General features: G+C 38.3%; 6 protein-coding genes and 1 pseudogene across 7 annotated transcripts; 4 read left to right on the top strand and 3 right to left on the bottom strand.

Annotated features, from left to right (window-relative positions):
• Nucleotides 1-19,238: 19,238 nt before the first annotated feature.
• Nucleotides 19,239-27,133, bottom strand: hyi (hydroxypyruvate isomerase). Its single transcript, XM_059341890.1, has 9 exons — nucleotides 27,027-27,133; nucleotides 26,642-26,919; nucleotides 25,972-26,083; nucleotides 25,711-25,825; nucleotides 25,259-25,337; nucleotides 23,789-23,838; nucleotides 23,632-23,701; nucleotides 21,261-21,395; nucleotides 19,239-21,188 (listed from the first exon to the last, which is right to left on the bottom strand). Exons 2-9 carry the CDS (start codon nucleotides 26,838-26,840, stop codon nucleotides 21,130-21,132), a joined length of 819 nt encoding a protein of 272 aa, XP_059197873.1. The 5' UTR covers nucleotides 26,841-26,919; nucleotides 27,027-27,133; the 3' UTR covers nucleotides 19,239-21,129.
• Nucleotides 27,134-45,011: 17,878 nt separating this feature from the next.
• On the bottom strand, nucleotides 45,012-178,404 carry szt2 (SZT2 subunit of KICSTOR complex). 2 transcript variants are annotated; one of them, XM_059341183.1, is made up of 76 exons: nucleotides 178,239-178,404; nucleotides 176,488-176,613; nucleotides 174,658-174,831; nucleotides 170,510-170,680; nucleotides 169,433-169,555; nucleotides 168,335-168,497; nucleotides 167,901-168,007; nucleotides 166,506-166,716; nucleotides 165,414-165,584; nucleotides 165,105-165,336; nucleotides 164,152-164,281; nucleotides 162,482-162,627; nucleotides 161,294-161,446; nucleotides 160,170-160,284; nucleotides 158,323-158,528; nucleotides 157,561-157,797; nucleotides 156,782-156,860; nucleotides 156,596-156,684; nucleotides 154,681-154,849; nucleotides 153,863-153,980; nucleotides 153,552-153,665; nucleotides 152,254-152,454; nucleotides 151,363-151,460; nucleotides 149,701-149,839; nucleotides 148,632-148,958; nucleotides 147,635-147,842; nucleotides 143,640-143,687; nucleotides 138,539-138,666; nucleotides 137,463-137,730; nucleotides 135,967-136,138; nucleotides 135,786-135,878; nucleotides 135,613-135,691; nucleotides 134,613-134,903; nucleotides 134,100-134,235; nucleotides 132,540-132,656; nucleotides 132,385-132,454; nucleotides 127,676-127,861; nucleotides 126,991-127,212; nucleotides 125,758-126,001; nucleotides 124,647-124,721; nucleotides 123,421-123,559; nucleotides 122,306-122,441; nucleotides 121,192-121,312; nucleotides 120,897-121,049; nucleotides 120,268-120,370; nucleotides 119,069-119,183; nucleotides 118,162-118,249; nucleotides 114,875-114,993; nucleotides 113,909-114,073; nucleotides 109,942-109,959; nucleotides 109,456-109,540; nucleotides 95,345-95,518; nucleotides 92,118-92,309; nucleotides 90,333-90,532; nucleotides 89,394-89,560; nucleotides 88,134-88,231; nucleotides 87,828-87,960; nucleotides 86,661-86,791; nucleotides 85,328-85,375; nucleotides 82,750-82,871; nucleotides 81,324-81,509; nucleotides 74,793-75,048; nucleotides 74,032-74,111; nucleotides 72,868-72,993; nucleotides 71,860-72,062; nucleotides 70,459-70,555; nucleotides 68,567-68,647; nucleotides 67,909-67,983; nucleotides 57,991-58,056; nucleotides 54,591-54,804; nucleotides 52,649-52,826; nucleotides 51,811-51,933; nucleotides 49,703-50,219; nucleotides 48,676-48,786; nucleotides 47,487-47,555; nucleotides 45,012-47,362 (listed from the first exon to the last, which is right to left on the bottom strand). In XM_059341183.1, the coding sequence occupies exons 1-76, from the start codon at nucleotides 178,260-178,262 to the stop codon at nucleotides 47,219-47,221; spliced, it is 11,193 nt and encodes a 3,730-aa protein (XP_059197166.1). In that variant the 5' UTR covers nucleotides 178,263-178,404; the 3' UTR covers nucleotides 45,012-47,218. The 2 variants fall into 2 exon arrangements, with proteins under 2 accessions (XP_059197166.1, XP_059197167.1); XM_059341184.1 differs by lacking the exon at nucleotides 109,942-109,959.
• Nucleotides 178,405-179,463: 1,059 nt separating this feature from the next.
• LOC131977763 (heavy metal-binding protein HIP-like) lies at nucleotides 179,464-183,230 on the top strand. The gene is made up of 5 exons (XM_059341191.1): nucleotides 179,464-179,711; nucleotides 180,766-180,818; nucleotides 181,388-181,471; nucleotides 182,560-182,685; nucleotides 182,766-183,230. The coding sequence occupies exons 1-5, from the start codon at nucleotides 179,464-179,466 to the stop codon at nucleotides 183,044-183,046; spliced, it is 792 nt and encodes a 263-aa protein (XP_059197174.1). The 3' UTR covers nucleotides 183,047-183,230.
• Nucleotides 183,231-197,837: 14,607 nt separating this feature from the next.
• Nucleotides 197,838-211,947, top strand: LOC131977758 (desmoglein-2.1-like). The gene is made up of 15 exons (XM_059341185.1): nucleotides 197,838-198,020; nucleotides 203,411-203,533; nucleotides 203,628-203,789; nucleotides 203,881-204,022; nucleotides 204,712-204,872; nucleotides 205,575-205,709; nucleotides 205,820-206,005; nucleotides 206,568-206,820; nucleotides 206,857-207,058; nucleotides 207,173-207,315; nucleotides 207,513-207,734; nucleotides 207,876-208,106; nucleotides 208,211-208,341; nucleotides 209,145-209,465; nucleotides 210,067-211,947. The coding sequence occupies exons 1-15, from the start codon at nucleotides 197,976-197,978 to the stop codon at nucleotides 211,174-211,176; spliced, it is 3,567 nt and encodes a 1,188-aa protein (XP_059197168.1). The 5' UTR covers nucleotides 197,838-197,975; the 3' UTR covers nucleotides 211,177-211,947.
• Nucleotides 211,948-213,569: 1,622 nt separating this feature from the next.
• On the bottom strand, nucleotides 213,570-214,261 carry LOC131977764 (transcription factor BTF3-like). The gene has a single exon (XM_059341192.1). The coding sequence runs from the start codon at nucleotides 214,213-214,215 to the stop codon at nucleotides 213,727-213,729; it is 489 nt and encodes a 162-aa protein (XP_059197175.1). The 5' UTR covers nucleotides 214,216-214,261; the 3' UTR covers nucleotides 213,570-213,726.
• Nucleotides 214,262-217,883: 3,622 nt separating this feature from the next.
• Nucleotides 217,884-240,031, top strand: LOC131977831 (desmoglein-2.1-like; annotated as a pseudogene).
• An 11,594-nt stretch (nucleotides 240,032-251,625) lies between these two features.
• On the top strand, nucleotides 251,626-262,232 carry LOC131977761 (prohibitin-2-like). The gene is made up of 10 exons (XM_059341190.1): nucleotides 251,626-251,787; nucleotides 252,549-252,678; nucleotides 253,221-253,305; nucleotides 255,161-255,240; nucleotides 255,944-256,128; nucleotides 258,395-258,524; nucleotides 259,271-259,374; nucleotides 260,451-260,528; nucleotides 260,676-260,755; nucleotides 261,693-262,232. The coding sequence occupies exons 1-10, from the start codon at nucleotides 251,767-251,769 to the stop codon at nucleotides 261,715-261,717; spliced, it is 918 nt and encodes a 305-aa protein (XP_059197173.1). The 5' UTR covers nucleotides 251,626-251,766; the 3' UTR covers nucleotides 261,718-262,232.
• The last annotated feature ends 5,077 nt before the right edge of the window (nucleotides 262,233-267,309 follow it).

Raw genomic sequence — 267,309 nt, 5'->3', positions numbered from 1 at the left:
GTATGCATGTATTGAATGCAGGACTTTTACTTGAAGTGGAGTAATTTCACTAGTACTTTTACTTAAGTAAGGGACCTGAATACTTAGTTGCCATGTGCTGCTGGAATCAGCTGTCTGCCTTCTCTTCCATATAATGGTACTTTATGTCATTTTCCTTGTGGGCCGAAAAATACATCAGATAAAACAGCAATGTCTCTTTCCAGAAATCATGACCTCAATATAATCTGTAGAGCTCATTGTGAGCAGTTTAATTTAAGAACTTTTTGCTTTTTAGTCTAGTTCCTACATGAAATGCTCACAACCAGATCTGTTGATTATTTTAACCTTTATGCGTTTCTCAAATTTACTACCCTCTCGTGACCTTCGTGGCAAAAAGGCCACACACACAAAAACTGCTATGAAATCACCATACATCAATATTTTTTCTTTTTTTTTTCATAAATCTCTTAAACAACTTCAGGCGTGTTCAAAACTACCAAACATTCAATTATTTTCAGAATTTAACCCTTTATATGCTAGTTTATATATTTGAATTATTCCATAATTTCTGAAAATGATTTCATGTTAACGAAGGTCTTGAGAGGGTAGTAAATGCACAAATAGAGTATAAAAGACATGTAAGAGTAAAAGACAATGGGTTTCAAAAATTTTACTGAAAAGAAAAGTTCCTTCAAGATTTCATGCCTGTCTGTAACACAGACAAAATTATCAAAAATGAGGAAAAAAAGAAGAGAAAAATGGACAAAAATGCCCAAAGAGAGTATAAGGGTTAAGTCACTGGGTCATGATTTCTGGAAAGAGATATAGCTGTTGAGTTTTTAGTGCCTTATAGTCCAATTATATTCAAGAGACGGCAGCAGATATTTCCAACACTTGACAACTCAGTCCAAAAAATAATTTAGATTGATAAAAACCAATGCAGGTAAAAAAAAAAAAAAAGAAGTGTTCACTAACTTGTAATGTTTTTCTTATTCAAGTTTAAAGCTATTATTTTCCAAAAATAATATAACTGTGGAATGAAACCTTCTGATTATCTGTCCTGAAAACAAACAACATGTGCACGGCTTCTCTCAGGGTATTTTATTAAACACAGTCATTCACTCCAGGTCCAATCTAGTGACCATGTCAAAGCCTGATGGATCCTCGGTCCTCTCTCCTTTATAACCCACCAGTCCAACACCTGTTAGAGCGAGGCGTCTAAAAGCCCAATAAAAGACGCTTTGTACACTTGACTTTACAGCTTTCATATTGCTACCACTGGCCCTGTACTGCATCATAAATATCAAGTTATTGAAGATGGATGGTTTCCCTTTGATTGAATGGGATATGATTTTCTTGAAATATTGCTCATGAGGCCAATTGAAGGCTCTAATGACCTTAGTGCACGATAGAGGTGTGGGAGATAATCAATACAGCAAAGTGTTGTAATATTTTGCGTGGTAATATTTAGTGATGTGCCAGTGAAGCCTCATGAAGCATTTCCTTTATTTTCTGAGCCCACTAGATGGCGCTCTATGTTCAACAAAGGACTGAAAGCACAATTTATTACTATTGCTTGAGCCTTTTTCTTTATACTAAAAGCGCTGTAGGAGCCTAGTTATATTTATTTAAGAAAAATTTCAGTGTGTTTTATGTTAAGTTAAAATCAGTCAGATAAACATAATTACATGCAATTCATGTTCAAGTAAGAATAATATTGCTACATGGTTTCCTTACTGCAATTAAGGTTATTGATGAGGGGAAATCGACATTGACCTCCCTTGTAAGTACAGAACTGTGGGATAAAGATTTTTGTTTGTTTTTACATCAAAGTGCTGTGGAAGTTTTTTCCTCGTCAAGTAACTTAACACGTGTAAAACCAAGGTCTTCTGGGCTTCAACCACTACAAGCACCATCTAGTGGGCTCAGAAAATAAAGAAAATGCTTCATGAGGCTTCATTGGCACATCACTAGTTTAAACAATACATAAATGTAAGTTACGGACTGAAAGCATAATTATTTACTATTGCTTGAGCACCATCTAGTGGGCTCAGAATATAAAGAAAATGGTTCATGAGGCTTCATTGGCACATCACTAGTAATATTATATCGATTCATGGACAGCAAGTATCGATACTCAGTGTTTCGACAGCCAGTGGACCGTGTGTATTTTCGTCTGTTTTTTTATTAGGCTGTAGTGGGCTCACTTTTAGGAATATACTGGATATACTATGTATCATGTATATACCTCTGTTGTATGTATTTCTTTTTTGCTTTGCTTTAACTCAAATTGGCTTCACCTGGGTTTGATTCCAGAAAGCAAATTAAACAAACTCTGAGGCTAACCCTGAACTTTACCAGAGTTTACCATTCTAAGATGGAAAACTTAGACTCTGACTGGACTGTACAAAAAACCGATCACCATGGCAACAGTTAAATAAAAGACAAAGCCTCCATTTTAATCCAGTTTATGTAAAGATATTAATGCACGAATTTCTGATTGTGCTCATTCATCTTTTGAGCGAGAAAAGTGTCAAATATAGTGTGTGTGTGTGTGTGTGTGTGTGTGTGTGTGTGTGTGACAGACAGACACACACACACACACACACACACTAGAACTAGAAGATCTAAGAAATCTATAAGCATCATGCGTGTCAGGACATCGTGCCGGGAAGTTGTTGAAATAATGCTGCAAAGTTAGGGTTTTTTATGTTTCATTAAAAAAAAATCAGATCAGTGAAGTTTAAAGTTTTTGAAAGTTTGATGAATTGCTGCAGTTGTTGTCGTCCATACATGTTTTATATCCGTTCAGTTCAGTTTGACTGAATACTTCAGTCTGTGGGTTTGACTCTCATTGTGGAGAAATAAAAAGACTAAAGTGAGATGAATAGACTGAGAATTTTCTCTTACTTGACAAAACAATTATTGATTGGATTTAGTTAAACAGTAAGATTTCACAATGTATTGTACGACAATTCTCACCATAACGCAAAATGCTTAAAATCGCAATAATATCGTATCGTGACTCAAGTATCGGGACAAAATCACATCGTGGGGCCTCTGGGGATTCACACCTCTAGTAAATACATGCAAAGTGTAAATAATCCATGCCATGCTTCTCTCATACCTGCTGGTGGCCATGTTTGCTGGTCAGAAGCTTTTGTTTTAAGTGCTACAGCAGCAGGTCTGTTTGGTGGTTGGATTTCAGCCCTGATTTGGAACAATTCAAAGATTTAGCCACATGGCCATGTGCAAATAACTGGCAGGTTGCTGTGAGGGATTTTACAACAATTGTCATTAAGAATTCAAAGACTGTCTGTTCCTTCAGACAATGTTCCAAAAAAATATTAAGCTAGCTTTTATTTGAGGAGATTTGAACCCCAGAGATGTTTAATGAGGGAAGTCACTGAGCAAGGTACATGAACATCAGGTGCAACTAGGCAGAAAATAACCTTTTGTAAAAGCAGCATGACTTCCTGTTGCTTAAATCACTCACATGAGTCCTCACATGTACAGTAACAGCATGTTTTAGCCAGCAGGAGAAAATCTTCACAGGTTTCAAATTGAATGTACTTCAACAGAAATACAACTTCTTGCAAGAAAACCAATTTGTACACTGCATTGTGATAGCTGACAAAGAGTGTGGGAAATCATTCTTGACCCTGGGTACAATATTTGTGACATTTGGCAGTGCTTCATGGCTATCTATGGGAAGGCCATGATATTATCTAATAAGGACTTTTGATTTCACATAAAGTCAAAGTCAAATTTATTTATATATCGCATTTACAGAAGGCTGAGCTGCACCAAAGTGCTTCACATAAAAGTGCTAAAAGTGCAATAAAATACAGAATTGACAAAGATGAAAGAAAGAAACAAAAAATAAATTAAAAGAAGAAGGGATACATGCATACTGTATGTTGTGGAACATATTTATTATTCATTTAATTGAAGGGAGAGCCCCCCGGTTGTTTAAAATGCATTCTCACAATGAACTGAGGGAAACAATGATGGCAAATATTGGCTATTTTATTCTTTAATTTAATAAACAGAGACATATTAACTTTAAAGACTCCGCAGCTCTTATTAAGTGACAGCCCTGAACTGATGATGAGGGAAGGTTTTACATTCAGGCAGCATCCAGGGGCACGGCCAAGCCACAGTTCACACACTAGAATCTATTCATCCAAAACATCCAGCAGTTTGGAGCAGGGTGGAAGGGGGGCTTCACAGAGGAGGTACACACACTAACCTTTTCATTTCTATGTCTACATTTAGCTTTTTTCTTTCAGTGATTTCACATATCATTACATTTTGCAGATAATCAACTTCAGAGTATCCCTCCCCTGCTCATTCAGCTTATTAATTGATGCAATGAAGTAAATAGCAGGCTTATAATTCTGACAGGGAAGCAGTGTGATGAGAGACAGGGGCCTGAGCAGCAGCTCGAAATGTCTTGTGCACAAGAGGAGGAAACAGGAACATCAACAGCATCCCGGCAGAGCTTTTCAAATACCGATCAATCTGAAATGGAACGTTTCAAATAAAAGCTTCATGCAAAAGCTATTCCTATATTCCATCAGCAATCGAAAAGAGCGTGGCTAGAGATGGGAATAATTAATACATGATTGATTATTGGTTGTTTGGTCGGTCACATGGAATTTTTAATCGATCTGTGTATTTTTTAATCTTAATTTTAGCTATTACTGGTATCAGTACTGACTGAACTGAAACACGTCGAGCGTTCAGTTAGTTTGCAAACTGAAAGTTGTAATAACATTTATAAAACACACAGAAATACAAAAGGATTCATTTGAGCAAAACTAGCTTACTGTATCAAACCTTGTCAGCATGAATTACTGAGTTTAATTTGATCCAAAACGTATTTAAACACAAAACACATTTAAATATGAAGATTACAATGAAAACTAACCTCATGCCTCTTCAGGGGCTAAAACATAAAATGCTGAACCCCTTGACGTTATCTTTACAATTTAATCTCATTTAAGTTAGTTAAGTTCGATTGACAGGAAGTCTCTTTTTGACCTTTCAAAATAAAGTGTCCGTTATCAAAACAGGCGTTTGCATATATATATATATATATATACACACATATATATATATATATATATATATATATATATATATACACACATATATATACATATATACATATATATATACATATACATATATATATATATATATATATATATATATACATATACATATACTTACTATAGTTTGAATAACTACAATTTTTTTTTATGACAAAGCTGTTACATTTCCTACAATTTATAATCTCTAATTTGTAATTGTATCTATTTCAAAACAGGGACAGCAGATTGGTGTTTTTCCACCTGTAGTCCCTGGGCAGGTTGATGGAATAGTTAATAGAAAATTACAATATTACAATATAAATATATGCAGGATACACAGGGCTGAACTGCCTGTGTAATCTGCGTGTATTTGGTATAGCATTGTGTTGTGGTCAAATGCCTCTCTGCTACTTAACAGATTCCCACCTAAACATCCAGTTTCACCTCCAAATGCATTACATTATGCACGCAAGACACTAAGACCTGCACAGGCCAACTACCCACTGCAGAGATCATGTTTTTAAGCAGCGACCATCCTGTGTCACAGTGGGGAAATTACAGGATTTTGCCCTCGCTCTGAGGTGTGATGAAACTACGCCACGGCCAGCCACACTTTGGCTGAGCAGCAAACAGAGAGTCTTGCTGGAAAGCCCGGCTATTGTGGTGCTGTTCCATTGTGGGAATGACAGAAGATGAGCTGGACGGTTGTGTAGATAGGTCAATCAGCCCAGGAACAAAACCAAGACATGCAGGAGACAAACTGAACACTCCCATCCAATGATTTCAGAGGAGACAACACAGAGCCTGTTGCAGACAGACGGCCTGTTTGCTTTCCACTCAAACAGTTCAGTGGATGACGCAGTGGGGCTGGCACTCCACAATACCACACAATACTGTTCTTGGATTACAGCTCCGCCTTCCATATGCAAATCTTGGGGTCCCAATAGCCACCCGCAGCTGGATGTTGGATTGTCTGATTGATAGACCACAGGTGGTGAGGATGGCAAAGTGTTTGCACCATACACCCATGACTGTGTTTCTGTTCAGAAGAACAACTATTTTAACAATTTATTTAGCGTCAGTACTTTTGCAGTTTCTCTTTTCCGGAGGGCGTAGCAGGCTCACTTTTTACGAATATATTGGCGATGCGGTATGGTGTCATATGGAACTATAAGATCTAAGGAATCTTAAGGCAGATGTTGCGATATCGTGTCGGGAAGTTGTCGAAATAATGCTGCAAAGTTCGGCCTTTTTTATGTATGTCAGAGCAGTGAAGATTAAAGTTGAGAAAAGTTTGGGAAAATGCTGCAATGTGCGTCAAGATATCATGTCGGGAAGTTGTGGAAATAACGCAGTAAAGTTATGATGGTTTAAGCTTCATGCTAAAGACACTGGAACCCAGGTTTGTGACTCCATAACAACGTTATTTCATGGACACAGCTGTATCAAAGATGTACAGAGCAGTAAAGCTTAAAGTTTGATATGTTTGATATCAGTTCAGTTCAGTTTGACTGAATACTTTGTTGGTCAGTCTGTGGGTTTGACTCTCATTGTGGAGAAATAAAAAGACTGAAGTGAGATGAATAGACTTATTGGAAAAAACTATTCCTGATTGAATTGAATTTTGTGGACACAAAATGCAGTTAAACAGTTAAATCGTAATATATTGTATCACAATAGTCACAATATGGCAAAATGCTAAAAATGGTAAATGGACTACACTTATATAGCGCTTTTATCCTAAACACTTTACACTACAGACTACTCATTCACCCGTTCACACACGTGTACATTCATACTGGTGGCAGAGGCTACCCTAAACGGTGCCACCTGCCATCATTGGGACTTCATTCGCACACCGATGAACGCAGCATCGGGAGCAATTTGGGTTCAGTATCTTGCCCAAGGATCCTTCGACATGTAAGCTGCCATGGTCAGGGATTGAACCACCTAGCTTCCTATCAGTGTGCGACCACTCTACCAACTGAGCCACAGCCGCCCCAATACTCTCAATAATATCGTATCGTGACTCAAGTATCGTTATAAGATCCTATCCGGGGCCTCTGGGGATTCACCCCTTTGGTGGAGATGACACAACCATCCTTGACCTCATCAAACGTGGGGACAAGTCCATGTACAGGGAACAGGTAAAAAAAAAAAAAAAACAGCTGTGGAGAGGACAACTACCTTGTCCTCAAGATAGAACAAGGTCGTTGACATTTTCACCTGACAACCTGAGCTGGGCCAAAAAAACTGCTGAAACACAGTGGATGCCGAACTCAGGCGTCAGCCCGTCACTCTGGTCTAGCTAAGCCTGGTGGAAAGCTTCCTCTTCCATGGCATCATGGTTGGGGTTTAGAAATGCTACCGCTGCAGCGAGTCATATAAACTGCAGAGAAAATCTCTGGGCCTGCCCTCCCCTCAGTGGACACTATATACCTAGTGCTGCAGGAAAAGGCCACAGGGCATCCTGAGGGATAGACACCACCCAGCTCACTGTCTGTTCATGTGGAGGGAATCAGGATGCAACCTGAGGCACCACGGACCAGAGAGCATCTCCACTCACAGCCTTGTAGCCTCATCATTTACCGAGAAACAACAAGATTGCATGTTCTTCAATACTAACTACCACAGAATAGATTCATTGAAATTAAGTGGAAGACCGTGTAACTATTGTCTAAAGAAATATATCCAGTAGACATATTACACATCTTCTTAGCCTTTATTTATTCAGGGGATGGCCACTGAGAGTGAAGCAGTATATTTTTGGGACACCCTGTTCATATTTACTCAGAAACCAGCCATTAGTAACCCTGGTGTATAGCACAGACAGATGAGACGGGCTGATAGCAAGGAGCAGTTGGCACAAATCTTGATTAAGAAATGTGCTTTTCTTTGAAGACGCTGCAGCAGGAAATGCAACCTGCTGTAATATGATCTCATTGTGAAAATAACTGTGGCACCAGCTAAATAAAAACAGAGTACCAAGCATCTGTTCTCTTTCATGTTTACAGGATATGATGAAAAACTGATGTGTTTCTTCTGAAAAAGGATCTACAGGAATTTTTTCATGTCTGAGTGCAGCCCTGAATTGCAAAAAAACATCAAATAATCTTTGTCTGGGCTTCAAGCCGTGGTTAAAAATGCCCTTCAAGAATTCATTCATCACTAAAAGTTTTAAACCTCACAAAGATCCACAGAGAGTTATTGGATTGAGCATGCACACCTGCTTTGAATGTTATCAGCCCATTAAATGACCGTTACCAGTGGTCTTCAGGAGCATATTTGAGGTTTTCTGGCCTAACTCTACCTCCTATATTATAATCAATTATGACGAGAGCAAAGGAGGAAGTCAGGTAACATCGTATAAAGAGCAACAAAGTCCACATGAGGAGGTCAGGGTAGATTGTTGGGTCAAACCTATCACGTCCCATGTGAAACCAAATCTTAATATTGCACTGAAAAAAGGAAAACGGTGGATTGTTAAATTTGCAAATGCACAAAAGATTATGAAATTATTGCATTCTGTTTTATTTATGTTACAACATCCAAAGTTTCTTTAAATAGGTGCATGAAAGATATTAATCTTTCACCAGGGACTGACCAAGGAAATGTCATCAAAGTCCAGAATGGCTGTCCCACAGACCTTTATGGTTCATCAGAAAAAAATTCTGATTAGCTATATTAACGTCTAAACAACAGGGGGCGCCATTACGATCATTTATTACTTGGGGAAAAGACACAAAACTTGAAACAAAAACCCAAAGAAGAGCAAAAGAAAATGTCACGTAGGTCGTAGGCCTGTCACGATAACACATTTTTTAAAACGATTTATTTTCCCAGAAACTATCACCATAAACGATAGTATCAATGTTGTTTTACTTATACAATGATATCAGAGCATAATAAGTACATCCTTTAATAAACTATACCATAGCCATTTGTACTCCCTGTCAAACAATTGGAGCTTTACTTGAAACACAAAAAGCACAAAAAGTCACGCAAACTCTAATATATTTGATTCCAGAAAAAAAATATTGTGTACATTTTTACATATTGAACGATAAGTCGATATAGTAATTATTGTGACAGGCCTAGTAGGTAGCTTAAGGAGAAAGGTGGCTGGGAAAAATTAAAGGAGAAGAGGGACGAAACGTTAGAGGCAATAAAATGTAGAAAGCTTGCTGAGCTATGTAGTATTGAACCAGCTAGTACAGAGGTCGGCAACCTTTATGAACTAAAGAGACATTTTTGGCCAAGAAAAGAGAAAATTATCATTATTTTGAGCCTTACAATAAAGATGAACAACCTACTGAGTCTAAATTACCCTACCAACAATACTAATAGGTCATAATGAGCATTTAGGGACTAAAAACAGCTTTGGACATTGACTAGGCCCAGCCCAAAGCAATCAGCCCGCGGCAAATATTACTTTTACTTTTGAGGAGGGAACTCGGTCTCCCTCTCTCTCTCTCTCTCTGTCTCTCTCATTCGCTCTCCCTCCCTCCCTCTCTCTCTCACTCTTTCGCTCTCTCTCACTCACTCTCTTGCACTTAATCTCGCACTCTCGCGCTCGCTCGCTCGCTCTCTCTCTCGCTCTCTCTCGCGCTCTCGCTCTCTTTCACCCTCTCTCTCTCACCCTCTTTCTCTCGCTCTCTCATTCGCTCTCTCTCCCTCGCTCTCTCTTTCTCTCTCCATCTCTCTCGCTCTCACTTGCTCTCACGCTCTCTCGGTCTCTCTCTCTCTTGCCCTTGCTCTCTTTCTCTCGCTCTCTCTCTCTTGCCCTCGCTCTCTCTCTCTCTCTTGCCCTTGCCCTCGCTCTCTCTCTCTCTCTCTTGCCCTCGCTCTCTCTCTCTCTCTCTTGCCCTCTTATAGTGTGATGTGAATGAATTATTTTGGTTTGACAAGCAATAATTAATTGAGATTAAGAGGTAAATGATGTCAGTTGGCCACATTCTAATGGTGAGGAACCGATATACACATTAAAATTAAGAAATGCTGACTGGAAGGGCGCTCCAACCATCTGAGTATGGGACTGGTTCCAGCCTGCAGGGTTCTGTAGCCCTTATGTCCAATCTACAGGCTCTAATGGGGATAAAAATGCTGTATACACATAATACCAAAATACAGTATAGCAGCCACACACACACACACACACACACACTGTTAAACCCATATGTTTTCATGCCTGTTCATCCCTGAAATTACACAGAATTTATCAATGTGGAGAGGATGGCTGAGCGTGTGAGCAGCCAGTCCACTTACAGCTGTGATACCAACAGCCAGAGCCTCAGATGGAGCTCTGATCCAGACAAAGAAGCACAAAGTTTGCAGTCAGACTCAGTCAGACACCTGCAGTCGAGACATTATAGGGTCATTCCAGGTCAAATCAGATTGGTAGATAGGGCTGGGCAATATTGGTATTTTAAACAAAACGTGCAGTGTTTATTTTTAACTCAACTAAACAATTATTTAAAAAAACATGGAAAATGGCTCTTATGAGCCGTTTTGTTGTTATCATTATATTTGTCCAAACAAATGCACCTTTAGTTGTCCCAGGCATTAAAATGAACAAGAAGAAAACAAGGGTGTCTAATAATTTTTTCCATGACTGTATACCTGGATAAACACACAATGTGAAGAAACACAATCGCTGGAAAATATTTAAATACATGAAGCATGCATGCCCCTTTCTGACTTTTGTCTGTCTACAAGTGCACCTGATAAAATATTGGGACAATCATGACATAACTTTTTAAATCATGTACATAATAATACGTACAGGTATTCATTAAGAGCCCAAAATCAGAAAGCCTGGCAAGGACCAGTCCAACAGGTGGATGGGTCAAACAACTAGGTAAAAGGTTAAACTTTAATGTCCCCGAGGCGCAATTTGATTTACAGACAGTAGTAAAAGACAAAAAATACATAATATATAATAAGTGCAATAGTGCACACAACACAGTTCCCAATTGTGGCTCACTGTTAAATGTAGTAGGATTATAAGAAGCATAATGGCCTGACATCATTTATTGTTAAGAGCAGCAATAGAAGATGGGACTAAAGAGAACTTGGACCTATTGGTGCTGCATTTAGGGAAACTAAACCTTCACCCTGAAGGAAGCAGCTGGAACTCACCATGCAAGGGGTGAAGAGAGTCAGAAACAATGGTCTGAGCCTTAGGGATGAGCCTTTCTTCTTATAGCTGCTGAAGATTTTTAAGGCAAACACCAGTTATTTTACAGCACCATTTTTTCCAGTTTGTTTTTGTTTTTAAGACTGAGATGTCCAAACACTGGACTCTATCCCAGGAGACTGGTGTTTATGTCCCGTGTGAAACCAAGAGTTAGGCCTGTCACCATAATTACTATATCGACTTATCGTTCATAATAATAATAATCAGGGTTGGTACGGGTGCTTGAAACCCTTGAAAATGTTTGAATTTAAATGTTGTATTTTCAAGGTTTAAAAAGTGCTTGGATTTTGGATAAAGTGCTTGTAAATGCTTGAAATTCTTACAGTATTTCTCTTGCAATCTGACTATATCCATCTATAGACTATAGATAATCACATGTTCAATGTAAAAAATAATGAGTAGCCTATCTGAAATGAAGACCGTTCCTCCTAAAAGTGTAATACCATCTCTGTTGGCATGGTTCAGTGAAATCTCCCCCTTTTATTATGTGAGTACTCATCTAAAACATGCAATTTACAACAGGTGTAAGATACTGGAAAAGCTTGAAAATGCTTGAATTTGACCACTGCTGAAGTGTACGAACCCTGAAAAATGGACATGATAGCTTTTTCTGGACTCAATATATTGATGTTTACATGCGTGACTTTTTTGTGTTGTTTAAAGTAAAGCTGCAAATGTTTATAAGCAGCACAAATTGCTGAAAAAAAACCTATATTTCCCAAGCAGCCATTCCAGCTGTTTTTATGTTATTTTATTAATAAAATAACATAATACATAATGATTACCTCATTACAATGTTTTGTTAACAGAGCCTGAAAGTCTATTTTATTTGTTTTGGTTGTTTATTTAATTGTTTTATTTATCTAGGATACTTTAATATTTCTTTTCCACATTTAAATTCCAGTGTTTAATATTGTCGAGATTTAAAAAAATTAATTGCTGTGGAAAAGGATGTACATATTATGCTCTAATTTTGTCATAAAACTAAAACAACATCAATACAACAATACTATCGTTTATCATGATAGTTTCTGGGAAAATATATCGTCCTAAAAAAATGTGTGATCGTGACAGGCCTACCAAGAGTCAGTGTTGTTTTTTGGAGTCAACCTGCATCACTAATTAGTGCAGAAGGAGTTCTTTTTAAGCTTCACCCTGTTCTTTTAGCCTAAACTTAGTCATGAGTTTTTAATCGTGCAGTTAATTGCCTCCTGTGAACACATTAGGACATTTTGAAAAGTCACTTTGCATGTAGCTATAGTGGAAAGTGAAACACAGCTCACAACACAGCAAAACCAAACCAAAGGGGTTCAATGTGGATCAGCATCAGACACCATGGGAGGGCTGGTATCAGACAAAACGTCGCTGTGTGACATGTTGGGAGGAGAACATGTTGCTGTGTGTGGCAATGATGCATTCAGCACTCAGATCTGGATCTGAGTCTCATGCATGAGAAGAGCAACACACACATGCACGTTAACACACACACACACACACTGATTTCCATCATACACATTACTGGCATTCAGCTGATGCATTTCTAACAACAGTAAACACTCCTTCCACCTACTCTCTGTCTGCATCTTGTTTCCGTGACTCTCCAGCCTCCCTGCTCTCACTCCTCTTCCCTCCATCTGTTGCACTCAGTCACTCCTTCTCTATTCTCCATCAAGACTAATTAGGGCTCTGTCAAATCCAGGTACAATGCACACTTTCCATTTCTTCCTCCGCCTTATTTATTCCAAAAAACATTTTAAATTTAACATTCAGAGCATGAACAGGACAGCTCGCTATTCTTACTTTAGAAAAACGGCCAGAAGAATGAATGTAGTGATGCCAAGTCATGCAATATAACTGGCTTTAATAGCATGCAAACACATGGGCTGCCACACAAACAACACAACAGAGCAGAGGCTCATTCTCAGTGCAGGGTAGAATTCAACACTTCACCAAGTGTTTCTGAACAGCAGCAGTAACAATATTTAAAAGAATGAATGCATTACAGAACCATTATGCACTGCTGTCCATAATGGGTCACACATACTTTTAAACTTTAATAAAAGGACCAAAGCAGTGATGTTTTTTAATAATGTTCCCGATTAACAATGCGAATAGTGTAGACGACCAGCTGACTGGGTAGAGTCTGAACAGAGAGGCGTCAACTAAGAAAACGAGCAGCCTAAATGCGCAAGAAATGCAAAGAAATACGCTGTTTTGCACAAGTTTTATGCAGAAATGCCATTTTAGAACAACGTCACGGCACAAATGTGACATTATGTTTTGTTCTCGTCAATCTGCATTTAAAAAATATATTTGCAAGATTATAGAATTCTCCATATTCTGCAGAAATCACAATAACATGCGCTTTCATAATAATAATCATTATAACATCTATGACCTAAGCAGGTTTCTGACTCATTATGACAAACTCTGCATTGCATTGATTTTTTTGTTCAAAACTCGCCTATAAAGTTTATTTAAAACAAACACTCAGACTCGTCTCTGTTTGGGATTGCATGGCGAACTGCGGAAACAGTCTGGCCAAACATCATTCCCGGGAGACAGGATATTTGACGTGATTTTAAAGGCTAACGATGTATTGATTTTGAACAGATATGGGTTATGTTATCAGTTATCAGTGGAGGCTGCAATGTGATTATAACTGAGCCTTCCTTGCATGCAGCGTGTCCAGTCTGCGGGACTCTCCTCTGACTGCACACATGTCAGACACTTTAACCCAGCAGAGCATTTATTTAAACAAAAAATAAAAAATCATACCAGAACTTACCATTTCTATGCTTTCCTGGACTTGTGCAGTTCGGAAAAAGATGCTGAAGACAAGACGAGCAGGGAGGTCCCCAGATTAGACTCAGTTTAGAAAAGCGTGATCCAATCCCTCCAGTCCCGCAACACTTGCTCTAATCCCCCGAGGTGAATCGGAAAAACGGTGCGTAAAAAGCGCCGTAAGGAGTGTCAGGTAAATCCGCGAGCAGCTGCTGGGGCTGTGGAGTAGTTCTTGTCTCAGTGTGGGTTAGTGTTCCCGTCCAGACAGCGGTATCCGTCTGCTCCCTGTCCGTACGCTGTGGCTCCTTTCTGACACAACGGCATCCCCAAACATTTCCTCCATACACGCCCTCGGGAGGCGTCGGCCGTACTCGGCTGTCTCCGGAAAAAAACTGTAGCGTAAAATAAATCTGTCAATTGACGTCCAGGCTTCTTTAATTTCTAAGCAGGCATGGGTTTGATCGAGCTTTTCAAATTATGAGATTATAACGTTTTGCAAATGGCCTGTCACCCAGTTAAAATAATCGCCTAACTCATTTTTTCAAGTTTTGCAGGAAACACAAAAAACTTCACCAAAAGTGTAACATATGACATTCAGCCTATCGATCATTTCACTCAAAAAGGATGTAACAAAGGATGGCTATTGGCATAGTAATAACACTGTGTGTAAATTATGTAACTTAAGAGAAATAAATGACTTAGGCAATTTTATTTTGAACATCCCTTTGTGACTTAAGCAAGATATGGTAACACTTTATTTTGAAGGTGTCTACATAAGAGTGACACAAGCAGTGGCGGTTCTACACAGGGGCCTCCAGGGGCCACTGCCCCTGTGAAGAAGCCCTTGGCCCCTGCTGTGGCCCCTGTGTCAAATTTATATTTAAATGATCAACTTATAACGATGAACAATGGAACAATTCTGACCTATTTTTTGTTCAAACAATATCTCATTGTAGACAAAAGGAACCCAGAATGTGTACATTGTATAATAGTTTAATTGTGCAATAAAAGCTTGTGTATATATATATATAAAAGACCATTCTCACTATACTGCACTTTCAAAATAAAAAAAAGTAATTGTGCACAAAAATGAGAAATGTCATTGTCGTGCAAAAATAATTATTGTTGGTCTCATTGTTTCAATCAGTGTATTTGTATCTTCCAAATATATTTAAATGAGATTCTTAAATGAGCTAAAATAAAAGTTATGGATGCTTAAATATAATCTTTGCCGTTTTTTAATGAGCCCCTCTGATTAAACACTGGCCCCTGCTTGGCCCCCACAGTAAAACTGGTCTAGAACCGCCACTGGACACAAGCCTGGCAGAAACATGACATGACAAGTATCCTGAGCATTAATTTTACTTCAAAGTGTCATTAATGTTCATGACACATCCCATGTCATGTTTATGACACGCTCATGTCACTCTTATAGAAGTAAAAATAAAAATAAAATAAAAAAATTCACACCTGTGGTCCTCCCGTGTCAAAAAGGACCCCATGACATGGTAAAAAGTTATGAGCAACTTTTTTTTCACCTTTTAAGGCAGCTCAAGACCAACACATTGATATATAATAAACAATATAAGCAATTCTATGGAAGTTAACCTACAGGTGCATTTCAATAAATTAGAATATGATAGAAAGTTTATTTATGTCAGTAATTCAATTCAAAAAGTGGAAATAACACATTATATAGATCCATCACACACAGAATGAAATATTTAATCTCTTAATTTATTTAGTTTCTTCTAATTATAATTATTATGGCTTACATTTAAGGAAGCCCTAAAATTCAGTGGCTCAAAAAATAATATTACAAAAGACCAATTGTAAAAAAGTATGTTTAATATGGAAATGTTGTCCTCTGAAAAGTATGTTCATCTACTGTATATGACTCAATACTTGGTTGGGGCTGTTTGACTTGAACTACTGGGAATTGACTTTTCCATCATATTCTAATTTATTGAGATGCACCTGTATATCAAGTGCTGGAATGTTACTAAGTACATTGCACTTTACTAGAGTATTTCCATTTTGTGTAACTTTATACTTCTACTTAATTACATTTTAAGGTAAATATTGTACTTTTTACTCCACTACATTTAGCTGACAGCTTTAGTTACTTTTGAAAACAACATGGGTATCCATAAAGTTGGATTAAAATATTATTTACCTCTTTCCATGTGACAATGTGATTTACTATTGACAGATAAAGTGTATATCTTCTCAAAACGTTATATATCAATCTCTTCCAAATCACAAGTAACAGGATTGTGTCTGGAAAACAAAATTATTCCAACTTTTATGGCCAACCGTGTATATAATACTCTCGGTTGGTTCATTCTGCATAACGAGTACTTTCACTTTTGATACTTTAAGTACATTTTGATGCTGATACTTTTATACTTTAACCTAAGTAAGCATTAGAAGCAGGACTTTTACTTGTAGTGGAGTCGTTTCAAAGTGTGGTATTAGTACTTTTACTTAAATAAGAGATCTGAATACTTCTTCCACAGCTGCTTCCCCGTAACATGAGTTGACGCTGAATCTTGCAGCGATCGATGAGTAAGCAGGCTGAGAAAAACAACTCAGTGCTCATTTGTGATGTGAGCAGAAATCCCAGGTTGGTCTTAAGGTGCTCCTGTGAATGGGATCTTCTCCTCTTCTTTTATTACATTTTAAAACTGACTGGCTGTGCCCTTTACTTATCATTCTGTTCTTTTACAGTCTCTAAAGTTAGTTACAGTTAGTCACTTAGTGCACAGAAGGAACCTCTTCAACCTCTTCTTCCCTTACACCACAAAATAAAACAGCGACCTGGTAAATTTTTAATTACTTCAATGCAGCTCTGTGCTCTGTTGGGCAGTCTCCTAATGGCTCAGATAAGATATCCCCTTGCACAGTGTGGAGGAGCGGTGAGGGAGCAAGGATAAGCTGCTCTCCAGTGGGTACAGTATCACCAGACTCCATTTCACTGCAAAACAAGCTTTTTGGTGGCAACTGTCCTTGTAACTGGCTGCTTCTTGGTTCCTGGAAATGCTTACCAGGCTATTCAGAGAATTTGCTCCATTCTACTCACTCTGAGATTCACAAGGACAAAGTTAAAGTCCATCTCGTGACTTAAAATGTTGTTTCTTGCAAGCCTCCAGTGGTTGAACTTTTCATCTGCTGCAGTGATGTAAAGATGTGCTCCAGGGTGTGTCAGTGCACCATGACATTACAGTCAAGAGTGGTTGCAGATGCTGCAGAGTGCTTCTGTCTGCAGCCACACTGTCACTATGTCAACACTGCTTTGTAGGTGAAATGGCTTTTATTCTAATTTCCATAAAGACCGCGCAAACAATCCTGCTCACAACCACACAAGTGTTCAAAATGTACATTGGTTTTACATGCAAAATGCTAACCAGAATTAAGCAATCAGATTTAAATTGTCAGAGGGGTCATATGAGAGTGTTTGGCCATCTTTATGGTGCTGAGCTGAGGTTATTATTGCTGCAGAGGCATGCAACAAAAATGCATCGTTATTAGTTAGACTTAGAGACTTATACAGACTTTGTCATTCAGTTATAGATAAAAATATGCACATTTGAACGTAATTCCATTGCATTAGCTCACATGAATTGTACTCTGGAATATCATAGTGGTGATTGAAGCAAATTAACTTCTTAGTGTGTGGAAGACTTTCCTCCCAGAGCAACAGTCATTATTGGCTCATTTTGGATATAATGGAGCTCTATGGTGCAGAGATATACGGAGGGAATGTTTCACTTCATTGTTGTTTTGCTTTGCACATGAGGTTTGATGGCGATAAGAAAAATATTATATCACAGTTATGCTCTAAACCACTTGATTGTTTGCATTTTATTTCCAGATTTTGCTCTCCGCTCCATTCCTTCTAAACGAATGGGGTTTTTTTTGCCACAGCTGATTTGCAAAACTAATTGGAAGAAAGCCCTGCAACTGTAAAGATGATTCAGTTATATCCCCATAATATATATGGATTTCAACAAATAAAGCACATGAGGTTTTGGAGAACGTTTCTCACACACACACACACACACACACACACACACACACTAGTCTCACGTGTTATTTTCCCCAGACAGAATAAATCTTAAATTTTGTAAATTTTGTATACTTGGGATCTCAGTCTCAATAGTCAATCCCGAAGTGAAACAACAACACCTAATGAAATCATTCCTATCAGCCCAGAACAGGCTTAAATATAATAGTCAGAGAGGAGAACATGGAAGGAGAGAATGAAAAAAATCTTGAACCTTAAGCCTGTAATTCAATCTTTAGCCTTGATACAAGGTTTCCATCAATGTTTATGACACTAAACAGTGTAAAAAAACTAATATTTCTCTTCAGGAAAGATTCACGTAAATGGAAAGAGCAGAGAGGCCAAAATAGTCACGGTCTTAATAAAAACACGAGGGGTCAAGCCATTTATTTACACCTGATACCTATAGGAGAACAATCACGACCATGGATAAAAGAACCTGCTGCTGTTGAAGCATAATACTGTCAGAGTTTAAAAAACCCGTTACAAATTAAGTCAACTTAAAGTCAGAGAGTAACTGATGGAAAAACAGGAAGCAGCAATTAAAGCTGACTTCTACTTCTACATGAATGAACCTGTTAGCCTTGCATGAAGCGCTGCTTAATTCACACAGTGTGCCTGGCTGTGCTGCAGGCTCCGTAGGCTGCTCTGGGACCACTTTACATCCCTACAGTTGTTGCATTAAATTCTTCCCGACATGCTAATCCTGTCCCACTGGAACATGCATCGTAGGGGCAAAGGCTACGTATGGAAATAAAGTTATATGGATGCATCAAAACGTGGAAGGCTGCAGTAAAAGGCTGCAGAGGCAGGATGCATACTCTGTGTGAGTAGATAATGTGAAACATAATTCTTTAAAGTGATTTTTGAAAAGTGTTAAATCCATAGACTGTATATAAATAATGGACGTAGTGACTGTGACGTGAAAAAAAATGTTCGTTACTTAACTACGAAAAATGAACAACTGTCTGTTGGTCCAACCAAACACTGAACAAGACATTTTTAATGAACAAAATGTTCAAATAAACTGTCATTAAGTGAAAATACTGTGAAAGGGTTAAAGTTATGAGCGAACCGCTAAATGTCATTTTTTTTACTTTATTGACATGTTGCCGTGGATGCTTTACTTCTCTCCTAATGACAGCTCACCTGTCAATCAAAGGTAACCACGCCCCAAATCATACAATTTATTATCTTCTATTTTCTTCCAAATTGGTGCATTGTTTACACTATTAACATTTAACTCTCTTGAAGAAGATTTTTTAAAAGTGATTGAGACCATATTGTTGTCCTAAAAAAAAAAAATTCTGAGGTAATAATTCAAGTGAGAAGTTTTCTCATTTTGTATTGAAATGAATGGACCAAAATGCTTCTGCAGCCGCCGTCAGCGCCCCCTGCTGGAATTTTTGGTAGCATGCAGCTTAAGGCCTAACTGCTCAGACCATAAGGTTGCCGGCTGGTATATTCCGAAAATGCTGCCAAAATTGCCACGCAAAAAATATCTCAAAACTATGCTGACTCAATTTTTTCCCCACCTCTACTAACTATGACCGATGCACGGTCCTCATAGCTCATTCTTCGAACATTGCTCAGCTCTACACTTGCTTAATTAATACGTATTCAATAGAATAGAAAACATTCTTTACAAATATTTATAAGAGCACCCACGACCGCCAGAGCTGACATTAGCCAACATTGGTATTAACATAAGCTATGTTCCACAAAGGACTGAAAGCACAATTGATTATTATTGCTTGAGCCTTTTTCTTTAAACCAAGAGCACCATCTAGTGGGCTCAGAAAATAAAGAAAATGCTTCATGAGGTTTGATTGGCACATCACTAACAAATACTCAAAAACAAGGTCTTCATTCCAAGACCAAGTATGAATGTAACTTGATCACTTCAACAAACTAAATTAGTCTGAACTGAAGTACTTAAAACAGATTGTTCCTCATTTAATTTACAATTAAAAAAGATTTACATATCATGATTTACACACAAAAACATTCACCAGTTCAGGTGGCGAACTGGCTAACATTAGCAGATTTACCATAGATTTCCTTTTAACATCATTTAACAAACTTCAACCACAAAGCCAATTATACAGTTATGCAATCCATTTTGTTGTTTTAAAATGTTTTAAATTATTACTAACCTTGAAAAGTTGTAAAAGGCAGTAAGTGATCACAGTAAGTCATTACTTTTCAGCAGTAATCTAGAGCTCAAACGGCACTCTGATCACAAGCAAGCAGTGGTGAAAAAAGTATTCAGATCGCTTACTTAAGTAAAATTACTAACACCACACTGTGAAATTACTCCACTACAGTAAAAGTCCTGCATTCAAAACTTACTGAAGTAAAAGTACAAAAGCATCAAAATGTACTTAAAGTATCAAAAGAAAAAGTACTCGTTATGCAGAATGGACCCACTCAGATTGTTTATATATATTCCAAATGTATTATAGGATTATTAATATTGATGCTTTTATGAATAACCACAAGGAAGGGCTCATTTAACGACTTAATACACTGTTATGAGGTTTATTTTATAAACGTGTAATCATTTTAAATTGATATATTTCTTTATGTTAAATTTCAACCTGAAAAGTAACTAAAGCTGTTAGTTAAATGTAGTGGAGTAAAAAGTACAATATTAGCTCAAAATGTAGTGAAGTAGAATTATAAAGTCACATAAAATGGAAAAACCCAAGTAAAGTACAAGTACCTCAAAATTGTACTTAAGGAGAGTACTTGAGTAAATGTACTTAGTTACTTTCCACCACTGCTAGCAAGTTCAAAGTTAGTTAAATGTTATAAATGTCAAAGATTGTTATAAATGTTATGAGTTATAAATTCAAACAAATTTGATGCTTTGAAAACTTATGTGACTTCCAGTATAAACCATTTTATCTGAACACAGAAACAGAAACAGATCATTTCCATCATTTTTGCCCTCACTAATACAGATAATGACGTCTCTGCAGCTTGGTGGCTGGTTGCTGTGCTCAGGACTTGCTGTGTGTGGAGTAATCTGTGAACCAGCCCAGACCTTCCTTTGTGGAGCCTAAAGTGGACAGAGATGATTATGAACACTTTCCTTTTCCCAATTCCATAATTACTTAAATAAGCTACTCACCTAGCGGCTTGTATTCACAGCCGATGTACCCCTGGTAGTCCAGGTCCTCCAGCATGTTGAACAGGTATCTGTAGTTGAGCTCTCCAGCGCTGTCGGGCTCGTTCCTCTCAGGAACCTGAGCGATCTGAACATGACCTGAGAGAGACCACTCTGTCTTTATTACCTGCCGTCATGACAGTTGCACGTTTTTATCCTCAGTAGTTAAAGCAGCACAATCATAATCACAGTTTGGTTGTTTTTTTTACTTCCAGGTTGTTAAATCCACCGTCCTCTCGTTGCCTCGTTGAAGTTCAACCCAACACAAAACTTTTTAAAGTCAAGAATCAATGGAAGGCAAAACAAAGTATACACAGGTGTTGGAAAAAGTATTCAGATCTCTCACTTCAGATCTCTTACTCCATAATGCCCTCCTGACAGGCCTGCCAGCCTGCTCAGTAAAACCGCTTCAGATGATCCAGAACGCGGCGGCGCGCCTGGTCTACAACCAGCCAAAAAGGTCACATGTCACACCGCTTCTCATTTAGCTCCACTGGCTACCTGTTGCAGCCCGCATCAAATTCAAATCTCTAATGCTGGCCTACAAAGTTGTCTCCGGTACTGCTCCTACCTACCTGAACGCCCTGATTCAGACATACGCTACCTCACTACCGTTGCGCTCTTCCAATGAACGGCGCCTGGCTCTGCCCCCCGTTGGTCCAAGACAATCCAGACTCTTTGCATTTCTTGTTCCCCGCTGGTGGAACACACTACCAGTTCCAACCAGAGCAGGGGCATCCCTCTCTACCTTTAAAAAACTCCTGAAGACCCAGCTCTTCAGAGAGCATCTTCTCTCCTAGACCACACGATAATTCTACTCCTCAAAGAATTGTCACTAGCACTTATTGATGCACTAATAGCTCTTATTGCACTATACCTTGATTGTTTGCTTTTACTCTTCCTGTAAGTCGCTTTGGATAAAAGCGTCTGCTAAATGACTAAATGTAAATGTAAATGTAAAAGTACTAATACCACACTGTGAAATTACTCCACTACAAGTAAAAGTACAAAAGTATCAGCATCAAAATGTATGGTTTTAAATGTACTTAAAGCATCAAAAGTTAAAGTACTCGGTATGTAGAATAGACCCACTCAGACTGTTTTATATATCCCAATTATAATACTGTATTATTATTTTTGATGCATTTATGTAAGCAGCATTATACTAAGATATGGCTCATTTTAACGACTTAATATACTGTTATGTGATTTAATTTATAAATAATTATTTTAAAAACAATGTATGTTAAATCTCAACCTGAAAAGTAATTAAAGCTGTCAGCTAAATGTAGTGGAGTAAAAAAAGTACAATACTTGCCTCAAAAAATGGAGTGAAGTAAAAGTATAAAGTTATATATGTAGAAGCACTAAAGTAAAGTACAAGTACCTCAAAACTGTACTTAAGTAGAGTACTTGAGTAAATGTACTTAGTTACATTCCACCACTTAGCGAGGGTTTCAAAAGAGGAATTTAGGGGAATCAGGCATTCAACATACAGCTGATGAAAGAAGCAATATGATACGAAATGAAACTTGATACTGGTTACTGGTAAGTATCAGAAAATGTACTTAAAGTATCAAAAGTAAAAGTATGCATTATGCAAAATAAACCCACTCAGATTGTTTTATATATTCTAAAATTAGATTACTTCTTAGTACCATTTTAACTTTCTCAAGGTATGGCTCACATTAACTACTTAATATACTGTTATGAGGTTTAATTTTAAGAAAACATCTAATCACTTTAAATGTATGTTTTTATGTTAAATCTTAACCTGAAAAGTAACTAAAGCTGACAGCTTAATGTAGTGGAGTAAAAAGAATGTTTAAAATATTCCAAATATATTATTGTATTGTTATTATTGTATTGTTATTTTTGATGCATTTATGTAAGCAGTGTTTTCATTTTGTAAAGATAGGGGTCATTTTAACTGCTTAATATACTGTTATGAGGTTTAACTCTAAAAAATGTATAAATTGATCATGTTTTTATGTTAAATTTCAACCTGAAAGCTGTCAGCTAAATGTAGTGGAGTAAAAAGTACACAATTTGCCTCTAAATGTAGTGAAATAGAAGTATAAAGTTACATAAAAGTACCTCAAAGTACTTCAAAATTGTACTTATGTAGAGTACTTGAGTAAATGTACTTAGTTACATTCCACCACTTGGCGAGGGATTTAAAAGAGGAATTTAGGGGAATCAGGCATTCAACTGATGAAAGAAGCAATATGATACGATATGAAACTTGATACTGGTCAGTGAGGCTTAAAGCCCTGATTCCAAAAAAGTTGGGACGTTGTGTAAAACTAATTCAGAATCCAGAGATGTTACTCACCAATTATGGGAAAATACTTGTGCATGTTTTGGGTCAGGTTTCCATCCATTATTTGCCAGTGAAAGACATCCTAAAAACAGTTTAGACATCTGATAAGTCAAAGAGTTTCTTTTTTTAAGAGTATTTTTTTAAGATAAATTTCCAAAGCACCACCCACCATTTGCAGTTTGATGTTTGGCTTTCCAACCTTCTCCAGGATCGCAGCAGCTACAGACACAAAGAGGAGGATGAAACATACACAAACAGCTCATGGCAGGAAGCCAAACATTTTATATTCCAGACAGAAGGTGTGTTTCCCTCAAGAGAAGTGGCAGAAATAGGACACAGACGCACAATGTTCAAAATAAGATCAAACGCTGGCATCAAATCCATTGAGCTACAACATACAGGAACACACTGGCATTCTGACATCAATTTATGAAAATATAAGGTTTAACTTTACGTTAAATGACAGTTTGTGTCACTGCAACAAATTGCTTATAACTGGCCAGATAATCGAATAAAATCAGATGTATGCAGTGTTGGAAGGTAACTAAGTACATTTACTCAAGTACAATTTTGAGGCACTTTATTGGAGTGTTTTCATTTTATGTAACTTTATACTTCTACTCCACTACATTTAGAGGTAAATGTTGAACTTTTTACTCCACTACATTTAGCTGACAGCTTTAGTTACTTTTCAGGTCAGATTTAACATAAAAACATGATACATTTAAAGTTATTAGACATTTTTTTTAATTAAACATCATAACATTATACAAAGTAGTTAAATTGAGGAAATTTCTTTTGATACTTTAAGTAAATTTTGATGCTGAAATTTTTGTACTTTTACTTAAGTACAATTTTGAGGTACTTGCACTTCTCTTGAGTATTTCCATTTTATGTAACTTTATACTTCTACTCCACTACATTTTGCGGCAAATATTGCATTTTTTACTGACAGCTTTAGTTACTTTTTGAGTCAAGATTTAACATGAAAAACTAAAGTTATTAGACATTTGTTTTTAAATGATACCTCATAACAGTATATTAAGTAGTTAAAATGAGCCCTACCTTGAGAAAATTAAAATGCTGCTTACACAAATGCATCAATAATAATAATCTAATAATATATTTAGAACATATAAAACAATCTGAGTGGGTCCATTCTGCATAACAAGTACTTTTACTTTTGATACTTTAAGTACATTTTGATGGTGATACTTTTGTACTTTCACTTCAGTAAGTTTTGAATGCAGGACTTTTACTGTAGTGGAGTAATTTCACAGTGTGGTATTAGTACTTTTACTGCAGTAAGAGATCTGAATACTTTTTCCACCACCAGTTCACTGGAAAGTGTTTCTGAAAACATCAGAGAAGAGACATAAACCATGCAGTTGCTGAATCCTGAAAGACATTTTAGATCAATAACAGTTATTTTAAAAGTTTATCTGCAGTTTTTCCAGAGGCTGTGAGTCACGGCGGATGCTCCTGAGTTGCATAAAGTGGCCAAAGCCTCAACAACTGTGCTGTAACACTACTTGGACAATATATCAGAAGCATGGAAATCATAGATCCTGTGGACAGGAACCATAAGTGCTGTTCATGCTAGTTAGTGACAAGTTTTCTTAATTGGACACTGTCTTACCTTGATGAGGAGAATCCAGGAAGTACCTGGGATCTGTTATCCTTGTGTTGATTGGCTCAATCAAACCAGTAATTCCTTCCTGTGAACAGAGACAACATTCATCGGAGGGATCCTTTAGGAATATCACAGTTATATAATTCATGTGGATCAGGTTTAACTATTATGAAACAAAATAATTTACATTATCTATTAAAACACAGAAATCAAAAACTCAAAAATGTGTTTTGTTGTTTACTTATATAGCTTAGTATATACCTAAGTGACCTATTTTCTCATTATTGCAGTGTATTGCATAGTAAGTATAAAAATCATATCCATTCTATTTGTTTTAATCATACATATATACTACTTTTCTGAGCAGTATCCCACTATATTTCTGCAGCAAAATCCAGTTTGATTTCATTAATACTGCTGATGAGTTGATGTTGTGTTGGACAGAAAGGGTCACCTACCTTTGAGAGGATATCGGCAGCGTAGTTCAGGTTCTGAACAAAGATCTCCTCCATGTCTTTGGCCACTGTGACTCTGTTTGAGCCCACTGGGAGCCTCCCAGCCATCAGGTGGATCCTGAGCAATTCACAACAAATATGTTATAAAGACATGCAAATCTAAAAAGGGGAAAACTTGCTTTTTTAAAATATGCAGGTGCATTATACAGAGGTTTTACGGGTGAAAACAGTATGAAGGTTAACTTTACTTTTCCAGTGTCTCACCGTTTGCAGTCCAAAGCTTTAGCGTACTTCAGAGCCAGATCCAGACCTTGTCTGAACTCTGTCTCTCTGCCAGGAACCGCTCCAAGACCAAGATCACCTCCTTTTATATCTCCTGCAACCAGTGGTGGAAGAAGTATTCAGATCTCTTACTTAAGTAAAAGTACTAATACCACACTGTGTAATTACTCCACTACAAGTAAAAGTCCTGCATTCAAAACTTACTGAAAAGTATAAAAGTATCAGCATCAAAATGTACTAAAAGTATCAAAAGTAAAAGTACTCGTTATTCAGAATGACCCCACTCAGATTGTTTTATATGTTCTAAATATATTATTTGTATTGTACCATTTTAATTTTCTCAAGGTAGGGCTCATTTCAACTACTTAATATACTGTTATGAGGTTTCATTTTAAGAAAACATCTAATCACTTTAAATGTATGATGTTTTTTTATGTTAAATCTCGACCTGAAAAGTAACTACAGCTGTCAGCTAAATGTAGTGGAGTAAAAAAGTACTATATCTGCCTCTAAAGTACAAGATGCCTGCAACACACATTCATCTCATCATTACCATCATCATATTTTAATTATTATGGACAATGTCAGTATCAGAACTCTGTGTGTGTGGCCCATGCTGGTATTAAAGGCCTTTAGTTGAACATAAACTTACCTGGCGGGGTGTTGATGAGGACCAGCTCCAGTCCTGTCGCCTCTCTGGCTCTCTGCAGCTCCTGCAGGTCTGAGTCGTAGAGCCAGGCCGCCTCCACCGCCTTGAAGCCGGCAGAGGCAGCCGCGTACATCCTCTGACTGAAGTCCGGCAGCTCCGTGAACAGCCAGGACAGATTGGCACAGAACTTGAGTGGAGCCATGCTGAAGGTCTGACTGTCACTGCAGAGGACAACGACCCTCCGGACAGACAGACTGACAGACTCGGTGCGGGACTTTAGCCTGAGCAGCCGGGGAAAAGCATTAATGAGGTACAGAGTGGCGAACAGCACAACATAGCTCCGATGACATTAGTTTAGAAATCCTCACACTACATTGCAAATACTTACAAAAAGGTGACAAGAGTTTTGTTTTTGTAAACTCAGCAGAAGTTCCACGTTGTGTGTGACCTGATGGGAGTTTTGTTATTGTCACATGACTGGCAGCATGCCTTCCTTGTCTGTGTATGCGCATGCGTGAGAAGTTGCGGTGACGTATGGTAGTTGGGGGCGTGGTCAAGGGGAAAACGACAATCCATTGCAGCCAGCAGCCAAAATAAATAGATAATTCTTTAAGAAAATCCCGAATTTTAAAATATTTGAAGATAGGATGTGAGGGCATGATTATATGTTAGAACTAAAACTTTAATAGCATCTCCTTATGTGTGTTCTTAATGTATGTGTATGTGATGTGTGTTTGTCATGTCATGTGAAATGAAGAAGTGAGTTTAAAAAAAATCCCAAATTTTATCACACACACACACACACACACACACACACACACACACACACACACACACACACAGCTCTATATAGGTAGACCTATTAGTATGACTTTTTTTCCCCAATTTTGAACACCTCAAAAAATCATGTTTTTGTGTTATTTCGATTCGATTCGATTAATTACTTTATTAATCCCACAATGGGAAAATTTGACCTCTGCATTTAACCCATCCTTTTTTTTGCAAGGAACAGTGGGCTGGCACATTACTGCGGAAATATCTCAAAATATGGTGTTTTTTTTTGTTATTTCTGGAAAAGCCACCCTACTAGATGTATCAAGAGACTATAATTGGGCCTTTTTGAGCATTTTTAGTTATTTTAAAATGTCACGACTTATTTTTGGAAAAATTTCGACATGCTATAGTATGACTTTTTTTCAAATTTAATCTTAAAATATGGTGTGTTTTTTTTTTCAAGATTCTTTTTTTGGCATTTTTATGCTTTTATTGAAAGTGATAGAGTGAAAGGGGATGATAGAGGGGAAGACATGCAGCAAAGGGAGCTCAGGCCGGTTTCGAACCCGGCTCCACCGCAGCAAGGACTCATCCTTAGTGGTAAGCGCTCTACCAGTGTGAGCCACCGGGACGCCCCAAAATATGGTGTTTTTTGTAGTGATGGTCCAATGAAGCTTCATGAAGCATTTTCCTTATGTTCTGAGACCACTAGATGGTGCTCTTGTTCTAAAGAAAAAGCAATAGTAATTAATAGTGCTTTCAGTCCTTTGTTGAACATAGAGCGCCATCTAGTGGGCTCAGAAAATGCTTCATGAGGCTTCATTGGCACATCACTAGTTTTTTGTTAATTCGGGGGGGGGGGGGATACTACATACTATTTTAAAATGACTTTTCTTAAAAAAAAATCAACATGCTATAGTATGACTTTTTTTCAAATTGTGGACATCTCATTATACAGTGTTCTGTTATTTCTGGAAAAGCCACCCTACTACATGTATCAACAGGCTATAATAAGGCCAATCTGAGAGTATCGGGCATTTAAAATATTATGACGTTTTCATGAAAATTTTCAACATGCTGTAGTATGACTTTTTTTTCTAATTGAGGACATCTCATTATATGATGTCTTTCTGTAATTTCTGGAAAAACGATATTAATACATGTATCAATAGAGTATAATTGGACCATTTTGAGAGTATCGGGGCATTTAACATGAGAGTTTTGTTATTGTCGACAATAGATGGTGACATAATTTTTTTATCTCATCGAACCATTTAGCTATAACTTAAGATCACGTCCTTCTGCTTAGAAATAATGGAAACAACTACCAGTTATCTAATAACTATACTGTACAGAACATAAGCAATATCCATAGAAGTGTGCAATATCCATAGAAGTGTGCAATATTAAGGTGTAGAGCATCATGTAGAATTGGAGTTGTGTGTGTCCTGGTGTTTCTGGATCTGTGTGTGTTACTGAGTGTAAAAAGGAGAGTTAAATCTCAAAATAAAAATACATATTTTCTTCTCTTACCTGCTCTGCTGTTTATCAATAAGACTGTTTTGACGCTGGAGATATTGACTGATGTGGGAGATGTCAGCCTTCTCTTGAATATAATGTGACAAACTGACGACAAAGTCTTTTTCCAGAAAATTTGACCCAGTTCCTGAAGATAATCCACAGACGTTGTTGTGAGCAGTTTCATGTAGGACGTATTTCACTGGACCTATTTTCTTTCTTTCATTTCTACATAAAACTGTTCAGTACAATGACTGTGGATTATCTTAAGTAACTGGGTCAAATTTTCTGGTGAGAGACATGCTGTTGAATTTTTCACATGTATTTTTTTTTTTGGCACTGTGAGCGTATACACCATCTGAAAGCTGGGAAGCTGAACATTAATTTGAGATGCAGCTCAGCACTGTGTGTCAATTTGTTCTAGTCATAAATTGCTGATAAAATTGCATTAATCAAGCTTCCTGGCGATATCCAATTAATGCAATTTCAGGACTGTTAATGGACCCCAGTATGCAGAAAAATTTAAATACAATAGGTGGAAATAACACATTTGACTTCACAAGAAAAAACATGGTTTGTGCCTTAGACTGCATGTTATTATGCTTTGAAAATGGCAATGTCAGTGTTTTTTTTTTTTAGCTTTGTTTCATTCTCGACAGACCAGATATCATGTCATTAATACCATACCAATGGATTTCTTGGAAACTCTAGTTTTATGTGATATCTTCTCTGTAGCCTTATAACTGGGTCTGCTACAGTCTCTGAAAGAAAACAACAGCAAAAAGGTCCCAATGAGTTAAACATGTATACAGATATATTGTGTCTATATGGAGAGGCTGTGTGATGTTTACCCACTGTTAAAAACACAAATAGCACCAGAAAACTATAGGACTTTTTGAGTACTTTTTGGAAAGCTGCTAAGTGTTTTGGCAACGCCCACTAGTTAGCTCCCCTTGGCATCTGTTCCCATACAGGTACTTCTTTAGCGGCTAACCAACAGGTTCCAATGTGGCGTAAATAATTCTGCGACACTGAAGTGAATCTTCAGCGACAATTTTGATTGTGACATCAGTGACATCAGCTGACAAAAGGCCGACGCGGCAAGCCCAAACAGTCGAGACATCAACATCGTCTTCTCGTCTTTGGTTTCTTGTTCTCGATTCTTTCTCTGCTGATTTCTTTTAAAAATGGCGCTGCTATGTTGTGGTTGTGTAGAGTTCCACTCACATCATATCCCGCCTTAATCGTATCCAATCAGCTTCGACTAGTTAGTAGCAGCTCAGAAAGTACCGACCCAAGGCAGGTGCTTTTCCAGTGAAGTTGGTTCTCTTCTCTCCCAAGCCACACCCATAGCAGCTCACTAGAGGGAAAAGTACCTAATGGAAATGTGCCTTATGATGTTTTCAACAACCAAAATCCTGAACAATTATATATATAGCTAACAAAGAAATGTCTGATCATTTTGTGTTTGGTTGATAATCGTTCAAGCGATCTAAAGCAACTGTACGTGTAGGAGACGCCATCAGACTTTTAAGGAACAATGAGAAGCATTTTCCTGAAAAACTATAGTCTTATACCAAAATAATCCCTCTCAATCATTACTTGTGAGCCGCTAGAAGTGTCTGGCCGTATCTGTATCTGAAAAGACCAGTGGTGGAATATAACTAAGTACATTTACTCAAGTACCGTACTTAAGTAAGGTACAAGTACCTCGAAATTGTACTTTAGTATTTCAATTGAAAGTGACTTTATACTTCTACTTCACTACATTCAGCTGACATATTTAGTTACTCTTCAGGTTGAGATTTAACATAAAAAAACATCATACATTTAAAATGATTAGACATTTTCTTAAAATTTAACTTCATAAAAGTATATTAAGTAGTTAAAATGAGCCCTACCTTGAGAAGATTGAAATGCATCAATAAAAATCCAATAATATATTTGGAATATGTAGAATATAACACTTGAATACAGGACTTTTACTTGTTCTGGAGTAATTTCACAGTGTGGTGATAGTAGTGATGTGCCAATGAAGCCTCATGAAGCATTTTTTTTAATTTTCTGAACCCACTAGATGGCGCTCTATGTTCAACAAAGGACTGAAAGCACAATTAATTACTATTTCTTGAGCCTTTTTCTTTATACCAAGAGCACCATCTAGTGGGCTCAGAAAATAAAGAAAATGCTTCATGAGGCTTCATTGGCACATCACTACTAATTAGACATGGTTGTGCCAATTTTTAATCCTACCCCTTTTGCTTTTAACACAAGACAATACTGTTCCATTGCCTGTTTGCAACCCACAGTCAACATTGCTTTGTTTATTAACTGTAACTATCATCCTTCCATAACCTTAACTGTGTGTTTGTTGTTGTAACAATGACAACAAAGTTTCCCTAACCTTAAGAAAGCACTTTTCCTAAATCTAATCAGGCTTCAGCAATGCCATTTATTTTTCAGCAGCCACATGTGGCTCTTCAGGCCGTCTGCAGTGGCTCCATGTGGCTGTGACAAAAAAAAGTACTAAAAAGTAAAAAGTTATATACGGCAATAAAGCATTTCTTTTAAACATACAGTCATGGAAAAAATTATTAGACCACCCTTGTTTTCTTGAGTTTTTTGTACATTTTATAGCCTGGTACAACAAAAGGTACATTTGTTTGGACAAATACAATGAAAAACAACAAAGATATATCATAAGAGATTAATTTAGGAGCTGACATTTTTCATGTTTTCTTGATAACAACCAAAATCACTATCAAGAAAAACCATGGAAAATGTCTAGATATCAGCTCTTCATTATTCAATGATCTAATATTTTTTTCCATGATTGTATTAGTCAACTAAAATGTGCATCATAGCTTACGAAATTTTTAAAAAGCCTTAACCTTTACATTTTGCCAACTTCAAGTCTAGTTTTGAGTTTCCCTAACTGGACTAGCTTTCGATTACAAACTCCAAAATCATATTAATAAATGCTTATTTTGACCAATTAGTCATGTTGGTAGACTAATTTAGACTTAGTAGGCTATTTTATTTTCATTCAAAATAAGGTTTGCGGCTCAATTCCGACAATTTTTCTCTTATTTTGGCCAACAATGGCTCTTTTGTTAGTAAAGGTTGCAGAGCCCTGGTTTAGAAGGCACAGACAGATGATGTCATCCTGCTGATAGAGGCATTAGATGCTTCTGTGCAAACAAACAAAATATTCTGTTGTTTCATTTGGAGTTCTAGTTGTTTCTACTACACAGAGGATTTTGCATTTACAGCTAACATTTCTTGTAATTCATCCAAATATTCTGAGCGTCAGTATTTGGCCTGCAGCTTAAACTGTCATCACGGGCAGATTCTCCCTTGAAATGTGCTGCTGAAGTGTCAGATAGGTGAGTTGTTTTAGGCTGCCACCTGCCTTTATAGGTGTCTGGAGTCACTGCTGGCTTTATTATCTCTGAGCAAACAGCCCTGCTGACTTAGGCTAATATATGCAAATGCTAACACGGTTGCACCTCTGACAACAGCTGATAATGGGCAGGTTAGCTGCTGTTGTGTAATTTACACAGACATCCTCTGGCTGTGGGAGAGCCCCGTAACTCACTGCTGTCCAGAGCAGAAATACTAATTTAGTGGTCGTACACGGAGAGGCTCGAGTCGTATTCAGAGATTAATTAATTCACAAGTGCAAGTGTGTAAACAACATGTTTCGCCACAACTTCAACAGGCTCGTTTTACAAAAACCTGACACACAAAGTAGTCTGTTAAACATCCAACACACATTTACAATGAGTCATGCACAGACATTTTGGGGCGGCAGGTTCCCAAGTGAAAAAAAGGGGAACGCCTCTCGAAAATATGTATAAAAACTAAAGTTACATAAGGGGTCAAATCATTTACTTATATATTTGTGTATTTACACAAAGGTTATAATAGTTTTGGATTTTCATTAGTTTTAGTTTTAATTTCGTTGTAAATTTTTGTTTTCAAATTCAGCTAGTTTTAATTAGTTTTTTTGAATATGTTTGCTAGATTTAATTAGTTTTTATTTTTTGGAAAATGCTTAGTTTTAGTTTGGTTTTTATTAGTTTTAGTGTTAGTTTTCTTGTAACAGGGTATTTGTTGGGTGCGAGATTCAATAAGGTCGCAATAAATGTTGCCTTTATTTCCTTTGTCTGATCCATCTCAGCCCCAATAAGTTGGTCGTAGATGAAATAGATTTCTTATCAACCACAACCGTTGTTTACGTATGAAAAAAGTTGACGAAGACTAAAACGAAGGACATTTTCACTATAATTTAAGTTAGTTTTAGTTAGTTTTGGAACCACACTATACAGTTTCAGTCAGTTATTGTTTTTTATTTTTATTTCAGTTAACGAAAAAAAAATTTAAATTCTAGTTTTCGTTAACTATAATAACCTTGATTTACACCAGGGTTGGGGAAGGTTTGGCAGTTATTGCAGAGTTTGTGATGGCATCCGCTGTCATCTTAAACATGGCTGTAACCAGCTGTGCACTGTTAAAAAAAAACAATTGTTTTAACGGTAAAAAAAACAGCAGCTGTGGTTGCCAGAACTTTACCCTAATAAATACGGTAAAAAAAGAATAATATTACGGTAAAAACATATTGGCACTGTTGATTTAATTTTTAAGATTGCCATTTTATTCAATTTTCTACTGTATAAATAAAAGGTTTTTCCATCAAAAGAAACACTGTTTTGCCTTATAATTGACAAGAAAAATACTTTATAAATGCAGCATAAATTGAAGATACAGTATATTTTTGTTAGAGATATGTTTAGTGCATTTAACAGTGAGAAAAAGTAATTTTTACAAAGCATTAGTCGTTTTAGAAAGTTCCCCAAATGACCAATGATCTGTTTACAGATTGCACGCAATACTATTAATTAAATCTAACTACGTTACAAGTTGAGTTAATAACAACTTAACAGGAAGTGCCTGTCAATTAAAAACAGACTAATTCTATTGTGTTGGATTCATTCAAAATTCTCTTGATTTAGAATTACATACACATAAAGATTATATTTAATGTGATCAAAATAAGTAGATTCTATCTTAAACATTTTTATATTAAAGTTACTTAAACAACTGCCTCAAAATCAAGGACGCATTTATATTTAATACTTTTTACCAAATATATTAAGTAAAATGAAATGACTACAGAATAATTTATTACAGTGTAGGAAGTTTGACTCTTTTTCCATCTGGATATGATGGACTTTAACATGGCAGTCAACTTTTCACTTCCCACTTCCTTCTTGAAGTCAGTGTTGTTAAACCATGATGATGATTGTGTTTTGGACTTTGATCATAACTTAATGCTTACCATTAGCAGCCATTACAGCAAAGACCCTCTAACCATAATCAGTAATTTAAACCTAAATATTTCCCTGACACCATACGTTGTTTTTGTGCCTAAAACCAGCAAAAGTTTTTAGATTAGTAATGTTAGTGTGAAGTGAAGTCTCTCTTTTTATTTGTGGTGTGATGTCAGAAGTTTTTCAACTTCTAGGCATCATACATGCCGCTACTAATGTGTTGCTTAATTCAATTATATATACAATAAAACAAATCTTTGCATTATGTTCTTGTAATGAGAAATCAGATGATAACATCCAGTGATTCACTGTTTCTTTCTCAGCAAGAATTGTTTTAGCTTGATTACATTATGATGTTTGCTGTAGAAAGAGAAGCAAAAAATGAATAAAGACTCTTTGTTTCTCTCTTGGTTTTTACTTTGAGTCTCAGTTTCTTTTAAGAATCGAGGCGCTTTTGATCCTTGAACAGTAGACGGGCTTTAAGTCCTCCCACGCAAAGGAGCTTCACAGATACTACTGCTTTAAAACAGGAAGAAAGATAAGAAAATACACCCTTCAGGTTTAGTGAGTATCTCAGAAGGTGAAATCTAACAGTTCTGCAACCCGTATTTTGTATACATATGATGATATAAAATTCTAAAGATCCAGGAGAGACATTTTAGTACAGAAAGTTTTACAAAAAGAAGGATTGATCTGCTAAATGTCCAATAGTGTTTGATATGAGTTGAAGCTTAAATCTCAAATACAGCAGCTTAATGCAAAGAGTCTCTTCATGCACTAAAATCTGTCAGTCCAAAGGAAGCCAGCCATCCTGCAGAAGAACCGTGTTGCATGACCATGTAACAAAAAAAAGTTGTTTTTCAGCTAATACTGCATATAAAATACCATGTCTCACTAAAACCCTGTCACATTTTCTTCCGACATCACAGTTTTTTTTTTTTTTATGTGAAACTGTGCAACAATTTTCTTTTTCATCGATTATAAATAAAGAAAGTGGTTTGTGGTCCTTTTGTTGTTCAGACTCATAATTAATGCAGAATTTTAACAAAATGGTGAATTAGAAGATCAAATACCAGTACATAAAACTTGTGAGACTCCAGTTTAGTTGGCTACATAGTGTTTCACTGTTTCAAGTCTTATTTTCTTATTTTTTGGCCATTGCTGCTAATTGCACATCATGCTGTTGCCAGTGTCTATTTTCTCTTTTAAAGACCTGCTTGGGTCGGCAGCAGTTGGAATTTAGTCTAAATATTCTGCACCTCTGTTTAAAAAAAAAACCAAAAGTATGTTTAGTATGTCCTTTTTTTGGAAAATTTTGCATGAGTCCATTCCTGATCCAGCCCAGACTCTATTAAGCAGGTGCTGCTTTGAAGCGCACGTTACAAACCTGCATGAACTGAAATGTAAAAGAAGAAACCACATTTTTTTTAAATTCTAACACCAGAATTTATTTGAAGTGATTTGTCAAATTCCTGTCATGAATGATAACCCATAAAACCCAGAAGATTGAAGTAACGCATAAAGTTAGTTGGGGTTTTTTTTACACCTGCACTAACACTTCAGATTCTGCAGATTCCTGCAGCTGTCTCTGTTGTTAAACTTCTCAGTTAAAAAGCAGGACTCCCACCTCTTGACCGCGATGAGCAGAAGGACACCTTTTAGAATTTGGTGTTCAAAATATGTTTGTAAAGCATTTTTAAAATTTCTTCCAGAATCTTTTGCTCTCAGTTAACATTTGTATCTATGTGGGAGTTTTTTGGATTTCCTCTCACACTGAGGGGCACAGAGCAAAAAGTTGAAGTCTGTTTGTTTCCATAGTTACCTGTCGACAATAAGCACAACATTTAGGAGTAAACACTTGTTGTTGGTGGAAATGCCTCCAGGACCATTTTCAGCAATCAAGAGTCTACGTGAGAACTAGATTAAATAATGTCTGCTGTCCTTTATATTCATATCTTGACGTGTACAGTGTAATAGTACAAAGAGTACAGTTATTAAATAGTACTAAATACATATTTTAATTTCATGAGAGAACAAGGGCAGTGTTTGTTTGGAAGAAATGTCACCTCCTGTATATTCCCCATTATATTATTGTGACTACTTAACCATCCTGTGGTCTTGGGGTCCTTTTTGACCCCAAATAATTTTTTGTCATACCATTAATATACAGGTGCATCTCAATTAATTAGAATATCATGGAAAAGTCAATTTCCAGTAGTTCAAGTCAAACAGCCCCAACCAAGTATTGAGTCAGTATAGATGGACATACTTTTCAGAGGACAACATTTCCATATTAAACAAACTAATTTATTGAAATGCACCTGTAGGTTAACTTCCATAGAATTGCTTATATTGCTTATTATATATCAATGTGTTGGTCTTGAGTTGCCTTAAAAGGTTTAAAAAAAAAAAAAAAAGTAATTTTTTACCATGTCATAGGGTCCTTTTTGACACGGGAGATGTACATTGCTTTCAAAACAGAAGTTCCCCTAAAAGTTGACATAACCACTCTGTGCATTCCCATCAAGATTTTTTTTTCCACTATAACTATTAAAATATTCCGGTTTTATTACTTTTTTTTCACTTGAAATGAGGCTTGATTTTGTATATTTGACTAAAACTGACCAGTGATAATGAAAAAATTATAAAAAAATTATATATCAATGTGTTGGTCTTGAGTTGCCTTAAAAGGTGAAAATAAAAGTTGTTCATTATTTTTTCTACATGTCCTAAAAGGGTTAAATAAAGTAGCCAATAATTGCTGCATTTAGACCAAATTCAACCATCATATAACCCAAACTTTATTACTATTTCATTGGAATGCCTTTGTGGGACACAGTTGAAACACAAACTGTCACCTGTTGCTATGGTGATGACACGGTGAGTATTTTGACATTGTGGTATTAACAACAACATTTTTTATATTTTATGGAGCTAGGGGAGTTTACACAAACATGCTTTTAGGGTCTTCATTTGTTGTTATGTCGGGATTGTTTACTGTAGTTGTTTCATTTGAAACATTTAAATTCATTGACTCATCGAAGCATAACGATCTATGGATTTTGTTGAAATTAAAATGATGATATTTGTATATTATTATTTATGTATTACCATAAATTCTTGCAAATGTTCTTGATCAGAGGCTTATAAAAACACTTGCCTTATCGTCTTTCCTCTGACTGCTTGGGTTTTTTTGCCCCATCACACTTTGAAAACACTACAAAAATAAAACGTGAAATAAAATATGACAGAAAGAACAAGTTTAAACAACAGTCTTGTGCCTTGTGTACCATCTGTTGCTGGTGCTTCATTGCTACATTAAAGATCCACTAGTAATCATCCGTGTCATACCAAGAGAAGCATCCTCTCATCTCTGAAACCTACATATAATCTGCCTCATCCTTCTGCTGGGAATTCTGTCACCTATTCCTGTGAAGAAAGTTGATTCTTCTGAGCTTCCCTCCAGCTGTCCCCTCAAGCCCCTCACTGCTTGATCATGTGATCTCTGTGACACCGGCTCAAAGAAACGTCTGCTCTGTTCTGGAAAAGCTTCCCTATTGCAAAACCACTGTGACAAGATCAAGGGGACTTCTGCTGAGGCCACCAAGAGTCTAAATGTACACCCTCCTTACCTTTACTATCTCCCCACAACTCGAAAAATGCCCATAGGTGTGAATGTTGGCATAAATCTCTCCATGTGTGTCTGTGTCCAGTATTTTTGTTTGTTTGTTTTATACATGAATACACATGACTCTCATGTGATATGGACACAGGACAGTTGAAAAGAAACAGAGAAAATAACCATTTTACAGCTGTTATTTTGAAACTAATCGAAAATACACATTGCAATGTGGACAAGCGTATGAGGGGCCGTATAGGCCATAATTCATTCTTCCCTCTCACATTCAGTTTCAACTCTCACATTCACAAAAAATACCTCTCACATTCACAAAAAATACCTCACATTCACAAAAAAGACCTCACATTCACAAAAAATACCTCACATTCACAAAAAATACATCTCACATTCTCAATTTTACCTCTCATATACACAATTTTACCTCTCACATTCACAATTTTACCTCTCATATTCACAAAAAATACCTCTCACGTTCACAAAAAATACCTCACATTCACAAAAATACCTCTCACATTCACAATTTTACATCTCACATTCACAAAAAATACCTCTCACATTCACAATTTTACCTCTCACATTCACATAAAATACCTCTCACATTCACAATTTGAACTCTCACATTCACATAAAATGCCTCTCACATACACAATTTTACCTCTCACATTCACAATTTTACCTCTCACATTCACAATTTTACCTCTCACATTCACATAAAATACCTCTCACATTTACAAAAAATACCTCTCACATACACAATTTTACCTCTCACATTCACAATTTTACCTCTCACATATACAAAAAGGTATTTTATGTGAATGTGAGAGGTAATATTGTGAATGTGAGAGGGGAAAATGAATTACGGCCCATACAGTCCCTCATAAAACCGTATCAGACGTGAGACTGTGTTGTCTCGTCTCTGTCTCTCACTCTGTGTTTGTCTTCATGTTATTCTGCCCCTCACACAGTAAAGAAAGCACAGCTTGTCAGTGTCTTCATTTTGCTTGGAATTTTCCAAACATAGCTGATGAACGAGTGGGGAGAAACGATAACACAACAGTTTGTGTGGAAGAACAGAAGTAACATTTCAGCTGTGACCCTCCAGGCTGCTTGTCGGCCATGTTAACAGAAGGATCTCAAGCCAGCGGACCGTGTTGGGCATGTAATGTATTGGCACCGCCACATTGCTTCTCAAGAAAAAGTAAATAAGTGCATGTTCATTGCTGCTCAGCTCAGATACTCACTGGGAGTCTGTTGTGCTGTTGTGCTCATTAAACATTCAGCTGATTACTCTCACAACACTCTGCTCATGGGCAAGTGGAGGATATTCACTTTAAAACAGCCTGCCTCTCCTCTTTGCATGAGAAATAAGATTGGGCATCCAGCTGATGGCCTGACAGTCTGTTGGCTGTGTGCAGCGCTGCCCGGGGCCACCGGGGCCCAGGCCTCCACGGTCACCGGAGCGAAATGAACCCAGCCGTAATTGTTTGCTGCTGGTCACAGCTGTAAATTACATGTGTCACAGAGTCCTCAAACAGAACAACGTGTCGCTGTTCGTGGCTTTATGGTTCCAGCAGGTGTTCCACCTCCCACATCAGCAGGAGTGCTTTTAAGCTGCTCCTCCGAAACTAGACTTATAGGCCTTAGCTATCTGTTAGAGGTGTGAATCATATTATTGCAATTTTAAGTGTTTTGTGAGGGATACAATATACTGCAATTTAACTGTTTAACTGCATTTTGTGTCCACAAAATTAAATTAAATTGAGAATTGTTTTGTCAAATAAGAGAAAATTCTCAGTCTATTCATCTCACTTCAGTCTTTTTATTTCTCCACAATGAGAGTCAAACCCACAGACTGACCAACAAAGTATTCAGTCAAACTGAACTGAACTGATATCAAACATCGTCATCAGTATCAACAACTGCAGCATTTTATCAAACTTTCAGAAACTTTAAGCTTCGCTGCTCTGAATGTTTTTGAATTAAACAAAAAAAGAACTTTGCAGCGTTATCTCGACAACTTCCTGACATGAAATCCTGACGCACATGGTGCCTATAGATTCCTTAGATCTTCTAGTTTCATGTGACACACACACACACACACACACACACACACACACACACACACACACACACACACACACACACTATATTTGACACTTTTCTCACTCATAAGATGAATGAGCACAATCAGAAATGCATGCATTAATATCTTTACATAAACTGGATTAAAATGGAGGCTGTGCCTTTTATTTAACTGTTGCCATGGTGATTGGTTTTTTGTATAGTCCAGTCAGAGTCTAAGTTTTCCATCTTAGAATGGTAAACTCTGGTAAAGTTCAGGGTTAGCCTCAGAGTTTGTTTAATTTGCTTTCTGGAATGAAACCCAGGTGAAGCCAATTTGAGTTAAAGCAAAGCAAAAAAGAAATACACACAACAGAGGTAGTAAACCTGGAAATATATACAGATAAATGTAGTTAAAATCACCAACTGCAACAAAAAGCGATCAAAAGCAAATGTGGCAAAGTGTTCCATGCTTTAATGTGCACATCAACAAGAAGAGCCGAGAAGACAGCGCTGTGTCCATGATCAAAGCAGGGACATTGTTAAAGAGGAGATATTTAAACCTAAGAATTCTAAACTATATAACATAAAGGTTTGCAAAAATAATGAGAAATAAATGTGTCCTTGTGATTTACGTACACTAGACAGCTCTGAAAACTGAGACAGCACAACCAAAAAAGTTTTCTATTCACTTGCCAACATGATTTAAATCAGATGTCTTTTGTGGATTTTATTAATAAGAGATAATATCTTCAAGACATTTCACTTGTTCCAAGACAGTGATATATTATTTGTAACTTCTTTGAGACCAGAGACAAAGGGAGATTTTTCCAAGTTTCCCTATATGGATGAGCTGACTTGTTAGCCGTGCCTGCAGAGCACCGAGCTGTGTCTAACTGCATCATGTGTCTGACGGCTCTCTCCTGGGACCTTCACACTGATGCTGTGCTGAGTTTCATGCTAAGAAGTACAACCTCCAGACCCTGAGTTGGCAGCATCTGCTGTTCTGTCATTTCTCAACCTCCAGGCCATGTACAATATGTCCAAGTTTCATCATTACTGCAGTATACAGCATTTTAGTTTTTACACTTTCTTCCAATTAGTGTTGATTTGCAGTATTGTGTGCCTGTTAAGTGGCTGAACTCTGCCACATGACAACAACATGAGAGCTTTTACAATCACAACATAGTAGTGGTCTAACTTATCATAATCTTTCATCTTTCAACTTTATTTCGCCATGAATACAGATACTAGGAATTTGAATTGGTCTTCTCCATGCAGGCAAACACACAGTAAAACAGAAAGACAAAAACAAAGACAAAAACACAACACAAGGACAAACAGTACCATTATGATCAATAAATTAATAGGAATGGAGATAGTGCAGTGTTAAATAAAATTAAAGTGCAATGGAGTCAAAGTTTAGGAGTTATTTAGGAGGGAAAAAACTGTGGAGGTGGCGTGATGTTTTGGAGATAATAGCCCTGTACCTCCCTGTTCCAGAGGGGAGAAGATTAAACAGACTATTGGCAGGATGAGAGGGGTCGGCCGCAATCTTCACAGCTCTGTTAATGGTCCTGGAGCTGTGGAGGTCCATGATGGGGGGCAGGGGGCAGCCGATGATGCGCTCTGCTGCCCGGACGACTCTTTGTAGCACGGCCTTTGTGTGGGCTGACACAGAGGCAAACCAGACCGTGAGGGAGGATGTTAGCACACTCTCAATGACCGCTCTGTAGAATTGTAAATGGTAAATGGACCTGCACTTATATAGCGCTTTTCTATTTGCTTTATGACCACTCAAAGCGCTTTTATCCAAATCGCTTTACACTACAGACTGCGCTCATTCACCCATTCACACACACATTCATACTGGTGGCAGAGGCTACCCACCTGCCACCATTGGGAATTCATTCTCACACCAATGAACGCAGCATAGGGAGCAATTTGGGGTTCAGTATCTTGCTCAAGGATACTTCGACATCATTCGTACCATGATGGGAGGACTGACCTGTAGTCCTTTCAGGCAGCGGAGGAAAAACAAGCGCTGCTGGCCTTTCTTCACTAGTTGGGAGATGTTATTGTCCCCTTTGAGTGTGTTGGTGATGGTTGTGCCCAGGAACTAAAAGTGCTCTACCACAGTAACGGATAGGGTGGCCATTCGTCCGGCTTTAGGCCAGACAATCCAGCTTTTAAATGCCCTGTCTGGCTGCAGGCGCAGCCTTAAGCACTCATTTGTCCTCCTTTTAAGAAAATAACAAAAAAGGTCTGCCTTTTGACACGTTACCTTGATAGTTTAATACTTATTGGCTAAAAATGTGTGTCAAAAAAAGCTGTGTCAAAATAAGTAATTTCATTTGTTACATTTTCGTGTTGTGACCGATCAACACATGGCTCATTTGAATATTCAACTGAGCCATGTGTTGATTAGTCACAACACAAGCTCACATCAGTTGCCACCACCAGGCTGTCAATCAAGCTCTCAGACTGAAAGTCTGAAAAGGCCAAAGCGAAGAGAACACGGGTTTGTTACAAAAAGTAAGAGGGAGTTTCATTTTTTTTGTACATTATGCGGAAATGATGTAGATGTGAGCAGCAAAGGCAAAGCAGCTATCAGAGACATGCTAGCACTGACAAGCATCGAGCTAATCGGAGTACAACTCTGCTTAAACACGGATCATACCAAACAAATATCTACTTGCGTGTAACTGTGTATGCAGTGTCCTCCTTTTTGATGTGACGGAAATGGCCACCCTAGTAATGGATGAGTTGTTAATGACCAGAGGAGGATGAGTCAGGGGCTTTTTGTCCACTATCATCTCCACTGTTTTATTGATGTTAAGCTCCAGGTTACTGACTGCACACCAGGACTCCAGGGGACCGACCTCTCTGCAGTAGGCTGACTCATCGTTGTTGGAGATGAGGCCGATTATGGAGGTGTCATCCGCATATTTGATGGTTTTGACAGAAGGGTCTCCAGAGGTGCAGTCATTGGTGTACAGGGAGAAGAGCAGGGGGGACAGCACACTACCCTGGGGGGCACCGGTGTTAACCGTGCAGGGCTGTGAGAGATGTGGGCCCAACCTGACATACTGAGTCCTGTTGGTGAGGAAGTCTGTAATCCATGAGCAGAGGAGGGGGTGAATGTGCAGATGGTTCAGTTTGCTGTGCAACTCTACCATCCAGCTGAAATGAAACCTGACCCTGACCTGACAGAAGACTGACTGAGTGTTTCCTTGGTCCAACCATTGCAGCACTACACAGCTTGACCATGTTTGGATCGCCTTAAAACAGTGAGTCTCTACAACAGACATTTTTCAAACCAAGTTATTCCAAGCTCACTAACGAGCACATATATAAATGTACATCAGGACTACTGCTGGGGCAGACTGAGGCCCATTTCTCTTACTAGCTTTTCACAGTTAGAACAAAATTAATAAGGACTACAAACATTTTTTTCAAAGCTTTCAAATAAAAGGGTTCACTCCAAAACATGCAGAACGGATGGAACAGATCCCTCCTTTAAATTAACGAGACTTACCTAAAATAAGCCAGGATTTTTCTTTATCTGCCTTGATGGATGAATCGATATAACATTGCCACGCAAAATATTGCGATACTATGCTGTATCGATTTCAACCCCCACCTCTGAAAATGACCTTCCTGTATTGTGTTTAATTAATACAAAACTAGGGGGCACTGACATGAAACAAGGGTAGATTCTGATTTTATTTTATTCCTCAAAGGAAAACACAAAATTTACAGAGCAGATATGGATTTTGTAGCAGACAAGAGATGCTATTTATTTTCAGTTGCCCAGCTATTAAGATGTGAAGAATCAAGATTTGTTGTTGCCTTATTTATCAGAAAGCCTTCAATTGTGATGATAGGCTGGTTTTTCAAGTAATTTATTGTCAAGGTGTATTTCCCTCTTATTAGAAACAAAGACAACACATCTCAAACTCTCATTCATCCTACTGCTTTATTTAGCATTTCATATCCTGTATAAAGTGTTCTGTATATACATAATACATATCATACAGTGAGGGACAGTGCATTGTTTATATTACAGAGTCAAAATGCTCAGAGCTAACGTGTTACAGTTCACATTTTGCATGATGAATATCCAGTGTATAACATGAAGCAGTGAGAAAACACTGCTCTGTGGTTGTTATGAAGAAATGTCAAGAAAACAAGCTCCAACATTTGGTTTCCTTCCAGTGAACTTTTTTAGAAATCTAAGGCTGTTGAGTGGATGTCAAGCGTTCAAGTTTGTTGTGATGTCGACTCTTATCACACCGGCTTCTTTTCCTCTTGTATATTGAGGTATGATTACCAGCTACACATTCAAATATACAACACGAGTCGTACTCATCACCCTGAACATGCTTGAGAAACACCTGGCTCTGATGACATGTGGCATGCCATTATGCAAATCATTAAAATTAATATGACCCATTTTCTTTCAGAACAAAAAGGCAATTTTTCTGTCACATTTTCTCCCCAAAACTGACTCAGGCACTTTCACTGGAGTGTGTTTCCAAAGATCTTCTATGCAGAGCTGATGTACAGTAACAGTTTCACTTCATACGATTGGGAATTAAAGGAAAAAATAAACAGAGGAAGGCACTTCAGGGCACCTGATATGGCAGTGGTGTTCAAGTAGGTAACAGCTTTGACACATTTTGAAAAAAATCGAACATAAAAGCCGTCCCACTCTGCACACTGGCATCTCAGCTGTCACTCACTTCTATCAAACACTGATGTGGTATGAAGAGCTAGCAGAATGCTATCAGAAGGCACAATATCCAAGATAATGCAGAGCTATGAATGAAGCTGTGGAGTAGGAAATTTGAGCAGTTTTATAGCCAGAAATGTTGGTTGAAAATCACTGACCCGTGTTATATTTTAGTAGTGATGTGCCAATGAAGCTTCATGAAGCATTTTCTTTATTTTCTGAGCCCACCAGATGGTGCTCTATGTTCAACAAAGGACTAATTAATTAGGGTTAGGGTTAGAGCGCCATCTAATGGGCTCGGAAAATAAAGAAAATGCTTCATGAAGCTTCATTTGCGCATCACTACTAACATGTAACGCGGGTCACATCACTACATTTTAGCACGAAGCATCACATTTAGGAAATATGAACTGCTGCTATATTTTTAAGATATTTCTCTGTGGAAATACACCACTAAGTAGTACACCACTAGTTTAAAAAACAAAACAAAAAACGTTTCCTTCACTATCATGTCTTGTGTCAGAGCAGAGATCTCCAGATCATGACCCAGCAGCAATTTTTCTCTTAAGAGAAGATGGAAAAGTCCCATCTAGTTTCCACTTTCACTCAGAATAGTTAAGTAGATCAGTAAGCGGCTCTGTGCTAGAGGTCTTCAGACACACATGATCCCTGAAAACCCCTTAGATCCAAACCCAACAGGGTGTCCAGTCCAGACTTTGTAGACCCACATCAAATTCTCTGGCTGGAAAATTTGGATTTTACATAAATTTTACAATTCAACATGGCAGATTAAGTCTTCTACATTGATTCTAAAACTTTTTAAAGAGTTTAAAGAGGTTTTAAATTGTTTTCCCCCCCAATTGCAGCCCTGATAAATTACTGTGAAGCCACTTTCCCATGTGATGGATCAGTTACCTTAGTTGAACTTGACAGATCCTGATGCATCTCGTCTCCACAGTCGACAATTGTTTTCTTCAATTTCTTGTTCATTTTAATGCCTGGTACAACTAAAGGTAAATTTGTTTGGACAAATATAATGATAACAACAAAAATAGCTCATACAAGTTTAATTTAAGAGTTAATATCTAGACATTTCCCGTGGTTTTCTTGATAATAACCAAAATCATTATCAAGAAAACCATGGAAAATGTCTAGATATTAGCTCTTAAATTAAAAACTCATATCAGTTATCAGTTTTTGTTGTTTATTTGTCCAAACAAATGTACCTTTGGAAATTGAAGAAAAATGGTGGTCTTGTATTTTTTTCCATGACTGTATGTCTGTAGTTACAAGATAATTGTTAAAGTGATTGTAAAACTCACTAATCCTGTGATTTGCTGTCTGAACATTGGCAGACACTGTGCAGATTAAGCCCAGTTTGAACCCTGATTCTGACTGATCTGGGTTGCTTTTTTGAATGAACTTTGTCTTTTGAACTTGGAGCAAACTGTCTATAGAGATTCTGTGCTATTGTTTCAATGTCAGCTCCTTGTAGTGGCTGGTCAGTTGATCCATACGGTGTTAACATTAAAAAGGGGCAGGTTCTGGTGGCACAGGAAGATTAAGTTGCGTGAGTTTACCCAACATATAATAAAAACAGTGACTACCCAGCTCTCATGATTGTGAATTAATTTCTGGTGACATTAGCAGAGGTGTTTAGCTTTAATTTGTGCAAGGTGCTGTGCCACTGTTATTTATAACACACTGGAAAACCCTGTTTATACATTGGAAGTTGCCTTGGCTCAATAAATGTAACAATAGGCAGTTTTATACATTTTCTGTACTCTGAGAAAAATTAATTAAGTATTGAGAAAAAACAAACTATCCTCATAGTTGTAATAGAGTTGCTTTCTAACAGCTCGCAGCTCCAGTGTGAATAGTGTTCATGCTGCAGCTGCACACTGTGTACCTGCAGGATTTTAAAAGTTTATCCACAGTGAGGCAGATCAGAGTGGGATCAGCATTGGCTTACACTGGAACATAGTCACATATTCAAATTCAACATAAATATAACTTAACATGGTGACACACACACACTGTCTGCCACCATCCTTCATGGGGTTAATCCCTGCGTCAGGACCTATAGAATTAATTTCTGGATGCCATCAATGCTCTGCAGGAACACAGATTGTGGTTATCTTGCACACATGGATTCCTAGTTAAAAGCAGTTCATTAAGGCTGGCACTGAACTAGCTACTGGAGGTTTTCTACACCTTAGGTTAAGAGCCGTTTAATTGTTTAGATGGTTTTCCTTACTGCTCTGTGGCTACGTTTGGATATCCTTTGGGTCCATTGTGCACAAACAGGACATTGCATAAACACAGTTACATCACTGTTTAGTATAATGCATTTTTAAGGCTGCTTTTCTTAAGGCTGGTAGAGCTGAGCTGAGCTTAACACAAGCTGCTGGGAGAGCATACTGGCAAGAACTTCTTCTCCTCTGTTTTTCCTTTCTCTTTACAGATGTCAGTCTTGAGCACATGGATATGAGCTGAGGTAAGTCCAGCCCTGATCAGCTCTATAACAGTCCTGTCCAGAGGTTGTAGCAGGCCGTGTTGATGACAGACTCCAGGTGGTGATACATGGACACCAGCTGGGGAGGAGGGCTGCTGCTGGCCTGCTGCTGAGAGGGCAGCGGCTCCCGAAACACCACCTTTAGGCTCTGCAGGAGGAAGAACATGACAAAGAGACGTTTGCACAACTATAGTATAAAAATATAAATAGTAAATGTATTTATTTATTTATTTATATATATATAGTATAAATAAATCTGTATAATAACTCACTGTTTTTCCAGCCTGGGTGTCCAGAAAGACCAAGACAAAGCAGTCAGTGAACTTCTGGTTCAGAACAGCCTGAAACCAAGAGGACAGACATGAATATAGGTTGCATAGTAGAAGTGGGGAAAAATTGATACGGCATAGTAGTATATCAATCCAATCCACTTTATTTGTATAGCATTTAAACAACAAAAACGTCTCCAAAGTGCTGTACATAGAATCAACAATAAAACAAACATTTCCATATAACAGTCAGCAATAAATAATAAGTGTATAAATCTAAAATGATGCTATAAATAAAACAATACAATCAAACAGATAAACATAGTAAAATAAATAAAATATGTAGTATATAGTAAGTATAGTAATATAGTGAAGTGGAAACTGGAAGATCTAAGGAATCTATAGGCACCATGTGTGTCAGGATATCGTGTCAGGAAGTTGTTGAAATAACAAAAAAAATTCAGAACAGTGCAGCTTAAAGTTTTTGAAAGTTTTGCAAAAGTTGCAACCAAAGGAATGGTTCCAGCAGCCAATATCTACTTCAACATTCAGTGATGTGAGTATGTTCATTCAATTACAAACCACGACAACCATCTAACATAAAAACACCCACAAGGTAAAAGTGCCATGCAACGAGAGGTGGGGGAAAAAATCTATACATCATAGTATCGCGATTTTTTTCCCCCCAGAGGCCATAGTGGGCTTCCTTTTTTAATATATATTAGAGATACTGGTATCATATGAAACAAGAAGATCTAAGGAATCTATGTGCGTCAGGATATCGTATCAGGAAGTTGTTGAAATAATGCTGCAAAGTACAGCTTTTTTTATGTTTAATTAAAAAAAATTAGAGCAGTGAAGCTTAAAGTTTTTGAAAGTTTGATAAAATGCTGCAGTTGTTGTCGTCCATACATGTTTGATATCAGTTCAGTTCAGTTTGACTGAATACTTTGTTGGTCAGTCTGTGGGTTTGACTCTCATTGTGGAGAAATAAAAAGACTGAAGTGAGATGAACAGACTGAGAATTTTTTCTTATTTGATAAAAGAATTCTTGGTTGAACAGGTAAATCACAATATGTTGTATTGAAATACTCACCATATTGCAAAATGCTTAAAATCGCAATAATATTGTATCGGGGCTCAAGTATCAGGATAAAAACAAAGACAATAGAGTAAAAGAGCGTTTCCTCACCAGATACTGAATGCCGTTGTCATCAAAGTGTCTGCAGCTCTGAGGGAAGCGGCTCAGCAGGACTTTGATCAGACTCTGGTACCAGGCAGGACTCATGGTCAGGAAACAGTCCTGCAGCAACACATCACACACACACACACACACACACACACACACACACACTGCTGTTACAACAACTTACCCGTAATTCATCGTTAACCAGATCTGAAAACACAGGTTCATTCTGTTTAACCTGCACATTCAGTAACAGTGAATCAGTGGTTCAACCCTGTAATGCCACACACACACACACACACACACACACACACACACACACACACACACACACACACACCTATACAGTATGTATATATAATAAAATAAATTATACCTGTCTGCAACCTAAACCTTAATGTCAACTTGTGATGCTAAAAATGTAACACTTATCTGTTGTACTCTACTGCCCTTACTTTTTAACTATGCAATGTTTGTGCTTTTCTTATCCTGCTGTATCTTATTTTATCTGATTTATATTTTTATTTCTATTTCTCTGTTTTAATTGACTGTTTTTACTGTTTTCAAATGTGTCTTGCTGTTTTAATGTGTATGAAAAGCACTTTGAATTACCTTGTGTTGAATTGTGCTATACAAATAAACTTGCCTTGCCTTGCCTTGCCTAAATCATCTGCTCCTGGAAATGTGTACATATATACATTCTTAATCCATCGGACAGCAGCCAATCACATGGTACAGGCTGTAGTGACAGACTGTATCTTGTAGTGCACACCAAGAGGACAAAATATTACTTAAATTGAAGTTGAAGCAGGAAGTTTTGGGTTTTAATGTTACCGTTGAGGTTCAGCAAGAAAGTATGACTGAGAGATGTAAACATCTAAGCAAGAAATCTGGTGAGTATACAACAGACCAAACTAAATAAGATCCAGCTTGTAATAAACCAAAATTCCCACAACTTCTTCTCCTCTTAGAAGGGTCAGATTCAGTATGTGCACCCAAAGGTTAATTCTGAGTGCTGACGTGTGAATCTTACCAGTTGCGGGTCGATCTCGCCCACCGAGCGGCTCTGCACGGCCTCAAGCAGCTCCTCCAGCTCGCAGAACGACAGCTTTGTCAGCTTCAGTTTGTCGAGGGCCAGGTGCTCTCCGTGGAAGAGCCTCCTCCACAGGTTGTCCCTGCGGCAGTGGCCCATGGCCTGCTCCACGCTGGCCTGGATCTGTCTGCGGGCTGTCAGCACCTCGTTGTTGAGCAGAGGGAACAGAGGGGAGGGGTAGAGCAGCCCCTGAGCCTCCGGCCCGCCGCCCGCCAGAGGGTAAAACTCATTGCCGTCACTAGGACTCAAGGCGGCCGCAGCTTCAGATGAGGTTTCTTCCCAGAGGTCCTGCTCCGCCCCGCGTGACCCGCCGGCCTCGGCCCGATCCGGGGGCAGCCGGCCACCCAGATCACCAGGCTCACGGTGGATCTGCGGGAGCTTCTTGAACCGGCGCATGTCAGCAGTGAGGCGGGGGAAGAGCTCTCTCTGACTGGTCATGATCACATAGAACCGCAACCTGCACAGGGTAGAAAAGCATTCAGTTCAACTGTAGAATATCCACAAGAATATACATACAGACATGACATTATTGAGCATTGCACGGTCCTCATATACTCATATCACAATGTTCTAAATCCCCACACACTACAGGCCAAAAATGTTCTGTTCACAATGACTTTTTTTAAAAACAGTATGAATTATTTGGATTTTTGGATGTATTTCCTGCATGATCAGACTAGTTTCATTGAATTGAACCATTTTCCTCAATTTACCTTTAGGTATACATTGATGTTACCAGACCATTGCTGAATAAATATAAACAAAAGAGAAGAAGGGCTTAGTTGTAGGGTTAAGAAGATTTGTAAGAGTCACAACTTCATTGCAAAAGTTTTAAAACAAAAAATTAAATTAATAAACAGTTTGGATTATTCACTTTAGCTCTTTGGCTTTTGAGAGTTTGGCTAAAAATATAAAATGAGTGCCTCGTATATGCCGTGCTGTTGTTAAAGCCAGAGGAGTTTACTTTGAAGAAAGCAAAGTCTAAGCAAGAAAAAAAACCCAAATTTTGTTGCAAAATATACCAATGAAACTATATTTTTTTGTACAAATTTGTTCTTGCTTCCAAACTTTTTGCCTGTAGTGTACACAATAATAAAGAGGCACATACAAAAGCTGTTTTGTGAATATGCCTGAAGTTTAAAATGTCCTGCTGAGTGCAATTCTTTACAAACTTAAGGAATCTTTATCATCCAAGCATGATTCAGACTTACCTTTAGATTATCAATATGGAAAATTGATATCAACAACAAAACTAGAGCTATGTATAGCTATTTTACATAGCCAAGTCACTATATCAGTTAATCAATTAATAAATGCAAAAACATTTGAAAGTAAAATCTTCTGCACCAGCTTTCCGTCTTTCAGAGGCTGTAATGGGCTCAGTTTTAATGTTAAGATATCTGACAAAAAGTGGATACTACGGTTTCCCACAAGTACCCACTTCATCTAACACCATGCAGGTTGGGGAAATAACAATGCAGCTTTTCTCATGCTGTATATATTCTGTCCTATGTATATTAACAATAAAGTGGTTCCTCAGCAAGTGTAATTCTTACAGAAATTATCCAAAATGTAATAATCAAAAATGTCAAAAGTTTTGAATAACAAATCACGACATGGATTTTTTTTTCAAAGGTCTTGGTGATATTTGGGAGGGATTTCATTCCATTTTTATCAATTCTGTGGTAAAAATTCAGCACCAAATGTGTTGAACAAATGCAAAAATTGCTGAAAAAAATGATATGCATACATACAGACATGACATAATTGAGCATTGGATGGTCTTCATACACTCACACCATAATGTTCTAAACCCCTATACATTTTAATAATTTTTCATGATTATATTAACTGATGAATCCATTAATATATTTTTATTACAGATTTATGATTAGAACAAGCTGACACACAGTGCTGAGCTGCATCTCAGATTAATCTTCAGGTTCCATCTTCCAGGTGATGTCCACCACCTGCTATCTCCCCCTAAAGACCCACTACCCCCTAAAATGGAGTGGAAAAGGTCAATCTGTTCTTTCACATTTCTTTACCTCAACAAATGCCTCTCCCCGTCCGACTGTTCCTCGAATGGAGCGGCGTTATGGCACACCACCAGGGACACGTCGAAGTCGTCGTGGTGGTGCAGGCCCTCCAGGTCCTTGTAAGACCCCGAACTGAAGCAAGAGAGAAGACAGCAGACAAGCAGAAGGTTGAAATAAAGCTGTTTATCTAATGACAATATATGTATTCTCGAGTCTTAACCCTTTATCAGGCGAAGAACTTTATTTGGTAACTTCAGTGGATATCAAAATGGGGTTCCCATGTCTCTCTGTGAGGTCGTAGAACCACATGGATTTATTCCAGCTAATCAGCAAAGATCAGGCTACGTTACAGATGGTGACACCATGACATCTGACCAATCAGTATGATAATAATATAATAAAACAGTCGTACAAACAGAGTTATTCTTCAGTGACTTGTGCCAAGAGAACTTGGGGGGAGGGGGTAATATTTTGAGAAAAAAGTTGCAAATTTACTAGATTAAAGTGGCAAATCTACGAGAAAAAAATGTGCAGATTTAAGAGATTTAAAGTGGCAAATCTGTTTGAAAAAGTTGCAGATTTACGAGAAAAAAGTGTGGAAAAAAGCAACTTGTTCTCGCAGATTCGCCACTTTTAATCTCATAAATCTGCACATTTTTTTCTCGTAGATTTGCCACTTTAAGTTCTCGTAAACTTTTTTCTCAAAATATTACCCCCCTCCCCCGGGTCCGTATGTTTTTTTACACATTCTGGCAGTATGTAATATCCTCCAATATTCTCTAGGGCTGAAATTTGGAATTTGCAAGTATTTCAATGAGTGCCCTATTAAGGGTTAAGTGTATTTTACCTGTTCCACAGAGCCACCAGTGCATACTCGTGCAGGTCAGGTGTCCCTTTCTTATTGTCAGTGGCGACTGCAGCCTTGGACATGCGTAGCGGCTTCATGCCGTAGGTGCTGGCGTGGTCAGTGATGTAGTTGTAGAGCTGATGAGCTGTTATCATCCCCGTGGAGATGGAGAAGCTCCCTAATGCACACAAGGATCACAGACTCTAAAAGATCAGCACAAGTTTTTCCCAGTTCTTCCTGCCCATCAACAAAGCTTTAAAAGCCTTCACATGAAAACATGATGCAAATATCTATCTTTTATCTCTTCAATGACGGAGAAAGACCTCAGCAGTGATACACAAATACATTATGGAATGGAAAACAGTTAATGAAAGCAGTTAGGATTTAACTCTTCTATTTTATGTGGCAGTGAAACGATTTTAAAGATTTACTCTAAAAGATTTTTTTATGAGCAGTGAGCAGGTCAGAGGGCTGGAGCTTGAGGAGATGCTGGACTGGCAACACAGGTTAATAGCAAGACTATGAGTCAAAGTGTTGGGGAAATGCTAAATGACCTAAAAGTAAAACATAGAAATGGAATTCCCATTCACCAACCACCACCACAAGAAAATTTAAGAAGAGCAGGATTATTATCATCTGTTATTCTTTTTAAGTACCAGTATTAACATTACAAGTATTTAAAGTTGGCCCTATATACTTAGTCAGTCAGGCTTGTTATGTATTATCGAATGAGATAGTTCTTAATACTATTTTGGAAACTTTTCTAACTTAAGATTTCTACAAACTGTTGTATTCCATCCATCCATTTTCATTCGCTTATCCAGGGCCGGGTCACGGGGGCAGCAGGATAAACAAGGCATTCCAGGCGCCCCTCTCCCCAGCCACAATGTAAAGCTCCTCCTGGGGGACCCAGAGGCGTTCCCAAGCCAGGAGAGAGATATAATCCCTCCACTGTATTCTGGGTCTTCCCCGGGGCTTCCTACCAGTTGGACGTTCCCCCAACACCTCTAACGGGAGGCGTCCGGGAAGCATCCGTACCAGATGCCCAAACCATCTTAACTGGCTCCTTTCGATGCGAAGGATCAGCGTCTCTACTCCGAGCTCCCTCCGGATGTCTGAGCTCCTCACCCTATCTCTAAGGCTGAGCCCAGCCACCCGACGGAGGAAACTCATTTCAGCTGCTTGTATCCATGATATTGTTCTTTCGATCACTACCCAAAGTTCATGACCATAGGTGAGAGTTGGAACATAGATGGACCGGTAAATCGAGAGCTTTGCCTTCCGGCTCAGCTCCTTCTTCACCACGACGGTCCGGTACAACGCCCGCATCACTGCTGATGCTGCACCAAACCACCTGTCCATCTCATGCTCCGTTCTACCCTCACTGCTGAACTAGACCCAGAGATACTTGAACTCCTTCACTTGAGGCAGTACCTCTCTTGGAGGTGTTGACTCTCATCCCATCCGCTTCGCACTCGGCTGCAAACCGACCCAATGAGTGCTGGTGGTCCCGGTCGGCTTAAGCCAAAAGAACCACATCATCCGCAAAAAGCAGAGATGCAATTCTAAGGTCACCCAACCGAATCCCTTCCTCCCCCCGGCTGCGCCTTGAGATCCTGTCCATGAAGACCACGAACAGAATCGGAGACAAGGGACAACCCTGGCGGAGGCCAACACCCACCGGGAAAGTGCTTGACGGACACAGCTCACTTTGGTTATATAGGAACCGCATATAACTTGTAGCAACGAGCCGGGTACCCCATATTCCCGCAATACCCCCTGAGTCATATTGCACCACTTAAGCCCAAGTCAAGGCAGCAGAGTTAGCTAACTCTGTTCATTATCCACTAGGAGTTAATCACATGGTATTTCCATGTAGTGATTTGCTCTTTCCAACGCAAACGTTAAATTGACTTTAAATATTACTTTTCAACAAAGTCACCTTGAAAGACGTGGTTGCGGCCAAACTTGGGGATGTCCGGGTGATGGGAGATGAAGTCGTCCAGGAAGTCGGTGAGCTGGTATCCCTGGCGCAGCGTCATGTGGCAGCCGACCAAGTACTGGTGAACCACTCGCAGGTGGAAGTCGTAGCTGAAGGAGTGAACGTGCATCAAATCCCGCACCTTATCGCACTCCTCGGTGAAGAGCATGGAGAGCTAAAACAGAGGGGTGCACACAGTGATTAACAGTATGGAATGATCACAGGTTAAACTCAGAGCAAATACAAGGATTTTATCAAATGCAGAAGCTTCTCTAACTCAAAAATCAAGCCACAGATCACCGAAAAAAAGATTCTGGCATATAGCAGCACATTCTCTGAACGGTTATCAGTGTAATCATCCAAGAGTGAACCTGCTTTGCATGTGAAGGGGAACGCCCTGCTCCCGGCTCTGACTGCTTTGTGCCGTGCACTTTAAGGCCCTGCTGCACTGTTACTCACACTACTCCTCGGTGAGAGCCTTTTATAAGCAACCTTGATATCAATCACATTCATTATAGTATCCTGTTTAATTAAATCCAACATCAAAAGAGGGCTGACAAAAGCATTAATTGCAAATGTGAGAGGCTGCGGTGAGAGGCGACGGTGTGCAGTTAATTACAGCACAATAAGAGTTTACAGAGAGCTGAATGCTGCTCCTGCCTTCACTTTCATCTGGACCATTTGGCTGGAACCTACACAAATAGGCTTTTTAAAATCACAGAGGCATGAAAAACTGCACTCTCTTTAGCTAGAGAAATCTCTGTGCCAGTGTGAAACCTTTTCCCGCCTCGACACTTGTTCAGATTTTAGCTCACAGGCAGGAGACTTTCACCATCATCACTACCCTCATCACACAGATAAGAGGGGAGAATATTATTTTAGCACAAAGGAATGAAAAGATGAACTTCTCTCTCCCCAGGTGGTGTTCCTGCAGGCTGGCCAGCAAATTAAGTGCCAGCCAACTATTGATGGATCCAGGGGGGCCGTTGGGACGACAAAAGTTCCTGTATGTGGCCTCTTAATCAAGCCAACGTTTATCATTTTCCTTACCTGTAATCCCAAATGTTTAATATTCTAGCTAATGAAACACCCTGACAAGAACAAATTGTTAGGCTGAGTCACTGTCAGCCTCACTCAGTGCAAGTGAAATTAATGACAGCGGCCACAGAAGCTGTAATCATCTGGTGTCATACAGAAGAACATACACAGAGCAAATTGATTGGAAAAAAAGAGTCATCATAGGAAAAGCTTAAAAATGGTGACTTCCATCAACGTTTCACATCACAGGTTGTACCCATGCCTGGAAAAACAGAATTAATGGAACATGTATTTTATGCACATACAAACACCAACTTGTCATTTTGGCAGAAAGTAAGTGATTTAGACACAGGTTGCTAGTACAGGGATCTGACAACCCTTTGGAACGTTGGGATCTTTAATGTGGCAGTAGATTGATTGTCTTGGTTTGGTGAGGACCTCCACTGGGATTATACAAATACCGAGAACATGAGTCTAAGCTAAAATATTACAGACATTATGAATAACGTGAAACATAACATTTCACATTATGTCACATGTCCACAAACCACATATGCCTACGTGTGATTTTAGTTTGGGTGTCTATGGGCGCTTTCACAACCCAAGTCCGTTTGGTTCGTCCAAATCAGAGTGAATTTGATACATTTGGTTCGTTTTGTTTTAAGTCTGGTTTTCTTTCACAGAGCAGAAATGTAAGCGGACCAATTAATAAAAAAGATTTGAAGAGGGGCGTGTATGAAGGTGGAGGACTGGAAATCTACTCACACTATTATTTCTTATGGGTTGAAAAGCTGGCGCAAACCGAGTATGTCTGATTATACAGGCCGTAATCTGCTCTGGTGTTCACCAAACAAATGTGGAGTGAAACGCTCAGAACGAGCTCATGTTAAGGCTCCGGGTCGTCAATAATGTGTCGATCCATTACTTCTGACGTGCTGCAATCAGACAGCTGTAGCATCAGAGCAGGTCAGCCTTGATGCTCCTGCCACAAAGGTAAATATTAAGTTATTTTGAGCACAAATGTTGATAATTCTGCAATGACAAATTAGCTTTAGCTCAGTGGTAGCCTACAGAGTGAAACTTATTGACACAAATTTCGTCTTTATGCTATTATCTGTGTAGATCTCAGGTCGCCCACAATCCACAGAGTTTTGGTTCATTTCCTTTAATTGGGTCGGATTCTCGTCTGATTACATTCACAGTGAATTGAACCGCACTAGGGTCCATTAGGAAACGGACCGAGACCCTTCCAGTGATCTGGGACCAGTTGTTTTGGTCCGCACCAGAGTACGATTGGAGCGTTCACAAGCAACCAAACGAACCGTAACAAGGATTTAACCACCAGAGTTCAATTAAAACGGACTAAACTTTGAGTTGTGAAAGCGCCCTATAATGCCTTTTACTCTGTCTGCTTCGTGAAAAAATGATCCATTGCTTTGTGATATGATATGATTCTGAGTTCAGTACCTTGTTTCAAATATTAGGTCAGACATTAGATGCCTGTGTCCATCTGGATAAACAGATGGTGGACTGGGAAAAGATCGATCTACCACAACTTAAGTTTTGTGTTAAAATGTATTTGATAAATTATTGTAGTATTGTAATATCCCTTGGTAATGCCACATCATTTTTATTCACTCATATATGAACAATCCAGCACCAAAAAACTGAACTAAATTACAGTCTGTTGGTGTGATCATCTATAGCGAGCAGAGCAGCAGCAGTTTTTAGCCCCATGTTATTTAAACCCTTTAAACCCCCAAAGATACTAGAGCTGATAGTGGAAGTAGACCCCTGAAGAAGGTCCTATAGCTCCAGTCAAACCCTTGGCAACCAAAGATGCAAGAGGAAATATAGTAGGATTATCAGAGAAAGGGCAGAGGGGACGACAGTGGTGGAACAGCCACTTGGAAAAAACGCAAGCTGAGACACCCACAACACCCAAACCAGCAAGCACGGAGACGGACAGCCTGTTGAAAGTCAAGAAGGAGAGTGTAATCACAGGGGGGCTTCACTCAGGCCTGAAGCTTAAAAAAAGGATTGTATTACCAAGTAAAACCAGCGTTTGAGAACCTACAACCTGGTACCTGCTTTACACTCAAGCTGTGTGTTGTAGCAACTGTAGCTCCCATGAAAAAGAAGAAGGTATGAAAGAACACGTCATTGAACACTGAAATCCATTCATTCACAAGGGAGACAAAAACACAGTCATGTAGATTTGGAAAGAAAGAGACCAGGACTGATGGCAGCAAGCAGAGCGGCGGGGAGGGGTGAAGCCTGATTGTAGTGAGACACCCCTCCCTGGAGAATGGCTGGGACATACCGCACAGTCAGATACTGGGGTGGCATCTGGAAACGGCTTGCAACGAGGTTTGGTGAGGAGACTGCCCTGATGGAGAGATGACATAAGGTGGGACTAGGCAGACAGACAGACAGACAGACAGACAGACAGACAGACAGACAGACAGACAGACAGACAGACGGATGGAAAGGAAGACTGAACTACACAGAGATACTAAACGCTTAAATAAGAACATGTTTTCTTAAAACCTTTACCAGGCTACAAAAATGCAGTGAGACACACATTACATACACTAGGGCTGGGCGTTATAGACCAAAACTCATATCCTGGTATTTTTTTAGGCAGAATGGCGACATACAATATGTATTGGTATTTTAAACAAAATGTGCAAAGTGTTTAGTTTTAACTCAACGCTACAAGTAATAATCATCATTAACCTGTTTTATCTAAGGACTTTCTCAAATTCAAAACATTTCATCTTTTGAAGCAATTTGCTTGCAGCAAGTTTTGCCAACAGCGTCATGTTGCTCTTCATCTGCAATCCGAAATACCTTCAAATTACAGATTTTTTCTAAGGAACTAGCTCTTGCTCTTTAACCAACCAAATAGTGGTCATAAATTAAGGCAACATCAAAATATATTATATATCAGTATGGCGGTATTGTCTCAACTACATATCTCTTTCTAAAATATATCGCTATAACACTTACCGATACCGATATACCGCCCAAAGTGGGCTCAGAAAATAAAGAAAATGCTTCATGAGGCTTCATTGGCACATAACTACTGTTCTCCCATCAAAATGTCAGTATAGGTCGTGTGTACAGGCAGCGGAAAACAAGCTATATTTACTTATTTCACGATCCGATCAGCACCATCCGACTTGCTGACGTAGTCGTGATTGACAGCCATCATCATCATCATAATCTGTAGCCAAGTGGCCGTAGGTGCACTATGATGTTTTTCACCAGTTCTTTCAATTTTGATCGATCTTCTGTAGTTCTTGTTGCATTATACGATGTCATATTTTGATTCCATCCTGCAATGCAATGGAAGACGTGGTCCTTGTTGACCCGGGCCATGACCGATCCGGTATGTGGTTGTCTGGTGTAATCATCATAAGTGTTGCAATAGACAAGGTAATCTGGTGATGTCCATCTCCTCTCCAGATGTGGATGGCTGTTGACTCTTGATGAGCTCAGCCGCCCTTTGACAGGTCTTATATTTTTGTCCTGCTGGGTGCCCACCCACCGTCCGCCAAGTTAAACCTGATGGGGTTGACGGTTTAGTCGTCGACAACTCAATAAGCTATGTAAGGCAAGGAAGCTTAGTTCCTTGAGGTGTAAATCCATCTGCATAACGAAGACAAGATTGACAGCCAAGTGAAGTTGAAAAGGTAGATTCCTACAAACGACGAACTTTCACCCAGGAGAGTGCGGTTCACATCCCGTGTGAAAACAAAAGTAAATGATTTTTAACTTAAGTGACGTTAATCATGTTTTTGAACATGATTATAGTCACGTGACCCTTGTAACTACTTCACTTCAGGCATTTACGTACATTCATTTACTGTTTAAACTATCTTTTATAATGCCTTACCAGGAAGTTTTTGCCCTAAACCTAGGTCAGTGGTTTTATAACATAAATCCACAGAAATTGCAGCCTGTGTGCTACGTGTAAGCTATTTTTAGAGAACGGCGATATGTACATATGTGTCGTTAAGCGTGAGCATAACTGTCGCAATTTGTGGTACTGACACACGACCTCTTCTGTCATTTAGGTTGGAGAACTTGTTTGTATAACACCAATGCCAGTATATACTGTATTTATGTACTTCCTGCTGCATTCATCAAGCTGTGCAGAATTGCATATTTATTAACCATTGCACGGTCACAGCAGGAGCCCCACTGCTTTCTTTTGTGCTGTGGTAAGCTATAGACACAGCTGCTGCTGATTCTAACATAACTCTTGTATGTATTTCATTATAAAATGCAAATTTATGTGAAAGCAGTGGAAGGATTTTATTGTGAAACAGCCACAAAAATAAACCCAGGATGTATGTTAACTCGCCCTTCTGTAAAGTGTAGTATTAAAAAAATGTTTACATTGTTGGGAACACTGGTTGATACATTGATGGGATGATTGTTTTTTGTCCACACACATGTAAAATGGTGAGATGTTGGACAGAGACGTTTAATAGTTCAGCTACAAAGAAGCCAAGGTCAGGTGTGATGGCTCCATAACTATTAGATCAAGATATGACAAACTTTAATGTCCCCAAGGGAAAAGTTGTTTGTGGTTCCATAGCAGATAAAATCATACAAACTGCATAATAAAAACATGGTAGTAGCATATATAACAATTCCCACATACACATTACACTCAACATGAGACGTCTCATCAGCACAAAATAAGGGTAAACTATTAAAAGTAAGTTGTGTTTAAAGAATTAATAGAGAAAATAATCTCCCCTTTGCAAATTAAATCATAAATCCATAAACTTCTCTGCTTTACTATGATGAGTGGGGTTGAATATTGTTTAAATTTAGAAAAGTAGATATTGCTGAATACTAATCTTTTATACTATGTTTCAGCATTTACCATTATCCCAGATAGGCCTTTTTCTTACTTGTCATAGTAATAGAAGCAATGTTAATAACATTTACAGTGCTTCCATTCTATCAAAGTGTCCCAGTAAGCCAAGGCAGTGTGACAGTGAACACTGAAGCAGCTACATGGAATTCAGCCATCACTCATCGTACCAATCACACCTGTTTCCTACTGTGACATGTCAAAATGTCTTTGCATAAACTCACCATCTCCTTTCTGACAGTCTAACCTCTTACATCACTTTGTAGACATGATGACAAAAACACCAATGGGAACGAAATGCCATGAGATCTTTGAAATCTTAAAAAAAAACACCCTTTCTTCTCTGCCTTTGTCACATCAAAGTGCCCTGGTGACAAAATCTAAAAAAAAAATGGATCAGTGACAAGTTTACAAAAACGAATGTAAAAAGGTTTGTGATGTTCACCTTACAGAGAACAGGATTAGTCAAGTAATCAGGAAATTAAGATGTGAGGTGTTGACGGATTATACTTACATCTTGAAAAAACCTGAAATGCTTAATAAAATGCACACAAATCACAGATGTGAGAAATTGCACCTCTGATTATGTGTGGACCACACAAATCACAGCTGAGTTGTGCTTCCTGAGACATCCTTAAACTTTTAAATTCAAAGTTATAGGATTAAGAATCGCGTTTCTTCATAGAGGCAAAGGATGCAAATATCAAATAACATCTAAAGATACCACAGTAGACATAGTAATACATTTCAATTAACTATGAAACAATTCGGAGACAGTTCTTTTGCACTCTTTTCGTTTCTCACATTGGGAATGCTTACAGCGTCACCTCATCAGAAGCTCCTAGTGCATTCTGCCACCTGATTGGCTGGAACCAAGTGCATCAGTGACAGGGAGGGTGGAAACTAGTGATGTGCCAATGAAGCCTCATACGGCATTTTCTTTATTTTCTGAGCCCACTAGATGGTACACCTGGTTTAAAGAAAAGGGCTCAAGCAAAAGCAATTGATTGCACTTTCAGTCCTTTGATGAACATAGAGTGCCATCTAGTGGGCTCAGAAAATAAATAAAATGCTTCATGAGGCTTCATTGGCACATCACTAGTGGAAACCTTCCCCCTATAAAAAGGGCCTGACACTACGCCGCCAGTCATTCAAAAACCTTTTCTTGCTATGAGCAGAAGTTCCAACCTTTTTCATGAAAACTTGGTGAGTAATTTTAAGAGAGCCAACCAGCAACTGTTTTTAATCCGGAAGCTGAGAAGCTTTGGTCTAAGCCAAAAAATTCTTGAGATGGCTTACAAGGGACTGGTTGAAAGTATTCTACAGTTTGAAATATAACTGCTTGGTTTGGAAATTTGAGTGTGAAGGACAAGAACGAGCTTTACATAATTGTTAAGACTGCAGGGAAGGTGGCTGGTAAGCCTCAAAGAGACCTCTCCAACTTCTTTAACATTGCTTTGCTTAGAAAGGCAAATCAGATATTTGTAGATTCTTCACATCCACTGAACTCTGAATTTGAGTTGCTCCCATCTGGCTGTCAACTCAGGGCCTCGATGGCGAGCCAGAACACATATAAGAGCTCTTTTATTCCCTGTGCCATACAGGCACTGAACGCCAAACGATGAAGACCTCAGTATTTTAAATGTGTTCACCTGCTGCTGGATCCTGCCCATTTGCACAATTGTTTATTGCTGTGTGTTTTTATTGGAGTATAGTGTTTTGCTTTTTATTTATTACTTATTTGAATTTATGTATATTCATAGATTGTATGTTTTTATGTGTGTCATGTTTGTATCTTATTAGCTAAAAATTTCCACCAAGGTTGACAATAAAGTCTAATCTAATCTCTCTCTCTCTATGCGGTGCAGTCATTGTCTGCTCAGTCAGCCTCATTCTAGCCTGTCTGAGCTACCAACTGTGGAGAGGAGTAATACTTTAAGCAGCTAGCAAAACCGAGTGCAAAAACATTAGCTTCATAGAACTAACACAACACAGATCCAATGCCAATGAAGCCTCATGAAGCATTTTCTTTATTTTCTGAGACCACTAGATGGTGCTCTTGGTTTATAGAAAAAGGCTCAAGCAATAGTAATTATTGTGCTTTCAGTCCTTTGTTGAACATAAAGTGCCATCTAGTGGGCTCAGAAAATAAAGGAAAATGCTTCATGAGGCTTCATTGGCACATCACTACCTATAGCCATACCTGATTACTTATAAGACACAAACTTGCACTAATAGAATGTAGAATGGAGCTGGGACGCTCACCAAATGTGTGTGACGTGTCTCGGCCGTAACATACAAAAGCAGCCTTTGGGTCCACTGAGCAGCGTTCACACTGTACTGGTTCTTCTTCAGAGTGGCTCCTCAGACGAATTTGTCTGGCGGCAACCCAATTATGGCGTCCACCACAGAGGCTCAGCCATTGGACCTTGCTGACACAATGGCTACTGAAACTGAGGCTGGATTGAGCTGGGGAGAGCAGCTCAATTTTGTCCACCGACTACCACCGGGGAGTGGCAGATGGTGACTCAAATGGTGGGTCGGAACTCCGAGAATGAAGATGACAACTCTTCATTGGCACTGTCGGACCATGTTGCAAAGCCCCAACCCTCTATGGCTGTTCTGTAAGTTGACAGAGACCAGTCTCCCCTAACATTGACCTTGGACTACAAACACACCACTACTAAGCTCAAGATCCCATCGCCTGAATTTCAGGCTGAGGTAATGAGGTCCCGTTTTGACGGAAAAAAAACAAACAATTCCTGTCTATTTTCCCAGAATTACTGGAAGAATTTGTGTCCTCTTGGTGTAATAAACAATAGAGACAGAAGCATCTTGTGGCAGTCACTTCCATGCAATACTGTGAGTAAATGGGGACAACAGTGCAGACTGTGGCAGCTCACCTCCAGCAGCAAAACATCACGGTCATCACTGGGGCCTTTTTCTACCAGCATTATGAATGTTTCACAGATATATTCAATAAAGACATGAAATATTGTAATTGTTTGCATGGTATCTATACTCGGGACTTAGATGCATGGTCAGATCACAGTTTATGACAAATTAATGCAGAAAACTAGGTAATTTCAAAGGGTTCACATACTTTTTCTTGCAGCTGTATCTCTGGAAATGCACGGCATGAAACAGTGCTGACTGAAGAACCAATGGAGTCTAAAAAGTGACATAGTGTGAATAATACCCTGGATGGTGGAAGTACTGAAGCAAAGTTATTTTCGTTCCAGATGAAGAATCACTCTGCAAGAGCATCAGTGTTTCATCTTCACAGGCGATTACATTTGGAAAGGGTCTGAACTGAAAACAACAACAACAACAAAAAAGAACAAAAACAAATTGTAGTATAATTTATTTGAAGGTCAAGGAAATACTAAAAATATATTAAAAGATGTGTTTTCAAATTCATTTTAATTTAAAAATCTAAATCTAGATTTATTGTTATTATAAAATTATTTAGAACCCTCATTAAGAAGTCCAGTTCTCCATTCTGCATTTCCCCTCACCTGCCTCCAGCTGCAAGTGTTTAATAAACTGTTTAAACCAGTGTCTGTGTCCTGCTCTTGGGTCCCCTCAAGAATGTAACACGTGGTTGTGCTGTAAAGCAATATAAGTATGTGTTGTGAGGCAAATGAGCAAATACCCTGCTGAACTAAATATGGTGTTACCAGTGGTGGAAAATAACTAAATACATTTGTACTGTACTTAAGTACAATTTTGAACTACTTGTACTTTACTTGAGCATTTCCACTTTATGTAACTTTATACTTCTACTCCACTACATTTTAAATTGTCATATTAGTACTTTTACTGAAGTAAGGGATCTGAATACTTTTTTCCACCACTAGTTGTAGGTATTTCAGATTTCATAGAGTGATGGAATTCACTGAGCTGTGTGTACCTCAGGAGGATATTATTAACCCAGACATGAGGATGTTTGGTTTTCCGACATATCTGGGACTTCCACAATAGCAGGACAAGGCCCAACTTTCAACTCCTGTTCCTGTATTTTTTGGTCTAGGTTGATAAAGAAAACTACTGGTAGAATTGTTTACACTGGCACCTCCTGCAGAGGGAACATTAATTAACACAAATGTGACCCTGTGGTCAAACTCCCGGGCCACCTAAATGAAAAGCATCAGGCTCCACAATGCACAAGCGATGCACAGGCCAAAATGTGGCCCACAACAGACAAGGTAAGGCTTGGTTTCAGCTTACGGGAAAATCACTTGTAGTTCATTAGCGACTGCTACTGGCTGAGTCTGCAGTGAATGACAATATAAAACGGTCGATAAAAGAGGTTTGTCAAAAAGTGTGAATCACTGCAATCATGAGAGGTCCTCGAGCACACAGTCACAAATGTGCACAAAAAGCATGACGCTGATTGGTCCAATAGTATGAGGGATTAACTGTGAATATATAGACAGATGCAGTCAGTCAGTACATGATCCCCGACAGGTAGTGATGTGCCAATGAAGCCTCATGAAGCATTTTCTTTATTTTCTGAGCCCACTAGATGGCGCTCTATGTTCAACAAAGGACTGAAAGCACAATTAACTACTATTTCTTGAGCCTTTTTCTTTAGACCAAGAGCGCCATCTAGTGGGCTCAGAATATAAAGAAAATGCTTCATGAGGCTTCAATGGCACATCACTACTTACAGTATGGCATTGTGTTAAGACTACACAAGGCACGAATGAAAAATAGCTAATAATAAAAATATTCACAGGTTAAAAAAATTACAGAATCTAAACAATATCATTAGAAGAATAAGGGCAACAGTAACAAGTATATTACAATAAGCCTAAGGCTGTCGAATTCTTCAAGAGCTAAAAGACTGAATTTCCCCTCTGGGAAAAATAAAGTAACTTTGAATTTTAATTTTAATTTGAATAACGGTAAAAATACAAATACAGCTAATAAGTGTGCAAAACATCAGCACAGCATCGACAGCAAGTTAGGTGCACTATATGAGATATGGACTTATATGTATTGGAGTTTGACTGACATTGGGGTTGGTGTGGGAATATTTCACATGTTTTCATCATGTTCAGTGCAGCTGCTGACCAGAGTACCATGCACTTTCTTAGGATGCTCTTCGTGGTGCATGTACAGAAGTTGACAAGTAGTTTTTGGGGGCGGTTGGCTCTCCTCAGGAAATAAAAGGCGTTGATGTGTCAACATAGGAGAAGCGCTCTGTGATGTACACTTCTGGAACTCTTTCAGCAGCCTCTCTGTTGATGTGGTTGTCGTCTGAGAAGAGCCTGATGACTGTTGTATCAACTGCAAATTCAACAGTGTGTATGAGTTGGCAATCATGCGTGACGGGTGCAGAGAGGCGAGAGGTCAGCACGCTGCCCTGGGCGATGCCGGGGCTCAGGGTGATGCTGGAGGATGTGCTTGTCGGACAGTCTGGTGGCGGTTTATAAGGAAATTCAGGATCCAGTTGCATAAGGAGGGAGTTTGTTATAGCGTGTGGAGTTTATCAACCAGATGCCTGGCACAATGGTATGAATATATATTATATTGAACTACAAGCTTTGTGCCACACAGATGGCGTCCTCAGTTGATCTATTTGGCAAACTGGAGCTGGTCTAGATCAGCTGGGACAGTGTTCTTCATGCATAGTCACTGGCAAGAGACAACTGACAAGTTACCATAGTTTTTTTGTGAATTGCGATTTGAGGCGTGTAGGTAGTGATGTGCCAATAAAGACGAAAGATTAAGTATTTTCTTTATTTTCTAGATAGATCTGTTTGTCTGTTCATATGGCGCTCTTGGTTTAAAGAAAAAGGCTCAAGCAATCGTGATTAATTGTGCTTTCAGTCCTTTGTTGAACATAGAGCGCCATCTAGTGGTCTCAGAAAATAAAGAAAATGCTTCATGAGGCTTCATTGGCACATCACTACATGCAGGGACTGAGGGAGAGGTTGCAAAAGCTGGATGACTTGCCTTTGTATCCCATCTGGCCTGTTGCTTTCCGTATGTTGATAGTATGGTGGGCCTGCTGCTCCTTGTGGGTAGGACAGGAACCTGTGGGTGTCCCAGCAGTTTGAAACTGCTGTTTGACCTTGTCTTTAGAAATAAGTTATGTTCATCCCATTGGTTGGCAATGCTGTTGGCTGGTGTGTACTGTTTGTTATGTTTCTTTCTGTAGTCCGTAAAGGATTCTCCATGGGCTGGAGTTACTGTCGAAGTCCTCCTCTAGACCTGATCCGTCTCTTACAGTCTGCTCTGGAAACACTGTAGGCTGAGGTGTCTCCTGAATTTAAAGCGTGTTCATCCATGGTTTTCATTTGGATACTCTGGAGTCATTTCGTTAAAAAGAACATTGTCCATGCAGTAGTTAATGAATGATAATGCAGATTAAGTGTACACCTCCAGGTTTGTCTGATGGCAAATCCATTCAATTTGGTGGTCAAAATAGTCCTACAGTACAGAGAGAGGGCTCGCTCAGGCCAGACTTCAACTGTCCAGCTGGTTGGCTCAGCACCGTTAACAAGGCCCATTGTATGCTGGGACAGGAGGCAAAGAGAGGTCCGACTGTCCAAGCTCGCTAAGTATTCTTTATATTAGTAAAGACAAGTTCATGCTGTTAGAATCTGGGATGAACATTCCTGAAGTTTGTTTGATGAAAAATCTGTTAAGGTGTGTATTCTGTTGTTTCCTGATGCTCACCTGTTTGTGCATCAAGATTTATTAATGTAAACTCAAAGTCCACTGCCTGTGGCCTGAGCTGTGGTGTCTAGTATGTTGTCATTCAGAACCCCCATGTAAAAACACATATACCCAAGACATTTATAATCAGCTTACTCAGCTATCCCCATATAGGGAGAGCTAAGGCTTTTTTTTTTTTATACCAAACTGTAAAAATGTTACATTTTATGAGAATATCACAGTGATTTAAGTGGAGAATGTCATTAGATCAGTCACTTCTAATTGCAATAAACACTATCAATGAAATGCATGGATTCAACTTGTGCTGCAAGAAAGCCCTGCAAATCCCTAAAAGACCTCTGGCACATCCAAATTCAATCTTAATTAGCCTGGAACCACCTCCAAGATCTCGGACGCCCAACCAGTAGCCCTGAAACCTTCTTCAAACCCCTGGAACCCAATTCAGGACTTTCAAACATCCCCCAGGGCTCCAAGAAGTCCCTGGACCCTGTTGTAAAACCTCTGGTACACAAGGATTTCAGCTCTCCTGCCCTTTGAAATGGGAACTGGAGACATTTAAATCACTTCATATTCTATTTGTTGTTGCTTTCTTTTATCATGCTTTCCAACCCCACACAAGAAAAGGCATAGTTTAGTGTTGTGTGTCCACAACCTTACCTGGGAGTTGACTGTCTGGCCCATGGGGATGCGGGAACACTCCAGTGCATACTGCTTCACACAGAAGTAACAGCCCTGGCACAAGGAGAAGGCACATGAGAACAGGATATTTTAAGACCTTTGAAATGGCCTTCAATGGAAATTCAGACTAATTTAGCAATGCAAGTCCATGCATACAAGCACAACACTGTGTCCCAGTGGGTTAATTTTTGCACGAAAAACAAAACATTAATCCAGACACCAGGGAAGTAATAATGGTGTTTGTCTGAAAATATTATAGCTGGAAAAGCAGGCAATTCATACTAAGTCAAACTGACAATACTGTACTGTGACAACATGTAAATACAATCTCATATTACTACTGGTGCCATTGATATCTCCTGCTGTGAGAAAAACTTTTTTCCCTTTTTCACTTGTCTTGCCTAAGCTTGAGAAACCAGTTGTATCATATCTTCTATGGTTTTGCAGGAGCTTTGTTAGGTTTGAGGAAATTAAATTAGTGATTTATCAGCTTAGACTTTGAAACCACCATTTTTAATAGAAAATATGTGTGGGTGGTCTAATAGACCAATTATTTGTATACAAACATTGAGAATGCATGCGCATACTGGTTGCAAAAAGACATGTCACTAATTCTGAGTGCATGATCTAAACTCACCTGAAAAGCCAGTTCCATCAACACGATGCCCCCCGGCAGCGCCCTCTGGAGGTGATATGCGGTGGTGCCAGATGCTGTAGTCTGTAAAGTTCATTCATAAAAACAGTCTTTCAAGAAATTAAATAACATTATAACAAATGTTAAGATAACATAAAATAACATTGTAAGAGTGATTAAACCCTCAACCGAGTTTGTGAGAAGGGACAGGGACTGTTAAAAGACACACACACACACACACACACACACACACACACACACACACACACACACACACTCACAAACAATCACGTTCACACACACACTTCCAAAACCTCAAATCCAAAAAAAGTTAAGTCGCTTTGTAAAACGTGAATACAATTATTTATTATTTTATTATTATTTATTTATTAACTGCACATTTACTAAAACAAATGTATCACAGTTTGAACAAAAAATATTTTGTCTTTGTAACGTTTTAATGTATGTCAATAAGGATTTGATTGCATTATTTTGTATTTACATTATAGACAGCCTCCCAACTTTTAGGGGATTTGGGTTTGTAGAAGATCAACAAAATATTGATCCTCGAGCAGCTCATCAATATTCACAGCAGCAAAGTAATTAGCTAAGCTAGAGGGAGTTGGAGTCTGTTTCCCTGTTGTATATGTGTTTTTACTTGTGCCCGTGCATCATGGACTACTACCTCTTGGCCAAACTCCAACTATCTGAAGGGGGAACAGGCTTAAACACAACAGAGGCAGTAGATGGAGGGAGGCCTGGGCAAAGGACGGGCAAATATTGTTTATGCAAATCTCTGCTTGTTGAGCTGGTGTTCACAAAGGTTCACAGAGCCACAAAACACAATGAGCCTCTAATCCAAACCAGCGCTCACTGATGTAAGCAGCAATGAAAAGGTTACCAATACCTGACAAATAAATGTACCATGTTTCCACAATGCCCAGCAGCTAGTTGAGCAATGCAGTTTTTTTTATTATTGCTAACTACCAGTGGTGGAATGTAACTAAGTACATTTACTCAAATACTGCACTTAAGTACAATTTTGAGGTACTTTACTTGAGTATTTCCATTTAATGTAACTTTGTACTTCTACTTCACTACATTTTAAGGCAAATATTGTACTTCTTACTCCACTAAATTTAGCTGACAGCTTAAGTTACTTTTCAGGTCGAGATTTAACATGTAAAAAGATTCATTTAAAGGGATTCTGCGTTATTTTAAATTAAACCTCATAAGAGTATATCAAGTAGTTAAAATGAGCCGTGTCTTGTTGAAAATGAAACCACTGACCTCTGGCATCAACAAGGCATCAAGGCTCTCTGGATATTTTCTCTTGTTGGGACCGTTCTGCTCCCATAAATGCATCAATAACAATAATAATAATAATGTAATAATGTATTTCGAACAAATTAAAAAATCTGAGAGGGTTTATTCTACATAACGAGTACTAAGATTTGAGTGCAGGACTTTTACTTGTAGTGGAGTAATTTCACCGCGTGATGTTAGTACTTTTACTGAAGTAAAGGCTCTGAATACTTCTTCCACCACTGCTAACTACACACATTGTATCACTATCAATATTAATGACTCACAGCACTGCCTTCAGTCTGTGCCTGATTTACAAATGGAAAATATGCTTTACAGTTGTAATATTTTATATCTGTATTCATATGTGTTAGAAAATGCTGCTGCAGACTGGGGGCAGGGTAGTGGTTTAGATTGTGAGTGTTTAACCTGACTGAAAATTAGAAATAAAGAACAGTTTTCAGACACATATACTCATTTAAAATGTATGCGGGCCAGAGTTTGTGTGTGTATGTGTGTGTGTGTGTGTGTGTGTGTGTGTGTGTGTGTGTGTGTGTGTGTGTGTGTGATAAGATGAGGTGAACACTGACCTTAGGGCTGTCCTCACTTTTCTGCTTCACATAAGAAAAAGACATCCTCCCCTCTGATGACATGGAGCTCAGCATGGCAGCCCGAGCACGGGCGATGCTGTGGGGTGGGGAGGAGGACAGGGGGTCAGTAAGGGTCCGGTTAAATCAAGAGAGGTCTGGACCGAAGGGATAATGGACCACAAACAGTGCCTAGCCAACCCAGAAGACATAATTCAGAGAGAGTCACACGGTCTAAGCCTAGAAAGTGACAGGCTTCTGCCTCTGCGTCTGCTCTGGTACCCTCAGCCACGGGGCAGCAGTGCTGGGAAGTCAAGAGGTCAGGCAAGGATCACAATACATATGATGACTAATGGATGAACTTGCTGCTCACAATAGAGGAAGACAGGATACTAATGCTGGGCTTAGACCAAAAGATTTTCATAGTCCCAGACTAAAAACTGAAAGTCTTTAGTAAATCTAGGAGTTTTACTGGAGTCACGGCGCTCCCGTCATCTCCATCTCAAAGTTTAAGTAGTAGTAGTAATATGCACTGTTTCATATCAGTCTTTTCCTCGTCTTCGGTCTGCAAGTCGCAGTGATGTAACACAATCAACAACCAATAGATGAGCGGGGGAAAGGTCCCCGGTTCCAGACCGGGTAGTAAAACCACTTCAACAGGAAAAAGTAACATCACAATAATGCTAGTAAGCTCAGTCCTAAATAAAAATATAGTGATGTCATATATTTACGGCCATAAGCGGGATTTTTGGGGAGCTGTTTCTTAGTAAAGAGAACCCAGTTACAATTATAAATAAATGTACACATAAATAAGTAATAAATAATCAATTAATGTATAATTAACTGAATGAAAGTTGGTAGAGCTGATAAATATAATTATCCAATTAAACAAATTATAATCCCATAAATAACATTAAAAAAGCCAAAGCCAAAGCCTTTGCAGTGTTATTTTAGTCAACTTCCCAACATGACGCACATGGTGCCTATAGATTCCTTAGATCTTCTAGTTTCCAGTATCTCCAGTATATTCATAAAAGTGAGCCTGCTACAGCCTCCAGTAAATCAAAAACGGCAAAAATACGGTCGGCCAGCCGGCTCTCAGATTGATTAATATTGATACTTGGCGGCCATGAATCAATATATCGCCACGCAAAATATCATGATGCTATACTGTATCATTCCCCTCCCACACATCTCTAGTAACAACATGAGTTGAAATTGTATCTACTTTATCTACTGCCAGGAGGATTTCATGTGCCCTGCTTTGTGATGCATTGCAGGATGGTTTCTCCATGCATTTGTGCCTTCATTACTCAAAGCAAAACCCTTTAAAAATCATGCCTAACACAGAAAAGACAAGTAGATGTTAAACAGCAAGTCAAAGCAACATTTTACGAAACAGACCTGCGAGCTGGAGACTGAGGTCGGACCTGGACCAGAATGAAGCCCATGCTCTGCAGGTACTGGACATACTGCTGCAGGAAGGTGCTAGAGATCTCAAGCAGCCACGGCTCTTCCTTCAGTCGGCTGGGCAGCATGTCGGCTGAGTCGGTGCTGTAGCTCCGGTCCCGACCTGATGCTGTGGAGTCGCTGGAGCGATGGCGTTTCTGGCACACAGAGCAGCGCACACAAAATTATTTCAAGTATGAAGAGTTTGTGTGACATTGTGTAGATTATGTGAACAAAATATACTTTAAACTATGGAGAATAGCCACTAGGTTAGGCCCCCCTCACCCCAAAGGACTGTCAAAGTAAATTGGCCAAAAACTGCTAAATTGGAGTATTCCCCACAGAGCGAGATGGTCGCCAGTTTTCTTGGGAGTACCAAGTCTTCTTAAGGGTGTCTGGGCCATGCTCCAAGTCTTCATTGCAACAACTTCAGTGCAACACTTCACCCTGAGATGCTCAAAGCTCTGACAAATCCTTCTGAAAGTAGTTAACCCTGATGACGTGAAGGTGTGCTGTTCACAAACCACATTAAAAGTCTGTTTCCTTGGTTGTAACAAGTGGTTATTTGAGTTACTGTTGCCTTTCTATCATTTCCAACCAGTCTGTCCATTCTCCTCTGACCTCTGGCATCAACAAGGCATCAAGGCTCTCTGGATATTTTCTCTTGTTGGGACCGTTCACTGTAAACCCTAGAGATGGTTGTTAGATCAGCCTGTCTGGCACCAACAACCATGCCACGTTCAAAGTCCCTTAAATCCCTTTTCTGATGCTCAATTTGAACTTCAGCAGCTTGTCTTGCCCATGTCTACATGCCTAAATGCATTGGGTGGCTGCCATGTGATTGGCTGATTAGATAATTGTGTTACCGAGCTGGTGAGTGCAAGTACGGAATGATAAAATCTCTATCTAAAGACACTGGTTAAGCTCCTCTTCATTTCCTTTGGGTCATAAAACAAAACATACCTTCACTGGAGGCTGAATAATCTGCTCCTCTTGGATCTGCTTGCGGAAGATGGGGTCAAAAAGGAGAGGGGTTGCACAGTAGTGAACCAGCCTGGATGACTGCTTCAAGGTCTCCAAATCTGTCCCCTGTTGAGACAAGATGGTGACACTGCAGTTACATTTTTTTAGGATGACTATGATAAAAACTTTCTAAAAGTCTAAATAAAGTCTAAATGGTAAATGTACTGCAATTATGTAGTGCTTTTATCCAAAGTGCTTTACACTACAGACTGCGGTCATTCACCTGTTCACACACACAGTCTTACTGGTGGCCGAGGCTACCAGGGCACACTGGTGCAATCATTGGGTATTCATTCATACACCGATGAACGCAGCATCGGTGAGCCTTTTGGGGTTCAGTGTCTTGCCCAAGAATACTTTGACATGTAGGCTGCCATGGTCAGGGATCGAACCACCAACCTTCCGATCAGTAGCCAACCGACTCAGCAGTGTTGACGATGCAGTCAGATTACATCTAATGGTTAATTTAGTTAATTTAAATCAGCCTAAAACCAATTGCCAGTGGAAATGACTGATGACCATGTAAGACCTAGGTCAGGCTGCAGATTCTCTCTTCGATGTGCTTGAGTTAGTTCAGTGCTGTGTCAGTATCTGTTGAAATTTAATATTCATAAATGTAATGCCACCATGTAACCTCCCTTGAGATGACACTGTGGAAGACAGAAACCTTGTTAATTAGCCCAGATATTCCCCACTTTGAGACAAGGCAATACTAAATGATTTCCCCAAGGAATAAAGTGCAATTGTGGCTCCTTAAAGTTATAAAGTAGTGACAGTAGAGACACATTTCCCCCCAATTTTGGTCAAGTCCTATTAGCTATATTTGATATGAAGCTACTTTGGCTATACTCAATTCTAGTTTGCTGCTCAGATTCAATTTGTTGTTAGATTGTTGATATTATACATTTTTTAACATGTCCCATATCTAATACCATTTTGAACATTTCTAAAAGAAGCCATGAGCAGAAGCTTAAAACCACACCCAATTGATTGGGCATGCAACTTTAATTGAGCCTGCAAAACAAAATATATGGTCATGGTCATGCACATTAAGAATAGAGGCTCAGCTGGCTTATATCTGCATGTAATACTTGAGGTACTTACTGAAATGGGCATGTTGGACTGTGCTGACCTCTGCTGCCAAGTCACGAACAGGTTCTCTATCTTCATCTGTTTCTCCAGTTCTGTTGGCACAAAGACAAAACTATTACCGTTCCTGTCCAATGTGGAATTGAATGGGGTCAAAGTAACAGTTGTCGTATTAGTATTAGGCTAACTTGATACTTGTGGTATGTGACTTTTTGTATTTGAGGAACAAGACTTTGTGAATTTGAAGAACAAGACTTTGTGTATTTGTGGGACAAGACTTTGTGTATTTGAGGAACAAGACTGTGTATTTGAAGAACAAGACTTTGTGTATTTGTGGGACAAGACTGATTTTGAGGAACAAGACTGTGATATTGAGGAACAAGACTGTGATTTTGAGGAACAAGACATTGTGTCTACACTGAATACTTGAGTAAGATATTGATAGGCTGACCATGCACTGACCATCCAACCTGACCATATAAGCTGACCACACATGACACATATATCTTACATCTGTGTGACACGTTGACTATGTATGTACAATATTCAACAACCTGCAATGTCCCAGAATAACTGGCACAGTGCCATGACAAGTATATAAGGTGCCCCATCTCTGTAACATTTATTAATTTTCTGCAAGCATGTCAGAAATGAGTCAGACGTCTGATGGAATAAATGCACATTAAACAATCACTTCTCCACTTGTGTTCCTACTTCATCAAACCACAAAATGCACAATATCAACTAGTTATAGGTGTAGCAGTAGAAGTTTTAACCTCTTCGCTCAGCAGCTTTGATCTCCAAGAGCTGGCCGCCGTGTCGGGCTACCACATCCCCGTCCATCAAGGGCCGGATGGTGCACACGTCCCTCAGAGCCTCGTCAAAGGGAAGCAGCTCGGAGGGAAAGTGTAGTGGAGCAAGACTCCGGCCAGAGCTGCCCAGCCTGCCCTGCTCTTTACTGGGCAAAGGAGGAACCGCGCTGCGTAGCAACGCATCAGGCTCCATAGAGGGACCGAGGAACGGGTTGGGATCCTGGAAAAGACAAGTAGGAGAAGAGAAAATATTATTTAAAAAAAAAAAAAAGAGTATAATGTTTGGTTCTAAGTAGAAATTACTACATAGTCCTAAAATCAATGTACAAATAGATGGTCAAACAATACAGCAAGTAAAACCTGTGAGGCTCCTTTGGCTCTGGCTTGATTGCACATTATCATGGTCTGATCACATCAACAGAGTTGTTGCCAAAATGGGTAGAGCTGTTGCCATAACGCGTAAAATGTGCTCCGTTTCTCAACCCACAGTTGTTCCATCAAGTCGTTTATTCATTGGTTTTATATCATCTTGATTGCTGTTCAGTTGTATGGTCTGATGCATCCAACAGACTTTTAAACAAATTACAAGTGGCTCAAAACAAGGCTGCAAGACTGGTTCTTGGTTGTTCTCCAAGAACTAGTGTTGTAGAAATGCATGGACGTCTCACCTGGTTAAGAGTCAAGGATAGAATATCTGCTAATGTACTAATATACTTGCATAAAATAATTAATACTCAGACTCCTAAATCTTTTCATAACAATATAATTTACCTCTCAAATACTCATTCTTATAACACTCGAGGACTGATTACTCTACCACTACCTAAGACTTTGTCTTTGAAGTTGTCAGTATTTTAGAGGTCAATTGTGCTTTGGAACAGTCTTCCAGGTGAGGTTCGTGAAATGAAGGGAAAGGTTGGTTTCAAAAGAAGATTAAGAATGTATTTGATGTCAACACCTTAATAATATCGTCATTTTATTTGAGTGTGGTTGGGCTATGTAATACAAGACTCTATAATGCTTTCTTTTTTCCTTTTTTATATATATTTATAATGACTTGAGTTTGTAATGCCTGTGGCAACTTTCACATTTTTTTTCAAATCAAATCACCTCTTCAGTTCAGGGTCAGATAGACCCAAACAAGATCTCTGTAATATAAACATGCAAATTTGTGAAATGAACCATTTTTATGTTATATGTTGATTACACAAGCCAAGCAGAAGAAATTTCATCCCGTTCAAGTTTTTTTTAGATTTCTAAACTTTGAAATTGATCAATTTGACCTGCAACATAACAGGAGGGGTTGAAATATATCATTCAGCGTCTTTATCCCACTGTAAACTTTAAGGATGAGCTCAAATGCCGTATGATCATCTTCTACACTCAGAAGTTACAGATCAGAGTCACATTCATGACTTTTAATATATTCACTGCACTGTATATTAGTGTTGATGGCTATTATTATTATTATTATTATTATTGGATACCTAAATTTCCAGTGAATTGTCCATGTGCCCTGGTCGCTGTTGAGATGAACTTTTGGGCGAGTTTGTTCAGTGGAGCATCTCCGGGGCCAGATGCCCCAGTGTGGCAGAGCTGGCTGCACCATGCCTACAGGCTGGAGGGTCAAACTGTGCACTGGTGCTCCCTCTGCTTCTCATCAGGACCATGACAGATGAAGCTCTGTTCAGGCAAATTTTCTGCTGCTCTGACTCTGCCTTCTGTCCAGACTCATTAGCAATGCAGCGATGAAGAGCGGGGCCATCGGAGGAAAAGGAAAAGTTTGGTTTCTTTCTATTCTTGTGAGCTTGTTTTGTAATTGGCCGTAGGGGGGGTGGTCAAAAGGGCATTTAATGTCTCCTTTGCTGTAAAATGCTGCTCTAATAAATCCCTACTGCAGCCTGTTCTACACAACAATGCAGGAATAACACTGAATGTGACATTTTTATTTTTTTTAAATTCAAACTGAAGTGCTCAGCAGCATGCCTCAATGTCAGCTCGACCAGATTGAGCTGCTAGGCGTTCCTACGGCATAAATGAGCTGCTAGGCCCTATTAACCCGTCAACTCCCTTCCTTCACTCTGTGCTTTCTGCATGTTACTCTTGTGCTGGAAAAGTAGTAAGTCAAAAGTTTTCTGTCCAGTAAATTTAATTAAATTGTGCATTGGGTGCACATTACCAAATACATTTTCATTTAATCAAATTATAACATATCAAACACACAATGTAGCTGGGACTTGGGGCTAACTTTACCTAACACTCCTGCTCAAATTCAGCATGATATGTGAGCTGGTGCTGTACTGGGAGCAGATGATCTGATTATGATATTTAACTGGAGTAAGTTCATATGTTCCATTACAGCTCAAATGCAGCTCATTGTCATTAAATTATCTCCTCATACAGTCACAGTAATTGCAGTTGTAACAAAAGTTGTTCTGTTCCGTCTAAGTTGAATAAAAATATATGGATTACATATCTTAATATATGTGCTATTTAAACACCAACACCAAACACCGACAAAACAATTCTTGATTGAATTTAATTTTGTGGACACAAAATGCAGTGAAACAGTTAAATCGCAATATATTGTATCGCAATACTCACCATACCGCAAAGTGCTTAAAATCGCAATAAAATCGTATCATTACTCAAGTATCGTGATAACAACGGTATCGTGGGGCCTCTGGGGATTCACACCTCTGCATGCAACATCAGTTCTGCTTTAAACATTTTACAAACTTCACATCAGTCAGCTTAGATGCCTAATGATGTGGTTGTTATTCTTCATCACTGTTTCTAACAAAGCACTGTCTGTCCTAAACTTGTAAACTACAGTTAGCGGTGCAGGTTTGTCCAATTATTTTTAACTGAATAGATGACTCCCTGTGGTTATAGTTGCAGTTAAAGCTTGTATATGGTGCAATAACTGAGTCACAGCTCTTATGTGGTATAACTTGACCGCCACTACAATAAGTTACCATCATGTTCTGCTTCTCATAGCAGAGATTCATTCAATTATTGTATCTTATTTCATCTATATTAGGAGACAGATGATGAACAGCATGCTATCGCACACAAACACAGGGTCATTTTATAATTAATGTCTCCTCTCCTGTCACTGTCGAGGGCTGCATTCACACTAGCCTTTTCTTGGGTTTCAGTAGTTAAATCGCAATACATTGTTTCACAATACTCACCATATTGCAAAATGCTAAAAAATTGCAATAATATCGTATCGTGACTCAAGTATCTGGATAAAATCATATTGTGAGGCCTCTACTATTCACACCTCTATTCTCTACCCACATTTATATATATGTGTGTGTACATGGTGTGTATAAGTTCTCCCATGGCCCTTTACACCTTGTCAGGCTCTCACTTTTAGCCAGTGGCTGTGGAAATGGAAGCACTGAGCTCAACGCTGGAAATGAAGTCTTTCTGCACCACTGTCCTCTGGCTTACCAGTAGGAACAGTGAGGTTGATATGACAGCTGACTCACGATGTGAGGGTGGAGGAGAGCAGAAGTGGGAGTATATGAAGGAAGACTGGTTGTTAAATATGCTTAGCAAACAGTTTCGTCACTGGAAAGCCCACTTTAAAAAATATTCAGACCTCTCTGTGCCGGAGCTGATCATAAATAATCCAAGAGAATAAATGAAAACTGACAAGGACTAAATTGCATTGAGGTAGTTAAGTGTTCCATTTGGAAAAAGAGGCCGTCGATGTGACAGGGTTGTATATCCAAGATATGATCAACACAAGAAGGCAAAAAACACAGAGGGGTAAGAATCAAGAATAAAAATGCTTAGTCACATGGCTGAGAAATCTTGTTTTGGTTTGTGCCGCTGAGTTCATCAGTCACATATTGATCTGCAGCTCCATATTTAATACAGGAGGTCTAGCAGTTTTGCTGAGATACTCAAAACAGAAAACAAGTCTGAATAATGCAGCTGCAGGCTTCAATGGAGCTGCAGGTGACAGGGATATGGGAGGGGATTTATTGACAGCCTCTGCCTGCCAGCGTTCGTACAAAATGTCAACTGGAGCTCTGTTTTCACCTCAAACTCGTTCCGTTTTATTTCCAAAAGTCTGTTCAACTTACTAACAGCTTTCCATCGACTGTAAGTTAATAGCTAACAAAAACACATCCATCTAAAAAGCAAGACGAGAAGTTGTCTCTTTCTGTTGTGTGAGCCCAGACGAAGACAAGTAAGACTTACAGAAGCAGAGATTCATTGCCATTTTTAATCTCATGAATCTGCTACCCTTTTCTTGTAGATTTGTCACTTTTAATCTCATAAATCTGCTACTTTTTTGTGATAGATTTGCCACTTTTTATCTCATATATCTACAATGTTTTTCTTGTACATTTGCCACTATTAATCTCATAAATATGCATTTTTTTTCTCATAGATTTGCCACTTTTAATCTCATATATCTACAATGTTTTTCTTGTACATTTGCCACTATTAATCTCATAAATATGCATTTTTTTTCTCATAGATTTGCCACTTTTAATCTCATAAATCTGCAACTTTTTCATGTAGATTTGCCACTTTTAATCTCATAAATATGCAACTTTTTTCTCCTAGATTTGCCACTTTTAATCTCATAAATCTGCATTTTTTTTGCATAGTTTTGCTGCTTTTAATCTCATAAATCTGCATATTTTTTCTCATAGATCTGCCACTTTTAATCTCATTACATTCACTGATGTGCTTTTGGCACTTTGCATCAGAAGAGTCTAAGACAGATCGTGGTTGAAAGTAATCATCTCCATGTGAAGCAGGTTGCCACTGTTGTTAGAAATGTTGCATCACGGTACAGGTAGGGACATAAACCGATCATCACTGAGGTAAACACATGCTCAGTAAAATACATAAACACCATGAGAAGCACATGTCAAACAGGCTGGTGGTGTACAGGTAGTGACATAACTGATGTGGAGCCTCCAGGATTCCTCCCCAGGATACAACAGCTGTATAAAATCTGCCCCAGATGTTGTCCTGACAAGCCAATTCCACCTGAACTAGCAGCCCATTCTCCTCAGCAGCACCCAACACCCATCACATGCAGGCAGGCTTACTGACTGGCAGTTTGAAACAGAGGGCATTACAGCTGCTGTTTAGTGAGAGGCTAACATGCTGTCTGTGAGGTAGTGGATGGATTCTGATGGAACATAATCTTTATTTCATCCTAAAAGTCCTCCTAAAAGGTCTGTCTGTCTCATTTTATTTTACTGTTGACAAAAAAGAAGTAAAAATTCTTCCAGAAACAAATAACTGACGACTAACTTGGTTGAGATGTTCTGTACTTATATGTAGCTGATGTAACTACATCTTGGACAATTTTATTTAATTTGCATTCTTTTCTGTTGTCTATGGTCCAAATTAGGAACTGTCAGTGGGCGTAGAAGTATTCTGATCCTTTACTAAAGTAAAAGTACTAACACCACACTGTGAAATTACTCCACTACAAGTAAAAGTCCTGCATTGACATTTTACTAAAAGTACAAAAGTATCAGCGTCAAAATGTTCTTAAAGTATCAAAAGTAAAATTATTCCCTATGCAGAATGGCCCCACTCAGATTGTTTTATATATTACAAATTTATTATGAGATTATTAATACTGATGCATTTATTGTGACGTCAAGGCAGGGCTCATTTAACAACTTAATACACTGTTATGTGGTTTAATTTATAAACACTTGTAATCATTTTAAAATTGATATATTTCTTCATGTTAAATATGACCTGAAAAGTAACTAAAGCTGTCAGCTAAATGTAGTGGAGTAGAAGTATAAAGTTACATAAAATGGAAATACCCAAGTAAATTACAAGTACCTCTCCAAATTGTACTTAAGTAACTAAATTTTTGGTTGAAATTGAGTTATATGAAATCCTTGATGTCTATTTTATCGTGTGACAAAGTTTTAGATTTCAATTTTGCTTTATATCAGAGAAATAATATTGTAAAAAATGCAGTAACTAAAAAATCCAGAAAAAGTGAGATCAAAATTATATTAAGACTAAAATATAACATTAATTTATAGTATTAAGTCTAAAATACACAAATATTTAAATAGAATTGTTAAACACTTTTAAATACACTTATGACAAAAATCAATTTGATTGAATGTTAATTTCCTGAAAACAAAATATAAAAGCTAAAAAAAAAAAAAAGACAACAACATTATAGTTACTGTACTCTGTTCATGCATTACTTTTGCAACCTTTAATAGCAATGCAAAACCAGAGTGCAATAATTTAGCATAAAAATTACATCATAAATTCATGTAGAAATAAGTGTCATATCACTTACCTACCTATAACCCATATGGCTGGCCAGTTAAAAAAAACGTTAAAAAACTTTAAAGCAGTTTTTCTCAGTTTTACCCTTTGTGCAGTTACTGCAGTTAGGTTTTATAGGGCAGAGTACTTGAGTAAATATACTTAGTTACTTTCCACCACTGGGAACTGCATCAGTGTCTTTACCTGCTTGGAGTCTATTTCATGGATGGGTGCATCAGAGAAGCAGTAGTGATGGAAGAGGCCCATCTTCTGGTTGAGCAGGCAGTGGACCACGTGAGCTCTCGCGTTCTGCCACTTCACCAGGCGGACCAGCTCACGATTCAGAGAGGCGCCCAGGTCCACGGACCAGTTATAGCTGTACAGAGTCACCTGGAGCAATGACGGGTACAATATGGCATGTAAATATGGCAGCAGTGCAGTGTAGGCATTAGTGTTGGTCCAATGAAGCCTCATGAAGCATTTTCTCTATTTTCTGAGCCCACTAGATGGTGCTCTTGGTTTAAAGAAAAAGACTCAAGCAATAGTAATTAATTGTGCTTTCAGTCCTTTGTTGAACATAGATGCCTATAAGGGCGTTTTCACACCTGAAAGTCCGAACCAAGGTCCGTGTTCTGTTACATTGTATACATTTGGTCCTGTTGGTTTTGGTTTCACACTGCAAAAGGAATAACGGACTTTACAAGACAATTCTACTGGACACGTCATCTCCCTGTGTACTTCCGCGGCTCATTTTGTTTTGGTAACGCTGCGATTGTTAGGCCGGCCGCCATCTGACGTCAGAGTTACTTCCTTAACTTGTTTACACAAAATGAATCCAGCGAGCCACCTTTTACCTGTGCTAATACTTTTGCTGGTCTTTTGCTACCAGCAGCACCTGCTTAATGAGCAATACGTGAGAGTGCTTGGTATTCGCAAGATGAGCTTCATCATCATGCCAAAACTGTATCGCTGTCGACAGGAGAGGAGGAGAAAACGGCTCTGCTCTCCCATCCTCTCGAAACCTCGCTCGCTCGTCCTCTCAGAAAACAAGTTGAAAGTCTCGTTATTTTTATGTGTTTTCTCCAGTTGGCTCTTTATGAAGTCGTCCGACCATATTTTAATCAGGCATCTAATCTCCTCATCTCCCCATGTACTGCCGCGGCTCATTTTGTCATATATTTTGTTTTATCTGCTAGGCTAATTGTGTTTTGCTGTAAAGGCTGATTAGCGTGACATAACTTCCTGTACCGTAATTCGAGAGCAGAAGAAGAAAAAAAACCTTCCTGTCATTGATACGAAGGTCGGAACAACAACCTTGGTTGGTTTGGTCCGGACCGAGACCACCTCTTTTGGTCGGACCAAACTTTGGTCCTTTGGTGCGGACCGTGCCCCGCGGCACCTTTCACACCTGGAATTTAGGTTCGGATCAAACTGAAAAGTCCTAAAGTCCGGACCAAACGAGATAGGTGTGAAAGCGCCCTAAATATAAACGAATGCACTTGTGCATTTATTCAGTGGTCAGAGATGGACTCACAGCTGAAATAATCAGGACCTTTTGCATCTGTAGGAACTCCTGTCCTCTCGGCCTGAGGGACATTCACACAACCGAGTCTTCCATATGCCAAGTTACCTTTTTGTCCAGGATGCTGATGAAGAGGAACCTCTGGCGGGGAGCCATGCCCGCCCCGGCCTGGCTAGAACTGAACCAATCACTCTGCTCCAGAGCCTCGAAGCGCTGGAAGCCCTTATGAGCTGAGCAGGAGAGAGAGAAACTCAGTGAAATGGCAAAGCAATATGAATCGAAGCCAGACAGAACACAGACTCCCTACTGACTGTCTGGACATTCTCTCATCTGTTACTAACCAAACTCTACAATTCTGACTTTGGGATGAACTTTTTAAATCGTTTATTTTGCACTTTTTCTACCCGGGATTCTCTGAGAGGACAAATGAGTGAAAGCTTTACCTTTAGAGTAAAGCTGGTCTGGAAAGTCCAGACAATTGTAGGAGAAACAATGATCAATGGAAGAAAAAGACATGGAGAATGATTATTCTCTAATTACCATAATAACATGTAAGGGGTATGATATTATTCAGATTGTAGTCAGTGGTGGAAAGTAACTTAGTACATTTACTCAACTGTACTTGCCTAAAAATGTAGTGAAGTAGAAGTATAAAGTTATATAAAATGGAAATAAAGTAAAGTACCTCAAAATTGTACTTAACTTTATACTTTTACTCCGCTATATTTTTAGGCAAATATTGTACTTTTTACTCCACTACATTTAGCTGACAGCTTTAGTTACTTCTCACGTCAAAATTTAACATTTAATCATGATCAATTTAAAGTGATTAAACATGTTTTAAATTAAATCTTATAACAGTATATTAAGGAATTAAATGAGCCATGTCTTTACATAATTAAAACACAATACAATAATCAATACAAATAATGTTATAATATATTTGGAATATATAAACAATCTGAGTGGGTCCATTCTGCATAACGAGTACTTTTACTTTTGATACTTTAAGTACATTTTGATGCTGATACTTTTGTACTTTTACTGCAGTAAGTTTTGAATGCAGGACTTTTACTTGTAGTGGAGTAATTTCACAGTGTGGTGTTAGTAATTTCACTGTAGTAAGAGATCTGAATACTTTTTCCACCAGTGGTTGTAGTATCTATATATGTTAGGGATGTGATGTCTTAGTAGGAAGGAAACGATGAGGTAATGCCATTAACAGAGATAGCTCACATGGTATTTCAACTTCCACAAGATTTAAAGTCTGCTTCAACTCTTTTAAACCAGCAGCATTCATTTTCCTGTCAGCTCCGACACATACTGTCTCTCCTGTCATTTCAGAGTCTGCCACAGGCCTGCACTGACTACCTGAGCATCCCCGACCACTGACACGGGCTAAAAAAACAACAGCCAAAAGATAATTTTGGCCTGCCATCAGGTGACTTGTGTTTGGGTTTAATGTTTAACAGCTGATGCAGTCTTCAGCCACATAATTTTGTCATTTTATCTGGCAAAAGCATTGGTCATTGCCAGCTAAAGATGGGAAAATCTGTCAGTGTGGTACTCTGCCAACCTCAGTGGAAGTACTCCCACTGGCTCGTACTGCAGTGCCCAAATTACTGTTGACTTCTGTGTCATTGCAAGTCCAGGGGTGCACTTTTATTGGCTGCAAGAGCTTGTACAGCTCTACAATATTTCCTCACTTTATCTAGAGGAGGTAAATTAGAGGTGTGAATCAGCGTGTCAGCACCAAGATATGATTTTATCCGGATACTTGAGTCACGATATTATTGCGATATGGTGAGTATTGGGACACAATATATTGTGATTTAACTGTTGAACTACATTTTCTGTCACAAAATTAAATTCAATCAAGAACTGATTTGCCAAATAAGAGAAAATTATCAGTCTGTTCATCTTACTTCATTCTTTTTCAGTCATTTATGTTTATGTACAGCACTTTGTTGCGGGTGTTGTTGTTTTACAAATAAAGTTGAGTTGAGTTTTTATTTCTCCACAATGAGAGTCAAACCCACAGACTGACCAACAAAGTATTCAGTCAAACTGAACTGAACTGATATCAAACATGTATGGACGACAACAACTGCAGCATTTTATCAAACTTTCAAATGCTTTAAGCTTCACTGCTCTGATTTTTTTTTTTTAAATGAAAAATAAAAAAAGCCGAACTTTGCAGCGTTATTTCGACAACTTCCCGACATGATATCCTGACAATATTATATACATATTAGATCTTCTAGTTTCATATGATACCAGTATCTCCAGTATATGAGCCCGCTACAGCCTCCAGGAAAAAACATGGCGAAAAAACAGACTGCCCGTTGGAACGCCTAATATCGATACTTGGCGGCCATGAACCAATATAATATTGCCAGGCAAAATATTGCGAAAATGCTGTAATCGTTTTATTCCCCCACCTCTAGTGCTTTAAGCCTTGCACCTTCATTCAGAAAAACAGGCCACTATATCTTTGTTTTTATGGAAAAAATTATTTACCTTTGAGTTTGAAAGCTACATAACTTTTGTCTACTTTTAAGTTGTTGTTTGTTTGTTGACCAATACATATATTTAAAATATAAGGATTACATTGTGAAAAAAAACAAAACAGGAATTCAAAACATCCCATCAGCATCAGTGTGTTAAGCTGAAAGGCAAAACTTACGTGTGAACCTACTTAGCACTGGGGTGTTTTCCTCATCTGAACTGTCTTCTGTAGGCAGACAGAGATGGTACAAACAGCAAGGCGGCATGGACATTGAAAACACACAGCCCGACACAGAGTGATGTAAGCACACACTTTCAAAAATAACAGTTATGTTAGCTGACAGCTGCTAGCATGGACATAGAAAATACAGAAACAAAGAGCAGCAGCAAGGAGAGCATGTTGAAAGCTTTCGACACAAAACACTCATGCTCTTCCTCTAAACTACAGATTAGGATCAAACAGGTGTTAGCAACATGCTGCTGAAGGAAGTTTATTCACCAATATAGACCTTATAAATACTATATTCATCTACATTATAATATCACTTTAATTACACTGTTAATTGTTTAGAGTATTCTCTTTGAATTTGAAGTCTCAACTCCCGTTCTCATAATTACGACTTAAAAAAGATGCCCTATTTTGCAGTCAGAGGCAGCAATGCACTGGAGTACAACCTAGCCTGCCAAAAACCCAGAAGAAGAATATGATTTTGGTTTCGATCTGGAGCAGAGTGTATGCCAACAAACTCCAGGGAGTCCAGTCTCACTTCATGCTTCTACGTGTGTGCAGGCTGCCACAGTCAAAGAAGTCTGGAGTGGTTCCACTAACACATAGTTGTAAGAAAAGAAGTTTGTGAGAAGTTTGTGATTTTTTCAGAGCTATTTCCAAGTGAAAATGTTTGTAACCACAGACAATAGCATTGTCCAGAGAGTTGTTTTTGTGTAACAAAAAATAAAAAACCCTTTCTGTTGTTAAAGTTTACTCCTTAAAATGTCCATTTACAGAAATACAGTCTGATTTTCTTGATAATAACCAAAATCATTATCAAGAAAACCATGGAAAATGTCTAGATATCAGCTCTTAAATTAAACTCTTACGAGCTATTTTTGTTGTTATCATTACATTTGTCCAAACGAATGTACCTTTAGTTGTACCAGGCATTAAAATGAACACAAAATTGAAGAAAAAGGGTGGTCTAATATTTTTTTCCATGACTGTACATAATATTTCCAGGACAGCATCGCGACTCTATTTGCTTATTCAGTTTAGTTAATGAAATGTCATGCATATCTGTTTAGAATTTTTAATTTGTTGTTACTTCTTAGGACATGGCCTCTACATGCAACTGACATAAATCAAACTGATTATAGGTGATTATGTTGTTGTATTGACTGATAATCATTCTTGTGATTGCTGTACAGTTGTGTAAGCACTGCAGAGGATCAGCATTGGGTAGTATTGGCAGCAGGTGACCACTGTGAATGCTCAGAGACACTGAGTCAGCAGTTACCTTGTTCTGTGCTGCAGTGCCACTGATGGAAGTTGCGGCCAATGAGAATGAAGCTCCTTGTAGCATCTGGAGGCTGGCTGAGGTTCTGGACGAGAGGGAACGGGACAAATATGGCTCCAGATGGGGGACAGCTGGAATAAATACACAAAGAAAACCATTGGATGAATGGATGGATGGATGGATGGATGGATGGATGGATGGATGGATGGATGGATGGATGGATGATTGACGGATGGATGCATGGATGTATGTATAGATGGATGCATGGATGGATGGATGGATGGATGCATGGATGGATGCATGGATTGATTGATGACAGATGGTTGAATGGTTGGATGGATTGATGGATGGATGGATGGATGGATGGATGGATGATTGATGGATGGATGCATGGATGATGGATGGATGGATGGATGCATGGATGGATGGATGGATGGATGGATTGATGACAGATGGTTGAATGGTTGGATGGATTGATGGATGGATGGATGGATGGATGGATGGATGATTGATGGATGGATGCATGGATGATGGATGGATGGATGGATGCATGGATGGTTGGTTGGTTGGATGGATTGATGACGGATGGATGGATGGATGAATGGATGGATGGATGGATTGATGACGAATAAATAGATGAATGGATAGATGGAAGGATGGATGGATGCATGGATTGATGACGGATGGATCGATGCATAGATTGATGACGGATTGATGACGGATGGATAGATGTATGCATGCATGGATGGATGGATGGATGGATGGATGGATGGATGTTCTTTGTTGTAGTAATCAGTCCAGCCACCAGAGTGTGCTCAGAGTCACTGATTAAGTTAATCCAGAGATAACATACAGATTTTTTTCCCCACATCCACCAATTGATCGATGGAATGTCATTATAATTTCAGTTGGCCAATATTTTTTTTGGTTGACTACAGCCTTAGGAACTATGAGAGTAAAAGCTGAGAGCATGCCATCTGTCAGTTGGTTATTTAAGAGGTGAGAACCACTCAAATGTCTGTCAAAAAGTCTGAGCAATAAAGGCAGTAATAGTACCATTTCACAAGTAATCACTGAAGGCAGTTGGACTGTCGGCTGAAGACCCACTGAGCACAGTGGGACATGATCAAATTGCTTATAATTCACACCCAGCACAAAAAAACTCACCTCGTCTTTTCAAATGCCTTCACTGTTGTATCGCTGGCCAGAGAACTGACCAAATTGACAATTTCTGCCAAGATGGAAGGCAGCAGGAAGTGTGAAGCCATTTCAGCCGTGCACTGCTGAATGGAAGGGCAACCTGTTTTCCCAGCAGTCAGGTCATAAGGGGAAAAAAAGAGATGGAGATAGTAAGAGGAACTTCAGCATATATATATATATATATATACCCAATATAAAACCTCTCAAGATGCAGTCTTTCTGAGATGATATTTCCAATTCTGACAGGAAATCTGAGACTTAAATAATACTTACCAAGTTTAGCCATGAAAGTTATCCATGACTGGCAGGTGATCTGGAAGACGGGGTGTAGAGTGCCCGCATCTCCCTCCTCCAGCTGAGACACCTGCCTCCTACACAACCACAAACATCTTCTCTGCATCAGTGCATAATGTACAGGTGCTGCAGCACCAAAAGCCCAGAGCTGTGCTGGTTTAAAGGCTTTAAAGGTGAGTCCCATCAATAACAGTGATTGCATGCTGAGAGTTCTGACTTTCACTAACCAATATCAGAATATTGTCACATATTAGTAATCTGCTTTTAGCTTTATTTTAGTCCGACTGCTTTTCTTTCTGCTACAGCATACATATCTGTAAGTAGTAAACAAAAAAACTTTAAGTCACCACCCACATTAGCTTTCTAGCTTTTGTTTTTTACTTTATTTGACAGAGGCAGCAGGGGAAGTTTAAAAAAAACAGTCATTCCAGTCCGTGGATGCCTTTATGAAGCCATCTTCACCACATCGAGCAACGTTCCTACAAGTCTCCTGGAAACACTCGCATCATGCATGCCTAAACGAATATTTGATGTAAAGAAAACAACAGCAGTGGAGCTGCTCACTACTGAGTCCTTTTTTTGACAGTGTTAATTCTGTTTTTTTGTTTTTTTACTTTTGAACAGCTGAAGATTGAAGAGCCTGTTTGAGTTTAAATGCAGTTTTCAATAAATTACCTACTCGATTTTATTTGTCTCTTGCTCCTGTTTATCCTTTTTGCATTTCAAAGCTCTACTTACAACCTGGTTAGGTTCCACAACGCGAAATGCGAATCATTTTTTCCCCGGTCTTAAGATTTTGTTCAGGAGTGTATTAGGGAGTCTATTTGTTTCTAGCCGCCACATTTATCAACGCCCAAACCTTTTTTTTTATGTGATTGGAGATCTGTACTGGTTTCTACGTTTGTTTGATATACGAGGGCCAATGACACAGCAGTGACTGCACTGCTAGTGTCATTGGCAGACAATAGCTTATTAGCTAATTACACTTCTTAACACTTCGTCCACCACATGAATGTAAGTTTAATAATCTCCCTTTTTGCTCTGGTTTTGTCCCCCCCAACTCCTGGGGAAAATATCTGCCTCTTTGGCTGCTAAATGCTTCAATGTGTTCACCAGCTATTCTCTAAATGTGTCTTACTATTATTGGGTTGCTGTCCTACCCACTCAGAGACTTGGAGGTTACAGTAAGTAAGACCAAAGCTGTTAGAGATATAGTTTATAAATAAAGTTATAGCCTACCTCTGGGCCTGCTCCAGCTCCACAGCCATAGCTTTCTCCTGGCTCCACTGCTGCTTCACGTTCTCCGTCTTGTGTCTCCGTCGTGTTACTCGGCCCTCCTCTCCTTTCTCTTGCACTATGTCGTCAGTCGTCTTTGGGCTTCCGAGCTCTGCTGAATCTGTCTTACTCTGCAAGGATGGAATAGAGAACATTTAAGTCACAAATACCCAATACAAGCAAGTGTGTTACAATTATAATTTTCTGTTTCTTTTTTTAATTTAAACCAGTTATTACATTGATCAATTGCTCCTCTGTGGGCGAGGCACTTTTTACACATATTTACATGAAAGACAGTCAACTCAAAGTGTAAACTGTAAATATAAAAGCAGGCAAACAACGTCAAATGTACATTTCATTAATGACATTTTAAAACTCAAATATGAATGCACAAATTGATTAGAAATAATTGGCAAATGCTACTATTAGCAACATGCATAATCTTGTTTGTTCATAAGTCATAAATAAATTTAATCAATAATTATTCCTCCTTACTCTGTCCACTGAAAATAGTATCTTAACTGTTCAAAGCAATACCTGAGCCCTTTCTCCTAACAGGAGGTTTTAAAAATAAATAAATACATGAAATAATAATAACTTTTAAATTGAGTTTACAAGTTGGCTCATTGTTCAGGACATTTTAGTCTGTTGGTATTATTTTTTTAATGATGAGTAAGTATTATAAATATACAGGAAATACTATAATATCAATAGGTAAGTGGTTTCAGTCGAGTTATTTCTTTCAGCAAATTAAAATAAATCACAGTATGAATATATTGTTAATTAAACAGAGTTATGCAACCCATGTACAGTAATATATCCATGCATATTGTTATTCAGTCTAATGTAGCCAGTGATAACTCCACACAGAGATTAAAGTTTTCAGCCTCTAGAAGAACTGACCAGGATGTCCCAGAAGCTCCGGCGGGTGCTCTTGCTGGTGGGTGTGGTGGACTCGGGTGTGGTGGGCCCGGCCATGGGGGTGCTCCCTCCAGCCTGGGTTAAGGTGATGGGAGACGGGCTGGTTTTAAAGACCCGGGATCCGCTACGCTGCCGGGGGCTGTCCTTCACTTCTTTCACCTCAGGCAAAGGAATCAACAGTCCTGTTGAAAACAACCAGAAACAAGGAACAAATATTCATTAATGTGTGGATTCCAAACGCACAACATAGTCAAGCAGCTAATTGATCGGTCTTTCTTAGTTTTTCCCCCCTTACATTGAAAATGGGGGCATTCAATAAGTTCACAACTTGTACTGTAGACAGCCGCAGATTTGTGTCATTTAACTGTGGAGATTACACTAAATAAAATTTTAATAAAATAAAAAAAGTCTGAGTTCTGCAACTCACCCTTGTAAAGTTTTGGGTTTCAGCTGTCTAATTTTTCGTACCATTTGTTAAAAAAAGACAATGAGAAGAAGCAAGATCTCTGTTCAAAAGGCCTTTGTCATGCTCCTGTGTGGGAGACTTGTACGGCTCAATTGGAAAGAAAGATTACCACCAATTTCCAATCCATTGATTAGATCATCATCATCTAACCCTTTGTATAGTTCAATAGGCTAGGATTATTTGGATGGGATGGGATTTTAAAAATAATGTATCCAACTATATTTAGGGTCAACTGCAAGGGTCGACGAGGACCCTATTGGAATTGGAGGCATTATTATAATTATTTTCTACCAAATGTTTAATGTTTCATCCATCCGTCCGTCATCCATCCATTCATCCATCCATCCGTCCATCCATCCATCCATATCGTGGGGATACGCATCAAAAAGCCTCTTGGACCCATACCCTAAACCCAACAGGAAGTCGGCCATCTTGACTTGAACGCCGTTTTTCGGCCGTTTTCGGCCATTTACCAGGCTCCGTACTCTAACGAATTCCTCCTACAGCTTTGAACATTTTGACTTCAAACTTGGTCAGTCCCATCATGAGACCTGTTTGATTAAAACGATTGTATTTTTTAATAACCTGAAAAACTAATTAAAAAGAAGTTGATTTACATGTGTGGTAGTTTACTTGAACTCTAAAAGGAGCGCCGGTAAGCATCATGATTGAATATGATCTGGCGGTGTTTGAGCCCGTTAATTGAAATATTCACTTTGTTTACTGGGTCAAGCGTTTAATTTAGTTAGAAACGTTTTCTGACATGTGTTGTATGAGCGTGAGCATGTGATATTATGTTGTTCATAGAAATGCACTGTTAAAATATTTCAGTTAGAAGGGTGTAAAACATGTGGTTTAAAACATTTAATTTAGTTAAATTATCTAAAATGTGAATAATTAATGATCCTGAATTTAACATAATTTTCATTTGGAGCTACTGTTAAAATCTTTATTGACTAATATTTGTGAAAGTTAAAGTAGCAGTGTGTTATATTTCCAATTTTGAATGTCTTTTGTCCTATTAAAGGTTTTTCACCTGTGCAAATTGTGAAGAAAAAACTAAAGTGCACCGAGTGAAGTCCAGCATCTGGTTTTTATAGAGAAAGAGGCCCTTCCCTTTCAAGTGTGGGAAAGCTTGCACTGGCAAAACACTTGACAACCATATTAGATTAGGGTTTTGCTCTTATTTGATAGCGTTATGTAGTTCTGTACCCTGCAGTTTGATTTCAGTTAACAAACAGTGACAGTATACAGTATATAGTACATAGAGCACAGAGGAAGGATTAAATAAAACCACTCACCTTTAGCCTCTTCTCTCTGAGCTTTGGTTGCTGGACAGAGCACGCCCATACAAAGAGGATTTGGTAACACTCTCAGCTCCATTACGACATCACAGAGTGCATGACGCATCGCCCCCTGCAGTTTATCACTCAGCTGTAAGGGGCTGATGTTGCCTTGTTCCCAGATGTCAAAGCGCACAAACAGCTGTGGCTCTGTGAGAACACAACGAGACACGATGGTGACTGGAGGACTGGTTTAACACTCCCACACATTCAAATTAAACAACTGAATAACTGTTAATAATTGTTTTAGTTCCTAAAAAGAGGATCTGTGGTATGAGTACATATAGTAGGCACAGGGGAGAGAGGCATGAACCAACAATACAGTACATTTTTATACGGAAACAGCAGGGTTTATGGGAAATGTAGTTATAATATAGGATCAGCAGTACTGACTGCTATTAAAATGCCGTATGTATCATATTTGATACATACATTTTGGAGACCTGTGAAATCATCATGTGCTAAAAACTTTGCTCAAAACCCTATTGTATACAATCCTATACTTGTCTGCTGCCCCCTGTTGTATCCCCTTTGCACTACGAGCAATTAAAGGTATCTGGAGTGCAATTTAAGCTATCTTCATCCGATTAACTCCCAGCTTGAGGTGGCAAGGAGAAAAAATTTGCTATTTTTGACAATTTTATGGTGAGATTTTCATTAAAATATTGACTTTTATTTTAAAATGAGCACTAACTCAGTTGAAGCAACCTAAAATGACTTTTCCCCCCAATTTTAGTTTGTAGTACAAACACGTAGAACATGTTTGTATCAAATTTGATACAACAGACAGTTAAGATCAAATAATATAAAAATAAAATAAAAATGCATAACTAATGCATTGCTACAGTTGGCCAATAAAAAATGTTGTTAGAACAAGATTTTTCTTGTTTTTTGTTTTTATATCATCTTATTTTGCATGTAATGCCCGTTGTATCAAATATGAAACAAACAAAACAACATATATGAAAATAATTATTATTATTTTATTTTTTTTACATTTTGATAAGAGGGCCAAATAAATGGTTCAGATTCAAATATAAAAATTTTCAGTCCAATATTTCTTGAGTCAGGCATTATAGGGTTAATTCTCTCCACCATGATGTCATTTCTTTCAGAAGTATTCTGATTATGATATATTCATGTTTATGTTAATCTTTATAGGGATGATGGAAAATCTCATCGACAATAAAGAAATAACTGAGAAATAAGACATTAAGAGTGCTGGCAGCTGATCAGTCACCAATGCAAACATTCCCTTCTGTCGTCTCCTGCTTCCCTCATACACTTCTATGCACCGGCATCACGGTGTGCATCCAGCTTGTGATACTTTGTGTAACCTTTCATTAACATGTCTTCAAACAGTAAATAATAGCACAGATGGGGGCATGTGTTATGTTACTGTCACAGCACAGCGAAGCTTTAATTAATTAAACCCCCCATTTGAACATGGCTCTATATTTAAGGCCCCCAGCCAAACAGCTGCAGTCTTATTTGTCACTTTTCTGCTACAGCACAGACAGCAGAGTATATGGCTCACACTTTATGATCAAAATTATATTACCAAGCCTCCAAAAACATGATTTAATTTTGATTTATGGGCTTGTGATGCTCTGTCACATTGACAAAGCTCGCCTCAAGGAACAAAAATATCTTCATATCACAAAGCTGTATTCATTTTTAGCAGGACAATTTGCTCGTTAATTTTAGAGGCATTTATTATTTAGACTTTAAATTTAATAGCCGGACTGTTACCCATGATGTAGCTTGACATTTACGACTGTAATTAATCCATTTTCAAATTAGTGCAGTTTATACAACAGAATGACTCCTGGGACTTGCTGTAACCTTGTAAGATAATCACACTGTCATTCTAAAAGGGAACTGCACTGATTTTACACATCCAGTTCAATAGTTCATGATTTTTAGTCCAAGAAAACCTGTGAAAGCAGCTGGAACGTCTTCTGTGGTTTGTAGGAGCTTTGTATAAGAAGATAACACTGATGATGTCATTACCACAGCATGGGTTACCTGGTTAACACGTGATCTGGATTTGTTTTTTGGATCAGGCAAATGCATATTAAGTCTCATGTAAATCTACACAGAACACATTAATCAGAATCAATCCGCTCACAGAGACCACATCTGGAAGGAGTCTGTCTTACATTGTGTCAAATCTCAGCCAGGTATGAATGATATTGATACATTCTGACAGCGTTCCTGAGAAAAAAACAGGAGATCCAAACTATAGTAACTGTATCCCTGATCAGACACATCTGCAATGCCGCACTTTTCCGGTGTTTCACAATCATTTTCTAATAAGATTACCACCAGCAGTGTAGGTAGAATTGATTTGTACACATTTAATAATGTACATGTGAAATTTCATTCATGTACATGGAGATTTACATGTCTAATTACAATACGAAAGTAATTCTGATGAGAGAAAGCAGTAAGAACGCTTGGGCGACAATCTTAAAAAGTAGTGATCTGAATTTTTGATGTATTTTATTGTGAAGGACAGAAGTACGGCCCAGGTGTGTTGATAACTTTGATATTTATTTGGCTTACGCAGAAACATCCAATTCCCCCTGAAAAAAAATCAGCAGCCCCCATTGTTTTACAGCGAGAAGATCCAAGTGTGGGATGTGGGAAACAGTTAGCACACGGCTAATTCACTAGCGTTAGCATCCTTTACCAGAGCCGACTCTGGTAAACCCAAGGCTAACGTACACGGTTAAAATGATATTCAGTTTGAAAGATTAGAAGTTGGACTCTAGTTTCACACCATTTCATTAACTGGAAACATAACATTATGGTTTATATTAGTAGTTAATGTGAAATTTCGATAGCCAAAAGCTGTCTCATGTGGGATACAGTGATGCTACATGCTCCATCTAGTGGGCCCAGAAAGTAAAGAAAATGCCTCATGAGGCTTCATTGGCACATCACTACTGTCAGGCAACCCTTGTCTTTGTACTGGTCCTTTGATAGTATTCCACATTGCTTCCCTGGACCTGAGACACACCATGTTTTTAAAAACCCTACATAGCTATTTGAATGTTGAGTTGTGTCTGAAATGTAGGGAGACTTATGAGAAAATGCTGCAATTGTTGTCGTCCATTCATTTTTGATATCAGTTAAGTTCAATTTGACTGGATGCTGCTCACAGTTGCGTTGACTCGTACCTGAGCTGATGTTGATGGAGTCCACTTTACCCACAGCGGTCAGTTCATCAAAGTTGTCTGGATGAAGGGGTGTGGTGCAGTTCTCTGACCTCTGCAGTGCAGCACAGTCCTGAACTGGAACCTGAAGGGGACGGCCATTGGCGTCCACGAACGAGAGGGCGATGCAGGCGATACCTGGAAGAGCAGCGGAACATGTTTAAATGACCAACCGACTTGTAGAGAGTTTTAAAAACTGAAATCTCGTCAGCTCCAGTGGGTTTTCAAATTATACGACCTGCTGAGTCACAGTCAATGATTTGCTTTAACTGTGGAACCATTAAGGGTGGACCATTTCTCATTTAGCCTCGGGGATATTAGGCAAATATCCATTTGTAGAACTGTGAAATATAACATTTGGTTTAATTGCCATTAAAATGAACTTAGTAGAACCTAACAGTGAATGGTTCAGTCTTTTTCTGTTTTTGATGCTTTACTTCCTTATCACATGTATTAACTGTGAAAATGCTTTACCATGAGGTATAGTTGCCCTTTAACACTGTGTGTGATAGTATTGCTAGATATAATAATTTTGATGTGGTCTTGGGTGTTATTGTGCACCATGCACAATGGGTGAGCATTAGCATGCATGAAGCTGGCTGGAGACAGGACACACAGATGCATTTAAAAAATAATGATGTTTTTTACCATTCTAAAACAAATCAACAATTTTGATACTACTTTGATCATTATCAACCAAAAGAATAAGAGGGAAGTTGTTCTGTTACACTTGTTTTTGGAATGCAATTACCAGCAAAAAAAACCCCATACAAATAACTGTGGTCATTAAATTGAATTTAATTCATCGTGCACAAGCTGTTAAAACTTCGACGTGCAAAGCCATTTGCAGTTTCAATACTTTACTACAATACTGAGATATGTCTCACTCTGATAAAGACTACAATAATTACATGCCGTGCCCCCTTATTACAAGCTACATTAGGTTTTAGGAGAAGAAAAAAGTGATCACATGTAGCAGAGCTTTTCAGCCCCAGCTCCCTGAGTTCAGGTTGGTTGCAAGATGAGACTGAGATGTGTGTGAATTTTGGTCAGAAAATGTGATAATAAATGTATGACTTCACTTTAAAATTAAGCATGGGGGAAAACTTCAAGGATTAATCAGATAAAGCTTCGTCAAGTCTATGAACAAGGTCAAACTCCCAATAATAGTGTATGTGAAATAAATGTAAATGAATGCTCATCACAGAAAAGGTTAAATACGGCGTCATTTTTGAGTCATAAATCGCGTGAGCGATAACACATCTGCACGCGCGTAGATCTCTCTGCGCGCATACCCAATTATTTCTTGTTGCACGCGCAGATTTCAACTGCCGAGCGCACTTGTTTGATCTTCGCGCACATATTCAACAACCGAGTGAAGCAGAGGCAGGTGCGCGAGTAAAAAACAACAGGATGCATGCACAACAACACTGTGCAGCTACTTTGCTCTCTCTCTCTCTATTTTTTTTATTAAAGCAACATGGTGCAATACAAGACAATACACCAAGAGAACGCCGTCAAGGGGTTTCAACAATACAGAGGCAAGCTTCCATACAAAAACATTGTAAAGTGTACATAAATTCAAAGTTTTTATAGCTTTCATGTTGGTCGATTTCTTAATAGACTTAATATATTGTTTGGTTTCATTTTCAAAGACAAGAAAGAGAGGTTTTTGATTAATGTAACGACATTTATGGATATGCCATTTGGCTAACTCTTTTTGAAAAAGGAAAGTCAGTGAAACCAAACAGTATATGTTCAAAGCACAGGGACAAATGAGGTTCAATCGAAATCAGGTTACAAATATCTTCCCATAATTTAGTTGAGAAAGGGCAAGACCAAAATAAATGAAAAACATCTTCAGGGTGTCCTTCACTTCACACAAAGAGCAGTTTAAGTCTATCCATCCATCCATCCATCCATTCTCGTTCGCTTATCCGGGACCGGGTCATTTCAAGTTTTGCAGGAAACACAAAAAACTTCACCAAAAGTGTAAGATATGACATTTATTGATCATTTCACTCAAAGTCACAAAGGATGGCTAATGGCATAGTAATAACACTGTGTGTAAATGATGTAACTTAAGAGAACTACATTTTGCTTTATTTGTTTATTTGTTTGTTTTATTTCTTTGTTTGCGCCTCCCACCACCGGTTGGAGAAGAGCGCTCATTATGGGTTCTGATGTCATGAGTTAATATAAGGCACCGGTGTATGACTGATTGTGGTGAGATGCCCCAGAGGCACACAGTTTTTTGACCGCAGAAATGTGATGTATAAATTGGAAATATAACTTTATTTGTTTAAGAAGGAAGTATACCTTTGTTTGGAAACGTTACAATGAACTCAGTTAATTGTTATACAGAAACTGGACATTTCCAAGCCAAAAGAACCACACCAGTGGCCAACACCCACTGGGAATGTGTTTGACATTGTGCCGAGTATGTGGACACAGCTCTCACTTTGGTTACATCCCATATCCCATGACCCCTCCAGAAGTCTCACAAGGGTAAAGAGCTGGTCTGTTGTTCCACAGCCAAGATGGAAGCCGCATTGTTCCTCCTGAATCTGAGGTTCGACAATCGGCCGGAGCCTTCTTTCCAGCACCCTGGAGTTGACTTTCCAGGGGAGAAGAGTGTGATTCCATGGTAATTGGAACACACCCTTCGGTAGTTTAGGTCTATCATATTTAATCAGACAATCCACTCGTTCAATACTTAAACAAACGATTAACAGATCGACTCACAAGAGCAACAACATGTTGCCATCTTACAATGGCTTTAGCCACTTAATAATATGGCTCTGAACTTGAAAGTGGGGATGAAGGAAGAAGGCAAAATGCTCTGTAATACTAAAAAACAATGGATAGATATTTCCTCTTGGTATTTATTCTTCTTATTTTGCTGTGTTTCGAACATTTATGGGCATCAGCTCTTTGCACAAAATAGTATTCTGTGGGCCCCCACTGCATAACCCCGCGCCAGTAACAGTGTGCAGGCCGTTCTCATTCTCAGATCATCAAATACCAACACTTTGTTGCTCCGTTTGGTATCCGATACGAATGCACAAGACACCGTTTAGCTTCTGGATGATACAAAGCAGCGGTAATTAAAGGAAGGAAGAACGGGTTGTTGGATCGCTGTGGGTTTTATTTGCTTCATTGTTGTTGTTTTTTGCAGGTGTGAGGCCCACAGATCAGAGAGGCACAGAGGACAGGATGAAATGTGCACATCTGGTGCATTCACACAAAATCCAACAATGCAGCAGCGTCCCACAGGGTTGAGGTGAGGTGAGCTGAGGTGTTTCAGTGTCAATTCTACTGTATCTCACGTTCTAAATAGTCACACATTTGTACGTAATTTAATAAAGGTAAACACAGCTGATGGCCATATGTAATGTCACTGCAATCTCATGCAACATTTATCAAATCAGAGGCGACAGATTCATCAACATATGTGTCCTGCAGGCCTTCAGATGGCTGCATGATTTAATGAACAGAAGGAGAAGCTACACTAAAAGCATTTTGGACACATCTACGGTAAGCTGAAGAGCCAAGAAACACTGGCTCACATACCAAAAACATCAAAACGCTTCATGCACCTTGGAGGTCCATGCTGAATCTAAAGGCAAATCAAAAATAAATACAGCTTTTATGTTGGGGGAAGCCTGAACAGAAGGAGGTGCAACACTGCAAAGAAAGTCTTTAAGACAAAAAGGCCAAGAGCAGAGCACACAGGGTCAGCAGCAGCATGGGCTTCAGTCAACACGATGGGTGTGAAAAAACTGGAAAGAAGACAGAAGAACACATGTGGTGGTACCTTTAAACTGAGAAGGTGGGAGGAGATGCTGAACCAGCTCCGACATGGTACCTGGGCCAACATTAAATACACCAGGAGAACAGCATTAAAGAGGACCAATATCATGGTGGCCCAATATCATGACCATTGATTCACTTCCAATTACATTTAACATCAGTAAACTCAGAGCAGGGCTGAAATCTGCACGTAGTTATGTGAGAATCCATCAATGCAATGTGGTTTTCGTCCCCTTCCACTAATGGTCCACAGGTGGATGCTTTGGCTCAGTGATAGACTGAAGACCTTTTTACAATTGCTCACAAAATGAATAAGCCAAGTAAAGAGATTGGATAGATCACTTGAAGCATCATCTTACCTACCAACATGACCACATGTAAAAGACAAAATCCAAAGTCATAGTTTCATGCAAAGACGCATTCTAATAAAGCTCAGCCAAAGAGACGAGCAGGAACGCTCCCACTGCCACATCTCAGCAATGAAACACAATCTCTGCAATCTTGTACTAAACATTGGAAGATACTCACGTCACATGGTTGTCTCAGACTGCTGAAGGCTCAAATTGACTTCAGCTAAAATTTTGAATACATTTTTGCAACCATAGGAATGGTTCCAGCAGCCAATATCTACTTCAACATTCAGTGATGCGAGTATGTTCATTCGATTACAAACCACGACCATCTAACATAAAAACACCCACACGGTAAAAGTGCCATGCACCGAGAGGTGGAGGGGGGGAATCGATACAGCATAGTATTGCGATTATTTTTTTTCCAGAGGCTGTAGTGGGCTCACTTTTATAATATATATTAGAATATATTAGAGATATTGGTATCATATGAAACAAGAAGATCTAAGGAATCTATAGGCACCATGTGCGTCAGGAAATTGTGTCAGGAAGTTGTTGAAATAATGCTGCAAAGTACGGCTTTATTTATGTTTCATTCAAAAAAATTTAGAGCAGTGAAGCTTAAAGTTTTTGAAAGTTTGATAAAATGCTGCAGTTGTTGTCGTCCATACATGTCTGATATCAGTTCAGTTCAGTTTGACTGAATACTTTGTTGGTCAGTCTGTGGGTTTGACTCTCATTGTGGAGAAATAAAAAGACTGAAGTGAGAAGAATATTTCTCTATTTCTCCACGAGACGCTGCTAAACTGCGTAAATCTCAACAGAGCAGATCGCACCAGACAGGAAGTCCAACTCAGAATCAGCGTAAAACACTTCCGCCCCCTTTCAAAATAAAACACAATAGGCAGTTCATGCAGCCTAAAACTACTTCCCATCAACATTATGTTATGACCGGGGCACCAGATCAGCAATCAATCAATCAAAGGGTCTCAGAGGATCAGCGACACGGACGACAAGAGACTGATTGTTGAAGTGGAACATCATACAATCATTTATGACACAACACATTGTTTTTATGATAGATGGTCAGATCAACAGATCTACCACGTCAGAGAAGCAAAGTAAGCTGTTGGTTGTTGTTGTTGTTTACTTTATACTAGGGTGACCAAGCGTCCTCTTTTGCCCGGACATGTCCACTTTTTACGTCCTGTCCAGGGCGTCCGGCCGGGTTTTATAAATTCACGAAAATGTCCGGTGTTCACGGTTTTTCATAGGACCAGTACACATGCACGTAAATTGACCGGTGCTTTACACACAATTTTGCGAGACGTAATTACCAAGAGGCTGCCTTGTGGGCGGGTCAGCGCCGCACACACACACACACACACACACACAGACAGAGAGCAGAGCAGACAGAGGGCAGATCGAACAGCGGAGCAGCATTGCACGGGAAATGCCAAAGCGTAAGTGCAGCTTCACAGATGAACTGCAAAAAAAATTTCCGACGTACCGTCCCGGTCGGGACAGGTGGGAGGCAGAGTGCACTGTGTGCAAAGCTGGCACATATGTCTCAGTGTCTAATAAAGGTGCTGGAGATCTCAAAGCTCAAAGACAACTAGGCCTACAGATGAAAAGTATAGATCCTTTTTGTTTGTTAAGTTAGTATCTTTGTGAGACTCTTCTATTATTTATCTTATTGCAGTTATTAAGAGATATATTGTTGAAGCTAGATTTTCTAACAGAAGAGTTCATATTTAGAACATTATTTCATATTATTTATTCATTTATTTGAAAAGAGTCTACGAGAGCTATTATTTTGTTACAAGTTTTTACAGATTTCATTTTATTTTATTACAGAAGTTAATTTTGCACCATTGAAGCATAATAAAGCATGTTCATCAACCTCCGAGAAGCCTGTCTGAATTTGTGTCTCGAGGCCATGCCGATTGTCCTCTTTTTTGGAAATCAAAATATGGTCACCCTACTTTATACACACAGTTAATCACGGGATCTCGCGGTCTCGCGCATGGTCAGGATTATCGCGTGTTCTCGTTATCTCGCGTGTATACAGCTGGCTCGCTATGCTGCCGTTCCGTGGCTGTAACGCGCCCGGTGGAAATCCCAAGTAATACATGTATAATACACTAATAGGCTGCAGTTTCAGTGAATATATGCTACAAAACCACTGACCTACGTTTAGGGCAAAAAAAACTTCCTGGTTAGGTGTTATAAAAGACAGTTTAAACAGTAAATACATGTACATAAATGCCTGAAGTGAATGAGTTACAAGGGTGTCGTGAGCAACGGAAGTTACGTTAAAAGTTGTTTACTTTTGTTTTCACGCTGGACAGGACCCTGTTCTCCTGGGTGAAAGTCCCATCCAGTTTGATATCTGCCATTTAAACTCTGCATCGTTCTCCAAATGAAAAAAAAAAAACCTGATATGTTTGAATATTATGCACGATTTCGGTTTCCTTGCATTGAAATTGAAGTAGCAACTAACAGCTCCACTTACAACTTAAAGTATAGGTTGGTTTCCTGCTGCAGTGGACTGGGAGCTCTGTGGTAATTCTCACCTTTTAGTCTTAAAAAAAAATGTGGCTGTCAAGTCATATACATCAAGGGTAGGATAGGTTTATAAGGATATTTTTCTTGCTCCTGCACTCATTCAACTTGCTGTCTTAACTACATTTTAATTGCTGTGCAGAGAAGCTCGGACTCCATCTCATTAGTTTTAGCGGCTGCGGAACATAATATGCTGTTACCTGATCCCTCCTGTCAGGTAATTAATGTTTTCTAATGACTGCACTGTACAGTTGAATACATATGTTGAACCCAGAGAAAAGGCCAATGTGAATGCAGCCCTCGACAGTGACAGGAGAGGAGACATTAATTATAAAATGACCCTGTGTTTGTGTGCGATAACATGCTGTTCATCATCTGTCTCCTAATATAGATGAAATAAGATACAATGATTTAATGAATCTCTGCTATGAGAAGCAGAACAGGATGGTAACTTAGTGTAGTGGCGGTCAGGTTATACCACATAAGAGCTGTGATTCTCAGTTATTGCACCATATGCAAGCTTTAACTGCAACTATAACCACAGGGAGTCATCTATTCAGTTAAAATAATTTTAAAATGTAATGTAACTTAACTTTGTTGTTTGTGTGCATGTGTGTGTCAAACGTGCACCTCTAACTGTAGTTTACAAGTTTAGGATGGACAGTGATGAAGAATAACAACCACATCATTAGGCATCTAAGCTGACTGATGTGAAGTTTTTAAGCTGTTTAATGAGCTGCAGCAAAAATGATGTTGCATGTAGAGGTGTGAATCAGCAGAGGCCCCACAATACGATTTTATCCTGATACTCGAGTCACGACACAATATTATAGCGATTTTAAGCATTTTGCGATATGGTGAGTATTGCGATACAATATATTGTGATTTAACTGTTTAACTGCATTTTGTGTCCACATAATTAAATTCAATCAAGAATAGTTTTGTCAAATAAGAGAAAATTCTCAGTCTGTTCATCTCACTTCAGTCTTTTTATTTCTCCACAATGAGAGTCAAACCCACAGACTGACCAACAAAGTATTCATTTAAACTGAACTGAACTGATATCAAACATGTATGGACGACAACAACTGCAGCATTTTATCAAACTTTAAAAAACTTTGAGCTTTGATATTTTTTAATTAAACATGGTGCCTATAGATTCCTTAGATCTTCTAGTTTCTAGACCAGAATCTGGAGTATATTCCATAAAGTGAGCCTGCTACTGCAAAAAAATGGCAAAAATACTGAAAATACTGTCGCTAAATATCGATACTTGGTGATATGAATCATTATATATCACCACGCATAATATCGCGATACTATGCTGTATTGATTTTTCCCACACCTCTAATGTGTATGTATAAAGGCATGTGTGCTATTTTTAGAACGCTCCACTGTTACATGAGCTGCGAAACACTCATTTTGACTTCGGGTGGTATTGACAAACAGCCTATTCTGTCGTTTAGGTTGGAGATCTTGTTGGTCCTAGTCATGTGACTCTGCCGAGAACTTTTTAACTGCACTGAAAGAAAAAAACTTTCTGATTGAATTGAAAAGTTTCTTTGTTTTTGTTAAGTGAAACAAAGCTACCCGAGTCATCCAACCCAGGGTAATGTGTTCTCCAAATGAAAATGTAGCACTGTGATTAAGAACCAAATGTTACATTTAAATGGCAATGAAATGTAATATAAAATAAAATTGTAAAAAAAAAATACCAATAATTATAAATGAGACTAAACTCATCATTTACATCCTTTAATTGAATTGCCCTTTGGTGAGAGCAGTTAAAGTTATTTATTCACTTTCCACAAGCACATTTTCACATTTAACAGGGTAACCTTTCAGTCACACAGCAGCACTCCCTTTAACTGACTCCAAATGCCAATAGATGAAGTGAACATATTGATAATGAGAAAGTATTGCAATATGAAATGGCATAAATCAAATCAGTCCGTAAGGGAAATATTTTGAGAGGGAATGTGACAGAAACAGACTGAACTTCATCTTATCTTGATTTGCATAAAAGCATACAATTACACAAAGTACTGTTAACACTAAGTAAATCCATTTCCACACAAGTGTAATTACATACAGTGTTTGTAGGACTGGTAGCCCAGACAGCAGCCTCCTGCTGGTCACATCCACTCTCTATGGACAGCTAAATGTGTTTTTGTTTGTGCAGCTGTCAACTAACCTCTACAATATAATAATAATAATAAGACAGCTGAGATTTTGTCCTGCAAAATGTAGGTGGTCTCTCACAAGAAAGCTAATTAGGTTGCCAATCTAGTTGGTCTGGGAGAAGATGGACAAAGAGAAAGCCATCCCAAGAAAATAATTATGCTGATGCTCAGTGTTTCCTCTAGGATTTTTTTTCAGCAGCCAGGGTAAAGAGTCATTTGTCTCCTGGATGGTGTACGTTTGTAAATATCAATCTGCAATTTAGAAAGTATTAAAAATGGCAATCGACTGCAAAACAAGCTTTCGAACCAGTGTTGAGACTGTGATTGGGGGACCTGAACAAAGTAGGGCGGACCTGTTGCATGCTCCTTGGGAGAATTTTTTTGCACTAAAAGCCTCAATTTAGTGGCCTCTCAAACACTCTAATGCCACTATCCCATCTTAATTATAGTATATTTAAATGAATTATTCTAAAGGATAATAAGGGTTCTTCTATGTTTTATTCAAAGCATCATATTTTGACAGTCTTCTTGTAAATTCTGTGGCGGACTCTGTTAACACATCCATGTGCTTTTATTTTGAAGGCGCATCTAATGGGTTCTTACCGCAACACTTGGTAAATAAATTCACTGGGAAAACAAGTGCAGGCTGACTGGCCGCATTGTGCTTTGTTCTCTTCCAGTAAAGTTAGCTAGCCATTCGCTCTAACAGGTAGTCTAATCTCATTTAGTAGCGGGCCGCCACTACTAAATGAATATAGCGGAAACCCTGGCTCATCAAAAAAAAATAGCACTGTGTGAAAAGTGATGAGGAGTGTAGAAGTTTCTGTTTTGCCAGACAGGGAGAGGAAAATGAACTCTAAATATGATATCCTTCGTCCCCCTCTGCAATAACCACCCTGAACAACAAAAAATGAACACTCTGTTGCTTTTAACAGCCACCCCCCCCCCCCCCCTCCTTTTTAGCATGATTGTACACTTTTTTGTGTTTTTAATGTTTGTTTGTTTCTTAGTGTTTTTTATATGAGCCTGTCAAAAATGAATTTCTGTCACTCGTGACAGACAATAAAGTTCTATCTATCTATCTATCTATCTATCTATCTATCTATATAAAACTATGATATCATACTAGCTCCAAAGCAGCAGCTTAACAAAAGGGGAGAGAGGCCAATGGAGCACGAAGATAACCTAGCCAAGCCTGTTTCCAATAAATGATTTGCTCATCGTAAACAAGGGAGAGAACATACACTCACCAGCCACTTTATTAGGTACACCTGTTCAACTGCTCATTAACGCAAATATCTAATCAGCTAATCACATGGCAGCAACTCAAAGCATTTAGGCATGTAGACATGGTGAAGACAAGCTGCTGAAGTTCAAACCAGCATCAGAATGAAGAAGAAAGGTGATTTAAGTGACTTTGAATGTGGCATAGTTGTTGGTCTATAGTATTTCACAAACTGCTGATCTTAAAACCATCTCTAGGGTTTATAGAGGATGGTCCCAAGAGAAAATATCCAGAGAGCCTTGATATCTTGTTGATGTCAGAGGTCAGAGGTCAGAGGAGAATGGCCAGACTGGTTCAACAGTAACTCAGATAACCACTGGTTACACCCAAGGTCTGTAGAAGAGCATCTCGTGAACGCACAACACATCCAACCTTGAAGCAGATGGTCCACCGGCCACTTTATTAGGTACACCTTGCTAATAATAAAGTGCCTGTTGCGTGTATCCAACAACTATGTTATGAAGGAGATGGATAAATTGTATGTAGACATATTAGGGATAAAAACAAGGACTAAAGTAAAGAAAGAGGCCAGAAGAATATAGTTTCAGTATTAATGAATTGTGATTTTGTGAGCTATATTTCTTCTCCTAATTACAAATGAATCATTTCAGTTCATGAAACATAACTTCTGCTTGTAAGTTCCTGGAACTAAAACTGAACACTTTGCATGAAGTGATACTGAATGCAAGCTCTGTGTACTTTCAGGGAGATGCAGATGTGTTGTCACATCACAAGAACAACAACAAACACAACAGGAACCACCCATATACTACTTCATGTGTATCAACAAGGACAACTAAATAGTACAGTGGAGGACTCCAGTGGTGGAAGAAGTATTCAGTATATCCCTAACTTAAGTAAACATATTAATAGAACCCTTTGAAATGACTCCGCTACAAGTAAGAGGCCTACATTCATATTAAGTACAAAAGTATCAGCATCAACATGTTCTTAAAGTATCAAAAGTGAAAGTAATCCCTATGCAGAATGGCCCCTCTCAGATTGTTTTATATATTCAAAACATATTATCAGACCATTAATATTGATGCATTTATTAATGACGTCAATGTAGGGCTCATTTTACTACTTAATACACAGTTATGTGGTTTAATTAATAAACATTTTTTAAATTGATATATTTCTTCATGTTAAACCTCGACCTGAAAAGTATCTAAAGCTGTCAGCTAAATGTAGTGGAGTAGAAATAACAAGTAACATAAAATGGAAATACTCAAGTAAATTACAAGTACCTAAAAATTGTACTTAAGTACAGTACTTGAGTAAATGTACTTAGTTACATTCCACCACTGGAGGACTCTCAATCTCTCAACATGCTTATACACTAAGTACTGTTAACACTAAGTAAATCCATTTCCACACAAGTGTAATTACATACAGTGTTTGTAGGACTGGTAGCCCAGACAGCAGCCTCCTGCTGGTCACATCCACTCTCTATGGACAGCTAAATGTGTTTTTGTTTGTGCAGCTGTCAACTAACCTCTACAATATAATAATAATAATAAGACAGCTGAGATTTTACAAGAAAGCTAATTAGGTTGCCAATCTAGTTGGTCTGGGAGAAGATGGACAAAGAGAAAGCCACCCAAAAAAATAATTATGCTGATGCTCAGTGTTTCCTCTAGGATTTTTTTCAGCAGCCAGGGTAAAGAGTCATTTGTCTCCTGGATGGTGTACGCTTACTCAAGTAAAGTACAAGTACCTCAAAATTGTACTTAAGTGCAGTACTTGAGTAAATGTACTTAGTTACATTCCACCACTGGAGGACTCTCAATCTCTCAACATGCTTGTGGGCTTTGAAGTTTCTCGACACAGTGTTTGTCATGGTGCTGCCCACCTAGTTGAGGTTAGTACTTCAGTAAGGTTCTGGTTAGGCACTGCACAGATTAAAGGCAACACACTGGAGCAGCAGCACAAAGCATCAGGTCATTTGACACCCAAAGGACCGGACGCATCATACAGTTTAAGCTGGGATACAGCTGCTGCAATGTTTAGTGTAGAGTTGACGAGCGCTGACTCAGGGAAACAGAAAGGTGGCGTATTAATGGTTGCCCTTCAGGTTTGATGTTGCATTCATGTCATGGTTGAGGGGAAAAACTAGTTTGATGAGGAAGCAGACTTTTGCTATGTTCAGACTGCAGGCAAATTGGACCCAAATCCAATTTTTTTGCTCATATGTGACTCAGATCTGATTCTTTTATGACAGTCTGAATAGCACAAATCAGATTTTTTCTAATCAGATCCAGGCCACTTTCATATGTAATGTGGTCCTAAATCTGATACATAACTGAGGTTTTCCAATGCGACCTCAGTCTAAACCGATCTTGTCGCATTTCATCTGACTTTTACGTCACTCTAGCTCGCCCACTATGGTCAGAGGGCCCAGGGGAGATGTGTGTTGTGGGTTAACCCCATTCACTTTTAACAACATATAGAAAGCAACACACAGGAGCTGAAATTAGTCTTTATTACCTTATAACTGTGACTTACACTGCATAGTTACTGCTTGAGTGAACACCTTTACTCTTTTCTCTGCTCGTATCACCCAATCTCCCTGTTTCGCTCGTCCACTAGCACACACATAACTTGCCCCGTTTCTTAAAGGAGCCACGCCATTCTTATAACGCAAAGTTAAAAATGTTGCTCTTCTGCGCATGCGGGTCAGTTCAGGGCCGTGATCAGTTCACACTAGTGTCTGATATAGGTCACATTTGAAAAATAATGCCAAAACAGCCAAATACAAAAAGATCGGATCTGAGCAAAAAATCCGAATTGAGCATCAAGGCCTGCAGTGTGAAAAACCACTTCAACAGGAAAAAGTAACATCACAATAATGCTAGTAAGCTCAGTTCTAAAAATATAGCGATGTCATATATTTACGGCCATAAGCGGGATTTTTGGGAGCTCTGTTTCTTAGTAAAGAGAACAGTAAGGAGACTCAGTTAAAATGTATAAATAAATGTATTCATAAATAAATAATAAATAATTGATGATTAATGTATGATTAACTGAATGAAAGTTGATAGAGCTGATAAATATAACTATTCAATTACACAAATTATAATTAAATAGGACATAAATGTATATCATGAATTCATTTCTAAATGTTCAATTCCTTTATTCTTCCTTATATCTACCGGTACTTTTACTGTAAAATAGTCAACTTTTCATGTCAGAAAAACAGAAACCCTTTCTTCTTCTTTTTTCTTTTTTTTTTCAACACAAACCACTGCACACACTAGAGCAGCTGGAGCCAAAAGCTGCTTCTCCTCCAGTTTGTAAGTTTTTACTAAGAGCATGATGAGGAAAAAAATTGCATTGTGGGAAAAAAAGCTAAAAGTATCTAGTTATAGTCTTGTAAATAGTTACCCTGACAGATTCACAGTCTGTCTAAAATCTCAGTGTGAGACTAGGCTGGGACTGAAAACTCTAAACACTTGTCTTTAGATGTGAGCAGCTGTGAGCTGATAGTTTTACCGGGAGTCTTTTCCAAATCTTTTCAAAGTCTTCTGATGTCTAGGTAGCATTAGTGGGAGTGAAGCATGCATTCAGACTGCACATGAGCTGCAAATTATCAAAACAAGACAGAAAACAAGGTGCAATACAGAGGACAAGTATATAGGGCTGCAGTATAAAAGAATAGAAAGATATACAAGTGTATTCCAAAGTATTACTATAAAAAGAGCATATGAAGAGTAAGAAGTGCAGTAGCAGTTTGTGGATATTTATGTGCACATTATACACATGGATTTAAAATCTGTTTTAACATTTTTCTCAGTATGGTAAACGAGGCGGGATTTGTCATCTAATAATCAGGCCTGGTGGCATGGAGGGCATGCTGGACTGGGTGAATGTATTTACCTTTGCCTCCTGTCCCCTGGCCTCCTGGTTTATTGTAGAGGTAGATATCACCGTCAGCCAAGTCGCTGTTCAAATGAAAGTAGTGCTGCAGACAGAACAGAAGAAAAAAATCAGCTCCTGGAAGCTCAGCAAAATGGTACCAAGTGGTGCCTACTGGGTCAGTAAAGCCACAACTTATCATTGTGTTACATTGTTTGTGTATGAAACAAACTAAATACATATGTCATATTAATTACTAAGCTTTATACATGCAGGTTTTTTTTTTTTAACTTTTTACTTCCCCCTGCTTCCAGTCTTTATACTAAGCTCAGCTAAGCTGGCACAAGCTCCACATTATTAATGCATATGAGACATGAAAGTTCCTCTGGTAGGAAAAAGAGAATATCACATTTCTAATTCCAAACTATCAAACTATTCCTTCTGGCCCAACCACTTATCTGTGGTGAAGTCTGTCGACCAAAGACAGAACAGGTTGACAGAGCTGACCTTTGAGGGAACGGAGAGCTGGAGAAACCAAAACAGAGGAAGCTTTTATTGTGTCTCTGCTCCACCAAGAGGGCACGATTTGCAAAACAGTTATAAGACGTCTTTTAATACAAATTTACACAGCACAAATATGTCTGTGGAATATTGTTTTGCACATGAGCAAGCTAGCTACAGTAGCTCATGGCTTCGTTAGGTCATAAACTGTCCCTACAAGTAGTCACAATGGCCCTCATTTATCAAGCAAGCGTAGAAACGAACCCAGATCCGAGTGTATACTATTTCGTCTTACGACAGGGTCCACGTGTGATTTATCAAACGATCGTATCTCGCCAATCACAGCGTAAGAATGATCGGCTGTTGATAAATGTGGCGGCTCGAAACAAGCGTAATTTAAATACCACGCCCTAATATATACCTGATTCAGATGGCTCGCCCTCAGAGTTTACGACACCGAAGGGCGCAATACGGCCAAAAGGAGGATTTTTTCGCCCTCTAAAGTCAGCTTTATTAGCAAAGTGCACCGTTACAATTAACAAAAGAGGCAATATAGACATATTAAAGAAAAACGCAGCGACAGAGGTTTATGAAATAGAAGTACTTATAGTTATAAACTCAAACAAGTTCACTGAATATTTTACATTTGGAGCACGGACTAAAAAGTTTTCAGCTTTTTGGTTAAAGGAGGTAAACAATGTTTTAAAGTAAGTTTTAATTCAAAAAGAAGAGGAATTTCTCAGTCAGAAAGTGAAACGCTGACGTCCAACAGCTGCAACACAACAAACTGGTTTTGTTTGGCAGCATAAAAAGTGAAAAAGAAGGAAATCAGTGGTGCTGTCAGCAGAGTAGCGGACTATAAAACTCCCGGCGAGGTTTAAGTAGTGACATTGTGATATATAAAGCCTAATAATCTACAGTATCTCACAAAAGTGAGTACACCCCTCTCATTTCTGCAATGTTTTAATTATATCTTGTCATGGGACAACACTGAAGAAATGACACTTTGATACAATGTTAAGTAGTCACTGTAGAGCTTGGATAGCAAAGTAAATTTATTGTTACTTCAAAGTAACTCAAAATACAACAATGAATGTGTAAAATGCTGGCAACAAAAGTGAGTACACCCCAAGTGAAAATCTCAAAATTAAGCCAAAATTTGGACCAATTAGGCATTTTTCCTCCCTGTGTAATGCGACTAGTTAGTGTAACAAGGTGTCAAGTGTGATTGGGGAGCAGGTGTATTAAATTAGGTATTTTCACTCTCATACTGGTCACAGGAAGTTCAACATGGCACCTCATGGCAAAGAACTCTCTGAGGATCTAAAAAAAAGAATTATTGCTCTACATAAAGATGGCCTAGGCTATAAGAAGATTGCCAACACCCTGAAACTGAGCTGTAGCACGGTGGCTAAGACCATACAGCGGTTTAAGAAGACAAGTTCCATTCAAAACAGGCCTCGCCATGGTCGACCAAAGAAGTTGAGTGCGCGCACTCAGCGTCACATTCAGAGGTTGGCTTTGGAGAACAGGCGTATGAGTGCAGCCAGCATTGCTGTAGAGGTTGAAGGGGTGGGGGGTCAGTCTGTCAGTGCTCAGACCATACGCCGCACACTGCATTCAATTGGTCTGCATGGCTGTCGTCCCAGGAAAAAGCCTCTTCTAAAAAAGATGCACAAGGAAACTCACAAAAGGTTTGCTGACGACAAGCAGACTAAGGATATGGGTTACTGGAACCATGTCCTGTGGTCTGATGAAACCAAGATAAACATATTTGGTTCAGATGGTGTCCAGCGTGTGTGGCGGCAACCAGGTGAAGAGTACAAAGACAAGTGTGTCTTGCCTACAGTCAAGCATGGTGGTGGTAGCGTCATGGTCTGGGGCTGTATGATTGCTGCTGGCACTGGGGAGCTACAGTTCATTGAGGGAACAATGAATGCCAACATGTACTGTGGAATACTGAAGCAGAGCATGATCCCCTCCCTCCATAAACTGGGCCGCGGAGCAGTATTCCAACACGATAACGACCCCAAACACACCTCCAAGACGACCACTGCCTTCCTAAAGAAGCTGAGGGTGAAGGTGATGGACTGGGCAAGCATGTCCCCAGACCTAAACCCTATTGAACATCTGTGGGGCATCCTCAAACGGCAGGTGGAGGAGCGCAAGGTCTCCAACATCCACCAGCTCCGTGATGTCATCATGGAAGAGGATTCCAGCGGCGACCTGTGAAGCTCTGGTGAACTCCATGCCTAAAAGGGTTACGGCGGTGCTGGAAAATAATGGTGGCCACACAAAATATTGACATTTGGGTCCAATTTTGACATTTACAGTTGGGGTGTACTCACTTTTGTTGCCAGCATTTTACACATTCATTGTTGTATTTTGAGTTACTTTGAAGTAACAATAAATTTACTTTGCTATCCAAGCTCTACAGTGACTACTTAACATTGTATCAAAGTGTCATTTCTTCAGTGTTGTCTCATGACAAGATATAATTAAAACATTGCATAAATGAGAGGGGTGTACTCACTTTTGTGAGATACTGTATATAATATCCGAATATTGCTATTATTATGATGGAGAGATATTATTCACCTCTTTACATTTACTAATAATGATGTCCTAGTCAGAGGAGCGTGTGGCAGCGCTGATTGGAAATGTTTCTATTCGGGCAGCACCGGTGGTGAAGGAGACGCTGACGCTCCGGTGTCGGAGCTGGATAATAATAATAATAATAATAATAACAGTAAACAGCAGAAGACAACAACATTTAATATCCTCGGCTGGTGTTCTGTTTAAAGAATTTCACGATCGCAGGGTGTATTTATTTTTGGATTATGTTTTAATGATAAATTATGTAGTCTAAACATGTTTTGCTTTGTCACTATTAAAAATCAAAACACCACAGAGTTTTATCAGCTCCAGGCATCGATGCAATAGTCTAAGATCAATTCTCCGACTCAGACATGTGGACTTCACGCTGACTCAAATTTGCGTACACGAGCTGAGAGCAGACGTGAGATCTGATCGTACCTCCGCTCACGTCCAAATTGATAAATGCCGAGGCTTGCGTAGAAATCATCTTACGCACACTTTACGCTCACTTTCTGACGTAAGCTCGTTTGATAAATGAGGGCCAATGTCACCAAGCTTCTAGAAGCACTTTCTGCTGTGAACAGGTTTTTATACAGATGAAATGTACTAAACGTGAACATTTAAAAAGATCTTAGAGGCTTTACTTAACTGAAACAATGGGAAAAACATTTTTGTTTCATTATTTTTTGTAAGATAAAAAAAAAAGCTGAATCCTACAGAAAGTGGCTTTAAAAAGGATAATGCCAATTCATTGTAATTTCTAAATTAAATGGTAACATTATTACCCAAACCGTACATTGCAAACATCAGTTTATAGAGCCATGAGAGACTAAAGTGGCGAATCTAGGAGAAAAAAGTCGCGGATTTATGAGATTAAAAGTAGTGATGTGCAAATGAAGCCTCATGAAGCATTTTCTTTATTTTCTGAGCCCACTAGATGGCGCTCTATGTTCAACAAAGGACTGAAAGCACAATTAATTACTATAGCTTGAGCCTTTTCCTTTCAACAAAGAGCGTCACCTAGTGGGCTCAGAAAATAAAGTAAATGTTTCATGAGGCTTCACTGGTACATCACTAATTAAAAGTGGCAAATCTATGAGAAAAAGATGGAGATTTATGAGATTAAAAGTGGCAAATCTAAGGGCAAAAAGTTGCAGATTCAGAAGCTTAAAAATGGCAAATCTGCGGGAAAAAAGTCGCAAATTTATGAGATTAAAAGTGGCAAATATACAAGAAAAAAGTCGCAGATTTCCCTTTTACCTGCTGTTCTTACTGTAGTTGTGCAAGTTTCCTGTGCGGCATCTCTACCAGCACTCGACCAGACATGACATGCTACATGCAAATTACACTATGAAGTTAAATAACATTATTGTACCTTGAAGTGGTGTGCTGTGTTGCTGTCAGTGTACTTGGGTACATGCAGAAAGATGAGGAGGTTCTGCCTGAGGTAGTGAGCCACAGCGGGCAGCCAGGGCAGACAATACTGGGGAAGGCTGAAGTTCATCACCTCAGTGGCTGGAGATCCTGACGGCTGGATGAACTGAGCACACAACAGCTTATGAAGGCTTTCATCCAAAGTCATTTTCAGTAACGTGAGTGGGGTAATTTTGAGAAAAAAGTGGTAAAACATAGGAGATTAAAAGTGGAAATTCTATGAGAAAAAACAATTGCAGGATTATGAGATTAAAAGTGGCAAATCTACGAGAGAAAAAAAGTTGTAGATTTATTAGATTAAAGTGGCAAATCGACAAGAAAAAGTAACAGATTTATGAGAAAAAAGTGGCAAATCTATTAGATTAAAATGGCAAATCTCAAGAAAAAAATGCCGATTTATGAGATAAAAAGTGGCAAATTTAGGAGAAAAAGGTTGCCGATTTATGAGAAAAAAGTGGCAAATATATGAGATTAAAGCGGCAAATTTAGAAGAAAAAAGTTGCAGGTTTATGAGATTAAAAGTGGCAAATCAAGGAGAAAAACGTTGCAGATTTATGAGACTAAAGTGGCCAAACTATGAGAAAAAAATTACAGATTCATGAGATTAAAGTGGCAAATCTATGAGAAAAAAAGTTGCAGATTTATGAGAAAAAAGTGGCAAATCTACTAGAAAAAAAGTTGCAGATTAATGAGAACAAAGTGTCAAATCTAGGAGAAAAAAGTTCCCCCAGGTCCATATTTATTTATATTTTCATACTTTTTCATACTTTACATTATGTTTTCTCCTTACTAACCCTAACCAAGTGGGAATAAAACCTATAAATCTAGAAGTGTCAGTCTTTGTGCAACATTTAAAATGCTATTCCATAATATCTTCTATAAAAATGACAGTTGATGAGTGATTTACCTCGACATCAGCTGGTGTCAACTTGCAGTTCCTGACGAGCATGACAGTGATGATGTCTAAGGTGGTCTCATCCAGGCGCTTGCGCAGCACCTTGACAAGCTCGTCTGTGATCTCTGGACCTGCACAGGAAATAAAATAAACATCGCTGTGTCACCTTCATGCTGCCAATCCATCTAGCAGCTTGTGAATCACAGATGTGACTGCATTTCAGTGATCAAAGGTCTTGGTATGTTTCAAACAAAGTGCTTGTAGGGTCATTGATCAGCGTCCGACACACCGTTCCCCAGAGGCACATTTAGAAACAGACAATCCAACAGTCATGGACACTTCACAAAGCAGCTGGCCAGGTGGGTAAAGGTCTGAAATGGTTATGACATCATACCAGTCTTTATTCAAGGAGGATGCAATAAAAAAAGATCAGGAAAAAGCTATAAAGTAGACCTTGAGTTAGTTTTTTTTAAACTTTAACCGTGCTACTTTTATTATGGCTTCAGGATTATAAGAATTTTAGCATTCCCCACCATTGAAATGCATTTTGGAGGACAGATATAGAAATAGGAAGTGAGCAGTCCACACACAGTCTGGTGATTCTAAGTAATATATATAAAAAATCGATACAGCATAGTATCGCCATATTTTGCGTGCCAATATAATATTGATTCATTGCGGCCATGTATCCATATTTAGCGTTCTGACAGCCGGCAGGCTGTCAGTATTTTTGCCATTTTTCAGAAACCGTAGCAGGCTGACTTTTAGGAATATACTGGAGATACTGGTCTCATATTAAACTAGAATATTTAAGGAATCCATAGGTACCATGTGTGTCAGGATATCGTGTCGAATATATTTAAATATATGTATTAGTCAACAAAAACTTAAAAGTAGACAAAAGTTATGTAGCTTTTCAAAGTCAAAAATATCTAGGCACTGGAAAAAACAATGATAGCTCGAGATAAATCCAATTATACTTATTTTGAGCAATTGTGGCTTAAATAGCCCAACTGTAGTAACATTGAAATAAGCTAGCAATACTTGAAACTAGAACATTTTGGTTTTAGAAAATGCTTTTGAAATAGCATTCAACCTACATGTAACTAAAACTCTCAATTCGAGCCAATATTTTAGGTAAAAACTCACCATATTCAACAGCTGGATAGCTTGAAAAGCATGAAAAAGCTCACAGTGTCAATCCTAAAAACAAGTCTTTAAACAATAAGATAATTAGATAAGCACAAAATAATAAAACTAATAATTAAATAAGCACATAAAGTTATGGTCACTAGGTAAATCGTACTCAAAACAATATAATTAAGATACTATTGCTAGATATAAGAAGAAAATACTTGGTAAGCTTCATGTTTTTTGCAGTTATCAATGCCTCACAGGGTGCCATGTATCAGCCTGAACATTTTCTTCTGCTGACGGAAGAGACCTTGATGGTGTACTTTACAAAAAACACACACTCACACTTCCGGCAGGGTGTCAATACAGCTATCTGGTGATGTTGCAAAATAAAGACTGAGTTCAATGTACAGTGAGTAGAGGGAGCAGACAGGGGTTTTAATGAGCTGAGCTCTGCTGATGTAACCCCAGTCTGTCTGAAATAGGGAAATATCACTAGTGCAACAGTGCCATCAAGGCATCCACAGCAGGAACAGCAGCAAATCTACAAAAGGGTACGCTATTTTTATTTCGAGAGGACAGCCACTAACACACAGTCAGAGAATATATGGAGAAAAAAAAATATTGTTGGTTTTTATCAGCATCATCGGTTAAACTCACAAATATTGATATTGGCAATGCAGTGGAAGGTAATAAAACACAAGCACATAAATGACTGAAACAAACTGCATATTTGTATCCAATTTGAATCTAATTTGGTACTGACATCCCCTACTTTGCAGAAGCTTTTTTTTTTTTTTTTACAAAAGTAGTAGGTGACAAAAGCCTGCTGCACGCTCACTGAGTACACAAGCAGAGGATGTTAGCAGCTCTGGCTGTTATCCTCCCTCCACCCGTCATCATGCTGTCAGTGCAGCAGAGCAGCATCAGTCCCCAGCTCGTTCCACTGAGGTGCTGCTTTAGGCCTTCATTTGTGTTGAGCTATAAAATGCCTCATCCCAGAACACCACAAGCAACATGATAGGCTGAAGGCGTTTAGGGAGTTACTGCTCTGCCTTTCATGCGTGATCTGTCTCGCTCCTCTTTCTCCATCCACTACAGCCAAAGAGAGCAAAGTTTGTTGACAAATTATCCACAGATAGAGGGATGATTCACAGATTCACAATTTACCTATTTTTGTAAAACTGTGAATGTGAGAGGTAAAATTGTGAATGTGAGAGGTCAAATTGTGAATGTGAGAGGTCAAATTGTGAATGTGAGAGGTCAAATTGTGAATGTGAGAGGTAAAATTGTGAATGTGAGAGGTAAAATTGTGTATGTGAGAGGTAAAACTGTGAATGTGAGAGGTAAAACTGTGAATGTGAGAGGTAAAACTGTGAATGTGAGAGGTATTTTTTGTGTATGTGAGAATGAATTATGGCCGATACGGCGACTCAGAAATGACAGGCATGACTCTAAAGTGCTACATTGCTCAATTTGAGTCCACTATCTTTCAGAGTAACCACTGTCCCAAAGCGCAGGTTTTGTTGCTATGCTGATGACACTGAACTGTGTACAGTTGAAGATTTTGATTGTCTGAGCCCTCTTTACAGTTTTGAACAAGCTATTTGAATCAGTAAAACACTGAGGCTTCAGCTATTGGTAATTAACTTCACTACAATACGAGTCTGGCCTTACAAACAACTAAAACAGAATTGTAGGTTTTTTTTCTTCTCCATATGATACAGAACCTTCTGTGTACTTTTGTTCACACTTTGCTGTCACTTCTGCAATGTAACGTTTTCTGGTCTCCCAAAAAGTACATAGATAAAAGACAGTTTGTACAAAATACTGCTGCCTGAGTTAGAACTGGAGCAAAGAAAATAATCATATTACTTACATTTTAGAGAGTCTTTAATGGCATCCAGTTACTCTTGGGATATATTAAGATTTAAGATCCTTGTACTATAAATCTGTTCATGCCCTAGAAGAAATTGAATATCTTTTTTGTTTTATTGTAATATGATGAACACTTAAGCTCTCTGCGGTAAAGCTGCCTTCTGGGGGAAAAAATCCTTGTTTTATCTCGGATTTCTTAATACTACTCTACCATTTTATCATGAACAACCTCTTAAATATTAAATATACAAATCATTATCAGCTTTTGATCATTTCCCAGTTATTACCTGCACTCCCCACTCCATGCACCAGCAGCAGGATGTGTTTGTCTACTTGTCCAACTGGCCGAGAGCCGTCCAAAGAAGACCTGGAGCCCTGAGGACAGAGACAACAGTGATGTAAACAATCAGGCACCATCACTCTGACTGCACCACAATAAGAATGATTACGTGGACTACTCTTTGATAAACAGCTTGCATTAACTACATTTCAGTGAAGTTTCAGCTCTGTGGGAAGCATTTGGGCAGGGATTTGGCATCAACATGTTATCCACAAATGTGATCATATATTCTGGCAAATGAATACAAAATCCTGCCTTAGTTATGAAGGGCTGTATAGGCCATGATTCATTCTTCCCTCACATTCACAAAGAATGTGTGTATAAAATTGTGAATGGGAGAGGTAAAATTGTGAATGTGAGAGATAAAATTGTGAATGTGAGAGGGAAAATTCTGAATGTGAGAGGGAAGAATGAATTATGGCCTATACGGCTCCTCATAATTAATCTTAGTTATTCATTGATGAATCATTCCACTTAAAGGCACAATGGGTAGGATTTCTCTGCCTGATCAGCAAATTTCAGGAAATATGGTGGAAGTATATTAAGAATGCCTTCTGCTGCTTTTTGTAACTCTTCTTTGGGTTTCTTGTTGGGTTGAACTTGACTTTTTCAATATTTATCAAACTGAGGTCAACTCTCTTCAGCTTCTTTCTTTAAGTTTTGAGTCAAATCAAGTCTCAAAGGCACTTCTTATAGTGGACGAGTCGAAGTTGAGTCACGATTCTTCAATTTGTTGACTTGACTTGTCCAGGCAGCCTATAGCTCTGATTAGAACGGTAACCAAAATTTCAGCGTTTAATAATTAATCGTTACATCGCTTGTCAAAATGGTGATTCCTGCATTGGTGCACTTACCAGAAGATCCTCAGAAAACAAGGGCTCTTGACTTCTAGCGAGCCCGATGGAGCGAGTCATGTGGAGGTTTCCATCCATGTCAGAGTATTTTCCTGTGAGCGACGTCTCACAGAGTCTGGACAGAGAAACACAGGCAGCAGGTGAGCAAGGTGACATCTTTGTGACCACGCTGGCAATAGCCAAGCCAGCATTACTCTCACTATAAATCACTTTCAGCCCAGTCTTGTTGAAATTGTGAAATGATTTGTGAACAGTGGAAGCAGGGACTGTGAGAATATAGAGGTGTTCCTGCCAACCTTAACAATTAACAGTGTAAAAGTGAAGCTCCACCATCTGGCTCGGGGCATCAGGGAATGTTGTTTAGTCGCAGGGCTTCTTTCTACTATATTGCTTCCTTAAGAACATCTGTGGGTGTATTTGTTTCTCTCTGTCAGTTTATGACTGAGCTGCACTGCAACAGCTCTCCCAATGTTCTGGCATAGAAATGGGGGTTTATAAAACATTGTGTGTTTGTGAAGTTGGGGTGAAAAATGCTGAAAGACCAGTGGTTGAATGTAACCAAGTACATTTACTCAAGTACTGTACTTAAGTACAATTTTGTGGTACTTGTACTTTACTTGAGTATTTCCATTTTATGTAACTTTATACTTCTACTCCACTACATTTTGAGGCAAATATTGTACTTTTTACTCCACTACATTTAGTTGACAGCGTTAGTTACTTTTGACAAGAAAATCATGATAAATTGATAAGATGTTGGTTTTTTTTTATATATTAAACATCAAACAGTTTATTAAGTAGTTCAAATGAGCCCATAATGGGGAAATTAAAATGCTGATTACATAAAAGCATCAATACAAATAATCTAATAATATATTTTTAATATATAAAACAATCTGAGTGGGTCCTTTCTGCATAATGAGTACTTTTACTTTTAATAGTATAAGTACATTTTGATGCTGATAATTTTGTACTTTTACTTCAGTAAGTTTTGAATGCAGGACTTTTACTTGTAGTGGAGTAATTTCACAGTGTGCTATTAGTACTTTTACTTAAGTAAGAGATCTGAATACTTTTTTTTAACCACTGTGAAAGACATGTTGGAAAAAAATGTGAACGCCACTAAAGAGAGACTGATATCCACTAAAGAAGTTAATAAGTGAAGTCCAGGGAACTGAATAATGATGATCAAGTCTAACCTGAGGTAGTAAACTGATTTGCTTGTGCGCTCCTGGTAGACGAACATGTTCTTCCTGTTGACGACGCAGAAAGAGTTCAGCACAGAGCGCAGGGCCTGCATCGCTACATGAGGGAGACAAAAAACATGTTGACAAAAGAAATCTATTAATTGATATATGAAACTGAAACATAATTAATTAATAAGTGGTTCAGCAATGAATCAGTGAATGTAAGAACAAGAGCTCTGTAGCTAAAGTTGCTTGGAAATTTTTAGATAGAAGATATTAAAAAATGAAAAAGAAATTAAATTACAAAATGACAAAAAAAGACACAAAATGACCTAAAAAAGACACAAAATGACAAAAAAAAAGACACAAAATGACTAAAAAAAGACACAAAATGACCAAAAAAAAGACACAAAATGACCAAAAAAAGACACAAAATTACCTAAAAAAGACACAAAATGACCAAAAAAGACACAAAAAAGACCCGAAAAGACATGAAAATGAATAAAAAATGGACAAAATAGTCCAAGACTCCATAGAGTTAAAATCGCAGTAATATCGTATCGTGACTAAAGTATTGGGATGAAATCGCATTTCAGGCTCTCTGGTTTTTATATCAAACGTGTGTTCAGTGTGACACTCACCCCTGGATACTCCCATGTTGGGTCCCATCTTGAGGCGTGGGTGGATGTGGATGATTGTGCTCCACACCACGTCACAGGCAAAGTGTCCCGGGATGAACTGCATGGTGGCTGCCAGGTAGTCTCTGGCCGGGTAGCTCTCCTCTGTGCTGTAGTCTGTGTGGTCAGTCAGAGGGAGAGGGCATGTCAGTGTGAGACAGCAGAAGAATTGAAAGGCTTTGTCCACTACTTTGTATTGGGGTGCACGCAGAAATCTCAAAACCTGAAGAAATAAAACCTGCATGTTGTTCTTCCTCACCATCAGAGGTGTTGAGCCTCTGCTTGTAGAGAGACTCGTTCTTCCAGATGTCTTCCTCACTTTCAGCCACCAGCAGAGAGTTACACACATGGCTGTCATGTAGGTCTTGCAGCAGCATACGCTACAAATACACACATACAGATGTATTTACATCAAATCTATGGGCTGAAATATGTGCCACCAGAAACTGAATTTGAATTATTTATTTGAATTTGAATTGCTTAACTTGAATAATTGCATTAAAAACCTGAATTTGAATCACATAATTTAAATCTGTATTGAATAATTTGAATCATTGCATTGAAAAACTGAATCTGAATTGTAATTTGAAAGTGAATTTATTAGTTTGGAGCTGAACATTCACATTCACACAATTCAAATTCACTTCGTAAAATTTAATTTCAATTTCCTGATCCTCATCCAGGTAGTTGAGGCAGAGCAAGGGTTAATGGATAAACGCTGAAATCTATGACGGCATATTAGGACCAAGTATGAAAAAAAAAAAATATGGACCTGGAGGAGATTTCAAGAAAAAAGTCACAAATTTATTAATTTTCCCAAAGTCTGGATTCTTATGATAATATGGTGATTCTAGGCTAAAACCACCAGTATTTCCTTATTGCTAAATCTGATTGCAAAGTATAATTTGATGAAGTCTCTCCCTGCAGACATAGTACACGGCATGCAGCAGCTTCTGTGGTGATGGAGTTCCTTGAAAAACAAAACACTAGCCTATTTTTTAAACTTTTTTCTCATAAATCTGCTACTTATTTCTCCTAGATTTGCCACTTTTTTTCTGGAAATATAACCCCCCTCCCCCGGGTCCATGTATATATTTATTTTCATAGTTGGCTCTAATACGCCACCGTAGAAATCTGATACAAACTCAACAAAAAACCTGGACCAAAACTAAATGGACCAAGTGGACGGAAGTCATGTTTATTCATGTGCAGTATTTGATCACATGCATATTATGTTGTTTCTATTCTATTTCGTCTTCGCTGCACTCCTTTTGATACTGTCACATAATAGCAAAATTACTTTATTTGTTTGATCCCATCAAATCTGTAGCAACAAAACAGTGTGTGATTTTCTTGCAGGCAGGAGTATTTACCTGATTAACTATTCTGCAGATCTCACCGATCCTCCTGACCACCATCTGATGCAGGTGTAAGTATTCAGGCAGTTCCTGCTCTTCGTCCTTCTTCTCCAACTCCTCCGCACTGACCTCTTTGTCTTCTGTGAAGCACCTGCAAAAAAAACAAAAAAACAACTCCTTAGAAATGTATGAGAGCAACTGAACAGCTGGAATAAAGCAACTGTTCAAGGACCTGTGCTGAAAGTTTGACTTAAATACTCTCATTAAAGTGTTAATGAAGCTTCTTAACCCTTCTGTAGTCTTAATATTGGATGTATTTCTTAATGTAAAAAATGACCCGCCATGACTAACTTCACTCGTAAAATAAAACTTTATTATTGTATTTAAACCACAATCTATTTGCCACAAAGAAACAACCTGTTTTTCATCGAGAACTTTGTGAATATCTGGATTTTCCCTCTTCACAGTTCAGAAAAACTGTGAAGAGGGAAACTGAACTACTTATAGGCATTGTAGTTTTAAAGATTAGCAATAAAATATTAACCGTTTCCCCGACCTTCAAAGGTGTATAAACAACAAAAATAAATAAGGATAAAAACTGTAGGAAAATTCATCAAATTTCGACGTAAATAAAGATCATTCAGTGTTTGTTTGTTTTTTGTTTGGGAAGAATGTGACGTTTCTTTATTTTCTGAGCCCACTAGATGGCGCTCAATGTTCAACAAGGGACTGAAAGCACAATTAATTACTATAGCTTGAGCCTTTTTCTTTAAACCAAGAGCACCATCTAGTGGGCTCAGAAAATAAGGGAAACTGCTTCATGAGGCTTCATTGGCACATCACTACATATTTTACCCTTTAGACAGCACATACACACTTTCCTTTGAGAGTGAATGACATCACCAGTGTTTAAACTGAAATTAATGATGAAGTCTCAGCATTTATTAAAGTAGTTGAATACAGGGTGACTTTGCATAAAACTGATACATTTATAAGACTAAAATTGAGGCAAAACATGTCACTCTGAGCATTCTGGGCCAGTAGAAATCTCTGAAATGCCTAATAAACATGGGCCATAGACTACAGGCCGAATATTAACTGCTTTGGGCATTGTCTGAGCTCTGTCCGACCTGGAGTGGGAGTAGACCTTCACTCTGTCCTGGTGAATCTGAATAATGAGCCAGAAGTCGGGCATCAGCGGTGACTGACACTCCTGTTCATCCAGCGTCGGGCTCTCACACTCAGAGTCACTGCTGCCACCGTCATAACCTTCGATCACGCAGAAGCAAAACAACAGAAAGGCAACATTTTCATAATTTACACGATCTTCATCAATTAAACCATGCAAACATACGCTGGAAACAGACACCTAAAGACAGCTCTGCAGCATGATTTTTCAACTGTTTGTGATTGTTTTAGTATCAAGCAGTGCGATTTAATAACTACTAGCTACAGGAAATGCTTTCATTGGAAAAACTGTATTTGTGGACTAAAAAATAAAACATAAGCATTAAAACTGTTTATTCCATTCATTTATTTTTGCACACTGATGTGGTTTTCTTCTTTTAATTTTGCTTTATGTCAGCGTTATTTTTTTCTTTTCACGCTGACTACACACCTAGCATATGATTTCTGGCATTGTTTTAATACACTACAAAATATATATGATAGAAAGTTTTTTAATCAAAGTTCAAATATAATGATGTGTTACAGTAATGGACAGAGAAACTACTCTGTGGTTAGAGGAACATTCTGAGCAGAAATGCACTGTGCTTCTCAGCAAACTCATGGAAACGGTTTTATTGAATTAGAACTTCTCTGGTGATGTAACATATTCAACAAGCCTTATTTTAAATATTAATGTATCATACAGTATAATGTCATTTTTATTTGGCTTTATAAAATAAGAGAAGTGACTGCTTGAATACAAATCTTAAGTCATCCTTGTAACTGTTGCCAGTTTATCGCAACAGATTTTCTTTTCTTTTCTTTAAGAATGTTATTGCAAATCAATTTAAGTTGTATTTGTTTCTTAAATGTATGATAAAACACTTAGCAGGCTTAACATACTTTGAGCATTTTCCCCAAAACACTATTATATTTTGGGTGATTTAACATTTTGCCATGCATTTATAGAAAATATTATGATATTAGTTTTCCACCAGAGGGAGCTGTTTATCCAGACTTTACATTAGAACTGTGCTGCGGCAGTTGCTTGGTCTTACAAACACATACTATTAAGATTTTAAAGATCATTTTTGGTCTGGGAAATAAACTTGTGTTTTATGGGAACATTTCATATTGTAGGTCTGTAATTTGTTTAGGTGGTCCTGCTGGTCAAACACCTCGCACTTACCCTGCATGTCTGAGTCCAGGCTGCCCTGGCTGGAGACGACACTCTGGACGCGACTTGGCCTGAGTTTGCCCGAGCCTGAGGAGAGAGTGTTTCTGTCAGTCACAAATCATAAAAGACGGCAGATACCACACACTCAGACCCAAAGAGGACAGCCGGACGCTGTCCACTTCCTCTTTTATGTGAATAGTAACATGATAGACCTGGCATTATCACCTGAAATCAGCATTGCAATTAACTGTCAGCCTTGATAACAATTAATGAATAATATCTAATTAAATACACTTGAGAACGAGATAATCCAAACTCACAGTGGAGCTCCCATAACAAACACACAGCAGAGTTTGTCTGGTTTTACACTTCGGCCTACAGTATTGAGGTGAAAATGATAGCTACTCTTACAATGAAGACAAAAAAACACCATCAGTGAACTACGATTAGCCGTAGCTCACTGATGGTGTTTTTTTGTCTTCATTGTAAGAGTAGCTATCATTTTTGCTGTTCCGGAGGCCATAGCAGGCTTACTGGAGATACTGGTATCATATGAAGCTAGAAGATCTAAGGAATGTTTAAGCACCATGTTTGTCAGGACATCGTGTCGGGAAGTTGTCGGAATAACGCTGCAAAGTTCGGCTTTTTTTATGTCTCATTCAAAATAATTCAGAGCACTGAAGCTTAAAGTTTTTGAAAGTTTGATAAAATGCTGCAGTTGTTGTCGTCCATACATGTTTGATATCAGTTCAGTTCATTGTGGAGAAATAAAAAGACTGAAGTGAGATGAATAGACTGAGAATTTTCTCTAATTTGACAAAACAAATCTTGATTGAATTGAATTTTGTGGACACACAATGCAGTTAAACAGTTAAATCGCAGTATATTGTATCACAATACTCACCATATCGCAAAATGCTTGAAATCGCAATAATATCATATCGTGACTCAATTATCGTGATACAATCGTATCGTGGGGTCTCTGCTGATTCACACCTCGATTATATATGACTTAAATATGACAACTAAGCTTTGTCCATTCCATTATGGAAAAAGCTAAGAAATGTACCTTTATTTATTTGCTCAAGACTGAAGTGTGTGTATGCAGTGTCTGGAAACTCACTGTGCGAGGCCGACTGCATGGACTCAGCCAGGCTGACGCTGGACGGGGTCTTGGGGGGCGAGTTGGGCTCGGTGCAGCGCTCAGAGTGGAGCTGACCTCTGTCCCCCACCGTGCCCACTGAGCTCTGAGAAACAGTGTCATACGCTTCAGGCTTCACGGCTCTCACTGGCTCACTCACTTCTGCTGCTGGGTCACAGTGTGTGTCAGCAGCAGCAGCAGCACTCAGGGACTTCTTGTCTTCACTCTGCAGTTGGACAAAGTAAAATGAAGTGTAATTTTCATTAAGGGTGGCAAGAAGAAGTAAGTAAGTACTTTGAAATAACGAGTTTTCTGCATTAATTATCTTCTTGCCACTGCTTCATCTACTGTAACATCTCAGGAGATCAAGGATTATCATTATGTATCTCAATGAAAACAACTTATGTTTTATAGAATAGAATAGAACAGCCTTTATTGTCATTGTACATAGCACAACGAAATTAGAGTGCAACTCCCATAGTGCATAAAACAAATTAAGAACAACAACACATAAAAACTTAAGGACAATAAGGTATAGAGGTATAGAAAGTATACAATATCACAGCAAGAATAAATAATTGAATGGCAATACAAATACAGAATATAGAATAAATAGCTATGTATGTAAAGGAGGCGAATGAGGATGAGTGGTAGCATGTAGAGGTCGTATTTTAGATAATATGAATATAAATATATTGCACTATAATATTATTGCACTTCATTTTTCAGAGTATTTATGGTGGTGATAGCTCGAGGAAAGAAGCTATCCCTCAGTCTGTTTTAGGGTTGTCAAAAGTATCGATACTCAAAAAAGTATCGCTACTAAAACGTTGTATCCGGATACAATACTCATTTTCAAAAGTATCGAGTATCTGAAGCTTGTTATCGTAGTTGCAGTTTCTTTTTGCACAACTGTTTTTTATTATAAATATTTAACCTGTGATTCTGTTAATTTTCACATGTTGCATTTTTCTTGTTAATAAAAATATTTCTGTTAAATTTTGGGGTCTTTGTTTTTATCCTTGTGGTATCGAAAAATGGTATCGAGTATCGAATATTTTCCAGAGTATCGGTATTGAGTTGAAAATTTTAGTATCGTGACAACCCTAGTCTGTTTGTCCGTGTTTTATGTGACCTGTAGCGCCTGCGGGAGGGCAATTATGACAAAAAATGTTGAGTTATTGTTGCACATCACTGTGGGATGACATGACTGACCTCACTGTCTGCCTGAGCCTCTGCTTCAGCCTCCAGCATCACGTCCTCCACCGGTGCTGCAGCGCTGCAGGGGGCGGCATGCTGCGTGGGGTCAGCAGCGCCGTCAGACAGCCTCTTGGTGCTGTGGATCCTCTGAGGGTGCAGCCTGCTCAGGGACATGTAGAAGAAGCTGCCCTGTTCTCCGTTTAGCACGTAGCCGGAGAAAGACATTCTGCGGAACTCCTGCGGGATCAGACAGTTTAGTGAGTCAAAAAGTTAAATGGGATTTAAAATCCGAACTATGACGGAACACATATGGAATTATGTAGTAAACAAAAAAATGTTAAATAAACCAGAATGTTTTTTTTTATTCTTTGAATTGTGATCTGAAACACAATAAGAAGGCAAGATTTGTTGTTGAACACTTTTTTTTATGACATAACACCATATGTGTTCTTTCATAGTGTTGATGTCTTCAGTATTAATCTACAACGTTGAAAATAACAAATAAAATACTATTTGAACGTTTACAATAGGACATAAATACAGATAAAAGTGTGAATAAGTGCTGACACTGAATATGTATAAAATAATCCTGGTATGATCAGCAAAAACCAAAACAGAGCTTCATCTGCAGTTTGAATGAGAACAGTCCTGGAGTCGTGTGTGTGTGTGTGTGTGTGTGTGTGTGCGTGCGTTTTCTTGCCTCTCTGAACTTCTCCAGAGACTGCTCAGGCCCGAAGACGAACTGCAGGGGGACGTCTTCACAGTGACAGTGCTGTCGACCGCCGGAGCGCAACACATGCTCCGCTACTTTGTGCAGCGTGGTCGAGCTGATGACCCGAGAGTGACGCAGCGCACACACAATCTCATCCTCCAGCAGCCAGCGGATCTGAAAAAAAAGAGCAGCTCATCACTGCTGTGTGTGTGTGTGTGTGTGTGTGTGTGTGTGTGTGTGCGCGCAGTAAAAGCAAAAGTATAGCCCTTTTATTGTTCAATGAACAATAAATCAGATGATATTTCCTTTATTGTCATTGCAGAGTAACAACACTAATCAGGGACATCCACACCTAATGCAATGCTCTGCACTTTATATAGTGTAATTTAAGAGCTGATATCTAGACATTTGTCCAAACAAATGTACCTTTAGTTGTACCAGGCATTAAAATGTACAAGAAATTGAAGAAAACAAGGGTCTAATAATGTTTTCCATGACTGTTCAAATATTTAATATATTTATTCATTGATAAAATTATATATTTTTTTATATTTTTCTCTAGTGTGCAATATCTGTGAAATACAAAATACTCATTGGAAGAAAATACAACAAACAAACAAACAAATACATCCAACAAAATAATATGCAATATAAACAATGCCAAACAACAGCCATGTCAGTATTTATGTATATAATGTATGTATATTATGTACGTATGTCTTATTTTTTACATTTACATTTACATTTAGTCATTTAGCAGACACTTTTATCCAAAGCGACTTACAGGAAGAGTAAAAAGCAAACAATCAAGGTTTAGGGCAATAAGAGCTATTAGTGCTAGTGACAATTCTTTGAGGAGTAGACTTATCATGTGGTCTAGGAGAGAAGATGCTCTCTGAAAAGCTGGGTCTTCAGGAGTTTTTTGAAGGTAGAGAGGGACGCCCCTGCTCTGGTAGGAACTGGTAGTGTGTTCCACCAGCGGGGAACAAGAATTGCAAAGAGTCTGGATTGCCTTGGACCAACGGGGGGCAGAGCCAGGCGCCGTTCATTGGAAGAGCGCAACGGTCGTGAGGTAGCGTATGTCTGAATCAGGGCGTTCAGGTAGGTTGGAGCAGTACCGGAGACAACTTTGTAGGCCAGCATTAGAGATTTGAATTTGATGCGGGCTGCAACAGGTAGCCAGTGGAGCTCAATGAGCAGCGGTGTGACATGTGACCTTTTTGGCTGGTTGTAGACCAGGCGCGCCGCCGTGTTCTGGATCATCTGAAGCGGTTTTACTGAGCAGGCTGGCAGGCCTGTCAGGAGGGCATTACAGTAGTCAAGTTTTGAGATGACAACAGCCTGTGTCAGGAGTTGAGTGGCATGTTGAGTTAGGTAAGGTCTGATTTTTCTGATGTTGTAAAGTGCAAAGTGGCATGACCGGGTAACTGAGGCGACACGACTGGAAAAGGTGAGTTGGTCATCAATCATCACCCCTAAGTTTCGCACCACCTTGGTGGGGGCAAGACACAGGGAGTCAATTTTGATGTTGATGTTGTGGTGTATTGTGGGTTTAGCAGGGAGGACCAGCAGTTCAGTTTTTGAGAGGTTCAGCTGGAGGTGATGTGCCTTCATCAAAGTGGCTATGTCAGAGAGGCAGTCAGAGACCCGAGCAGAGACCGATGGGTCATCAGGAGGAAATGACAGATAGAGCTGAGTGTCATCTGCATAGCAGTGATAGGAAAAGCCATGTGAGCGGATAACCTGACCCAGAGAGGTGGTGTAGATAGCGAATAGCAGGGGTCCCAGCACTGAGCCCTGGGGAACCCCTGTGGTGAGGCAAGACAAAGTAGACAACTGTCCATGCCAGGATACACTGAATGAGCGTCCTTTGAGGTAGGAATCAAACCAGGACAGAGCCAAGCCAGAGATGCCCATTTTAGAGAGAGTAGAGAGGAGGATGTCATGGTTAACTGTGTCAAATGCAGCTGACAAGTCAAGCAGAATGAGAACTGAGGACTTTGCTGCTGTTCTTGCTTCTTTTAAGGCTTCTGTCACAGACAACAGAGCAGTTTCAGTTGAGTGACCGCTTTTGAAACCAGATTGATTTGGATCAAGAAGATTGTTCTGTAGGAGGAATTCTGAAAGTTGCTTAGCGACCGCCCGTTCAATAGTTTTGGATAAGAATGGAAAAAGTGAGACAGGACGATAGTTCTCGACTTTAGCAGGGTTGAGAGAGGGTTTCTTGAGAAGAGGTTCTACCCGAGCTGCTTTGAATGCAGTGGGAAAAGCGCCGGAGGACAGTGAGACGTTAATCACATGTGTGACAGCTGGCGTGATGGTTGGGCTAATGGACTGAAGAAGGTTTGTTGGTATAGGGTCCAACGAGCATGTAGTAGGACGGCTACATGTCAACAGTTTGGATACCTCACTCTCAGAGAGGGGTGTAAAGCCAGAAAATGAGGTGCTAGCAACTGATTCAGTGCCGCCCAGCTGAGATACAGAAAGACAAGTAGTAGGACTTCTACATGTCACAGTATTAGGAGTCGGGTGGGGGTCAGAGAATTGGCTGCTAATTGCTGCAACTTTGCTTGTAAAGAAGGATGCAAATGTGTCTGCGGTGAGGCAGGTAGGAGGAGGAGGAGGCGGAGGGTTGAGTAGTGATTTGAAGGTGGAAAAGAGTTTCCGGGTGTCAGTGACACTGTTGACTTTGTCGTTGTAAAAAGCAGTCTTTGCATCGGTGATGCTGCCTGAGAATGAGGACAATAGTGTCTGATAGTTTATGAGATCGTCGGGAAGTTTGGATTTGAGCCATTTTCTTTCAGCAGCTCTGAGCTTGGTACACTGTGATCGAAGGGTATCAGTCAACCATGGGTGGGATTGGTTGGGTCGAGCAGGCCTTGTAGATAAAGGACATAGCCTGTTCAGACATGAGTTCAGAGTAGAGCAGAGTGAGTCAGTGGCATCATTCTATCATAGATAGATAGATAGATATACTTTATTTAGCTTGGGATAAATAAAGTATATCTATCTATCTATCTATCTATCTATCTATCTATCTATCTATCTATCTATCTATCTATCTATCTATCTATCTATCTATCTATCTATCTATCTATCTATCTATCTATCTATCTATCTATCTATCTATTAGCCTTCAGAGAGGAGAATGTGCTGAGTGGAGGTAGGGCAGAGGCAACAATAGAGGAGAAGTGGGCTGGGGATAAGTTCCGGAGGTTACGGCGGAACGTAACCATTGGTGCAGGAGCAGAGGGTTGCTCTGGTAGAGTGACCTTAAACTGGATAAAAAAGTGATCTGACAGGTGGAGAGGCGTTACCACCAGTGCATCTGTGGCACAGTTACGGATGAGAATTAAGTCAAGGTTCTTGCCAGCTTTGTGAGTAGGAGGACTTTGGACCAGCTGGAGGTCGAATGAATGAATTAACATCATGAAGTTAATAGAGTCTGGACTGTCGAAGTGGATGTTCATGTCGCCCAGGACAAGCAACGGACAGTCATGATCAGGTATGGAAGAGAGCAGGGTATCTAGCTCATCTATGAAGCCACCCAGCTGGCCTGGTGGATGGTAAATGACCACAACGTAGGCTTTAACAGGAGCAGTTACTGTTATGGCATGGTATTCGAAAGTATCATATCTGATGGAATGTAGCAGAGGAGTGAATTTCCATTTATTGGAGATTAGCAGGCCTGTCCCACCTCCTCGCCCAGAAGGACGGGGGGTGTGGGAGAGGGTGTAATTAGTGGAGAGAGCAGCAGGGGTGGCTGTATTCTCAGGTTTGATCCAGGTCTCAGTGAGAGCAAGGAGCTGAAGAGAAAGGTGGTTTGTGTAAGCCGTAATAAAATCGCTTTTGTTTACTGCGGATTGGCAGTTCCACAGGCCCATGGAAAAGGAAGTGACAGTGTGTGAGGACTGTTTGAGAGGCCGAAGGTTAGATTAGAAGGTTTCTGCACCTTTTGGCCAGTTTTCTGCGTGGACCGGAGACAACGACAGGAATGGAGTGGCACATATTGTAGGACTGGGAGGGAATAGGACTGATTCCCTTTGCACAGGTAAACTTGCTTGTCTTAGCCTCGTCCGTCTTACCCGAGGACGGCTGCCGCTGACGCTGCCGATTTAGCAAACGCCCCCGTTATTATACTGTGATTGGAATTGAATGCGGCTGTTCTCGCATTAAGGCTGATTGTGACAAGCGTAGACCGCCCTCTGCCAGAGCTGTGAATGGTTGGAATTTCCAATTGAAGTGCAAAATTGCTCACGCCTGGGGTTGTTACCAACCCTAGATGGCCACTTAATTGCTCACTTGCCCTCACAGAGATTAATTCTCAGAATTCAGAAAGGAATGCAGATTTTAGGCTGATCACAGCAAATATTCAGAGAGATTCAGACCGCCCCAGCTGAAAGACTCTTACTGCCCCAGTCAGTATAGGTTTTTTAGTGAATTTCTGTATATTTTGCCAGGATATACTTTCATTTCTCTCAGTGCAGAAGAGAAGTTATTTCATATCTTTGTAAACTCTCCTGCCTGTATCGTGAGCTGCTGTGACTGCGGGATAAATAAAGTCTTATCTTATTTCAGGGGAAACATAAGTCCAGTCAGATTATCTGATAGTGTACTTCTGAAGTGGCTGGGATGAATATCCATATTTGGGCAAAGCTAACAAGTGAAGCTTCACTCTTGTGCGTGTTGTCACTCACCTCGTCCATCGTGGCCAGAATTGCTAACTTGTGAGGAAGTGGGAGTTTGGATAACGGATCACCTGAGACCCTGATGGAAAAAAAAAAAGACGCGTTTCAGAAATGAGATCCCTCCATGATCTGACCTGAGTTCAAAATGTGTTGAACAGACTGACCCGTCAACACCAGCTCCCCTCAGACTGTCCAACACGGCCATCAGCTCCTCGTCAGAACGATAGGAGGACGGCTGCCCTGGGGAACGATTCAGGGACACGCTGCTCTCTGAGGTGTACCTGCACACAGACAGGAGGTCTCACAGTTTAATCATTCACACTTATTCTCAGGCAAGGCAAGGCAGGTTTATTTTTATAGCACAATTCAATACAAGGTAATTCAAAGTGCTTTACATAAACATTAAAAACAGCAAGACACAATTGAAAACAGTAAAAATAATCAATTAAAACAGGGAAATAGAAATAAAAATACAAATAAGATAAAATACGATAAAGCAGGACAAGAAAATAGATAAAATAATAAAAAGCACAAGTCAAAATGGACAGAATATGTCAAGCATATACATTTTATGTAAAAATGTCATTTAACTAACATCGCCTGCTGCAAATGATGATGCTGTGTGATATAGGTACCCCCCACCCCAACTGTTCTTGTTCTTTGTTCTGTATAAAATGTTAAAAAATTCCTCAATAAAAAGTGAATTAAAAAAAATAAAATATTCATCCTTAATATATTTCTCCTTTCTCTCTAAGCATTGTTGTTAATTCATTTGTTATCTTTATTCTGTCTATTTACAATCTTTTGCCGGTGGCTGTATATGTATGTCTATGTTCGGATGTTTGGTCGAGTTGTGTCATGGGTATATGTTGTACAAAAAAATCAAAAATCTTCTCCTTGTACAGTGATTGTTTTATACATACTTTGTCATCAATAAAAAGACCATTGAAAGAAAGAAAAAAAAACAAGAAAAATGCACAAGTCAAACATAGCGTATTTAAAAAGTAAGGGCATTAGAGTAGAGCAGATAAGTGTTAAAGTTAAGAGTACGCTGCAGTAAAGAATAGTGTTTTTAGTCCTGATTTAAAGGAGCTGACCGTTGGGGCAGACCTCAGATCTACAGGTAGTTTGTTCCACAGGTGAGGAGCATATTCACTAAAAGCTGCCTCACCCCGCTTAGTTTTCAGGATAACATCTACAGTGCTACAGTCGGAAATTTATGAGATTAAAAGTGGCAAATCTAGGAGAAAAAAATTACCCGATAACCCTTTAGTGTTGTACTGCCTGCACCTAAGACACTGCACTCTTCAAAGCTTCGCACCTTGAGGATCAATTAATTTGCCGATCTGTCGTATTGTATCCTGCTGCATCAAAAATCCCATTTGAAGCCCGTAGATGTAACCAGCAATATCCTTCATCCGTCCATTGTGTTGTAGTTCCTGATCCAGAAAAGATCTCACCTCATCCAAATTAGTACGGTGTTTTCTTCTTAATAGGCCCAATTCACAGCAATGTCTCTACAATGTCTGGATACTTATGATAATATGGAGATTCTGGACTAAAACCACAAGTATTTCCTTATTGCTAAATCTGATTGCCAACTATAATTTGATGAAGACTAGCCTATTTTTCTCATAAATCTGCTACTTCTTCTCGTAGATTTGCGACTTTTTTCTCGAAATCTTACCCCCCCCTTTCCCCGTGTCCGTAATGTTTTGACTCACCTGTTATGATGGAAATCTGCCATGACTTCAATCTCCAGAGGCAGTGTCAGGACAAAAATATCTAATGTGACCGAGAGCTCATTCAAATCCATAGACTGTAACGCCTCGGCGTTCTCCAGGCAGGAAATAATCTCACCTGAAATCACAAAACTGGAATAAGCACTAAAACAAAGCAATAGTCATATATGTGTGTGTGTGTGTGTGTGTATATTCTCAGACTTTTAATATATATTCTTTGGTTTCTACATATATTCTCAAGTTTCAATATATATATTCTCAGGTTTTTAATCCATATATATAATAATTTCCTGAACGGCATGCCATTATATATATATATATATATTTATAATTATATTATATTATATATCATATATTTTTTACATTTATTTTATATATATATATATATTTTTATTTTTTTATTTTTTTATTTTTAAGCATATCTTATATATTACACAGGGAAGATGGAGGACAAAAGCAGAGGAAATGCACTTCTAATAATTTTTCTGTGCTCACCGAGACAGGTGGGCAGTGTCTGTATGGGCATGGAGCCGTGGCAGCTTTTCATATTGACTGAACAAGTGACATGAACAAACATAGGAGGCATGTCTAACTGTGGCCCCTCTGGCTCCAGCAGGGAGTCCCCCTCCAGGATGCTGAAGGAGTCCTGGTCCTGGTTGACTGTGTTGGAGTCTGACAGGGAGCGGTCGTCTCCCTCACAGTGGGAACCGCTGCCAGGATGCTCCTCGTACTCCACCACCAGATCTGTGTCACTCTCCGTCATGATGCAGCAGCCCGACAGGTTTTCTACACAAAAAACAATCAGCTGGTCACTAATCATATCAAGCACGGCGCAAATCTGATGAAGCATCATGCAATATGTGCAGTTCACGGTTTATTTATTAATTAACTAGTAACAATCAGTAGTGATGTGCCAATGAAGCCTCATGAAGCATTTTCTTTATATTCTGAGCCCACTAGATGGTGCTCTTGGTTTAAAGAAAGAGGCTCAAGCATTAGTTAATAATTGTGCTTTCAGTCCCTTGTTGAACATAGAGCGCCATCTAGTGGGCTCAGAAAATAAATCAAATGCTTCATGAGGCTTCATTGGCACATCACTACCAATCAGAGTTTCTTGATGTGCAGCAGAACTTTGAGACTCAGATTCATTCTAGCTAACTTAACTTATTAGAGGTGTGATTCCCCAGAGGCCCCATGATGCGATTTTATCCCGATACTTGTGTCACGATACAATATTATAACTTGTTGATGTTATACATATGTTTTTTCTATTATCAGTTTATTACTTTCTTATAACTATGAAATTTTAGGTGGAGGCTTTAAATAAGCCCATCTGGGTTTTCTGCCTCTCCCTGCACTTTACACTATAAGTTATCTTTGTCATTTTATGTAATTCTAACTGTGCAAATAAATAAACCTAATCCTAACTGGGTGCTCCTGCTTCATTGAAAATATATCACCAAATCAAAGCAAAACATTTGTGAACGATCCTCACCGTCCTCAGTTGCTGGCTCAGCCTCTGACACGATGTCCTCACTGGGTCTCCTCCCCGTCTCACCGTCCTCAGAGTCCTCCTGAGGAGACGAACCACAGAGCAAAGCTTCATCCAGTCTGATCAACGGCAACATTCATGTGGTGACGTCTGACCCAAAACAAAGGTCAACTCACCTCTTTCTTGCATGAAGGCGGGCAGTAGAAGAAGTAGTGTGGATTGGAGGGCACGGTTTTGAAATACTGAGACACGATCCCCATGAATTTATCCTGTCAAATTATTATTTTCAAATTTGACATTAGTTACCAGGTCTACTTCAAAAATATTAAAATGATTAATTAATTATTAACACAATACCTGTATTATGTTGTGTAGATCTGGATACACTTCACACTTAGTCTGTGTTTGAAGGAGGGTCAGGGGGAAGTCGGGGACCTTGGACGTCTTGGACTCGTCCATGGTGAACGGAGACGAAGGAGCTGAGGACTTCCCTCTGGATTCGGCTTCGCTGGCATACTCCGTTTCAATGCTGATGCCAAAAAGCATTAAAATGAATAACTGTGTTAGCTCATATGGAAATGTAAAATGCAACCTCAGGGAATTAAGATTAAGATTGTGATGTTAACCGCAAAATGTGAAGAAACAATCAAACACAACTTTACCTCTCACATACACATTTTTTGCGAATGTGAGAGGTAAAATTGTGAATGTAAGAGGTAAAACTGAATGTGAGAGGAATTCTTTGTGAATGTGAGAGGAAAAATTGTGAATGTGAGAGGTAAAATTGTAAATGTGAGAGGTAAAATTGTGAATGTGAGAGGTAAAATTGTAAATGTGAGAGGTAAAATTGTGAATGAGAGGTAAAATTGTGAATGTGAGAGGAAATCTTTGTGAATGTGAGAGGTAAAATTGTGAATGTAAGGGGTAAAATTGTTAATGTGAAAGGTAAAATTGTGAATGTGAGAGGTAAAACTGTTAATGTGAGAGGTAAAATTGTGTATGTGAGAGGGAAGAATTGCATTATGACGCATTTTTCTGTGACAACGCTTAGCATTTATCCTACAAAATCTGTGTAGTCAACTGTGTCCTTGATCTCCTCCACAAGTGGTTTGAGTGATCCGATCACAATGCTTCTTCGTGATTGTTTACACTTTATTATTATCGCACTATTATTATCGTTATTATTATTATTATTTATCACTGACCACTTGTGTGGTAACAACTGTGTTGCATGAATGACGGGAAGAGCACATAGACTATATATCCACAGACTACTACTTCTACCATCATGTTGTTTTCTCTCACACCCTGTATATTATATTTCTTTGTTCGCACTTTATATCCATACTACTTTTCATTCTTTGAGCTCTACGTAAAGTTGTGTTTAGCATAATCATACAAAATAACATTACAATGATATAGTCAGGTGCACATATGGGTTAACCCTAAAAAAATTCAACAAAAGGTTTCTCAGTGATTTACAGTAGTAACAGATGTACTTAAAAACATACTAAAAGTTTACCAATTTTTGACTCCAAGAAATGCGCCCCATTTTCAAAATAGTGGCCGCCAGGTCTTTAAAATGACCATTAGTCCTTCTAGTCAGGAGGCTGAACTAAATAAAGGGGACACGTCATTTCTACTTTCTCATATGGCTTTGCCTAGTGTTGGTGGCTTCGTGTCCATCTTGAAAATGACACCTTGTGGTCAGACTTTGGTAAACTTTTAGTAGGTTATTAAGGGCATCTAATACTACAAAAAACAGCAGAGAAACCTTTTGTTCCATTTTTTTTAGGGTAAGGTGGGGTTTTTTAATTTATGCACCCGCTTAATACTAATATAGACTGTTTTACCTGGACGAGGAGGCCACGGCAGCCCTGTCGTCTGGTCGGTCCTCCTCAGCATCTCCAATAATAAAGGTGGCAGGGCTCCTCGAAGGTTTTGGATTCCCTCTCCACCCTGGAGTCTCGCCGTGTTCCCTGAAGACCCGGATGTGTCCACAGAGGGTCTGCAGGAAGGACGTGACGTCGATCTCCTGCAGGGATTCTTCACAGTAGTCCATGGCCACCAGGACGTCCTGCGAGCTGATGCTGTAGGACTGCTGCAGGCTGCGGTACACACCTGAGGAGCACCGGGAGGAATTAATGTTGTTTTCCACAGATGTTCATGTATATTACAGTATCAGCACATCAGTGTTTCCCCTAGGTTTACAGCTTTGGGGGAGGGGGGACCACATATTTTCTAACGTGTATGCCCCCCGGGAGAAAATTTTGTACATTTTAAAGTAAAATGCATCGATTTTGTGCATTTTGACAGCTAAATGAGAGCAAACACCTCACAAAACATTTTCATAGTCAGAAGATAACGTGACATAGAATCTTTCTTATCCTACTTGTTACGGTGCTGCTGTTAGCTGGTGGGGGGAGGATCTGGGGGCTGTCCCTCCCCTGGAGAATTTTTTTTTTTTTGCCGAAAAAGCCCAAATTTAGTGGCCTCGCACAGATTGTAATGCCCCACTGATCTTAATCATTAATTATTGTAAAGGGGAATAAAGGTTTTTGTAAGTTTTATTGAAGGCATCATATTTTGACAGTATTCTTGCAAAATCTGTGGTGGATTCTGTTAATACGCTCTTATTTTGAAAACAGCTTGTGTTTAGCGGAAGGGAGTTATTCAGACCGTTAGGCACAGTTTAGCCTTTTGTGATTAAAACAACTTTAATTGTCAGCTAATGCTAACCGAATGGCTTGTGCAACAGTGTGTTTGGATGGCTTGGATCACCTTTGACCGGCCCGGACAGCTTGATGGGATTTACTTTGGCGCGCACACGGAGAGATGATGTGGGGGCGGGCCGCCCCCCTGATATAATGGTAGGGGAAACACTGCACATTGAAGTATTCTTGAGTGTGTGATGGTGGAGGGAGGTTACCTCTGACGTAGCTCTGGTGGTAATGCTCCTGCAAGAGGCTGCAGTAGTTGCCAAGCTCCTTGTGTTTGTGAGGCTGAGCCAGTAGGTCGGTCCAAGGGGACGGACTGCTGCGGTCCTGAGACAGTGACCTGGTAGAAGAACAGCACAGCAAACACACCGAGACAGGAAATAAACACACTCTGTTGTTTGAAAGACTGATGAATGATCTGCTGAAACCACATGGACTACAACTGCATTCAATGTATATGCACATAGCTTCAATAACACATATGGATAAAAAATACAGACAATTCCATTCCATGTGATTTTGCAGAAGAATTTAGACAGCTTTAGCCCGCATTTCTACAGTAAGCAAAGTCCAAGAGGCCAACAAGGCTGTGAGGGAGAGCTGAACCACCACAGCAGGCGTTTGAAGCGTTGTATTTGAAGAAAGTGTTTTCGTCCATGAAACAGCAAGATGTCAAGATGCGAGGGCCCGTAAAGACCGTAATTCATTCTTCCTCTCACAATCACAATTTTTTTTGTGAATGTGAGAAGTATTGTTTGTGTATGTGAGAGGTAAAAGTGTGAATGTGAGAGGTATTTTTTGTGAATGTGACAGGTAAAATTGTTAATGTGAGAGGTAAAATTGTTAATGTGAGAGGTATTCTTTGTGAATGTGAGAGGTAAAAGTGTGTATTTTAGAGGTAAAATTGTGAATGTGAGAGGTAAAATTGTGTATTTGAGAGGTGGAATTGTGAATGTGAGAGGTAAAATTTTGAATGAGAGGTAAAATTGTGAATGTGAGAGGTATTTTTTGTGAATGTGAGAGGTAAAATTGTGTATGTGAGAGGTAAAATTATTAATGTGAGAGGTATTCTTTGTGAATGTGAGAGGTAAAAGTGTGTATTTTAGGGGTAAAATTGTGAATGTGAGAGGTAAAATTTTTAATGAGAGGTAAAATTGTGAATGTGAGAGGTAAAATTTTTAATGAGAGGTAAAATTGTGAATGTGAGAGGTATTTTTTGTGAATGGGAGATGTAAAATTGTGTATTTTAGAGGTAAAATTGTGAATGTGAGAGGTAAAATTGTGTATGTGAGAGGTATTTTTTGTGAATGGGAGATGTAAAATTGTGTATTTTAGAGGTAAAATTGTTAATGTGAGAGGTATTCTTTGTGAATGTGAGAGGTAAAAGTGTGTATTTTAGGGGTAAAATTGTGAACGTGAGAGGTAAAATTTTGAATGAGAGAGGTATTTTTTGTGTATGTGAGAGGGAAGAATGAATTATGGCCTATACGGCCCCTTATATCAAGAGGTCACTCAAGATAAACTGCTGCAACATACGCTCACCTACAAAGCTGCAGCAAGCACAATTGTAAACTTCCATTGTTGCCATTTACTATTTGCATGTAGTGTCGGCCTATCATGTTCCGTCACACAGGAAGACGAAAAGACAGAATTTGTTTCCTTTTTGCCTACCAAATTTTAATTCAAGACAGGTTCTCTTTAAATAGGTACAATGTGTAATTTATTAAACATTCCAGCATTCAGAGGCAGCCACTTCGCCCCAGCCCAACGAGCCAGAGAGACAAAGCAGCGGTGGTCAAACAAGTGTGAGAGTGAAAGAAAAGAGGGAGGTGGCAGTTGTGAGGACAAAGCTGTAAATTGTGACATGAGTAAGGTATCTCTATCAGACACACTCCCCACACTGCCACCCAGAAGCCATTTAACACAACACTAGTCCTTAGTGGCGATAAAAACATGACATCTGCTCCCTAAAGGAGCTACAAGAGCCTGACACAATGTTAACTTGTCAGCTGATGAAAGCACACTGACAGAGGAGACACTGGAGAGATACCTCACTCATGTTTCAGACAATTGAGGTTTATTCCTTCGCCTAAATGTTTTCTTTCAAGATTTGTTTTGGTCTCACTATGAGATATAGACATTCCCTTATTATCCAAGAACGGTACTAAAACATTGTCAGTTAAATAGGCATATTATCTGGTACTGTAGACTGTTGTTTAACCCTTGTGTTGTCTTAACTTCTGTATAAACCAATTGTCCTGAGGGTAAAAAATGACCCACCTTCTCTAAACCCTTTAAATGAAGCAGCTTGATTGAATTTTAAAACCCAAATCAATTTTGCATGAAAACACAACCTGTCATTCGTTATAAACTTTGTAAATACCTAGGTTTACCCGCTTACAGTACAGGAAAACTGGATGTTATCAGTGGAATCCACTTGATTTTTATTACAACACACCTGTCATAATTGGTTTACTGTTTTACTAAAGTTAATTTTTTTTTTTACTTTATTACTGGGCAATATATCAATATAAAAGAAATATCAATATATTTTTAAATGTGATATGGAATTAGACCATATCGCATATATAAATATAGTTCAAATTTGCACTGTGATCCTTGCTCCAGGCAAGCTGCGGCTTTTATTTAAGATATTTTTTTGTTCAAATGTGCACTTTATGGAGCTTTGATTTTTTTTTAAAGATACTCCTGTTGTTATACAGTATTTATATTCACTTAAATAAACGGTTTCAGTAAAACTACTTGTGACATGTCATATTTGGCTTTGACTGAACATTTGCTCTCCCTTTGCGATAAAAATATCGGGATATATGTAGTATATCGATATTCAGCCTAAACATATCGGGATATGACTTTTGGTCCATATCAGCCAGCCCTAATACATAGGTGTGAACATATTGAACATATTTTTCATGGTATTTTCGTTTTTGTGGTATTTTTATAGCTGCTGGGTCAAAAATGACCCCCAAGACAAGACTTGTACCATGTTGGTGTTCAGCTTTCATGGAAATATGAACAAAGACAATGTTTGACTTTTTTTCATGTTGGGGTCATTCGAGGAAAAGTCATCCAATTTCAAGTTGAAAAATGACCATTTAGGACGTTTCCCCTGCTGTTAAACATAGTGGCGGGTCATTTTTAACCCCTAAGACATCACAAGGGTTAAGACTGTATGAGACAGTAGCAGTAACATAAAGGCAGATAATTGAGTCAGAGTGTGAGGAGTTGTCTGGCAGGCAGCTGCACATCAGAAATACCCTGAAACAGAGCCAAGGATGTGGTCATACCAGGTTAAAACCTTGGGCACAAAGGTGGAATTTTAGTAAAACCTTAGTAACCCCGTTACAAACTGCCTACACGACGGGCTGATCATCAACACAAGGACGGTTAAGCATCAAGCACCACTGATGAATCCCTGATTAAATGTGCCAGGCTCCATTCAAAACCTGACAAACAAGATGCTGACCTTCTGTTTTGTTCTCAAAGCCTGTTTGTCAGGAGAGCTAGAATCTAAATGAGGCTCCTCTCCCACATCTTGGAGAGAGGAGGAGTGATTCTGACCCTGTCGGAGCACTCTGACCTGGCACTGAATAAAACAGAGCGTTCTCCTCTGACACACAGAGCTCCACATTGCTTTGGAGTTTCCATTTCTTGTACCAAGTTGTTCACCAAATCTACCCCCTCCTTTACAATGCCAGGCACTGACAGCTCACTATCAGTCTGTGTGCCAACATGTGCTGATAACGTGAGCGCAGCACTTCTTGTTTCTTAGTATACCATACATAACATACATACAGCAAATCAACAACCTGTTCTCATCCAGGGAGTCAAATCTCTCTCTAGCATCCTGATGCTAGGGTCTCTCGTGGGGGTAAGAAAGTATGAAAGTTTTTTTACACAGCCATGCCCAAAGTCAAACCGCAAAATAATAAGAAAAGAAAGAATACTAGCAAAGGGACTCTGAAGATACACACACCACCACAATTGCAGCATTTTATCAAACTTTCCTCAACTTTAAGCTTCACTGCTCTGTACAGCTTCGAAATAGCTGTGTCTGTGACATAACGTGGCAATGGAGTCACATACCTGGTTCCAGTGTGCATGTAGTTAAAACCATCGAGACTTTGCAGCGTTATTTTCGACAACTTCCCAAAACGATATCCTGACATACATGGTGTCTATAGATTCCTTCGATCTTCTAGTTTCATATGATACCAGTGAAGCCAAAGAAGCCTCATGGAGCATATTCTTTATTTTTTTGAGCCCACTAGATGGTGCTCTTGGTTTAAAGAAAAAGGCTCAAGCAATAGTAATTAATTGTGCTTTCAGTACTTTGTGAACATAGAGCGCCATCTAGTGGGCTCAGAAAATATAGAAAATGCTTCATGAGGCTTCTTTGGCACATCGCTAATCTAAAAGTGATATCACCAGGGCCTGTACCAGCAGTTGTGTTGTATGTTCGGTCAGGTAGAGTCTGACCTTTTCTGATGTCGTACATGGCGAATTGAAACGATCGGGCAATTGTGGCCACATGAACCTTAAAGACAGTTCGTCATCAATCATGACACCCAAGTTCCGTGCAGAACTTGTGGGGACAAGTTGCATTGATCCAAGCTAGAGAGGTTGAGCTTAAGGTGGTGTTCTGTCATCCATGTGGAGATATCAGCAAGGCAAACAGTGATACAAGCTGAGACTATGAGGTTATTTGGCGGTAATGACAGGAACAGCTAGGCATCATCGGCATAACAGTGGTACGAGAAGCCATGATTGCGAATTGTGACAATATATTGGGCACTTTTCACTTGATTCAGTCTCTCTACAAGTTATAGAACAAAACGTAATTATTATACAGAATGTAATGTAAGAATGTAATTATTTAACTGATTTTATCTTGTTTCTTTAGCTGATTGACCGGTGCTATAAGCCAGAATTTCCTGCACTGTATAAGGCTGAAATCATATATAGCATATAGCATATATGTTTAGTAAATCAGGGACTATGTTACACTTTCACTGACTGGTGTGAAGAGATAACTTGTTCAACTGTTTGTGTGTTCAGTGTGAGGCAGCACAGCACCCGCTTTGTGTGGTGTGTGTGTGTGTGTGTGTGTGTGTGTGTGTGTGTAGCAACACAAGCCTAAAGCAGGAAGCGCAGACAGGCCCGGGGAACAGAAGATGGTTTTGGAATCTACAGTATTAGAGAAGCAACACTGACTTTCCCACTCTACAGAAGACAAGCTGAGCAGCCCCTCAGCAGGAAGGGAAGGAGAGATACACAGTCGAGCAGTGCTACCTGAGTTTCACCTGCTGATACATCTCCCAGGACTCAGCATCTTGAGCTCTATTCTCACGAGTGAAGATAATCAGAGACAAACATGTTAACAAGTGGACTGAAACTCACTTCTGACATTCATGGCTCAGATATAGTCAGACGGCTTAGCAAAATAAAGGGGACACGTTGGACAAAAGCACCACATTTTTTCCCACATGCTCTCCATAAATCACCATAAGTTTAAATTTTTGGTGGGGCCCACTTCATCAAGATTGTGGATCGGAGATGGCAGCCATATAAAATCTATGAGAACCAATATATCTTCCAAGCCACTTAGAAGGTCAGTCTTGGTGTCAAAATCTACATTTTTTGGGTCAAGGAATCATTTAAAGCTATTGAGAATATCACTAGATGATTATTTGATCAAATAGATATGTTCATTTTGGCCACCTTTTGCTTTGAGGGTCTCTAACACATTAAGGTAGGCAATAAATTCCACAAATTACCTCTTGACAAGGCACATATGTGAATTAAAAACCATTTAAGTTGACCATCTCAAAACAACAGAAGTGTGCAAAACTGTCATCAAAGAATCTATAATATATTCTGGTTTTGTTTTGACTACATAATTCCCTATGTGTTCTTTCATATATTTGATGTCTTCAGTATTACTCTACAATGTTGAAAATAAGAAAACTTTAAACTTTTGTCCAAACCTGTGACAGGTACCTGGTTCAAATACTATTTGAACCTTTACAATAGGACATAAATACAGATGAAAGTGTGAATAAGTTCTGACACTGAATATATGGAAAGATTAAGATCAATTTAGTGTATTAATCAGAATACATGCACTGTATATGACCTATATTAATATATGTCCGACCGCTTAGGAACTGAGTTGGAAATTACGTAAATACATGGCCAAAATGAACAAAATTTATTTGATCAAATAATCATCTAGTAATATTCTCAATAGCTTCAAAGAATTCACTGGCCCAGAAAATGTATATTTTGACACCAAGATTGACCTTCTATGTGGCTTGGAAGATACATTTGTTCATATAGATTTTATATGGCTGCCATCTTCAATCCGCCATCTTGATGAAGTAGCTCCCATCAAAAAATAAAACCTTTGTTGATGGAGAGCATTTGGAAAAAACGTGGTTCTTTTGTCCGACGTGTCCCTATTCTTCTCAAATCTGGTCCTAAGCTGCCTGACTATTACGTCATACAACAGTGATGCAATGAAAGGATGACCCATGCTTAATACAACTTGGCTCTTCTTTATGTACAGGTGAGTTATAATAATACTCACAAAAGGAATTTGCTGAAATCTGGGAACAAACAGCTTGGGTTCAGAAGTTCAAAGTTCAGATACTTACTGACATCAATATCTCTCAAATATGTGTTTTTATTTATAAGGTATATTCAGATCATCACTTTAAGACTTATTTTAAATTTAATTCAAATTCATTTAGTGTTAGTTTTAGTTTTTTGTAATGGGGTATTTGTTGGGTATGAGATTCAATAAGGTCACAATAAATGTTGTTGCCTTTATTTCCTTTGCCTTATCCATATTAGCCCCAATAAGTTATAAAACGTTGCATCTTTACCCCTGAACATGTCAGCCACTAAATTGCTTCCGTGAAAATGACCTTATTGTCTTGTCACTGGTAATGGCAAAGAACAGTGGCAAATCAAATGATTTAATCTACTAGGTAACTTGAGTTGATGACAGACCTGCACTCATGGCAGAAAATGATCAGAAACCTGGTTCAGGTGTTTAGTACTCAGCTAGCAGATCCAGGCTTTGTGTTACTGGGATATGGTGTTTATAACTTAACCAGGATACTCCAAAAACCCAAATAAAGCCAGGATATTCGTGCACATGCAAACACACTCAATGACAAGCGTTTTTTTTTAGCTTGCAAGGCAACGAAAGTATAAGTAAGTAAGAAAATATCTGTGCTTTTGACTTACAAATGAAGCAGATATTGACTTACAAATGAAGCAAACCTGCCTGTGGACATGAAGACTAGAGCAGAGATGCCAATTTTGAGGGTCATCTGGCTCTAAACTATCCAATAAAGAGCTTAAAATGTGGCTGCATCCTTAAACCTACACTTTGCAAAAACACAACAAGCTTGTGCTTCCCCCAACAGGTGCTGAGGCTTATGGGTATTGTGGTTTTAACAGCTACGAGAGCATATTAGGCGAGTAAGTAGGTAGGAAGTAAGTCAGTGAAAAAACAGAAAGAGATTCTGCTGACTGAATCAACTTGATAGTGCTACTCACATGATACACCCCCCCACTGCAACACTATCCAACACACCCACCTAGTAATGGCAGTGCAGTTAAGCCATCTGTTCCCCCAAAGCAATGCTGTGGTCCCAGATCAGAAATTGCCTTTGTGAGTACAAAAGTATTATAACTGTTGAGAATCATTGTCTAACGACAGTCATGGAAAAAATGATTAGACCTTTGTTTTCTTCAATTTCTTGTTCCTTGTAATGCCTGGTACAACTAAAAGGTGATATCTAGACATTTTCCTCAAATGAGATAGATTGATAATTGTACATTTAAAAAAACGGTGAACAAAATGACTTATCTGTAAATTTAATTTTGTATTTAGTGCATATTTTCAGATATACAGTTTTTTTGGTTTATAGTAGAATATGTTTGCATGGTTTAATGTTAAAAACACACACTTTCTCATACTGTAATGGTTTTCTTGATAATGATTTTGGTTATTATCAAGAAAACCATGGAAAATGTCTAGATATCAGCTCTTAAATTAAACTCTTATCAGCTATTTTTGTTGTTATCATTATATTAGTCCAAACACATGCCTTTAGTCAGTGTTGTAGTACTCGAGATCGGTCTTGGTCTCCAGACCGGCCTCAAGACTACTTTTTGAAGGTCTCGTCTCGGAATCAGCTGCATTTTTACTCGGCCGTGGCCAAAGTGGACTCAGGATTTTAATTCAAGACCAGTCAAGTGGATTCATGTTCGGTCAACGGGATTTACTTGTTAATATCATTACTGTGATTTTGCATAAATCGTATTCCTTTGAGTTCAACCAATAACATGACTCAAATATCGTTTGAAATTGTTGTCACCGTTAACGGCTGTCACCCCTCCCTCCTCCTTTTACACTCCCCTCTCTAAAGGTCATGTGAGTGACAGGAGAAGAAGCCGTGAGAAGATGTCAGCCAACTGGTCTGTAATAACATTTGGTTACCTGAACCACAAAGATGCACAAAAGATTTTTGTGCACAACTACAAAAAAAAAGAAAGTGCAACTTGTAAATTCTGCAAAGCAACGCTAACGGAGACGGCTGGGACTGGTCTTGTCTCGTTCTTGACCATTCAAAGTCTTGGTCTTGTCTTGTTTTTTAAGGAGTTTTTCCCTGGCCGATGTGAGGGTCTAAGGACAGAGGATGTCGTACCATGTACAGTCTGTGAAGCCCTTTGAGGCAAATCTGTGATTTGTGATTTTGGGCTATATAAATAAAATTGATTTGATTTGATTTGATTTGATTTGATTTGTTCTTGACCCTTCAATGTCTTGGTCTTGTCTCATTCTCGACCCCTCAAAGTCTTGGTATTGTTTCGTTCTTGACCCCTCAAAGTCTTGGTCTTGTCTTGGTCTCGATAGACTTTGGTCTTGGTATTGACTTGGTCTCTGTTCAGGTGGTCTTGACTACAACACTGCCTTTAGTTGTACCAGGCATTAAAATGAACAAGAAATATAAGAAAACAATGGTCTAATATTTTTTCCATGACTGTACTACTAAATTGACAAAATACTAAAGTTGACCCTTAAGTGTTCCAGTGGAGCTGATCAAAGTGTATGTTTCTGCTGCAGAACAGGCCGTTGATTGAAGTGTGAATAACCTCACATATAATCGGACTGATCAAAATCAAAAGCCATGATCCAGATTAGTACCATCAAAACCGGCTCAGATTGGTACCAGTTATATTTCTCTCCTCCCTGCAGATGAGCACAATACCTGAAGAAGACGTCCCTGGGTTGCCGGCTGGAGCTGGGGTGCACCAGTTGCTCCTTCAGGTGCTCCAGAGAGCAGTTGTAGACGTAGACTGGACACTTGAACTGGCTGCTGTCACTGGTGCTCTGCTGGGAAACCTGCCGGCTGAAGCTGATGTGAAAATCTGCCTTCTGAGGTTCAGAGAACTGGACTCCTTCTTTTAGTCCAAGATCTGGAAAGTCAGAAATAGATATGTTTTCAAAGTCAGCCCTGCCTATTAGGTGTAACATATATACTCACCGGCCACTTTATCAATGTAGACATGGTGAAAACGAGCTGCTGAAGTTCAAAGTGAGCATCAGAATGAGGAAGAAAGGTGATTTAAGTGACTTTGAACATGGCATGGCTGTTGGTCTGAGTAAACTGCTGATCTAACAACCATCTCTAGGGTTTACAGAGAACGGTCCCAACAAGAGAAATTATCCAGAGAGCCTTGATGCCTTGTTGATGTCAGAGGTCAGAGGAGAATGGCCAGACTGGTTCAACAGTAACTCAGATAACCACTGGTTACAACCAAGCAGTAGTGGAAAAGTATTCAGACCTCTTACTTAAGTATAAGTACTAATACCACACTGTGAAATGACTCCACTACAGTAAAAGTCCTGCATTCAAAACTTACTGAAGTAAAAGTACAAAAGTATCAGCATCAAAATGTACTTAAAGTATCAAATGTAAAAGTACTCGGATTGTTATAAATATTCCAAATATATTATTACATTATTATCATTATTGATGTATTTATGTAAGCAGCGTTTTAATTTTCTCGAGGTAAAGAACTCATTTTTACTACTTAATATATACTGTTATAAATATCTAATCACTATAAATCCTCCTTCCTGGCTAGGAGGATGGACCTGAGCAGCAAAAAACGATTGTAATCAATAACAATAATTAACCTACAATAGTCATCAGCTTTCCCAAAATACAAAGAATTAATAGGCTCCAACAGTATTAGACTGACCTGAGCCTGGGGTCCCGGTCTCTGTCTCTGACGCTCTGCTGTCCCAGTTCTCCTGGTCCAGTAACAGGGAATCAGCAGGCCCCCCAGTCTGCCCCTCGGACTGTGGTGAGAGCACAGGGGACCTGGCGGTGAAGTGGCCGTTGCTGGAGCTCCTTCGCAGTTTACTGGCCAGACTGAGGCCAGACTCGGACCTGTCCAGCCCGCTGGTGGAGCCGGACAGGGAGTCAGCCTGAGACTTGTTGCTGGGGGTCAGGGTGTCGTCCTCCTGTGTGCTGACGTTACTCTGAGGCTCCGTCTCCAGCCCCGACGCCATCAACATCAGAACATCTGCAAAATAAACGCAGAACTAGGGATGGGCGTTTGGTAACAATCTGCCAACTCAGCATCTATTACATCTATTACATGGGCAAAATAAAAGACATACATACAGTACTATGCAAAAGCCTGTTTTGATAACAACGCTTTTATTTTGAAAGGACAAAAAGAGACTTTCTTTTGATTGTAAAACTAAATCAAGTGATTAAGAGGTTAAACTGTAAAGATAACATCAAGGAGTTCAATGTTTTATGTTTTAGCCCTGAAGAGGAATTAAGCTAGTAATCGGTATATTTAAACATGTTTTGTGTTTAAATAAGTTTTGGATCAAATTAAACTCAGTAATTCATGATAGCAAGTTTGATACGGTAATCTAATTTTGCTCAAATGAATCCTCTTGTATTTCTGTGTGTTTTATAATTGTTATTGCAACTTTCAGTTTGCAAACTGTAGCTTTATCCAACTTAATTCTCAGCTCATTGGCTAATTGATGTACGGCCGCAGAACTGAACGATCGGTGTGTTTCAGTTCAGTGATATTGATACGCAGTCAGAGATTAAATTAAATTTTTTTAAATACGCAGATCGATTAAAAATTCCACGTGATCGACCAAATTCTTAACGACTGTTAATCGATCATCCATTAATTATTCCCATCCCCACGCGGAACCCACATTTAACTCTTTATTGCATTATGAATCGTGTGTTGAATAAACCTGAGAAGCACATCATAGTTAATGTAATTCCAGACGTACCTGTGAAGGAAGCAGGGAGGAAGGTGAGGATGATCTGCTGGGAGCTGATGTACTTGGCGTAGCACCTCCACTGTGGCACAGAGCAGCTCCTCTCTCCCAGCAACGGCTCCTCATCCACAAGGTCTGCGTTACTGAAACTCTGACAAAGACATAAAGCAACACACGGTTATAGTTTAACTGCACCTGTCAGGACTCATTAACCCATTGACGCCGGGAAAGCATTACCGCATTTCTACCATTAAAACCGGGAGCGCTGTTGCGTCACTCTACCATTAAGGCCGGGACAGCGGATATGTCATTTTGTAGAATTTGTATTTTTTTCCACTTATTTTACATGCGGGAGTGTCGCAATGCAACATCGGACTTTTCCAGCAGTAAGTGACGGATGAGATCTAGATGATTACAGCGCCGATGACTTAATTGCTGATCCGGACTTTGAACCCTCGGAACCAATCGACCGGCATTTATGGATGAGGAATATGTTTTTAGACGTATTTTTAGACATATTTTCACCGAAGAATAGACAGATTTGTGGCCATCTGGAGATAATAATAATATTATTAATAATATATTAATATTAATAATAATAATAATAATAATAATAATAATAACAATAATAGGCTAATTGATTGTGATGACGATATAAGAAATCATGACTGTTTATATCTTATATTACTTTATGCGTCGTTGAGTACCCTGAAAAGTGCAATATATAAAATGTATTATTATTATTTATTATTATTATTATTATGATAATTTTTTTTTTATTAGAGTAGGCTAATGAGAACTATGTCTTGTTCTTCCAGTGGTCATATCATGTTTGCATCTTGCTTATGGGCATGTATTAGTAGTATGCATAGGATTTTTTATTCAGTCAAATGTAACATTTGCTGAGTTTGTTGATTTTTTTAAAAAGTTTATTGAAGGTTTGGACAAATAAACTCAACTTCGTATGAAAGCCACGGGTATAAGCTCTCAAATACTTTTTGAATTTCATTTTTATCTGCTACAGAGGCTGAAAAATCTATTATTTAGTAGGTGTTGAATTTCCAGAAAAACTTCAGGTTTTAGGGGGTCATTTGAAAATCGCCCATAGGTTTTCCAGGCATTTTTTTCCAGGCGCTTTAGGCCTTAATGGGTTAATAGAGTACTACACTGACACATAGCTTCTATCTCAGCTTCCACTGCAGGTTTGTTATTATTCTACCATAGACTGTCATATCTTGGTCGGCCCCTACAAGTGTTGTTTTTGGCGGCCTGTTTTAATTTTAGTCTTAGTCTCAAGCTGTAGTTTTTATTAGTTTCAGTTACGTTCATACTCTTTTTAGTCTAGTCAGTTTCAGTCGACTAAAAGTCTGAGCATTTTAGTCTTATTTTAGTCAGAATTATCCGTGACTTTTTTAATCTAGTTTTAGTCAATGAAAATTGTACAAATGTTTGGACAAATATAATGATAACAACAAAAATAGCTTATGAGAGTTTATTTAAGAGCTGATATCTAGATATTTTCTATGGTTTCTTGATAATGATTTTGGTTATTACGATATCGCAATAATATTGTATCGTGACTCAAGTATCGGAGTAAAATCGTATCATGGGGCCTCTGCTGATTCACACCTCTATAGCTTAATGATTGAATGTGCGTTCTGATGGATGGATTACCTGCAGCGTGCTGGTGGATCCCATCACCTCTTTGCTGCTGCCGTTGGTGTGGAATGACGTCATGTTGTCCCGTCTGTCTGGAGGCTTCACACACTCCTCTGACAAAACACATGAGGCAGATATTGTGACACATTAGAAGAGACAGTAGCTCATCAGGAACGCTTTTCTGTATCTGATAGACAGCATCACTGCACGTTTTAACAAGTCAAATTTAAGACTTTTAAAGATTTTTTAAGATCATAAATAACACAATTTAAGATCCATTTCACATCCATACTGGCAAAAAAGTAGAAAAGACATGGAGGAAAATCAGAGGCCCAGAATTACTTCCAAAGTATCTGAATTTATTCACAGCTCTTTCACATTGGAATAAAAAATGCTTAACCTAACTAAAAACACCAGAAGTTTTCTTGCAGAAGGTACAGTGTGTTTTATATATGTTTCAATCCACCGGCTTCAACCATCCAACCATTAAATTGTTCGTTCTGGAGCCACCAGTCATTGAACTTGCACTCACCCGTCTTACACCAGTAATTTGGCTTTGCTGTGAGCTTTTGTTAAGTTTTCTGCTGTGTTTTTCCCACTAGCTGGTTGTGCTCGATAAACTGTGACCGGGCTGCACAGGCACTTAGTTCTGTTCTGTAGTTTCATGTTATAGCGTTCTCAAAAGTCCTTTACATTTAAAAGCGAGACTGAAGTTTATTCATTTGTTCTAAACAAAAGTAACGATAATACATTTTTAAGACTTTTCGAAATCATATTTATGACATTTTATGAGACTTTAAGAGAATTTTAGACATTTTTAGGCCTTAAATTTAAATTACTGGATTTTAGACGTTTTAAGACTTTTTAGACTCTGTTCTATAAATGTGGGAGGAAACCTGCACTGACCTTTTATAACGGGTAAGGAGAAAGGAGCAACGTGTCCGTCTCGTTCTCGCTCTAAGATGTGGTGCATGAAGGTGACGTGGTCGCCGTCAGCCAATGGGATCTCTCTGTCGCTGAGCTCGTTCTCCAGGCTGCTGTGGAAGAGACTGAGCAGCAGCTCGTTGGGCAGACAGGGGCTGTGGATCTGCTCCTCAGCATCCACGGCTACGGACAAACAGGTGAAGACACACGTGAGGAACAAAGGTCAAGTATAGTCAAGTTTAGTTTATTTGTCCCAACTTGGGCAATTTGGTTGCAGTCTAGGTGTATAAAAGACATCAAAAACAATACATTCCAACACACATGCATACAACAGATCACAGCCTCAATATATATATCTAAAAATAAAACAAAACAAAACAAAATAAAACAAAACAAAAAAAAGAGTGCAACAGAAGGCAATTCCAGGTGAAGTGTCAACCACATATGTCCCCAACAACAACATCGTCAATATCAAACTAATCATCATCATCATCACCATCAACATCAACATCACCTTCATCGTTCAACCAGGTTCAGTTCCCTAATGGGGAATTGAGAAGATGGTACTGTTGAACAGATACTCCTAGCTTTCCTCACTACTTGCCTTTTAAATAAACAATTCAAATCAACAAACCAAGTCCCCACAATCTTGCTAGCAACCTTCACAATGCCCTGTAGGGCATTTTTTTTTTTTTTTTGTAATTTTTTATTTTGTTTGGAAAAGGCATTTACAAACAGACATCAGCACAAAAAGTTTTCCATAGACCTTTTCCATTTTTTCCCCCACCCATTTAGGCATACAGGTGATCAAAAGAGACTGCGAGAGTCAGTTTGTGTGGTAAAAGACAGTCCTCCTGGTCCTTCATGAGCCTCCACATTCACTATCCTGGAAACGTGTCGTTATATAGTCCATTGAATATAGAAGGTTTAGTACATTCAGACACACACACACACAACTTAGACCCACACTTCTACCCACATGTTTACAACCTGCATACCTGGGGTTATCATTCAGTACACATCAGACTAACAGTCTTTAAATGACAACTATATACAATAATGTAGGGTATTTTTATGTTTAGTTCCAAGGTTGCCATACTAGCAAATGATAGAAAATGAAATAACAGATTTGATAAAGGATTTGTAGAACAGAGTCATTAAGGTCTTATCAACTTGAAATGCAGCTAGTTTTCTTAAACAAAAAAGGTAAGGTAAAAGCAGTCCATGTGTGTTACTGTCATTGTTGAAGTAAACTGTGATGGACTGTAGGATTAATGTACCTGTGCTGAACGTCAGGAAGAAGATCTCGACCTGTTGGCATTTTGGCAGCAGCTGAATGAGGTCAAACTGGAAAGGAACCATGTGAATGCTGTCCTCACAGCCCAGGGCTTCTCCTGCTCTCACACACACACACACACACACAGGAAATCCATCCTTCAATTTACAAATACAGCGATATTCTATTTTTACATTACAAAGAAATGTTGCAGTTTGACAGGGGGGTTATAAACTTTGAGCTGCTTGAAGGCTTTAAGCGTGAAGCGTTTGCACAAATAATAGAGGTTTTATTCTCAGCAATGATTTTCATTACCTCTCACATCCTTGAGTCCGGCTGGCAGCGAGCAGACCTGGTCCTTATTCTGACACAGTTGGCTCAAATACTCAAAGGTCATCATGGTGGACATACAGGCCAGATCTCTGGGGAAGATCTAGAACAACACAGCAGGTTGTTATTAAACACAAACTAATATGTCTTCAGATACAGCGGCATATTAGGGCCAAGTATGAATGTATGGAGGGGATAATATTTTGAGAAAATCTGCAACTTTTTTTGTCCTAGATTTGCCACTTTTAATCTCATAAATGCACAACTTTTTTCTCATAGATTTGCCACTTTTAATCTCATAAATCTGATACTTTTTTCTCATAGATTTGCCACTTTAAATCTCATAAATCTGATACTCTTTTCACATAGATTTGCCACTTTTAATCTCATACATCTGCTACTTTTTTCTCATAGATTTACCACTTTTAATCTCATAAATCTGATACTTTTTTTCCCTCATAGATTGGCACTTTTAATCTCATAAATCTGCTACTTTTTTCTCGTAGATTTGCCACTTTTAATCTCATAAATCTGCTACTTTTTTCTCATAGATTTGCACTTTTTTTCATAAATCTGCAACCTTTTTCTTGAAATATTACTCCCCTCCCCGGTTCCTTATTTATTTATTTATTTTCATACTTGGCCCTAATACGCCATTTTATTCAGACGACATTACATTCAGATAAATTGATGTGACAGCACAACAGCAAACTGAGCTCTCTGCAGGTAGATCCACACTAGATCAACTCTATCCTACAGAGTTTGTGGATGAACTAGCTGCTGTATTGAGGAGTTATACGCACCGCTTGAGGTATCTCCTGGTACTTGAGGCCCTGGAAGTGACGATGCTGGTCCATGCAGTTCATCACGAAGCCGCTCTGTGGCTCCACCCAGCACTCTGTCACCAGGTTCAGCTCCGTGTCCACATCCACAGCCTCCACCTCGGTGTCGTTGTCGTCATCGGTGGAGAAACTGGAAAGACAAAAGACAAGAGAGTGACACATGTACTTGGAGCAATCACTCATGAAGGTATGCAGGCTTTACGTGGGAGTGAAAAGCAGCATGTTAATTCAGACTGCTTCCCACTCTTTCCTTCCTTGACTTTACTGGACTCAATTATTGACCGTAAAGAGAATTTATTCCTCCTAAACTGGCCTTAGACATACTGTAATTCCGTTCAAAATTGTACAGCACCTTCATTGGTGCTTTCATATCCAGTGGTGGAATGTAAGCAAGTACATTTACTCAAGTACTGTAATTAAGTACAATTTAGTATTTCCATTAGTATTAGTATTAGTATTCCACGAGTATTTCCATTTTACTTAACTTTCTACTTCTACTTCACTACATTTAGAGGTTAATATTGTACTTTTTACTCCACTACATTTAGCTGACAGCTTTAGTTACTTTACAGGCCGAGATTTTACATAAAAAACAAACATCAAAACATCAATTTAAAGTGATTAGACATTTATTTTTAATTAAACCACATAAAAGTATATTAAGGAGTTAAAAAATGAAAATGCTGCTTACATAAATGTATCAAAAATAACAATATCATAATATATAAAACAATCTGAGTGGGACCATTCTGCATAACGAGTACTTTTACTTTTGATACTAACTGAAATAAAAATAAAAAACAACTGAAACTGTATTGTGTGGTTACAAAACTAACTCAAACTAACTAAAATTTAAGTGAAAATGTCCGTTTTTGTCAACTTTTTGCATACAGGAAGCACTGGTAAATGTGTTTATTGAGACTGGGATGTTACACGGTTATTTGAGTCGATCGCCTTCAGAAAGTTCAGCTCTTCACTCCAACTGCAAGAGTAAATAACCTCATACTGGGGCTCAGATGGATAGGGCAAAGAAATAAAGGCTAAATTTATTGTGGCCTTTTCGCACCCAACAAATACCCCATAACAAAAAACAAAAACTAATAAAAAACTAAACTAAAACAAACATTAAAAAAAACAACCTGAAACTAATGAAAAATCTAAAGCTATTATAACCGTGGCACCCCATTATTCTTTAACCCTTTGATGCACAACATGGGTCTAAAGTGACCCGATATAGTTCTTATGTTCAATATTTTTGCAATAAATTATTTTCATCATTGAGTATTCCAGGTTTTCCTCAAATAGTTTGTTTTTGATGATCATACATCCAAATGTTATGTTTTCCTTTATTAATTTTTTAATAAAATCCCTTTTTGTGTCACTATCCTTCTAATGCACAACATGGGTAAAAAATGACCCATATCAATTTTTTAGCTAAGTAGCTTGCTAAACTAACTACTTAGCTAACTTCTTGGCCAAGTAGTTTGCTGAGCTAACTACTTAGCTAAGTAGCTTGCTAAGCTAACTACCTAGCTAACTTCTTGGCTAAGTACTTAGCTTAGCAAGCTACTTAGCCAAATAGTTAGCTATGTAATAATACAAAAACTTTTTTTCTTCATAAAGTATGAGAGGCTAAATGGAAATAATTATTTGTTGTGATCGAAAACAAGATATTTAAAGAATACTTGGAATATATAATATATATAAAATAAGTTGATATCAAAAGGTAGAGCACAGAAACACACAGCAATCATTAAATAACATGGGAAATGAATGCGGGTCATTTTTGACCCATGTTGTGCATTAGAAGGGGAGTAAACATGTTGTTCATCGAAGGGTTAAGTATGGTGTGGTGTACAGGTGATTACAGTCTTACCTGTCCTTAGTAGATGTTGAGTGAGGTGGAAACAGGATGTACTGAACAATACATGAGTGACTCTCTCTGTCCGTCTCCCCCGACACGCCCTGAAAACAGACAGAAATGTGCATGAACATAACAGCACTGAAGAGAAAAACCAAATGGAATATTTCATTGTTGAGTGTTTTGAGATGTGAGGTTTACCTTCATCGGCAGCTCGATCACCATGTTAACGATGCCCTCTCCACTGGCAGCAAAGTGAAAGCCTTCTGATGTGCGGATCCTTCACAGACATTGTCGTGGAAATTAATTTGAAGATGTATTAAAATGTCAGACATGTAGCAGTTTAAAAATGCATCACATATGATTTGACAAACACACAGAATTTGACCAACAGTCAGAGTCTCTCTGTACAGGAAAGCTGCTTGATTAAGATATGAGCAGCTCTGATTTAGGAATCCCACTGTGTCATTTGGAACAAAACAGGAAATCATGAGACTCGACGCATGAACATTAGGTATAATAGTACAAGCAATAGAAAACTGCGCAGTTGCTGTTCGGAACAAGGACCTGTTTGTGTATCTTGAGTATCTTGAGTGTATCTGTTTTTTGATACTGTCTTTCTAAGAAACTCTTGTCGTCTATTAGGATTCTCCACAACAAAATCAAGATATATATATATATATATATATATATATATATATATATACACACACATATACACACACACACACATACATATATATATATATATATATATATATATATACATATATATATATATATATATATATATATATATATATATATATATATATGTGTATATATATATGTGTATATATATATATATATATATATATATATATATATATATATATATATGTGTATATATATAGATGCACAATATGGAGCACTTCTGCACAAAACTGCTTGTTGCACCTGCAGCCAAACAGGCCTACAGGCCTAGGCCAGGTTCTACTCACTCTGAGAGCATGGACAGTATGTGAGCGACAGCCTGCATGGCCACGGCCGGCCCATGGCTGCTCTGCACGGCCCAGACCCAGCGCTGGTGCAGGAAGTAGCGGGACAGAGAAGCCAGGGTGGAGGAGGCCGTCCGGTTGGCTGCCACACTGAGGGGGACAGTGCTGTTGGAGGGCTGAGGAAAGTTTTCCATGTTGAAAATGAACGGAGTCCTGAAGTCCAACGGCAGCTTCTCATACCTGCAAAGCATCCGCACTTGATCAGCTGGATCACATACAGGTACATCTTAAAAAATGCGAATATCATGAAAAAGTTCAATATTTTTTGTCAGTCATTTCAGAAAGTGAAACTCATACATCATGCCAAGCCGTATTAATGCACTAATTAATGCAAAAGGAGCCCAACCAAGTACTGAGTGTATAGAAATGAAGATACTTTTCAGAAGCCTGACATTTGTGTTTAAAATATCCTTTTATTAATTGATCTTATGCAATATTCTAATTTTCTGAGACACTGAGTTTTGTGTTATATTATCTGTAAGCCAGAATCACCAAAAAAGCAAGAAATACAGGCTTGAAATATTTCACTTTATGTGTAATGAATCTATATAATATACGAGTTTCACTTTATGAAATAATTGACAGAAAATATTGAACTTTTTCACGATATTCTAATTTTTTGAGATGTACCTGTAATGCAAGAAAAAACGCATACTTGTGTTTGTCTGTCTCTTTATTGTGCAGCTATCATGCATCATCACTGACCTTATGAGCAGTTTCTCCAGAGGCTTGTTGAGCACCACCACACAGGGTCTGTCTGACAGAGCAGGTTTGGGAGCAGGGATGGAGGGAGATTTGGATGGTGATGGATGACCCACAACCTTCCTCTTGGTCTTCGGAGTCGCCTCTTTGTTCTGAACGCGATGAGGGAAACGGAGTTTGAGGATCTGCTCTCTCAACTCGTCTACAATCTGATGGAGAACACACAAATGTCAGGACAAAATACACTAAACAGTCTGTACAGATGGTGTCTGTGTTTACCACTGATTGAGCCGAGAGCTTTTTACACATTAAATAAACGGGTTGCTCAGTCAATGTAGCCGCCAGTTTAAAGAAAAAATTAAGCCAAATGTTGATGGCAGATGTTACAGTTCTGACTTCCACACATGTTGAGCTTGTTCAGGTATGTTAATTAGTTTCAAACAGCTGTGTATTCATTAAAAAGCTCTTAAATATCAATTTGCAGTGCTTTGAAATGAAACTAATGACCAATAAATGGAATTAAAAATGATTCATTTGTCATAATGTTTTAGTTAGATGACAGTTTGAACATTTTTTTTAACAGACTGAGTGAAAATAAAGCAAATATTTTAGCAGGTGGAGAGCAGAAAGCCTGCAATTTGTCCTAAAAATTAGAAAAGTATTATCATATAACAAATCAATTTCAACCCTTGTGATGTCTTCAGGGTCAAAAATGAGCAGCCACTATGTTTAACAGCAGAGTCAACCCCCTTAATAATTTGTTCAAAAGTAAAACATTGTCTTTGTTCATATTTCCTTGAAAGCTGTTAAACAACCAAGTACAAATCTTGTATTAAGGGTCATTTTTGACAACCAAACCATACAAAACCATGCCTGCAAAAAAATTATGTTTACACCTATGCAGTGCCTGTAGAAGTAAAATTAAACTCTACTTTAGTAAAACAGTAAACCAATTATGACAGGTGTGTTGTAATAAAAACAAATGGATTCCACTTAAATCTAGTTTTTCTGCACTGTAAGAGGGAAAACCGCAATATTCACAAGGTTTGTGATGAATGACAGGTTGTTTTTTCATGCAAAATAGATTTGGGTTTTAAAATTCAATCAAGCTGCTTTATTTAAGGGCTTTAGTGAAGGTGGGTCATTTTGTGGTGTATACAGAAAGTTAAGACAACATAAGGGTTACAATTAATTACAATTCAACTTTGTAATATTTCTCTTATTTTATCTGATTTGAATACAGATTTATACACAGTAAACTCTACCTGATGTTGAATGTTTAGGTTCACTCTTCCAGAAATTGTCTGTTGTTTTTTCAATCATTACCACGTGCCTGCTGCTATCTTATTTTCTACACTTATGTTTGAAGCCAGTGGTGGAAAAAGTATTCAAAACATTAATCTGAAGTAAAAGTACTTATTATGCAGAATGGACCAATTTACGGTGTTATACTACTACTCAATATACTGTTATGAGGTTTAATTTTAAGAAAACTTCTAATCACTTTAAATTTTAATTTATGATGTTTTTATGTTAAATCTCAACCTGAAAAGTAACTAAAGCTGTCAACTAAATGTAATGGAGTAAAAAGTCCAATATTTGCCTCAAAATGTAGTGAAGTAGGAGTATAAAGTTACATAGAATGGAAATACCCAAGTAAAGTAAAGTATAGGTACCTCGAAATTGTACTTAAGTTCAGTACTTGAGTAAATGTACTTAGTTACTTCCCACCATTGTTTTAAGCACAATTTCAAATATCTAACATCTTTCAACCTTCACCTGTCTGACACATTGGTCCCTGAACATTCTCACCTTTAAAAAAGGCCCATAGTGTCCCTGACTCTCAGTACCTTGTTTCTAACATGAGCTGGAGTACCAATAGGGAAGCCCAGACGCAGAACCATGCAGGGCGTCTTGGAGATGAGACGGACCAGGTAGAAGGAGGTGGGAGGCTGGTCTGACGAACTGCAGAAAAACAATTCATTGTTTTTAAATTTGACTAACTGAATTTTATTTTAACAGACTTTTTTTAACCCTCTGGACTACACAAAATCGCAGACACATTACTTTTTTATGGCGTGTGAAAACAGTGGGATTTACTTTGAGAAAACCGAGGATTTAATCTGATCTCGGAGTTAGTATCCAGTGGTGATGTGCCAATGAAGCCTCATGAAGCATTTTCTTTTTTTTTTTTTTTTTTTTAAATGTATTTTTTTGGGCTTTTTCATGCCTTTAATGGACAGGACAGCTGAAGAGAGACAGGAAGCAGGGGGCAGAGAGAGGGGAATGACACGCAGTAAACGGCCGTCCGATGCGGGACTCGAACCGGGGCCAGCTGCAGTGAGGACTGTAGCCTCTACACATGGGGCGCCTGCGTAACCCACTACGCTACCGACCACCCCCTCATGAAGCATTTTCTTTATTTTCTGAGCCCACTAGATGGTGCTCTATGTTCAACAAAGGACTGAAGCACAATTAATTACTATTGCTTGAGCCTTTTTCTTTAAACCAAGAGCACCATCTAGTGGGCTCAGAAAATAGAGAAAATGCTTCATGAGGCTTCATTGGCACATCACTAGTATCCAGCATTCTTCAATTTCTTGTTGATTTTAATGGCTGGTACAACTAAAGGTACATTTGTTTGGACAAATATAATGATAACAACAAAAACAGCTGATAAGAGTTTAATTTAAGAGCTGATATCCAGACATTTCCCATGGTTTTCTTGATAATAACCAAAATCATTATCAAGAAAACCATGGGAAATGTCTAGATATCAGCTCTTAAATTAAACTCTTATCAGCTATTTTTGTTGTTATCATTATATTTGTCCAAACAAATGTACCTTTAGTTGAGAAAACAAGGTGGTCTAATACATTTTTCCTTCTAGCACTTGACCCCAAGTTGTATATCCAAGTGTGAATAAATTGAAGCCATCAGCACTGCTATTTCCTGCAGCTGTCTGTCGTCTCACCTGTATATGAGTTTAACATACGAGTATCCCTCCACCAGCACGAAGCTGCTCCAGTCCCTCAGCAGTGACGTGAGGGCAGAGTGGGAGATACGACACTGGATGGTGCTGTAACGTCCGTTGTTTCCAGCTGTGTGCAAGTGTTTGGGGACAGGCCTGGAGGACGGAAAATCATAAGGTAACGCCAGAAAAAACAGAGCTAAACAAATACAGCAGTTATAAGGCTGAGCACTAAGCATTTGTAGCATAAGGATATCAGTCCAACTGTTATCTGTTGGCTGTGTCTGCAAATAGGCCTGTCACGATAGTCATTATATCGACTTATCATTCGATATATAAAAATGGACGCGATAGTTTTTGTGGACTCTCCTGTCGCTCAACCTTCTCTCTCACACACACACACACACACACACACACATATATAGTGAGTAGTGATGTGCCAATGAAGCCTCATGAAGTATTTCCTTTATTTTCTGAGCCCAATAGATGGCGCGATTGGTTTAAACAAAAAGGCTCAAGTAATAGTAATTAATTGTGCTTTCAGTGCTTTGTTGAACATAGAGCGCCATCTAGTGGGCTCAGAAAATAAAGACACAACGTGTCCGCCGCTGATCATAAATTAAACGGCGTCGCCAACTGTGCACAGAGTGTCCGGTGCTTGTTGTAAACAAACGGAGGTCGCGAAGTGAACACATGTTGCTGCAGCACATACACACTGTACTGCTACAGAGCTAACTGTTAGCCTGTTAGCACTGACTGTCCTGCCTTTTAAAGGAGCCACGCCTCTCTTACAGTGGATGCATTAGGCAGTAGGAATTGCCAAAAAAATCTCGGGAACAGGTGTTTATATATTATTTATAATACATAATAATATAATATTTATCTCAGTTTGTCGCAGTTTCTGTTAACAGAGCCCAAAAGTCTATTTTATTTGTTTTGATAGTGGTTTTTTTTTAACTTATGTTTTATTTATCTAGGGTGTTTTAATATTTATTTTCCACATTTCAGTTCCAAATTTTAATATTCTTGAGATTTAAAAATTTAATTGTTGTGGAAAAGGATGTACTCCACAATACTATCATTTATAGTCATAGTTTCTGGGAAAATATATCGTCCTAAAAAATGTGTTATCGTGACAGGCCTACCTGCAAATTGACTTTAAATAGTAAAACACAACTTTGCATTTCTCACATGTCGTGTTCCAGGATGATAGCGATGCGATGCATGTGCAGCCATCTCTGCCAGAAGTTGGCGTCCATGGAGAGGATCGGTTTCCAATAAGACGCAAACTGGGATTGAGAGGAGTCTTTGGATCCGCTGTGCTGCAACGACAGGACCTTGGGGGAAAAAAGAAATTAAAAATCAGTCAAAGGTGGCACACATACAGGAGGAAAGCTCAGAGGATTAGTGATGTGCAGGTCGACCACAGTGTTGTCTAAAATAAATCACATAATGGGGCGATGCCGCTACTGTTTGGTTCAATATGAAAAACCAAAGCCTGTGCAGGTAACAGCTCACCTTCATTAAAGTAATATTGTGAAATCTTGGTGCTAGCTTTCGTTTTAAGGTTTGAGATTCGACTGTTATGTTCATTTTTTCAGTGCAATGGTGTTCTTTACCTCTCACAGATCATAGTTCAATGAGGATAATTCACTCGTTTTTCATAAAAAATGCATGTTAAAACTTTGATTGGAAAGACCTTCATATGAAATACAATGGTTTTACATGACGTTGGTTTTTTTTTTATTATTATTTTAATTTTTTTTTTTTTTTTTTTTTTAAGAAAAAATACTTTTAACTATTTTTTTTAATTAACTTTGAAATGGGTCAATTTGACCCGCAACAGGAGGGTTATGATACTACTGTTTTTTTCCAGCTGTCAACAAAATCCAATAAAACCAGGGTGTCTCGTAATACTTTAATAAATCTTTAAATCCACTGCACAATCCTAATGCTACTTTTAAAATTAAAGTAAAATCAGTAACCTCCGAAAATGAGTCAACTTTTTTTGCTATTAACCTTTCTTTAACCTGCATGTAAGATGGTTTAACCCTCCCGTTATGTTGGAAATTGACCAATTTGAAAGTTTAAAAATGTAAAAAATAAAATAAAATAACAAATGTCATAAAGAGAAAAGTAAAAAATTCAAAATGTAAAATGAAATTTTCAAAAAGTCAGTGTCATATAAAACCATTCTATTTTATATGAAGGTCTTTCCAATGTACATTAAAAAAAGTTTTAACGTGAATTTATTATGAAAAACGGTGAATTATCCTTATTGAACCTGATCTTTGAGAGGTAAAAAACACCATTGCACTAAATATTGATTGAAATGGTTAGTAATATAAACAATGTTTATTTTATTTTTTTAGTTTCTGACATTTTTGGATAATTAAACATATCCCGGGTCAAACTGACCCATGAACATTATTGCTGTTCTTGAGAAACAAACATAACAGGAGGGTTAAGGCATCTCTTTAAATTATCTAAAATTCCTGAACTGAATTATCTTCTGACCTATCAGTCTTCAGTCAAATTTGTGTCAGTTTTGGTGACATGCTGAAGCTGAACTGTAAGAATACATGAGTTGATTCTGCACTATTTGCTGCAGACACAAGCCCCAGTGTGTGGAACTCCATACTTTGGCGCCCCCTGGTGGTAGGACCATGAAAGACAATGTGGAGACAACTGTGTGCTTTTTGATAATAGAAGACAGACTTTAACTATACAAAGCTACAATACATACAAAATACATTCTACTAGCTATAGATTCAGTTAGTGGAACACTGCTCTCCTAGACCAGAATGACAAGTTGTTCTTGGTTCTTGGTTGAGTTAAATCAGTGAAGGTCTGCACAGTACCGGGGTAGTAGAGCCGGGGGGGATGTAGAAGAGAGGAACTCCGTTTTTGGTGCTCTCGGGAATCATGTAGTTCTCTGGAATTGAGTTAAATGATTGGAGGTGCACCAACATCTGATCAGTCTGGTTGATGCTGGAGGGACACACAGACAATGTAGTTCAGTTACAATTAGGGATGGGCGTTTGGAAGAAACCTGCCAACTCGAGCATCTGTAACGTTAACGTTCGATAAATCAATTAATCGTTTTCATACATACTCCATAATGTATAAAAACATGCATCCGTGGGCAAAATAAAATATATATATACAGTACTGCGCAAAAGCCTGTTTTGATAACGGACACCTTTATTTTGAAAGGACGAAAAGAGACTTCCTGTTGATCGTAAAACTCACTCAGCTTTAGATTAAACTGTAAAGAAAACGTCAAGGAGTTCAATGTTTTATGTTTTAGCCCCTGAAGAGGCATGAGGTTAGTTTTTGAGGTTAATCTTCATATTTAAATGTGTTTCATGTTTAAATAAGTTTTGGATTAAATTAAACTCAGTAATTCATGCTAGCAAGGTTTGATACAGTAAGCTAGTTTTGCTCAAATTAAAACTCTTATATTTATCTGTGTTTTATAATTGTGATTGCAACTTCCAGTTTGCAAACTGTAGCTTTATCCAACTTAATTCTCAGCTCATTGGCTTATTGACGTATGGCCGCAGAACTGAACGCCGGGCCGTGTTTCAGTTCAGTGATACTGAGTCAGAGAAAAAATTTAAATTAAAAAATACATGGACGATTAAAAATTTCACGTGATTGACCAAATTCTTAACAACCATTAGTCGATTATCGATAAATTACTCCCATCCCTAGTTACAATGCATCCAGTAACAAAAGAGCTGGAACCAATTTATCAAATGCATCATTGTTGTGGATGGTGGTGGAAGTGCACAGAATCTGTATTTTTTACCTCTGCAGCGTGTTCCAGAAGCGCCGGATGACGGATGTGCGGTACGGGCTGGTGATGGGTTTCCTCTGGGTGCAGCTGATGTCGTGCAGGATGTCGTAGCTTCCCTCCATCGTCACCTCCACCCTGGTCGTTCTCTTAGCGGGGTCCAGCGGCCACGAGGCAGCTGCCAGGTACTCGATGTGCATGTTGTGTTTCCATAACAGCACCAGCTTCACCTCCAGCTGAGTCCCACCTGAAGAAATCAGGACTTGAAGGTCTAAAACTGCTCTTTCTTGTTGACCTGACCAGTCAAATCTCTGAGGCCTTTACCTTTGGTGAGGCTGATCTCTCTGATGGTGTAGCCCTCCCTCAGCCGCACCGACACCACGCTGATTAAATGAGCGTGGACTTCCTTCTCCGTGTGCTTCTTCCTCCTCATGACCAGGGCGGGGTTACCGCTGGCTGACACCAGGTGCTCGTTGAACAGTTTGTGCTGAGAGACTACAAAACAGTCAAGAGGTTAGTCTGTAGACCGATTAATTTTCATCAACATAATTATCATAATATCCATCACCAATAAAACCATAACCAATAAACCTATGTTTTAATGGCAAAAGAAGATGCCGTAAAAGAGTCTAAATGTGTTTGATTTGAATAAAGGTTACCATTTTTCACACTTTCCCAGAGTCAAAAAATGAAAAATTGGACCAGGAAAGATTTTTTTTTAATGTACTTGGTTGTATTTCAAATTAAAATGGTGGTTATTATTAGTAATCAATTACCATTTATGATGATTGTAATGAATGTGTACCTAGGAAATATGTATTAGTATGTTTTAATAAATACATTTAATTTGGGGTTCCTCAAGGCTCAGGGTTGGGACCACTATTGTTTCTTTAGTACATCAATTATACTGGTTTACAAAATTTTCAAATGTACTTTATTTGCAGATTATATACAACTTTTTTGCTTCATGATTAATTGTATTCGGTTAAATTGGGTCACCCTCACCAAAATACTGATCTCCCTTATTAACTTGGGTTACACTGGCAGAATTTAAGTTGCTACAGAAACAATCTGAAAGTTCCCCAAAAGCCAGCGAGTGAAGCGGGTCAGACAAGTTTGAAACAATTCTTTGAGGCCACCGATGGAATCTAATTCTACAAATAGTAGTGTACTAATGTACTATGGCTCCAGAAATAAGCCAATTAGTAAACGCAGCCTTCTTTAGAACCAACTTTCATGTAAAGTGCATAACTTTTCAGAAGCTCTCTCGTATAGCTGTGACAGAATTGTGACATTTTTATCACACTAATTTGTCGAACATGTCTCTAAATCTGTATATAAGTTATATTACTTTGTTTGTAATAACCTACAGATAAATTCAATTTCCAGATTTAAAAGTATGCGTCACTGTCTCACCACAGAAGTACTCAGAGTTCATCGACTCCGGGGTGTTGAGAAAGGAGTAGGTTAAGAAGGCCTTGTGGTAAGTATTCATCTCCTGGCTGTTCAGGTCGACATCAGGACAGCTGGGCAAGTAGGAGCCAAAGGTGGCTAATGAGATGAATTTCATCAACTCTACGTTGGGGATGTAGCCGAAGCTACAGTCGTAGGAGTATGCACCGCCGACCTGGAGAATGATGAAGACAATTTGAAGAAGAGCAGTATGAGACTTCAGCAGAACACCTCACAGCAGAAATTTCAGTTGGAGTTATTGAGTTCATCACCATGCTCACAAGCATTTCAGGTTTTCGGGTTTATTCCTGTATGCATGATTTGAACATTATCCTCAAATCTCAGTTTTACTCATTTCTGTGTCGCCCAAGTTACAAAAGCAGGTAAACCTTAAATAGTTAAGCAGGATAAACCCACGGATACGATCAAAACTGGAATAGAGGTGTGCAACTACTCTTTTTAAACAGTTCCAAAAAATGTCTAAGGCAACTGATATACAAAAAATACAAACCCACAAATACAATTACAGTGTAAATCATTAGCTCAAATTGAAACCACTCACACCGGCTATTGAATTATTTTAAGCATGTCAAGTTTGAAGTTGATCTGTTAAACCGGCTTGGAGCAGCACATCATAAAGTAAAACTATTACTTCCTGGTGCCAACGAGGGGCGCTATAATTATGTATCATTATTGACTATAGTGGATGTGTTCAGGGCTGGACTTTCATCACGCATGAGAAATTTGGGGCAGATTGGAGGTATGTATGAGTATGAATGTATGCTGACGTTAAAGCACTTAAGAGTAGTTTGAGCGTGACTTTGGCGTCCCAGAGTAAAACCTGAATATCACATGTTACTGCCTGTTGCCTGTTGGGGGGTGCTATGACTATCGCTCAATATTAACATGTCGACAGGTTCAGCCCCAAAGGCTCATCACGTGTAACAAATATGGGAGGGATTGAATAATGTGTGCTCAAGTTATTGCAACTTCCTGATTTATGGCAATAAATACATTTAAATTATTGAAAAGCTTTGGGGTTCCGCAAGGCTCAGGGTTGGGACCACTATTCTTTTTTTCGTACATAAATTGTATTGGTTTATAATAGATTCAAATGTACTTGCTGAAGCTATTGCAACTTCCTGTTTTATGGCAAAAATACATACTTTAAAAAAAGACGAAAACTGTAAACAAGTTTTAATCAAACAGGTCTTACGATGGGACTGACCAAGTTTGAAGTTGATCGGGTCAAAGCTGTAGGAGGAGTTTGTTAAAGTACGGAGCCTGGAAATGACCAAAAAACGACAAAAAACGATGTTCGATTGCTATGAGCATGGAGATGTTTTCTTTCGTCTTTACCTGCACAAAGGAGCAGGCGATGGTTCCACTCCTGAGCTGGTTCAGCAGCGTTTCACACACAGCAACATCAGGGACACTCGTCACTCCATCTGTGATTATAATGATACCTGCAACACACACAATACATTACTAATCCTCATACTCTCATTGTGAAGTGTGTAAAGTCACATTGCAACAGTGTTAAAGATGATCAATCAAGATTAACAATGCACATTTTAATGAATTGGGTGGAGGATGTGTGGATGAATGGAATTGTATATACAATATTTTCAGTAGCATTTTCTTTATTTTCTGAACCCACTAGATGGCGCTCTATGTTCAACAAAGGACTGAAAGCACAATCAATTACTATTACTTGAGCCTTTTTCCTTAAACTAAGAGCACTTTTAGACTACTACTTTTAGAAATTTTTTAGGTATTTTAGAAAAACCTACCTGCGCTGGAGTTTGGGGGCAGCAGCTGAAGGGCCAGGATGCCCTGGCGTACCATGCTAACCAGTCCCATATCAGCTGAGACCATGGAAATGCCTTGCTTGATGTGGGGCTGGTCATCCAGGATGTTGCTATGGAGACCTGAGCTTTGGACTGGCTCCACAGACTAAAGACACAGGTAAAAATAGAGATTTATTATTCCTTACACAAACCAAATGGTGGCAGACACAACCTACGTGGTGAACAGAGAAAGGAGGCAGTCTCTAAATAATAATGACGCTGAATGAATAATGCTTGCAGTAGGTCTAAGGTCTTTACTAGATAATGCGGCTAGCATTGTTAACTAGCGGTGACAATATACTGTTTTTCTGTGATGTTGATGTTGTGTGTTTCAAAATAAAGCTGTTTCCAAATGTTTCTTAAAGAAAAACAACTCAATAACTTTCTGGTCAATGCAGTTTTATCAATGCAAACAGGGAGAAATAATGCATTTTTTGTGGAGGACTATTTTAAACAGTGGATTTATCCATAATTTGTGTGCTTGTGATTATTTGGGGATGCAGGATTGTAAAAATAATAATAAGACATTTCATTTTAGAGCGCTTTTCAGAGTACTCAAAGACACTTTACAAGTAAAATAAGTTTAAAAAACCTAGTCACACATTTACAATTTTAAAAACGCAGTCACAAGAACACGCAAATATAGCACAAAAACATTTTAGAGCAGTCATACATTAAAAGCAGTTGGGAAGAGGTGAGTTTTTGTGTCTGTGTTTATGAAGGAACATGTGGATCAGTGTGGCTTCGTGATGCATTTTTTAATAGTTTTTGGACAATAATGTAGGAAGAAGATGCATCAGGAACTGATAAACATAATACTTGCCGGTAAATATGTGTAAATACATTTATTTCTGGTTTGCTCTGCACTATAAGAAACATATGGAATATTGATTTTAGAGAAGATGACACTTTTTATTAATAATATTGATGAAAAGGAAGGATCAATCCAAAGTGTTTATGTTGCAATTTATAAAAGCAATTTTCTTTGTTTTAATGACATCTTTTCTCATATCCACATGATATTTTTTCATGAGAACTTGCCTGTTCATGCTGCTGATGCAGGACTTCTGCAATGTTGCTCTCCACGGCTCTGAGCTGCTGATAGATGTGATGCAGGAACTCGACCAGGTCTGTTCTATCGAGCTGACAGCCCTGGACCAAAACCTGCAGGGGAGAATCAAAGGCTGTCAGAAAAAAATGCAACCACATCTGCAGCAGTTTTATGCATCACACAGAAACAGATCTGGGCTCTATGCTTACATTTATTTTAAAAAGGCACAAGATGCATTGTGCTACAGTGATGTGTCCCCTAAACAAACTGCATAGATTTCTTATTGAATCAGCTTAAGTTTAGCATTCTACTTTTGATAAAACCCAAGTTAAATTTAAGTTAAAAAAGATTTGTAGGCTGAGAGGTTAAAGTGTAATTATTGTTTACAGCATGTACATGAGATAAGAAAGAACTCAATTCATCACAAGACACATTTTTGTGCCAAAGATAATTGGTATGTGTAATAAAACAAATGCAATCTGCTATCAGAACAACCTGAAGGAAACATTCAGGGCATATGGCTGCAAAAATGTAAAGTTACATTTGTGCAATCCTGTAAAACCTCAAAATATATCAGGTTAAATTGCACGTCAATTTTGTTTAAGTCCAGTTAAAATGCTTTAAAAATGTTGGAGTCTGAGGTTAAACACACAGATTTATGAAAAAAAATGGGAAATCTACAAGAAAAAAGTAAAAAAAAAAAAAGATTTATGACAAAAAAGTGGCAAATCTAAGAGAAAGAAGTCGCAGATTTATGAGAGAAAAAGAGGCAAATCTACGAGGAAAAAAGTTGCAGATTTATGACAAAAAATGGCAAATCTACGGAAAAAAAAAAGTTGCAGATTTATAAGAAAAAGGTGGCAAATCTGCAGAAAAAAAAATTAATCTCATAAATTTTCTTTTTTCTCGTAGATTTGCCACTTTTTTTTCGAAAAAATACCCCCCTCCCCTGGGTCCATATATATATTTTTTTTTTTTCATACTTGAAGTGAAGTGATTTTGAAAGAAAAATGAATCATATTGATAAAAACTGTAATGTACACATAAGCTAAAGTAGCTATAATGACCTGATGGGAAGTGAGGCCAATTATTGACGAATACGCCAAAATGGTGACGAAGATCTTGGGCTTGAAAAGTTGCTCAGTTCCAGGGACTTTGAACGGTTGAGCCAGACCAGCCAGACACCTCGACAAGGCGTGAAACACCTCGTCGAAGATCATCTCTCCTGTGCTGTCGTCCTGCAGAACAGAAAACAACACAAACCTTTAATGCAGAATTCATTGATGTAGAATACAGAGAATAGAGAGCGATGTAAAATCAATGCTGACAATTGTAGAATCCAGCACTGCTTTAGTGTTTATTAGAGGTGGGGAAAAATCGATAAAACATAGTATCACAATATTTTGCGTGGTAATATTATATCGATTCATGGCCGCAGAGTATCGATATTTAGCGTTTATGTAGCGTCAGTATTTTCGCTGTTTCTGGAGACTGTAGCGGGCTCACTTTTAGGAATAAACTGGAGATACTGGTATCATATGGAACTAGAAGATCTAAGGATCTATACTGCCCTACTAAGCCTAACTGCAGTAACTACATTTTTGGTCGAAATTGAGTTATAACCAAAATGAACTCCTTGATGTCTGTTTTATCTTGTGACAAAGTTTAAGATTTAAATTTTTGCTTTATTTCAGAAAAATAATGATATAAAAATTGCAGTAACTACAAATTCCAGCTCAAAACCAAAGCAGACCGCAGTAATCAGTAATTGCACTTACCGCGGTCTGCTTTGTAAATAAAGTCAGTGGAGATATATATATATATATATATATATATATATATGGATTTAAACATAAAACCAAATCAGACTGCAGTAACTTCACTTTGACTGTGATACAGTGTAGCCTTATATTTGTGTTGAATAGTGAAGACAAGAATAATAGAAATTATAGGTTTATTTGATAGGGAAATTATTATCTAGATAGTGATTAAGTCAAAAAGTGAGATAAAATGATAAAGACTAAAGTACAACATTACTTTATAATATTAAGTCTAAAATACACAAATATTTGAATAGAGTTGTTAACACTTTTAATACACTTACAACAAAATCAATTTGAAAATGTTTATTTACTGAAAACAAAATATAAAAGCTGAAAGAAGACAACAACATTGTAGCCACTGAACTCTGTTTGTGCATTACTATTAGGACCTTTTACAGCAATGCAAAACCAGTGCAGTAACTACATGTTTGAGGTCAAAGGTCAATTCATGTAGAAATAAGTGTCATATAACTTACCTACCTATAACCCATTTGGCTTGCCAGTTAAAAAAAATAATAATAATAAACTTTAAAGCAGTTTTTCTCAGTTTTACTCTTTGTGTAGTTACTGCAGTTAGACTTTGTAGGGCCGTATAGGCAACAAGTGGTTATTGGAGTTAGTGTTGAACCAGTCAACCATCAACAAGGCACCACGGCTCTCTGGATATCTTCTCTTGTTGGGACCGTTCTCTGTAAACCCTAGAGATGGTTGTTAGATCAGCAGTTTGTGAAATACTATAAACCAACAACCATGCCACGTTTAAAGTCACTTAAATCACCTTTCTTCTTCATTCTGATGCTGGTTTGAACTTCAGCAGCTTGTCTTCACCATGTCTACATGCCTAAATGCTTTGAGTTGCTGCCATGTGATTGGCTGATTAGATATTAGCATCAACAAGCAGTTTGTGCAGAGCCAGACGTTGCAGCAGAATTCACTCTCTAATCATATTAAATCATGAGTGGACAGTGGAGTGACTGTGAGAAGCAGGGGCGAACATTTCTTTCATGGGATGGAAAAATACAGAGTGGAAGTGAAAGTGAATGTAGCTTTTTAAAAGTACTTGTGTTATGTGACTTTTATTGTGCTGTGGTTTAAAAGTGGGGCAGGCGGGACTACAACTGATAGGTGCTGACAACCTGAGGTTAATCTGACTCAGCAGTCTCATATGCATGAGTCAAACATAATGCACATTCAGGAGACCCGGGTCATATTTGTCTGCAGTATAAAAAGGGTGGAATTGTCTTGTATTTGAGTTAGAATATCAAGTTGATCTGCAAGAATTGTCATTTAAAAGAGTTCTCATTGTTGGACGTGTCCGCAAATGGACATGACCCAGATGGCTTTATTCAGTGCTGAGGGGTTTCAATTAAGCAAGCCTGTCCTGAGTCATTCTGAAATGAGTGACAGCAGCTCTGAGACCAGGCATGTCCAGACTTTTCCATAAAGGGCCATGCTGCTGCAGATTTTCGTTCCAACCAATCAAGAACACACCTGATTCGTCTGATCAGCTGTTTGAACCCTGAGATCAGTTGATTAAACCATTTAAGGCGGGAAAGCATTATCGCATTTCTACCATTAAAACCAGGGGCTCTATTTCGTTATTCTACCATTAAAGCCGGGAAAGTCGATACGTCATTTTGTAGTATTTGTAGTTTTTTCCACCTATTTTCAGTCTCTTTACCAATGAAATACATCAGAATACATGTGGGAGTGTCACGTTGATTTTTAAAAAAAAATGTATTGAAGGTTTAGACAAATAAACTCAACTTCTCATGAAAGCCACAGGTATAAGCTCTCAAATGCTTTTTGAATTTCATTTCTATCTGCTACAGAGGCTGAAAAATCGATTATTTAGTAGAAGCGTTGACACTTCTGCTGAATTTCCAGAAAAACTTCAGGTTTTAGGGGGTTATTTTAAAATCGCCCAGAGGTTTTTCAGGCATTTTTTCCAGGCGTTTTAGGCCTAACTGGGTTAAATGAATCGTTCCTGTTGTGCTTCTGTTTGGTTGGAAGGAAAACCTGCAGCCACATGGCCCTTTGTGGAATAGTTTGGACATGCTTATCTTAGATTTAAGGGCTCCTTCTATGTTTAGACCATGAATTTCAGCACAAACATTTTTTAAGACAATTCAGTCTGGATCAAAACAGGATAAGCAGCAAATTGAAGATCCAAGCCCTAAATGATCTTCACTAGTGACCTGCACATAAATATATGCCAACTCCAGTGTACAATTATAACTGCAACAGATGGCAACAACTAACCAGCATCTGGTGTTGCCTGAGATTATACTGCACTTTGTACAAACAAGTAGTGATGTGCCAATGAAGCCTCATCAAGCATTTTCTTTATTTTCTGAGCCCACTGGATGGTGCTCTTTGTTTAAAGAAAAAGGCTCAAGCAATAGTTATTAACTACAGTCATGGAAAATATTATTAGACCACCCTTGTTTTCTTCACTTTATTGTTCACTTTAATGCCTGGTACAACTAAAGGTACATTTGTTTGGACCAATATAATGACAACAGCAAAAATAGCTGATAAGAGTTTCATTTAAGAGCTGATATCTCGACATTTTCCATGGTTTTCTTAATGATGATTTTGGTTATTATCAAGAAAACCATGGAAAATGGCCAATGTCAATGTCATCAATGTTTTTGATCCAGATTGAATTGCTGAAATTCACGGTCTAAACATAGAAGGAGCCCTTAAGTCAGGGGTCTCAAACTCAAATTACCTGGGGGCCGACACAAAATTACAAAAAAAAAAAAGACACACAATGACAGAAAAAAAACCTTAATTACTTTAAAAAAAGACACAAAATTACTTTAAAAAAAAGACACAAAATGACCAAAAAAGACACAACATGATTGAAAAAAGACACAAAATTATTTTAAAAAGACACAGAATTACCAAAAAAGACACAAAAGATACAAAATTATTAAAAAAGACAAAATTATTAAAACAGACACAAAATTATTAAGAAAAGACACAAAATGACAAAAAAAGACATAAAAATTACCCAAAAAAAAGTAATTAAAGGGACCTTCCACACACAACACGTAAAGTGCCATTCATATAAAGCTCACATTAAACTTTCATATCAAGGTGGGGGCCACAAAATATCATCACGAGGGCCGCAATTGGCCCGCGGGCCACAAGTTTGAGACCCATGCCTTAAGTCTAAGACAGGCATGTCCAAACTATTCCACAAAGGGCCATGTGGCTGCACATCACTACAAACAAGAACTCACACTGACATCATCATTTTTTTTGGCATTACTAATCGAATCTACAGGATGAAACGCCAGCAGGTTTGGTTACATTGGTCGATGTGTTTCATTTGTGTCAATTCAGAAAACAAGTAACCAAACAAAGAACAGTTTGAGTCTTACCACGATGCCTGTGGAGGGGCTGAGGTCCAGCTCGATGATGAAGCGGTACCTCCGGGCCAGGAAGGTGGCTCGAGTGGAGGGCACCAACATGTAGGGGTACATGGTGGGGGAGAAGTCCGTCTGCCATCCTTTGGGTAAGATACTCAGCAAGTCCAGTTCATTCTCTGAGCTCAGCTATGGATGAATCAAAGATTACATCAGTGATTTATCATCCACAACACTTACATGGTTCAGAAATTCCTCAAACTATCAGACAAAATATTTTTCAGCTTCCAAGAGCTTTTTTTTTTTAATCTTTGTCTCATAAAAATATAAAAGCAACAATGTTGACTTCCACATCGGTGCGCCTACAGAGAAAATGTAACTGTTCTTCAGTTCTTTAACCCATAAGAATCTATGGTGACACCCGTGTAACAAAAACAAAAATCTTCTAGAATCTCCCATATTCAGCTTTATGCTTCACATTAACTCATTAAATCCCTAAGTGACGTATACTAAACACCCTGGTGTGGTCATGTGACTTTAACAAGAAGTGACTTCTCCAAAATGTGTGTGTGACTGCAAACAGAAATGTGAAAAAGTAGCTAATTTCAAAAAGTTTTTTTTTTTTTTGTTACGAGGCATTTAACTTGTTCTGACCATATTTCCTGAACAAATTAAAGTCACAATTTTGATTTATGTTATGGAGATGCAAACAAAAAGGCACATGGTTATTTGTTTTTATTTATGATTGATGTATTATTATTTTGTTACTTAAAAACAAATCTGAAAAATAATGTATTGTTAAACAGGACTATAAATGTCACAATTTTGATAAATGTTGTGGAGATGCAAACAAAAAGGCAAATTTGTGTTTCTGTAAGCAGAAAATGTGTCTAGTTTTTTAACTTTAAAATAAGAAATATTATAAACATAAATATAATAAACACCCAATGTATCCTATATGTCACATCACAGATCTTTGACATTTAGGGGTAGATTTTTTTATTTAAAAACATCATAAATGTATGTGGTCCACTTGGTCTGTGGTATATCCCCCATAATGTTCCTTTAAGGATATATAGGTCTGGGTTCTTATGGGTTAAATGAATGTGAGGGACACTCGTCACCAGAGTAGCAAAGATTGAAAAGTGGCTAATATCGCATAGTAAGTTGCATATGGGACATCACTTTCTGATTTCTGACTTTTTTGCCTACATTTTGAGACATATGAGAGTGTTGTTGAGTGTTAGTCAAACATGGTTTGAAAACATGGTTAAACATGGTTTGACAATGGCCAACCACTCAGGAGACAGGGTCCCTCAAAATGGACAAATATTAGGCATCCATCATTCGTAACATATATCTTAAGCCGGGGATGGGCAACTGGAGGCCCGGGGGCCGCATACGGCCCGCACCCTCACTTGAAGTGGTCCTCAGTACAACTACATGCATTTGAGCCTGAAATCTTAAAAGTGCAGTGTAAAAATGCACAAAATTACTTCTTGCAATTAATGTTGGTCTGCTGTTATTGCACTAAAAAAATAGAAATCACAGTAAGTGGTTATTTTTTATTTGCTTCAAAAAGTTACTGCACTTTTAACATATTTAAAATTGCCGTTTCATCATATCTGGTTAAGAGCGCGGTCCTATATGTGGCCCTGTGGTGGTGTCGATTAAAAATTGTTGCCCCCTCCAGCATTTAAGTTGCCCATCCCTGTCTTAAGCTAACGCTAACAAACAAGGCTCGGTTTCAAGACTTTTGGAGCAAAGTAAATAAATAAATATGCTGATTAGCTGTATTTCCCTTAGATCTTAATTTGCATGAAATAAGAGGCAGGATTAACTCACCAATTCAGGCTTTGATGCTGGCCAGATGACTTGGTTCAGTTTACCAAGGAACCACGCCAGACGCACATTCCTGGAGATCCGGTACTCCTCCTTCATCAGCAGGTAGATCTGGTCGGCCTCCTCCACCTTCCAATGGGAGAGATATATCTGAACTGACAAGTCCCTTGATAGTGGCTACAATATACAGCACTCTATGCTTTCTTCAATTAGAAAATCTGGCAGCTTAAAGTCTCTTTAAATCACGTTTTTGTGCATGCACAGTTAAAAAGCTGCAAAATTGTAATTTTAGAACCCCAATCTACCGACTAGCATTCTTCTTTCATTAAATTTCTTATTTAATTAATAATGTCAGTCGTTCTGTTATCAAATGTTTCCATGTGGGCACTGGCATGAAGTGTGTACCAGATTAGGTTACGGTGGTGGAAGAAGTATTCAGTTAAAGTACTAATACCACACTGCAGAATCATCAGTCGCAGTAGTGGAATAACTGTACAATTATAAATATTTTTTGGTATTTTGTATGACGTATTTTGCATTACTTTACAATAATACTGTAAAGCATGTTGTTTCCTATTTTCATGTTTCGCCTTGAGGATTTCTGGAATGGAAATGGAAATACTCAAGTAAAGTACAAGTACCTCAAAATTAAATTGATTGAAACACGTAAAAATGTATGATGAAAGTTGAAATTCATATTATCAATAAAGGATGCAGAGGGGCACATATGCTGAAAATTTCAAGCAATTCTATGAAAGTTAACCTTTATTAATCGTATGTTGAAAATGATTTGGGGTCAAAAAGGACCCCAAGAGTACAGGAGGGTTAATTCAGCTAATTTGGTTCTCGATGGAAACTGTATTTACCAATGTGCTACACTATTTTGACAGCTATATATCAACCAATTGACTAGATTTAATTTGCATTAATCTGTGCAATACTTGTGGGACAGAAACACAGTGAAACCTCTAAAGTTAAACCTCTGAAGTCCAGGAGATTTTGGTTCAAATGTGTCAACTTCCTGTGCATTTATTTCTGTCTCTGTTTAGCATCTTTCAGTCTGTCCTTACATCACATGCATGGCTCCTTTTTCTCCACACAAACTTGGCTATCACTCACATTTTTCATTTTATTTCAATTAAAGTATAAAGCTGCCAGGAACCGAAAATACAAACAAAAGACACAGGTTTCTATGGAAACGTACCTTCTTCTCTCTCTTTTTTTTACCATTTATACACACAAAAACAGCAGAAAAGTCTATTTGCATGTAAATTAAAAATAGTAATAGTTTTCATTGTAGAAAGAAAATTGACATTTTAAAAATGGTCTAGAAACATAAATGGCACACTGTGAAAGCTCCTATGATTGCACTTTCAACTGGCTTTCTCAGCTTGCCTACATATCATATATAAATAAAGTTATTACTGTAAAAGAACATATGTATTTTCAATAAAAAGATGGACTCCAGAGGGTTAATGTGGCCGCAGATCTAATAAACTAACGTGGCTGCTGCTGCTGTTGTTATTGCTAATGCTAGTTGTGTAAGCTAACATGCAGCTAACACAAGTTTCTCTTCACCCGGAGATGTTACCAAAGCTGTACTTTGCTGCACAAATCCTGTTTATTCTGCACTTCAAACGGGTCTTTATTGAGTTCTGACCATTGGGGACAAACTATTAAATAGGAAAATGTGCTCTTGTTCTGCCCAACCAGTGCAACCACTGAGCTTCTCCCTGCAAATTAAAGCTAGTTACCTCATTGTCCTGTCTCTCTGCCATGCCTGGTGTAGCATAGGGGCTGTTAGCGAGCCTCAGCTGACCAATATCCACTTCAGTTTGTCAGAAATATCCCGTCCAGATACTTGTTTATCATTGATCAGGTGTTTGTGGAGCACTGTCATCTGAACGGGATGACAGCGCGTATATTTTCCGGTCGAATCTTTCAAAATAAAAGTCGCACATTAAAAGCAAAAGGTGGCAATCTCCGTGTCTGTCCATTCATTTCAGTGCAAAATGAAAAAACTCACTTGATTTATTACCTCCTAAAAAATTTTTAGGATAATACTATGGTCTCAATCACTAGTAAAAAAATCTTCTTCAAGACAATTATGTTAATAGTTCTAATAATGGCCCCATTTAGAAGAAAATAAAAGATAAAAAATGGTATGATTTGGGGCGTGGCTACCTTTGATTGACAGGTCACTAACAAGGCGAGCCGTCATCAGGAGAGAAGCAGAACAATGCGTATCCACGGCAACGTGTCAATAAAGTTATATGTTATATAGATATTTAAAAAAAGGACGTTTACCGGTTTGGTCTCATAACTTTGAGCCTTTTCACACTGTATTTTCACTTAATGAAGTAAAAATGTCTTGTTCAGCGTTTATACAGTCTATTCAAGGTTCAAGATTTCCTTTATTGTCACTGTATTAAAAAAATATACAATGAAATTTATGTGTGCTTCTACGACGGGGTATTAGGGCCACGTTAAGAAAAAAAAATAATTAATTCATTATTTTCTACTGTTTGTAGTTAATGTTTGATTGTCTGACCTTTTTACTGTCCAAACTGAGTATTTATTAATGATTCAGAAATGATTATATAAGATGTCAAAGACTGTCCCAATGTTGTGACAGAGGAGTTTTTCTAGAGAATGAGGTCAGTAGTGAGACAGAGTGAAGAGAAGCTGATAACCCTCAGTCACACCTCAGCATGAGGAGAAGTGTGTGTCTGTGTGTGTATTCATAAACACGCTGTATGCACAGCTGGGACTGAATGAGAGGCTTTCATGGTCAAAGTGTTCCACCAGCCTGCAGCAGCTTGTATCTTCTCACCTGCACACAGATCATATCGAGTTATCTGAGGCCTCAAACTGACAAACTAAAACACGTGATCCCAAACAGGATCCAACGAGTTTGTAGAGGATATAAGACGGGCCAACTGGACCTCTGCACCTTTGTGAAGACGTGTGAACTGGACAATGAGGGCTGTTGGTTTGCTGCTGCTGCTGCTGGCTCTGTGTGGGTCAGGAGCTCAGGGGGAGCTTCAGGAGACGGCTCTAAGAGATCCAGCTGAGGAACCGACCGAGCAGACCACAAAGCAAACCGTACCTGACATCTGGGCGGAGGTGAGGGCTCTGAGAGACATGGTGGTGGAGCTCAAGGTGGAGCTGAGGAACATGCAGGTCGCAGTGACGGACAGTGAGAGCCAGGTGGATGAACTGAACCTGCAAGTGGCGCTGCTGCAGAGAGAGAATTCAGGTACAGACTGCTTACTGTTCATCATGCCATTAAGTTGTTATGGATATTTACAGCAGTTTTCAGTGTATTTCTGAGGTAAAATGAGGGTCAAACTACTGTAAATAATGTGTTGTGCGTGTTAACCCTCTATGGTACGCATTATGATGCCAGTTAGGAAAAAAATGTTTGGAGTGGGGTTTTTTTGTCTTAAAATAGAGTAAATAAACATAATTTGAATTAATTTTATATTTGTTATGTATATCTATATTTATATTATATTTTATATATACCATATATAATTATTGTATTTTTGGGGGGAAAGTTTTGGGGATTTGTTGCCTGTTGCCATGTGTGGAAATTATAAGCAAATAAGACATTCAAAGTTCACTATAATAGTAGACTATAGCCTACAGGGTATAGTAATAGTCTGAACTTTATGTTACTGTAACCAACAACAAATATATCTTTGTTAAATTGTAAAGATCAAAACAAAATTATGATGAATGGTATGCTTTTGAACATTATATGTATACATAAACACACACTACCAATATCTCATGCTGCCATGCTGATTCCAAAATGGTTCATTGTTCCCTTGAGGCAACATAGCAATTTTCCATAATGCTACGTTGTTGCCTCAGAGCAAAAGTTGCATTTTAACAAGTTTCCATTATTTAATTAGAAAATAAATTGCATGAAACTATCAAAAATTAAGGTTTACTCTCCTATTAGTAGGATTTTTTTTTTTTTTGAGAGCTTTTTTGTGGCACAAATTGGCAAAGCTGTTTACTTTGGAAAAGTCTGCAAAAAAGTGTTTCAATATTGCCTCCTGGACGTCTTGTGACAAATTAAAATATTGCTATTGGTTCCCTATACTCTTCCCTCTTTTTTTAAAGTACTGCATCATTTAAAAAGATACATTGTAGAAATTTGACAGGCCAAAAATGGACATGTTGTCTGAGGGCAACATCGTACCATAGAGGCTTAACAGCGTGCTCTGCTCTGTAATTCACTGTCATTGCATTATCTCCAGACTTGCAGAGTGAACTTCTCGTCAGCAAGTCCAGGATTGAGCAGCTGGAGAGAGAAAATGCAGGTGATGAAGTGTGTCTTTTTTTTATTTTTATCATATTATTCGAAGTTGTGTTTAAGGTTAAATCACATTCTATATATTTATATATAGAGATATTTACAGCAGTTTTCAGTGTACAGGTGCATCTCAATACATTAGAATATGATGGAAAAGTCCATTTCAAACAGTCCCAACCAAGTATTGAGTCATATAGATGGACATACTTTTCAGAAGCCAACATTTCCAGATTAAACATACAATTTAAAATTGGTCTTTTGTAATATTTAAACATTTTTGTGACACTGAATTGTAGGTCTTCGTTAAATGTAAGCCATAATCATTATAATTAGAAGAAATTCAATAAATTAAGACATGAACTGTTTCATTCTGTGTGTAATGGATCTAAATAATATGTTATTTCCACTTTTTGAATTTAATTACTGACATAAATAAACTTTTCTATGATATTGTAATTTATTGAGATGCACCTGTATTTCTGAAGTAAAATGAGGTTCAAGCTACTGTAAATAATGTGTTGTGCATGTAAACAGCATGCTCTGCTCTGTAATTCACTGTCATTGCATTAACTCCAGTCTTGCAGACCAGACTGAGCAACAGTGAGAGTGAACTTCTCGTCAGCAAGTCCAGGATCGAGCAGCTGGAGAGAGAAAATGCAGGTGATGAAGTGTGTCAGTGCACTGATGAACTTATTGTGAGCTCCACAATAAATGTTTAGGAAAAATCAATATGAACATGGACATGATGATCTATCTATCTACATTTAACTGTTGTCATGTAATAATTCACAAAAAAAAAAATATATATATATGTTTTTCAGTGCAAGAAACTCGACTGACTGCCACCGAGAGCAAAACAAGTGACCTAGAATTAGAGAATGCAGGTATTTCACTGAGAAGCATGATGTTATTTTTATTTATTTTTATCACATTACTTGAAGTTGTGTTTAAGGTTGCATATACCAAAAAGTTGTGACGCTGTAGAAAACAAATAAAACAGAGGGGTTTTTTTTTTGTCTTTGTAAAGTTTTTTTATTGAATATATGCCACAAAGATTTAGAAAATGATCACTGTTTCACTTCTGACAATGTCACAATTTTTATTTATTCATATAGATATAGATATTTACAGCAGTTTTCAGTGTACAGGTGCATCTCAATACATTAGAATATGATGGAAAAGTCCATTTCCAGTAGTTCAAGTCAAACAGTCTCAACCAAGTATTGAGTCATATAGATGGACATACTTTTCAGAGACCAACATTTCCAGTCTTTTGTAAAATTTAAAAATCACTGAATCATAGGTCTTCATTAAATGTAAGCCATAATCATTATAATTAGAAGAAATTCAATAAATTAAGACATGAAATGTCTCATTCTGTGCGTAATGTGTTTCCACTTTTTGAATTTAATTACTGACATAAATAAACTTTTTCTATGATATTCTAATTAATTGAGATGCACCTGTGTTTCTGAGGTAAAATTAGGTTTAAGCTACTGTAAATAATGTGTTGTGCATGTTAACAGCGTGCTCTGCTCTGTAATTCACTGACATTGCATTAACTCCAGACTTGCAGAGTGAACTTCTCGTCAGTAAGTCCAGGATCGAGCAGCTGAAGAGAGAAAATGCAGGTGATGATTGTACACACTCACACACACACACACACACACACACACACACACACACACACAAACACACAGTCACAGTGAAGTTTAATGATTTAATGACTGACTTTGTTCTGTTAACAGAGAGAAAGGTGGCCTTTTACACAGCTCTGACTAATTCAGGACATGTTGGACCATTCAACACAGTCACCACACTGAAATACAGCAAAGTCTTCACCAACATCGGCGATGCTTACAATCCATCTACAGGTAATCTACTGCAGCTCACATGAACATGTCTACTCATGTAAATCTACATTTGTGACTGTTTTTCATTTTCTGCTCTGTAGGTTTCTTTACAGCACCAGTCAGAGGGGTCTACTACTTCCAGTTCACTATGTGTGGTCACAATGCAGGTTACATGGGTGTACAAATGTACAAGAACAACCAGAGGATCATGTGGAATGAGGAGTATAAGCAAGAGTCAATTTATGAATATTTGACTAACTCTGTTGTCTTGGAGCTGATGGCAGGAGATGAAATCCACCTCACTCTCGCGTCAGGCCATTCTCTCTATGACGATACAAACAACCACAACACCTTCAGTGGCTCCCTCCTTTTCACACTGTGAGGATTCCTTCAGGCTGCTGTTTGACTCCTTATTGGCTACACTGTGATTTACTGCATGTACCAATTAATGAGGTTCTGCATCTGACTTGTCTGTAATGTCGTCACATGAAGGCAATATTGAAATAAAGCATTCAGATGAACAAATATTGTTTTATCCCTCTCGTAAGAGCCATTTTGCTTAGATTGTTTATTTGTTTATTTGCTTGTTTGTTTGTTTGCACCTTATTTATAACCTCATTATGGGTTCTAATGTCATTAGTTAATATAAGGCACCTTAATATAAGGTGTATGGCTGATTGTGGTGAGATGCCGAGAGGCAGTTTTTTGACCCCAGAAATTGTGATGTATAAGTTGGAAATATAACTTTATTTGTTTAAGAAGGAAGTATACCTTTGTTTGGAGACGCTATCATAAACTGAGTTAATTGATATACAGAAACCGGACATTTCATTTGTGCGCGTAAAACACTTTGAACGGGATCTCATCATACTAGTGGCACCTTTTTCGAGTAGCAATCGGGTCAATACACCTCTGATTCACCACTTTGTTCTTACTAACGGTTCCTCTCCTCATTCACTGTCTACCTCTAGCTCTTCTGTGTGTTCGCAGACACCAGAGGGGAATCCTCCTTCAGAGGAGCCCTGACACATCAGCTTTCTAAATATAGTAGTTCTTATCTTAAATATAGTCATTATTGTTATTTTAGCCTCAATTTCAATCAGGTGTGCTGCAGAAATGAAAGGGTTACTATCCTGAAACCTGTTATCCAATCAGATGCTTTTGCTGTTCTCTGTATAATGTGTAAAGCTTTTTTTTCTTTTCCTTTTTTTGTATTTTGTATGTCTTATTTTGCACTACATTACAATAATACTGTACCATGTTTCTTATTTTCACGTTTCGTTTTGAGGATTTTTTTTTTTTTTGCATCAACCATTAGACCACAGGTTTTAGGTTTAAGGCTTAGGCGCACTTTACAAGCTTTTATTTTGAAATGGCATTCATCAAACTTCCGTGAATCTGTTTTGTTTTTTGGGTTGTTTTTTTAAGCGGCATGTGATCCGGAAGTGTCGCCGCTCGTCTTTTTCTCCGGCAGAAACAGAAACAGAGACAATCAGTTTAAATAAAAGAGAAGACTGTAGAGGAACTGATGAACACTAGACAGTCAGGCTCATTGTTCTGGTCAACACCACTTAAATGTGTTTAAAATGTTAATATGCAATCGGAACTTTTGTTTTGGAAATCCGAAACTACTTAAATGCCTCTACGGACAGCCTGATTGTTCCAATGTGCTTTGTACTTTACTGTTTTTCTCGCTGTTTGACCAATACACCGGTAAGACTCAAGGACAAAATAGTATAGTTAAAACAATAATCAAAATAATATCGTATATATAATAATAATAATAATAATAATAATAATAATAATAAAAAGGCATGCAGTGACGTGCAAAGTATATCTTTACGTCTGTTGTTTTAAGCCAAAAATGAATGCAAGTAACAGAAGGAAACACATTTTTGTTAACTTGGGAGAAAGAATTAACTTTCTTAATTTTTTCGGTGATATTTAGCTAATTTTCCACATATTTAAGACAGAAACTCACATTTCACATATAAGTTTAATATTACATTTTATATAGGCCTATATGAAAACGCTTAATGTTAAATCTAAATCTTAAATGTAAATATTATAAATGTAAATTTTATCTAAATATATAATGTAAATGTCAGATTTAATGTTTAGATTTTACATTTCGATTTTACATTAAGCGTTTACATAAAGATAAAACATTTAATATTAAACTCATTTGTTATATGCATTTCTGAAATTTTAGATTTGGTGCCCCATAATCGGGGGAGCTAAATATCCTCTGCAGTCTTTGAGTAACGTGTTCTGTCAAGCCTGGGTTTTGTCTGCGTAATGCGAAAATTACCACTGATTACTTACACTTACACTCAGGGCCAGATTAACACTTTGTTGTACCCTGGGCAACAATATTCAAGGGCCCCATCATCACGACCCCAGAATCACCATAATAAATAAAAAAAAAAATACTGAATAAATGACAGTAATATACAGTTAATATACTCAATACATCAATAACTAACTGTCATCAAGTGCATTTTCATGTACAGATGTGCAAACGCTCATAGAACTACAAATGCACCACTATGTCCAAATCAAACACGTCAGCATCAGTATAATCTGGCAAAATTGACCCACTACATAGATAATAATAATAATAATAATACATTTTATTTGGAAGGCGCTTTTCTTGGCACTCAAGGACACCGTACAAAAAGATAGAAAAATATAGGGAAGGAAGTGTCTTCAATTTTCACAAAAAAATAAGTAAGCAACCACTTTCAAAGCATCACATAATTATTTAACAACACCTATTCCCAGCAGCACAAATGTACTGAATTGATAGAGGCATCACAGAGGAAGACAAGACACAAACAAAAATCAAGAATCTACAATCAAGTAGCATTTTGGTCCTCAGCTCATTTAAACAGAAATCACCCTGAAATCACCTCAAAATTCATTTTTGAGCAACGGCTCCAATGAACAGTTTAACATATCAGCGAGCGATAAGCAGATATTTTGCTTTTGTCCACTCTGCCTCTGGGCAATTGCCCAGTTGCCCATATGGTTAATTCGGCCTTGCTTACACTTACTTACAGTGATTATTTATACGATAAAGTCTGAATAATTAAAAGCTGTATAATGGGCTTCATCAATGGTCATGAATTATCTGCTGTGTATAGTTGATAAAAAAGTCTATGTTCTTTTTTTGCTGCGTTTTAGCATTTTCAGACTGTCCATTTCCTGGACAGATTTTCTAAAATTACGTTTTAAAATGTGGGAAAAAATAAAGAATTTGCTGATAATACCATTTCATTCCTATCACGATTTCCTTTGAAGCGTCCTTACTGAGTGTTAAGAGGTAAATGCAATATTTGGGCAAAAGTGATCAGCTACCCAGCCTCATGCAGCCCCTCTTATTTCAGTTTACCTTGTTATTAAATGTATGTAACTGCACATTATCAATCAAATATGACACAATTTATGTGCTGAAATAAGGTTACAATGTGGATACATTTTTCAGCAGAGGTGGGCCTGTATTTCATTACCTGCCAAGATCTGCATGGTTCTTTTCTGAGTATTAAATGTCTATTCAAAACAGCCCAAAATATAAATTGGGGAAATTATTTGACTCCTAGATATCCAGAGACAAAGTTATGCAATGCATGCTTTATTTGGCAATACTGATATTACACCTGCCGAGACCTGCATGTGCCTGTTATTTCAGTCAAAATTGATTGATTACACTATGACATCACTATGGCAACATGACACCCTACAGTATTTCTATCATGAATTAACTGACAGAGACCCAAGACAGCCAATCACAGCTTCTTGAAGCATGACATCATTCATGGCAATGGGGCCAACCCTGTCCCATCTGGTTTATTAGGAAAGGTTGGTCTCAGCAGCTCTTAATTGGAAACTCTTAACTAGGAACTTATTAGTGCTATTTAGGAGTGTTTGAATGCGAGTGTTTACAGTGGAATCTATAGACACTCCCTGAGTTAGGACAGGGCGGCACCCAGCGGCTGGAAACTGAGAGCTGGGAGCAGGAAGCCAGCTGGATGGCAGCCAAAAGGCCTTCGGCTGGGAGGGGTTAATCCAGGTGGCTGTCTGCTGTCTGTGCCAGATTTCTCTAAAAACTCTGAGAAACAAATGTGTATGCAATGACCAACTTACAGTGAATAAGTTTGTCTCTTAATGGGAGTCAGGGGCTTTTCTAGGGAGTGGCCAGGTCCCATCCCCTCCAACCACCAGAGGAGGGATCTTTTGGGCTTATTTATTTGAACTTAAATAATGAAGTATGGCAGCTTTATATTTTAATTGTATGGTGCCACTGTTGTAATATGTTTGGTAGGTCTATTTATTTAAAATGACAAGTTTCAACTGGAATGTAAGACACTAGGATACTGTTACATTCTCAGAGAACAGCTGGTGATCTCTTGTCTATATAAGTGTCATGTTTCTTATATGAACAGAACCCAGACGCGGAGGCGGAGACAATGTGTGTTTTGAAGGAAATTTATTTACATTCAAAAATCACCAAAATTAGGAAGGTTTTTGGAGGTGGAGGAACGGGCAGGTGGCTTTGCAAAGGGGAGCAGTGTTCTGAACAGAGACTACTTTGTGTCTATAGGTTACTTAAAAATCTGAGCAGACAAAAATGACGTGGAGTTCCCCAAGGTTCCATCCTGAGGCCACTTTTGTTTAACATGTATCCCCACTATTTCGGATCATACAGAACAACAAAAGAAGTTACTATAACCATGCAAGTGACACACAGATCTATTTTACAATGTCCCCAGGTGACCATGGCCCCATGCAAGCACTGGGTTATTGCATAGAACAAATCAATGAGTGGGTGTGCCAAAAAAAAACAAAAAAACTGAGGCAGTTGTTGTTGTGTGATCGACTCTGACCTGATTTTTAAAAGTCACATTAAAAGAATTACAAAGTCAGCCTACTATCACCTGAAGAACATATCAAGAATTAGAGGACTTATGTCCCAGTAGGACATAAGTCCTACTGGGACATGGAAAATGTTTCCAGGTCCATTCTTTGATCTTTAGTCGACTTGATGACTGTAACTGTTTTCACAGGTCTCCCTAAAAATCAGTCAGACAACTTCAGCTGATTCAGAACGCTGCTGCTAGAGTCCTTACTCCTTAGTGGATCGTGCAACGTGACTCCAGTTCTAAGGTCTTTACACTGGCTCCCAGTCTGTCAGAGAATAGATTTTAGAATATTGCTGCTGGTTTATAACGCACTGAATCGTTTAGGGGAAAAATACATGAGTGACCTTCTGATTAATTATGAAAAATCCAGATCACTTAGTCATCTGGGACAGGCCTGCTTTCTGTCCCAAGAGTCAGAACCAAACATGAAGTAGCAGTGTTCAGTTTCTATGCTCCGTATATCTGAAACAAACTCTGAGAGCAGGACAGAAGGTCTGCTGAAACTGAAGACGAACCTGTTTACAGCAGACCTGCAGTTTACAGTTTACAGCTGCCTTTTACTTTAACAAGTTTTAAAAATATATATAACTGCACTGTAACTTTTATTCCTATTTTGTATCTCTTTAATTTTTAAGGTTTTGATAAAATTATACTTTAAATATCCTCTATAAAATTGTTTTTCTGCCCTTTGTCGTGATGCTTTTCATGTCTTGTGTCACTCTGAATTGCCTTGTTGCTGATATATGCTACATAATTAAACTTGCCTTGGATTCAAGCTACTGTTGTTGAGCTCAATTTTGCAATACTGTGACTTAACATGTCATGTCAAGTCGTGTCTAGTCAAGGCTGCTTCTTATGTTTTGTATCACTCAGTAGGGAAAAAAAGAATTGTGCAGTAATGTGCTGCACACTGCTCCTAGCATGGTGTGTGTCGAGGCCTACTCTTGCCCCCTCAAATCAGAATTTTAGAAGTTGAGAAAACATATCCACACATATATACAAACACTTATAAATACAAAGTTCACACACACTCACACACACATACGCATCTGTAGCATTTACATAAAATTCCCCCATTGGTCTGTCTGTCTGTCTGTCTGTCTGTCTGTCTGTCTGTCTGCTGATTTGCTTATCAGCATATATGTATGGCCACACAATAACCCCCCTCCTACCTATTAACTATCAGAAATCAACGTTAACAACAACCGGTGTTGTTCTACTCTTTATTTTTTTATTTACCTTATTTTCTGTTTAAGTTGTTTGACCTTTTCTTGTTCTGTAAATAAAAATAAAGTTGTCCTCCAAAAGTGGTGGGGTGGTGGTGGGCCAAAAAAAAAAGAAGAAGTTGAGAAAGCACATTTTAATAAACTCACAACATTAATATACATTACAATTTGACAAGATTATCTGCAGTAGCGGAAAACTCTGCCGAAAAGGGGACACACGTTACACGATTGTTGGTTGAAATCTGGATGAAGGATGTTTTATTTTATTTTATTTTATTTTATTTTATTTTATTTTATTTTATTTTATTTTATTTTATTTTATGTTATTTTATTTTATTTTATTTTATTTCATTTTTATTTTTCAGTTTCCCCCTCCTGAGGGATTGCCACCTTATTGTGGTCGGGGGTTTGCGTGCCTCAGTGACCTTAAGAGCTAAACCAGCAGGAGCTTAGTCTTCAGGTGGGACACCTGGACAGGTGTGAAGGTAGAGGCCTGACAAAGTGTAATCCACTTCTCCAGGTTGGGGTTGGACACATAGACCCCTTTCAATGAAGAAAGCATCGTTACTATAAGCACAAAAACAAAAATGCTGGAGCATGATGTGTACACATGATGCCCCCTTCACATTTCTGACTGCCCCCTTATATATACCTGCCTAGAACCGGCCCTGCTGTGTGTCCACTGGTGTGTAAAGGGTGGGTTAAATGCAGAGGTTGAATTTCCCCGTTGTGGTACGAACAAAGGAAGCAACCTCTCGTGGCTGGTGTAATTATGATGGGAGTAGAGGAAGTGAGTCTAAGTAAAATCAAGATTGTGAATGCCAATTTCGGTCTGGTGGGATGGGTGGTGGATATGTCCAACATACAAGACTCAGACCTGGAGGGAGACTGTTATCGTGGCACCTGTAAAACCAAATGGCAGGGTTGCTATTTAAAGTTAAGTCCTATGGTTATGTACAGAAGCAGTATTTTTAACCCAAACCCTGATCTTTTTTTTTTCTTTTACCATAACTATGGAGTTCTGCTGCCTAAACCTAGCCGGGTAGTTTTGTTTCACAATGTATACAACATGTAAAACTGCGATTGTACAACCCTTAAATTAGTATATATCAGTGGTGGAAAAAATAATTCAGATCCCTTACTTCAGTAAAAGTACTAATACAACACTGTGAAATTACTCCACTACAAGTAAAAGTCCTGCATTCAAAACTTACTAAAGTAAAAGTAAAAAAGTATCAGCATCAAAGTGTACTTAAAGTATCAAAAGTAAAATACTCTTTATGCAGAATGGACCCACTCAGATTGTTTTATATATTCTAAATATATTATAACATTATTCTTTTTTCATGCATTTCTGCAAGCAGCATTTTACAGGTCAGGGTAGGGCTCATTTTAACTACTTAATATACTTTATCTGCTTTAATTTAAAAACATGCGCAATCACTTTAAATTGATCATGATTTTTTCATGATAAATCTTAAACCTGTTAAGTAACTGAAGCTGGCAGCTAAATGTAGTGGAGTAAAAGTATAAAGTGAAATATGTTGAAATACTCAAGTAAAGTACAAGTACCTCAAAATCATTCTTTTCAACATGAAAAACAAATGTGTTCTGCTTTTACAGCCACCCGGCGTCAGCAGGTGTCTGCATTTGCAGTCTTTGATTAAAGTACTATAAAAGTACTCGTTATGCTGAATGGAACAACTAACACTGTTATATTCTACTTATTCCAAATATATTATTGAATTATTATTGATGTATTTCAATTTCCTCAAGGAAGGGCTCATTTTATCTACTGAATATACTGTTCTGAGGTTTAATTTCAAGAAAAAACATCTAATCACTTTAAATTTATGCTGTTTTTTATGTTAAATCTCTACCTGAAAAGTAACTAAAGCTGTCAGCTTAATGTAGTGGAGTAAAAAGTACAACATTTGCCTCTAAAATGTAGTGGAGTAGAAGTATAAAGTTATATAAGATGGAAATACTCAAGTAAAGTTCCACCACTGATATATATAATATCATACCAACTGTTTGGTGGAGTTTTTCAGGTGAAAAGGAGCAGTAACCAGGTGGAGCTGGTTCAAGTTGCTCCAGTTAATAGCCTAGCCCCTACAGACATGTGCCCCATTTGGTGCAGAGCGGTTAAAAAAAATCCTGCAATCCCCATCTCATCAAATAGTTGTTTGCAAAATAAAGGCAATGCTCAGTGCATTGGACACTTTCTCACATAGAGCCGACAGTATATGCTGAGCTAGCACAGTGAACCCAAGAGACAAAATACGGCATGATAATAGCACCTGTATTACCAGTAAATACCAGATAATGACAGGTGCTGACACAAAGCTGTGATACCTGTACAACTACCTCTTCAACTCTGACAGCCCTGTGTTCTCGAAAAATGCAAAGTAACAGGATTGTTTCAGGATTGTGTTCTCCTCTTTTAAACAGAAATGTATCTTAATATAAAAGGAAACAGCTGTAACTTCCAACATAATATTTACTACTGACACTGGTCTAATGTGCAGGGATAATGCTGCTAAAGATAATTGAAAAGGTTTGTTAAAAGCTCCTGTATATTCTGTTAACAGTGCAGTCTTTGTTTTAGCAACGGACCTGAGCTCTCGGGTTGCAGCGTCACAGGTTTCCCATTACTAAAGGCTTGTGTTTCAGTCGAACGGGGGGGTGGGACCAAGGCAAAGTCGAGAAAAAGTTTTTGGCAACAGACAAAGCTCACGATGACCTAGAAAACCAAACAGAACACACACCGAGGACCACACACACTCTCTCTCTCTTTAATTTCCTCGTTTTTATTTCCCATATCTACACACACATACACAGCTATCATAGATGGTGAAGAAGTATTGAAGCAACATCTCATAGCCTGCCTTGAGTTCAGCTCATAGAAGGTAAAAAGGTGAATACAATAAAAAAAAAACTACAATAAATAAAGGCATTTGCTATAGCGTACAGTCATGGGAAAAATTGTTAGACCATCCTTGTTTTCTTCAATTTCTTGATCATATCATATTAAGAAAACCATAAACTCTTAGGCGCTATTTTTGTGGTTATCATTATATTTTTCCAAACAAATGTACTTTTAGTTGTACCAGGCATTAAAATGAACAAGAAATGAGAGAAAACAAAGGTGGTCTTATCATTTTTTCCATTACTGTATAAACATGAGGTGGTCAGAAAGTAAGTTATCTTTGTTGTTGACAACTTGGTGCTATGTGATAAAAAATGTATGACATTAAATCATTGTATCATTATGACTTCAGATAAACAAGGTGTAAAACAGTTGCTAACATGAGACGACATGAGTTTGAGTGTGTATGTGTTTATTCGTGCTTGTTGGTCGGCTGGGAGTTTCCTGTAGAACCGGTTCTACCCTGAGAACATTGAACAGAAACACTGAATGAATCACTCCGTCCCTGTGATGTGCAGCGCAGCCACAAAAGGTAAAACATAGCAGCGCTGTTGGTAAATGATGAGTGTTATTCACACACATGAACACTGCTGTTTGTTTGATGTTTTTCCTCCAGTATATTTCATCATCATCACTTTTATTTCAGGTTGTTTATCTTCAACAGTGGTGGGAGAAGTATTCAGATCTCTTACTTGAGTAAAAGTACTAATACCACACTGTGTAATTACTCCACTACAAGTAAAAGTCCTGCATTCAAAACTTACTGAAGTAAAAGTACAAAAGTATCAGAAAATGAACTTAAAGTATCAAAAGTAAAAGTACTCGTTATCTCAGAATGAACCCATTCAGATTGTTTTATGTATTCTAAATATATTATTATTACTGATGATTTTATTAATGACGTCAAGGTAGGGTCCATTTAACTACTTAATGCACTGTTATGTGGTTTAATTTATAAACATGTGTAATCATTTGAAATTGATATATTTCTTCATGTGGTTATAATAAGTGGTTATAATAACGGAATATATATCATTATAATATTATTATAATAATGGATTATGTTTTGTATTCACTCATAAAAAACGTATTCCCCCTCTATTATAACTGAGCTGAACTCAAGGCAGACTATGAGATGTGACAGAAAGTTCTGGAAGACATTTCACTGTTTACACAGTTCATCAGTTATGTTATATTAAAGGCAAAAGTTGTTTGAACAAATATCTTAATAGTACTTATATGGTTTATGTTATTATCCACTGTGAATAAGAAAAAGCTTCAGGGGCTTTAAGTAAGCTGTTATGACTTTTTTTACGGGAAACCACATGTCTGGCTACATTCGCATGATGCATCAATCTGGATGAGTTTCAAAGTAAATATTACCTGACATGATTGAACTCGTTGTTGTGTTCCTCAAACCAGAGAAAATAGAGTTTCCATGAAGGGGTGGATTCAATCTGCAACAATGTTAAGGTATGTGTCAAAGTCACATCCAGATGAATGGCTGGACCATTCCCAGCAGAACAATGCCCAAAGCATTTCTATCAGAACCAGCATGAACTTTTTCAGCAATTTGTGCTACGGAAGCTCTTCTGTGTAATCAGACAACACTGCATTGCCTACGAGCTCCACACACATCAGAGAGCCTGGGTGTGCATGACCCTGTCACAGGTTCACTGGTTGTCCTCCTTAGACCCCTTATGAGGCGGCTGTGGCTCAGTTGGTAGAGCACGGAAGGTCGGTGTTTCGATCCCTGACCATGGCGCCATGGCAGCCCACATGTCTGATACTGAAACACAAATGGCTTCTGATGCTGCGTTCATCGGTCATGATTATATAATAGTAATTCATCTCTTTGTTATCACAGAACTACCTAACTGATACAGCTTGAATTTCCCTCAGGATAAATAAAGTATCTCTCTATCTATCTATCTATCTATCTATCTATCATCCATCCATCATCCATCCATCCATCCATCCATCCATCATCCATCCATCCATCCATCTATCTATCTATCTATCTATCTATCTATCTATCTATCTATCTATCTATCTATCTATCTATCTATCTATCTATCTAGAGCAGTGATCAGAAGGTCGGTGGTTCGATCCTTGACCATGGCACCATGGCAGCCCACATGTCTGATACTGAAACACAAATGGCTTCTGATGCTGCGTTCATCGGTCATGATTATATAATAGTAATTCCTCTCTTTGTTATCACAGAACTACCTAACTGATACAGCTTGAATTTCCCTCAGGATAAATAAAGTATCTCTCTATCTATCTATCTATCTATCTATCTATCTATCTATCTATCTATCTATCTATCTATCTATCTATCTATCTATCTATCTATCTATCTATCTATCTATCTATCTATCTATCTATCTATCTATCTATCTATCTATCTAGAGCAGTGAACAGAAGGTCGGTGGTTCGATCCTTGACCATGGCACCATGGCAGCCCACATGTCTAAGATACTGAAACCCAAATGGCTCCCGATGCTGCGTTCATCGGTGTGTGAATGAATTCCCAAAGGTGGCAGGTGGCACCGTTTAGGGTCGCCTCTGCCAATATGAATGGCGCTATATAAGTGCAGGTCCATTCACCATGAGGAACTAACCACTCAGACCAGGGAAACACAAGAATACTTGCAGTTGTGGAGATGCTCTGACCCAATCAGTCTCTGAGGTTTTAACACTTGTCCATTTCTCCTTCTTCTTCCAACACATCAACTTCAAGTACAAAATGTTCACTTGCTCCATAATTTATGTGACCCACTGACAGATTAATCAATGGTATACACTTTACAGAGGGAGCAAGAGAGAGAGAGTCTCTGTTAGTTTATAATCTAATCATGTTTGATACCTTCACACATGAAGTAAAGTTCTAATGTTCCAGTGGATCACAGTTCATCAGACTTCTGATGTTGCTTTGTTGCTTGCGGAGCAGATAATGTTTCACAACACTTCCTTTCACTTTCATCCTCATGCACCTTTTTTCTCTTTTTGAAACTTGTATCAGTATTTAAATTGTCAAAAAGGACATTTTGCAACCTGTAGCTCCTTTTGGTGGCTCTACTTTTATACAACCCAGATTCCAGAGAAGTTGGGAGGCTACATACAACATAAATGAACTGCATTAAAGTCAAAATTCTGTGTATATTTCGAACAAAAAGCAAATGTTTATCTGTATTGTCTTAGTACAGTTTTCTGGAAACTCATTATCTTTAACTCATAATCAAATTCTGTTGTATTTAAGCTTTAAACAACGCCCCCAACTTTTTGGGAATCAGGATTAACGTTTTAGTTGTCTTCCATTGTTTTCATTCGAAAGTTTAAAAAGTAAACTAGAATTTCTTTAGAAATCTTCCCTCTTTGTTTGGATCAAACGCGGCAAAGATGAATTCCCATGACTCTTGGCAGACACTAACCAGTCAGAGCCAAATTGCCAATGGCACCAAAAGTCCCAAGACAGAAACTGACTCATGTCAACAACATTTTCATTTTTTGGCTCCATGACTCACGGACACACCTGCATTCAACTGAAAACAGCAGCACACCCTTCTCATCTGATTAGGGCACTTACGTAGTAAAACACGCTTGCACACCTAAGCATTCTTCCTTTGAATAAATTGTTTTGTTCACAAGAAAAAGGAAACATATTTTATTTTATATCTGGGAAAAGCTATTCATTTTTGTCCTCTATCCTGATTGACATAAGTGCATGGATATTTGTATACCTGAATATGTCTTTCTGATAATGTTTGTGGTAGCATTATCAGGGTAACATTAAACTATAGGTTTTGAGGTAAAAGAAACAATAAATAGGGGTGGTCTGTAGCGTAGTGGGTTACACAGGCGCCCCATGTGCAGAGGCTACAGTCCTCGCTTCGGCGGAGCCGGGTTCGAATCCGGCCTGAGCTCCCTTTGCCGCATGTCCTCCCCTCTGTCACCCCCTTTCAATCTGTCTCACTATCAATAAAAAGCCTTGAAAAATGGCCAAAAAAATATCTAAAAAAAAAAAAAAAAGAAACAATAAATAGTCAGCTTCGACAATTGGGCCTAAAAACAATTAATGGGGTTTTTTAAATTATTATTTCACCCTCCTGTTATATGGTGCTCGTCAAACTGACCGATTTCAAAGCTAAAAAATCGATAAAATTAAAGAAATATATAGCTAAAAGTATTTTTTCATAAAAAGAAACATTTTAAAAATGTAATAAATAAATATAGGAATAAATATTGAAAATAAATCAATGTAGAAATAAATATATAAATAAAATATTGTATGAATGAATAAATAAATACATACATACATAAAAAAGTGAATAAATGTAAAATTAAATAATTGCATGTTGGAATAAATATATAATTAAATAAATGTAGAAATAAATAAAATGTAAGAATAAACACATACACAAATAAATAAATGCAGAAATAAATACATTTATGACAGTTAATGAGGCTTTAATAATTATTATTTCACCCACCTGTTATTTTGCTCATCAAACTGACCCATTTCAAAGCTAAAAAATCTATAAATAAAAAAAAAATAGTTAAAAGTATTTTTTCCTAAAGAGAAAAAATGTAAAAAAAAAAAATATCAATGTCATGTTAAACCATTGTATGTTATATGTAGGTCTTTGCACTGTACATAAAAAACGTTTTAATGTGCATTTATTATGGAAAACAAGTGAATTATCCTCATTGAACCATGATCTGTGAGAGGTAAAGAACACCATTGCACTAAATATTGATTGAGATGCTTAGCAATGGAGTTAATGATGAAATATAGACAATGTTTATTGGTATTTTTTAGTTTCTGAAACTGTTGGATAATTAAACATGCCCCGAGTCAAATTGACCCACAAATACAGAACAGGAGGGTTAAGCTTCTGTGGTTATTCCAGCATGTAAATTGAATACTGCAATACTGAACTTTGTCTTTTAATTGGCATTCTGTATTGGATATGCTTCAAAGACGGCTTATGGCTATTATACATTTTTTTTGGTTTGTTTTAATGGTATATATATATATATATATATATATATATATATATATATATATATATATATATATATATATAATGGTAGTGTTATGTGGTAATGTGCAATTATTCTCCAAAAGTCAAGCTACAAAAGTTTCCATGCCTTTTCAAATGGGTATCCACGAGTCTCCCCTTTACAGACATGCCCAGGAATAAATGGCCGACATATACTTCCATCATAATGTTGTAAGACCTTATACACTTGAATTAATCTTCAGGTTCTCAGCTTTCAACTGAAGCACACCACTTCATCTGTTCATCATAAATGCAAAAAAATACACGTCAATTTTATAATACAACAAGTAATTCTATTTTTTTTACATATATTTATTTATTCATAAATGTATTTATTTTTATATTTAGAAAGAAAGATGAATTTCTTTTTATATTTATTTCTTTATACATTTATTTTTTCATGTATATGTTTATTCTTACATTTTATTTATTTCTACATATATTTATTTATAAATTTATTCCTACAACAATTTATTCATATATTTATTTCTACATTAATTTATTTCTATATTTATTTCTACATTTATTTATGTATTTCTACATTTATTCACTTTTTGATGTACTTATTTATTTCTACATTTATTTATTTATATATTTATTCCCACATTTATTTATTTATGTATTTCTACATTTATTCACTTTTTTTTATGTACTTATTCATTTCTTTATTTATTTGTATATTTATTCCTACATTTATTTATTTATTTATTTATTTATTTATGTATTTCTACATGTACTCACTTTTTGATGTACTTATTTATTTATTTCTACATTAATTTATTTCTATATTTATTCCTACATTAATTTATTTCTACATTTATTCACTTGTTTATGTATTTATTTCTACATGAATTTATTTCTATATTTATTCCTATATTTATTTATGTATTTCTACATGTATTCACATTTATAGATATATCATTTTTGATGAATTTATATATTTATTCCTACATTATTTATTTATTTATTTATTTATTTCTACTTGTGTCATTTTTCGTCCCTCATAGTAAACTCCACCTGTGGGAGGTGCAACTCGTCCTCCTCTCACTTCATAAATAGCCTCCTCGCCTCCATCACGTCAGTCTGTACGGAACTCTTACCTGCGACACCGGGACTCTAACCCGGATTGGTTCACTGTACGGATACCTGGATTTTAAACCGAATCATGATTCGGTTTTCTTCGCCCCTGTTTGTGTTTCTGGCGTGTTCGGTAAGTACAGAAAGAGCTATTTGTCTTTTGTAACTACTGTGATAGTCTCAACTTTCTTTTACAACTAGTTAATTTAATGTAGCAGGTAGACCAACACGTCTCTGCGATGTTAAGTAATAGAGCTAATAGACAATACGAGGAGCAATACGACACTTCTGCCTTCAGGTCGAGTTTCAACAAAAAAGAATACGTTTACTTTTTTATTTTTTTTGTTTAGCACCAACTATGGTCTAGTTCCAGATAACCTGTCTGAAACAAAGCATATTCTTTGGAAATAGACTTTTGTTTAGGGATGTTTAACTTTCTCAGATCACATCCAGACTAATTATCTTTTTCCTGAGAACACATACCTGCCTGGCGCCCATGGGTGTAGGCGGGCGGTGCTGGAGTCACTTTCAGCAGGCACAGCCAATTATGCTTTTCATTTCTGCACTGAGAGAAAGAGAGAGCTTCTCTACAGGAGCTGGTGTGCTTTTTTCCAATATCTTTTGCTTTATATGAAATGTAATCGGATGCTAAATATGAAGCAAGGTTATAGTAATTTTGGATCTATTTAATTCGTTTTAGTTTTAATTTCGTTGTCAATTTTTGTTTTCAAATTCAGTTACTTTTCAATTCGTTTTTAGAGTGTGTTTGCTAATTTTAATTAGTTTTTATTTTTTGGAAAATGCTTAGTTTTAGTTTAATTTTTTTTTGTTTTAGTTTTTTTGGGTTAGGGTTATCTTAGCCCTAAACTATAATAACTTTATATCATTTCAACCAAAAGGTTTACGTATGAAAAAAGTTGACAAAGACGAAAACTAAGGACATTTTCACTATAATTTTAGTTAGTTTTAGTTAGTTTTGTAACCACAAAATACAGTTTCATTTTTTTTAAACTCACGTTTTTATTTTTATTTCAGTCAACAAAAATGTTTTTTCAAATCTAGTTTCTGTTATTTCATTAGTTTTCCTTAACTTTATTTTAAATTTGGGGTTTGTTGTCTGTAGGCAACATTGTACCGTAACGGTGCATAAGTGAAAAAGAAAGATTTTAAAATTAATTTTAACATAATTTATTTAATAAACATGTCTAAAAGATTCAGTAGCTTCAACAGGGTCCAATACATAACATTTTAAATTAAAAAATATTATAAAAGGACATTTTTTAACCGGTTTCTTGTCTGAATGTTGCCCGTAGGCAACATTGTACCATTGAACCAACGACCCATTGAAATTAATGTCGTGAACAGTGTATGAAACTATCAAAAATTAAGGTTTACTCACCTATTGGTAGGAATATTTTTTTTCCAGATGGGAAAGGGCCAGGAAATTACGCTTTGAGTGATTTTTTGTGCCGCAAAATGGCAAAGCTGTTTCCTTTGGAAAAGTCTGCAAAATAGGGTTTCAATGTGGCCTCCTGGAGGTCATGTAACAAATTAAAGCATATCTAGTGGTTACCTATACTCTTCCCTCTTTTCTTAAAGTATAGCATCACTCAAAAAGATGCATTGTACAAATTTGACAGGCCAAAAATTAGGGCAACACCGTACTATAGAGGGTTAACACTGTATGTGACGTTCGAAAACATCACTATATTATGCATGTTTAATTCAGAATCTAACAGGTTGCTGGTGTAGTGCCTATGTGCTAACAAGGCTAGTAGTTTTATACGGATTACTACACAAAATCGCGGCGGAGTTCTCTTTACAACAGGATAAAAAAAGAGTGTATGCCTTATTTGAGGGGTGAACTTCAATACATGCCACAAGACCTTCAACACTAGCTCTTTACCAGTTAGCTCAGGGCTCAAACTACTTATTTCTGTGCACATTTTCTGTAACTATTAAAATAACATACACCAATTTTAGTTTTATTCTTTTTAATGTATTTGTCCTTCTTTCTTGGCTCTTCATCAATGACCATAGGATCCCATCAAAAATTACACTAATGAACAGTGAAACTACTGAAAAAAATCCTGAAGTTTTTCATTAAAATATTTATAAAAAACTAGAAAAGGCGCAAAAAACTCCTGTATGAAGAGGTGCGTCCTGTGTTATAATCAATTTTATATTAAAATTAAGCCAGTACTCCTTAAGCAGAATGACCACATCCAGATTGTTACATATTCTGAATTTATTATTAAATTATTTGTATGGATGTATTTAATTTGGTAATGATAGGGCTCGTTCTAACTACTTAACTAATTTTAATAGGGGCGTCCCGGTGGCTCACACTGGTAGCGCGCTTACCATTAAGGCTGAGTCCTTGCTGCGGCGGAGCCGGGTTCGAATCCGGCCTGAGCTCCCTTTGCCGCATGTCCTCCCCTCTGTCACCCCCCTTCTATCTATCACTTTCAATAAAGCATGAAACATGCACAAAAAAACAAACTAATTTTAATAGAACAATAGGTATGGACCAGTGTTGCTAGATAGGTTTGATGTTTTCCAGCCTAATAGGTGCTCAAAATCCGCCGAAACTGATTAAAAAACACCCAAAGATAAGAAAACAATGTAAATTAGTTATAAAAACAATGCAAACAATATTGTGGCTCACGATAATTATAAAACTAAGTGTTCACAAGTGTACTAGAACTACCAGAGGCAATATAACACCCTCTAATGTAGTGATAAAGTGTTTGTCCTCTGCACTAAAAATGAAAAAATAAAAATAAAGGGACAGCTCACATATCAAAAATAAGAGGTTTCACCTAATTTCTTTTAATTATAACTGGGACACATTGCATGGAAGCCAGGCAGATTGAAAAAAAAAAACTGCCATTATACAGTCATGGAAAAAAATATTATTTATATTATATTGTTTTCTTCAATTTCTTGTTCATTTTAATGCCTGGTACAACTAAAGGTACATTTGTTTGGAGAAAGCTGATATCTGGCTATTTTCCATGGTTTTCTTGATAATGATTTTGGTTATGATCAAGAAAACCATGGAAAATGTCTAGATATCAGCTCTTAAATTAAACTCTTATGAGCTATTTTTGTAGTTATCATTATATTTGTCCAAACAAATGTACCTTGAGTTGAACCAGGCATTAAAATGAACAAGAAATTGAAGCAAACAAGAGCGGTCTAATAATTTTTTCCATGACTGTATTGTAGTTTCTTGAGTGAGCCGTAGAGTAGACTGTTGCAGTAGTTGAGTCTGGGTGTGATGTGGGTGAGGGTCTCAGCAGCTGGAAGAGAGTGGAATGGACGGAGGCGGGTAATATTTCTGAGGTAGAAAAAGGCTGTTTAAGTGATCACAGTGGAGCCGTGGATGGAGAGGGAGAAGTTATGGATGGATTTAATGGGCTTGTTGGAGTCTTGCTTTCCACTTTATGGTAACTCCCTTTTGTATAGCATCTTTTTTGTCATTTGTCTTCCCTATTAAGGAAAAAAACAATCAAAAGAGACTGATTTAAGACTGAAAATGTACTTTGTAGGGGTATCTATACACCGATCTGTATTGATATATATCATCAACTTTGTCTTTATTTTAAAATTCCCAGTCTATATTTATTATTTTTCATCATATTTCATTAAATATATGAATAATATAAGTTTTTTTTTCATTTAAATGTCTTAAAGGTTTAGGAATCCATTTTTCATATAATATTCTAGTTGAAATAAATGTAATGGATTGTGTTAAATCAATCAGCATATGATATTGTCTCATAATATGGATCATAGAGCCCCTGAATTGAATCAAATCAAAATTATATTGTAGCAGACTTTCAAGACTTAATTCAGATTGAACAGTGTTATGTGCTCCTCAGGTTTGAGTGTTAGTATTTCAGAACACCATGACATTATTTATCAGTGAATAATTATTAAAGTGATAGAAACCATAGAGATGATGTCTCACATTGATAATTAAGATAAAGTGTGCATTGTTTGCCAGTAACTATCTCATACAAGTCATACCTGATGGGTAAGATTCCTCACTAGCCACAAACACCACTCCTTCTGAGGAAATTGACATTTCTTTTGTGTTGACTGAAAAAAGGTGAGGCTTGTTTAATTCTTCTGGAAGGTTCAGGGTGTGGCTGCATCTCCTCCCAACACAAGCCGTACCTGTCCAGACAGGTGCATGTTAGGGTGTAGTCACAACAGAATTTGCATAGTCTCCTTCTCCTCTCTCCCTCTGTGCAAAGAGTTCAGTCCAGGGGATCATGCTGCAGGCCATATTAATGCAGCAGTGTTCTGTGTAAATACGTCAGACGATTTTTATGATATTTCTCACTGGCAACAGCAAAAGTGTCAACAAACAGGGCTGAGCTTCCAGCAAGGGGTGTGTGTGTGTGTGCGTGTGTGTGTGTGTGTGTGTGGGCGCGCGCGCACGCAGGACAATCACTCTGCAGGAGAAAATGAAAAAACTTACAATGTGGAAAAACATTTATACTTGATCATATGATCATACACTACATATTAATGTAGGGAGTTCTATGACATCATCATTTTGTTTTTTAAATTATTCATTAGGGCATCTGACAGTCGTTTGCATTCTGGGACATAAACTGTAATACTACAGTGTGATGCGAAGGCAAAGCTCACATTATCCTCATGAGTTACTGTGTAATATAGCTTTTAGTAATAATAGACATATTAGACCTGCATACAGACTTGCTGTGAGCTTAACCAGCTTAACCATATTAAAAAAGCAGAATAAGCAGGTGGAAATATCTTTCTACTGTTTATTCCAATTATTGTTGATATGGTGAGTATTGCGATACAATATAGTGTGATTTAACTGTTTAACTGCATTTTGTGTCCACAAAATTAAATTCAATCTTGAATTGTTTTGTCAAATAAGAGAAAATTCTCAGTCTATTTATCTCACTTCAGTCTTTTTATTTCTCCACAATGAGAGTCAAACCCACAGACTGACCAACAAAGTATTCAGTCAAACTGAACTGAACTGATATCAAACATGTATGGACGACAAAAACTGAAGCATTTTATCAAACTTTCAAAAACTTTAAGCTTCACTGCTCTGTATAGCTTCAATACGGTTGTGTCCGTGAAATATCGTCACCACAGTCACATACCTGCCATTCCAGTGTCTTTAGCATGTAGCTAAAACCATCGTAACTTTGCAGCACTACTTCAACACAATATTATGACGCACATGGTGCCTATAGATTCCTTAGATCTTCTAGTTTCATATGATACCAGTATCTCCAGTATAGTCTTAACAGTGAGCCTGCTACAGCCAGAAAAAAACAAAAACGGCTAAAATACTGACGCTAAATATCAATACTTGGCATCCATGAATCGATATAATAATGCCACGCAAAATATTGCGATACTATGCTGTATCAACTTTTCCCCCACCTCTGTTACATCCATACACATGTGGACCATTTACAGACAATTAATCTGTGTAATTTAATCTCATCTGTTGTGTTGCAGGCTGTTTTTGTGGTGATTGCTAACTCTGGATACGATCTGCAAAGAAAAAGAAGAGAATGGGTTCTCCCTCCAATGCCACTAAAGGAAAATACAGACTACACTGGTCGTGATTTTATTGCCAGAGTGAGTCTACTTATTTGCAGGATTCATATTTCTGATGCAAATGTCCTCCAAGTTCTATTTTCTCTGATCACTGACTTTCTGCTTTGTGTTTCAGATTCGGTCAGATTTTCAAAAGGTGAAAAAAGATGTTGTCTACTCTCTGCAAGGTATTGGTGCAAATCAGGCGCCCTTCCATGTGTTTGTAGTCGATCCTGTCACAGGATTTATCAAGGTGACCAAAAAATCGCTGGACAGAGAGTTCATCGATACGTACAACGTGAGTGATGAAGTGATACAGTATCAATGGACATTTAGGCTATTTGCAAGTACATGTGCTAAAAAACATTCATGTCACATTTCTGTTTCAGCTGTCAGGTTATGCTACGTACATAAACGGCACCCCTGCTGAGAAAAAAATTGACATACGAATCAAGATTTTAGATGAAAACGACAACGCTCCAGTGTTTCAAGGCATCAACCCTGGGAGTGTGTATGAGCTCAGTCCGCCAGGTTAGTATTTCTGCTTCTGTGTACAAATCACCATTCTGATATGTGGTGGCAAAGTCTTCTTACATGACTTTATATTAAAGTATAATATGAAGGACAGAAATGCAAACGACAGATCAACATACCCTTCTATTTACGTATGGTATATCACTATTTTTCAAGCAATTTGAGATGACAGAAAAAAATCATACATCAAATACATCATTTTGGAAAAAATATGATATATGATACTAAAATTCATCCTGTGGAGCCTGTATTGTATCTGATTGTTATCCAACTGTCTCCATTCTTCTGAAACCACCACAGCAAAGAACAAAAAAAAAAAAAATGTAACTTCTCAAAACTTTATTGATCAATCTCTTCCAAACATATCACAATGAAAATAAAACCACAATTAACAGAGGATTGTGTCGAAGTTATCCCAACTTTATGGGATCGTGTTTATCAAACCATTAAAATAAACTGCTTGTAAAGGTTCACACAGTGTTGCAGCAGCCTGCAGCCCTGGTAGACTACCTGACTACTTGTTTTCTGTACTCGTTTGTCTCTTTTCTCTGACCTCGTGCATCAGCCAGGGCGAAATTTAATGCATTCAGTCGCTGTCACTTGAGCATGCCAGACTGAAAACAGAAAGTATTTAAATGGAGTTTAATAACCGTTTTTTAAAAATATATTAAATGCTGTTTTTACAGGGACTACAGTTATGAAAATAAGTGCAACTGATGCTGATGAACCAGGGAATATCAACTCCCAGATCGCCTACAGCTTGGTGGAGGAGACACCGCCTCATGGCATGTTTCACATTAAGCAAGATGGGACAGTCATCGTCAAGCGTATTGACCTGGACAGAGAGGTGCAGTAAAAAAAAACATTTACAATTCGACAGAACTAAAATTAAGACCTCTATCAGCCGATAAATGTCAGCAAGTCACATGCATGGGGTTTAAAGTTGGATTCCAGATAGGCCATGTATAACATGAGTGACAATAAAAATATGATTTTAACTTGGCAAATTAACTGGCAAATCCAATTTATGACATTAAAAGTGGCAAATCTAGGAGAAAAAAGTCCCAGATTTATGAGATTAAAAGTGGCAAATATACAAGAAAAAAGTAGAAGATTTATGAGATTAAAAGTGGCAAATCTACAAGAAAAAAGTCACAGATTTAGCAGACTGCTGAAAAGTAATGACAGACTTCATTCAATCACTGCCCTTTACCAATGTACCAAGTAATGATATAAAACATTTTAAAACAACATAAGACATACAACAACATTGTCATACACTGTATGACTGTACAACTGGCTTTATAGTTGCAGTTTATTAAATAAGTTAGCCATTGACACTGGGGAATGTTTTTGTGTGTATATCAACAAAATGTAAGTCTTGCTTCATTGTGAAATCAGTGAGGGGCAATCTGTTTCAAGTGATTTGAGGTGAATTATTTACACAAGTTGCATTCAGCCAGGCTACAAGCTTGAGAGATCTTAGTCTTGGTGTCTTGGCGAGTCCCTGCTCTCACTCTTCTAATTCTAATCTGCTTTCCAATTTCAGAGGAAAGATCAGTACACACTGCTTGTGAAAGGTGCCGACTTAAATGGATTACCAGGGGGGAACAGTGCAACTGGCACTGTTATCATTAATGTCCTGGATGTGAATGACAACCCTCCCACTCTGGAAAAAGAGGAGGTAGTTTTCTTCCTCATATGTTTTCTATGATCAACATGTGCCAATGCTCATCAACAAATAGACTGTCAAAACAGATGCAGAAATGAAACCATGATTTGTTTTGCTTCCAGTATTCGGGCACCATTGAGGAGAACACAAAAAATGTGGAGGTGATGAGGATCAAAGCAGAGGACCTGGACCAGAAAGGCACTGATAACTGGGAACCTGTGTTTGACATTGTCAAAGGCAATGAGGTTGGATACTTCAGCATTAAAACTGACCCAGTCACCAAAGAGGGCATCCTAATGCTTGACAAGGTACTGCAGCTTTATTTTAGAAGAATTATATGTGTTGGTATCCCGATCTGATAATTGCATGTTCCATAAACAAATAGTGAAAGAAAATAACTTGCCCATCATAAAAGGATTGGGCAAAAGGTGAAGACAGTAATAGAAGAAAGAAAGCTGACATATACTGTATGTAAACAAAGTTCTATGAATGAAAGTGAACCCTTTGACTATCACCTTCAGGTTAGGAAACATAATAAGAATAGATTCACACCTGTGGGTAAAAACATAATTACAGGGTGTTCATTAGGGATGGGCTTAAATTGAGGAAAAGATAGCTTATACATATTTGCTCTCAACCATTGGGTCGTTGGCTCATTTCCAATCTAAAAACAATATATTTTGTTTTATGTGAAGAACCGCTGAAAATGTCTCATCCATGGCACATAGCCTTAGCATATGGACATAAAAAAGCAATGTCTGCATTTCACTGTCCACATTTGACTGCATTTCCTGAGACTGTATTGACAGATACACACCAACAGAACTGTTAAGTATTATTTGTTTTGTGTTTGTGTTTGCCATTTCACAGGAGGTGGATTATGAGGATATAAAAGACCTGGAACTAGGACTAGCATTGAGGAACAAGAATCCAATGTTTGACGGATCTGATCCAAATGTTAACTTTGGTGTAAATTTTGGAGGAGCAGGGGGAGGAGGTGGGGCAGGGGGAGGAGCTGGAGCTGGAGCAGGTGGAGGAGGTGGGGCAGGAAGTGGGACAGGAGGTGGGGCAGGAGGTGGTGCCACTGGTGCCAGTGCTGGTGGGGCAGGAGGTGGGGCAGGAGGTGGTGCCACTGGTGCCAGTGCTGGTGGGACTGGAGGATCATCATGGACAAGTGGGACGACAGGGAAAACCTATCCAATCAAAATCAAGGTGAAGAACCAGCCTGAGGGACCAAGTTTTGACCCCAAAGTCAAAGCTATTCCCATCTCAGAGGGAGACAACACAGTCAGCATTAATGATGTTATTGCCACCTACTGGGCCAAAGATGGAGACACTGGGAAACAAGCTGAGAATGTCAGGTCAGTACAAACACAAACACATGAACGCCTCTGCAGTTAAAACTACAAAAAAGGCAAGTTGTTGTTTTTTACTACGCTGCTGATAATAACCGACACTGCCTATTTCTGCTGTAGGTATGCCAAAGGCTCAGACCCTGGCAACTGGCTAACCATCGACCCAAAGACAGCTGAGATCAAACTGAACAAAATTCCTGATAGAGAGTCTCCACACCTGATCAATGGGACATATTTCGCTAAAGTGCTCTGCATTACAGAAGGTACAGTCCAGCTTCAGATGTTTTTTCAGAGTGAAAAGTGCCTGTAGAAAGGTGCAAAACATTAAACTTTGATGTAATCTTACAGCCTTGCCAATAGTGGAGGTAACGTTTGCTATGAGGATGGCTTTATACATTTATAAATGTCATTGAGTAAAGCAAATTCTGATCCGTTTTCTTTTTTTTTCCCTCCAAAACAGACATGCCTGCTAAAACAGCCACCGGCACAGTAGCCATCCAGGTGGAAGATTTTAATGACCACTGCCCCAAACTGACCAGTAACGTCCAGACAATGTGTACCACCGCTGAAGCTGTGGTCGTGAATGCTAAAGATGAGGATATGTTCCCTAATGGACCTCCGTTTGTATTTATGATTGTCCCAGAGGGCACTGAGGGCAAATGGCAGGCGGAGCATTTCAATGGTAAGGAGAACAATGTCAATCCATTATATCCATTATTCATCTTAGACCAGTTGACTATCAGAATGTGTAAAACTTTGAGGAAACCTTTTAAGTGAGGAAAAAAATATTTTAAACTTTGCATATGTCTCTTGTTGCTGACAGACACTGCAGCTGTCCTGAGGTATCATGAAGGTACCATATGGCCTGGTTCCTATAAGGTGGAAGTTTTGGTCAAGGACCAGCAAGGTCAGGCCTGTCCAGAACCACAGAAAGTGATAGTGGAAGTTTGTACCTGTGAGGAAGGAAATGTGTGTACAAGGAGTGCCAGCAAAGGAGCATCGTTAGGACCTGCAGGCATCGGACTGCTGTTCCTGGGCTTGCTGCTGTTAGCTTGTAAGTATGATGTGATGTCATTCACTGTGCTCCAGAGAATCACAAGAGAGGTTTAGATTGTTTTAAATCCAGTTTCAACCTAAAACTTTGTTCTTGTGTTACAGTACTCCTTCTGTTGCTGCTCTTCTGCAACTGTGGGGGGGCCGGGGGACTGCCAGGAGGTTTTACTGAGATGCCTTTTGACACCAAATCACACCTCATTAACTACCGCACTGAGGGCCAGGGAGAGAACACGGTAAGATGAACACAGGCCCTGTTAACACTTGGCATTAACATGTGAGTTCATTACCCAATGTATGTAATAAGGAAGTAGAAGAAGAAGATGACTTTATTAATCCCACAATGGGGAAATTCAAACTCTGCATTTAACCCATCCTTTTTTACACACAAGTGAACACACCATGCAAGTAGCTGTAGGCAGTACATTACTGCGCCCGGGGAGCTGTGCAGGAGGGTTAGGTGCCTTGCTCAAGGGCACTTCAGTCCTAGACCTGTCAGTACGAACCGGCGACTCTCCAGTTACAAGCCCGATTCCTAACCTCTAGGCCACGGACTGCCACTGCATTTAGCAGTGGCAAGAACAAGCATTTAGCAAACATCTGAGTCCATCTAAACTGCACTCATTATTCTTGTTCCTTTTCAATATATGGCATGAAGTAAACAATTGAGCAACTAAAGCCGCCACACAGTTCATGTCTGGAAGGAAAACTGGTGAAAAACTGGTGATTTATGATTCCAGAAGTTCAAGCCGCATCTCCAAAAACAGTAAAGTTCTAGTGTGCAACTTTTCTACATGGCTGGAGACGATGCTATAAAGTTATTCAATACCATAGTCATATTGTCAACCATATTGTAGTTTAACGTTTAACAGCCAAGTGGGAACAAACCACACACCTTTTTTAACACACAACCCTCACTGTTGAGGAGGAGGAATGTTAGCATACATTGGCTTGCCATTAAAATGATTTTTGACTGGTAGACAGGAAAATTATTGTTCTGACTCTGTTCTAACATTTGATGATCATCTGACTATTATAGGAGGTGCCACTGCTAAACATGCCAACACAAGTGGATGGAAATATGGGCATCGGTATGGGCATGGCGACCACGACTTCAGCAATAGCGCCAATGGGAGGTTTTGATTACCAGCAACATCTTACTACCATGGATGTGATGAATGGAGGTACCTATCGAGAGGGTTTTGGAAGTGTCCAAAGAGATGACTCCTGGGGGGTGATGAACCAGCAAAATGACAATGGCTTCTACACTGAATTTGAGACCAGAGAAACAAGACAGGGTGGAGGAATGTATGACGGCATGGCTCTGCCAGACCACTTCCTGGGACAGTACTACACTCAGGTTAGGAATCATCAAAATATTTCTACCCTTTCCTTTTTGTAACCCACAGAAGGATATTGTCTTCCTGGATGTAATTATTTTGATAAGTTTCACATGATGGGAAAATAAATCACACTCAATAAAAGAGGCATACTCGAAAAAGTCACTGTATTTTGTTTATGGACATCCTTAACACTGGTGATGTGCCCATGAACACACATGAAGCAATTTCCCTATTTTCTGAGCCCACTAGATGCCGCTCTTGGTTTAAAGAAAGAAGCTCAAGTAATAGTAATTAATTGTGCTTTCAGTCCTTCGTTGAACATAGAGTGCCATCTAGTGGGCTCAGAAAATAAAGAAAATGCTTCATGGGGCTTCATTGGCACATCACTAATAAACACTAATGACAACAAACTTAGAAGGCTTTGAAGAACATGTTCTTGGCTACCACCACTGGTTTACACTTGAATGACATACCTTTGGTGTTTCCACTGACTGATAACTACTATTACATTCATCAAAAGTTGAATTAAAACACAATTTTTGCTATCATGATGCCAAAAAAGGATTGCTTGGTCCACAAAAAAGTAACCTCATTATCTTCTTTTTCTTGTTTTAACAGAAGGTGACCAGTGTCAACGACAACATTGGAGTGAAGGATGGTTTTTTGGTTTATGACTACGAGGGCCAGGGCTCCCTTGCTGGCTCAGTGGGCTGCTGCAGCCTCCTGGAGTCTGACAACGATCTGCAGTTCCTCGATAACCTCGGAACAAAGTTCAAGACCCTGGCTGAAGTGTGCGGAGGCAAGAAGATCCAAACTGAAGTTGTGGAATCGTACGTTCCTCGGCCCAGTCCTTCCATCAACACCAAGACCTCGGTATCAAGTGTGATGACTACCCAACAGCTGCCCCCTCCGCTGAAGCCGCAGCCGCAGCCGCAGCCGCAGCCGCAGCCGCAGCCGCAGCCGCAGCCGACCGTCTCTGAGACAGTGGTAAGGGAGACAACTGAACGTTCTCAGATTGTAAAGGAGAACACAGCCACTGTAAGGCAAGGGATAACCACTGTGAAGAACCAGATGGAGAATCAAGGCCAGGTGGTCCTGCTACAGCAACAGCAGCAGCAGCAGCCAGTCTACTATACCACCACCCCTGTAATGCAGCCAATGCACTACGTAGTCCAGCCACAGGTTCAGAACACTTACCTGTTGGCCCAGGGAGCAGCCACCAACCTGCAGGGCATGACACTGGTTAACAACGGCCAGACTGGACCTGTCCAGGGCATGGTGTTACAGGGGCAGACAGTGATGTCCAGTCAACAAGCCCAGGGGCCCCAAATGGTGCTCGTGGAGGGAAGCAGAATACAGAATGGTGGTGCCAACCTGATCTCCGGCTCCAAGACCATGATGGTGGTAGAAGGTCAGGTCCCTGCAGGGTCAGTCAGAGTGCTGAATGGGAGCCAGACCCACCTTGTTCAGGGAGGCACTCTGCAGCCAGGCGGGAACGTCCTGGTGGTTGGAGGGGCAAAAAGCAGTGGTGGCAAGCTGGTCCAGGTCTCAGGAACTTCGTCCCAGAAGAGTGGCACCTCAGGATCTCAAAGAGTCACCCACAGCAAGGGCAGCACATCCAATGGCTCTCAGAGCATCTTGGTGGGGGGTTCCTCTACCACGACAGTGAGCACAACCCCCAGCTACCGCAAGGTGGTGGTGCAGGAGCAAAAGACATTCACTGAATGAGAGGTTGTCAGGAACACAGTGGACCTTTCCAGTGATGCCAGTAAGACTTTTCCTCTGGCCTGGTGCGGGTGGTGATGGGATGCTTGCGGGACTCAACTAATGCAAGACAGCTAATGGAAACAGGGCAGGAACCCCATTTTCCCTCATTGGAATTTGACAGCGGAATTCTCAGAAAAAAAATTGTTAATCCCAATTGAGTAGACTCCCTTTAAAAACCATATTGAATGTACTGTTTTATAATATTGAACATGCAAGGTGCTATTCCTTATGCTGCATTGTATACATTCTGTACTCTTCTCTTCTGGTACCTGTAACTGAGGCAGTCCATTATTATGACACATGAGTAAAGCATTGTTTTCAAAAAACAAAAGTTGGCATAAGTTTTACTTTTTTTAAAATCTTCATCTATCCATCCATCTGTCCTTCTGCTTCATGTCTAAATATGTCAGTGCAAGCTTTCTTCTGAGTTGTCCGCTTGTGATCCGATCATTCAACTTAATACTAAGTCTGAAAAAAGGGCCTCCTGGTTTAAATTGGCTCTTATACGTTATATAGGTTCAAAAGCTTCATGTAACTAGAATGATCGTCTTGTGGTTGCATGCAAACCATGGAAGCTGCAGTTTACATTCATGTCTGTCCAGGCACTTCTACAGTGCCTAAAATATGGATTTTGCTGCAGATAAGCTACAAAATCTTAAATTCAAATGCTTCATACACAACAACAGTCCTGAGTTATGATGTTGAATAATGTCCAGAAAAGTGTTTTTTTTTTTTAGAAGTATTATAATTATAATATCACAGTTAAGTTGCATTTGACCTTTTGAATGTAAAATGTCATCACTTCACCATTTTATCCAGTAAAATGTTAGTTCCTTTAACCTCCAAAATTGAATCGCTTCATCTTTACGTCTAACTGACCGTTTGTGCCAAAATCTGACTACTAAGTTGAAAGCATAAATGTCTGTGTTGAATATAAAATAACCAAATAACGTCAATGGAGGACTGGAAAGCAACTGGTTTAAGTTTTTAACAACTCAACAAAATAAATGACTTAACAATACTTAGATTGCTGTTTTTTTTAGATTAAGGTGTAATTGCATTGATTATGTATTCTGATGTTCTGCTTGAAAAATGGGATATTCTGATGTTAACTCATGCTTAACCTTTAGGGGCGTTTAATTTTGTTACCTAATGTATGACTTGTATTCTGGAAGTAAAATAAGCATTCAGTAAACAGTCAAAAGACACACACTGCTGTCTGTCTGAGTTCCTATGTGCTGCACACATTTCTTTTCAATTCAGCTTGACTTGTAAAGCTTGGAATCACAAATCAAATTTGCCTCAAAGGGTTTTTTACAGTCTGTTAACAACAATAGATGTTTGTACAGAACAGATCAACATTGTAAAATTACAATAGAGAATGTGAGAGGAGAGATAGGACTTTCCACTAGGATATGGAGTAGCCAGCCAGTGGGAAAAAGTAGCAGGGTAAGGCAGAGAAAACCTTTGACATAAAAGCCCAAATTCGATGGCGTCTCGCACATTCTAATGCCACTAATCCATCATAAACACTGATCTTAAACATTGCATATTTTAATAAGCAGTGGTGGAAAAAGTATCCAGATCTCTTACTGATGTAGTACTAATACCACACTGTGAAATTATTCCTCTACAAGTAAAAGTCCTGCATTCAAAACTTAATGAAGTAAAATTACAAAAGTATCAGCATCGAAATGTACTTAAAGAATCAAAAATTAAAAGTACTCATTATGCAGAATGGACCCACTTACAGTGTTATATTCTCCATATTCCAAATATACTATTGGATTATTATTAATGTATTTCAATTTTCTCAATGTAGGGCTCATTTTAAGTACTTACTGAACAATAATACAGTCATGGAAAAAATATTAGACCATTGTTTTCTCCAATTTCTTGTTAATTTTAATGCCTGGTACAGCAAAAGGTACATTTGTTTACACAAATATAATGATGACAACAAAAATAGCTCATAAGAGGTTAATTTTTTAACCATTTTTTCATGGTTTTCTTGACAATGATTTTGGTTATTATCAAGAAAACCATGGAAAATGGCTAGATATCAGCTCTTAAATTAAAGAAAACAATGGTCTAATATTTTTTCCATACCTGTATACTGTTGCGAGGTTTAATTTGAAGAAATCTAATCAATTTAAATCTATGATGTTTTTTTAATATTAAATTTTGACCTGAAAAGTAACTAAAGCTGTCAGCTAAATGTAGTGGAGTAAAAAGTACAATATTTGCCTCTAAATGTAGTGGAGTAGAAGTATAAAGTTACATAAAATGGAAAATACTCAAGTAAAGTACAAGTACCTCAAAATTGTTCTTAAATACAGTACTTGAGTAAATGTAAATTTTACTATTTTTTGCCAAATTTTCAAGGTTACAATTAAAAAGCTACTTTTGTTTGTAGCCACAGAGCAACTACAGAGATGAAGAATTACAAAAATGCTGCTGTGTCAAAGAGCAGTGAGCCGAGAGGGTCTTTGAAATGTTCCCTGGTGTTTGTTAGTTTGCCTCGTCCTTTGAAGCCTCGTCAAAGTTTTCAACAAGATCTGGAACCTCATCATCTTCCTCTTCAGCAGCAACCATGGGGGCTTTGTTGTCTCCAGCTGGTTTGGGGAGGGTCTCTGCTAGTCTCCTGAGACTGGTAAGACTGTCGGCTCCAAGTTGGTTTAGGATTCCTGGGAGCATCTCTGTGAGCTGCTTGTTCTCAGCATGCCCTGTGATTGTAAAAGTGTTGGCAGCCAAGGAGGCCTGAACCTTTGGATTATTGAAGTGGATCACTGTTCCCTGGTCTGTGAACATATTCACCTCCTCAATGCCAGAGATGTTGTTGACTCCCAGTTTCTTGAGGGAGAACTGCAGCTTCTTGTCATCCGCTGTTGCTGTTCTGTGCACCACCTTCTTCTTTCTGCGGGCTGACCCCTTGCCGCCAATGCGGCCCTGAGCCTGCAGTTTGGCGAGCTTCTCCTGGTTCATTATCGACTCCTTCATCTGGGAGTGTGTAAACACGCGGGTCACACAGCCGATAGAAGCTCAGAGAAAGCGTACTTGAGTAAATGTACTTAGTTACATTCCAACACTATTAATAAGTGATAACCTGATTTTAAACATGTAGGGAATGATTGTAAAGGAGAATAAGCCTTCTTGTGTGTTTTATTTAAAACCATGCCAATTCCTGACTGATCAGAACTTTTGTAATTTACCTTATTTTCATTCATCCTTAAACGCTTATCCTGCACTCAGGTTAAACTGGCGACCCCTTTTGCTGTGATGTAATGTAAATAATATTCGTCAATCATGCATATTTATTTATAAATATGATCATCTTTCCCACTTGCTGCCCAAATCTTTTCATGAATTCTTTACAGTAAACTCTCAGATCCATTCTTACTGATAAACTTCATCTTCCTTTTTGTCGCACTACACATACTCAGTTTTCTTTTGCTTACAGAGGCTCCATACTTTGGAATTCTCATATTCATGTAGTTCAATTATCTTCATCCCTTGATCATTTTGAGTTAAGACTGAAAGCTTACCTGTTAAATCAAGACTCCAAATAGTTTCTTTTCCAGTATAGTTGTCATTGGATCATTATCACTTATACGTGCTCACACACAGTCATATACAATTATCTACCTTTATACACACCCATGTTTTTATTTCTGACTTGTTTGTGTGTGTGTGTGTGCTATAAAATGGCACTTCTATTGCTTCCTTTTTTGTTGTTATTTGTTGTTGCTTTCTCTCATTGTTGTTGTTGATTTACTTTTGAATTTTTGTATATTTCTTGGGGAGGTGCTTCTTATAAGCCCATAAAGGGTTTTTTAACCTCTCCTCAGTTACTATTCTTGTTTCATTTCTGTTTTTTGTAATTGTCTTTTCTTATGGTGCAAATAAATAAATGAATAAAATAAAATAAAATAATAAATATGAGACTTCTTCAGAATGCCCCTCAATCCCTTGCAGTAGCAGCATTTAAATTGGCGCTCCTTCCTGCCGTTCCTTCTAATTCTGCTTTTTCTCTCAGATTTCTGGCGGATTGAAAACAACTTTTAGGTGCATACTGCCGCCTACTGTACACCAAGTCACTTTACAGTGTTCTCAAATTCTTCCCACTGTAGTCTCAAGGGCCCCACAACAAAGCTCCATCCCTGCCACGGTTCCTTACTATTTCATTAAAAATGTATGACAACTTTTTACGCGCTGGTGCCCCACCACATGCAGCAGGTGCCCTTTCTTAATATTTTTGCCCCTGCCCCTCAAACATCCTGAGTCCACCAGTGAGAGAGAGTAACTATGAGTGACATGTCCACAGATATTGATTGAAGTTTCTTGGACTTGCATATATTGGATTTTTTATTTATTTAGGTGGTTCACCTTGAAGCGTGGCAAACTGGATGTATAACATTCAATGGATTTATAGGTAATATTCTCTCTCTCTCCATGTATGGAAAACTTGTAGATCAAATCGATACAGCATAGTATCGCAATATTATAGCGATTCATGGCCTCTATGTCTAGGAGATCTAAGGAATCTATAGGCACCGTTAGGATATTGTATCGGGAAGTTGTCGAAATAACGCTGCAAAGTTAGGCTTTTTTTATGTTTCATTCAACAAAACTCAGAACAGTGAAGCTTAAAGTTTTTGAAAGTTTGATAAATGCTGCAGTAGTTGTCATCCATACATGTTTGATATCAGTAAAGTTCAGTTTGACTGAATACTTTGTTGGTCAGTCTGTGGGTTTGACTCTCATTGTGGAGAAATAAAAAGACTGAAGTGAGATGAATAGACTGAGAATCTAAAAGTAAAATCTAAAGCAATATGGCCGGATTTCTGGATATGCTAAAAGCTAACACTGCAGTTAGCATGAAATTACAATGAAAAATGAATGATTAATACAAATATAATTGCAAAATTTGATTAACAAATTGTTTTCCACATTTTTTGTGTGTGACGGGGTGGATATGCTATGCTTAACAGAAAGGATTTTAAAGGAAAAATGTACCAAAAATGTTCTTAAAGAAAAATCAGAACTCACCATTGTTTGGACTTCTCTTCTTCAAACTCTTGAATGATGTCCCTTCCTGTTAGTGATGTCACTTCCAGGAAGTGTATTGCATTTTGGTGCAAAATTACATTGGTGTGACGGGGTGGAATATGAAATTGATTGACACAGAAAAATCATGCTATTTTAATAAAAAAATATGACATTTTAATATAATCAACACATTTCCTATAAAGGAACCAACCATAACAACAATAAATGTTTGAGATTTACTTGATATTTTTTAAGTTTTACATTACATGAATGACAAAAATGGTCAGAGCGGACATGAGAAAATGATTGCAGTTCAACACAAAAAGTTATAAATGTGCAAAATGTATATTTATTATTTTATTTTATTTTACCTCATGCTAGCAACTAAACTTGAATCAATGGCTTCAGACATGGGTCATTCCATGGAAAGTGTTAAATTGGACCTTTGAATTTTGAGGTTTCTGATCATAACCTTTTTTTTTTTTTAGTTTCATAGCCTATAGAACATGTAACACTTGCAATAAAACATATTTTTCAAGCTCAGACAACATTTTCTGAAAGTATTTTAGCACATTATATCCAGAGATCAGAGTTTCTTTTTCCACCCCGTCACAGGACAAAGGTTAACAAATTCAACAGTAATTTTAGATAAAAGTAAGACAAACAAAATGTTATTCACTTCAGAAAGTGTCTTTTTGTTCAAAAATACCAATAGTTAGTTTAAAGTGGGTTTTTTATTTTTTTATTTTATGTACAGCATTAATAAATAAATTTAATATGCAAGTGATCATACTTTCTTTGCAAAAATTTACAGTCTGACTTCAAAAACTACAATGAAACTTACATATTCTGTACATTATTGCAAATATATATATATATATATATATATACACACAAATTTATTGATTTATGTAGGCCTTTTTATTTATTTATTTCTACTTGTGTCATTTTTTGTCCCTCACAGAGTAAACTCCACCTCTGGGAGGTGCAACTCGTCCTCCTCTCACTTCATAAATAGCCTCCTCGCCTCCATCACGTCAGTCTGTACGGAACTCTTAACCCGGATTGGTTCACTGTACGGATACCTGGATTTTAAACCGAATCATGATTCGGCTTTGTTCGCCCCTGTTTGTGTTTCTGGCATTTTCGGTAAGTACAGAAAGAGCTATTTGTCTTTTGCAACTACTGTGATAGTCTCAACTTTCTTTTACAAACTAGTTCATTTAATGTAGCAGGTAGACCACCGCTAAAAGTGTCTTTTTGTTCAAAAATACCAATAGTTAGTTTAAAGTGGGTTTTTTATTTTTTTATTTTATGTACAGCATTAATAAATAAATTTAATATGCAAGTGATCATACTTTCTTTGCAAAAATTTACAGTCTGACTTCAAAAACTACAATGAAACTTACATATTCTGTACATTATTGCAAATATATATATATATATATATATATATATATACACACACAAATTTATTGATTTATGTAGGCCTTTTTATTTATTTATTTCTACTTGTGTCATTTTTTGTCCCTCACAGAGTAAACTCCACCTCTGGGAGGTGCAACTCGTCCTCCTCTCACTTCATAAATAGCCTCCTCGCCTCCATCACATCAGTCTGTACGGAACTCTTAACCCGGATTGGTTCACTGTACGGATACCTGGATTTTAAACCGAATCATGATTCGGCTTTGTTCGCCCCTGTTTGTGTTTCTGGCATTTTCGGTAAGTACAGAAAGAGCTATTTGTCTTTTGCAACTACTGTGATAGTCTCAACTTTCTTTTACAAACTAGTTCATTTAATGTAGCAGGTAGACCAACATGTCTCTGCGATGTTCTCACTTCTAAATACACATTTTATAGAGTTACTGTTGGATAGTAATAGAGCTAAAAGACACTACGAGGAGCAAAACGACACTTCTGCCTTTTTTTTTTAGCACCAACTATGGTCTAGTTCCAGATAACCTTTCTGAAACAAAGCATATTCTTTGGAAATAGCATTTTGTTTAGGGATGTTTAACTTTCTCAGATCACATCCAGACTAATTATCTTTTTCCTGAGAACACATACCTGCCTGGCGCCCATGGGTGTAGGCGGGCGGTGCTGGAGTCACTTTCAGCAGGCACAGCCAATTATGCTTTTCATTTCTGCACTGAGAGCTTCTCTACAGGAGCTGGTGTGCTGTGTCCAATCATTAGGTATAATCCATCTGGCATATAAACCAGAAAATGTTATAGTTTCGCATATCTTTTGCTGTATAAGAAATGATAATTGGATCCTAAATATGAAGCAAGGTTATAGTAATTTTGGATCTATTTAATTCGTTTTAGTTTTAATTTCATTGTCAATTTTTGTTTTCAAATGTAGTTAGTTTTAATTAATTTTTAGAGTGTGTTTGCTAATTTTAATTAGTTTTTATTTTTTGGAAAATGCTTAGTTTTAGTTTAGTTTTTATTAGTTTTAGCGTTTTTTTGGGTTAGGGTTATCTTAGCCCTAAACTAAAATAACTTTATATCATGTCAACCAAAAGGTTTCCGTCTGAAAAAAGTTGACAAAGTCGAAAACTAAGGACATTTTCAATATAATTTTAGTTAGTTTTAGTTAGTTTTGTAACCACAAAATACAGTTTCAGTTAGTTATTTATTTTTTTTAAACTCACGTTTTTATTTTTATTTCAGTCAACAAAAATGTTTTTTCAATTCTAGTTTCCGTTATTTCATTAGTTTTCGTTAACTATAATAACCTTGATATGAAGGGGTCATTGTCAGTGTTTTGATAAAATATTATAGCCAATGGGTTGCCAGAAGGACAGACTACAAATAGTATTTCTTGCACGAATGTAAATGAAAATAACGAGTTTGAAACCACTGGTTGACTCAGGATGTTTGAGGGCCAAGGGCGAAAATAATAAAAAAGGGGGCCTGCTGTATGCGGTGGGGCACCCGGGCACCCTGCAGGGCACTTTACTACCTTTTGTCCAATAAGAAGGCACTCTGGAGGGTAATTAGGGTGCCCTCATGTGCAGAAAAAAGAAAAAGTGGCAAATATCCTTTTGGATGGCCCAGTGGTAGATAAAAACATGACAAATAAGATACATCAGTTCATAAGATATAACTTTATTGTCTGTTCTACAGTAAAAGTGTTTTTATTGTATGTATATTATATTTACATGTTTTTATTGTAGAACAGACACATAAAGTTATATCTTCTTATCTTATATATCCTATTTGTCATGTTTCATCTACAACAGGGACAAAGAGATATTTCACCACATTTTTTTCCTCCGCACATTAGGGCACCAGGATTTAACACTGTATGGTAGGCATTATGATGCCAGTTAGGAAAACAATGTTTGGAGTGTTTTTTTGTCTTAAAATAGACTAAATTTTATCATTCTTTCTTTTTGTGGAAGTTTTTGGGGTTTGTTGTCTGTAGGCAACATTGTACAATTACGGTGCACAAGTGAAAAAGAAAGTTTTTAAAATTAATTTTAACATAATTTATTTAATAAACACGTCTAAAAGATTCAGTAGCTTCAACAGGGTACAATACATAACATATTACATTTAAAAATATTATAAAAGGAAATTTAGCCATTGAAATTAATGTCTTCAACAGTCTAAGTGTATGAAACTATCAAAAATGAAGGTTTACTCACCTATTAGTAGGATTTTTTTTTTTTTCCAGATGGAAAAGGGCCAGGAAATTATGTTTTGAGTGATTTTTTGTGCCGCAAAATCTGTCGCTATCTAACAGGTGGCTGGCATAGCTCCTATGTGCTAAAAAGGCTAGTAGTTTTATACGGATTATTACCCAAAATCGCGGCGGAGTTCTCTTTACAACAGGATAAAAAAAGAGTGTATGCCTTATTTGAGGGGTGAACTTCAATACATGCCACAAGACCTTCAACACTAGCTCTTTACCAGTTAGCTCAGGGCTCAAACTACTTGTTTCTGTGCACATTTTCTGTAACTATTAAAATACCATACACCAATTTTAGTTTTATTCTATTTAATGCATTTGTCATTCTTTCTTGGCTCTTCATCAATGACCATAGGATCCCATCAAAAATTACACTAATGAACAGTGAAACTACTGAAAAAAAATCCTGAACTTTTTCATAAAAATATTTATTAAAAACTAGAAAAGGCGCAAAAATCCTGCATGAAGAGGTGCGTCCTGTGTAATAATCAATTTGACATTAAAATTGAGCCACTGGGACACAATACATGGAAGCCAGACAGATTGAAAAAAGAAAGTAAAGTACTCCTTAAGCAGAATGACCACATCCAGATTGTTACATATTCTGAATTTATTATTAAATTATTTGTATGGATGTATTTAATTTGGTAAAGATAGGGCTCGTTTTAACTACTTAACGAATTTTAATAGAACAATAGGTATGGACATGTGTTGCTAGATAGGTTTGATGTTTTCCTGCCTAATAGGTGCTCAAAATCCGCCTAAACTGATTAAAAAAACATCCAAAGATAGGAAAAAATGTAAATTTGTTATAAAAACAATGCAAACAATATTGTGGCTCACGGTAATTATAAAACTAAGTGTTCACAAGTGTACTAGAACCACCAGAGGCAATATAACATCCTCTAATGTAGTGATGAAATGTCTGTCCTCTGCACTAAAAATGAAAAAATAAAAATAAAGGGACAGCTCACACATACCAAAAATAATTTCACCTAATTTATTTTAATTATAACTGGGACACATTGCATGGAAGCCAGGCAGATTGAAAAAAAAATGCCATTATACAGTCATGGAAAATAATATTATTTATATTATATTGTTTTCTTCAATTTCTTGTTCATTTTAATGCCTGGTACAACTAAAGGTACATTTGTTTGGAGAAAGCTGATATCTGGCTATTTCCCATGGTTTTCTTGATAATGATTTTGGTTATTATCAAGAAAACCATGGAAAATATCTAGATATCAGCTCTTAAATTGAACTCTTATGAGCTATTTTTGTAGTTATCATTATATTTGTCCAAACAAATGTACCTTTAGTTGTACCAGGCGTTAAAATGAACAAGGAATTGAAGAAAAAGGGTGGTCTACTAATTTTTCCATGACTGTAGTTGAGGTGGAAATGGAATTCAGAAAGTCATTATTATTAGATAATTATGACCAGAGCAACTTAACACATTGCATCTCACAATAATGTTCAGGTTACAGCTTTCAGATGATTTTTACCACTTATATTTTGTATTTATTGTTGACCTGCTGTCTCCCCCTAAATATCTACTGCCTACAAACCCCAATTCTTAATAAAAGAGGGCAGCATTTAACATTAGTGGACAAAAACAACATAGCACATACAGTCATGGAAAAAATTAGTAGACCACCCTTTTCCTTCAATTTCTTGTTCATTTTAATGCCTGGTACAACTAAAGGTACATTTGTTTTTGTTTTTTTATAATAACCAAAATCATTATCAAGAAAACCATGGAAAATGTCAAGATATCAGCTCTTAAATTAACCTCTTATGAGCTACTTTTGTTATCATTATATTTGTCCAAACAAATGTACCTTTAGTTGTACCAGGATGAAAATGAACAAGAAATTGAAGAAAACAAGGGCGGTCTAATCATTGTTTCCATGACTGTTTCTTGAGTTTTTTTGGTTGGTGAGCTGTAGAGTAGGCTGTTGCAGTAGTTGAGTCTGGGTGTGTTGTGGGTGAGGGTCTCAGCAGCTGGAAGAGAGTGGGATGGACGGAGGCGGGTAATATTTTTGAGTTGGAAAAAGGCTGTTTAAGTGATCACAGTGGAGCCGTGGATGGAGAGGGAGAAGTTATGGATGGATTTAATGAGAGATTTGGGCTTGTTGGAGTCTTGCTTTCCACTTTACTGTAACTCCCTTTTGTATAGCATCTTTTTTGTCCTTTGTCTTCCCTATTAAGTAAAAAACGAAGTCAACCGGAGTTCTGTTTAATAAATATCAGAGCTGGATAAGCGTCTTCGTGCATGCTTATTGTGATGTGTGTCGGCGCCTCTGCGGCCTAACCTGTTTGGCTAAAAGGACAAAGGGATTAGCCACTTCATTGTCGAAAAACTCTACATCGGACCGACGAAAGATTGGACAACCTCTATTGGACAAAGAATGCAGCGTGAGCTGGAGGACGCGGAGGCTGATGCGGACGCATGGCTGCTGCCATGAGTAAACAAAGGAATGAATGAACATGCTTGCAAACTAATGAATGAAACGGCAAATGGAAGCGCTATTACGGGCAACTTTACGCACAGCTATTAATGACTGAAAGTAATATCTTGGAAGCATATGTGTGATTAAAAGACACGGAAACTAAAGTGAGGATGTGTCATGAAGTAAAAATAATGACTCAATCATATTATAAGGAAATCAATAACGCCAACAACTCAAAATGAGCTGGCAGCCTGAGACTGCTGTCGAGGCTGAGGATCTCTTAAAATCACTTCTGGCATCACGCAGAGGGAAACTTGGAGCGTGCACAAGAAGGTTGAATGAAACAAAGGCTTTGCTTGTGGAAGATGGAAATGTGGATCATGTTAATGAATGTGTGGACATATTTAAACAAGCTGTTGGTGAATTTATCAAGGTGCATCAATCTGTGCAAAACCTTTTATCTGAGGATGAGAAATTGGATGACCAGGTCGATTGGTATGAGCCCAGGATGATGAATTTCAATTATTTTCTTAAGGATGTTGAAACATGGAAAAAGGAACAATGTAGACAACTAAGAGTTGAACCACTGGACAGTATCTCTAATGTTTCTAAAGGGTCTAAATCATCATCAACATCATCCAAGGCCTCTTCTGCTGCTAAATTAGCATCTGCTGAGAAGGCAGCTCTGGAGGCCCGATCTGCTGCTTTAAAGGACAAACATGCTTTACAACTGGAGGAAACCATCATAAAGTCAAAGATGGAAAAGGTGGAACTGGATGCAGAAATAGCAGCAGCGGATGCTAAAATCAAAGCCTAAGCCATGAGGAGGCTGAACCACAGGTGGATGCTACGAATTAATATTATGAGAAAGCAAGCAAGAAGGAGGAGCCCACATTTACTGAGACAACTGCTTTGGAATTTATTCAAATAGCTGCAGTACCTAAAACTCCACTTCAGAGAGCAGTTGGAGACATCCATAGTAGCCCTCAGAGGGCCATCGATGCATCTAGTCCACAACTGGAAATGCATCAAACAAGCACTTCTCATGATAACCTGTGATGATCCCCTCCCCCTCTGTGTGTTGTGCCATTCTGGAATTCTCTTCCTGTGTAGGAGGAGCCACAGGACATGCCACTCCTCCAGTCTGCAGAGGCTGGAGGAGCACACCTGACTCCACTCTCAATTACTGAGGTTACATAGAGGAGCTGAGGCCTCAGTTCTCTCTCTTCTCCTCCACAGCCTCCACCTTGGTTTGTTTAGTTGGTCTGGTTATGTTGGTTTTGTTTAGTTGGTTGGTTACTTTGGCTTATACACCTGCATTTCACCACCTCGCATGCATGCACACACCTCACCACTGATATACTGACTCACATAATTTTCTTTATGTTGCTTTTGGTTAATTAAATAAACATTTTATTATAACTTGAATACATGTGTGGTCTCCTTGTTTTGTCATGATCTATGAGCCGGTTCATGACAAACCTCAGCACGCTGGTGCAAACACAAAAGGAAATTGCGGACCTTGTAATTATGCAACAAAATCTATCCTTGTTACCAAAAAGAGAGGTACCAGTGTTTGATGGAAATCCCTTATCTTATCAATCTTTCATGCATTTAAGTATATAATTGAAGATAAGACTAGTAGCTGCCAGGACAGGCTCTACTTTCTCTATGTTCACATCAGGTCAGGCCAGAGAGCTAGTTCGAAGCTGTTTTCACATGGATGCACATAGAGGATATCCAGAAGCCATGCAACTGTTAAAGACATTTTGGTGATCAAATGAAAATTGCAAATGCTTACATGGATAAAGTGCTGAACTGGGCAGCCATTAAAGCAGATGATGGGAAATCACTTCATGCTTATGCTTTGTACTTAAAGGAATGTTGTAATGCCATGCAAGATCTGGAATACATGGACGAACTGAATGTTTCATCTAACTTAAAACTAATAGTATCCAAGCTTCCATACAAACTCAGAGAAAGATGGCGGACAAGAGCCTATGATGCATTTCAAAAAACCAACACACGAGCATGATTCAAGCATCTTGTGGATTTCATAGAAACACAAGCCAACATTTTACTACACCCTGTGTTTGGAGATATTAAAGAGCCAACTCCACCCAATAAAAAACTAACCTCAAGCTTCAGAACACCAAAAAGGGGCAGCAGCTTTGTTACCACAGCAAAATCAGCTGAAGAACGCAATACTAAGCCACAAGCAGTTAAAGAGCAACAACAACCTGACACCCATATTGTTATTCCAGCCCTATGTAGCTTTTGTCAAGGCAAACATGCCCTAGTGGATTGCTTAAGACTCAAATCAGAGCCACGGGAAAAAAAAGGTTGAATATCTGAAGAGGAATGGTTATTGTTTTGGATGCCTAAAGAAAGGTCACATAAGCAAAGAGTGCAAAAGAAAACTGCCAAATATGTCAACGAAAACACCCCACTCTGCTGCACATTGATGGTAGGAGTCTAATGCAGGAAGCTCCACAAAAATCTCATTCCTAAATAACCAAAGGAAGCATCCATCAATAGTGCACTAGTTTCAGCTGGTAAATTAACAGGAGCCGGTAAGAAATGTGCACTGGCAATTGTTCCGGTTCAAGTTAAGGTTGCAAAGGGTGGCAAGTTTCTCTCAACCTATGCCTTTTTAGACCCAGGCAGCTCTGCCACATTTTGCACTGAGAACCTCATGAGGAAGCTAAATGCTAAGGGACGCAGGACAGAGATTCTTCTGCGAACCATGGGATAGGAACGACCTGTCAAAAGTTACGAGCTGACAGGACTAGAAGTTAGCAATCTGGATGGAAGTGGATATGTTTATTTGCCTACAACATTTACCCAAGCTAAAATTCCTGTTTCAAAGGAAAATTTACTTACCCAAGCTGACTTGGAAAAATGGCCTCATCTCAGTGGCATCCAACTGAAAGAGATTGATGCTGACATTGAAATTTTGATAGGAATGGATGTTCCTCAAGCAATGGAACCCTGGCAAATAATTAACAATCAAGGAAATGGACCATGCGCAGTCAAGACAGTTCTTGGATGGGTGGTCAATGGCCCACTCAATGCTGCTATGGAGAAATCTGGAACATCAGTGTCAGTCAATCGCATTTCAATAGATAACCTGAGAGAGTTGCTTGTCCGACAGTATAACCAGGACTTTACTGAAAAGGAATGAGGAAAAAAGGGAGATGTCATGTGAAGACAGAAAATGTATGGACATGGCAACAAGTTCAGTTGTTTTCAAAAATGGACACTACCACCTACCTTTGCCTTTTCGAGACAAAAAGGTAGTGTTGCCTAACAACTATGAGGTGGCAGCTCAACGTATATTAAACCTTTCCAAAAAATTCAAGAAGGATACAGCGTATGCTGCAGAATACAAAATCTTTATGGATGATGTTCTTGGCAAAGGTTATGCACTCAAGGTGCCTCACGAGGGGCTCCAAAGGAAAGATGGCCATGTGTGGTATATACCTCATCATGGTGTGTACCATAAACAAAAAAAGAAGTTGAGAGTTGTGTTTGACTGTTCCTCATCATACAGAGGCAAATCTCTAAATGGAGAACTACTTCAAGGTCCAGATTTGGCCAACACACTCTTGGTATCCTGCTTAGGCAACAAATAGCAATAATGGCAGACATTGAAGCAATGTACTACCAAGTACGAGTACATGAAGAGCACCGGGACTTCCTTAGATTCCTATGGTGGCCACAAGGGGATGTTACTAAGCCATTGGAAGTTTATCAGATGAATGTTCATCTCTTTGGTGCCACATCATCTCCTAGCATTGCTAACTTTGCCCTGCAGCAAACAGGAAAGGATAATTCGGACAAATTCAGCATGGATGTACTTGATACAATTAAGCAAAGCTTTTATGTGGATGATTGTCTCAAGTCAGTGCCTTCCATCAAGCAGGCAGTCAAGCTTACTAAGGGCCTCAGAGAAGCATGCGCACAAGGAGGCTTTACTCTCACCAAATGGGTAAGTAACAGCCCTGAAGTACTTGCAACTGTTCCTGAAAATCACAGAGCCAAACTGGTGAAACAACTTGACCTGGACAGAGAGAAACCATATCTTGAAAGAGTATTAGGCATCCAATGGAACATTAACAGAGACACCTTTACCTTCAGTGTGGCTGTCAAAAGCAGAGTTCCCACAAGACGAGCGATCCTCTCCACAGTTAGTTCTACCTATGATCCATTGGGCTTCCTTTCTCCATTCATCCTCAAAGCCAAACATATCCTGCAGAAGCTCTGTATCCGAAAGTGTGGATGAGATGAAATTATCCCAGAGGAAATGTCAAAGCTCTGGCAAAGATGGATCACAGAGCTCGATTAGCTAAGTAGGTTTGAAGTGAAAAGATGCATGAAGCCTCCAAGTTTTGGAGCCATCAGGACTGCTGGACTGCATCACTTCTCTGATGCGAGTGAGTCAGGATATGGAACTGTAAGCTATCTCAAGCTCACAAACTTTGAGGGAGATGCTCACGTTACCTTTGTTCTGGGGAAATCCAGAGTAACTCCACTGAAACAAATCACCATTCCAAGGCTTGAGCTTGCAGCAGCAACACTAGCTGTGAAAGTGGATAGGATGCTACAAAGTGAACTACAGATTAAACTGGAGAATTTCACCTTCTGGACGGACAGTACAGCAGTACTGAAATTCATTCACAATCAAACAAAATTATTCCTTAGTTATGTTGCTAATAGGATTGCAGTGATCCACAACTTATCTCAAGGGAATCAATGGAGGCATGTATGTTCCGGCGACAATCCAGCGGACGATGCCTCATGTGGATTGAATATAGAACCGTTCTTGATTTCCACCAGATGGTTAAACGGCCCTGACTTCCTGTCAAGAGAGGAAGATGAATGGCCTGAAGCACCAGAGGATCTAAGCCAAATCCCTTCGAATGATCCAGAGGTGAAAAAGGACATCACTGTAAACTGCTTGAAACTGGACAATGCTGCAACTAGTAGCCTTATTGATTACTATTCTTCATGGAAAAGGTTAAAGAGAGCTGTTGGATGGCTGATGAAAACAAAGAAACTTCTGTGGCTCATGTGTCAGAAATCAGCAGTTAGGACCCGGTCTAAACTACCATATAGACCGTCAAGCCTGTCTGTAGAAGACCTGGAAAAGGCTGAAAAATCAATAATTTGCTACGAATAACGACGCTGCTTTGGACCAGAACTTGCTCTCCTGAAAAAAGGAAAACAGGTTAAGACAGTGCCATAAGCAAACTGGATCCGATTCTCGATGAAGAAGGCATCCTTAGGATTGGAGGACGGTTAAGTAAAGCAGCCATGTCATTAAATCTAAAGAACCCAATTATTCTTCCCAAAGATTCTCACGTGTCTAAATTGATCCTGTATGATATCCATCAGCTGGTGGGACACTCGGGACGAAACCATATGCTCTCCAGACTCGGACAGAAATTCTGGTTGCCTTTGGCCAACTCCTCTGCCAGAAAAATCATCAAGTCTTGTGTGTTTTGCAGACACAAGCAGGCAAGAGTCGGGGAGCAGAAAATGGCTGATCTACCACAGGATCGTGTAGCTCCAGATCTCCCGCCATTCTCTCATGTGGGTATTGATTATTTTGGACCCTTAGAAGTTAAAAGAGGCAGATCACATGTGAAACGATGGGGAGTAATATTTACTTGCCTTGTGAGTCGAGCTGTTCACCTGGAAGTGGCAAGCAATTTGGATACAGACTCCTGCATCAATGCCATACGTCGCTTTTTATGTCGGAGGGGGCCTATACTGTCTATCCGAACTGACTGTGGTACAAATTTTATGGGTGCTCAAAAGGAGTTGGAGGCAGCTTTAACTCAGCTAGATCATCAAAGGATTCATGATGCACTGCTGACCATTCAAATACAGTGGATATTTAATCCACCACATGGAGCCCACTTTGGAGGAGTGTGGGAAAGGTTGATCAGGCTTGTCAAAAAAGTACTCTCTTCTGTTTTGAAACAACAAACAATGGATGACTAAACACTACAGACAGCTCTATGTGAGGTTGAATGCATTCTCAATGATAGACCAATCACAACTGTTTCAGCCGACCCCAATGATCTACAGCCCCTAACACCAAACCACCTGCTGCAGTTAAACTCTAAACCCCTCCTGCCGCCTGGACTCTTTTGTAAACATGACCTCTACTCCAGAAAGAGATGGAAACAAGTGCAATACCTCGCAGACCTGTTCTGGCAAAGGTGGACGAAGGAATATCTGGCACTCATGCAGCAGAGGCAGAAGTGGGTAAAGATGAGAAGGAACTTGGAAGTCAACAATGTAGTAATTATAGTAGACGATACTGCACCCAGGAACTCATGGCCCTTAGGCAGGGTGGTGAAGACCTTGCCAGGAGCTAAAGGTCTTGTCCGGAGTGTTTTAGTTCAAACCAAGACAGGCATCCGGCAAAGACCCATCGATAAACTCTGTTTACTGTTGGAAGCTGAAAAGTGAGCTCAAAGACAATGCCAATGCCCCAGTCCCACTGCCCTGAACAATATACACACAACCACATACACAACAACCCTTTCATTTATCTATACATTGCCACATTTACATTTTTTGGACTTTCCTACATAATGGACTGTATATGGCAGATATGCCACTATGGACACTTGCAGATGGACTTTGGGGGGGAGGTTCATATGCGGCTTATGAAATGGAATGATGTAATCATCAAATGTATGTTATATTCATCAAATGTAGGTTGATACAATGATGGAAAGATGTGATGTGTTAAATTCTACTCCACATATTTCATAGATATTTGTGTTTTCTGGCTCCATTTGAGTATTTTTCCTGTAATTGTTTTGCTATGACGTCTACAATTAGGAGCCGGTATGTTGGAGCCATATTGAAAACTTAGATATAATTTGAAAATAGGTAAACTTGTTTTAAGTTAATTATGTTATTTTTTATTTGTGAAGAAATTACTTCTGAGGTTTGGAATTTCTGGAGCAGCTTGGAGACACTTATTTTGTTTGTATTAGGATGGTGACGTCGTGGTGCGCCTCCCACGCCCAGGTGTCTATTTAATTTTTGTGAATGGGGTTTTTTGGATGGTTGGGAGGCGGAGTATGAATATTTTTTCGACCGCACTCAAGCATTTGTAAACACATTTAGAAACCATCGCATTAAGTGAAGATGTTTTATTTTGTATTGACGATGGGGAAAGTCAACCGGAGTTCCGTTTAATAAACATCAGAGCTGGATAAGTGTCTCCGTGCGTCCTTATTGTGATGTGTGTCGGCGCCTCTGCGGTCTAACCTGTTTGGCTAAAAGGACAAAGGGATTAGCCACTTCATAGGGTGTAGTCACCACAGAATTTGCATAGTCTCCTTCTCCTCTCTCCCTCTGTGCAAAGAGTTCAGACCAGGGGATCATGCTGCAGGCCATATTAATGCAGCAGTGTTCTGTGTAAATGATTTTGATGATTTTTATGATATTTCTCACTGGCAATAGCAAAAGTGTCAACAAACAGGGCTGAGCTGCCAGCAAGGGGTGTGTGTGTGTGTGTGTGTGTGTGTTTCTTGTACTTCCTACATAGTGAGGACCGGAACACATTTTTAACCAACAGAGTGAGGACATTTTTGCAAAGTGAGGACATTTCGGCCGGTCCTCTTCTTTAAAGGCTTTTTTGAGATTTCAGACTTTGTTTAAGGGTTAAAGGTTACATGATAATGATAATTAACTGAAACTGTATTTCCTGGTTACAAAACTAACTAAAATTATAGTGAAAATGTCCTTCGTTTTTGTCTTTGTCAACTTTTTTCATACATAATGAACATGGATAAAGCAAGGGAAATAAAGGCAAAATTTACTGTGACCTCTTTCAATCTCCCACCCAACAAATACCACATTACAAAAAAACTAAAACTAAAGCATTTAAAAAAATACTAAACTAAAACTAGCAAACCCACTCTGAAAACGAATTAAAACTAACTGAATTTGAAAACAAAAATTCACAACAAAATTAAAACTAAAACTAATGAAAAATTCAAAACTATTATAACCTTGCAAGGGAATTCACTATTACAATAAGGGTCCTCACAAGATAGAAGTATAAGAATGTGTGTGTGTGTGTGTGTGTGTGTGTGTGCAGAACAATCACTCTGCAGGAGAAAATGAAAAAACTTACAATGTGGAAAAACATTTGTACTTAATCATATGATCATAAACTATATATTAATGTAGGGAGTTCTATGACATCATCATTTTGTTTTTAAAATGATTCATTAGGGCATCTGACAGTCGTTTGCTTATTGGCATTCTGGGACATTTAAACTGTAATACTACAGTGTGATGCGAAGGCAAAGCTCACATTACCCTCATAAGTTACTGCATAATATAGCTTTTAGTAACTAGAAAATTTCCTGTGGGGAAACTTTGAAAGGGCCACGGGGGCTACTGCCGGTGTGTGTACACTATGATGAGATTCTTCAGAGATTGATAATCATGGTCATTGAACAGGGCTTGATAAAAAACTATATGACCTATCGAAACGTGGATTAATACACCGATACACAAGACTTGTGTCTATCCCTGTTCAATGACCATGATCATTTTTGGAGAAATTCTGAGATTATAATGGGTGTGTATTGCACGGAATGTTCGTGTCACAGTGTGTGACATCATCTCCAGAGTGTAGAGGGAGAGAATAAATTGTCAAAAAATAAATTTGAAAACTGCGCTCCAGGCCGCAAATTCCACTCTACAGAAATAATTTATACATAGAAACGTAGGAAAATTTGTCTTCTCCCTCACAATCCTCTGGTAAAGCTGTCAGAGTTATAGTTTGGGCGTAGGACGCACAGATGCACCACCAACACGCACCAACAGACTCATTGGCTCCCATATTAAAAACTCAGGGAGATTTCTAAAAAAAGCGAGATGTAACAGTTTTTTTGGATCGCTCTAACAAAGCTATTTTTTCATTTTTCTTAAAAAAAAACATATGTAGACATTCAGGAAGAACTCGGGACGCTCAAAGTGAAATCGGATCAATGATAGGTATTATGGTTTTGCCAAAAATGCTTTCTGTTCAAGGCCAGAAATTCCAGTCCACCTCTGGCTGCTGTCACTCTTTCATTAACAGGTGTCAGTTAATTCTGTTGATTGCTTTGATCTGATTGCCTTTGATATTTGATGTGATTACAGTTACAGATACACACATACACACACATGCGCGTAAGCACGCACACTCCTCACACATGCATACACATGCTTCAAACACACACACACACACACACACACACACACACACACACACACACACACACACAAACACACACACAAACACACACACACACACATTTTGAGGTAAAAGGGCATAGTTTGAAATCTCTGAAGAATCTCATCATAGTGTACACACACCGGCAGTAGCCCCCGTGGCCCTTTCAGAATTTCCCCAGAGGAAATTTTCTAGTTCCAATTATTGTTGATATGGTGAGTATTGCGATACAATATATTGTGATTTAACTGATTAAGTGCATTTTGTGTCCACAAAAAAATTCAATCAAGAATTGTTTTGTCAACTAAGAGAAAATTCTCAGTCTATTTATCTCACTTCAGTCTTTTTATTTCTCCACAAGGAGAGTCAAACCCACAGACTGACCAACAAAGTATTCAGTCAAACTGAACTGAACTGATATAAAACATGTATGGACGACAAAAACTGAAGCATTTTATCAAACTTTCAAAAACTTTAAGCTTCACTGCTCTGTATAGCTTCGATACAGCTGTGTCCGTGAAATCGTCACCACAGTCACATACCTGCCATTCCAGTGTCTTTAGCATGTAGCTAAAACCATCGTAACTTTGCAGCACTACTTCAACACAATATTCTGACGCACATGGTGCCTATAGATTCCTTAGATCTTCTAGTTTCATATGATACCAGTATCTCCAGTATAGTCTTAACAGTGAGCCTGCTACAGCCAGAAAAAAACAAAAACGGCTTAAATACTGACGCTAAATATCAATACTTGGCATCCATGAATCGATATAATAATGCCACGCAAAATATTGCGATACTATGCTGTATCAACTTTTCCCCCACCTCTGTTACATCCATACACATGTGGACCATTTACAGACAATTAATCTGTGTAATTTAATCTCATCTGTTGTGTTGCAGGCTGTTTTTGTGGTGATTGCTAACTCTGGATACAATCTGCAAAGAAAAAGAAGAGAATGGGTTCTCCCTCCAGAGCCACTAAAGGAAAATACAGACTACACTGGTCGTGATTTTATTGCCAGAGTGAGTCTACTTATTTGCAGGATTCATATTTCTGATGCAAATGTCCTCCAAGTTCTATTTTCTCTGATCACTGACTTTCTGCTTTGTGTTTCAGATTCGGTCAGATTTCCAAAAGGTGAAAAAAGATGTTGTCTACTCTCTGCGAGGTGTTGGTGCAAATCAGGCGCCCTTCAATGTGTTTGTAATCGATCCTGACACAGGATTTATCAAGGTGACCAAAAAATCGCTGGACAGAGAGTTCATCGATACGTACAACGTGAGTGATGAAGTGATACAGTATCAATGGACTTTTAGGCTATTTGCAAGTACATGTGCTAAAAAACATTCATGTCACATTTCTGTTTCAGCTGTCAGGTTATGCTACGTTCAGAAACGGCACCGATGCTGAGAAAAAAATTGACATACGAATCGACATTGTAGATGAAAACGACAACGCTCCAGTGTTTCAAGGCATCAACCCTGGGAGTGTGTATGAGCTCAGTCCGCCAGGTTAGTATTTCTGCTTCTGTGTACAAATCACCATTCTGATATGTGGTGGCAAAGTCTTCTTACATGACTTTATATTAAAGTATAATATGAAGGACAGAAATGCAAACGACATATCAACATATCCTTCTATTTACGAATGGTATATCACTATTTTTCAAGCCATTTGAGATGAAAGGAAAAAAATCATACATCAAATACATCATTTTGGAAAAAATATGATACTTTCCAAGGAATAAAATTCATCCTGTGGAGCCTGTATTGTATCTGATTGTTATCCAACTGTCTCGATTCTTCTGAAACCACCACAGCAAAGAACAAAAAAAAAAAAAAACTTCTCAAAACTTTGTTGATCAATCTCATATCTCAAACATATCACAATGAAAATAAAACCACAATTAACAGAGGATTGTGTCGAAATTATCTGCAGCCCTGGTAGACTACCTGACTACTTGTTTTCTGTACTCGTTTGTCTCTTTTCTCTGACCTGGTGCATCAGCCAGGGTGAAATTTAATGCATTCAGTTCGCTGTCACTTGAGCATGCCAGACTGAAAACAGAAAGTATTTAAATGGAGTTTAATAACTGTTTTATTAAATGCTGTTTTTACAGGGACTACAATTATGAAAATAAGTGCAACTGATGCTGATGAACCAGGGAATATCAACTCCCAGATCGCCTACAGCTTGGTGAAGGAGACACCGCCTCATGGCATGTTTCACGTTAAGCAAGATGGGACAGTCATCGTCAAGCGTATTGACCTGGACAGAGAGGTGCAGTAAAAAAAAAAACATTTACAATTCCACAGAACTAAAATTAAGACCTCTATCAGCCGATAAATGTCAGCAAGTCACACGCATGGGGTTTAAAGTTGGATTCCAGATAGGCCATGTGACAATAAAAATATGATTTTAACAACTGCAGATTTATGACATTAAAAGTGGCAAATATACAAGAAAAAAGGTGCACATTTATGAGATTAAAAGTGGCAAATCTAGGAGAAGAAGTGGCAAATTTATGAGATAAAAAGAGACAAATCTAGGAGAAAAAAGTCCCAGATTTATGAGATTAAAAGTGGCAAATATACAAGAAAAAAGTTGCACATTTACGAGATTAAAAGTGGCAAATCTCGGAAAAAAGTGGCAAATTTATGAGATTAAAAGTGGCAAATCTAGGAGAAAAAAAGTAGAAACTTTATGAGATTAAAAGTGGCAAATGTAGGAAAAAAGTGGCAAATTTATGAGATTAAAAGTGGCAAATCTAGGAGAAAAAAGTAGAAAATTTATGAGATTAAAAGTGGCAAATCTAGGAGAAAAAAGTAGAACATTTATGAGATTAAAAGTTGCAAATCTACAAGAAAAAAGTTGCAGATTTAGCTTAATTCAATCACTGCCCTTTACTAATGTAAGTAATGATATAAAACCTTTTAAAACAACATAAGACATAAGCAGAAACATTGTCATACACTGTATGGCTGTATAACTGGCTTTATAGTTGCAGTTAATTAACTTTTAACATAACAGAACATAAATTAGCCATTGACACTGGGGAATGTTTTTGTGTGTATATCAACAAAATGTAAGTCATGCTTCATTGTGAAATCAGTGAGGGGCAATCTGTTTCAAGTGATTTGAGGTGAATTATTTACACAAGTTGCATTCAGCCAGGCTACAAGCTTGAGAGATCTTAGTCTTGGTGTCTTGGCGAGTCCCTGCTCTAACTCTTCTAATTCTAATCTGCTTTCCAATTTCAGAGGAAAGATCAGTACACACTGCTTGTGCAAGGTGCCGACTTAAATGGATTACCAGGGGGGAGAAGTGCAACTGGCACTGTTATCATTAATGTCCTGGATGTGAATGACAACCCTCCCACTCTGGAAAAAGAGGAGGTAGTTTTCTTCCTCATATGTTTTCTATGATCAACATGTGCCAATGCTCATCAACAAATAGACTGTCAAAACAGATGCAGAAATGAAACCATGATTTGTTTTGCTTCCAGTATTCGGGCACCATTGAGGAGAACACAAAAAATGTGGAGGTGATGAGGATCAAAGCAGAGGACCTGGACCAGAAAGGCACTGATAACTGGGAACCTGTGTTTGACATTGTCAAAGGCAATGAGGTTGGATACTTCAGCATTAAAACTGACCCAGTCACCAAAGAGGGCATCCTAATGCTTGACAAGGTACTGCAGCTTTATTTTAGAAGAATTATATGTGTTGGTATCCCGATCTGATAATTGCATGTTCCATAAACAAATAGTGAAAGAAAATAACTTGCCCATCATAAAAGGATTGGGCAAAAGGTGAAGACAGTAATAGAAGAAAGAAAGCTGACATATACTGTATGTAAACAAAGTTCTATGAATGAAAGTGAACCCTTTGACTATCACCTTCAGGTTAGGAAACATAATAAGAATAGATTCACACCTGTGGGTAAAAACATAATTACAGGGTGTTCATTAGGGATGGGCTTAAATTGAGGAAAAGATAGCTTATACATATTTGCTCTCAACCATTGGGTCGTTGGCTCATTTCCAATCTAAAAACAATATATTTTGTTTTATGTCAAGAACCGCTGAAAATGTCTCATCCATGGCACATAGCCTTAGCATATGGACATGAAAAAGCAATGTCTGCATTTCACTGTCCACATTTGACTGCATTTCCTGAGACTGTATTGACAGATACACACCAACAGAACTGTTAAGAATTAAGATTTGTTTTGTGTTTGTGTTTGCCATTTCACAGGAGGTGGATTATGAGGATATAAAAGACCTGAAACTAGGACTAGCATTGAGGAACAAGAATCCAATGTTTGACGGATCTGATCCAAATGTTAACACTGGAGGATCATCATGGACAAGTGGGACGACAGGGAAAACCTATCTAATCAAAATCAAGGTGAAGAACCAGCCTGAGGGACCAATTTTTGACCCCAAAGTCAAAGCTATTCCCATCTCAGAGGGAGGCAACACAGTCAGCATTAATGATGTTATTGCCACCTACTGGGCCAAAGATGGAGACACTGGGAAACAAGCTGAGAATGTCAGGTAAGTACAAACACAAACACATGAACGCCTCTGCAGTTAAAACTACAAAAAAGGCAAGTTGTTGTTTTTTACTACGCTGCTGATAATAACCAACACTGCCTATTTCTGCTGTAGGTATGCCAACGGCTCAGACCCTGGCAACTGGCTAACCATCGACCCAGAGACAGCTGAGATCAAACTGAACAAGATTCCTGATAGAGAGTCTCCACACCTGATCAATGGGACATATTTCGCTAAAGTGCTCTGCATTACAGAAGGTACAGTCCAGCTTCAGATGTTTTTTCAGAGTGAAAAGTGCCTGTAGAAAGGTGCAAAACATTAAACTTTGATGTAATCTTACAGCCTTGCCAATAGTGGAGGTAACGTTTGCTATGAGTATGTCTTTCTACATTTAAAATGTCATTGAGTAAAGCAAATTCTGATCAGTTTTCTTTTTTTTCCCTCCAAAACAGACATGCCTGCTAAAACAGCCACCGGCACAGTAGCCATCCAGGTGGAAGATTTTAATGACCACTGCCCCAAACTGACCAGTAACGTCCAGACAATGTGTACCACCGCTGAAGCTGTGATCGTGGATGCTAAAGATGAGGATATGTTCCCTAATGGACCTCCGTTTGAATTTGTCATTATCCCAGAGGGCACTGAGGGCAAATGGCAGGCGGAGCATTTCAATGGTAAGGAGAACAATGTCAATTCATTATATGTTATGTAAATAAATAAATAAAGTTAAAAATGGCTCCGTAAAATGGAGTTGACTGCCACATGTGTTTCTATGTTTTACCACAAGGGGTTGTCAAAGTGAACAGCTTTCAAATTCTACATGAGATACTTTAAGCTTTACAAATAACAGGTTTTGACCCCAAAACTAGCACGAACCTTGCTTTTACTATGATTCCTTGCATTCTTCTTAGACCAGTTGACTATCAGAATGTGTAAAACTTTGAGGAAACCTTTTAAGTGAGGAAAAAAATATTTTAAACTTTGTATATGTCTCTTGTTGCTAACAGACACTGCAGCTGTCCTGAGGTATCATGAATGTACCATATGGCCTGGTTCCTATAAGGTGGAAGTTTTGGTCAAGGACCAGCAAGGTCAGGCCTGTCCAGAACCACAGAAAGTGATAGTGGAAGTTTGTACCTGTGAGGATAGGAAGGTGTGTACAAGGAGTGCCAGCAAAGGACCATCGTTAGGACCTGCAGGCATCGGACTGCTGTTCCTGGGCTTGCTGCTGTTAGCTTGTAAGTATGATGTGATGTCATTCACTGTGCTCCAGATAATCACAAGAGAGGTTTAGATTGTTTTAAATCCAGTTTCAACCTAAAACTTTGTTCTTGTGTTACAGTACTCCTTCTGTTGCTGCTCTTCGGCAACTGTGGGGGGGCCGGGGGACTGCCAGGAGGTTTTACTGAGATGCCTTTCGACACACAATTAATCCTTATTAACTACCGCACTGAGGGCCAGGGAGAGAACATGGTAAGATGCACACAGGCCCTGTTAACACTTGGCATTAACATGTGAGTTCATTACCCAATGTATGTAATAAAGAAGTAGAACAAGCATTTAGCAAACATTTGAGTCCATCTACACTGCACTCATTATTCTTGTTCCTTTTCAATATATGGCATGAAGTAAACAATTGAGCAACTAAAGTCGCCACACAGTTCATGTCTGGAAGGAAAACTGGTGAAAAACTGGTGATTTATGATTCCAGAAGTTCAAGCCGCATCTCCAAAAAACAGTAAAGTTCTAGTGTGCAACTTTTCTACATGGCTGGAGACGAAGCTATAAAGTTATTCAATACCATAGTTATATTGTCAACCATATTGTAGTTTAACGTTTAACAGCCAAGTGGGAACAAACCACACACCTTTTTTAACACACAACCCTCACTGTTGAGGAGGAGGAATGTTACATACATTGGTAGCATACATTGGCTTGCCATTAAAATGATTTTTGACTGGTAGACAGGAAATTATTGTTCTGACTCTGTTCTAATATTTGATGATCATCTGACTATTATTGGAGGTGCCACTGCTAAACATGCCAACACAAGTGGCTGGAAATATGGGCAACATCGGTATGGACATGGCAACCATGACTTCAGCAATAGCGCCAATGGGAGGTTTTGATTACCAGCAACATCTTACTAGACAGGGTGGAGGAATGTATGAAGGCATGGCTCTGCCAGACCACTTCCTGGGACAGTACTACAGGAATCATCAAAATATTTCTACCCTTTCCTTTTTGTAACCCACAGCAGGATATTGTCTTCCTGGATGTAATTATTTTGATAAGTTTCACATGATGGGAAAATAAATCACCCTCAATAAAAGAGGCATACTCAAAAAAGTCACTGTATTTTGTTTATGGACATCCTAAACACTAGTGATGTGCCAATGAAGCCTCATGAAGCAATTTCCCTATTTTCTGAGCCCACTAGATGCCGCTCTTGGTTTAAAGAAAGAAGCTCAAGTAATAGTAATTAATTGTGCTTTCAGTCCTTTGTTGAACATAGAGTGCCATCTAGTGGGCTCAGAAAATAAAGAAAATGCTTCATGAGGCTTCATTGGCACATCACTAATAAACACTAATGACAACAAACTTAGAAGGCTTTGAAGAACATGTTCTTGGCTACCACCACTGGTTTACACTTGAATGACATACCTTTGGTGTTTCCACTGACTGATAACTACTACTACATTCATCAAAAGTTGAATTAAAACACAATTTTTGCTATCATGATGCCAAAAAAGGATTGCTTGGTCCACAAAAAAGTAACCTCATTATCTTCTTTTTCTTGTTTTAACAGAAGTTGACCAGTGTCAACGATAACATTGGAGTGAACGATGGTTTTTTGGTTTATGACTACGAGGGCCAGGGCTCCCTTGCTGGCTCAGTGGGCTGCTGCAGCCTCCTGGAGTCTGACAACGATCTGCTGTTCCTCGATGACCTCGGAACAAAGTTCAAGACCCTGGCTGAAGTGTGCGGAGGCCAGAAGATCCAAACTGAAGTTGTGGAATCGTACATTCCTCGGCCCAGTCCTTCCATCAACACTAAGACCTCGGTATCAAGTGTGATGACTGCCCAACAGCTGCCCCCCTCCGCCGAAGCCGCAGCCGACCGTCTCTGAGACAGTGGTAAGGGAGACAACTGAACGTTCTCAGATTGTAAAGGAGAACACAGCCACTGTAAGGCAAGGGATAACCACTGTGAAGAACCAGATGGAGAATCAAGGCCAGGTGGTCCTGCTACAGCAACAGCAGCAGCAGCAGCAGCCAGTCTACTATACCACCACCCCTGTAATGCAGCCAATGCACTACGTAGTCCAGCCAGAGGTTCAGAACACTTACCTGTTGGCCCAGGGAGCAGCCACCAACCTGCAGGGCATGACACTGGTTAACAACGGCCAGACTGGACCTGTCCAGGGCATGGTGTTACAGGGGCAGACAGTGATGTCCAGTCAACAAGCCCAGGGGCCCCAAATGGTGCTCGTGGAGGGAAGCAGAATACAGAATGGTGGTGCCAACCTGATCCCCGGCTCCAAGACCATGATGGTGGTAGAAGGTCAGGTCCCTGCAGGGTCAGTCAGAGTGCTGAATGGGAGCCAGACCCACCTTGTTCAGGGAGGCACTCTGCAGCCAGGCGGGAATGTCCTGGTGGTTGGAGGGGCAAAAAGCAGTGGTGGCAAGCTGGTCCAGGTCTCAGGAACTTCGTCCCAGAAGAGTGGCACCTCAACCCCCAGCTACCGCAAGGTGGTGGTGCAGGAGCAAAAGACATTCACTGAATGAGAGGTTGACAGGAACACAGTGGACCTTTCCAGTGATGCCAGTAAGACTTTTCCTCTGGCCTGGTGCGGGTGTTGATGGGATGCTTGCGGGACTCAACTAATGCAAGACAGCTAATGGAAACAGGGCAAGAACCCCATTTTCCCTCATTGGAATTTGACAGCGGAATTCTCAGAAAAAAAATTGTTAATCCCAATTGAGTAGACTCCCTTTAAAAACCATATTGAATGTACTGTTTTATAATATTTAACATGCAAGGTGCTATTCCTTATGCTGCATTGTATACATTCTGTACTCTTCTCTTCTGGTACCTGTAACTGAGGCAGTCCATTATTATGACACATGAGTAAAGCATTGTTTTCAAAAAACAAAAGTTGGCATAAGTTTTACTTTAAAAAAAAATCTTCATCTATCCATCCATCTGTCCTTCTGCTTCATGTCTAAATATGTCAGTGCAAGCTTTCTTCTGAGTTGTCCGCTTGTGATCCGATCATTCAACTTCATACTAAGTCTGAAAAAAGGGCCTCCTGGTTTAAATTGGCTCTTATACGTTATATAGGTTCAAAAGCTTCATGTAACTAGAATGATCGTCTTGTGGTTGCATGCAAACCATGGAAGCTGCAGTTTACATTCATGTCTGTCCAAGCACTTCTACAGTGCCTAAAATATGGATTTTGCTGCAGATACGCTACAAAATCTTAAATTCAAATGCTTCATACACATCTTCAACCTGGCAGCTCAGAGGATATATACAGTCCTGAGTTATGATGTTGAATAATGTCCAGAAAAGTGTTGGTTTTTTTTAGAAGTATTATAATTATAATATCACAGTAAAGTTGCATTTGACCTTTTGAATGTAAAATGTCATCACTTCACCATTTTATCCAGTAAAATGTTAGTTCCTTTAACCTCCAAAATCGAATCACTTCATCTTTACGTCTAACTGACCGTTTGTGCCAAATTTGAAGAAAATTACCTCTAGGTGTTCCTGAAATATCAGTCAACCATTAATTGACGGTAGCATAATTGGGTAATGTGTCTACTAATTTGAAAGCATAAATGTCTGTGTTGAATATAAAATAACCAAATAACGTCAATGGAGGACTGGAAAGCAACTGGTTTAAGTTTTTAACAACTCAGCAAAATAAATGACTTAACAATGCTTAGATTGCTGTTTTTTTAGATTAAGGTGTAATTGCATTGATTATGTATTCTGATGTTCTGCTTGAAAAATGGGATATTCTGATGTCAACTCATGCTTAACCTTTAGGGGCGTTTAATTTTGTTACCTGATGTATGACTTGTATTCTGGAAGTAAAACAAGCATTCAGTAAACAGTCAAAAGACACACACTGCTGTCTGTCTGAGTTCCTATGTGCTGCACACATTTCTTTTCAATTCAGCTTGACTTATAAAGCTTGGAATCACAAATCAAATTTGCCTCAAAGGGTATTTTACAGTCCGTTAACAACAATAGATGTTTGTACAGAACAGATCAACATTGTAAAATTACAATAGAGAATGTGAGAGGAGAGATAGGACTTCCCACTAGGATATGGAGTAGCCAGCCAGTGGGAAAAAGTAGCAGGGTAAGGCAGAGAAAACCTTTGACATAAAAGCCCAAATTCGATGGCGTCTCGCACATTCTAATGCCACTAATCCATCATAAACACTGATCTTAAACATTGCATATTTTAATAAGCAGTGGTGGAAAAAGTATCCAGATCTCTTACTTATGTAAAAGTACTAATACCACACTGTGAAATTATTCCTCTACAAGAAAAAGTCCTGCATTCAAAACTTACTGAGGTAAAAGTACAAAAGTATCAGCATTAAAATGTACTTCAAGCATCAAAAGTAAAAGCACTCAGTATGCAGAATGGACCAACTTACAGTGTTATATTCTACATATTCCAAATATATTATTGGATTATTATTAATGTATTTAAATTTTCTCAAGGTAGGGCTCATTTTAACTACTTACAGTACAATAACACAGTCATGGAAAAAAATATTAGACCATTGTTTTCTCCAATTTCTTGATAATTTTAGTGCCTGGTACAATTAAATGTACATTTGTTCTAGACAAATATAATGATGACAACAAAAATAGATTATAAGAGTGATTGATTTTTTTCAAACCAATGATTTTGGTTATTATCAAGAAAACCATGGAAAATGGCTAGATATCAGCTCTTAAATTAAAGAAAGCAATGGTCTAATATTTATTTCCATAACTGTATACTGTTACGAGGTTTAATTTTAAGAAATCTAATCAATTTAAATCTATGATGTTTTTTTTATATTAAATGCTAAAGCTGTCAGCTAAATGTAGTGGAGTAAAAAGTACAATATTTGCCTCTAAATGTAGTGGAGTAGAAGTATAATGTTACATAAAATGGAAAATACTTAAGTAAAGTACAAGTACCTCAAAATTGTTCTTAAATACAGTACTTGAGTAAATGTACTTAGTTACATTCCAACACTGTTAATAAGTGATAACCTGATTTTAAACATGTAGGGAATGATTGTAAAGGAGAATAAGCCTTCTTGTGTGTTTTATTTAAAACCATGCCAATTCCTGACTGATCAGAACTTTTGTAATTTACCTTATTTTCATTCATCCTTAAACGCTTATCCTGCACTCGGGTTAAACTGGCGACCCCTTTTGCTGTGATGTAATGTAAATAATATTCTACAATATTAATATACGTCAATCATGCATATTTATTTATAAATATGATCATCTTTCCCACTTGCTGCCCAAATCTTTTCATGAATTCTTTACAGTAAACTCTCCATCCATTCTTACTGAAAAAATTCATTTTCCTTTTTGTCGCACTACACATACTCAGTTTTCTTTTGCTTACAGAGGCTCCATACTTTGGAATTCTCATATTCATGTAGTTCAATTATCTTCATCCCTCGATAATTTTGAGTTAAGACTGAAAGCTTACCTGTTAAATCAAGACTCCAAATAGTTTCTTTTCCAGTATAGTTGTCATTGGATCATTATCTCTTATACGTGCTCATACACTCATATACAATTATCTACCTTTATACACACCCATGTTTTTATTTCTGACTTGTTTGTGTGTGTGTGTGTGTGTGTGTGTGTGTGTGAGTGTGTGTGTGTGCTATAAAATGGCACTTCTATTGCTTCCTTTTTTGTTGTTATTTGTTGTTGCTTTCTCTCATTGTTGTTGTTGATTTACTTTTGAATTTTTGTATATTTCTTGGGGAGGTGCTTCTTATAAGCCCATAAAGGGTTTTTTAACCTCTCCTCAGTTACTATTCTTGTTTCATTTCTGTTTTTTGTAATTGTCTTTTCTTATGGTGCAAATAAATAAATGAATAAAATAAAATAATAAATGTGAGACTGAATGCCCCTCAATCCCTTGCAGTAGCAGCATTTAAATTGGCGCTCCTTCCTGCCGTTCCTTCTAATTCTGCTTTTTCTCTCGGATTTCTGGCAGATTGAAAACAACTTTTAGGTGCATACTGCCGCCTACTGTACACCAAGTCACTGTACAGTAGTGATGGGTACCGAATTCGGTACTTTTATAGGTACCGACCGAACTCCGTCAGTACCACCGAGTACCGATTCATGTAAAATCAAACGGTACCATGTTCCAGTACCTAAACGGCGTTACCTTTAAACTGATCATTGATTTCAACCTGTTTTCATTTAATGTCTTTGATTAACAAGCGTGCTGACGATCGCACTATTTTTTATTTTTTTTATTTACCTCCTCCTCTGGTCCTGTCCGCTCACCGCAGCCACTTGCCACTAGCTGCTGCCCTCTTCCAACCCGGTGCAGAGACGAACAGCCGGCTCTCGGCCTGCTAGCCGCCAGCTGCTATCTCTCCAATGTCTCTACCCGGGCTTGGCCTTCGTCTGCCTCGAGATTGGACCCTCCTTACTCCGTTTGCTCTCTCCATTCTTCTGTAGACCAGTCATTAACAGCTAACAGCTAGCTGCTGCATCTCTGGTCCTTCGCTAATACTCCGCTCTTCAACTCAGGAATATTACCTGCCACTTTACTCCAAACTGCCTCGCTGAAATTAAATCCCTCGGACTCCTGCATCATCCTCGATATGTGCACAGAGCAGCCCGACTCAACTTTGTTTATTCCAACCATGCTATGGCCACAATACTGTCTGACCGGTGCTGCGCCGCACAGCTACGACGTCATCACAACAAATCACACGTGCACTTGCAACCTTTTTTTTTTTTTTTTTTCTCCGTGCACTTGCCACCTGAGAGCGCTCCTCTGCATTCTTTGATAACACTGCAACCTTCATGTTACAAAATGCACGTTCACTCAACAATAAAGCACTGCTCATCCTGGATTTTATATTGTTTTGATATATTTTTTAAATTATATTATATTGTTTATATTTTGAGAAATAAATATGTTGAATTGAAAAAAATAGATTTCATTATTAAACAAATTAACATTTATTACCACATAAACAAACGCAAAAGTACCGAAATTTGGTACCGTTGAGTACCGGTACCGATTCCCAGGTACCGGGTATCGGTACCGTATCGGTTCAAATGTGAAAGGTACCCTTCCCTACTTTACAGTGTTCTCAAATTCTTCCCACTGTAGTCTCAAGGGCCCCACAACAAAGCTCCATCCCTGCCACGGTTCCTTACTATTTCATTAAAAATGTATGACAACTTTTTACGCGCTGGTGCCCCACCACATGCAGCAGGTGCCCTTTCTTAATATTTTTGCCCCTGCCCCTCAAACATCCTGAGTCCACCAGTGAGAGAGAGTAACTATGAGTGACATGTCCACAGATATTGATTGAAGTTTCTTGGACTTGCATATATTGGATTTTTTATTTATTTAGGTGGTTCACCTTGAAGCGTGGCAAACTGGATGTATAATATTCAATGGATTTATAGGTAATATTCTCTCTCTCTCTATGTATGGAAAACTTGTAGATCGAATCGATACAGCATAGTATCGCAATATTATAGCGATTCATGGCCTCTATGTCTAGGAGATCTAAGGAATCTATAAGCACCGTTAGGATATCGTATCGGGAAGTTCTCGAAATAATGCTGCAAAGTTAGGCTTTTTTTATGTTTCATTCAACAAAACTCAGAACAGTGAAGCTTAAAGTTTTTGAAAGTTTGATAAAATGCTGCAGTAGTTGTTGTCCATACATGTTTGATATCAGTTCCGTTCAGTTTGACTGAATACTTTGTTGGTCAGTCTGTGGGTTTGACTCTCATTGTGGAGAAATAAAAATACTGAAGTGAGATGAATAGACTGAGAATTTTCTCATATAAAATCGTATCGTGGGGCCTCTGAGGATTCCCACCTCTAGTGTTAATATCTCTCAGCCATTATCTAGGCTCAGTGTCTCAGACATGTAGACAGTAAAGGATTGATGGTTCCTGCAGCCCAATAGGTGGACAGCATATCTGCTGGGAGTCTTTGTGGGGTAGCACTGCTCTCTAGGGACCGCCTCCCTGCGTCTGGCACATATCAAGAGCTCAGTACAAGAGTGTGTGTGTTACCTGTGTACGTGGATTCTTTGATGCCATATGCCACAGCTCCAGCTCCAAGTAACAGCTTCAGTCCTAATCCTGCCCCTTTGCCACCCGAAGAGATCCGACCTGCCAGATCCCTCAGGAGCTGGGCTAAGCGCTAGAGGGACAGTCAGAGTAAGACCATAGTTTTGTCTTGCAGAAACATGTGACTTTAAAGTAGATCGATATTATAGAAATTCATGGCCTCCATGTATCCGATATCTAGGAGATCTAAGGAATCTATAGGCACCGTCAGGATATCGTGTCAGGAAGTTGTCGAAATAACGCTGCAAAGTTCAGCTTTTTTAATGTTTCATTCAACAAAACTCAGAGCAGTGAGGCTTAAAGTTTTTGAAAATTTGATAAAATGCTGCAATTGTTGTCGTCCATACATGTTTGATATCAGTTCAGTTCAGTTTGACTGAATACTTTGTTGGTCAGTCTGTGGGTTTGACTCTCATTGTGGAGAAATAAAAAGACTGAAGTGAGATGAATAGAATTTTCTCTTATTTGATAACAATTCTTGATTGAATTGAATTTTGTGGACGGTTAAGCATTTAAATCGCAATACTCACCAACAATATCGTATTGTGACCATAGACTGTATGAGTAATGGATGTAGTCACCGTGATGTCACCCATTGGTTTGTGGCCCGTTGTAACCATCGAATTCAGCGTTACACTCGTTGCCATCTTGCGTCGCCATCTTGTTTCCGATACGGGGAGCAGACCATATTTGGACTGTGGAGGAGCGAGAGGGATCTGACGACACTGACTACACGCCTCTCTACACCTTAACCTGACTGAGAGAAGTCACTGCTAATTCATGTTAGCAGCATTAACTGGGATGTTCATTTTGGCTAGCAAAAAAACTAAAACAAAATGTATGTTGCTGTTGTAGAAAATCTTTAAAGAAAAACACTTGACGACCAGATGAATTCGAATAACAGCCTTGTGCAGGATTTTAATTGGCAGATATTAAAAACAGATGGCAACACATCCAACGTTCAGAACAACTCTGACCTGACAACGCCTTGTCTTGGCTATTTCACTTCTGTTTGTGTGTCATTGTTTCTTTGTAACTAAGGTTTTAATGTCCTGTACTTTCCTGTTCTGACAATCATTTGATAACATCTAATGTTATCGTATCAACCAGAGCATCCGCTTAGGATACGCTATGCTGACTTTTGTCCAAGAAGTTTTCCTTTCCCATGATCTGATATTTCACCTGTGTACCTAGGTTACATATATTTTCAATGTAGATTTATCTATGGATTTATCCTACATTACCTACCTCAGAAAAATGAACAGTGACTCCTTGGAGTGTCTGTTAGTCCAACCAAATGCTGAACAAGACATTTTTACTAAACAAAACGAAATAAATTGTCATCAAGTGAAAATATAGTGAAAGGGTCAAAGTTATGAGACCAAACCGGTAAACATCCTTTTTTATATCTGTATATAACATTATATATAACTTTATTGACACTTTGCCGTGGATACGCATTGCTCTGCTTCTCTCCTGATGAAGGATGAAGGATCTGATATTTCACCTGTGTACCTAGGTTACATATATTTTCAATGTAGATTTATGCTACATATCCTCCCTTATAATGGTGTTAACCATTATCAAACTGTAAGATTTAATTAACAAAATGTGTTCCCTACGAATTTAGTTCAAAATTATGGTTTCTATGTGTGGAAAAGAAATAGTCTAGAGGGATTACATGTAATTGTGAGATGCAGCTCCTCCAGTGTGCAATCCGTGAAAAACCCTGTTGGCTGTGTACAGGGAAAAGGCGGATGCGGTCCCATCCCGTCATGGCGGCCATACACTTTTGAGGAGCGTCACCTCACAACTTCTGAACCTGATAACTGACCACTATATGTTTTACATTCAGAGTATATCACAAATCAATCATCATCAAGACATATTATGGATGTTACACATTACCTAGTTATATAACTTCTACCTCTAGCAACAAACATGATATATGTATATTTCTATATGGTTCAAAACAACAAACATGACATATGTACTTTAACATGGTAAATGAGCATAATATCTTTTACATGCCTAACTTACTGATTACACATTGATTCAACATTACTTCAGCAATATAATGATCACAAAAATTGAAAATTTTCTGAACTTAAAAAAAATGTATATACTGACTGACTACACGAATGATAATATGGTTATATTAGACTTATAAGGATGTGGCTTTAACATACAAGTTGTGCTTTGGGTACTTAAATTTGCCACAAAACAACTACAAAGATAACTGGAAATCAAAGTAAAATCACATAAATATGTAGATGTGTTTATATGCCTATATGTGAACTAGTGTATATGGAAAACAAACAATGATCAAAAAGTCATATGATGTGTATATGTGCAAGTATATGTGAGCCAGTATGTGTTCACCTGTATATGGATATATATAGTTTTTTTAATTTTTTTTAATTTTTTTTTTATATATGGAATATGAACCTTGGGTAGAATACACAATACACAATAAAACTTGTGTATTGTATAAACTTGCAATCATAAAGTGTCAAGCTCATCGGAAGGGAAATGACGATGTGATAAAAGGTAACAATGCAGCAGACGAAGCTGCCAAGATAGCTTCTAAAAGTGAGATAGCAATTCTGTCGCAGGTAATATCACTAGAGCCAACAACAACACCAGATGACATTGTCCTAATTCAGGCAGAAGCCAGTCCACGTGAACAATCACTGTGGCGCAGTAGAGGAGCCACAGCGGACAACAAAGGTCTTTTGGAGATCACACGAGGGTCTCAAAGTAGCGCCCGTGACGTTGCTAACAATCCTAATCTCCCAGGCCCACAACGTTTGCCATTGTGGGAGGGGGGAAGTCATGAAAAAATTAAGACAACAAGGCTATTGGTCACCGTATCTATAGAAGATGGTAGATGAAATACTGAACCAATGTGAAATTTGTGCTGAAAACAATGTGCATAAGAGTATCAAAACACCAGTGGGACACATTCCAATCCCAGAGGGACCGTTCAAACACTTAGCCATAGATTATGTCGATATGATCAAGACTGTACAGGGGAAACGATACATGCTCGTGATAATTGATTGTTTCAGCCGTTGGGTGGAAGCGCATCCGTCCAAGGATTTGGGGGCAGAAACTGTGGTTAAGTTTTTGATACGAGAAGTCATTCCAAGATTCGGCATTCCTTCTGATATAAGTTCAGATAACGGTGCAGCATTTGCACAAAAAGTAGTCTTACAACAACTGCGAATCAAACAAAGACTCTTTGCAGTGTACCACCCGGAAAGTAACGGGATGGTCGAACGTATTTCGGAACGCTAAAATCAAAAATAAACAAGATTTGTGCCAGTACAAAGCTAAACTGGGTGGATGCTTTGCCACTTGCTTTGATGCAATATCGCACACAAACTCATAGAAGCACTCATTTAACACCTCATGAAATGCTAACGGGTCGACCCATGCCAACACCACAGATGAGAGGCCCATACAAGGGGCCCAGTCTTGAACAGTTACAAACTGAGCTGCAAGATTACATGAAACACCTAACGGCCATCCACAGATCGATCTATCTACAGGAAAAGAAAAGGGAACCAGATCCCAAACGAGACATTGAGACACCAGTGGAGCCGGGGGGACAGAGTCTACATCAAAATCTTTCGACAAAATTGGCATCAACCACGTCGAGAGGGTCCGTATACTGTCATACGAGCCACACCAACGGCAGTCCAGGTGGAAGGAAGTACCACGTGGTACCACTTAAACCACTGCTGCAAAGTCCAGGACTCAAAAAAGGGCAGTACTGCATTAATATCTTATGAGGTGGTTGTGACGTCCAAAGATTATGTTAGAAGACAGTTGTGTGCGTTCAAATTCAGTAAAACAGGAGAGAAAACTTGGGGAGCAGGACCATGTGAAGTGAAGCTTCAGATAGGAAGAGGTATTGAGCTAACAATGGAATTAGAGACTGGTTTCAGCCCACAATTTGAATATTATGCTCATATCGCAGCAAAAGACACAGAGACTAACATAGAGAAAAGAGTAGCATTAAAACTTGAGCGCAGGGACTACACTGATCCAATAATTCCAAAAGAAATACAACTGGTATCAGAGATCGAAGGAGGCCGAGTAAGAATTCACATTCCACCACAAGAAGTATCAAGCAGTTTAATTAGAAGAGACATCGACGGGGAAAACGGGGTATTATGTGGGTGGACAATTGGCCATCTTAGAAGAGATTCAATTTGGGGAGGGGAAGTGTGCAATATCAAAGTCCTGAACATAGACAGAGGGTGGATGGTCGAACTTAACAGAAGAATAGTTCAATTAGAACACACATATGCCTTAGAGACTATAGCTACTGATGATCGTGGATATCAGGTGAGAGATATCTTATCTTGGTCGGCCCCCATTTACATAAATGAGAATTTTAATCCACGTACATTTAACCCTAGCCATGAGATCACTACACCCAAAACAGAAGTACACATAATCACAACACCAAGGCCATTTTTGGCCACTGCTCCACAAACTAGGTCAGAGCCAGACACAAACACAGAAACAAACACACACACAGAGCCAGACACACACACAGAGCCAAACGTATACACAGAGCCAAACACACACACAGGGCTGAACCCACGCACAGAACCGGACATACACGCACATACTCACACACAACAGAAGCCAACTCCCCAACCTGATTTTATAGGCCAGAATGAGGAAGCAAAGACTACATTAAAACCAATGCCGCCCCCTACCAAAAAAAAGTATCCCCCAAAGGAAAAGAACAAACGAAAGGAAATAACGACCACAACTGAGGTCACAAGGACAACCCCGAGAGTAGATTACTGGCATCGGCTATCAATTCCCATGACAACACAAGCAAATCAGAAACAGGAAATAACTGTCCCACCTATTGCAACAAAGGCAGCGCATTGGAAGTGGCCACCACATCCAGTGACAAGATCTCCAGCACATAAGAAAAAGACACTAAGAACAACCACAGCAACTACAACAGAGACAGACTTGGACTATTACGACACATATGACGACAACCCAGGATTAGATGACGTAACTACAGACAGGGACCAGTGGAGATTAGTCAAACCACAACACAGAAAAATACAACCTATAGCAGACGAATTCGAATAACAGCCTTGTGCAGGATTTTAATTGGCAGATATTAAAAACAGATGGCGTTCAGAACAACTCTGACCTGACAACGCCTTGTCTTGGCTATTTCACTTCTGTTCGTGCGTCATTGTTTCTTTGTAACTAAGGTTTTAATGTCCTGTACATTCCTGTTATGACAATCATTTGATACAGATTGAGTTCCTATTCTAATGTTATCGTATCAACCAGAGCATCCGCTTAGGATACGCTATGCTGACTTTTGACCAAGAAGTTTTCCTTTCCCATGATCTGATATTTCACCTGTGTACCTAGGTTACATATATTTTCAATGTAGATTTATCTATGGATTTATCCTACATTACCTACCTCAGAAAAATGAACAGTGACTCCTTGGAGTGTCTGTTAGTCCAACCAAATGCTGAACAAGACATTTTTACTAAACAAAACGAAATAAATTGTCATTAAGTGAAAATATAGCGAAAGGGTCAAAGTTATGAGACCAAACCGGTCCTTTTTTATATCTATATATTACATTATATATAACTTTATTGACACGTTGCCGTGGATACGCATTGCTCTGCTTCTCTCCTGATGAAGGCTCACCTTGTTAGTGACCTGTCAATCAAAGGTAGCCACTCCCCAAATCATACGATTCTTTATCTTCTATTTTCTTCTAATTGGGGCCATTATTTAAATTATTGACACCAAATTGTCTTGAAGAAGATTTTTTAACTAGTGATTGAGACCATAGTGTTGCCTTAAAAAAAAATTCTGAAGTATTTTATTTATTTTTCTTGAGGAATTTTCGGTAGAATGCAGCTTAAGGCACTTCCTGGTTCGCCTCCCTGCACAGACCTGGAGGTTGCCGCCTGATTATGACTCAAGTGTCGGGATAAAATCGAATGGTGGGAACACAAACTGGAGGGAAAAGATCGCTTCCATCCTATCGAACTACATGTCCCACCAGGCCTTGCGGTCCAAGAGGTGGGCGGGGCGATTGTCTCGACCTTGGGGTTTGACGTAGAGCAACATGGCGAACCAGGAGCCGAATGTGAGTGTCTGAAATTTCTAAATGTTTTAATGAATGACTTTTATGCAGGCTGAGAGACGTGTTTAGCACCTATCGTTACTAAAGCTACTAATAAACACGGTTTGTTAATGAGTTAACGTTAACCAGGCCCAGTTAGTGAAGAGCAACCTCACTTAGCATGTGTTACCGTTAGCTTAAAGTTAACGTGGGGTGACTGCTGTGTCTGTTATGTTGACAAACTATCAGTGAACTAACTGAACAGAACCGGTCTGTTTTACCCAGCTGGTCCAGGTACCGGTTAGTACAGCTCTAGTCTAAGTTCTGGAGAGATGGCAGAGCCGATCAGCTGCTCAGTCTGTGGTCTGTGAGCCTGAAATGTCCACATAAGAATTAGGGGACACAGTTATCAGGACACATGTCCTCCAACATGATAGTAGTGAAAAACCTGCATTCTTCATTTTTGTGGTGAACACATCTATCCGTTTATAAAAATAGAGGAATAAGTTATGTAATAATATATATAATAATAATATTACAGTATATAAAGTACCTAAAATAGCTCCATCTTAAGCTGCTGCAACATTAAAGTGATGAACACATTAATGCATCAGTTATATGATATGATATGATATATATATATATATATATATATATATATATGTCTGAAATATGACATTCTGCATTTTATTTCTGATACTTTAAGCTTTATACTTTCAGCTCTACTTTAAAGTCACATGTTTCTGCAAGACAAAACTATGGTCTTACTCTGACTGTCCCTCTAGCGCTTAGCCCAGCTCCTGAGGGATCTGGCAGGTCGGATCTCTTCGGGTGGCAAAGGGGCAGGATTAGGACTGAAGCTGTTACTTGGAGCTGGAGCTGTGGCATATGGCATCAAAGAATCCACGTACACAGGTAACACACACACTCTTGTACTGAGCTCTTGATATGTGCCAGACGCAGGGAGGCGGTCCCTAGAGAGCAGTGCTACCCCACAAAGACTCCCAGCAGACATGCTGTCCACCTATTGGGCTGCAGGAACCATCAATCCTTTACTGTCTACATGTCTGAGACACTGAGCTTAGATAATGGCTGAAAGATATTAACACTAGAGGTGGGAATCCTCAGAGGCCCCACGATACGATTTTATATGAGAAAATTCTCAGTCTATTCATCTCACTTCAGTATTTTTATTTCTCCACAATGAGAGTCAAACCCACAGACTAACCAACAAAGTATTCAGGCAAATTGAACTGAACTGATATCAAACATGTATGGACAACAACTACTGCAACATTTTATCAAACTTTCCTCAAGTTTAAGGTCCACTGCTCTGATTTTTTTTGAATGAAACATAAAAAAAGCCTAACTTTGCAGCTTTCTGTTGAAATTTTCACAGTGCTTCAACATGTTAGTAACTCTCACATTGTGTGTGTGTGTGTGTGTGTGTGTCACAGTGGAGGGTGGTCACAGAGCCATCATCTTCAACAGGATAGGAGGGATGCAGATGGACACCGTTTTGTCTGAGGGGCTACATCTGAGGTAGGATGTTGTTCCTGTAGCTGGGTGGTTGACGTGAACTCAAAGTGAAAAAAAGAATAATTCAAAAATATATGTCAAATGACATACAATTATATTCCCTTATATGTGAATAATTCAAAACTGAATGTGTCCATTTCTAATTCTTCATATATTTAGCATATTATTAACTTTTTGGTGTGGTAGTCCTAAAATGTGTCCACCGGTGCAACAAAATGAAGAATGTCATTATTTAATTCAGAGAATGTTGGACAGATAAGATAGATAAGCCCAAGGCATATTAGTTATGAATATTTTTATCAGTTTACATTATTTTCAATGATCAATCAATGTAAAATGATAAAAAATATGCAGATCAATACTTAAACTGCGTTGTACCAAAGGACTACCTTAAGACGACCAGTTCCATTACTGCACGGAAATAGTAATATTATGAAAATATTTGAGACAGAACTGATCTTGTGTGCAGTCCACCTGCTCCAGAGATGTCTTCTGTCCTTCCTGATTCTGGAAGGACCCCTCTCAGTAATGGGGTGGTCACATTAATGCCTGTTTTATATCTACATAATGGCGTTGCTCCAGGAGGACACCAGTTTTGCGGACAAAATGTAATGTGTCATAATAACTCGACATAGGGACACTTATATAACACTTAACACTTATATCCTCTAGATTCATTAAGTAAACACTCATATGACATGCATTCAAGTATTTTAATGTATTTAGATTAATTTTTCATTAAATTACAGTTGTTTTAAGATAAGTAACGCTACCTAGGACAGTTGCACCGTTCAAAACAGAATATTTGCATAGTTGAAGAACGATACTCATTGTTTGCAGATGGATTAGATGTAGAAGAATGAACTGCATATTAAAACATTAATTTTAATGAAATATTATCAAATTTTAGTAATATTTGTCACTGGGAACACAAAAATTGAGCGTCACGTCAACCACCCAGCTGCTGCTGGTCAGTCTGTCGCCTTTCAAGGCTTTTTAATTAGTATCACACTCACAAATTATCTTTTTTTGACTGATTACTAACCTTTAGAGGCGAGTCTTCTGTAGTAAGCCCAGTCAGCAGGGGGAAGTCAGCAGAGGAACACATATGAGTGACAGGCTGAGGAAAGAGTCTGTGATAGACATGAAACTTATGTCCACATCCCTGGAGTATTATGATTTAGTTTCTCTCTGCATCTATCTAGGCCTGTCACGATAATTACTAAATCGACTTATCGTTCGATATATGAAAATGGACACAATAGTTTTTTTCTGGACTCAATATATTGTCGTGTACATGCGTGACTTTTTGTGCTTTTTGTGTTGTGTTTAAAGTAAAGCTGCAAATGTTTGACAGGCAGTACGAATTGCCGAAAAAAAAACTATATTTCCCAAGCAGCCATTCCAGCTGTTTATATGTTATTTAAATAACAAAATACTATCATACATAATGTTTATCTCATTGCAGTATTTTGTTAACAGAGCCTGAAAGTCTATTTTATTTGTTTTGGTTGTAGTTTATTTAAGTTTAATTTATCTAGGATATTTTAATATTTCTTTTCCACATTTCAATTCCAATGAGATTTAAAAATTCATTGCTGTGGAAAAGGATGTACTTATTACGCTCTAATATCGTTTTAAAACTAAAATGACATCGATACAACGATACTATCGTTTATTGTGATAGTTTCTGGGAAAATATATCGTCCTAACAAATGTGTTATAGTGACAGGCCTACATCTGCATCATTTCTGTTATGCTGTGGCCTGTTTGTAGCTGCTACAGTCCCAAAGCTGAGTGTAAAAAAAAGAAATGTAGCAGTACTACCTGTGCCGTGATATAAGCGTCTGTGTTGCAGGATCCCATGGTTCCAGTACCCTATCATCTATGATATCCGAGCCAAACCAAGGAAGATCTCCTCTTTGACTGGTAGCAAAGGTAACGCAAACTCTTCTGCTTTTAAGGTGACCTAAATATTATAAAAGTGACATTCTGCTGAGTGTGTCATGGTGAAAATGTAAAAACAATGCTCCTGTGCATCGAGGATAACTACAGCAGTGTTTCCCAAAGGATTTTATGAGACTCTCGGGGGAGGCACTGAACCATGTAGGGGCGTCCGGGGGCATGACCCTCCAGGAGAAAATGTTGTACATTTATGAGTAAAGGCGTCAATCTTGTGCACTTTGAGAGCTAAATGAGAGCAAACACCTCAAATAACATATTTCAAAGTCGGAAGATACCGTATTATAGAATCTTTGTTATCCTACTGTGTCATCTTTAGTTGCTGTCAACATGTTTTCCACTAGGACATTGAGCAGCCAGCAACTGTAAAAAAAAAAAAAAAAATAGCTGGTTAGGGGGGTCCAGGGTCATGCCCTCCTGGATAATTTTTTTTCCATAAAAGCCCAAATTTGCGGCCTCTCACAGATTCTAATGCCAAAATCATTTTCAAGAAAACCATGGAAACTTATCAGCTAGTTTGGTTGTTATCATTATATTTGTCCAAACAAATGTACCTTTAGTTGTTCCAGGCATTAAAATGAACAAGAAATTGAAGAAAAAGGGTGTTGTAATCATTTTTCAATCACTGTATGTAATCTGTCATTACCAGTGTTTAATATCTGTGCGTCTGTGTGTTTAGATCTGCAGATGGTGAACATAGCGGTGCGTGTGTTGTCTCGACCTCTGGCCTCCAACCTGCCTATCATGTACCAACAACTGGGGAAGGACTACGACGAGAAAGTCCTGCCCTCCATCGTCAACGAGGTCCTCAAGTCTGTAGTGGCGAAGTTTAATGCCTCGCAGCTCATCACACAGAGAGCACAGGTACTGCTGTCCTCTCTGCCGGGGTCAAGTCAAACTAATACCACAATTTTGAACTTCCACACATTACCAGCACTCTGATTTTGTGAAGTGAGCAGGGTTGGTGCGGGTGCTTGAAACCCTTGAAAATGCTTGAATTTAAATGTTGTATTTTCAAGGTTTAAAAGTGCTTAGATTTTGTATAAAGTGCTTGTAAATGCTTGAAATTCTTACTGTATTTCTCTTGCAATCTGACTATATCCATCTATACTATATACTATATACTATAGATAATCACATGTTCAATGTAAAAATAATGAGTAGCCTATCTGAAATGAAGACCGTTCCTCCTAAAAGTGTAATACCATCGCTGTTGGTATGGTTCAGTGAAATCTCCCCCTTTTAGTATGTAAGTACTCATCTAAAACATGCAATTTACAACAGGTGTAAGATACTGGAAAGGCTTGAAAATTTACATTGAAAGTCCTTGAAAAATGCTTGAATTTGACCACTGCTAAAGTGTACGAACCCTGAGTGAGTGTTCCCGGTTTGGAGAACCAGACTCTCTCCAAGCAGGAAACAGACTGCACAAAACATATTTTAACCACCTAAACAAAGGCCCAACTTAAAAATGTTATCCCTGTTTATGTGTACGCTATATTAACGATATGTCCACCGATATTTGTTGCTATCCACAGCTGTTTGATTTGGCACTACTGTTTCTCAACTGTAGAACTTCCATGTTCCTGCACTAATATGTTTCACGTGCGCGTTACTGCAGCGTCACGTCGGCGTCGCGTTCGCCGTTGCAAATAGGTAACACTCTAATCAATGAGAGCATTTCCACCGGGCGCGCTGCGTAACGTTACAGCAGCGTCACGTCAGCGTCTCTACGCGAGCATTAGGTAGGACTTCTGCCAAACCGCGTAAATCTCAACAGAGCAGATCGCACCAGACAGGAAGTCCGACTCAGAATCAACGTAAAACACTTCCGCCCCCTTTCAAAATAAAACACAATACGCAGTTCATGCAGCCTAAAACTACTTCACATCAACATTATGTTATGACCGAGGCACCAGATCAGCAACCAATCAATCAAAGGGTCTCAGAGGATCGGAGACATGGACGACAAGAGACTGATTGTTGAAGTGGAACATCATACAATCATTTATGATATAACATATTGTTTTTATAAGGATAGATGGTCAGATTAACAGATCTTTCACGTCAGAGAAGCAAAGTAAGCTGTTGGTTGTTGTTGTTGTTGATTACTTTATACAAACAGTTTATCTATAGACTGTATAAATAGAGTTTAGAGTTTATCACGGGATCTTGCGGTCTCCCGTATGGTCAGGATTATCGCGTGATCTCATTATCTCGCGTGTATACGACCGGCTCGCTAAACTGACGTGACGCTGCAGTAACGCGCCCGGTGTGAATCCCTAGTAAGAGACAACGAAAACAAGAAAATAAAAAAGTGTTTATGACAGCGAAGATTAAACGTGTTTCAATATGGAGACAAAATTATATCTTTATGGACCAGAATATACAGACGAAGAACCTTCACAAATGGAGACTGAACGGGCTGAAAGAGAGAGGGATAATATATCGGTAATATACCGTACACATAAACAGGTGTAACACTGTAAGGCTGGGCCTTTGTTTAGGTGGTTGAAAATACATTTTGTGACTGTCCCCATCTGCAGTCTGTTCACTAGTGATGGTCCAATGAAGCCTCATGAAGCGTTTTCTTTTCTTTCTTTAAACACCAGGTATTGAAAAAGAACATTTATCTTAGTTTCAAAGCTACATACTAGAAATGAATCCTATTCCGTTTTCTGGATCGTGAATGTAATTTACTTTGTTAATAATACAACTATAAACCACGGTCTAGTCTGTAGCTGTGAGATATTGTTATAGTCAGCAGTTGGATGTTGTCGATGTGTACAGGTGCATCTCAATACATTAGAATATGATGGAAAAGTTAATTTCCAGTATATAGACGGACATACTTTTCAGAGGCCAACATTTCCATATTAAACATACTTTTTAAAATTGGTCTATTGTAATTGAAAAAAATTTTGAGACACTGAATTTTAGGTGTTCATTTAATGTAAGCCATAATCATTATAATTAGAAGAAATGAAATAAAGACATGAAATGTTTCATTCTGCGTGTAATGGATCTATATAATGTGTTATTTCCACTTTTTGAATTGAATTACTGACATAAATAAACTTTTCTATGATATTCTAATTTACTGAGTTGCACCTGTATTGTGTTTGTCCAGGTGTCCTTGCTGGTGCGACGGGAGCTGTTTGAGAGAGCCAAAGACTTCAACATCATCCTGGATGACGTGGCCATCACTGAGCTGAGCTTCAGCTCTCAGTACACTGCTGCTGTGGAGGCCAAGCAAGTCGGTAAGGCTCAGTTTAGTACACACACACACACACACACACACACACACACACACACACATACACACATTCTTGTACTTCTATCTTTGTGAGAGCCTCATTGGAATAGTGAATTCCCTAGCAAGGTTATAATAGTTTTGGATTTTTCATTAGTTTTAGTTTTAATTTCGTTGAGAATTTTTGTTTTCAAATTCAGTTAGTTTCAATGAGTTTTTAGAGTGAGTTTGCTAGTATTAGTTTAGTTTTTATTTTTTGGAAAATGCTTCGTTTTAGTTTAGTTTTTACTAGTTTTAGTGTTAGTTTTAGTTTTTTGTAACGGGGTATTTGTTGGCTGGGAGATTAAAAAAGGTCACAGTAAATTTTAAAAAAAGGTCAATTTTACCATTATTTATTTTTACCTTTATTTCCTTTGCCTTATCCATCTTCATTATGTATGAAAATAGTTGACAAAAACGACATTTTCACTACAATTTTAGTTGGTTTTAATTAGTTGTCGTGTTTTTAAAAACTCGTTTTTATTTTTATTTCAGTTAACAAAAATGTTTTTCCAATTCTAGTTTTCGAAATGTTCTCACTTCTCAAAACACACACACACACACACACACACACACACACACACACACAGGCAGGTAACTGAGAACTCACATAAGCTGCTGACGATCATCACAGTTTATTCAAATGTAAAAGGCTTCTTGTCCTATATATAACAGTATATATGTGTGTGTGTGTGTGTGTGTGTGTGTGTGTAGCTCAGCAGGAGGCCCAGAGGGCCCAGTTCTATGTGGAGAAAGCTAAACAGGATCAGAGACAGAAGATCATCCAGGCTGAGGGAGAGGCTGAAGCTGCCAAAATGGTAATTTGTTACTATGGAAACGGCACTGCTCACCGTCATGAGTTTTATCCCTCTGAGACATGAAGCAAAGTTTGTGTTTTGATGTAAACTTGGTCGGACAGTGATGTTTCCATCAACTAATTTCTCTGTGCATTTTAAAGATTCGCAGGAGAAAAGCTTGATGGGAACACCAAAAAAATTTGATGAAACATTTTAAAAGTGCGCGTAAAAGTTTTTACGCTGGCTTGAGGTGTTTTTTCTCTTTTTTGAAAAATAGTTAATGGGCTAAATAAGAGATGGAAACATTTTTTCCGAATAAGTTCTGACGTAGGGAACATTAACATTTAACTCACATGACTGATCAGCTGTTTCTGCTCCGACATGAAAGAACAATTCTAAGTTGCCCAGTTGAATCTAATTCCTGAAGACTTCTCTCTATTTTCTCTCGTGGGTGGCCAAAGGTGACCGAGTAGCAACCTACTTTTTATTTTCTCTTTGGCAAATTCTCTACTTCTTCCACTATTTAGTGACAGATTAGCCTACAGCAATACATTACACAGCCATCTTCTGACCAAAGTACATTTATGCAGCTTTATTTCTCCAAACCAGTTGATGGAAACGTCCCTAATTCGCATTTTCTTTAATGTGACATTTCAAAACGGGGTATCCGCGGAGTCTTAAAAAGTCTTAAAACATCTAAAAAGCTAATAATTTGAATTTAAGACCTTATAATGTCTAAAATGATCTTAAAATCTCAAAATGTTTTAAATACAATTGTGAAAAGTCTTAAAATTGTAATTTACTTTGCAAGTAATTCCAGGCCTCCGATTTCCCTTCATGTCTTTTGTACTTTTTTGCCAGTATGGATGTGAAATGGGTCTTAAATTGTATGTATTATGGTCTTAGAAAAGTCTTAAATTCGACTTGTTGAAACCTGCAAAATTTGCGACTTTAATGGAAACACAGCTATTGTCTACTTTAGTGATTATGTTGTATAAAAGGGAATATATTGACGAAATCAAAACTGTGTGTGTGTGTGTGTGTGTGTGTGTGTGTGTGTGTGTGTGTGTGTGTGTGTGTGTGTGTGTGTGTGTCAGCTGGGCATGGCAGTGACTAGGAACCCAGGTTACCTGAAGCTGAGGAAAATCAGAGCAGCACAAAATATCGCAAAGACGGTGAGTGTTGTTGTTTCTCATGTGTGTGACCGCCTTTCTGTTCCACATTTAAATTTTATGTGAATATTATTACAGAATATCAGAAAAAGTCCTTTGTCCCAAAATTAGTGGTGGTGGTGAGATAATGTCTGGTGTGTCTGCTCCCAGGTGTCAACATCACAGAACAAGATCTACCTGAATGCTGACAGTTTGGTCCTGAACCTACAAGATGAGACATTTTTGAAGAAGTAAGTTTGCACACACACACACACACACACACACACACAAACACAAACACACACACACACACAGGTGCATCTCAATAAATTATAATATCATAGAAAAGTTGATTTATGTCAGTGCCATTTATGCCATTATATAGATCCATTACACACAGAATAAAACATTGCATGTCTTAATATATTAAATGTCTTCTAATTGTCACAGCAGCTCAAGATACAGACACATAGATATGGAAAACAGAATAAAGAATATAAAAAATAAGATATACATTCTATACACATTATATACGTACATTTCTGCTGTTTTGTGTGTTTGTTTGTTTTCCTGAAAGTACTTTGCATTTTACAGATATTGCACATTAGAGAAAAACATATTTTAGAATGTTAAAAAGGTTAAATAGTAATGTTGCATGTAATAGAATGGACATCAATGAATAAATATATTTAAATATATGCAGACATTAACACAGTATAGTATAAGTGGTATATGACATACAGATGCATCTCAAAAAAATTAGAATATCATAGAAAAGTTTATTTATGTCAGTAATTCAATTGAAAAAGTGGAAATAACACATTATATAGATCCATTACACACAGAATGAAACATTTCATGTCTTCATTTATTTGATTTCTAAACCTAAAATACAGACCTAAAATTCAGTGTCTCAAAACATTTTTCATATTATTTCCATATGTTTAATATGGAAATGTTGGCCTCTGAAAAGTTTGTCCATCTATATGACTCAATACTTGGTTGGGGCTGTTTGACTTAAACTGCTGGAAATGGACTTTTCCATCATATTCTAATGCATTGAGATGTGTGTGTGTGTGTGTGTGTGTGTACACACACACACACACACACACACACAAAGAAAAAAAATGCAGGCTTTAGTACCTGTATCCTGATGTCTGGTTAATGAAGTGTGCTGTTGTTTTGCAGCTTGTCAATGGGCCGAAAGAAGTGATCAAGAGGACACAGAGAGGAGCAGCAGAACTGTCTTTTATTATCTGAACACAGAGAAACCAACATACATGACTGTGGACACGTGTGAATGTGGGCGACAAAAAAAAAAAGCCTTTTCTTTTAGTTTTTGTTTAGTTTTTTACACTGGCATTTTTGGAGTGACCTGTGTTATTATCCCTGATTATGGAAAAATGAAATGGAAAGGTGAGGCTGTTCAGTGGAGTCTTGAATAAGAATTAATCCAAAAGTCAGAATCAGAATTATGAAGCAGATCAGTGTCTTATGTCAGGAGAAGCTGCAACACTGTCTCTAGTGCCACTCTGCCTCCTTCTGGTGCTTCCAGGTATGACGTGGCTCCACGTCTCCACCTGGAGCTGCTGTTCCAGGTGTTCTCTTATGTGTATGCAGTCATGCAGTAAAACACTAAATATGCAGGCATCAGTGTTGACAGACCAAGTTAATGCAACCTAATTTATCTGTTAAGAATATCTGTAATAAACATTTTGTTATAATAAATGCACTTTCTCATGTCATTCCTCTTATCTGAATTTAATTTAAAACAACCACATTCACATTCATGCACTCTGTTAGTCCTAGAGGTGGGGAATAAATCGACACAGCACAGTGTCACGATATTCTGCGTGGCAATATATAGATTCATGGCCTCCAAGTGCAATATTTAGTGTCAGTATTTTCACCATGTAACTCATGGATATACTGTTCTATGAGAGTTAAAAATATGTTAGAAAATTGCAGAAATGCTTAAATTATATGATGTTAGCCCCAACAGAGTTTAACATATTTTATGGTTTTTACGTGTCTGTTGGTGTTGTCCTGCCCCACCAATGAAGTCTCATGAAGTATTTTCTTTAGCATGACCCCACTAGATGGCGCTCTATGTTCAACAAAGACTGAAAGCACAATCAATTACTATTGCTTGAGCCTTTTTCTTTAAACCAAGAGCACACATCACTACCGCCAAGAGTTTTGCTGAGCGAGCCGTTGACTCCAGCGATGGGCATTGAAGCAGAAATACACACTGGTATAGGCTCCATGTGCATCAGGATATCGTGTCGGGAAGTAGTCGAAATAATGCTACAATGTTAGGCTTTTTTTATGTTTCATTAAAATTAAAATAAAAAAACAGCAGAGAAACTCAATTGGTTTGCAAAATGAAGTCAGATAGATAGATAGATAGATAGATAGATAGATAGATCATTCATCCATCCATCCAGAGGGAAATTTAAGCATCCAGTAGCAGCATTGCTAAAGTTAAAAGTTCAATTGTGAAACTATATGGAAATTTGAGATTTGTCAAATGCATGCCTATCAAGTTATAATGTGTTTATCATATTCCAGATAAAAGAAGCAGCAGGGCATACCTCCAGTCACAACAATTCTTAGGTAAGCATTAAAACTTTGCTATTCATATTGCAAAGTACCAGGAAATGATGCTATGCTGATGCCTATTTGATTGGCCTTATATGATGCTGCATGCCTATTTTACCTGATCTTTCCTCACCCTAACTTAACTTACCGTATCTGATCTTTTCTTATCTTATCTGATATTAAATCATATTATATTATGTAGTGGCTATTTGTAAGATAGTTCTTTCGCTTTTAAAACTTGCACAAAAGGGCCACTGATGCACCAGTTCTATTAGGATACTCAGGCAAAAAGAAGTCCATTTCCCAGGAAGGATCCACGTTTTTGGTTCATTTAATTTCCAGTTCAAAACAAACAGTTCATGCTCTAGTAAAAAAAACTGTGTCCCTTCTGATGCATTACCCGTTATTACTACCACCTACCTGCTACCTTTATCAATGCCCAATAGCTGTTTGGTCTGGTGCTTATTGCCGCTAGTGTACAGAGACAAAAATAAAATAATAATAATAACATAATAATCAAACAGGCAAGTTGTTTTTTTGTTTTATTTATTTTTTCCCTAACTTTATTTATTGCTTTTCTCAACAGAAACAGACACGTAAGACCATATGGATGACAAAACTGAAAATAGTTAAAGTGAAACAATTTTGCGAGACAATATATGCATACATTGAATGGTAAAAACAAACAAACAAACAAGAAATTAGAATAAAAATTAAGAAAATAAATAAAATAAAATCAATTAGTCCGGAATATCACGGAATACCAACAGAACCTGGCTTATCAACTAACTGAAAAAGTGTTGTTTTTTCTTTAACCGTATTAACACAGTCCATCCTTTCTCTGATTGGCTCCTGTCTTTAGGGGCAGCCAAACGCCCCGCCCACTTTCATGAACATGACAGCCGTAACAGCCAATCATCGGGCGCAAAGCGTCAGCCTTATGTTCACTCCAGTCCACCAACCAATCAGCTGAAAGATTCAACAATAGCGACGCCATACGTTCTGAACCGGCAGCCATGTTTGTGAGGTCAGTTTCACTCGTTCAACAGAGACTTCCAGGCGAACCAGCTTCATCACTTTTATAGCACAAATATCAAATAAATTAAATACTTTTTTTCTTTTTCAAATGTAGCTTTTATGGTTATTATTCATGGGTAAGTTCTGTGTTTTAGCAGTGGTAGAAAGTAACTAAGTACATTTACTCTAGTCCTGTACTTAAGTACAATTTCGAGGTACTTGTACTTTACTTGAGTATTTCCATTTTATATAACCAACCACTTCTACTCCACTACATTTTGAGGCAAATATTGTACTTTACTCCTTTTTCTTAAAATTAGACCTCATAACAGTATATTAAGTATTTAAAATGAGCCCTACCTTGCATCAATAATAATCCAATAATGTATTTGGAATATGTAGAATAAAACACTGTAAATTGGTCCATAACGAGCATTTTTACTTTTGATACTTCAAGTACATTTTGATGCTGATACTTTTGTACTTTTACTTCAGTAAGTTTTGAATGCAGGACTTTTACTTGTAGTGGAGTAACTTCACAGTGTGGTATTAGTACTTTTACTTAAGTAAAGGATCTGAATATGTTTTCTCACACTGGTTATTAGCATCTGAATGGCATTATTTAGAATTACAATCGTTTTTAATTGCCAAGTAGTTTTTTTTTCAACATACAAGGAATTTGCTGTGGTGTATTGTTGCAAAATAACAAATATATTAAGGTAACAAATACTTCAAGTAAAAAAGCAGCATAAATAGAAAATATGAAGAATAGCAAAAGTCAAAATTATATTAATAGAAACAGTGTATACAAATATGGAGGTTTGGAGAGTTTTATATTTTAGTCAGTTTTACATTAAAGAATGTGGATGCTATACATCACTGAGAGCATTATAATAATATGGGAACCAAAACTATTGAAATATGAGATTTATTTTGTTTCACAATTATTTTTTATTAAGTAGGCCTATTTTCTTACTTTCAATTTTCTTAAATAATATTATTGATTTGGAAAATACATTGAACTTTAATAATTTATCCTAACTAATATTTGTTTTTCTACACGCCCGAGTAAACGGTGGAAACGTGAACTGGTCCTTGTGCTTTTCTTTTGTCCCACAACCTGAAAGTAACTGTAAGTCAATTACCAGGTGAGACTATAAATGAGTTAATGTACGGAAAGACCTGCGTTACACTATGTAACCTTGGTATCAGCTCCATGTCTGATCAAATGATTAGTATTACATGCTGCACACCTTTCTATCCTGAATGTTTGTCTTGATGTACATCCACATACATTATTAACTTGGTATGATAAACTGTAATTGTAATTCTGTTATTCTTCCTTATGAATGGCTATCTAATGTATTGCAAGGAGCTTTGTAAATCAGTGTGTATTTTGGCCCTGAATGATCAGCAATAACCTGTGCTGGAGTAGACTTTGGTATATTTATATTGATTTATTCATGGTGTTTTAGCTGTATGATTTGTTTCGATGTTTTTTATGTGTATATCTTTCCATGAGAGAAGGAGATTAAAGAAAGTTGTGAATGTAGTTTGACTAATACATGTAAGCTGCTGTGATTTGCTGTGTTCTTAAAATAATAATAATAATTAAAAAACAATATATCAATGTGTCAACATCAGTCTGCTAGCTAAAAAGAACATCAGTTAAATATGTCCGTAGTCCTTTTCTCCTTCTCCCTCTTTGTCCCTCCTCCTGTTTCTGTTTCTCCATTTATACATAAAAAGAGAGAGCTAGACAGACACATCTAAACTCCTGTTGAGTCTGGGCTGAAAGTGAGATTTGTGTGGATATAAACTTTATACATGCTGTAATAAAACAACGCCAGCAGACAGCATTAGGCTAGCTGAAATATTTAAATGGTAATGGTAATGTGTATTAGGCGTACCCTACTACTCACTGGTTTATACTTTAATGAAATACTCTGCAGTCAAGTACATTACTTACAATACTTGCTGAAATTAATTTTGAAGTGCCGGCACTTTGCTTGAGTAACTCAACTTTTTATTTATCGTTGGGTAAACTAATTTCAATAATAATAATAAAAAAATTATATGATGTTATTAGATAACATTCCAGGTGTCCAGCATGTGGACTGGCTGCAACATCATAGTGAAGTAAATGAAAGCTGACATGACGTTATGACTGCTTTTGCTTTTGAAAGGCCATAATTTGTTGCTATTATTAATTACATAATGTACTTTTATGGAAGCATATATCTGAATGCAGAACTGTTCATACTTCTTCCACAACAGTACAGTAGGAGCTGCAGAAGCAATGGTACAAATATCAATTCCTCATTTGGCCAATAATAGATTGAGAACATGGGTATGGTGGTGGTTTGCTAGACTGCACTACTGCATTCAATATACAGTCATGAAAAAAATATTAGAGCACCCTTGTTTTCTTGTTCATTTTAATGCCTGGTACAACTAAAGGTACATTTGTTTGGACAAATGTAATGATAGCAACAAAAATAACTCATAAGAGTTTAATTTAAAAGCTGATATCTAGATATTTAACATTGTTTTCTTGATAATGATTTTGACTATTATCAAGAAAACCATGGGAAATGCTCTTAAATTAAACATGTATGAGCTATTTTTGTTGTCATCATTATATTTGTCCAAACAAATGTACCCTTAGTTGTACCAGGCATTAAAATGAACAAGAAATTGAAGAAAACAATGGTCTAATCATTTTTTTTATGACTGTATATAGGCCTATATATACACTCACCAGCTTTATTGGACAACCTGTTCAACTGCTCGTTAAAGTAAATATCTAATCAGCCAATCACATGGCAGCAACTCAATGCATTTAGGCCTGTAGACATGGTGAAGACGAGCTGCTAAAGTTCAAAGAAAGGTGATTTAAGTGACTTTGAACGTGGCATGGTTGTTGGTCTAGTATTTCACAAACTGCCGATCTAACAACCATCTCTATGGTTTACAGAGAACGGTCCCAACAAGAGAAAATATCCAGAGAGCCGTGGTGCCTTGTTGATGCCAGAGGTCAGAGGTCAGAGGAGAATGACCAGACTGGTTCAACAGTAACTCAAATAACCACTGGTTACACCCAAGGTCTGCAGAAGAGCATCTCTGAACACACCTTGGAGCAGATGGTCCATCGCCCACTTTATTAGGTACACCTTTTTGCTGAATG

The sequence above is a fragment of the Centropristis striata genome, chromosome 9 (assembly GCF_030273125.1).
Source record: "Centropristis striata isolate RG_2023a ecotype Rhode Island chromosome 9, C.striata_1.0, whole genome shotgun sequence".
NCBI classification, from domain to species: Eukaryota; Metazoa; Chordata; class Actinopteri; order Perciformes; family Serranidae; genus Centropristis; species Centropristis striata.
The sequence above is the reverse complement of the archived record's forward strand: the minus strand, read 5'-3'. Positions and strand labels throughout refer to the sequence as shown.

Excerpts from the sequence above, each read along its gene's own strand:
- hyi (XM_059341890.1), bottom strand. The coding sequence starts at position 26,840 with ATGGCTCCACTCAAGTTCTGTGCCAATCTGTCCTGGCTGTTCACGGAG. Across the intron at positions 25,338-25,710 it reads CTGCCGATATCCTCTCAAAG|GAAGGAATTACTGGTTTGAT; the intron begins GTAGGTGACCCT and ends CTCTGTTCACAG. Across the intron at positions 23,702-23,788 it reads CAAACATCAAACTGCAAATG|GATGTCTTTCACTGGCAAAT; the intron begins GTGGGTGGTGCT and ends AACTGTTTTTAG.
- szt2 (XM_059341183.1), bottom strand. The coding sequence starts at position 178,262 with ATGGCAGAGAGACAGGACAATGAG. Across the intron at positions 152,455-153,551 it reads CTTCCTGACGTTCAGCACAG|CCGTGGATGCTGAGGAGCAG; the intron begins GTACATTAATCC and ends GTTTGTCCGTAG. Across the intron at positions 137,731-138,538 it reads CCACCAGAGCTACGTCAGAG|GTGTGTACCGCAGCCTGCAG; the intron begins GTAACCTCCCTC and ends GGTGCTCCTCAG.
- LOC131977763 (XM_059341191.1), top strand. The coding sequence starts at position 179,464 with ATGAGGGCTGTTGGTTTGCTGCTGCTGCTGCTGGCTCTGTGTGGGTCA. Across the intron at positions 181,472-182,559 it reads GCTGGAGAGAGAAAATGCAG|AGAGAAAGGTGGCCTTTTAC; the intron begins GTGATGAAGTGT and ends TTCTGTTAACAG. Across the intron at positions 182,686-182,765 it reads TGCTTACAATCCATCTACAG|GTTTCTTTACAGCACCAGTC; the intron begins GTAATCTACTGC and ends TCTGCTCTGTAG.
- LOC131977758 (XM_059341185.1), top strand. The coding sequence starts at position 197,976 with ATGATTCGGTTTTCTTCGCCCCTGTTTGTGTTTCTGGCGTGTTCG. Across the intron at positions 203,790-203,880 it reads AGTTCATCGATACGTACAAC|CTGTCAGGTTATGCTACGTA; the intron begins GTGAGTGATGAA and ends TTTCTGTTTCAG. Across the intron at positions 207,059-207,172 it reads AAACAAGCTGAGAATGTCAG|GTATGCCAAAGGCTCAGACC; the intron begins GTCAGTACAAAC and ends TTTCTGCTGTAG.
- LOC131977764 (XM_059341192.1), bottom strand. The coding sequence starts at position 214,215 with ATGAAGGAGTCGATAATGAACCAGGAGAAGCTCGCCAAACTGCAGGCT.
- LOC131977761 (XM_059341190.1), top strand. The coding sequence starts at position 251,767 with ATGGCGAACCAGGAGCCGAAT. Across the intron at positions 251,788-252,548 it reads TGGCGAACCAGGAGCCGAAT|CGCTTAGCCCAGCTCCTGAG; the intron begins GTGAGTGTCTGA and ends CTGTCCCTCTAG. Across the intron at positions 260,756-261,692 it reads GATGAGACATTTTTGAAGAA|CTTGTCAATGGGCCGAAAGA; the intron begins GTAAGTTTGCAC and ends GTTGTTTTGCAG.